The 288,358-nt window shown below is 34.7% G+C and overlaps 21 protein-coding genes across 32 annotated transcripts; 12 read left to right on the top strand and 9 right to left on the bottom strand.

The window, feature by feature from the left end:
* Window positions 1–737: 737 nt before the first annotated feature.
* Window positions 738–5,493, bottom strand: LOC100249264 (hydroxyproline O-arabinosyltransferase 1). The gene is made up of 8 exons (XM_002285374.4): window positions 4,902–5,493; window positions 3,370–3,437; window positions 3,072–3,273; window positions 2,820–2,917; window positions 2,670–2,739; window positions 1,843–1,914; window positions 1,537–1,650; window positions 738–1,012 (listed from the first exon to the last, which is right to left on the bottom strand). The coding sequence occupies exons 1-8, from the start codon at window positions 5,310–5,312 to the stop codon at window positions 953–955; spliced, it is 1,095 nt and encodes a 364-aa protein (XP_002285410.1). The 5' UTR covers window positions 5,313–5,493; the 3' UTR covers window positions 738–952.
* A 1,459-nt stretch (window positions 5,494–6,952) lies between these two features.
* LOC100260969 (uncharacterized) lies at window positions 6,953–35,612 on the bottom strand. Of its 4 annotated transcripts, none has more exons than XR_009465483.1 (19): window positions 35,416–35,612; window positions 34,941–35,115; window positions 33,896–34,058; window positions 26,374–26,510; window positions 23,918–24,021; window positions 18,117–18,212; window positions 16,908–17,001; window positions 15,924–16,044; window positions 15,631–15,830; window positions 14,783–14,874; window positions 14,657–14,712; window positions 12,106–12,195; window positions 11,924–12,023; window positions 11,483–11,587; window positions 11,327–11,399; window positions 8,067–8,230; window positions 7,768–7,822; window positions 7,315–7,606; window positions 6,953–7,099 (listed from the first exon to the last, which is right to left on the bottom strand). XR_009465483.1 is itself a non-coding variant. In XM_002282972.4 (18 exons), exons 1-18 carry the CDS (start codon window positions 35,416–35,418, stop codon window positions 7,545–7,547), a joined length of 1,890 nt encoding a protein of 629 aa, XP_002283008.2. In that variant the 5' UTR covers window positions 35,419–35,612; the 3' UTR covers window positions 7,284–7,544. The 4 variants fall into 4 exon arrangements, 1 of the variants encoding a protein (XP_002283008.2); XR_002029949.2 differs by having other exon boundaries at window positions 7,490–7,606; XR_785597.3 differs by lacking the exon at window positions 6,953–7,099 and having other exon boundaries at window positions 7,284–7,408; window positions 7,490–7,606.
* Window positions 35,613–41,574: 5,962 nt separating this feature from the next.
* LOC100854026 (uncharacterized) lies at window positions 41,575–42,222 on the top strand. The gene has a single exon (XM_003631716.4). The coding sequence runs from the start codon at window positions 41,697–41,699 to the stop codon at window positions 42,093–42,095; it is 399 nt and encodes a 132-aa protein (XP_003631764.1). The 5' UTR covers window positions 41,575–41,696; the 3' UTR covers window positions 42,096–42,222.
* Window positions 42,223–47,034: 4,812 nt separating this feature from the next.
* Window positions 47,035–47,463, top strand: LOC132253608 (uncharacterized). Its single transcript, XM_059736108.1, has one exon. The coding sequence runs from the start codon at window positions 47,035–47,037 to the stop codon at window positions 47,461–47,463; it is 429 nt and encodes a 142-aa protein (XP_059592091.1).
* A 428-nt stretch (window positions 47,464–47,891) lies between these two features.
* On the top strand, window positions 47,892–48,651 carry LOC104879055 (uncharacterized). Its single transcript, XM_010650518.3, has one exon. It carries the CDS (start codon window positions 47,909–47,911, stop codon window positions 48,440–48,442), a length of 534 nt encoding a protein of 177 aa, XP_010648820.3. The 5' UTR covers window positions 47,892–47,908; the 3' UTR covers window positions 48,443–48,651.
* Window positions 48,652–49,924: 1,273 nt separating this feature from the next.
* On the top strand, window positions 49,925–50,353 carry LOC104879054 (uncharacterized). Its single transcript, XM_010650517.1, has one exon. The coding sequence runs from the start codon at window positions 49,925–49,927 to the stop codon at window positions 50,351–50,353; it is 429 nt and encodes a 142-aa protein (XP_010648819.1).
* Window positions 50,354–50,834: 481 nt separating this feature from the next.
* Window positions 50,835–60,026, bottom strand: LOC100254363 (homeobox protein knotted-1-like 3). 3 transcript variants are annotated; one of them, XM_010650411.3, is made up of 6 exons: window positions 59,082–60,025; window positions 54,473–54,593; window positions 52,700–52,893; window positions 52,483–52,614; window positions 51,488–51,624; window positions 50,835–51,408 (listed from the first exon to the last, which is right to left on the bottom strand). In XM_010650411.3, the coding sequence occupies exons 1-6, from the start codon at window positions 59,739–59,741 to the stop codon at window positions 51,369–51,371; spliced, it is 1,284 nt and encodes a 427-aa protein (XP_010648713.1). In that variant the 5' UTR covers window positions 59,742–60,025; the 3' UTR covers window positions 50,835–51,368. The 3 variants fall into 3 exon arrangements, with proteins under 3 accessions (XP_010648713.1, XP_002285407.2, XP_059592245.1); XM_002285371.5 differs by having other exon boundaries at window positions 50,835–51,400; XM_059736262.1 differs by having other exon boundaries at window positions 50,835–51,624; window positions 59,082–60,026.
* A 10,200-nt stretch (window positions 60,027–70,226) lies between these two features.
* Window positions 70,227–88,166, bottom strand: LOC100259519 (pentatricopeptide repeat-containing protein At1g08070, chloroplastic). 2 transcript variants are annotated; one of them, XM_010650409.3, is made up of 4 exons: window positions 85,949–88,158; window positions 84,965–85,031; window positions 83,739–83,865; window positions 70,227–71,077 (listed from the first exon to the last, which is right to left on the bottom strand). In XM_010650409.3, exon 1 carries the CDS (start codon window positions 88,096–88,098, stop codon window positions 86,299–86,301), a length of 1,800 nt encoding a protein of 599 aa, XP_010648711.1. In that variant the 5' UTR covers window positions 88,099–88,158; the 3' UTR covers window positions 70,227–71,077; window positions 83,739–83,865; window positions 84,965–85,031; window positions 85,949–86,298. The 2 variants fall into 2 exon arrangements, with proteins under 2 accessions (XP_010648711.1, XP_002282982.1); XM_002282946.4 differs by lacking the exon at window positions 70,227–71,077 and having other exon boundaries at window positions 83,597–83,865; window positions 85,949–88,166.
* Window positions 88,167–89,699: 1,533 nt separating this feature from the next.
* Window positions 89,700–122,249, bottom strand: LOC100259475 (trafficking protein particle complex II-specific subunit 120 homolog). Of its 2 annotated transcripts, none has more exons than XM_010650407.3 (10): window positions 121,591–122,249; window positions 119,907–120,113; window positions 119,589–119,771; window positions 106,241–106,350; window positions 101,438–101,497; window positions 99,011–99,311; window positions 94,969–95,261; window positions 93,758–94,635; window positions 90,681–91,637; window positions 89,700–90,318 (listed from the first exon to the last, which is right to left on the bottom strand). In XM_010650407.3, the coding sequence occupies exons 1-10, from the start codon at window positions 121,999–122,001 to the stop codon at window positions 90,098–90,100; spliced, it is 3,621 nt and encodes a 1,206-aa protein (XP_010648709.1). In that variant the 5' UTR covers window positions 122,002–122,249; the 3' UTR covers window positions 89,700–90,097. The 2 variants fall into 2 exon arrangements, with proteins under 2 accessions (XP_010648709.1, XP_010648710.1); XM_010650408.3 differs by having other exon boundaries at window positions 99,023–99,311; window positions 121,591–122,185.
* Window positions 122,250–129,462: 7,213 nt separating this feature from the next.
* On the top strand, window positions 129,463–156,238 carry LOC100264691 (aberrant root formation protein 4). Of its 2 annotated transcripts, none has more exons than XM_010650406.3 (14): window positions 129,463–129,749; window positions 129,900–130,076; window positions 130,161–130,310; window positions 132,414–132,486; window positions 138,686–138,861; window positions 138,960–139,019; window positions 139,216–139,360; window positions 139,460–139,528; window positions 139,642–139,913; window positions 139,995–140,066; window positions 149,521–149,598; window positions 149,699–149,902; window positions 150,649–150,700; window positions 155,892–156,238. In XM_010650406.3, exons 1-14 carry the CDS (start codon window positions 129,663–129,665, stop codon window positions 156,086–156,088), a joined length of 1,812 nt encoding a protein of 603 aa, XP_010648708.1. In that variant the 5' UTR covers window positions 129,463–129,662; the 3' UTR covers window positions 156,089–156,238. The 2 variants fall into 2 exon arrangements, with proteins under 2 accessions (XP_010648708.1, XP_010648707.1); XM_010650405.3 differs by having other exon boundaries at window positions 129,464–129,749; window positions 155,874–156,238.
* A 3,390-nt stretch (window positions 156,239–159,628) lies between these two features.
* Window positions 159,629–164,295, bottom strand: LOC100242407 (uncharacterized). 2 transcript variants are annotated; one of them, XR_002029988.2, is made up of 6 exons: window positions 163,779–164,295; window positions 161,587–161,643; window positions 161,400–161,462; window positions 161,222–161,290; window positions 159,884–160,375; window positions 159,629–159,696 (listed from the first exon to the last, which is right to left on the bottom strand). XR_002029988.2 is itself a non-coding variant. In XM_010650404.3 (5 exons), exons 1-5 carry the CDS (start codon window positions 164,106–164,108, stop codon window positions 160,091–160,093), a joined length of 804 nt encoding a protein of 267 aa, XP_010648706.1. In that variant the 5' UTR covers window positions 164,109–164,288; the 3' UTR covers window positions 159,629–160,090. The 2 variants fall into 2 exon arrangements, 1 of the variants encoding a protein (XP_010648706.1); XM_010650404.3 differs by having other exon boundaries at window positions 159,629–160,375; window positions 163,779–164,288.
* Window positions 164,296–183,973: 19,678 nt separating this feature from the next.
* On the top strand, window positions 183,974–186,703 carry LOC104879027 (extensin-1). 2 transcript variants are annotated; one of them, XM_010650403.3, is made up of 2 exons: window positions 183,974–185,314; window positions 186,400–186,703. In XM_010650403.3, the coding sequence occupies exon 1, from the start codon at window positions 184,034–184,036 to the stop codon at window positions 185,189–185,191; it is 1,158 nt and encodes a 385-aa protein (XP_010648705.1). In that variant the 5' UTR covers window positions 183,974–184,033; the 3' UTR covers window positions 185,192–185,314; window positions 186,400–186,703. The 2 variants fall into 2 exon arrangements, with proteins under 2 accessions (XP_010648705.1, XP_019074889.1); XM_019219344.2 differs by having other exon boundaries at window positions 183,974–185,318.
* Window positions 186,704–195,732: 9,029 nt separating this feature from the next.
* LOC100264651 (probable receptor-like protein kinase At1g80640) lies at window positions 195,733–199,714 on the top strand. The gene is made up of 10 exons (XM_002285350.5): window positions 195,733–196,346; window positions 196,683–196,850; window positions 197,134–197,384; window positions 197,485–197,617; window positions 197,710–197,773; window positions 197,853–197,949; window positions 198,083–198,185; window positions 198,654–198,772; window positions 198,877–198,966; window positions 199,284–199,714. The coding sequence occupies exons 1-10, from the start codon at window positions 196,175–196,177 to the stop codon at window positions 199,452–199,454; spliced, it is 1,368 nt and encodes a 455-aa protein (XP_002285386.2). The 5' UTR covers window positions 195,733–196,174; the 3' UTR covers window positions 199,455–199,714.
* Window positions 199,715–200,585: 871 nt separating this feature from the next.
* Window positions 200,586–207,808, bottom strand: LOC100242364 (aspartate aminotransferase, chloroplastic). The gene is made up of 12 exons (XM_002285349.5): window positions 207,591–207,808; window positions 207,369–207,428; window positions 206,850–206,927; window positions 205,796–205,990; window positions 205,617–205,655; window positions 205,442–205,531; window positions 205,217–205,325; window positions 205,033–205,142; window positions 204,001–204,144; window positions 203,601–203,767; window positions 202,180–202,444; window positions 200,586–200,895 (listed from the first exon to the last, which is right to left on the bottom strand). The coding sequence occupies exons 2-12, from the start codon at window positions 207,426–207,428 to the stop codon at window positions 200,764–200,766; spliced, it is 1,389 nt and encodes a 462-aa protein (XP_002285385.1). The 5' UTR covers window positions 207,591–207,808; the 3' UTR covers window positions 200,586–200,763.
* A 15,273-nt stretch (window positions 207,809–223,081) lies between these two features.
* LOC100257787 (homogentisate geranylgeranyltransferase, chloroplastic) lies at window positions 223,082–226,905 on the bottom strand. The gene is made up of 12 exons (XM_002282917.5): window positions 226,771–226,905; window positions 225,339–225,604; window positions 225,177–225,260; window positions 225,025–225,099; window positions 224,801–224,884; window positions 224,584–224,673; window positions 224,389–224,490; window positions 224,203–224,298; window positions 223,956–224,027; window positions 223,733–223,828; window positions 223,542–223,646; window positions 223,082–223,437 (listed from the first exon to the last, which is right to left on the bottom strand). Exons 1-12 carry the CDS (start codon window positions 226,850–226,852, stop codon window positions 223,396–223,398), a joined length of 1,194 nt encoding a protein of 397 aa, XP_002282953.2. The 5' UTR covers window positions 226,853–226,905; the 3' UTR covers window positions 223,082–223,395.
* Window positions 226,906–229,639: 2,734 nt separating this feature from the next.
* On the top strand, window positions 229,640–231,118 carry LOC132253607 (uncharacterized). Its single transcript, XM_059736107.1, has 2 exons — window positions 229,640–229,721; window positions 229,791–231,118. Exons 1-2 carry the CDS (start codon window positions 229,640–229,642, stop codon window positions 231,116–231,118), a joined length of 1,410 nt encoding a protein of 469 aa, XP_059592090.1.
* Window positions 231,119–240,046: 8,928 nt separating this feature from the next.
* LOC100252609 (protein PPLZ02) lies at window positions 240,047–243,465 on the top strand. Its single transcript, XM_002285337.4, has 2 exons — window positions 240,047–242,509; window positions 242,625–243,465. Exons 1-2 carry the CDS (start codon window positions 242,184–242,186, stop codon window positions 243,103–243,105), a joined length of 807 nt encoding a protein of 268 aa, XP_002285373.2. The 5' UTR covers window positions 240,047–242,183; the 3' UTR covers window positions 243,106–243,465.
* A 12,250-nt stretch (window positions 243,466–255,715) lies between these two features.
* Window positions 255,716–257,587, top strand: LOC100257746 (threonine synthase, chloroplastic). The gene has a single exon (XM_002285330.4). It carries the CDS (start codon window positions 255,782–255,784, stop codon window positions 257,348–257,350), a length of 1,569 nt encoding a protein of 522 aa, XP_002285366.1. The 5' UTR covers window positions 255,716–255,781; the 3' UTR covers window positions 257,351–257,587.
* An 83-nt stretch (window positions 257,588–257,670) lies between these two features.
* Window positions 257,671–263,344, top strand: LOC104879026 (aminopeptidase M1). Of its 2 annotated transcripts, none has more exons than XM_010650402.3 (5): window positions 257,671–258,236; window positions 259,007–259,100; window positions 260,329–260,485; window positions 260,725–260,814; window positions 262,837–263,344. In XM_010650402.3, exons 2-5 carry the CDS (start codon window positions 259,090–259,092, stop codon window positions 262,858–262,860), a joined length of 282 nt encoding a protein of 93 aa, XP_010648704.1. In that variant the 5' UTR covers window positions 257,671–258,236; window positions 259,007–259,089; the 3' UTR covers window positions 262,861–263,344. The 2 variants fall into 2 exon arrangements, with proteins under 2 accessions (XP_010648704.1, XP_010648703.1); XM_010650401.3 differs by having other exon boundaries at window positions 260,712–260,814.
* Window positions 263,345–276,063: 12,719 nt separating this feature from the next.
* On the top strand, window positions 276,064–277,711 carry LOC100262872 (uncharacterized). The gene has a single exon (XM_002285325.4). The coding sequence runs from the start codon at window positions 276,260–276,262 to the stop codon at window positions 277,373–277,375; it is 1,116 nt and encodes a 371-aa protein (XP_002285361.1). The 5' UTR covers window positions 276,064–276,259; the 3' UTR covers window positions 277,376–277,711.
* A 6,448-nt stretch (window positions 277,712–284,159) lies between these two features.
* On the bottom strand, window positions 284,160–287,240 carry LOC100268022 (deSI-like protein At4g17486). Its single transcript, XM_010650400.3, has 3 exons — window positions 286,773–287,240; window positions 285,656–285,943; window positions 284,160–284,651 (listed from the first exon to the last, which is right to left on the bottom strand). The coding sequence occupies exons 1-3, from the start codon at window positions 286,903–286,905 to the stop codon at window positions 284,392–284,394; spliced, it is 681 nt and encodes a 226-aa protein (XP_010648702.1). The 5' UTR covers window positions 286,906–287,240; the 3' UTR covers window positions 284,160–284,391.
* Between the last annotated feature and the right edge of the window lie 1,118 nt (window positions 287,241–288,358).

Below are 288,358 nucleotides of genomic sequence, written 5' to 3'. Positions count from 1 at the left end.
ATTTTTGCCCGATGCTTTAAAAATGTGAAGAAATTCAATCGTGATAAACGACTGGAATAATTACGACTCTTAAGACATTAGCCCCCCATGGATACCCTCACGATGTGCGGTTGGTCAGTTTATGCCATCAGTATGCATTTGAATGAGCTAGACTAATAATTACTACATATTTATGGTCCGGGTGTGTTATCTACATGCCCCACTACCCTAAAACACAACATTTTCAATTTTCTTAAAGGAATTTGGAATTTGGGCATGTTCTCAACCTATTTATTTTCAATCATCTATGTACAATTATTTTAAAAATTGACTTGGAAAGTAAGTTAAAACAACTTGAAAATAATTAAAATATATTATTAGAAAACATCTTATTTTTTAAATGAATTCTAAATAAAATAAAAATATTTGTTATATGTATTTTCGGATTTAGATTTTGATTTTTTTGAGAAACAAAAATTATTTTTGAAAATAGTTGCTAAATAGAATCTTAAATTCACATAGATAGGAATGTCATTGAAACCCCAAAAACCCATTAAACTGATCCAATCAACCAATCATCTAAACCAAATCAAGTTGATCTTAAAACAAACTTGGTTAAATTCAATTTTTCTATCATTAAAGGGTCAGTTCGATTTTCGGCTAATTTTTTCTCCATAAGCCGACCTAATAAAACCTTTTTATACACTGCAGACAAAAAAAATTAAAAAATAAATTAAGACTATTCACGTAAAATTGGGTGACGGAACAAAATGTCTTCGGCCATATATATTATTAGAGTTACAATTACAATACTCGAGGGATCATTGGGTTATGCCTGATCCAAGCAAACAAAAACAGTCATGGAAATTTCACAAACAGTTCATATACGTGAACGTGGGAGTGGGAGTGGGAGTGCGGGTATCTTCATCCTCACCACCTATATAACGCAGCAGCAGCGTCTCACCAATCTCTTTTAAGACCCCCAATTAGGAATGTTAGCAGTGGCCTCATTCACCATTTTCACTAGTGTTACCTGCCATTTTTTAATTATTCTCATAAATCTCCATTAGATAAAATGCAGAATTTGCTTCCACACTCAAACCAAAAACAATGGGAGTTTCAAGTTTTCTTTTGCTCTGTCAGTCTGTCTATAGCTAATTTCTGTTATCTCATAGCAATAAGAATGCAACACTACCAACCTTTAGGCTATGTATGGTTCCCAAAAACTACTAAAAAAAATACTTAGAAAAATGAATTTCTCATGGAAAATACGAAAGAAAATAAAACATAAATAAAGTTAATTAGAAACTTATATGTTTTTAAATTATTTAACTTTTATATAAAAGAGTTGAAACAAATACCATGGGTTTGAAGTAGTATATGAAAATAATTTGACTTTAAATCTACCTTTTGTTTTCTTTCATATTTTCTTTTCTTCCACTTTTCCTCTAGATTTTCTTTCCCTTGCATTTTCCCTCAAATTTTCCGAAACCAAACATAGCCTTAGTATTTGGGCCAAAAACTGCTTTTTCCAAAAACAAAGGGAGTGAAACATACCACACTTTCAGGGACACCAGGTGGAGGCAGTGGAAGGTTTCTGGGAGGCCACTTGCTATCAAAAGATCTTTTGTCAAACCTCCATTCTCCAATCTTCCCATAAGTTAGCTCACCCTGGAAATCACAACATGAAAAGTTTAGACAATGTGACACGCAATATTTGGAGACCCAGCCCCCTAGTCTGTTTTTGGGAAAACAAAACAAGTTCACTGCTATAAATCCAAAGGCCAAATTTTTTTTCCATTTGTTTATGCTTCATCAGAACTAGAACTATGAAAATCTATTGAGTCTCTTCCAGTAGAGTACCTGCATATTGTAGTCGCATCCATAAGTGTAATGAATTATGAACTTCTTGCCAATTTCTGTATCCCAGGGAGGCTGATACGCAACACAAAACAAACAATTTCAGGAAAAACAGTTGCAGAATCAACAAGGTATTGTATTAGCGATAATTTTTCAGAAGCTATCCAATCTTGAGGAGAGAGGCATCAACATTATTAACATTATGTGAAAAGCCTTCGAAAGAAATTCTTAGTTTACTCATTTTAGCATCTTTCACATTAGTCTTAGATTATCACCTGAAAATTTCATGGCATGATTGAAAAATTGGTGCCAAACACTAAGGAACAGCAGATTGTTACTTAGGCCAAAAGAAAGGGGGAAGCATTTGGTTGCAGAAGATGCTAAGCTAATTGAGCAGTCAAGCTTACAACAAAATAACTAACATGAACAACGGGTGCTAGAAATGATTAAGGGACTTTTTGGTAGCAGAAATAGAATTTAGAAATCTTTATATTTTTTAAAATAAAAACAGAAAACATGTTTGTGCTTGGACCAATTGCATTTGTTACACTACTTGTCCTTTTCAACAGTAATATTTTAACCGTTTTCTATAATTGACTTTGTACCTAAGGGCTTGGCACTGGTGAATTATTGGAAATGCTAAACTAAGCATCTAATTGTAATCATGAGGAGATTTTGTATCAGATAAATCAAACAAAAAAATCAACACGACATGCCTAATTGATTGGAATTAAGAAACTTCAATCCCTATTGTTTCAGCAGAGTCACCATCCTCATCTTCTGGTCAGAAGAAGGCAAAAGAATAAGAAAAAAGAATAAACTCATTAAACCTGAATCATGAAGTCCTTGAACAAGATGTTACCAACATCATGCAGGGCCGATGCAACAGCATAAGCATACCTGCACATAATTAAAATGAGGAATAAGAAGAGCATGCTTTTGGGATCACCAATGTATTGAGCTATCTAGGTAAAGCTTACATTTCAAGCACCCAACCAAAAGTTTTATCTGCTTCAGGATCTTTTTTCATGGCCAAAGAAACATTCATCCAAGTGGGAGCTATCTTCTTAAGAGATTCCTGATGCCAGTTCAAAGGAAAGAGCAAATAAAAGCAACACAAAACAATTGTTTATTACAAATGAAAAAGAACACAAAACAAAATAAAAATCAAGAAAAAAGCAAAAGTAAAATAAAATGCCACCCTTATTAATGAACCATGTAGGAGTATGTACCTTCCCAACAATGACAGGAGAATTCCCTATTGGGTCAACATTGGTAATTGGTCCTTTTTCCTCAGGATAGAATTTTCGGAGGGTGGATTCATACTGTTTAGGTTGAATATAGAAGAAAGGAAAAGCAGCTCCAAGCCCATCTCTGGATAAGTTTGGAATTGGCTTGACAATAATATGATCTGGCTCCGCCATCAGAATGTAACTGCATTCAAAATACAAATCATATCAATGAGACCAATTCACAAGAAGTGATGAAGAACTCATCTTCTACTAAAACTAGGGAGTTCATGTTTCTCACTCTTCTTTAATGTCTGCCTGTTGAAGCCATTGTACAAATGCCCAAGGTCTGTTGAGAACTATATACCCCTGCAATTATGAAATGAGATCAGAGGAAAAGGCAATTTTTTTTTTTTTTTTTGATAGACTGAGAAAAAGGCAATTTTTTGTTATATGGAACAAGAGTAAGGGAAAAAAGATGCAATTTCTTAAGTTCAAGGTCATAGTTTATCCCTCAAAAGCTTGAAGAATTCCAATACTTAGTTCACAATACCGTGTCCTCTGCACCTTGAGCAAACAAACCTAAAAGGAGTCTCAAATTGATGCGGAGGGCTAGAAGTCCAACCTATTCTTTTCTTTTCCTTTCCTTTCTTTTAAGACATGTTCAATTTTAATTAAGGAAAAAAAAACCAAAATGAAGAAGACACCTAAATCTCTTTCAGTTGTGCAGCTACAAGTTGTTGAGTGAATGAAGCATGAATTGAAATGCTCGATTGGGCCTGTCATAGGCCACAAGAATGACTTGAGAAGGCTTGAAGTAGCGAGGGCAAGAATAATGTTTGAAATTCATAAGGGCAAGTTCTTATCAAATTATTCTAAATCAGGAAGACAGATCCCATAGATGCTTTGGATCAATGATAAGTTGACCATCTTTCTCATTCATGACTACTTTTTATTAGGTAATAAGGAATTGCCATCTTCTGCAAAACGTCTTTCTGTTTTTCTAACTGAGCTTCCTTCCCTTGATTGTAGTCTGTGAGGCATAAATCTTTAGAAGTTGTCATAAACGTGAAATGCAAAATCCAATTTTCTAAAACATACCCACTTGGCTATAGAAAAAGAAATCCATGTCTCCAAATTACAGATTGAAATTTTGTAGTTTCTTCAGATAAAATCCATAATTTTCAACGGAAGCAGATCGGAATTCGTAACACCCAAGTCTAGATCCCCTTAGCATTGATATTTCCACCAAAAACAGCAGGAAATACAGTCAGAAAAAGAGTGAGTAAAACTTACCCTTACACAGGATGAAAATCAGATTTCAGCCTTCTGTTTTCTGTCTTTTTTTTTTCCCTTAAAAATGAAAATTCAGCTCACCAAAGTCCAGGAATTATAGGAGGCTGACTAGAGTGGATTCTTTTAAAAGTCCTAAATGATGAAAAACACAAGCTTTCTAAGGATTCTAAGAAACCGAAGACCATACTTCAAGAGAACCCACAATTAGAAATCCCTATCAAGTTTCAATTTCATCTACTCATTATTCCCTCAAAATTAACAACCCAAATCACAAATCCAGCTGATTCTCAAAGAGCAGAAAAGCAAACTGGAAAACCCAAAGAATAACTTTCTCATCAACAAAGGACCCAGCTCCAAATAAACCTAAAAGGCATAAAAAAGGAAATCCAGGAAAAAACATTCCCAAAAAAGTCAAAAGTACTTGTCCACACATAAAAAATGCCACAACAATAAGGAGCCACAAGGTGAGAAGGGAAAATCAACTGATACACAAAAACCGAGAAACAAATTGAAAAAGCAAAAGAAACCCATCAATACCTGATCCATTCCAGCGGGGAGAGGCTGGGCAACGAAGGTGGGGATCTCATGCATGAACTTGTCAGGCTTACCAGAATGCAAAATCCTAGTGAAGCCACCCATCTCAGAATTGGGCCCATCTTTGAACTTCTTGAACCAGTAGTACATAACCCTGCACTGCCATGTATTATAAACAGAATCAGAGGCAGTGACAGCAGTGTGGAAGAGCCTCTTCCCCTTTGTGGAGCTGGGATTTGATCTATCAGTGGGCATCTTGATGATGGGGTCAACTGAGAATGGGGTTGAAGATGAAGATGGGTGTCCAGGGAAGCCCTGCTTGAGAGGAGCATTCGCAGAGATGAGTATATTGTATGTGATGAGAGCCACTGAGAAGGTTATGAGAAGAACGTAAAAGAAGTTCCCACAACCCATTTCTCTCTCTACAAACCACCCCGCTTCTCTAACTAGGAAATTAGGAATAGAGGGTGGAGGCGAAAGAAGGAGAAGATGAAAGAAGAAGAAAGAAAAAGAAGGTGGCAGTTTGAGAAAGTCGCCTCTTCTCTCTGGGAGTGGTTGAAGAAAATAGGTGACCACCCAGTGGTTTTTTTTCTTTATTATTTTTTAATTTTTTAAATTTTAGATTCATTTATACTGGCAGGCTCTTTGAGTTTGGAATTTTGAGTGAAATTCTAGCCATATTGGTTTACTATTCAAACTACCCTTTTTTTATTATTATTATTACCATTTTTACATAGATTTATAAACCATGGTTTACCGTTTCAAATAAAATTATTTTACAAAAAATTTAAAAATATATATATGAAAGAGAAATTAGTTATGTTAAATAAATGTTTTAAAATTCACCCAAATAAAATTGCAGTATCATGTTTTGTGAGAGAAATTCCCCAAGCAAAGACCCTTTTTTAAACCCCTTAAAAGAAAATTAAAATTAAAATTAAAATGCCATGTGCAGAGTTGTCTTGGGAGTAAGTCCAATCAATTAATAGGCCAACCCAATACCCAAAAGTAATGAATCCCTGCAATGGAGGGTGGAAATCCTTAACCGTGTTTGATTCATTGTTATTAGTTTCTCCAGATTTATATCTCGGGCCTTGGCGGACAGAGTAAAAAAAAAAAAAGGAAACAAATCGTCTCTGAAAAAATCGAGTTTGGGTTAAAAATAACCTTTAACCAAACAAATTTGGATTTTGGCCCTCTTTTGAATCTTTGTTCAAAATGGCCTCTTTCTCTCCCATCAGCATCTTTTATTATTATTTTTTTAAAAGTTATTTTAAAAAAATAAAATAAAATTGAAGATGGAGGTGTGGGTCTGGGCGGCGGCAACCGTAGGCATCATCAGCAAGGACGGCATGACATCGCTGGCTGGCAATGAGTAGCTGCCGGAGTTGGAGGAAAGGAAAAATGGGTATGATGGGTAGGATGGAGAAAGAGAAGAGAAATAGGGAAAGAAGGAAACAAGCGAAGGGAGAAAGGGTTGAAGTCGACCGAAGAAGGGGAGATGGAGTGGCCGACAGCAACGTCGCCAGCGATGGGTCGATGGTGATGGGTGTACGGGTGGAAGAGAAGGAAGAAATGCAGTTTTAATTTTAAAAAATATATATATATAGAAGAAGGCTAGTTTGAACAATTGTTTCAATACTGGCCTAAAGTTGATTTTTTTGTTTCTGTCAAAAGCTACTTTGACCCAAAATTCGAAAAAATCAGCTTCCTGGAAAACATTCGCAAAAATTTGCTATACAACTACCTAAAAGAATTAGTAAAGAAATGATAAAATGACGGATCCTAGAAGATTTGTAGATAACACTTGAAGTTAACTCGCACCAATAGCGGCACTGAGCAGCCAGATAATGATTGAAAAGGCAGCTCAGCCGCCCCTCCCCCTCTAGTCTTTGGGCATTGCTTGAGCTAAGTAGAGCTTGGGCTGAGTTAAATAAAGACTGACTACCTAGTGATTTACAACCACCCCCACTGAACACTTTTTATATATGTCTCCGTTACCTGCTGCATGCTATAACAGCTAATTAAGTATGCTGATGAGTAACGTGCAGGACTGCTATAACTCCATCTCCACGTTGTTAAGTTGACAGGCAAAGAATTCACCACCACACAGTCAGTGTGCAAAATCAAGTAACATTATCCAATTTTCCTAAACTATTTCACTGCTTTCTCACTGCTGACATCCAAATTGCAGATTGTTCCTGGAAAATACACGTAGCATAATATTTAAAAAAAAAAAAACTATAATTCAAAAAGTGGCAACAATTCCATAGGTTCTAGAAGCTTCCAAAGGATCCTAGAAAACCATGAAGACCCTTTTTTGAGATTTCAGTATGTTGATTCCATTGCAAATTATGTTAAAAAGCACAACATATAACATGTATATGTACCGGTGGAGGGAGAATTTTCTTTTCACCTGAATATGAAATAGTATACATAAATTTCTTTTCACCCATTCAAACATGCAGAGAGGAGAAGACAAGGCAACAGCAGGAACAGTGTGGTGATTCCTAAAGAGTTGTCTAGAGATGGTTAGAAACACATGGATGAATCCTCGTCTTAATTCAAGGGAAGGGACTTCAAACTCATACCAGGCACCAAGTCTGCGTGGTTAAGGGAAGACCAAAATGTTATTTTCAAGGATGATTAACTCAATCTCCCAACGGCTGCTTTTATATGGGGGAACCTATGGGACCATCGAGAATATCCTGCATCAAGTTGACAACACAGAATCTTATAAAAACATGTGTCACGTGCAGAGATCTTCCTAAACTTAGTCATAAAAATTAAGATGGAATTAAAAGAAAAAAAAAATTAAATCAAAATAAATTGATGCTGTCCAAGTCATGCAAAAACAAGTTTGACAAACCTGCAGTAACAATGTCAAGAAGATCCAAGTCTGATTTCATATCATCACCCATGTTCTGTATTGAATTCAATGAAGAGGCAACTTGTGAGAAGACAATAATGAAATCATGAGAAAATGAGTTATAATATCCCATCAAACATGCAGGAGAATGGAGACTGAAATTCATGCCTCTTCAGTTCATCCACTTTCTATATAACTTGTAACGCTTCAATGTATAAACTAGCCAAATGCTAAGGCCTTTGTCATCCATTTTAGGCATTCACCACACATTAGATTGAAAGCATCATGCAGTTAGTTACCTGCGCACACGTAGCCAAACTTCTCACGATGAGCTGAGACAGACTAGCAATAGTGCTATGATCAATGTTGGGATGATTTAGAAGAGCCTGCTCTGATGTATGATCAAATATCAGAGCACAAATGCTTGAGGCCATCATAACTATAGATGGTTCATCAGTTTCCTCTGAAAATCATCCAGAAATTTCCATTAATATCAATTGTTAAATTTTTTTCCCAGTTTTTTGTATAAAGGCTGGAACAAAAAGAATAAAAGGTTAATAGCAGCAATCATCATTTTAGGAAAATTGCATTGGACAAGCTCAATTTTTATCAAGAGAGTACATTTATGAAAAATCATCTAGTCTCTTCCATTCTTTCTGCTTGTTCTTCTTTTTATTTATTTTTTTATTTTTATTTTTTTTGTTATTTATTAATCACTTTAGGCAGACTGTTAATAGAAACCCAGATCCCTTCCTCAGACTGCAAATCAAAGATTGATACTTTTACACTGCACTTGTTGCAATAGCAAGGTCAGTTCACCCAACCATACCCAAAACATTTGAAATCTGCCCTCAAGTTATACATACTGAGGGTCTACAATGCACCATAGAATGCTGCTACAGTAATATTTTCCCCCCTTGTATTAAATTTTTTACATATTTTTCAGTAGGGCATTCAATGGCTGGATTAAGATAATGTTAAGACAATCTTAATAGCCACTGTTTGAATCAAATGGCAGTTTGTGTGTAAGCCACTGTTTGAAGCAAATTGAGTGTGTGTGTGTGTGAAGTTCAATTTCCATGATGCTTCCTTTTTATTAAAAAAAATATATTATAAGCAAATAGTGTATATGTGTGTGCATCTTCCTTTTATTTTATTAAAAAAAATTATAAGCAAAATGTGTGTGATGCTTCCATTTTATTAAAAATAAAATAAAATTGTGTGATGTTTCCTTTTTATTTTATAAAAAAAAAAATTATAAGCAAATAGTATATCTGTGTGTGTGAGAGTAAGAAGTTACAACGAGGGCACCCTAGAGTACACAAAAAGTATACAAAGGGCACCAAGCAAAAAACCACAAAAAAAAAGGGCACTGAACCTTCTCACACCTACTTTGAACCTAACAAAACAAAATCCATCAGACACATAGATGCATCTTCCACACAAAGCCGTACACATTCCAAAAAACTACACAAAAATGTATTTGAGCACTTGTTCCAATTTTCATACATCTTCAAATGCCTTCCAATTTCTTTCTTGCCAAATTGGTCCCCCCCCCCACAAAAAGAGAAAAGAAAAAAAAAAAAAAAACACAAAGGGGTAGCCAACCACACTCTTCTGTCTCTTCTTGACAAAGAGCTCATTGCAACTCAACAAAGTCTTATTGAAGAGTGGATCACCCATTCTATACCGAACATAGAAAAAACCAGTTGCCACAACATTCCTGCTGATATGCAATATAAAAGTGATCAATAAATTGTTCTTCCCTTTTACACATGCAACATCTATTCCCTAAAGACATCCCTCTCATTTTCGGCTGATCCAAGGTCAATATCCTTCCCCATGTTGCTTCTCGTGCAAAAAAATCTCTCTCTTGTCATAATCTATGAGTCCTCTCATTCCCTACAATAAAGTGAACTCTGCTTTTAAAAACCTCTTATTTTCTCCAAATGGCCTTTCATAATCCCACTCCAAAATATTCCCTTATCATCCAAAACACCAACCTCCCCCTTATTCTCCAAACTTCCCAATAATAACTTACTTCCACAAAGACTCTTTTTAAGGCAAATCTCAAACTACACTTGCCCAAAAGAGTAGTATTAAGAATAGAAAGATTCTGGATGCCAAGCCCCCCCTTTTTTAGCCATGCAAACTACAGACCAATTGATCATATGAGGTTTTCTCTCAAGAGCTCCACCTCCCCACAAGAAGTCTCTATGAATCTTCTCATGTCTCAAGCTTACCTTTCTTGGGATAACCAATAAGGACATGCAATAAATTGGTAGGCTAGATAGCATGCTTCTAATTAGAGTGAGCCTCCCCCCTTTTGACAGCTAGGGCCACTCCACAAGGCCAATCTTTTCTAAAATCTATCTCTCCGCCTCTTTCCATACTGCTGCCAATTTGAATGGGGTGCTCAACAGAAGGCCCAGATGCATACAAGGAAGCCTTCCCACCTGACAACCAAATACAAAAGCAAGCGCTTCCATATACCCTCCTAACTGGAATAAGCTCACTTTTCTCCATATTGATTTTCAGCCCAAAAATCACCTCACAGCACATAAGAGTCCAATTCAGATGCAATAGCTACTCTTGGTTTGCCTTATAGAAAATGATGGTATCATTAGCATATAATAGATGAGTCACCTCCACTCCCTCTCGGCCTCTCCCCACCTTGAAACCAGAAATAAACCACCCTTCCCTTTTCTTCATTATCAAACAATTGAATGCCTCCATAGCAAAAACAAAGAAATAAGGGGAGAGGGGATCACCTTACCTTAGACCCCTAGAACAATGAAAGAAATCTATGGGGATCCCATTAACCAAGACCAAATTCTTTGCTGCTCTTCTTCTTGTTTCATCACTTTTTTTTTCTTTTTTTTTATTTGATGATGTGGTTGGGTTGCATTTAGTTTTAGTTGATGTGGACCCTAGTAAAATTCAAATTATAGAGTTCCTCTCCAACTTTTGACATCAAATGGGTCTCAGTGTAAGCATATATAATTTGTCTAGTTTGTTATCCGGCCTACTGCAATAAGAGGATGCAAACAGTAGGTGACCTCTCAATTAATGGAGAAATTATTTTCATCTCAAGCATACGAGTGGGCAGGGGTTTGAACCTCTTTAAAACAGTTTTTCATCCATAAATTCTAACCCTACCTTCCAAACCATTACAGAGATTATGTCAAGTGCTAATGCTATATTAGTATCACATCACATTCACAAAAACCAGATAGGGAAACATAAATTTCTCTTTTTCTTCTTAAAAAAGACAGCCAAATCCAATTCAACATCCTTGAGAACCTTATGTCTCAACTTTCTTTCATGATTTTAGCCATTCTCATTCAATTGTTAGCCTATTATTACAACACTTTTATTCCTCACTTGATAAATAGTTCCAACTACCCAATTTGTTGTATAAAGAAAATAATAATCTTAAATCACAATATGTCAAAAGCTTACACAGTGAGAAAAAATATGATCATATTCTAATTTTCATGAGAAAAAATAACAATGAACTGGAGACGCGTTCATTTTAAGGCAGTGACTGAAACAGTACCTGTCCAATATGCTAATGCTTTCAGAAGATGAACAGAAGTAGATTCGTCCAATCGAAATTTAATTTGATCTCTCTAGTGATGAAAAGAAACAAAAAGACATTAATAATTTTTCATACTAAATAAGCCACATTGACTTGCTGTGATGATTTCACTACCTTGAGAAGAAGATTCAGAATTGTATCACACGCCAAGAATATGCAACCCTTATCCTCAATCATACAACCATTTGGACCAATCAATTTTATGAGGCATTCCACAACCTGCAAAGAGAAGACATTTTTTTATCAGAATGGTGAAATATTAATATGATGCTTTAGAATAGATATATAGATATATGGTCATATACATGCAATTGGGCTTTGTGATTATAAGGCATTAATAAGCATAGAAAGTTAAAATAAATCCTCAGTATTCTTTCGTACCATTCTCTAATTAAGGGTGTCTTCAAACTAAGGCATCACATATGGTATTGACATAGTAAGGGAAAAATTAAAGAGCAAGAAATCTTAAGGATGAAAAATAGCTAGATTGAAATCACAACAACATCACAAGCATGAAGCAGTATGAAAATATACATTGATCCAAATTATACTTACAGCTTTTTGTCCTCCACAAGATACCAAAATTTTGCATCCTTCAATTTCCATTGTTATTTGACATAGCATTGGGAGTAAAAAGCATATGGAGAAAAAAGGTCTGTCATTCCAAAATAGATCAAGTTAATGTCAGCTCTAATTGTCAATTCATTAAACAACAATATTCTGACAGCAGTCAAAACCTTGGTTCATCTTCACCTTCAATCGAGAGCATAAACTCCAGAAGTTCTCTAACCTTCTCTCTGCAAGCAAGGGGTGTTTCTGCAAGATAGCTGAAACAAGAATTCATTAGATTGAAAGAGAACAAAATTTCAACGAGTTCTTGACACTTCAATCATGATTTATGGAATTCCCTCTTTTAGACACTCAAAAGTGCTACCATTCTTAATTTTTTGTTTACATTTGATCAACAAAGTATGATAGGCTTTGAAAGCCTACAACATGAGGTTTGGTCCTTATGGACCCTAGGCCAAACATAAAACCATTTTGGTTAGGAGAAGTGCCTGTGGTGGTTGTTTGAGTAATTAGGTTTTGTAGTTTTATTTCAATTGTACTGAGCATTAGCCTGTCAAGGCAAATTTTGGATTTTTTGGTTTATGGGATGGTAATTGTTTATGGGTTTGTTTCTTGTTAGGGTGTAGGTCAGTCATACTCATAATCCAGTCTTGTTTACTAGGAATTTCCTATTTCTAATTGGTTTCTATTTCATTCAAATTTCCAATACTCTAAAAGTTTCTACAGATACATAGTTTATACTTTGACTTCAATTGGAAGTGTTCTCTAGCCTTGCAAATCAGCTGGTTACAAGATTGAGAAACTTTCCATTTTAGAGAAATTTATAGATGGAGTTTGCAAGTCTCCATATTTACTTGCAAATTTTATTTGTTTACTGCTTTTCTGTTGGTAACAATTTGAAAATCAGTTCTGGGAGAATTCAGGGGATTAACCTTTTGCTTGAAATATCCTAGATCATACCTTCTTCAGGAGCTGGGACAAATTTAACATACCAATAAAATTGTTGATCTCTCCTCTCATGTATTCTTTGATCCATTGCTGTGCATTTCCTTTATTTCCTAATGCAAGGGTTTGGATCTGGCTCCATCAAGCTTGCTCTCAACATCCTTTTTGCATGCCTTTCTAAGGACTTTCTCAAGTTATTCCCCCCAGGCTTCCTTAATCTGGAAATCTCAAAGACTACCTGAAATCAAGGCTTCTGCCTGGTTGGTGGCTAACAAGATCAATATCTAAGAACTGCTGTTAGGAGGCCATTTATTGCCCTTTGCCTGAAGCATGGTTTTGTGCTCTAACAATGGTGAGAAAGTGAATCACCCATTTCTTCAGAACCTGTTTCTTTGGGATTATGGCACAGATTAATTCAATTGATAGGTATTCCTAGGGTTCCTCCAAGAGTACTAATGATTTGATCACCATTGGTTATAAAGGTCTAGATAAGAATTCTGGAAGCAGAGTACCACAGCTGGGGGAGATGTTTGCTATCCTCTAAATGATTTGGCTGGGGAGAAAGGTGATTTCTAGTATAGTCAAAGATCCCCTTGGCAGGTGCAGTACCTTATCGGTGACAAAGGATTCTCAGGACTTTCAGGGCATTCCCTTTAAGTCTACCATGCAGAACCCTGAAAGGACATGCCATTGGAATCCCCTTCATCTAGCTGTTTTAAGCTTAATTTTGATGAGTTTTGCTGAGCAATCTGGGGAATATGGAATCAGGAGCATTTTGAAGGATCTTTGTAGCAATGTGTTGAGAGCTTTTCCCAAACTAGTTGGTTCTGGTTAGACAAAATGGCAGAAACCTCAGCCTCACTAGAAAGTCTAATGGAGGACAGAACTTTGAGCTCTTCAACAAATTTCCTGTGTAAAGAGACACAGCCACTGTTTTATCTGGGGTCTCAAAAGGTAAGAGAGAGACTTGAAGTCCACAAAGTTACTGATCTTTCAAGAAGCTCAGATGGTTGTTTCAATCACATTCCTAGAAAGACCATTCATGAAACTAACAGGTTGACAAAGAATTAGCCGTTTTTGTGCAAGATGTTCTACCTTCCAAGCAGGTTGACCAATCATTTCACCCTTACTATAGTTTCACTTGAAAGACAGCATATCATTCTTGTACCTTCAGTTAACAAAATGTTGTTTCCTGTAAATAAATAATATATACCAAAATTTGAAATGGGGGTTTTGCAATTTGGGATCAGTTTATTGATACTTTATAGATATGGTTGCTATGTTTCTTCTTCTCCCTTTCCTCCTCTCTCCTTAATCTCTAATTCTTAGCACTGTTAGAATCAGTCTCAGGCCCCAACCAGTCACTTTTTCTTTATTTTTTCTAATCTAAAACCCTAACTCCCCAAACCCTAAACCTCCTTTCACCTTAAAGTCTTCACGTGAAAACCCCAAAGCTTAATTTGTTTGTCCAAACATTTAGCAATCTGTCTTACAGAATTCCAGTAATTTACTTTTGTTATGTCTTACCATACCCAAAGGTGCTAATTTTAGACATTGTTCGAGTTTATTGATATAATAATTTCAAACACTTTTTAAATCATCAAAACACCATATTATATCAATAAATTCCCAGTAATAGTTGCACAACTAAAAATTCAGTTATATCCAACTGAAGTGAACTGCAAAACACTAATAGTTCATGCACTAATCTTGATTCAGTGTAAAGCCATACAGAAACATAGAAGTCCTTGAAGAGATACCATAAAGGCATACCTCCCAATAAGCCGCACTGAAGCAAGAAGATCATCTCCTTTCTTTTGTCCATGATCCTGCAAATTACAATTATAAATACACTCATAAAGAGGGGCTAAACTAAATTTGATCTTATTCGATCATTACCTTTGCATCTTGTAAATACTCTAAAACTACACCAACTGTCTCATTAAGCCCAGAGATAACCTTCGACAAAGTGTTTTCATCAATCGGGTTCACTGTACATAATTTCACAATAAGGATTCAGATCAACTAAGAAAAGGTACAACTATATATTTGACAATATTGGGCTCCCATACAGCTAAACAAGGTGAGAGAAACAAGCTGAAAATCTACAAGGAGGGGCAAGTTTAATTTGAAAGGATTGGATGGATTTTAATGAGATGAGATTAGATTTAGGAAATGCATCTGGTTGATCAAGATGTATAGAAAGTTACTGTAGAGGCTTTTCAGATGAAGTCAAGACTACCAAAAGGGAGCTCTCAATAATTTTCCTATGAGCTTTCCCCTAATCAGACATGATTCCAGCACAATGGCATTATTATCTCATATTGAATACATGTTGACATTAATTTTTTTTTATACAAATGATTGATCTTGTCTTTAAAAATCATACTTTCATCAAAATTAGAGGGTAATACCTATTCAACTGACTTAAAAGGAGAGAATCTACCTTAATAAGTGTGTGTGATTGACTCCCAAAATGGGGTATTTTTTGAAAAATTTAGGAGGCTTACCCAAAATCCTCCCTGCTTTTAGATAGTATTATATAAAGATGATTTTTCAGGTTTTTAAAGAAAGTGCATGACTGCTATTAATTATTGTGCCTGCCAAACTCCATGAATATGGCAACTAAGCTTAATGATGAAAAACTTTTTAACATAGTATGGCTAAGATTACAAATTTACTTGATGGTTCCCAAACAGAAAAGGGTAGAGCTCACATGCTGGCTAAACTAGGAAACACAAATGTACCTTCATCTTCAACTACATTTGAGATAAGCTTAATTGTCTTCTCTACCAAAGAAAAAGCAATAGCCAGGTTCCGTTGCTTTAAAGAAATTATTTCAGCATTGGATGAAGAGTTATTAGAAGTTTCATATTTCAGGTAGGCAAGCTCATTCAACAAAACAGCAACTTCAACCCTTGATGACTCTAAGACAAGTAAAAGACACCTGGAAAAAAAAAAAAAAATTAAAATGAACCATGTGACCCGCTGAGCAAGGAATGGTAAAAAAAATTCACCAACATTAACGTGCATAGTTTACCTGTCAGCAGGAACAGAGTCTTTTGCATCAGGTAAGTTCATCTGACCAAGCAGCCACCTCTCCCCCAGTATAGATATCACAGACTCTGCCAGGATCAAAGCCTGAAGCTTTTCAGCAGGTGCTGCACATTAGTCCATATAAAGGGACACATTAGTGAAACTTCAACCGGGAAGCTAAAGATCATTGTGTTGTGTATAGAAAAACATTGAAGAGGATATAATATTATCAGTGAACAAAATAAACTCCGGAGATAATAATTCCAATGGATACATCATGTTGTTTACATAGAATAAAAAAATGTCGTTCAGAACAAAAGGAAGAACGAAGCATTACATTAGAAGTACCCTTAGATGCAAATATGTAGCTATAACCTTTCACAGCCTCTAAGAATCACTCTCATGCTCCCACTTTGATAGGCATCAGAAATAATCCAAATCAACATTGACACATTTACAAATTACCTAAATGGTTTTCCCAGGGGTTTAAGACACCTAAGACATCTGGAATAGATGTATCCTGGTTTTGTGTAACCCATTTTCTACTTCTCTTTATCATCATTGAAACTGACACCTGATAACCTAATCCCACATGTCTTAAAAGCACTTGCCTGATTTGGATGGCATTCCATCTTACTATTTTCTTCAAAGGCATCCTATAAACAAACAGAATATATGACACAGCAACAGCAAGTTAAACCTGATTATAAATAGATGATTAAAACAAAAATGAAAAAACCAATCGTAGAGGCCTCTAATGATGACTGACAGTCCTCGACTAGGATTCATAGAAATGCAGTAAACAAGAGATGGAGACATTTACTGACCCAAATAATTTATTAACCATGAAAGAAATTAAATATTATCATCCATTAGGGAAAACAAAAGATTCATATGGAAATCTTATCATCTTAAGAATAAGGAATTCTGTCAGCAGAAAAAATAATAATACAGTGCTCAATGCACAGGACAAGTTACTATAACATACCAACACGATTCTGTAAAATGGCCACAATACCAACTCGCACATATGTCGACCAAATGTCATTAGACATTATGCGAAGAGTGTCATGCACTGGTGCCTGGAAAAGAATACAAGAAGATGCTACAATCATATTTAATGCAGTGGACTAACAAGAAAAGAAAAGTATTTCACCAACATTCTGAACATAGTAGTTATAGCACCTGGCTTGCCAAGGCATGTGCCTTGTTAGAGAGGCATGCCTTGTCTACTTTATTTTTGCCTTTTTCAACACTTCAACTCCTGAAATTTTCTAATAGTATATTAAAATTTTATAAATTTCATTACTTTTTTATTGAATTTTTTTTAAAATGTTTGGAATCTTATTTTTTTTGTTAATTAGATTAGATTTTGGATCATATTTTATAAAATTGATATGCATCCTAAGTCACATTTCACTTCACTCAAGTGTGCCTTGTGTTGCACCTTGCGCCTTTTAAAACTATGATTATGAACATCAAAAGAACTTTTGGATGAGCTTGTGGTGAGAGGGGCTCAGCAAGCAGCAAAGTGGTGGTTATATAAAGCTGAGTTTTAAAGTCAGATATATAGAATATCTGGCTGATAGAATATATGTTATAAGGACATTTTAAAGCATGTAAAATGTCCATGCATTTTGAAGACAGGTATATAGCATACATAGTTTTAGATTATCATACATGGACACTCTAATGTATGTAAAGTGTCATGTCAGATATAACATGACAAAGGTCTAGATGTGGGATATGTGTACAATGTGGCCATTCCTAAGAACCTTGCATCAAAACACAGTCTTGGTCATTTTATCCATTTATCCTATCATAACCTTATTGCCTCTAAAGTTCATTGAAAACTTTGTATTGGACTAAGATGTTTCAAAAATTCAATCTAAGGAAATGTCTCAAAATATGAGATATCTCAAAATTGTCCAAATTAAAACCCCTAAGGACAATATATTATACAGTTAGAAACTAAGTCCACCTTAAAGTTGGACAATTAAATATAGTCTGAAATTCAGTCCAGTTCTCGAGCCAACAAACAATAGCATGATATTTTGATCAAAACTGAAAGCCTTTACTTGTTTAATAATAAACTTAGAAGAACAAGAAAAGAAACTTAGAAAAAGAAAATTTAGAAACTATGTGTAACCAAGCATTAAACTATTCTTCTCAGAAACATCAAAAGAAACTAGCATACAGAATATTTTGAGGAGAGGATAGCAGAAAGCAGGTGGAGTGCTTCAAATTTCAGGGCATCATGCAACACAGCGAATTCCCTTGCTATTACAGCCACCTGAAACATAATAAGCAAAAGCTTAAAAATTTATGTACCAATGAAGCTTGAACACAAAATGAAACTTAACAGAAACATAATTGCCTAAAGAGTACATTCTAGGAAACATAATGTTGAAATAATGCCAAAGTTAGGATTTTAATTTAGGAAAGTATTTTAGGAATAAAAAAGGAGAGATCATTTAGGATATTTCCTTATGATTCAGTTTCCTAATTTTAGGAGAGAATTAAGCTAAATTGATTTTTTCTTATTCAGTCATTTGTGTATATATATGTGTATGGTGTGTACCGAATAGAATCAATAAAGGAGTTCAGAAATTCTTCATGGTATCAGAGCCAGGTTTCTGAAACCCTAATCCCTTCTGGCCATCATTCATTCTGGCCAAATCTCTCTGGCCATCTCTCAATCCGACCATCTCTCTCTCTGGCCATCTCTCATTCCGGTCATCAGTCCCTATTCTCAGAGTCAAGGGAGAAAACGCTTTCCGGTCGGTCTAATCGTCGTCAGAAAAACATTCACCGCCGGCAACTTTTCCGATGAACTTTCTGGCGACGGTTTTTTTCTACATCGCAAGGAGCGCCTGGAGGAGATCTCCAATTTGTCCCAAAGCACCGGAACCAGAAACCCATCCACGCGCCGTCCACGCGCGTTTTTCCGGCCGGCGACTGCATCTCACGCGCCGGCGCGTGAGGGCGCGTGATCCACTTTCCGGCAACGCGCTTCCTCCTCCAAGCTCGTCTGACGCCGACCAGCCACCCTTCTTACCTGTTTTTGCCATCCGAGCCCTGCACGTGCCTCTTTTGGGGTTCTTTTGCTTCCGTGGGCCCTTCGATCAGTTTTTCCGGCGTCCTCCAGCTATTTTTTCTCAACTCCAATCCCTGCACGTGCCTTGGGAAGTGGTCTTCTACCTTTCCGGTCCATGACAAAATACGGAATGGCATCATCACAAGTATCCAGCGTCACGTCACCAAAATCAGGGGGCAGATCTGAAATTCCAAACCTTGGTGGCAATGATTCCTCTCCTATTCTCATCACAGGACACAAATTTAATGGCCATAACTATTTACAGTGGTCACAATCTGTGTTGCTGTTCATTTGCGGTAAAGGAAAGGATGAGTACCTCACTGGAGAAGCAGCCATGCCAGAAACTACAGAACCGGGTTTCAGGAAGTGGAAGATTGAAAACAGCATGATCATGTCATGGCTTATCAATTCCATGAACAATGACATAGGAGAAAATTTCTTGCTGTTTGGGACTGCAAAGGACATATGGGATGCAGCCAAAGAAACTTACTCAAGTTCTGAAAATACTTCAAAACTTTTTCAGGTTGAATCAGCCCTACATGACTTCCGCCAAGGAGAGCGGTCAGTTACTCAGTATTACAACACACTCACAAGGTATTGGCAGCAACTTGACTTATTTGAGACTCACTCATGGAAATGTTCGGATGATGCAGCAACATACAGGCAAATTGTGGAACAAAAGAGACTGTTCAAGTTCTTCCTAGGACTAAACAGGGAATTGGATGATGTTAGAGGCCGAATCATGGGCATTAAACCCCTTCCAAGTCTCAGGGAGGCTTTTTCAGAGGTTAGGCGTGAAGAAAGTAGAAAGAAAGTGATGATGGGATCCAAAGAGCAACCTGCCCCAACATTGGATGGCTCTGCCCTTGCTGCTCGATCATTTAATAGTAGTGGTGGAGACCGTCAGAAACGAGATAGGCCTTGGTGTGATTATTGTAAGAAACCAGGCCATTATAAGGAGGCTTGCTGGAAGCTTCATGGTAAACCGGCTGATTGGAAACCAAAGCCACGGTCTGACAGAGATGGCAGAGCACACGTGGCTGCCAACTCTGAGAGCACATCTGTTCCCGAGCCGAGTCCATTCAACAAAGAGCAGATGGAGATGCTACAGAAACTATTAAGCCAAGTTGGCAGTGGCAGTACTACCGGGATAGCCCTCACTGCTAGTCGAGGAGGAATGAAGCCATGGATAGTGGACACAGGTGCTTCTGATCACATGACAGGAGATGCTACCATTCTTCAAAATTACAAGCCAAGTAATGGTCATTCATCCGTCCATATTGCTGATGGTTCAAAGTCAAAAATTGTCGGGACAGGTTCTATAAAACTTATTAAAGACTTATATCTTGACTCTGTCCTCCATGTTCCAAACTTGGATTGTAATCTTTTGTCCATTAGCAAATTGGCTCGTGATCTCCAATGTGTTACTAAATTCTATCCAAACTCGTGTGTTTTTCAGGACTTGAAATCGGGGAAGATGATTGGCAGTGCTGAACTGTGTTCCGGGCTCTACCTCCTCTCATGTGGCCAATTCTCAAACCAAGTCTCTCAAGCAAGTTGCGTACAGTCTCAGAGTATGTTAGAGTCTTTCAATTCTGTGTCAAATTCTAAGGTCAATAAAGATAGTGAGATTATAATGTTACACTATCGCCTTGGTCATCCTAGCTTTGTTTACCTTGCAAAATTGTTTCCCAAATTATTTATCAATAAAAATCCAGCATCTTATCACTGTGAAATTTGTCAGTTTGCAAAGCATACTCGAACAGTATATCCTCAAATCCCATACAAACCTTCGACTGTTTTCTCTCTAGTTCATAGTGATGTGTGGGGTCCCTCCCGGATAAAAAATATTTCTGGCACTCGATGGTTTGTGACATTCGTTGATGATCATACTCGGGTAACATGGGTTTTCCTTATGAAAGAAAAGTCAGAGGTCGGGCACATTTTTCAAACCTTCAATCTTATGGTTCAAAACCAATTCAATTCCAAAATTCAAGTCCTCAAGTCAGATAATGCAAAGGAATACTTTACTAGTAGTCTCAGTACTTATCTTCAAAATCACGGCATTATCCACATAAGTTCTTGCGTTGACACCCCACAACAAAATGGGGTGGCTGAACGCAAGAATAGACATCTCTTGGAGGTTGCCCGGTGGCCTTATGTTTTCCTCTAATGTTCCAAACTATTTCTGGGGGGAAGCTATTCTCACAGCTACCTATTTGATTAACCGTATGCCATCCAGAGTGCTTACCTTTCAATCCCCACGTCAACTTTTCTTGAAACAATTTCCTCACACCCGTGCCGCCTCTTCTGATTTACCACTCAAAGTATTTGGTTGCACGGCATTCGTTCATGTGTATCCTCAAAATCGTAGCAAATTTGCTCCTCGAGCAAATAAGTGCATTTTCCTAGGGTATTCTCCAACCCAAAAAGGGTACAAATGCTATTCTCCAACCAACAAAAGATTTTACACCACCATGGACGTCTCTTTCTTTGAACATGTCTTCTTCTATCCCAAATTTCCTGTTCAGGGGGAGAGCATGAATGAACATCAAGTTTGGGAGTCTCGTCTTGAGGGTGTACCTTCTTTTCACTCAGAGTCACCAAATCCTTCCCAATTCGCGCCCACTGAGTTGTCCACACCCATGCCGTCATCAGTCCAGCCAGCCCAGCACACAAATGTTCCTTCTCCCGTGACCATCTAGTCTCCCATGCCTATTCAACCTATAGCCTCACAACTTGCTAATGAGAACTTACAAGTTTACATCAGGAGGAGAAAAAGACAGGAATTAGAGCACGGATCACAGTCAACATGTGGCCAATATATTGACTCCAATTCAAGTCTTCCTGAAGAGAACATAGGTGAGGATAGGGCTGGAGAGGTGTTAATTCCCAGCATTGATGATTCTACTCTGCCGATTGCATTGAGGAAGGGTGTTAGGAGATGTACAGATCATCCAATTGGGAATTATGTTACGTATGAAGGGCTATCACCATCTTACAGAGCATTTGCTACTTCTCTTGATGATACTCAGGTTCCCAACACAATACAAGAGGCATTAAAAATTTCAGAATGGAAGAAGGCAGTACAAGATGAGATTGATGCACTTGAGAAGAATGGGACGTGGACTATCACAGATTTGCCGGTTGGGAAGAGGCCTGTGGGGTGCAAGTGGATTTTCACCATAAAATACAAAGCAGATGGATCAGTCGAGAGATTCAAGGCTCGTTTGGTAGCTAGAGGGTTTACACAATCCTATGGGATAGACTATCAGGAGACTTTTGCTCCTGTTGCAAAACTGAACACTATCAGGATTCTTCTCTCATTGGCTGTCAATCAAGATTGGTGCTTGCAACAACCGGACATAAAAAATGTGTTTCTAAATGGTGACCTAGAAGAGGAAGTCTACATGGAAATACCACCTGGTTTCGAAGAAAGTATGGCAAAGAATCAGGTTTGCAAACTCCAAAAATCCTTGTACGGCCTTAAACAATCTCCCCGAGCCTGGTTTGATAGATTCACAAAAGAAGTCCTGAAGCTGGGCTACAAACAAGGTCAGGCTGATCATACTCTATTTGTCAAGAAGTCTCATGCCGGGAAAATGGCTATATTGATAGTCTATGTCGATGATATTATTCTATCTGGGAATGATATGGAGGAATTACAGAATTTGAAGAAGTATTTGTCAGAAGAGTTTGAAGTTAAAGACCTTGGAAATTTGAAATATTTCCTTGGTATGGAAGTGGCTAGATCAAGGAAGGGAATTGTAGTCTCTCAAAGAAAATACATACTCGATCTTCTTAAGGAGACCGGTATGCTTGGATGCAAACCAATTGATACTCCTATGGATAGTCAGAAGAAACTTGGTATCGAGAAAGAAAGTACACCGGTAGACAGGGGGAGATATCAGCGGCTTGTCGGGCGCTTGATTTATCTCTCACATACTCGGCCAGATATTGGCTTTGCAGTGAGTGTTGTAAGTCAATTCATGCACAGCCCCACTGAGGAACACATGGAAGCAGTCTACAGGATTCTTAGATATTTAAAAATGACACCAGGGAAAGGTCTATTCTTCAGAAAGACAGAGAACCGTGACACTGAAGTATACTCAGATGCGGATTGGGCAGGAAACATCATTGACAGGCGGTCCACTTCTGGATATTGTTCTTTTGTCTGGGGAAATCTTGTTACCTGGAGGAGTAAGAAGCAATCAGTTGTAGCCAGAAGTAGTGCAGAAGCTGAGTACAGAGCTCTTGCACAGGGAATCTGTGAAGGGATTTGGATAAAAAGGGTTCTTAGTGAACTGGGACAAACGAGTTCATCTCCAATTCTGATGATGTGTGATAATCAGGCAGCTATAAGCATAGCAAAGAACCCCGTGCATCATGACAGGACCAAGCATGTTGAGATTGACAGACACTTCATCACAGAGAAGGTGACTAGTGAGACGGTTAAATTGAACTATGTTCCTACCAAGCACCAAACCGCAGACATCCTCACCAAAGCTTTACCTAGGCCTAACTTTGAAGACTTAACTTGCAAGCTGGGATTATATGATATATATTCTCCAGCTTGAGGGGGAGTGTTGAAATAATGCCAAAGTTAGGATTTTAATTTAGGAAAGTATTTTAGGAATAAAAAAGGAGAGATCATTTAGGATATTTCCTTATGATTCAGTTTCCTAATTTTAGGAGAGAATTAAGCTAGATTGATTTTTTCTTATTCAGTCATTTGTGTATATATATGTGTATGGTGTGTACCGAATAGAATCAATAAAGGAGTTCAGAAATTCTTCACATAATAACAAACTAAATGATGGTGAAGGATAAAGTACACAGCTAAATAAATATATCAAAAAAAAGGAAAAAAAAAGTACACAGCTAAATAAATTTAGGCTCACCATCATTGACAGTTCTGATGAATATTCATTATTAATGATGTCCAGGGACACTGTACTAAGCATCAACTGCACAAGTTTCATAGCCAGTGCCTGTGAGTGTGAACCTGCAGAAAAATTGCATCACATAACTTTTATGCAAATCAGAACTAAGTTACAAGGTCCATGGTCCCATGAATCTATGTATCTTTTGTTCCAAAAGGTAGCAAACAAACTATAGAAGGTTCTAATCACAATGAACACATCAGCCGACAATCTTTGAGTGGTCTAGGGTCCATAAAGGATTACTAATCTTTCTTTTTTTATCTTATTGAGGGCTCATGAGGAGGTTAGGAGGAAAACCTGGTGCTCCTTCTGTGCATCCAATGTACTTGGATTGCACCCCCCCTTTTTTGCTAGGCACACTTTAATCATATCCTATTATTTACCAATTAAAAGAAAAGGAAAAAAAGTTCCCACAACCCCATGGTCACCCAACTTATTCAGATTGCACCAGAAAAACATTTTTGATAGGCAAAACGAGATATTATATTAAAAGTGCTTGAAATAGGGCACACCGAAGTACACACGATATATACAAATAGCAGTAACAGACAAGCAAAGAGGGGAAAAGAAAACAAAAAACCACCTACCTCACCTTACATAGAACTCAACCAATCTACAAAGTCTATCATGATCATAAAACAATCATCTATGTACACTTTAACCCAATCCAAAAATTGCACAGAAAGGTAGATTTGATTGCTTCATCTAACTATATTTCATCTTCGAATGCTCTCTCCTATTTATTTCATTCCATAACGTCTGAAACAGGTACAAAGGAGCGGTCCCCCAAGCTTTCTTTTGCTTCTTCCCCACAAAAGAGTCACGTCAATCAGAATGGTTTCTCTTACAAAAGAGTGCATCATCCAAGCCACTCCATACAAAAAAAAACACCAGTTTCCAGGGATTCTCGCTTTGGAATAGTAAAGGAACATATGCTCAGCCAACTCTTCTTCCCATTAACACATGTAACATCTATTTGTTATATTCCATTTCCACCTTTTAAGCTAATCAAGTGTTAAATCCTTCTGCAAACAACTTCCAAAGCTAAGAAACCCACCTTCATTGGCACCCATGAGTTTCAAACTAAGTTTGTTAGGAAAGACTCACTTCTTCCCTGGGAGAAGGAAGTATAGAAAGATTTGATAGTGAACATGCCACTCTTGATTTCCTTCCAACCTAATCTATCCTCTTCCTCCATTCTAATTCAACTAGAGTGTAGTCTTTGACAAAATGCTTCTACTCCTTCCAATTCCTAAACATGGAACTATCCATAAAAGGAGGGATTCCACTGGCCCCCTTCCTCAACCTGCTCCCACATCTCTGCTACCTAAGAGCCTTTAGCAACAACTAGGGACCTCATTCCTTAACCTTCTTGGGCACAGACGTCATTCCTAAAACAACCAGCTTCTTGAACCCATCTCTAGATGCTTCTCCCTGAAGTTTCCCATACCCAACTGCAACACCCTTTCAGCATCAAAGACCTTCTTGAACTCAAAACAGAATGAGGGATCCATCCATTAAAGCCAAATGGAGATTATCCTTCAAGTGCCAATTAAACATTGTTCATGTTTTCAGCAAAAACATGTTCTGGATCTTATCTAAAAGTCCAACCCATCTACCCATGAGGCAGTACAGTAGGCATTCCATATTTTTGTTGATTTCTCCATTCCCGTTTGAATCTACACTACTTCAACCACCTCACCAGTCACTGCTTACCATCTCTGCATAAGAAACTGCTTTGTTAGGGGCTCCCTCCCCATTCTTCTGCAACTGGAAACTAGCCACTTGAGCTACTTGCTCAATCCTCTGAAGAGAAGCTACCCCTAAGCTCCACAACTTTTTGTCCAGAACCCTCAGCCCCTTGGAAATCCCCTACCTTATAGAAAAACCAAAGTGAACCTCTTCTCTTCCATGGAAAAAACAAAGCACAATAGGAACCTTCCTACTCTATTGCTACGCATCTCCAGCTTGTAATCCCTCCCTCCCTCTATCCAAACTTTTCTGTAAGATTTTCTGTCATTATCATGATAGCATGACTCTGCCCCTTCCAACCAAAGGGCAAAGGCCTTTCTTGCCAAACCTGGTCCAAGATGAAAACCCTCAACCCCCTTCTGACACCTTTCCAACCACCTACCTTTGACCTTCTCTATTGAAATCTGGAAGGGTTTTGAATCAACACTGAACCAGCTTCTTCCTCCCTCCATTTGTGAAATTTTTTTACAAACAAGTTACTTGTCAATGATGATAAATATCATATTACATGGACTCTTCACCAGAAAGACATGAAGCTAACAAGGCTCAGGGATGCAATCACAATGAATACTAGCAACAGCTGATAATTAAATGCACCTGTGGATTATTAACATAATCTGTTTAAGTGTTGTCATAGTTCAATTAAAATTAATTTTAAATACCATCTGCCAAAGTAGACATTTGGGAAGCTAGCACCCTTAAGCCTCCAGATTTGTACAATGCTGAGACTCCATCTTCACAAGAAGTAGACACAAGAAATAAAAATTCGTAGCACTCTTCAACAACATGTGAGCCTGATCTGCGTTCAAACAAAATTAATCAGGGGAAGTCAAGGAGCATACGAGATGACAGGCTTTCTTTTCACACTTCAAATAACCTGAACACAGAATGTTTGCACATAAACCATCAACCGTGTATCTATAGCAACAAGAAACAGGACTGACATCCCAATCAAATAGCCTAAAGCAAGAACATGCTTTTACTTATCAAAAAATGAAAAATGAAAAATAAAAAGTAATATTAAAAGAGAAAAAGCGTGTTTTAAGATTATCATTGATCAATTAGTACATAATGGACTTTACAAACTTGGGAGCAGGAATATCTTCATTGGAACAGAACATGACTAGAAAACTAAACAAAACCTTCTATAAAAGGCAAGCAAAAGACCTATTAATCCACGCACATCATTATTGCAATAGAGTTGGTCTTATTTAGTGAGCCTTTAGTTGGTTTTAATTTTTTTCCATGTAATGTACCATTTAAATAAACCAATAACATAATTCCAACTGTGTAAACAAAAGCAAACGGATTCTACCTTCATGGCTTCTCTCTCTAAGGATCCATATCCATTTTAGTCGATACTATATATCATATAAAAGATATCAAAAAATACCTCACATAAAAGTCCATATATACACTCAAGCAACCTTGAAAAATGAAGGTCTTGCTTTGATAAGTTAGGCCACGTTTTGGCACTTCTAAATTATTAATAAGGCATCCTTCCAAAACAAATTGTCAAATCCACCAACTAGAAGTAGGTAGTGATAACTACTCATTCTATAGCAAACACTAATTTTTCTATAGAAATGAGAAATTACTCTTATTCCCATTTATAGACTAAAATCAAGGTCAAATAATTTTTTTGGAAAAGAACTGATCATGCAACAGACTATAGTTTTTCCAAATTTAAAAAAATTACAATTAAAAAAAGAAACTCATAAGAGAATCAACACAAGTGATGGGGATGAGTCCCTCCAAGTGTATTCAAGAAAAGGAATGAAAGGAAAAAAAAATTAAAGTACTACAATTTCAGACGTTTCAAAATTCTTCTTAAACGAAGTTTCAAACCATCTATTTTCTAAAATAATTTATTGATTCTAAAGTTTCTATTTACAAAAAAAAAATTATTAGAAACTTTATTACAAGAAGTTTCTATAAAGTAAGTTTCTAATTTAAAAAAAAAAATGATTTATTTTAATTTTTTGAAATAGTTTTATGAAAAGAATAGTAGTCTTAATAAGTTACTACATAGGTTAAATTTACCTTTTCATAGCTTTATTCTATTTTAGGGTTTTTAAAGCTTATAAATAAGATTAATTGATATCAAAGAAGATTAAGGATTGATGATCAATAATCCTAAGTTTTTTTTTTTGTGCAAACATTGCAATTTTCAATGGTAAGACTCCATTACTTTTCTTCTGCACGACATTCCTACAAGGCCTTAGTGAGACTCTAAGGTTTCATATCTTCCTTCTTTATCTCTTCTTTTCCTATATTTTATCCCCATTGCCATAATTTTTATTCCTTATTCCTCTCCTAAAACCCTGTAGATTAAAACCCTAGCCCACCTATTTGATTGTAGACAACCATCCTATGGTTTTCCTAAACAAGAAGTGGTCTCCCCACAGGAACTAGCACATGGAACAGTAACTGGATGTGTTTACGTTTTGGTGTTAAAGTATTATATTTATGTCTTCCGTTAATTAGAGGGGTAATTTTATAATTTACATTGTATTTTGTTAATATGCAAGAGAGAAGCATCTAGCAATAGGCTGTAGGCTCATATTTGTTTACTCTCATCCTTTCTTTTTTTTTCTCCTCTTCAGTTTTTTTCTCTCCTTTTCAACATGGCATGACAGCAGGTTCAAAAATTAGCTGCTTTTTGTCATAAACTGCAGTTGCACCTCTACAAATCACAAACCCTAACCCTAGCTGCTACTACACTTAAAAACCTATCCTCATTGGCTGTTAATAAGTATTAGGGACTGCTCTAGTGATCAATCCCCTTGCTGTGGCTGCTTCAGTCTTTGTGGCTGCCTCAATAATGTCTAAGAACATGTGATAAGATTGTTAGAACATTGCTCAAGGATTGTTTTTTGCAAAAGAAAAAGTGAAAACGGTGTGTTTCAAATCTGTTTCCTTTACTACTATGTCTACAATTAGTGAAGTAAGACAAGTGACAACAAGGGGATCCAAATCATGTCTGTCAAGTTGAATGGCCCTAATTATTTGTTGTGTGCTAGCAAAAGGAAAACTAGAGCATCTCCGCATCTAGAAGAGTTAAAAGGATTTGAAGAGTGGCAACAAAATGGCTGCACAATTATGACATGGTTATGGAAGGGAATGGAACAGATTCTAATGTTTTGTTTTTAGATAGTGCAAAGGAGATCTTAATGCTATTTGCACAAGAAAAAAAATATTTCTAGAACTTATCAATTGTATAAAAACATCTTTGCTATCAATCAAAATGGTTACAGTTCCTTCAAAGGGATGTGGAAGGAGTTAAACATCTATCAGTCACTCTCTAATGATATTCAAGTGGCCAAATTCCTTTATGGCCTTTATATTATGGTGAGGCAAAGAACAATATGCTCAGCAATGTGTACTCCCATTCACAGTGTATTAATGTCTTCTTTTCATTCTTGTTCTAGCAGTGCGAAGAAAACATCAACCCTGTTTTCAGGTCATGGTAAAGGTAATAATAACATCAGAGGTCATTGGTAAAGGTTCAGTTAGGAGATAATGGTCGAAAAACAAGGAGAGCTTTCAAAGAAAGTAACATCAGCACTCACAAAGGACTTCTAGGTAATAGGGTCAACACACAAAGTACTTCTCATTAGTAGGATCAATACATTTGTAACCTTTTGGTATTTGAGAATATCCAAGAAAAATGCATTTAATGGAATGGGGAGAAGATTTGTCTTGATGTGGATGAAGATTATGGACAAAGCAAGAACAACCAAATGTTCTTGTTAAAAGTAAAAATAATAGGAGATCAGGAAATAAAATAGAGTTTTAAGGCCTGGTTATTCAAAACTGTGGATGGTTACAATTCATTAGGCAACAAGCAATGAGAAAAGCATCAACCAAAATACCCATTACGCATTTTGTCTCCATGTTTTGCTCATATGAAACCCTTCTATTCCTTCAAACTCAAAGAAAATGAAGCAGAGCAAAAAAGAGAATGCAATTACAGGATGGCTGATCAAGAGTCTTAAGAGGACTTCGTACTATTTGTTTTGGTTGTTATATAAATCATAAGGTAACCATTCTTTCTACAATTTTCAATTCCTAAACTTGTTAACCCACCAATTTCCTAAAAGCTTAAGCTGTTACAATTCAGGCTCACAATCTATATCATGCCCTAATACCCCACTATGTGCAGCCTTATACCTGTACGTGGGGGCATAGACCAAAGCAGTTGTTATTGATTTTCGATTTCTTAAACTTGTTGAACTACCATCTTTCTTAAAAACTTGAATTGTTAGGATTTGGGCTCACAATGTACACACCTCTTATGTGTGACCCTATAACCACACTTTCTACAATTTTCGACTCCTAAACTTGTTGAACTACTAATTTTTATAAAAGCTTAAGCTATTAAGATTAGAACCCCTAATATATATCATGCTCTAACACCCCTCTCACGTGTGACCCCATACACCACACATGAGAGACATTATAATTTGTGATACAAAAAATAAGATTCTAAAAGCAAGTGCTAAAGAAGCAACACACCAAAGTACAAGAGACGAGGGAAGGACTTGTAATCACAAATAATTAAACAAATAAATGGACGAGGAAGTACTTAAACCTTAGATCTCCAGTTAACCAAACTGTGATATCATGTTGAATAACCACTTTTCCTAAAAAGCTTAAGAAGTTAGGATTTTGGTCTACAACGTATATAATGTTTGAACAAAACTCATTCCCATATTTTAGAGCTTTTGATATCAAGTTTTAAATCCCTAGAGTAACTTTTGGAAGGCCTTAGCCATAAATCTATGCCTTTAAGGCCATTAAGTAAAAAAAGAAAAAGAAAAACAACAGTTGAGTGTTGCAAGACATAGTCAAGGTCAAGGGGATTTATGAGAACACCAAAGATGGAAACAATGAGGTTATATTAGGATGAATGTTTAATATGGATTTTTAACATTGATTGAAGAATTAAGAAATGAGTCATTACCATTTTTAGGACAATAAGATGAGTTGATTACTTGTTTTGGGCAAGAGACTTGAATAACAAAGAGAAACTAAGATGAAAGGTTATTGCATGATTGATCCCAAGATTTGAGACATCAATTGAGTTGAAAAGTGTGGTTTGGTTAGTTAAGCTCCAAAAAAAATTTTTTAGAAAGAGAACATACATAAAATATAAAGAACTATACAGTCGTATACAAAGGATAACAAAAGGCATAGCTTGAAGGAAGGAAAACACAAAAAAAACTCGTTCCCTCCCTCATCTAGATCCCATCCCATCCACAAAATTGATTAAAGGCATTGATACTTCTGCTATATACATCCTAATCCATGACAACAAGCTTCTAAAGAAGAAGCTAACAAGTGAACTAGCTACTTCTCGTTTTCAAATGCTCTTTGATTCTTTTCCTTCCAAATTGTTCAAAAATACATAAAGGGGCAACACTTTAATTCTTGCGTTTTCTTTTTGATAGGAAACAACACATGTATATATTAATAGAAAAAAAGTACAATAGAAGGATGAGTAATCCTCCCACCAGAGATGAAACTAAACGACACAAAAAGATAACAAGGCACTACACTAAGAAACTACGAACAATCTCCCTTGACTAGACCATCCTGTTGGAACTACATACTGCTAGCCAATCTAGTTGTAACACGATAAGGGGAATGCCCTTAAAAACCGTGGAACAAAAAGTCCAAAGAGAAGCAAGGAAATGAATTGAATCCCAAAGGTTCTCTGAATTCCTAGCTTTGTCCTCAAATATCATGGCATTTCTTTCCCGCCACACAACCCAAGTTAAAGCTATGCACGCATTCTGCCACAAAACCACCCCTCTCTTGGAATTGCCAAAACCTTTATAGTTGATGGACATCATGTCTGAAATGCTTCTCAGAGGAACCCAATCCATCTTGGCTAGTTGAAATAATTTGTGCCACAACCCCAATGACACAGAACAATGAAGGAAGAGATGATCTATTGATTCTCCTTGCTTCATGCACAACTTACAAATGTCAGGACTAAGAGCTTTGTGGGGTCTCCTCAATTGTAGCAAGTCATTAGTATTTACCTTCTTGTGTGCCACAAGCCAGACAAAGGTCTTAACTTTGAAAGGGACTTGAGAATTCCATACAAACTTAGTAGGGAAAAGTGGAGATAATCCGGGCATTTGTGACAAGGCTATAAAGAAAGATTTGACTGTGAACAATCTTGAAGAAGATAAGGATCATGATCTCGCATCTGAAGCCAAAGTGGATATATGCATACAATCAAAAGATCGCATGAGACGTTCTAGATCTTCTATCTCAGAATCGGAAAGATTACGACGGAAATTAAAGTTCCATGCAAAAGGGCGATCAGAACCGAGAATTGAAGATATAGGAATATTTTTATCCGTGACTACTCTAAATAGCCTTGGATATTGGACTTTGAAAATCTGATCCCCCCACTACAAATCTTCCCAAAAACGAATTCTTTCCCCATCCCCTACTACCAACCGAGTATACTTGGAAAAATTCTGAAAGACTTGTGCAATAGCCTTCCAAGGACAACGATGTGACCATCTGACTAAAGTGTTAGCATCCCAACCATTTGAGTGTGTCCCATAAATGCTTTGAATGACCTGATGCCACAGAGTTGTGCTCTCCCTAGGAAACCTCCACAACCATTTCCTTAAAAGAGCATGATTCCTTAAAGGAATCTTCCCAAACCCTAAACCCCCTTTTACCCTCGGCTTACACACCGCATCCCAACTAACTAGATAATCTCTTTTACCTTCTCCAACCCCTAACCAAAGAAAATTCCTTTGCAATCTCTCGATTTTTGCAGCCACTGAAGTGGGAATCTTAAACAGAGAAAGAAAGTAGTTGGGAATGTGGGAAAGGCATGAGTGGTTAAGAGTTATCCTACCACCAAAAGAAAAGTAAGTCTTTTGCCACCCGTCTAATCTCCTAGAGATTCTCTCAATCACTGGGTCCCAGAATCCACAAGCAGTTGAATTCCCTCCCAAAGGAAGACCCAGGTATAGTATAGGCCAATCAGAAGCCTTGCATTCAAGCAACAAGGCTAACCTAGAGAGATGATTCTGATCAAGGTTGATTCCAAAAAGATTACTCTTGTCAAGATTGACCTTAAGCCCAGAAATTTGTCCAAACACTAACAATAAACTCTTGAGAGTTAGCAGTTCTTCCACGCAAGAGTAAGCAAAGAATATGGTATCATCTGCGAATTGCAGATGGGTCACCCTAACTCTATTTCTACCTACCCTGAAACCCTCCAGCACACTTCTTTCCTTAGCTTTCAACAACATTCTACTCAACACATCTACAACAATAGTGAACAGGAAAAGGGATAAAGGGTCACCTTGCCTTAAACCTCTAGATGCCTTGACCCATCCTTTAGCATTACCATTCACTAGAATAGCATAAGAGACCAAGGACAGACAACCTCTCATCCAACTCCTCCATTTAGAACTAAACCCCTTCTTCTCCAACACATGATCCACAAAATCCCATTTCACATGGTCATAAGCCTTTTCAAAGTTAATTTTGAATACAACTCCTTCCTCCCTTGATCGCCTTTTCTCGTCCACTATCTCATTGGCTATAAGAACTGCATCCAAAATTTGTCTCCCTTGAACAAAAGCACCTTGAGTAGAGTGGATAGTCTCGTGTAGAACTCCTCTTAATCGTCCTGACAAGACTTTTGCTATTACCTTATAGAGGCAAGTGATCAGGCTAATAGGTCTAAAATCCGAAATCTTCTTTGACTGACTCTTTTTGGGCAAAAGAACTATAGAGGCAAGTAATTCTTGTGTTTTCTTCCCACAAAGGATCCATACAACTTAAGGGAGTCTGCCTAACCAAAGAAGGAAGCACCCAATAACACCAAGAAAGGAGAAAAAAAACTACCATAACACCTTAGTTTCCCAATTTTTTGGTTTGATATTTCCACCTTACATTAAAAAGACTCATTATAATCCAACATTTTATTTTTTGGTTTTCATTCAGCTCCCATGCAAGATGTATTCCTCTCTACCTCTTCAAAACAATAAGTGCACCAATAATTTGGAACTGGTTGGGAACATATTAAAAATAAAAAACAAAAAGAGAAACATCAAAGTTATGCTGTAAAAATAAGAACTATTCAAAATAATCAGAATTCATCAACTGCAGAGAAAAATAAGTTGAGGATGAGAACCTTACTGCTTGGACAAAATTTCCAATATCAAAGGAATCTTTAAGACCATATCTTCAGATGAAGCAATCTCCGGAACACGACAGAATGCAGCAAGAACAGTAACTGATAGTTGCAAATATGCATCTCTGTTGTCACCTCCACTGCTACTAATAGTTCCTTTCCCCATCCCTTAAAAAATCCACAACATCAGCCTTGGCAAAACAAATTAAATTTTTTTAAAGAAAATTTACTCTTCTGTTTGATTTCAAGAAAATAGAGGAAAAGAAAATAAATAAAACCTTGAATCTTACATTTTCATGGGTTTGACAAAAACTCAACTGCAAATTATGGAAGGTAGCTTTATTAGACTCGGATGAGTGGAGGTTTTTGTTTTCTCAGTCCTACAGAATGAAAAACCTAAGGATTCAAATTTAATTCCTTTTTCTTTTCCAACATTTCTGCAGTAGTCAAACTAAGCTTAGTGTTTTATGTTGTTTAGCTTTCCTAAAAGACTGAAAATTCAGCACCTAAACCAATAGTTTAAGGCCCAGCTAAGTGTTGATATTTATCAAAATAAAATAAAATAAAAAGTTGGATATTTTGCTTTCACTGTCCCGAACAATACAGACTGAAATTTTTAGAATTTTCAATCTCTCAGCATTGCTCTTAGTCTAGTCACTCAAAAGGAAAATGGAGCATTAACACTTTGTTTGCAACCAAATCCTTCATGAAAAAGGAATTTAGCCAACTGAAAGGAATTGGGATCACTTCCTTTCTTCCATTCTAGCACTTGGAAGAATTTAATCAGAAAAAGGATGAATCTTATGTACTTAACAGTTGTTAAAGAAGAGGGTAACACAAAAGAACTTCTTTAGGAGCTAAAACTGAATTATCCATTTAGGAAAAAAAAATCAATACTTTAAATCCTCTGCTTACCCTACGTTTTCTTAGGAACCAAATGAACCATTAACGGATTACCAATTGAAGCCAAGAAACTAAAACCACAATCAAAAGGTCAATATCTTTTCCTGGCATTTTCTCATGTACCAAACAACGGATGAAGAGATTTACCGGTCCTTAACAGGCGATCGAGAAACCCAATTCCGACCGCATTGTAAACCCTACGAAGGGCAGCATTGTCGTCGCCCTTGCAAAATTTAGTGACAAGAAGCAGGCCTGCGAGTCGTTGTTCATCCCTTTCGCCTTTCAAGAGCTTCAAGCAATCTTCCAGAGAAGGAGATTGTTCCTGTAATCGAATATAGAAAATCAATACCGAGGGAGCAAGCAACGGTCCGTTTGGTTTTCGATAAAGCGTATAAAAAGAAAATAAACAAAAATTTTGGACCTCCACTTCTGCATTATTTGAGAACCAAAAGCAAAAACAAAATCAAAAAGCTTCCACTCAACTTCTCAGTTGAACTGAGAGTTTCTATTCATTTGAAAACAAAAAACCAACACAAAAACAACAGAATTGAAAATCCAAATCTCTTTTCTTCCATTTTCTCGCCAACCAATGGGTAAAGAGAGAAGACTATATATTTCTAACCATAGAAAGGGAAAGGATGAAGGATTGATCGAAGATATGAGGTGAACAGAGGTTTTTGTAGGGATTTTCTTTTAGTCTGTTTTTCTTTTTCTCGGAAGCCGAACAATTTCTCTCCAAGGGAACGGTTTCGAGGTTTCCAGAGATGTCTGTAAAGTGGGGGAGTGTTTCAGCGGCTAGTACCCTCTGGAAGGCGTCGTTTTAATTTTAAGTGGCATTTAATTTCTGCATAGTAATATTGGGAAAATTATATTTAAATTGACCGCTTTTTCTTTGCTTTGTTTTATTTTTAGTATTTGAAAAATCAATTTAATAATTTAATTTAAATCATTGAATTAATTAAATATATTTAAAAATAATAATTTAAATTTAAAAATAATATTTCACATTCAAATAAATAATTAAATTTTTTTAATAAATAAATTTATTATTTAAAACCATTGAAAATAAATATTAGTTAAAATCAATGAAGATAAATTTTAGTTAAAATTAACAAGGGTGAATACGTTAATTTGGTGATTTGGTGATTTAGAATCAATTTTAAATTAATTTTACTAAATATCTTTAATATTTAAAAAATATAAATCAATAAGTAAATTTTAATTCAACAACTTGATAATAATTTATCTTAAAATTCAATTTAAATCATTAAGTAATAAATATTATATTTTATCAAACACACTCGAGTGTTAATTTGATACATCGGTCTTTCCATTTTTTTAAAAAAAAAAGCAAAAGTATACAATATAAAAACTCTTAAAAAGAACTTTTAAAAATTGTTAAAAAATACTAAGGTACTAAAAAAAAAACATTTACTACCTTCAATTTTAAAATTTTGATAGTATTATAAAGTAAATAAAATATAGATAAAGAATAAGTTAACTCTAAAATTGTTTTGATTTACTTAGTTGGACATTTTGCCGCAATAATGCATTGTCATGTTTATTATTCCAATTTCATTTAATTCTTTAAAGCATTCTTTCTAATACATACCTTTTTTTGGCTACGAGTAAACTTGGAATGAACCCCAATGTACTTACACACCGATGAAGGGATCGAGTTGTTATGTTGTTCATAATTTATTTATTTATTTCACTCTAACTTTTGCCAATACTAGGGTTTTTTTTTTCCACTTTTAGTTTTGTAAGCATTTTTTTTTTTTTGTCCCTAAAAAGTCCTTATGATTTTTAACTTAACAAACATTTTTTATTTTCACTACAAGTGGTTTAAGCTTATGCAAGCCAGGAGCAACATGCAATTTAACCTCATAATTTAAGGAACCTTGCTATTGGAGATCTAAAATCGGGTTTGAAGTTACCTTAACTATTGCAAAAGTGTTCAAAAATGGATAGGAAACATTTACAGCTAATTTATTTAGAGTTTCTATTTGCCCTAGACAACAAAACTTTGGTACAAATTCTTCCACTCGCCATTTCATTGCACAAGGTTTCCTATGTCTTTTTCGAAGTTCAAAAATTGAAGGTATGAATTTTTATTTTTATTTTGAAATTACTCTTGTTGCACTTTTGAAGAGGTTTGGTGTAATTTCTTCCTTGAATGCACTATCTAAAAATTAGGCTATTTTGGAAAATTGTTAAATTTTCTTTAAAATGTTTTGTTGATTTAGCTTAATGAAATAATTGATACGGTATTATTCACTTGATTATTTGGTTTATCATATTTTGGAAATTCAATTGAAGATGTGATATGCTAATTCTTTTTGCAAACTGAAGACCATTTTTGAGTAATTTTGAAATCTAATAGAGCTGGATTTGTACTTAATTTCTAAATGGAATTTATTTTAATTTTTTTGGAAATATTCTAAAATAAATTGTCATCTGTCCATTTAAGAAATTTCTACCATTTATACTTGTCCATTTGTTCCAATTTATATAATTTAAATTTCATTTTATTTTGCTACAAATGGTAGTAAGAAAATGAAAGAGTTCTAAAGAACAAAATAGAGAGTTGGTTAGACATGATGAGGAAATTGAGACTACAATGCTTATAGTAGCTCTTATTACTACAACATTTGTCATTTGCAAATCTCTGCCCAAATTAGCTAAGACCAAGACCACCAAAAGATATACTATTGCATTAAGTTTCAGTTATAGAAAAAGGAAAAAATGACATTAGGGTAGCCATTTAAACCATATGATTGCTTTACTAGACCATTTCATGAGGAGCTATATTTTGATATCTACGCGCTTGTTGAGTCTTTTTTTTTTTTTCAAAATTCTATTCCGAGTTATGCCAAACATATTTCTTATTTTTCTTTTTTCCTTTGTTCTTTCTTTTCATTGGAATTTTATATGGTTGCCCCAATGTCCTTTTTCCTTTTTCTAAAATTGAAGCTTGTGCAACAATATGTCTTTTGGTGGCTTTGGTCTTAGCTAATTTGAGTGAGATTCTCAAATGGCAACCATTGTATTAATAGGAGTTACTGTAGGCATTGAAATCTCAATTTTTTCATCGTATACAACCTATTCTTTATTCTATTCTTCAATAGTATTTTTTTTTCTTTTTTTTTTTTTACTATCATCTGTAGCAAATTGAAATGAAATTTAGACAATATAAATTAAAACAAATGGATAAGCATAATTGGTGGAAATTTTCTAAATGAACAAATGATCATTTATATTTGAATATTTCTAGAAAAGATTAAAATAAATGTCATTTAGAAATTAAGTAAAAATCTAGCTCTATCATATTCAAAAATTACTTAAAATAGTATTCGATTTACAAAACGAATTAGCATATCACATCTTCAATTGAATTTCCAATATATGATAAACCAAATAACCAAGTGAATAACACCGAATTAATTACTCCATTGAGCTAAATCAATAAAACATTCCAAAGAAATTTCAACAATTAGCCATAATAGCCTAATTTTCAAATATTGCATTTAGGGAAAAAATTTGACCAAACCTCCTCAAAAGTATATTGAAGAGTTATTTTCAGGAAAAAAAAAATTCATACTTTCAATTTTTAATCTTTGAAAAAGACTTAGGAAACCTTGTGGAAGTTTCACATTAAGCTACTAATTGCAACAAAAGTGGTGCCATTGAGGATATCGCACAACCTGAGTGAATACATGTAGCAGTCTACATTGAAAAGCCTTTGAAAAAGCCATTGAAATGCATGAGAATTATTCTTCATACAAGCCATTTGCACCTCTGAACATATCTTCATGTGTGACTGCAATATATGGGTCACAAAATGGCAAAATTTGCTACTTAAAAATATGAAAACCGAACTCATATAGTTGCTGAATTTTTCAATCTTTCACAAGGTTGTTGATTTTAATATAAGCACTACCATATTTCCTTGAATTTTATATGGCACTAAATGACAAACTCCACCTCTTGAGAATAGTTCCATTGTTCATGGCATGCTGATTACTACATGCATAATGAGGTTGTCGAATTTCCATGAACTCACAAATGCATGACACTTTGCTTTAGTATTTCATCTTTTCGCATGGCCATGCAAAACAAATCTGAGCCATCATATTTTGTTTTTCCAAGAGGACTTGAATATTCAATTTTTGCACAATTTTTATCAATTTTGCATAACTTTTATCAATTTCACATAAGGATGCAAAGTAGACTTGAGAGATGAATATTTTCACTTTCAAATATATCTCTAAAACTTTGTTTTCACATAGCATCTTCTAATTTCGTATGGGCCTGCAAAACATACCAAAGGTATGAGATTTTGGCATTCAAAGCTTTAAAAAAATTCATTTAACTTCACGTAGAATTGGTGATTTTGCATAGTCATGTGAAATCTTCAAAGGGTACTCTTATTGCACTAGGTCCTCTCCAAATTGTCATCTTTCGAGCTTTTAGACCCTTGGAAATTCCTTCTTCCTTTGATTTATGGAGTGTTACAAGATCACCAAAAAAAAAAAGATATATGCGCTTAGAAAAAGAAAGAAAAATTGAAACAAATGGAATGAAGTGTAAAGAAATTGAAAAAAAAAATAGAAGAATTGGGATAATTAGTCATTTTAAAATGACTAACCCCTCTAAAAAAATTATACTAAGTCATGGAAGGATCAAGGAGGAAAAGTTCCTCCTTGAGTTGATGTTCATTGATCTTAAAGGCAATTCCACTTTTTGGATTGACAAATTTTAATAACCCCATTTGAAAGCACCTTATGAACCAAATATAGGTCATTTCATTGAGATTTGAGCTTTTTTGGAAATATATGTAGTTTGGAATCATATAGGAGCACTTTTTGTCCTTCTTGAAGCTGCTTTCTAAGGACAATTTGATTATGTTGTCTTTTGAGTTTGTCCTTTAGAAAATTTTGAATTCATGTAAGCTTCATTTCTTAATTCTTCTATCTTGTTCAAGTTTAGAAATGTCCTCAATCCTGCTTTTTGAACGTTAAAATTCAATTTCTTGATAGTCCACCATGCTTTATATTCCAATTCAATAGGTAAATGACATGTTTTACCAAAAACTAGCCTATATGGTGACATCCAAAGAATTGTCTTAAAGGTAGTTCGATAAACCCAAAGTCTCATAACCTAATCCTTGTGATTGCATTCACTACTTTTATCAGGATGCTCTTGATTTCATGGTTCGCGAGCTCCACTTGCTCGTTTGTCTATGGATGATAACATGTGGTTACTTTGTACTTCACTCCATATTTAGCAAGAAGGTTGTTGAATGACTAGTTGCAAAAGTGACTACCTCCATCACTCCATAATAATAACTTTTGGCACTCTAAACCTTGTAAATATATTCTTCTTGAAAAAATTTACCACCACCTTGTGATCATTATGCTTATAATTTATTGCTTCCAACTATTTTGACACATAGCACACTCGTACCAAAATATAAGAATATCTAAAAGATGATGAAATTGATCCAATGAAATCAATTCTCCATACATCAAACAATTTAACTACCAATGTAGGGTTAAGTAGCATCATGTGTTTCTTTGTCAACTTCCCAATCCTTTAGAATTTATCATAAGATTTGAAAATGTCATGAGGATCTTTGAATAGAGTTGATGTGTGAGCCCAACATGCATGAAAACAGCAACACACGAGTCATGTAAGATATGTCTTAGCATCAATATGAGCCTAAGCAAGGTGTAGTGTGCTAATGCATTGCATAAGTAAGACTCTTATCGCATGAGACTCTTAGTCAAACTAGGGAACTGAGGAGGAGAAGAACTTTGACACACAAAGACTCCCAATCAGGATGGGAAACTAAGTCTTCATGCACAAGGAGATAGAGACTTGTGGCACGAGAAGTTGGGATAGAGTAAGACTCGAAGTCCTACTCAATGTGGAATCCGTTGAGTTTGAGTTTGGGTCAGACTAGGACTCAAACACTAGTTCACTTGGTACAACTGCCTTCAAAAAAACAAGTGAACTACTTGATGCTTATTGTGAGAGTCCTTGCCAAATAACCTTTTGTATTCTTTTGTATTTTGTTGGTGATCAATAAAATACAACACATCTTGTGGCTTGGAGAAAGGCTAGCCTAGAGTGTGTCTAGGTGCCACACATATGCAAAAACTTGAGACCCAAATTGTGTGTGAAACAAAATTCTTATACTCATCCTATCTCATTTAATTTTATTTTTTAAAATTTTAAGAATTTTAAATTTTATTAAAAATAAATTTAATTTTAAAATAATTTTTTTTTATAAAATATTTATAATTTCTTTTTATAAAAAGTAATATTTTATTTATATTAAAAATTTATTAAACCCACTCTGAACTTCCTAATTAAAATTTTGATATGGTCAAGTTTCATATTAATGGCATATGACATTATTTAATTTGAAATCATTAATGTCACATGCCTTTTTTCCATTTGTCATATAATTAATTCTCATGTCTTGGCTATGTGTTTGTCAAAATTTTGAGCGAGTAATAGAAATAAATTAGAAATCCATAATTAATAAAACCCGAAAATAAAGTGAATAAAATGTGATAGGAGTTCTTTAATAATTGGAATAAAATCCCGCGAACGCGGAATCAGAAAAAACCACAACGCGCCCGGCCCGCGGTTTATCTGGCCTTTTCCAGCAAGGGGAGCCGCATGCCATCATCCCGCGGTTTATTTGGGCTTTTCCAGCAAGGGGAGCCGCATCATCTTACGCTCTCGTCCTTATCCATTATGTTCCCCTTGCTTTCTGCTCTTTTCCATCAACCTATAAATATATATCCAAAACAACTCCACTTCATTGTCTCATCAATCATATCCACTTTTTTCTCACTACTCAAACACTCTTTTTCTCTCACTCTTTTCAATATGGAGTCTTATGGTGATACTCCGGCGCAATCGCCGAATCATAGGATTAAGTTTTCCATGTGTCTTTGTTGCTGTTTCCGGGGGCTGGAATTAGCCGGATCGTTATCGAAGCGGCGGTTGGTAGGACGGTCGTCCGCGTGGCTGAGATCGACGGCGCGTGAGTTACCGGTGATTAAGGAGAAGTGCCGGAACCTGATGGCTCGTATGCGGAAAAGGCACCGGAACTCGGTGAATTTCAGTTACGATCCGTTGAGCTACGCTCTAAATTTCGACGATGGAGAGAATGACGAGGCTCAAATGATGAAGAGTTTTTCGGCGAGATTGCCGGCGTTACCGCCGCAGGGGAAGTGCGCGGTGCATCCGACTGTGGCAATGCCGGAGATCGTAGCGTGTGGTTGAAAATTAGGAGTTGTTTTCCGTCGTTGTAAATGTGGATTGAGGATCGGAAAATTGAGCGATGTTCAATCCTGTAACAGTAATGCGTGTAAAGGAAATTTAATGTTAATTCTGTTGGCGTTATCAGAAATTATAGACTTTGGAATCATCACTCATCAATTGGAACTGAAAGATTCTTCAGCCATTGAAGTTGAAGTAGGTACTTCCACCAATATCATCTACCGCACTTCAATATTTTAGCATCTTACTTTCTAAATTATTTTAAGATACCTTCTCATAATATAAATAATTTTAATTTTTATCTCCAATTATTTTAAGATAAAATTTTAATTTTTATGGTCATATATCTCAATATTTTCATGAATAAATTTGATGTGTGCAGGAAAAAGAAAACAAACATCAATTAATAAAACTGATAGAATGAAATCAGTTCGAATTGATTGCATTGAGGATTGAACCAATAAAACTAATCGAATCAAATCGACAAAACTGATTGAAACGGTTTCAAGTGATCATTATTCAAAATTTCTCATTTAAAAAATCCATAATAATCTGAACTGGTTATATTATGTTATTAATTTTGGGTATATTTTTCACATTTAATCTCAAAAGAAAGATTAGGTTATTTCAAGTATGATTTATTTTTAAAAAAAATTAAATATTCTTTAAAAAATTTAAAAAAAATTAATTATCAAGTGTATCTGTGGACCCCGCATTTCGGCTCAATGTGTTTCCCACTCGATGGTGAGCTTGATTTTAATTTAAAAAACATGACTTTTATTAATTAAAAACTGACTTGGAGTCGCCACTTATTTTTGTTTTATTTTTAAAGGGTAAACAAAATAAGAAAGAAAAACCCTAAGTGTGACTCCTTACTTTGAAAAATGTGGTCTGTGAAAAACCGGATCGGGTTCGGGGGTCAGGTTACTTATCAGGAAGGTACGGTAAAAACCGTAGCACCCCTCTAAGTCCCTAAAGACGGGTCTCTACTAATAAAATGAAACCGACGTGGCAATCAATAAGAAAGTCAATGGATGCCTAAGTCAAATCATGCACATATGAAAATCCAACATGCATAGAGAATGATCAAAATGAAAATCTATGCGTACCTGAGCCACAAGCCACAATGCGCTATCAAGAAACGGGATTAGTACACAATTAACGAATACGAATTATAGCTCATGCATATCGGAGCGCAAAATGAAGATCGAGCAAAATATATCAAGCACAACAGTTGACAATCAATAGGGATCAATCATATGCCCAATTTATTGTTCATGAACTAGTCTAAAAAATTCCGTGTTTTAGAATTATGAAGAATTCATTATTGCTTATGTAAAATCAAGAAGATCAGAAGATTATTTAAGAACTGAAATGGAATTAAAACTATTGGAGTATTTTGGATATTTATTTGGAAATCGGAGTCTCGAAAATTATTTGAAGATTGGAGTCTTGAGAATTAAATTTAAGAATTGGAATTTTAGATATTAAATTTAAAAGAAATTAGAATTTTGGAAATTGGAAATTAAGTTCCGAATTTTGAATTTTGAAGAATTGTTTAAAATGGAATTTCGAAATAAATAACTAAAATAATAATAATTAAATAGATTAATGTGAGTATTGGAATTTTGGAATTAGAAATTAAATCAAAAGTCGAAAATTTCAATGAGTTGTTTAAAACGGAACTTTAGAATAAATAAATAACATAATAATAATTAAATGAATTAATGTGAATATTGAAATTTTCAGAAATAGAAATTTAATTCGGAAGTCGAAAGTTTTAAATGAATTGTTTAAAATAAAATTTTAGAATAAATAAATAAAATAATAATAATTAAATAGATTAATGTGAATATTGGAGTTTTTGGAATTAGAAATTAAAATCGAAAGTCGGAAATTTTAATGAATTGTTTAAAATTGAATTTTAGAATAAATAAATAACATAATAATAATTAAATAAATTAATGTGAATAGTGAAATTTTCAGAAATAGAAATTTAATTTAGAGATCGAAAGTTTTAAATGAATTGTTTAAAATAGAATTTTAGAATAAATAAATAAAATAATAATAATTAAATAGATTAATGTGAATATTGGAGTTTTTGGAATTATTAAAATCGGAAGTTGGAAATTTTAATGAATGATTTAAAATGAAATCTTAGAATAAATAAATAAAATAATAATAATTAAATAAATTAATATGAATATTGAAATTTTCAGAAATAGAAATTTAATTCGGAGATCGAAAGTTTTAAATGAATTGTTTAGAATAGAATTTTAGAATCAATAAATAAAACAATAATAATTAAATAGATTAATGTGAATATTGGAATTTTCAAAAATAGAAATTTAATTCGGTAAACGGAAATTTTAAAGAATAGATTAAGAATGGAGTTTTAAAATAAATGAATAAAGTATTAGTGATTAAATAAATTGAAGTGAGTATAGGAATTTTCAGAATTTAATTCGGTAAATGGAAATTTTAAAGAATAGATTAAGAATGGAGTTTTAAAAATAAATGAATAAAATATTAGTGATTAAATAAATTAAAGTGAGAATGGGAATTTTCGGAATTTAATTCGGCAAACAGAAATTTTAAATAAATAGATTAAGAATGGAGTTTTAAAATAAATGAATAAAGTATTAGTGATTAAATAAATTGAAGTGAGTATAGGAATTTTCGGAATTTAATTCGGTAAATGGAAATTTTAAAGAATAGATTAAGAATGGAGTTTTAAAAATAAATGAATAAAGTATTAGTGATTAAATAAATTAAAGTGAGAATGGGAATTTTCGGAATTTAATTCGGCAAACAGAAATTTTAAATAAATAGATTAAGAATGGAGTTTTAAAATAAATGAATAAAGTATTAGTGATTAAATAAATTAAAGTGAGTATGAGAATTTTCGGAAATTGGAATTGAATTTTAAATGTAGGAATTTTGAAGTATTATTTGAAGGTTAAAATTTTATAAATTGGGCTGGGGAATTGGAAGTTAGAAAATTTATTAAGAAATTAGTGCTTTAAAGAAAGTGATTCATATAAAGTAGATGCAAGCAAATGGGCCAATTTTAAAATGGGTGAATAACTCAGTGAGGCCTTCTCTTCTTCATTATTTTTTTTTATCTTTTCGCTTGGGCCTGGGCTTCATCACAAGCTCAAAACCAACAGCAAAATCACCTAAGCCCTCAAGCCCATTAGCCATTGCGGGCATCTCCCATGCAGGCGCTGCCACCCACGACTTCTCCGCCCAAAGGTCTCCAAGAGAAACCATGGGCTTCTCAGGTTCCATCTCCGCACCTCCAATATCACCGGCACCGGCTGGAGTTTCAGCACCTCAATTGCCGCCATCCGAATGACGCTTGAATCCGACGACGAACTGGAGGGCAGCTATGGCGGCATGCAGCAGCAGCAGTCGCCGCCTCCTGGGCGCGCCGGAGGTGACCCTCGGAATGCTGGCCGACAGAGTGGAGGATGCCGGGGTCGTGGAAGGGGGTGAGGGAGGTTTGGAGAGAGATCTAAGGGTGACGATAATCTTCTCCAAGACAATAACAACTAGGACGGTGGTAGAAGAGGATGCATGAAGATCGAAAAGATTTGAGAGCTAGGAGGAAATTTCGAGTGGATTTAACACATGAACAGCAGCGTATCCCTTATGTAACTCATGCAAGTGAAGCAAAAATCAAACAAACGGGACCTTTGATGGCCAAAACAAGCATCCACATACCAACAGCAAAAATAAAAATAAAAACCATAGATCAATAAGAGGCATGGTGTGACTGTAAAAATGGAGAACCTAAGTGCCGGAAAGTCAAACCTGAGAGATTCCCCCAACGGAGTCGAAGTGGTCTCGCCGCCAGCAAGCTCTCTCCTCTGATCAAAAATCCCTCCTGCTCGCTTCTCTCCTGTCCATCTCCTCTGGAACCCGCCTGAAGAAAAGCCCCTTCGATAGCTCTCCCTGGTTCCGTCCCCTAAAAAATCCTTCCTCTCCTTTTCTCTCCAAAAAAAACTCTCCTCCGAAAATCCCCCCAGCTTACTCTGTTTTTTCTTCCTTTTCTCGTGGCAGCCTCTCATTTTCTCTGCCCTAGGCCACCCACATCAGTCCTCCTTTCCAGTCTTGTCTCGCCGCCCTCCATACAGCTCATCCTCGGGTCGACAAGATGAATAAAATAATAATAGCCAAAATGCAAAAACTTGTCACCTCTAGGGGGTCTACAGTATCCCTAAAAAAATACATTTTTTTAATATTATAAATAATTTTTAAAATTTTTAAAAGTGTTCTTTAAATTTTATTATAACACACAAATAAAAGAAGATGTTTTTACTCACGGGGCAAACAAATAACATCCCACATTCTTAAAGAAAGAATCCATCCTTACATTTATCCGATTAACTCTTCCCACTACGATAGATTGGATTTTGTTTACATTAAATTTTTCTTAGCAGAATGTATCATCTTTAACAAATAAATAAATAAATAAACATTTTAAAAATAAGTAATAAATAAATAAATAAAAATTAAAAAAATACGTGAGGACAAGTACAACATTATGAGTAAGTGCATACCAAGCAAGGCCCAGGACCAAGCAGCTGTTTGAGGTTCAACTGTCGTACAGCTGCGATTGGGCCGGCAAACGAAATCTCATCAACCCGTAAAGATATCTTAATGACAGACCAATAGCAAAAGACGCAGGCGCCACCAGAAAACACAACCCGAACTCATTCTCTCCACGCGGCCCAATCAAATTAGGCTTTCTGATTCGCCGTCCAAATTCGCATGTCACGTGAGCATTCCAAATCCGATTCCAGTAACATACCAACTCACCAAGAATATTTATATTCCCCAAATACCCTTATTTTAGTGTTCACCGTAGCTTTGAGTTTCTTTGTAACAAAGCCTCTCGCCCTCTCTCCCTCGCTCTCTCATTCTCATCCTCATCCTCATGGCCATCCCACATGAAAAACCAGTCTCTGCGGCTACATCTTCAGAATTAGAAGGTATAAAAAGCGTTGAAGACGATGAGAGGGCCATGGACGCCAATGCTTGTGGCTGTTTTCAGAGTCTTTCTTGGCTTAGGCTGCGGGGAAAAAGTGGCGGCTCGTACGTAGTTTTGTTGGAGAGGCAGAAGTCATCAAGAGAAAATTGCTTGGCGAAGATAGGGAAGAAGTTAAAGAAAATGAAATGCAGGGTTATGGAAGATGGAATGAGAAAGAAGAAGAGGGTGGTGGAGTTTCGTTATGATATGCAAAGTTATGCGCTTAATTTTGATGATGGGATTGGCAGAGAAGTGGATGGTGCACGTGTTTGTTTTTCTACTCGATTTTGCAGGATTAATGAAGGATTGGGTCATCAACGAGTAGAAGGTGGTTGAATCTTGCTGATGGGTGGGTTTAAAAATTTATTAAACCCACTTTGAACTCATTTATTTTTATCTCAAACCTTCTCATTAAAAGTAGGCGAGGTATCATTCCTAATTAAAATTTTGATATGGTCAAGTTTCATATTAATGGCATATGACACTATTTAATTTGAAATCATTAATGTCACATGCCTTTTTTCCGTTCATATAATTAATTCTCATGTCTTACCTATGTGTTTGTCAAAATTTTGAGCGAGTAATGGAAATAAATTAGAAACCCATAATTAATAAAACCCGAAAATAAAGTGAATAAAATGTGATAGAAGTTCATTCATAATTGGAATAAAATCCCGCGAACGCGGAATCAGAAAAAACCACAACGCGCCCGGCCCGCGGTTTATCTGGCCTTTTCCAGCAAGGGGAGCCGCATCATCTTACGCTCTCGTCCTTATCCATTATGTTCCCCTTGCTTTCTGCTCTTTTCCATCAACCTATAAATATATATCCAAAACAACTCCACCTCATTGTCTCATCAATCATATCCACTTTTTTCTCACTACTCAAACACTCTTTTTCTCTCACTCTTTTCAATATGGAGTCTTATGGTGATACTCCGGCGCAATCGCCGAATCATAGGATTAAGTTTTCCATGTGTCTTTGTTGCTGTTTCCGGGGGCTGGAATTAGCCGGATCGTTATCGAAGAGGCGGTTGGTAGGACGGTCGTCCGCGTGGCTGAGATCGACGGCGCGTGAGTTACCGGTGATTAAGGAGAAGTGCCGGAACCTGATGGCTCGTATGCGGAAAAGGCACCGGAACTCGGTGGATTTCAGTTACGATCCGTTGAGCTACGCTCTCAATTTCGACGATGGAGAGAATGACGAGGCTCAAATGATGAAGAGTTTTTCGGCGGGATTGCCGGCGTTACCGCCGCAGGGGAAGTGCGCGGTGCATCCGACTGTGGCAATGCCGGAGATCGTAGCGTGTGGTTGAAAATTAGGAGTTGTTTTCCGTCGTTGTAAATGTGGATTGAGGATCGGAAAATTGAGCGATGTTCAATCCTGTAACAGTAATGCGTGTAAAGGAAATTTAATGTTCATTCTGTTGGCGTTATCAGAAATTATAGACTTCGGAATCATCTCTCATCAATTGAAACTGAAAGATTCTTCAGCCATTGAAGTTGAAGTAGGTACTTCCACCAATATCATCTACCGCACTTCAATATTTTAGCATCTTACTTTCTAAATTATTTTGAGATACCTTCTCATAATATAAATAATTTTAATTTTTATCTCCAATTATTTAAGATAAAATTTTGATTTTTATCATCCATTATTAAAATTATTTGTCTCCAATTATTTTAAGATAAAATTTTGATTTTTATCATCCATTATTTTAAGATAAAATTTTAATTTTTATGGTCATATATCTCAATATTTTCATCTTTATTCATTAATTTGACGTGTGCAGGAAAAAGAAAACAAACATCAATTAATAAAACTGATAGAATGAAATCAGTTCGAATTGATTGCATTGAGGATTGAACCAATAAAACTAATCGAATCAAATCGACAAAACTGATTGAAACGGTTTCAAGTGATCATTTTTCAAAATTTCTTATTTAAAAAATCCATAATAATCTGAACTGGTTATATTATGTTATTAATCTTGGGTATATTTTTCACATTTGATCTCAAAAGAAAGATTAGGTTATTTAAAGTACGATTTATTTTTTAAAAATTTTAAAAAATTAATTATCAAGTGTATCCCTAAAATTTTTTTTTTTAATATTATAAATAATATTTTAAATTTATAAAAGTGTTTTTTAAATTTTATTAAAACACACAAATAAAAGAAGATGTTTTTACTCATAGGCAAACAAATAACATCCCACATTCTTAAAGAAAGAATTCATCCTTACATTTATCCGATTAAAACTCTTCCCACCACGTTAGATTGGATTTTGTTTATATTAAATTTTTCTTAGCAAAATGTATCATCTTTAATAAATAAATAAAAATTTAAAAAAATACTTAATAAATAAATAAATAAAAATTTAAAAAAATACGAGGGGGACAAGTACAACATTATGAGTAAGTGCATACCAAGCAAGGCCCAGGACCAAGCAGCTGTTTGAGGTTCAACTGTCGTACAGCTGCGATTGGGCCGGCAAACGAAATCTCATCAACCCGTAAAGATATCTTAATGACTGACCAATAGCAAAAGACGCAGGCGCCACCAGAAAACACAACCCGACTCATTCTCTCCACGCGGCCCAATCAAATTAGGCTATCTGATTCGCCGTGCAAATTCGCATGTCACTTGAGCATTCCAAATCCGATTCCAGTAACATACCAACTCACCAAGAATATTTATATTCCCCAAATACCCTTATTTTAGTGTTCACCGTAGCTTTGAGTTTCTTTGTAACAAAGCCTCTCACCCTCTCTCCCTCGCTCTCTCATTCTCATTCTCATGACCATCCCACATGAAAAACCAGTCTCTGCAGCCACATCTTCAGAATTAGAAGGTATAAAAAGCGTTGAAGACGATGAGAGGGCCATGGACGCCAATGCTTGTGGCTGTTTTCAGAGTCTTTCTTGGCTTAGGCTGAGGGGAAAAAGTGGCGGCTCGTACGTAGTTTTGTTGGAGAGGCAGAAGTCATCAAGAGAAAATTGCTTGGCGAAGATAGGGAAGAAGTTAAAGAAAATGAAATGCAGGGTTATGGAAGATGGAATGAGCAAGAAGAGGAGGGTGGTGGAGTTTCGTTATGATATGCAAAGTTACGCGCTTAATTTTGATGATGGAATTGGCAGAGAAGTGGATGGTGCACGTGTTTGTTTTTCTACTCGATTTTGCAGGATTAATGAAGGATTGGGTCATCAACGAGTAGAAGGTGGTTGAATCTTGCTGATGGGTGGGTTTTTTTTTTTTCCCTTATTTTTTTTGTTTCTACCATTTGTTTATTTTTCTGTATGTTGGAACTTCATGCACATTTATTTTGATTCAGCAAAGATAATAATGTCATCGATTATTTCAGTACTAGTTTTCTTTTTCTTTTTCTTTTTCTTTGGTTTGTGCCATCATTTTTAACATGAAGAGAGAAGGAGAAAGAGTTGGGTTATTTTCTTGATGATGTCGGACGATCATCGTCTGGGAACATTTGGGGTTTAGACGTGAAACTGGGGATTAGCGTTTTGGCCATTTGAGGAAGAAAGCCAAACATCACTCCTTTCATTCCCATGGCAGGGAAGCTTAATTTAGATTAAGCTAAATTAGAACGGGACAAGAGAAGTTGGTATCTTTCCAAATATCAAAGTCACAACCGTAAATGGTCATCAAGAAACGACGTACATTATCACATTCATGAAGCAATATAATAATGTTAATAAAAAAGCAGAGAATACTTAATGCTATTCATTATGGTGTCAAAGATCATATGTTACATATAAGTAACCATATCTGCAGCAGATTTATTGCTATACTACAATGCCATAAAAACTATAATCACCAGTACTATTAGGAGCCATGCAAGAGGTAATTATTATTACACTGTACACTGACACCCCAATCACTATGATTATTCTCAACTATGAATAGAGGAAACAAAAATCATAAATGAAATTGGTTTAAGTGATATTTTCTTAAAATCTTAGCTTCCTAATCATAAGGATTAATACACCATCTGCATGCCTTGAAGAGCATATACCTATATCGTCATCACCACCTTACCTCATCCACTGCGTTAGCTTGAAATTGTAGAAGCAAAAGAATGGTTCTTCACTTGATCATCATATTGTTTTCATGCATCCTTATAGCGTTACATTTCTATGTAGTATGATGTTGGATTTATATAACCCACGTGGAGCATGAGATGATAGATCAATGGGGAGTTTGATTCTAGGACTTCCCTCTTCATTTACATGAACCGATCACCACTGCTGTTTTCACCTGCATTACTTTGATTTCGAATTAAGGTTGGCGGAAAGCCCTTGAGAAATGTGAATCAACAAAAAAATGAATGCTTTAATGGAATACCTTTTGCGTTTGCTCTTCAAAACAGTGGAAGTAGAAGGGTTACTGTGCCAGTTTCTCTTCCTCTGATTGATGAACCAATTGTTTATCTGCTTTAGTTGCAAGCCTGTTTCTTGTACCAACTTTGCCTTGTCCTCCTCCTAAGAAGATATCAAAATCAGCATTTGCTTAGGTATCATACTCAAGGCACATCTCACCTAATATATTTCACATATGAACACACTGTGTATGTGTTGTGTATTATGGTCAATCTGAAAATAGTTGGAAGTCAACCCTTACAGGTTTAATTCCTAATTTCTGATTATTCCCAATTTGAATCTCAATATCCCATGGAAGAATTAAATCAATGAAGGAAAAAGGTACGAGTATGTAAGATAGATAAATTGAAACAATTGTGACTCGTGGAAAGATATTCAGCTTATAGTCTTGCAAGTTCAATATATTATTCCTGGGAAGCTCTTTGGCATTCTGGAGAATGCAAAAGTCAAACAACTACTTGAGTAGTTAGTTCTTATGCTTAACATGTCTTTTGGGTTTTCTAATACTAATTGCTTCTATATCTTCTTCTGAAGGGGGAAAATCCATAAGAGCATGGTGGATTGAACAGAGGGAAGGGTTCTCCCAATAAGTAAAAAATGAATCACGCAAGATTCTAACTGAGCTTCATGGTGGTGGAGGAATGGATTCCACTCAAAAGATACCTAATGAAGCAACTGCTGGAGTTAAAATTTAATTGAAAAAAAAAAAAAAACTATTATCTTGGCTTTTTTTTTGGATATTATAATGATTTTTTAATTTGTTGCACTTTTGTTAGGAGCTATTAATATTTTTTTGCTTGCCTATTAAAAAAAATGTAATCAGGAAGGACTATGATTGGGAATTGTTTAATTATCTTTTACATTAGGAAAAATATAATTGACTTGAGCTTAAAGTGACAATTGGAAATCTTCGTAAGACATAAGAGTTCATATTATTAAGACAAAGAAGCCAATACTTACTGTAGGGTATGGCCACTTAGAATGTGATTGCCACCAAGCTTTTAAGACAGAAGTAGTGTCACCAGGAAGTTTTCCTGCTCTTCTTTTGCGCAAAATTTCTTCCCTTATGTCCACAATTTTCTCCTTGTACCCCTATAAGAAGGCAAAGAAGACAAGGTATTAGTTGCTAAAAATTGAAAATGCCAAAAATTTGACCATCTAATATTCCCGAGTTTACCTGTTTCAGTTCATGCTTCAGCTCTTGCCTTACTCGTTCCATCAAGGACCTTTCACTCTCTGTAGGGACAAGAGGACCAAATCCCATGCTGTCTGCACCCTCCAGACTTCCATCAAACAAGTTGGCATCACTATCTATCTGGTCTTCCTCGTCGTCAGACATTGTTGCACCTGTGCCTTCACCTGGTGAAACTCCTGTTCATGCAACATGTAGAAAACGATAGCTTTCAGCAATTGATTACCCAATGCAATGAGCTTACTGTTCAAACATGAACTAGATGCATTTTAGTGATATCAGCAATATATAGGCTCATCAGGAGAAGTCTAGTAAATTTTAAACCACAATCAGTCTTGATATTTTCCATTATTGCTGTTTGCTAGCTTTAGCAGAAGCAGTCTTCTAATCTAACAAAGAAAGGAAGCATAGAGTTTTGCTTCAAGGAACCAAGAATCATATAGGTGGACTTTCATCATTGCTGTTGGCTAGTTTAGCAGAAGCAGTGTTGTTATCCATACAGAATGGAAGCACAAAAATATGTGGCCTTTTAAAAACAGTTTTGCAAGAACCCGAAGAGCTGATGAATTTTCAAAATTAAAATCATTGGATATTCCATTTACTCATAAATGAAAAACACAATTACTATGTGGCAATGGAATATCCCAACAAAAATATTCATGATGCTGAAGTCAGTGGAAACTGAAGGCATGATTACTTGGAAACCAAACAAATAAATAAATAAATGAAGGTGAATTGGTTGGCATCTCATACATGTCATTTGAGACTAGAGTGAGGATTCCTAGCGATTGGCAACACCAAAATCAAGATTTTGATTCTTGATTTTGGGATATATGAGAAGTCTGTTTTTCTCACTTGGGATTTTGCTTCTTAATAAATCATCAATCCTCACAATTTGTGGGAACATACTATAAGAAGTAATAATAGATTTTGTAAGGAATTGTTGAGTACAGTTTTCACATGTGCTTTGGTAGGGTGTTGATACACCTAAACAGATAATTATTACCAGGGAAACTTAACCCTTGGATTTTGAGAGAAAGAAGAAAACATAAAATTTTCCATCATCATTGAAAATTTGCGTCTTTTTTTAAAGCATGAAAATATCAGCTAATGGTCTACCTAAGAATGCAGATACACTTGAAAATGATTAATTTTTTTTCTCAAATCTGGAGTAGTTTTCACAACACATTTCTCGTGAGGGGACTAATTTTGAGTGCTATGTTTGTTGCTTTTGAAGCAGTTTGAAGCATTTCACACAACACTCACATCTGAGAACTGTGGAAGCAACCAAAAAACCTTTGTCAATGAAGGGGGTTAGGCAATAAAAATACCACTTCAAGGGATTAATCAGGCTGAACTGAGAATTTGGACATTTTCTCCCTGATTGAAGCATACAGGCCTAAGTTTACCACACATCAAGTAATGATAAGTCAAACCACCATAATATGATATAATAACTTATAGCAGTACAGGTTGGCAACTGAGGCTACACACTTCCCATTTGATCTCATATTTGAAGTTCTAAACATCAAAAGCACTCCAAAGTAGTTTAGAGTTCCTCTAGAGAAAGGTTGTACCATCTGCACCTCAGCATGTTTAATTTTCTTCCTAAAAATGTTCAACTATCAACAGTAGTGTGAGCAAGGAAGCAGACAAGAATGATCTAGATGGAAAAATCTTTAGAACCTTGACCATAATTCTTATTTGAAGATGCAAGATATTTGGAAATAAAGAAATCCAAATACGTGTGGAACACACCTGTTAAGCTTTGCAAGGATTGTTCGATCTCCCAGCACGCCATTACTGCTTCCATTGCATGGACCCGAACATGTTGTTGCAGTTGTTCTTTAAAGGAGCAAAGCAATAGAACATAATGTGTCTACATTAACAATTAAGAATAAGATTAAAAATTTGATACATCATTAAAAATAACTTTCTTGTTAAATATTAACAGGTTCTTCCATAAAAACAATTTCCAGAATTGCAAAGTTGGTTATATGACAATATGATCAGAGAATATATGGATACATGAGGAATACTTAACTGGATGCTTCATCATGCACTTTAGACAGGAAAGGATCACTAATCCATATTGTCTTATTATTTGGACAAAAACCAAAAATAAAAAACAAGGATGTCCTATTTCATTCAGCTTATTCAACCAAATAAAAAAATTGGATAGAGAGAAAAAAAAAAAAATGATGTCACCTTTCTTTTTCCCAGTTAGGCAGTTATTCACTTGTATATCAAGGATTGAAGAAACTTCTTAGTTCCTATGGTTCAAGAACTAATGGTAGAAGGCCTCAAACATTTAGAAACTAACTTCATCTAGACTATAGATCAGGATTGGCATGTCAGAGATGCCAAGCACATTCAAAGCTAATTTTATTATCTGGACTAGCATGTCACCATGCGAATCAATTTGCCTAGGGTCCAAACTAATTAGTTGAAGTTCTCACTCACTACAAGTAATAGGAAAGCAGTACACTAACTTCCAAATCCAAAAAGGTTTGTGATTTTATTGTACCATGATCACGTATGAATAAAGATCCCAAATCAGCCCTTTCAATAATTCAGACATTCCCAAAATAACTTTAAGACAGGAAGCTGAACAATATGAACCACACATACCCTATTAATATTCATCTATACGTATTGGCAAACCATTTAATGTAACATCTAACAACTGGCTATATTCTACTATAGATTTGCATGTGCAAACTTGTAGCCATTTCCACTCTCCACACAGTTGGTGGTTGAATTCTATGTTTCTGCTTTTCCATTTTGCCTGATTGCCAGAATTAAAAAAGGAAAATCATCTGTTTATTATATGTAACAAGAAGAGCAGTGAATAAACTTTGTTTGTAATTCCAGACTAATCAAAGAAGGGACTTAACGATCACAATGATGCTCAAAAAATATTCCATGATAACAATGGTGACCATATTTCTGCATCAATGATAAAGAAAGGTGGTTAGACAGACTCTGCTTGAGCATACAAGAATATGAGTTTCACAAGTGGCTATTACATGGTAATAAATATTACTCAATTCTAAGATGATACTAATGAATATTGCTCAACAAAATTTGGAAATTAATGAGCAAATAATCGCACATAAATTCTAGCAGTTACCACCTTCTTTTTGTGCATGACAATGAGATTTGAACTATTACAATTAGGTCACATTGGACTCTAAGAGTTTGGGTTCAAAGTGGCCCTTATAGCCACTCATATATACAATGAGGGTCACTTTTGAAACAAATCCTCAAAATGGCCTCTTTTTGCTATGTCCTTATCTTTTATTTATTTATTTATTTTTTTAAAACTTGTTAGAAGTTGCATCTTGAAACCGCGGCTTCAGTATAAATTTAGAAAACACATCTTAAAACCACGGCTTTAGTACATATTTAGAAACCATGTTTTGAAACTGCAATTTCTGATTTCTAAACAACCACAATTTTAAAACGTGGTTTCAAGTTAATGTACGATAAAGATAATCTGACTAGACACAGATAAGATACTTATCCATCTTTTCATTAATAAACAACTCAAAAGTCATCTTACTTTAAATTCAGTCCAAGAATCCAAAATCTCTGAGAATACTTTTTCCCACTTCTCAAATCCAATTATATAGAAGAAAAAAAATAAAGAAATGAAAAACCTTTTTTTTTTTCACTATTAAGAAAGTCTAGGCTCCTTGTAAGCTTTTTCTCACTTGATTGAAAGACCATCTTGAGGGATGTATGCTGGTTAAAACTCACACATATTTTGACTCAATTTTTCCAAGGAGGGAAACCTGCACAAAACTTCTTGCAAGATTCCAACAGAAACATTTAAGTTCATCATGAAACTAAAAAAACTTGAAACAACTTTTATTTGATGACTCAAAGTGCCCACTCCTAGGATTTACAGTAGAAATCATATCTTTTAGAATAATTACAACTTGGAATCAAAAGTCCAAATGTCTTTAACTTGTTAATCAAACTATTAGTTCGGTGTTATTTGTTAACACCTTTGCATGGACTATGCATGGGAAAGGCTTGAGCAGTGCAAGTAGCACTCCTAAGGCCCTAAGGCATGAGGATGGCCATGCCCTGAAGCAAGAAGGTGGTTTGGAGAAGGATTGAAGACATTTGGCCCTGGCAGGACCATGACAAACACTTGAGCAGCATCCAAGGCACCAGGGGATGGAAGGAAGGATAGCATTGGCAGAGGCCCAGGACCACAAGCATGGGCAGCATTCAGAGCCTTTGCATGCACCAACACAATGGTTGGTAATGACTTGGTAGCACGGAAGACAAACATAAGAAAGTGTCTGTGGTGCAACACAGCTGATGTAAAGGCAATGTTTTGTCAACAGGAGACTGAGGAATTTGGTGCTGTCTGGTGATGGTTATACAACCATTACTATTGCCAACAGGATTTGGCAGGGTTTGATTGGGCAATTCGAATTTAGGCAGTAGGGTTGCAGCTCCTCACACCTGCCTATTTAATGGCATTGGCCTAGTTTGCCTTGAGCAACCATCCATCCTTTCATAAATTGTGGGTATGAGTTGAAGCAAACCAAGGCCAGATTTCCTTGTACTTCCTGTGACAAAGATATAAGGTTCAGTTAATCACCTATAAATGTTGCATGTGCTTTGTTGTATTTAGGTTTCTTTCTTTGTAGGCAAGGTTGGTGGACTAAACAGAGGATACTTAGCACAACACAAGGTGAAAATTTTGTTAGAGTATGTTTAGGTCGCTTTTTTTCTAGGCAAGGTTGGTTAGTATGGCATAATTAGTACCACACAAGGTGAAAATATTGTTTAAGGATTTTTAGCCCTTGTGACACTTACAAGGAAGAAGAAAATCCTTGAACATCAGAAATGACTTTCTAGTGATCAAACTATTTCACACTTTCGAACACAAGTTCCCCATCTCAAAACTTCACATGATGGTTAGGAAACTAAAAATAGCATCCACTTGTTGTCAAGCTAAAAAAACCACATCTGGCACATGTTCCTGAATTATGCTAATAGTTTATATATTCTTTTGGTACAGTAATTTTAGGAAAACAACTCTGCTGTTTGTTCTCTAGTAGGGACTAGTTTCTATTCCTTCTCTCTATAAAACTTTGGTTGTGACTCTTAAAAGGAATCCTGAATTTGCTATTGGAGTCTTTACACTCTTAGACTTTGCAAAAGATCCACTATATCACTGTTGGAGCATCTTCTGCTTGGAAATAGCCTTGTTATTTCATAATTTGCTTCCTCATATTCAGTTTCACACTCTTTTTCACATCAGTTTCTGTTTAAGTTTCTTGTCTGACAACTAATGTAAATCCACTAGATATTTTTTTGAATAACTGGTATTCAGTACTTCTACGATGTCAAAGCTCAAAGGCCTACATCAAGCATCCTTCACTTCACCAATATCAAGTTCGATCAATAATTAGCCACTCCGAATACTTTAGTGCTACAGCTCTCATGAAGGAATTCCTCCAAACCAAAGGGATAATCTCAGATGTGTTTCTTCTCCATACAAATGAATTGCATCATTTGTTTGAGCTTCCTAATTACAAGCAAGGAACTTGTAATATCTTGTATTCAAATGAGTTCATGAGCAAAGATGTAGTCTCTCTCATCATTGGCTACCATACATTCCATAAGGAAGTCAATTCACTAACATCTATCTGAAATCACTACAAAAATTTCGGCTCATATGGTCATTTTTTTTTGATAGGAGGCTCATATGGTCATACCATCCCAAAATTCTTCTGTCGGCACAAGATATAAATATAACAATTCAATATGATATACAGATGCCCCTAAATTTTCCCCTGATAAAATGTTATTAATCAACCTGTGAACTTCCATTGACAATTTCCTCTTCACAATCATCAGAATTTGTCCAAACTCTGTCCATCTATTCAGGATACAGAACACAAAAATCAAACATATAAAAAAATTTGAACAACTAAAAGCATATAAAAAAAAACCTACAAATTACCATAAAAGAAGTTAAATTGCAACAATTCCAAATACACCAAGGAAACATACAACTTCTCAGCATCATAAGAATCACTCATATACTGCCAAATTATAATAATAAAATTCCACTAGAAAACAACAATCATACAAAAAAATTCAAAGAAAACATAGAAATGAATATTCAATCCGTCGAGACCACAGAAACAACAACTCACAGCAACAGCAGCATAATTCAAAACAGCACTTCAATTCCATAAATTCAGACATACCTCCAGATTAATACAACCACTCCAATAAAAAAATCCAATAACAACAACAAAATTCACAAAACGTAATTGAAAAAAAAATGTTGAATTAACCAAGAACACAACAGAAACAGAGCATAGAACCATACCATGAACTGATCAAGCTCCTTCTCGTCACCAAGCATCTGCGAATTACCATGTCCGAGAGCCGAATACTTGGAAACAACATGTTGCGACTGCGCAAGCTGCGCATCGATCCTCGGCAACTGATCCACCGGCGTCGCTATGCGCAAGCACGCCACATGCGAGGATAACAACTGCTCATACAACGGATGCGCCAAGATTTCCGCTTTCTGCCTTGCATTTTGCCAATTCACGGCTACATCACCACTCTCTGCAATCTCAGCACCATTGCCACTGTTGTTGACTTTCACGTTACTGTTATTGCTATTATTATTCGCCAAATCAGCCGATTCGTGCGACATCGCCGTGGCGATGATCGAATCGTTGCTAACCTCATCGCCGGCCGCGACGACGTCGTTCGTGTTCCGCTGCAGAAAGTTGAGAAAATTGTTGTCGCTGTACTGGCTCTGTTGCCGGAGCTGAATCGCGTGGTTCAGCCACGTCGGTCCAGTTCCGAGCTGCACCGGCTGCTGCTGATTCTCGGGTGCCTTTCCGGCACCCTCCGGGGACGACTGTGCGAGATGGTCCGGCAGTATAGTTCGTAAAACCGATGCGTTTTCCCCCAAATGTTGTTCTGTGAAATGCTGTAGTGCCATTTCTTGTGAGAGCTGGTTGTGAAACGCCATGGACAAGCGGTTTCACGACGATACCATCATGATTTCTAGAAAGAGAAAGGAGCGAGAGAGATAATATAGCTTCACAAAGAAAAACGAAGAAAATAAATATACTCTATATATAGGGAAGTTCTGAGAGGGAGAAAAAAGGAAAAGAAAAAAAAGAGAGAAAGTGGTTTAAAAGGAGAGCGAGACAGAGGAAGCGGTATCCCGGTTGAGAAAACAGCTCGGCAAACCGCCCAAGATATGGAGGGTGAAGACTGAGAGTGAGAGGAAGGTTTAGGCTAATGACGCCGCCGAATTTAATCGAGGTTTAATTTAAAGAAAGGTGATTTTGCGTGGACCTATGTGAGACGTCGATTGAAACAAGGGTGGAGGGGAGTGATCGGAGGGTGGAGATTTGACAACGTGGCTTGGACAATTGCTTTGGGTTATGTTGGATATTACCATAATAGAGTTAAGTCAGCAGGTGAAGCGCGTGGAGGAGAGTGAAGTTGGGTTTGGTCTGCCCGGGGGGTTGGGATCAGGTACGTGGTAAACTACCGTACGCCTGCAGGAGGGTAGTTGCCTGCCTCACAGGTGGTTGAACCTTCAATCTTCAACTGCTGTGTGTTAAATGCTGGTTTTCAAAGTAAAAACTAGAAGTCCCGTGCGATGCCGCACTGACCGGACTGCAGGTGATCCAATTCAGTCCAGTCGTTTCCTATGTTGGGGCCTTTTGAAGCGTTTAACACATGCTCATTACTCTTCCATTGAATTTAATTTCATTGTCTATTAAAAATGATTTTTAATGCTAAATATTAATATTAAAATAAATATAAATGTCAGGAATGTAACAATATTTGCATGTAAGGAATGGGAATTGGGAAATCGGGAAATTGGGAATAGGATGATAACATATCAAAAGCAAGTACATGAATTTTATCTAGAAGAAAACAGTAGGAATGTTCCCCTCTTACAGGTAAGAGCGTGTCCCCCACGTCACCTAGGCTGGCGTGGTAATCATTAGCAACTGGAAAACACAACTATAAGACAATGATTTATTTAATAATTCGGTTGGTCGTCGATGTGGTGACTGCCTATAGCCGGTAAACCCAAAAGAAATAAGGTGAGGACCACAACAAGCCATGAATTACGTCGCCACTTGCGGGGACAGTGACCCCGGGGGACACGTGCCGGGCCGATAAGGATTTGGACCACAAGTGGGAAACCACAGTAAGCACGCGCCAGGATGAGTGAATCAGGATCGTACACGTGGAGGGAAGGGGGAGGTGGGGACCGAGGAGTGGGGGGCGAACCATGTCCGCCGCCGGCTTAATCAATGTTGATGAGGGGAGAGGGGAGAGGGAAGAGTGGGGACCGTAGAGGTAGGGAATAGTGTTTTCCATTTGTAGTAACTGTGGACCTATGGAGAGGCTACATGGTCCCCCACCTACTTGATTACTACTCTGCCGTCAGGCAAACGGCAGCTGTGCGCCAGCAGTAGCACCCCAATGAAAGGGCTTTCGTAAGGGTTTGGGCAACGTCTCAGTATCTGTCCTCCTCACCCCTTTTGGAAATCTTTTATTTTTATCAAAAAAGTAAAAATATAAAATAAAATAAAAAAAATAAAAAAACAAAAACAAAAGCAAAGACATGTGGTGCATGCATCCTCATGATAATGTTGTGTGCGCTACATACTTCACAGTTAAAAACTCACAATTGGTATTTGAAAAAAAAATGTAATAATAATAATAATAATAATATTTATTTAATTAATATAAAAATTATGAAAATCACAAATTCCTTAATAGTTTCACAAGTACTCTTAAATTAAAAAAAAAATCTGAATATTAAAATTATATTGTAGTTCAATTTTTTGTTTCTAATTTTGGTCCGTTAAAATGTTGAAATGGCTGAGTAAGACATTTCACTTTCTTAAATACAATTTATTGTGATTGACATGAAAATAATTTCTGTTTGGATATCGAGTCAACGGCTCTAAAATATTAATAACAGTGTATTGATATTTGAGTGGGTCGATATTAAATAGCTAAAAAATTTTATTGGGAATTTGGACTTAACGTGATATTAAATTAAATCAAATTAAATTGTACATGCACCCAGATTCCCACTTGGTTCCCACGGCCAACAAAAGGAGAGGGGGGGTGTGGGGGGGCTTTATCGGCAGGGTTGGTTAATTGACACGTGTCCAATAAGCCTAAAAGTAGGAATCCAGTGGACTCGGTCTAGGTTTCCCCAGCATCACCTGCCTTTGTTTCCAAAAGTGCAATTTGTGAGGAGACGTCACTCTCTCCCAATCAAAACACGCCACGTGTTCTAGACCAAACGCAGTAAGTGGGCCCACACGTTTTAAACGAGCACACAGGAGGAACCCCGAACCCTCCGGTGTCTCATTCGATAGGACAAAAATTGATTAGTTAATAAAATCAATAATTAATTAATTAATTAATGCAATGGGTTTGGTGGGGTGGGTTTTAATTTCATTAAATAGGGTGGGGTCCATTGATATCTGCTATGTAGGAGTGTAGAGGACGACTTTATTATGAATATTGAATGGGAAAAGTCTCGTATAAGGGTTTGTCTTGGTCCTTGTCCTTATCCCATTAGATTGAAAAATAATAATAAAAATTATTAATTGTGATCTTCAACCAAAAGGGTGAGAACAATCTTTCTCCACCATATTTTACTTTAATAAAAAGTATCGAAACCTTAAATTCTTCTCTTTCAACTAGGAAGCTTAAAAGTCATTTATAATACTTGAAAACACTTTCATTGTTTTTAAAAAATAAAAAAATTGGCTTTTGATAAAATTTTAAATATCTTTTTTTTTTAAATTTCATAATATATTATTAATTGAAAATAACTATCATTTAAAGTGATTATCGCTTGATAAGTGCTTTTTTATTTTTACATAATATATTAATAAAAATATTTTTAAATTTATATCCGAATTTATTTTTCATAAAAATATTTTTATGATAAAAATGTTATTATCAAAATCTAAATTGATACTTAGAATGCGTTTGATAGTGATTTTAAAAAGTATTTCTAATATTTCAAGTATTAAAAAAATTAGAAACACATCTTATGATTACTGTCAAATGCATTCTTAAAGTGTATTTGATATTGTTTTTTACTCAAAATATTTTCAATGAAAATATTTTCTCAAAAAATATTATAAGTGATTTCTCAACACTAGTAATTTTTCAAATTTATAAAAATATTTCTTAAATTTTGTCAAATACCTTACTTTTATTCAAAAATATTTTTAAAGTTAAAAGCATTTTTTAAAAATACTGTCAAATGTATTCTCAATTTAATAAATTTTAAATATTTCTAAAATCTTAATAATTAGTTCATTTTCTTAATAGTTTTTTTTATGGATGAAAATATTTAATAATCTTTTATGAATACTTTTAAGTTTAAATATGAATCTTTTTATCTCTATAGTTACTTATTAAAAAAAAAAAAAAAATATGAAAGAAATAAAATATAAATAAAAATTACTTCAAACTAATAAATTATTTTTATAATAAAATTAAATATGAAAAAAAAAATCTTAATTTTTTTTATTCATTATGTACAACCAAATATAACAATAATAAAACTAACCATTTAATTTTTATTTTTTTTTCATATTTTCCTAAAACCAAACCTAGGACTAATAAACATCAACAAACTCTCATGTGTGCCTATTTTCAAAAGGGATTTTGAGCTATATTACCCTCAATCTTGACTACGGTCATAAGAAAAATTAGGTGAAAAATAGTCAATAAGTACCATGTTTGATGCCAAGTTTTCAACCTTAGTTAACTACCATAAAGTAAAATTATTTAAATTAGACTTGCTAAAAAGGTCTAAGGAAGCAGGTATGAAAAGGGAATCTCATTGATATATAAGGACCCACTCTTAGAGGACCAATTCTAATCCACAATATTTTACAATATTGGAAAATCTTGACTAAGAGTGTGAACTCTTCATGGATAATTGATTACATTTCCGCATTCAACCTTTTTTTTTTTTTCTCTCCTTTTCCACTATTGAGAATTTGTTCAGTTAGATATTATTCATTTTGGGCCTAAAAGGGTCTTTATGGTTTTAAAACATGTTTACAAGATTAAGAATAATTCATATTTATATAGTACCAAAAATTTTCTTTCATATTTAATATGAGATATCAAAAACATACCTCATACAAACACAACGTCCTCACTGTATCCCACGGGATCATGAGGTTAAATAGACAAACATCACTCATAGGCCAAACAAACCTCTATACTAGAGTCGATGATTGACTTTGATACCATTTATAATGTCTTACATCGAATAGAGGAGAAAGTTCCTAGTGCTATATATTTAGGGGTTTCTCTTAATCCTATAGACATGTTTTAAGACCGTGATGACCCCTTTGAACTTAAAGTGGATAATATCTACATACGAGTTTTTATAGAAAAATATCAAAATAAAAAAATAATTAAGGAAATTTAATAAATTATTTATATATATATATATATATATTTAATTAATTTAATTTATTATTCATTTTTTATAGTAAATATTAAATAATAAATAATTTTAAAATATATAAATTTCTAAGATATTTAATTATATAGGTTAATTTTACTCACCTCTCAAGTTTTAGCTAAATATACTTGATCTTTATCCATTTGAAAATTCATCAAATGTTTCTCAAACCAATGATATTGTATGTATTTGATCAAAGTTTCATGAGAGAAGAATGAAATTAACCTTTAAGTTATATTTAGTTCTCGAAAAAATGTAAGGAAAAAAAAGTTGTAAACAAAAGTGATTTTCTTATATTTAATTGTATTATAGAAAACATAAAAGAAAATTAAATATAATTAAAAATAATTAAAAACTTAGTTATTTTTAAATTATTTAATCTTTATATCAAATAATTAAAATAAGGTAAATGAGTTTGAAATAATATATAAAAATAATTTATTGGCCTTAAATTTATTTATTTCTTTTTTTCCCTTACTTTTTTTCCTCACATTTTTTTGAAACCAAGCATAGTTTTAATTATATTATATTTTCTTTCATATCTTTTTTTATGGTAAATTGAATAAAAGAAAATCATTTTCCTTAAACTATATTGTGTTACTAAAATTACCAAGGAAAGAAAATAAAAAAATTAAAAAAAAAGAGTTAGATTTACTATAAAACAAAATGAAAGAAAATTAAATATAATTATTATTAGTCATAAATACAAGTATTTTAAAATTATTTAATTTTAATATAAAAAAATCAAACATATATATTAATTTAAATTTATTTATATTTTTTTTATTTCAAATTTCTTGGTAACCAAAAATAAAATAATTTTTTTTTCCCCCTTCCTATAGTACTTTCCCAAAACTAAACAAACAGAGGGTCTGGGATACCTTCATTTAGTTTTAGCATATGCTAATTTTGTCAAATAATTTTAATTTTATAAATAGTATTCGTGGCATTCCACTGAATATTTTGGGAAAAGATTTTGACAAAGTAATGTAAGGCAAATAATGGAATAAGATGTATGATATTTATGTAATGCTCAAAAGTTTTATGATTGATAAAGATTGAATATGACTCCAGATTCCTAACATAAAAATCCAAAGTCCTTTAATAAAATCCAACGGTCTTACAAGATATGTACGTTGGATTAGTATCCACCATATTTAGTGAGCCAAAAAATTAAAAAGAAAGAGAGAGAGAGAGAGAGAGAGAGAGATGTTTGCCGTAACCTAGAAGTAAGGTATAGTCAAACTTCTTGAATCTTCCATAATGAAGAAGACAAAGACTCTCTCATGAGAACAAGGGAGAAGAAAATATAAGTCCTTGATATCCCAATATGGGTTATTGAAAGTGTATAAGGTTGAGTACTTGTATAAATACATGGGATAATAGTATAAATAAATAACATGAATTTATGAAGGAATAAAATTAATTTACAAAAAAATGAGTTCACATATAGAGTAATGAAATTTGATGCCAAGGTACGAAGCAATTAAAGTTGAATTATAAATGTAGTACTACTTAATTGATCATGTATTTTTTATATTTGTAAAAAAATATAGTAAGGTACATTAGGGATGTAGAAGTTTATTGTCACACGGTAAGGTCAAAAGGGTCATGTCCTACTTCCATATATTGTTTCTTCATAACTTCGTTGTATGACTCATTTTATTGTAACATGATAAATACCATTAAACGATCGTTATCATCATATTATAAAAAAGGTTGATTCGATCCAATGGGTAATAATCAAATATAATAATTACGTAATGGTGATAATTCTCATATTAAACAACTAATCAATAAAAACTTTGAAGATGAACATAATGAAAATCATTTAAGCTAATGCATAACCGATGTCTTCATTTATTACTTTCTGATATGCTACTCTATCAAAAGGAACTTATAGAAAGAGAACTCAATTCCAGGACAAAGTGCTCGAAAAATAATTCATCCTTTATTTGTTATACTCTTACTTTACTTCATGGCTATCTTGACATCGAAGATGCTTTTTCATTCAATCTTTTTTATCGTAAGAGGTAGAGGACCTTAATTTTATCCCATCTTTTTTTATCTTTCAATCTTTTTGATTCGTAGAAGGAAGGGACCCCAATTCAACTCAGAGGATATAACAAGCACGTTACCTAATAATTTATTAATAGAAAATGCCCTAATTTGGCTTGGTATAATATACAAATAAACCACTTGATATCCCACGAAAATTGAATTATTTCATTGTCCTTTCTCCATTGTCTTATTCACAAACTTCAAAAAAAAAATCCAATGGTAGTAGAAATTTGAATGGGATGGAGGCACTCAAACCACATAGTGTGAAGAATGGACAAAAAAAGGAGTAGTAATCACAAACTTTTGTTAAGGCAAGGGAGGAATAGTAGGCCTAATCTTCCAACACATGAGAATTGAAAAGTCTAAATCCATCCATCCTAGAAGGCGTGAAGAAAGAGAAGGGTAGCCCACATATGGATGTGAAAGCCTTATCCAAAGTCATGAAACGCCTATGTTAGTAATGGATGGATGACTTCTATTTTGTACTCACTTCAATTTATGCTTTCCAAGGCGCACTTGTGGGTATAATGATTGAACAAAAATTAGAGGAAAATGGTATCATTTTAGAACAATTATTATGGGGGAATTTGGGGTAAAAAGTGGGTTCAAAGAACTATACTCCTAAAGATTGAATAGTGGGGAGATAAGGGGAGAGATTTGGTTGAATTAGGTACATAAAATTCACAAGATGGAAAGGAGACAAGATTGGAGAGGAAGGGAATCAAATGATTTGATTTTTTGTACATGTTTTGATTTGGGGTTTTGGAACCTTTGATTATAAGATGAGGTTGTGGTGAAAGGCTAGGTGGGTTTGTCCCATAATAGAATTTGGTGTAGCCCACATCATCATCATGGTCCCTTTCACTCCTTTATCCTCTCTCTCTCTCTCCCTCTTCAAGGACCACACAAGCACTTACATGCTCTCCTTTTATGGACCACAATTCCACTTATCTCTTTCTATCTTCCAACAATCCCCATTTTTTTTCAAAAAGGAAAATTATGGAAAGAGAAAAAAAATAAAAAAAAGGGAGGGGGGAAGGAAATTTTCTAAGTGTTTGTTATGAAGTTTAGGGCTATAAACAATATATACATATAGGACAATTTATGTCGACATGGATAAGGTATTTTTTGGCCCCTAAGAACTTGTTTGCTCAAGAGATAGTGGCTTATCTGTTTGCCTTTTTTCAAAACATGATCATTAAAAATATTTATTAAAAGCGGTTCAATTGTTTTGAAGATTGAAATTTTATCCCATCGTATTTTCTTAAAAGATAAATTTTAAAAATAGTTATTAAAAATAATATTTGACGGTTTTTAAGAATAAAATTTTATTTGAAAAGTCAAATATCCAAAGCAGTATTGGTTTATTTGAGCGCATTTTCTCAAAACATAATTTTTAAAAAATAGTTTTTCAACCGTTTTCAGGAATAAAATTTGATTCAAAAAGTCTAATATATAAAAAAAATTTAAACTTTTTCTATAAAAAAAAAAATATATTTATAAAAGAGAATGTTTAAATAAAGGATTTTCACTAACAATACAAAAAGACAAATAAACATTTTTTTTTATTAAAAAAATTTAATGGGTGTTTTGTAAATCAATTTAACAACTTAAAATAGCTTAATAATTTAATTTAAATCATTAAATAATAAATATGAAGTATTATTAAATACCACTCAATTTTTTATCGAGACAAGTTCCCCTCTTAAAAATTAAAAAAAGAAAAAGAAAATATCCTTGACCCTTATATATTTTTCCTTTTTGAAACACTCTAACAAAACCCTTGCATATGTCTTGATATATGCTTGAGAATTGCACTATTGTTTTTAGGAGATGAATGTAAATTTCTTGAAAAGGGAAAAAGAAAAATTCCATGCAAAGACCATTGTAGAGATGGTGCCATAGAATCAAATTTCATTTGGGTTTAAGAACCTAGTCCTCCACCTTCTATTCCCTTCCATATTATTATTATTTAAGAGAAAGTAAGTCAAAATTTTCCAAAATTTGTACCCCACGCACCTAGTGAAAGAGCGTGGGGACATATAAGTATATAACCACAAAGCGGCAAAAAATGGCAGGAGAAAGTGGCATGCAAAGAGCAAAGGCAGGTGACATGACATGATAGATGAGGAAGAAGAGCCAGAGCCACATTCACTGATATCAGCCAAATAAATAAAAGTAAAAATTAAAAAAAATTAAAATAAAATAAAAAAACATTATGGGTTGCATTTATTTGATGATACATGTGTTCTTTTTATTTATTTATTTATTTTTTATTTTTTATTTTTTATAGTTTCACCCCTACATTATGTGATGTGTCACACCATTTGATTGCTTACTTGTGGAAACCCTAGGGAGAATGATTCAGAGGAATAATGGTACTTTGATATAATTGATGTAGGCAAGGAGCCAGCCTCAATATCATCAAGTGCAGGAATATTGGCTTTTTTGGACATGGGCAACAAGCCGCCCATCAATATATTATGGACTTTATGAGATTTTTCACGAACTTATCCATCTAGAATGCCAAAGCCATACGCCATTTTTGTTCAACTTGTTTTTCACATGTATTTTATAATAACCCCTCCATATTCATTGAACAAAAAGTTTGGTCACTTACCTAAGACCCAAATTATTATTATTAATTTTTTATTTAATACCATTTGAATATGACTTATATAATTTATTGTTGGCCTTTTCTATGACACCCTAAAATCACTTTTCTCATATCATATTGTATTTTGATCACATGAGCCAAGCCGACTTAAAGTCCCGTTTGACAGCGATTTTAGTTTAAAAAATATTTTTGAAAAAAAAATAAATATTTACAAAATTTTAAGAATTACTTTTAAAATTTTGAAAAATCATTTATAATATTAAAAAATTACTTGTATTGTTTTTTTTTTTTTTTTTTTTAAGAGAATCAATTGATTAGTGATTCTCTTATATTTTTTTGTCAAACACACTCTTAAGTATACCATTCTCTCTTGACTTGATTTGTGTTACATTTAATAAATATAATTTTTTTGAATGCAATGAATAATATGCTTTAAAAGGGAATATTTTTATAGTACACAAAAAAGGGGTGAATGTTGGATTATGATTATGGGTTTATAATCCTACAAAGGAGGGGTGTCTTTTGGTCCACCAAATCTCAACATGGGAAATAATGACAGCCATGTTTGTTCCCCAAATCTGAGGAAAACTCGTCCTCTTGAAAACCACCTTTCAATTAAATAAAAAAATAAAAATCTGAAAATGACTAAGAATCTCTGGTGTAGTTGGGTAATGAAAATGATAACCATCTTGAAAGTTTAAAAAGATAGAAAATGTACAAACATGTTTTATGAGGCATTTAGAAAACCCTGTAGGCTTACTAAGAGACATTAAAAAGGTCGAGAGTGTTTTTAGAAAAACATTTTTAGTTCAAAAATTATTTTTTTAAAAGAAAAATAAGATATTTGATCAAATTTAGAAAATAGTTTAAAATTTTGAAAAATCACTTGCTACTTGATGAAGTATTTGATAGATGATTCTTCGAATGTACGACAAATGTTTCCAAAACTTTAACCCACAAGGTAAAAGAAAAAAAAAAAGAAGCTGAAAACAAATTTCCCAATATTAAAATCTCTTAACCATCTGTGATTTTGCTACCTATCCCTCTCAACATCCTTATCTTGTTAGGTTTCTCTTTGAATTTCTCAATCATTTTTGTAGTGTTCCAGTATTTCCTTTCCAACATTTCTCAACTCACCTCTCTAATCTTCCTACTCTTTACTCCTCCTGTGCCCATCTCCAACCCAACTCAATCCCTTTGTCTTCTTCAGAAACAATAGCCTGAACATGTGTTTTCAGCGATGGGAGTAATCAATGGAAAGTTAAAAGAAAAAGAACAAAGAAACTGACTGCTGATAAAGTTAAGTAACATTCTCATTACTAATCAGATGAGAAGATTCAACCACCCTCCACAAATCCTTGTCGCCAACATTAATAATGATTAAGACAAATTATCGGTCCAATCAATCAAAGATTAGAAGCAACTAAGACTTATCCAATAATCATGTTCAAAAGATAATGGCAATGCTCATAGACAAACAAATGAAAGGGGATGTCGGCAGAGGCAGAAGGTGACCACTTTTAGGAGTTGTCTAATCTTTTGGGTTTCCCACCCTACAGTCCACCTTATACCCGGGAAGGTGTTATTCCCACACCTGTATAAGACTAAAAGAAAAACACCAGAACAGTGATCTCTAATCTTGAAGGACCCACATGAAGAAATATTATGTAATGGGAAGAGAATTTCCTTGCAAGAAAACCCTAAACAACAACTTCATAGATCTAGGCAACTTCAAAAGCCATACTGTAATTGAGGATGTGCATGAAGCTTCAGTAAAGCTAAAGCCTTCATCTCTTCACACAGCCTTGTGGGTGCATTTTTCAAACAGGTGAATTAGAGTCGGTACACTCTTTCATAAGCACCATGATTGTTGTGAAGTTGTCATGAACTAATCATAAAGTCGACCTGATCAGAGCTTCATGAAGAAGGGTTTGGAATGGAAAATTCGAGGATATTGTGAGCCTTTTCAGCATCAACCATGAAGCTTCAAGGAAGCTGCAACTAAATTCACTTTTAAGTACACTTTTTACATCAATCTGGAGCTTTTCAACAATAAAATTCCAAAACTTTGCTTAGGCCTCCCTGTGTTGTTTATATCAAAGGTTGTTGGTGAGCCAAGAGGGAGAAATTGATCAAAGAAGTCCTAACATTTGCAAGAAACTTTGGATGAATATATCATCATAATACATCGAACTGAATTTCATATTGTTACTTTTTTAAACAAAACGCTATCAATAAACCAAGTAGTTATACAAATAAATTGAAAATTGCTATAAACAAGGACTAGTCCTGCTCATTCAGCTTGCTTTATAACAAAAGCCAGCTATCAGTTATGATTGGATTTCACACACAAACTGCTCACCATATCGAGTAACAGACTTGATTAAACACTTAATGTAAAGCACTGTGACTGATTTTTGAAGTTTTATTTTTAAACCGTCTTTTACTCTTTGAGGTAACTTCTTTTTAATATTCATTCATTTTGCAATATTATTTATCAACTAATCATTGTTTTTTTTTGTTTTTGAGGGATGAATATCTAGTTTGACTAATACCAACAAAGATATTTTAATCTTGGGCAAAAAATTTGTTTGATTATAATGCTTTAGATTCATTTGCATAAAGATGCTGCACAAGAGATTAGCATTTTCATTTTCTTCACTTTTCCATTAACAATTAAAAAAAAAGAAAAAAATTTCTCTGACATTTGAGATTTGGTTATTGGATTCGATTTTGACTTTTATTTACTTAGGCATCTTTTATATGTTGATAGATAAATTCAGGTCTTCATCCATTCTCAAACTTCTCTATTTTATATGTATGCTAGCAAGAGCTGACTCCAGTGGGGTTGGGCTCAACCTAGACCCTCCTTTCAGCAACCTAATCTGTGTGATGCCTAGTTAAGCCTTCTCACTTGACATACATGACTCTTCACTTCCCATCCCAGCTTTAATCAAAATAACCAAAAAAAAAAAAAAAGCAGGGTTGGGCTCAACCTAGACCCTCCTTTCAGCAACCTAATCTGTGTGATGCCTAGTTAAGCCTTCTCACTCGACATACACGACTCTTCACTTCCCATCCCAGATTTAATCAAAATCACCAAAAACACACACACACACACTCAAATGTTAAGCTTGACATCTTTCAAGCCTTTAAGAGATTGAACTTGCCATTGACCTAATCTTTAAGAGATTAAGGGAGTATTTGATACATTGATTTAATGATTTAACATGACTTAATGACTTAAGTTAAGTCATTAAGTGTGTTAAGTATGACTGATAAAATTACTTAATATTACTATATAGAACCAAAACTAACCTGAAGTAGTAAGTCAAAAGAAATTATCTTTTCTGAATCCAAAATAATTTCATGCTTTCATTGCTTAAAACTTATGACCTCTCATCAACTCTCTACCACAACCATCAATTTTTTCCTCTCTTAATTCTCTCACATTAGCTCATTTCTCAGTATCATTGTGGATAATTATATTTGAAGTCTCTCAAAGATTAGGTCAATGGCTAGCCCGATCTCTATCTTATGATAGAAACCTGGAAACTAAGCTAATCTTGAAAGGAAGAGATCAGTATATATATAGAGGATGGATAGCAAATCAAAATGTAATAATCATTCTCTATTTTTCTTTTTAGAACATCCCTTTCATCAGGGTCTTCTTATATCAGATATGCTCAGTAACCTTGATAGATACCAAGGTCCTCTTGTTACTTAGTTTTGAATACCATTTTTAGCATTTTCACCTCCCATGGGAAACATTCACTCATTCGAAGTGTTAATATTGTAGAACGCTGCACATCAGATGTGTAGGGGTGGGCACATTTTTGGAGTGGGTTGCTTTGAAAGCGATAGGGGCAGCTGGAGGGTGGTGGAAGTTATATGGGATAATGAATTGCTGAAGTTGCTTGATGGTTATATGGGATGGGAGTGTTTTTCCATTCCTTGTTGCTTCAAATGTCATTAAGTTATTTATTTGGGTGTTGGTGTATGGCCTAGTGGTTGTGAGAAGCTCCCTGGGAGAAAGTAAGGACCATTAAGGGTGGGTCGTTGGGAGGATTCTTGGTATATTAGGGGGGACTTCAATATGGTTAGATTCTAATGGAAAGGAAATTGGCCCAGAATTTTTTCAGCTATAAGATGCTTCTCAAAGTGTATAGAGGAGTAGTCCTTGATAGATCTCATTTTCACCAGCAGTTTTTCTAGTTGGAGTCATGGGCCAAACAGAGTTTTAATGTCAAAACTGGATTAATTGCTAGTAACAGGTGATTGGGAGGATCACTTCAATTTGATACAAAATCTGTTGCCAAAACTAGAGATGTCTACAGGGCAGGTCACCTTGGTCTGGACCCAGTCCTGATAATCTAAATACATTCCTATCCCAAGCAGGGAATTTCCTATACCTCCCATAACCACCCCAGCCTCATTTAAAATAAGTTTATTAGGTCTTAAAAATGTTAATTACTTTAAAATAAATATAACATATATAAATATATTTTTGTATTTTACTTTTTATGAAAGTAAACTTAAATTTTATTTTATATGTGCTCAAAAATGGAATATATATATATATAATTTTGTATATAATTGGGGCACAGTGGGGAAATTCATAGCCAAAACAAGTCTTCTATTTTATTGGATGGAGCGAGGTGACATGGGGAAGAGTCCTTTTTGGATTGAGAATATTTGGCTTAGGTTGGAAAGGTTCAAAGACGGGATTCAAGGGTGGTGGCAAAATTACCAATTTCATGGCTCTTAGGGTTTTATTTTAGCCTCAAAGCTGAAACATTAAAACATGATTCAAAAGCTTTCAACAAAGGGGTTTTTAGGAATGTTGCAACTAGAAAGCCTTGTGAATTGGAGCAAATTGGTTTTTGACATGAAAAGAAGAGGGAAGAACTTTTAGCCTCAGTAGATCAAGAAGGTAGAAAGGTGGTTTGAAAGAGTTTATTACTGTTCTATTTTTGGACGAAACATCTTGGAGGTAGAAGTCAAGAGAATTACGGTTGAGGAAAGGTGATAGAAAAGACAACTTTTACTAAGACGGCTAATGTCCATCAACAAAGAAATTTTATTAGGAAGTCAAGGGTGAATAGCAAGCTAGTCATGAAGAAATCTAAGATTTTAGAAATGATAGTGATCCCCCATCCACGCCCCGCCCCACCCCACCCTCAACCTTTTTTTTTTCCTTTTTTAAATCATGGGATTGGAGGGAGGCATAGATGGTTTCTCCTTCAAGTCTTTGAGTAGAGGGGACTTTGGTGCGTTAAAGGAGCCTTTTATGGAGGAAGAAATTCATGCAACTTTGTTCGAATTTAGGGGAGTGAGGAGAAGAAATTGTCTTTGGCTTTTTGACATCTTTGTTAAGACGCTTTTAGGTATAAGATTTTGAGTCTCTTTAAGGTGTTTTTTTTTTCCTTAGGGGATTGTTTGAAAAGATTTTAAGTGCTACTATATTAGACTTGGTCCAAAAAATAGGAAGGGTGAAATGCTTTGAGGGATTTCAAGCCCTTAGCTTTGTAGGGAGCTTAAATAAACTTTTAGCTAAGGTGTTCACTAACAAGTTGAAAAAAAATAGTTGGAAAGGGTTTTAGAATCTCAAAATGTCTTTGTGGAAGAAAGGCAAATCTTAGATGTAACTTTTATCGCCAATGAATCAACTGAATCAATGTTAAAGATTGATAAAGTAGGTGTTATTTATAAGTTAGACACTGAAAAGCCTACGAGAGGGTAAATTGGAATTTTCTTCTAGTGATGCTTCATAAAATAAGCTTTTAGTAGATGTATATTCAGTGGCACATCTTAACAACGAGGTTTTCCATTTTTGGTGAATGAAATACTTTTTGGTTTTCTCTAGAGTATGAGGGGCTTAAGACAAGGGGACCTTATCTCTTATTTATTCATTTTGGTGATGGAGGTCCTTAGTGTTCTTTTAAGAAGGAAACGGGAGAGTTTTCATTTCGGGCTTCAAGGTTGGAGGTGGGGAAGGAGAGGGAATGAAAGTTTCCCCCCACTTTTCATTAATGACAACCTTATTTTTTGTGAGCCCTATTTAAGTTAGTTAACACATTCAAATTAAATTCTTCTCTACTTTAAGGCTTCTTCCTATTTAAAAGTCAATTAGGAAAAAAAACTGTATTAATTCCTACAATGGATATCACCATGTGGAGTAGATTGTTTCTTTTCTTCTTTTCTTCTTCTTCTTCTTCTTTTTTCTTTCTTTTTGTTGTTGTTGTTATGGAGTAGGGACGCTTCTTGCCATTTCCCTAGCCTTCCCTTTTGGAACTTCTTTGAATTGGCAACTGAAGAATTTCTAAACTCCTTTTATTGATTTATTCGGTACACACCATACACATATATATACACAAATGACTGAATAAGAAAATATCTATCTAGCTTGATTCTCTCCCAAAAAATAGGAAACTGAATCCTAAGGAAATATCCTAAATGATCTCTCCTTTTTTATTCCTAAAATATTTTCCTAAATTAAAACCCTAACTTTGAATGTCGCATTTCAACACTCCCCCTCAAGCTGGAGAATATATATCATATAATCCCAGCTTGCAAGTTAAGTCTTCGAAGTTAGGCCTAGGTAAAGCTTTGGTGAGGATGTCTGCGGTTTGGTGCTTGGTAGGAACGTAGTTCAATTTAACCGTCTCACTAGTCACCTTCTCTGTGATGAAGTGTCTGTCAATCTCAACGTGCTTGGTCCTGTCATGATGCACAGGATTCTTTGCTATGCTTATAGCTGCCTGATTATCACACATCATCAGAATCGGAGATGAACTCGTTTGTCCCAGTTCACTAAGAGCCCTTTTTATCCAAATCCCTTCACAGATTCCCTGTGCTAGAGCTCTGTACTCAGCTTCTGCACTACTTCTGGCTACAATTGATTGCTTCTTACTCCTCCAGGTAACAAGATTTCCCCAGACAAAAGAACAGTATCCAGAAGTGGACCGCCTGTCAATGATGTTTCCTGCCCAATCCGCATCTGAGTATACTTCAGTGTCACGATTCTCTGTCTTTCTGAAGAATAGACTTTTCCCTGGTGTCATTTTTAAATATCTAAGAATCCTGTAGACTGCTTCCATGTGTTCCTCAGTGGGGCTATGCATGAATTGACTTACAGCACTCACTGCAAAGCCAATATCTGGCCGAGTGTGTGAGAGATAAATCAAGCGCCCGACGAGTCGCTGATATCTCCCCCTGTCTACCGGTGTACTCTCTTTCTCGATACCAAGTTTCTTCTGACTATCCATAGGAGTATCAATTGGTTTGCATCCAAGCATACCGGTCTCCTTAAGAAGGTCGAGTATGTATTTTCTTTGAGAGACTACAATTCCCTTCCTTGATCTAGCCATTTCCATACCAAGGAAATATTTCAAATTTCCAAGGTCTTTAACTTCAAACTTTTCTGACAAATACTTCTTCAAATTCTGTAATTCCTCCATATCATTCCCAGATAGAATAATATCATCGACATAGACTATCAATATGGCCATTTTCCCGGCATGAGACTTCTTGACAAATAGAGTATGATCAGCCTGACCTTGTTTGTAGCCCAGCTTCAAGACTGCCTTTGTGAATCTATCAAACCAGGCTCGGGGAGATTGTTTAAGGCCGTACAAGGATTTTTGGAGTTTACAAACCTAATTCTTTGCCATACTTCCTTCGAAACCAGGTGGTATTTCCATGTAGACTTCCTCTTCTAGGTCACCATTTAGAAACACATTTTTTATGTCCAGTTGTTGCAAGCACCAATCTTGATTGACAGCCAATGAGAGAAGAATCCTGATAGTGTTTAGTTTTGCAACAGGAGCAAAAGTCTCCTGATAGTCTATCCCATAGTATTGTGTAAACCCTCTAGCTACCAAACGAGCCTTGAATCTCTCGACTGATCCATCTGCTTTGTATTTTATGGTGAAAATCCACTTGTACCCCACGGGCCTCTTCCCAACCGGCAAATCTGTGATAGTCCATGTCCCATTCTTCTCAAGTGCATCAATCTCATCTTGTACTGCCTTCTTCCATTCTGAAATTTTGAATGCCTCTTGTATTGTGTTGGGAACCTGAGTATCATCAAGAGAAGTAGCAAATGCTCTGTAAGATGGTGATAGCCCTTCATACGTAACATAATTCCCAATTGGATGATCTGTACATCTCCTAACACCCTTCCTCAATGCAATCGGCAGAGTAGAATCATCAATGCTGGGAATTGACACCTCTCCAGCCCTATCCTCACCTATGTTCTCTTTAGGTAGACTTGAAATGGAGTCAATATATTGGCCACATGCTGGCTGTGATCCGTGCTCTAATTCCTGTCTTTTCCTCCTCCTGATGTATACTTGTAAGTTCTCATTAGCAAGTTGTGGGGCTATAGGTTGAATAGGCGTGGGAGACTGGATGGTCATGGGAGAAGGAACATTTGTGGGCTGGGCTGGCTAGACTGATGACGGCATGGGTGTGGACAACTCAGTGGGCGCAGATTGGGAAGGATTTGGTGACTCTGAGTGAGAAAAAGGTACAGCCTCAAGAAGAGACTCCCAAACTTGATGTTCATTCATGCTCTCCCCCTGAACATGAGATTTGGGATAGAAGAAGACATGTTCAAAGAAAGAGACGTCCATGGTGGTGTAAAATCTTTTGTTGGTTGGAGAATAGCATTTGTACCCTTTTTGGGTTGGAGAATACCCTAGGAAAATGCACTTATTGGCTCGAGGAGCAAATTTGCTACGATTTTGAGGATACACATGAACGAATGCCGTGCAACCAAATACTTTGAGTGGTAAATCAGAAGAGGCTGCACGGGTGTGAGGGAATTTTTTTAAGAGAAGTTGACGTGGGGATTGAAAGGTAAGCACTCTGGATGGCATACGGTTAATCAAATAGGTAGTTGTGAGAATGACTTCCCCCCAGAAATAGTTTGGAACATTAGAGGAAAACATAAGGCACCGGGCAACCTCTAAGAGATGTTTATTCTTGCATTCAGCCACCCCATTTTGTTGTGGGGTGTCAACGCAAGAACTTATGTGGATAATGCCGTGATTTTGAAGATAGGTACTGAGACTACTAGTAAAGTATTCCTTTGCATTATCTGACTTGAGGACCTGAATTTTGGAATTGAATTGATTTTGAACCATAAGATTGAAGGTTTGAAAAATGTGCCCGACCTCTGACTTTTCTTTCATAAGGAAAACCCATGTTACCCGTGTATGATCATCAACGAATGTCACAAACCATCGAGTGCCAGAAATATTTTTTATCCGTGAGGGACCCCACATATCACTATGTACTAAAGAGAAAACAGTCGAAGGTTTGTATGGGATTTGAGGATATACTGTTCGAGTATGCTTTGCAAACTGACAAATTTCACAGTGATAAGATGCTGGATTTTTATTGATAAATAATTTGGGAAACAATTTTGCAAGGTAAACAAAGCTAGGATGACCAAGGCGATAGTGTAACATTATAATCTCACTATCTTTATTGACTTTAGAATTTGACACAGAATTGAAAAACTCTAACAGACTCTGAGACTGTACGCAACTTGCTTGAGAGACTTGGTTTGAGAATCGGCCACATGGGAGGAGGTAGAGCCCGGAACACAGTTCAGCACTGCCAATCATCTTCCCCGATTTCAAGTCCTGAAAAACACACGAGTTTGGATAAAATTTAGTAACATATTGGAGATCACGGGCCAATTTGCTAATGGATAAAAGATTACAATCCAAGTTTGGAACATGGAGGACAGAGTCAAGATATAATTCTTTAGTAAGTTTTATGGAACCTGTCCCGACAATTTTTGACTTTGAACCATCAGCAATATGGACGGATGAATGACCATTACTTGGCTTGTAATTTTGAAGAATGGCAGCATCTCCTGTCATGTGATCAGAAGCACCTGTGTCCACTATCCACGGCTTCATTCCTCCTCGATTAGCAGTGAAGGTTGTCCCGGTAGTACTGCCACTGCCAACTTGGCTTAATAGTTTCTATAGCATCTCCATCTGCTCTTTGTTGAATGGACTCGGCTCGGGAACAGATGTGCTCTCAGAGTTGGCAGCCACGTGTGCTCTGCCATCTCTATCAAACCGTGGCTTTGGTTTCCAATCAGCCGGTTTGCCATGAAGCTTCCAGCAAGCCTCCTTATAATGGCCTAGTTTCTTACAATAATCACACCAAGGCCTATCCCGTTTTTGACGATCTCCACCACTACTATTAAATGACCGAGCAACAAGGGCAGAGGCATCCAATGTTGGGGCAGGTTGCTCTTTGGATCCCATCATCACTTTCTTTCTACTTTCTTCACGCCTAACCTCTGAAAAAGCCTCCCTGAGACTTGGCAGGGGTTTAATGCCCATGATTCGGCTTCTAACATCATCCAATTCCCTGTTTAGTCCTAGGAAAAACTTGAACAGTCTCTTTTGTTCCACAATCTGCCTGTATGTTGCTGCATCATCCGAACATTTCCATGAGTGAGTCTCGAATAAGTCAAGTTGCTGCCAATACCTTGTGAGTGTGTTGTAATACTGAGTAACTGACTGCTCTCCTTGGCGGAAGTCATGTAGGGCTGATTCAACCTGAAAAAGTTCTGAAGTATTTTCAGAACTTGAGTAAGTTTCTTTGGCTGCATCCCATATGTCCTTTGCAGTCCCAAACAGCAAGAAATTTTCACCTATGTCATTGTTCATGGAATTGATAAGCCATGACATGATCATGCTGTTTTCAATCTTCCACTTCCTGAAACCCGGTTCTGTAGTTTCTGGCATGGCTGCTTCTCCAGTGAGGTACTCATCCTTTCCTTTACCGCAAATGAACAGCAACACAGATTGTGACCACTGTAAATAGTTATGGTCATTTAATTTGTGTCCTGTGATGAGAATAGGAGAGAAATCACTGCCACCAAGGTTTGGAATTTCATAACTGCCCCCTGATTCTGGTGCCGTGACGCTGGATACTTGTGATGATGTCATTCTGTATTTTGTCATGGAGATGAGGAAGACAGCCGAATATGGTTGCTGGAAATAGGGAAGAGGAGAAAACCAGAGATACCGGCCTGAGAGACAGCCGAATATGGTTGCTGGAAATAGGGAAGAGAAGAAAACCAGAGATACTGGCCTGAGAACAGGGACTGATGGCCGGAATGAGAGATGGCCAGAGAGAGAAATGGTCGGATTGAGAGATGGCCAGAGAGGTTTGGCTGGAATGAATGATGGCCTAAATAAGAGGCGGCCAGAAGGGATTAGGGTTTCAGAAAACTGGCTCTGATACCATGAAGAATTTCTGAACTCCTTTTATTGATTTATTCGGTACACACCATACACATATATATACACAAATGACTGAATAAGAAAATATCCATCTAGCTTGATTCTCTCCCAAAAAATAGGAAACTGAATCCTAAGGAAATATCCTAAATGATCTCTCCTTTTTTATTCCTAAAATACTTTCCTAAATTAAAACCCTAACTTTGAATGCCGCATTTCAACAGCAACAATTTAGGATGTGGTAAAGAGAAGGTTTCATAAAAAGTTAGCCTTTCAAAAGCACCCTTTCTAACTTGCTTATCATAGCGTTGTTCATTATGCCTAATAAGAAGTGACCTCAAGGAATTTTTTGTTAAAAGGTGCAGGAGGGAGAAGCTCTTGAATAGAAACCTCATCTAATAAACCGGGCTAACATTTGGATAAAAAGAAAGTAGGACTTAGCATCCAAATTTTATTTTCCTTGCCTAAAGCTTCACTTGGTAAATTGTAACAATCCATTCCCTCTCAGTTAAATATTGTTCTTTCTGGGCCTAATAGATTCTCACAGTTTTAAAATGTGTCTATATATATATATATATATATATGGTGTCAAGAAGTTCTTCCCTTATTCGATGTGGAATATCATAATCACACCTCCATGCAGACATAACATTCTCGTTGTGTCAACAGGATTGCAAAGTCAAACAGACAACCACCCTTTTAGGGCCAAACAAACAAAGGCCCATATAGGGGTTGAGGACCGACTCTAATACCATTTGTAACAATCTGCTCCTCCCATGTTGATATTGTTTGTTTTGGGTCCAATAGGCCTTCAACATATTCAAATTAAATATATTATAATATTTAATATTAATTGTGTTTTCAAATCCTGTATCTTATCACAGATGTCACAAAATATATTATACATATATTATTTCAAAAATAAATACGTATATTATTTCTTATTTGATAATTTTCCTCAACATTTTTATGAATTTTGATTGATTTTCATCCACTGATATGTTTTGTCAAAGTTTCCGTTGATATTTCCCAATATATCTCGGTATATCTATAAAATCCAACTACCAATATATCTATAAAAACCGATATTTTCATTCTTTCTCACTACTTTAAAATAAGTTTACATGGTTAAGAGGAACTCATACATATAGTGTTAGGAACTTTCTCCCTTATTCGATATGGAATATCACAATCAACCTCCCATCCTCATGCAAATACGACGAAGATTGTGATATCCCACATCGAATAGGGGAAGAACTTAGTAACACTATATATGTATTGGATCCTCTTAATTATGTAGATGTGTTGTAAAGATGTGAGAGCCTATTAGGCTCGAAGCATGTAATATCTACATGAGAGGGAGCAAGTCGTTACATAAATAGAATTAGAAACTTGCTTTAGAGAGGGATTTTCTTTGGAGATTTGAAATTATGCAGAATATAAGGAAGAGTTGGAGGGTTGTGATCTTGTGTAGGAAAAGAGGATTTTGGAGTAGGGTTGAGGAAGGTGATAAGCAAAGATTGGGTTGCTTCTAAGGGTTGCACCAAATTTACTAAAAGCAATGAAAGGAAAATCAAATTTGCTAGGATACTTGGCATGGGAATTCACCTTTGAAAGACTCGTTTTCTTCTCTTTGCTCTTTCATAGCCTCTAAGAATGCACGGGTAGTTGATGCTCAGGAGGTAGAGAGAGGGCAAGGGTTTTGAAACCTTCATTGCTTAAGCCATTTCCAAGATTGGGAATTGGATAGGGCTAAGTTTTTGCTTAGGTGGCTTCATGAGATGAGAAGGCTCAGTGGAAATGAGGATAGGTTGGTTTGGGAGGCTAACAAGAACACAAACTTTTAATTAAATCATTCTATTTTGATTTGGCGTTGGATTAAGGGTGGATTTCCCCTCAAAAGAAGTGTGTTGCCTCTTAGACTCCTCTAGAGGTGGGATTCTTTGCATGGGAGGCAGCTTGGGTTCTTGACTTTAGATCAACTTAAAAAGAAGAGGATGGATTTTTGCGAATTGTGGTTGCATGTGTAAAGTGAAGAAACATGAGCTAACCATCTGCTCATGTGTTTTGGGAAAGCAAGAGGGTTGTGGCATCTCCTGTTCTCTTTTAGGATCTCTTGGGTGCATCCTTCTTCGATAAAAGAGTTGTTATTGGGATGACATGAGAATTTTGTAGGGAAGAAGCAAAGAAAAGCATGGAAGATGACTCCTTTATGTCTGTCTTAGACAATTTGGCAGGAACGTAACAGAAGAATCTTTGAAGGAGTGAAGGGGTTAGACATATTTCTAAAAAATTCCTTCATTTGCAACATGTTCTATTTGTCTCATCAGTCTCTTTAAGCTGATCATTTTTTCTTTTTTAGATTTATTGATTGGTTAGGTTCAAAATGATGGGTGGAAGTAACTTGGAGTTGTTTTTGTCTCCTCTCCTTTTAGCACCCCTTTGTATATCCCCAGTGTAATTAGCATATGCCATCTTTTTTAATAGGCACTCTTTAATTAATTATTATCTTGCTTATCAAAGCTATCTCTTTGTTTTAAAGCCTAGTGTATAAGTATAAAACAGGAAGGTTACTACCCAATTGATACAATTTTCAATTATTTTGGTCCACATGATATTTTTGTATGAACTGCTACTTATTGATATAACATTACTGAAAGAATATTTAATAACATCATAATAATTGATAAAATTTTTAACCACTTCAGTCCAATTGCTATTTTATGTCTCTTTGTACTTGTTGATATGATATTACTAAAAGAATGTTTAAAGATTATAATAAAGGTGTAATGACAAACTTATGAAATAAATAGTTCTTTCAAACTTTAATTTTTTTACTTACCAAATGGTTAATTAAATTCTGCACTTAAATATTGTAGGCATCAATAGATTTTTCACTACTGCAAATTTAGCATAATGACCTCTTGTCATTTACAGTTCCATGCTAAAGTTTTCAGTGCATAATTTTCAGTTTCATCAAACACTCTGTGTAAGCTGCTTTTTACTGACAGTACATGCAGGAATGAGTCACTTGCAGCCTATCATAAACCAAGCTAAGAACCCCTTTAATCTACCAAACGTGTTTGTTTTCCTGATACAGCACTAGTACTAGGTTAAGCTAAAAAACACTTAAATCTACCAAGTCAGTTTGTTTTCCTGATCCAGGACTACCACTAGGTTGGAATGTTAGAGTTTGAATTAGACAGATATCTGCCTTGCCCCTGGACCTCATAAAGTGCAGAGAGGGATTTGCTTATTCCTGTATGCTTGCAAGCCAGGATTTGCTTAGCGCTTTTTCGTGCATACTGTATGGCAATGCTGAGGCGTTGGGACAGATCATGGAGACAGAATCATCTCATAACCAATCCACCATCTAAAAAGGAGGCAACACCTAAATCATTGTCTAAAAGGATAGATTAAAATTTTAAACTCATCTTAGCTACAAAAGAATTATATGGGGGTCTGTCATGGTGATTTGACAAATCAAATAAAAGGCAAAAGTAATTCTGTTGAAATTGGTTCTCAAACCTTAGCTTGAAAATGTCAGAAGGGATTTCCTAATCCAAGATATAGAAGCTGGCTTCAAATATCAACCATGCTTTCCTGGATTGCCCATTATTTCCTTTCATGCTGGGAAATGCTAAAATCTCAAATCCTGAAATCAAAAAGACAACAGAGGGGCTTACTAGCCATAAATTTTTGAAGAAACAATACTCAAACCAATGCAAGAAATAATCTCTCCTCAAGGAAGACAATCAGAAGTTCACTTGCATTTTAGATGCAGAACATTCAAGTCCAAGAGATTTTAATGTGTTAAATTAGTAAAGAAACAAAAAGGAAGAAGAAAGAAAGAGAAAACAAACATAAATCCAAACAAAATAGTGAAACCAAAAGTGAAAGGTTCATACAAAACCAGTGAATGATTAATCAAAAAAATCATCACCATAAAAGATTTTCCAGAGGCAAGGCCAACTACTTTGCCCATTAAAAAAAAAAGCATCAACCACGTTGGGCCCTTCTATTCCAGCTGAAAAGACAGGGATGAAGAAGGGGTTTCTATTCAATCTGTTAAAAAAATAAAAGAATAAAATTTTGAAACCTCTTTCTAAAAGCTTTCTGTAAACATCTCATTCCCAGCTCTTGTGAAAGGAGCTTGTCGGTTTGAAATTTCTTTTACTTTAAAGTACTTCCATGTGTGACCAAACTTGGAGTAAAGCTCTTTAACAGCCAGAAAGAGCTTTAAGTCAATCAAAAAGCTGCAATGAGGCCCCACATCAGTCACAAGGATAGCCCACAATCGATAAATAATGGTACCAGTTCAGCTTGATCAAGAACTTCAGCATCTTAATAATTATGAAGAGAAAAGACCCCAAGCTTTCATTTACCTCTGGCTGTTTCCCATGAGAACATGACAGGAAGTACTTTACTTTATCAATATGAGACTGGTTATGATGATCAATATGCTTCTTTTCAAGTGGTACAAAAATATTCGAGATGTGAATAGCATAAGGAATTAGAAGGGGTCAAGTACTTCTTATCATAGTAAAATAGATTTTAAGCTGACAGCCTTGTACAGAATCAAGCCCCAAGATTTCAATTGGGAAGAGAAAACTAAAAGGAAACCATAGTGGATGCTGACAAACATCAAAAATCAAAACCATTGAGACAAGAGAACATAAAAACATAACAAGCCAAAAGTCTGTGAACTAAAATAAAATATAAGAGAATAAATAAAAAGAAACAACACTCAATACCTTAAAATTTAGTACTGCAAAAGAAGTAGAGCATCTCTATCACCATCTTCAAGAAGTAAATGTGCATCTGTGGAAGAGCAAAATAGTAAAGCACAAAGAGGGAAAAATCAGTTGGTCAATCTCCACAAACATAACCAAAAAATAAATGAAACAGCATATAGATATTTATTAGGGAGATACCTCAGAAGAGATACAAGCAAAACCCAGAAAATCTAGCACCAAAAGAATAGAAAAAAAAAAAATTGGAAGTCCAAGGAACCACTAATTTTGTGAAGCAGCAACTCTTACATTTTATTTTTCACTAACTAGCATTTTGATGATCAAGATACATGAACTAGCCATCCAGCACAGCAATGACCAAGTGACACCATAGCTAGGAAAAGTTTTTGACAAACCAAGTGCAATCAAACAATCGTAATCATTTGTATTATAATGATCAAGATGGGTCTTCAACCAAAAGTTCTATGGTACTCCCTCCATTGGAAGGTCAAAGCATCATAAGGAGCAATATTTCCAAGATTACAAATGGTTTAAGGGGGAAAAATGCATATAAAAGAATATAAAACAATATTTCCAAGCATATTTCTTGTTCATGGAAAGTTCCTTTCACTTCAAAGCTTGATCTTAGAGAGTAGAAAGTGGAAAACAGCCTGCACCTAAAGTCTAGGGGAAAACCCGGGATCTAATCCAACCTCCATGTAGTTGTATGTGAGTGTGGAGTGGGGTTTGTCATAGGGGGGGCTAGCCCACTATTACCCTTGGCCCAATAAAATATCTTAGAGAATAACACAAAACCACTGAAAGTGCTGCATTCATCTTTTCTTACTACTACTTATTTCATTTTTCTAGTTTCACAACTGCATGCATTAGGAAAAATAGAAAATAAAATAAATATCCCAAATTTAAAAGCTATTAAAAAAATGAATTAATCAAATAGCAAATGGTTTAGTTTCCTCAGCAAGGTATCAAGTTGTCCCATCTCACCAAGGTAGATTGACTTGAGGAATCGTTGCTTCCTTTGTAAGCCAGAAATTCCTTAGAACAAGATCACTAGCCATTGCAAGTGCCAGCCAAAGACAAATAAGGTCAATTGGAACTCCATTGATCACATTAATCCCTGAAAACATATTCGTTCCTTTGGATGAATGTACCAAGGCTCAGCAAAATTCTGAAACCATGTTGTGGAAATTAATCCTAGTACTTTTCGTGAAGATCACCAGAAATTAACAAATATTTCTATGGGAAGATCATCAACACTCCACAACATTACATTGCTCCTTTGTATCCCTTGGTCAAAATCTTCTTTGGAAAATGATTACCTCTTAGCAGATAGATTAACCTTCTTCATCGAGGGCAAGCAAGGGAACATAGCCTGCCATCTTGAGCTTCTTGCTTAATTCATCCAACACTGAGTAAATCTCTTCTGATCTAGGGTGCATTTTGTCAGCAACAACAAACTCATGAACAACATCCCCAATCTCAATCATGCTACATCCATGTGACTTACAAATCCCCTTTTCCACCATCATCTCTCTAACTGCTTTAACCCTATTGAATCTTTGAGCTGATGCATATAAATTTGCCAAGATCACATATGATCCACCATCCATTGCATTCAATTTGATCATATGGTGAGCTGCCCACTCACCAATCTCAATGTTGCCATGGATGCTGCAAGCACTTAGTAATGCTCCCCACACAACCACATTTGGTTCAACAACCATCATCTTGATAAGCTCCCTTGCTTCTTGTAGAAGCCCTGCACGGCCAAGAAGATCAACCATACACCCATAATGCTCAACCCTTGGTGGAATCTTATAATACTGCAGCATCAGATCAAAGTACTGTTTACCATTTTCAACCAATCCTGAATGAGCGCAAGCATGTAAGACAGCAAGGAATGTGATGGAATCAGGTCTAGCCCCTGATTCCCTCATCTCACTGAAGAGCTCAATTGCAGATTCAGCCTGCCCATGCGAAGCATATCCAGAAAGAATAGCATTCCATGTGGCAACATTTCTTTCATTCATCTGATCAAACACCTTCCTTGCTGCTCCAATGAAACCACATTTTGCATACATGTCTATCAAAGCAGTCCCTATAAAGACATCCCAGATCCCCTTCTTCTCAGCAAATCTATGGACCCAGTTTCCAAGATTAAAAGCCCCCATTTGAGCACAAGCAGACAGAACACCTGAGACCGTGAACCTATCAGGTTTAAGATTTGAAAGATGCATTTCTCTTAAAAGCTCAATCACTTCATTCAGAGATCCAATTTGACAATACCCACAAATCAACGAATTCCATACCACAGTGTTCTTCTCTGGTATTTCATCAAATAATTTCCTTGCACCATCCAAATAGCCACATTTCACATACAAATTAATCAATGCAGCTTCTAATTTCACTCCTTCCCTTAAAACCATATCCTTCATCATATAACCATGGATCGCTCTCCCTAATTTCAAATTCTTTGATTCTATACAGGCTACTATCAACCCCATCATTGTCCCTTCATTGGGTCTAACCTCTTTCACTTCCACCATCTCTTTAAAAACCCCAAAAGAATCTAAAACCATTCCTTGTCGGGCATAACCCGTTATCAAAGCATTCCAAAACACAACATCTTTCGCATCAAATTCATCAAACACTTGCTGTGCATTGCCAATTTCACCACAAACCATATAGAAATTAAGCAAAGAGCTCTGCAGAAATCCATCCAACTCATAACCAATTCTAACAATCACCCCATGGACTTCCTTACCTTTTTCTACGGCAAATTGACTAGCACAAGCTTTAAACACAAATGGATATGTGTACTTATCACCTAAAATATTTTGACATGCCCTCATTTTGTTATAAATTGATATTGCTACACATGGTGTTTGGGATGATGAATAGGCCCTGATCATTGCATTATAGATGAAACCATCGGGTTCTTGTGTTTGATTAAATACTTGTGTTGCATAATCAAGACATGCATGAGATAAGAAGGAATTGATGATTTTGGTGATTATAAATTGGGTATAGGAGAGGCTAGAGATGATGGATTTGGCATGGATTTGCTTCAGTTGTTGAATATTTGTGCATGTTTCTATGAGAGCCAATACCGATTTAGGGGTTTGGATCGTCATCAAAAGATCAGTGGAGAGGGGTTGTCATGGTCGCGCTGTTTGAATGCTAAGAAAGCTGAGGAAAAAAATAATAGGGAAGAAATAATTTTTTAAAATAAACATTATAAATATATTTTTCATTAGCATTTAAAGAATTTTAACAATGAATTATAATATTTTAAAATTTTACATAAATTTTATCCACTTTAAATTATTAAATTATAAGAAATAAATGTAAAATTATTTTTTAAAATAAACAACGTAATAATAAATTGTTTACATAATAAAAAAAAATTATGTATTTTTTTAAAAGATGATAATATTTCACTAAAATTATAAAAAATAGTTATTAATATTTTAATAAATTTATAAATTATATTCATTTGTTATAATGAATAATAATATTTTGATAAATAACAAATATTAATAATATTATATTTGAAATAATTATAAGAATTAATATAATTCAATTTTAAAATACACAAATAACCAACTTTTTTTACCATACATATAAATTAACTTTTCAATTTTTATCATGATTGTCTAGATAAATTTGTCCTCAACTCTCGTAATAATTGATATGATAATCAGGTTTGATATTATTCTTAAAAATCATTATAATGATTAATGATTCAAATGCATTAAGTCTTATTTAATTTAAAGTTCATTTGTTTAATAAGAAACTTTGAAAAAATATAATCATGTGTAGAAGAAAAACTAGCATGGTCATTTTAGACCAATTTTGATACAAGAAATTCTTGTATTTATTGACTTAATTTTTGCCCTCCAAATTATTTTTAATATTAATATATTTGTTAATGAATTCAAAACATTAAGTCTCGTTTAATTTTGTTTGCCTGATGAGAATTAAAAATAAAATATAAAAAAATCAATTAAAAATAAAGGAAACACATGTGAGTGTTTAAACACGTTAATAAGTCTTATTTGATTTAAAGTTTCTCTATTAAAAAACTTTGAAAAAATATAATTATGTGCGGAAAAGAAACTTAATCATTCTAGACCCATTTTGATATGAGAAATTCTAATATTAATTAACTTAATTTTTATCTTGTAATTTACTTTTAAAAATTAATGAACTTGATTTCAAAGACATTAAGTCTCGGAGTAAGAGTTTGTTTGCCTTGTGAGAAATTTTAAAAAAGATCTGGAAAGTCAACTAAAAATGAAAGATAAATGTATGTAAGTGTGTATTAGTCTTTATTTAAGCATGTGCTATCCAATATTCAAATATATACCATTCCTATTATTGAATAAATGCTAAAAAATAAAAATAAAAATGTTCTTATTAGCCAGGACTCTAAATCATGCTTTGGCTCATATACCAGTCTAAATTTTTTTTTAAATATTTTAGAACTCAAAAATTGAACAAATTAATATCAAAATGAAATTGATTTCTTATTCTGGTTATCTATTCTAATGTTCGAAATATGAAGAGAGATGGATTGTAAGGCATTAGCAGCACTTCACTGCTCAATTCAGCCTGGGCTTCCAATCCTAATGAAGAGAAATATGATGCTGATGAGGGAGCGCACATGGCCTGGCCTCCTTCTCATCACCACATATGATAATCACCAGCTACACTGCTCAAATAAAAGACTATGTTAACTCAACCAAGGCTTTCTACTTGGAATCATATTGACTGAGTTATAGAAAGTAAGACAACCAATTCATAATACAACACAAAAATTCAGATACGCATCGCAGTGCTAAACAGGTGAAGCAATTTATTTCACAACAATGCCAACAATGTGGATTTACAAGCACACAAAAACCCTCACTACAACTGAATTCTCAATGGATTTTCCCCTTTTTCCTTCTTTTCTTCTTTTCCTCTTTTCATCTGGTTTTGAAGAGAGCAATAACATTGATCTCTGGCAAGGAACTCAGCATGCAGCAATAATCGCGCTGCTGATGCTGTGGCAAAAAATGTTGGCGTTTTGTTCCACTTTAAGCACCTTTCCTCCGATTCAAAAGGGATCAAAGGTGCCACCAAATAATGTTATGCTGTCCCGATCACACGGACATGAAATGGGGGGCCACGGCAAAAGATAGGCTCATTTGATGAAACGCTTCTTGCGCGAGCCCTGAGGATGTCATTGGGATCATCTATCACTGCAGCAGCTACCAGTGTGTACTCACCCGGGACCAGGAAATAAAGGGAGAAAGAATGTTTAACTTCCTGAAGTGGAGGAACCTCCATGGTGACTCCGCTTAAAACACCTAACCATGAATTACAGTAAGAATAGAATAAGGCAAGCCATAATAATAATTTTAAATGGTTGTATCATGCAATAGTATTTTGTTACTACTCATTTAAGTGCCAAAAGGAATAGTTGCATACTGTAAAAGAATTGATGAGACACTCTTCAGATTGGCCTATAAAAGTAGTCCTTAAATGTTTCTTTTGAAACAAAATTCATGTACTGGGAATCTCTATCCTACAAATGGGGAAAAGCTTACAAAACTGATATAAAGAGGCTATGGAAAGGGGGAAATGATGTCCACTGAAAGAAAAAGAGTTATAAAAATAAAAATAAACACAAATAAAGAAAGGAAGAGAAAACCACAACTTAGAAACTTACCAGCCCATAAGACAGTTGCCTTGTCACCCTCAACACAATTTGCTCCGGCTACGTCTCTGCATCTAATACTAAAACGCATCTTGATCATTTCCATGGTGTTATTGCGAACCAGAACTTCCATAGGGGTCATGTCATGTGCCAGTACAGACCCTTTAGATGTGGAAGGAACTTGAACATTGGACTCCTTTGGTGAATCAAGTTTTGCAGCATGTCCAGCACCATTTTTAGAAAGCTTGAAGCCAAACGTTAATGGATCTGGGAGCAGTATGTCCATAACAGATGTCTGAAGGGCTGCCTGTATCGCATCTTTAATATTTAATTCTCCTGAGCTGTTCCGCCCAGATTGCCACCTCAGCTTTATTCTAGAAATCAAGTTCTTAATAGAAGCATTTAATTCGGCCTTGGAAGTCTTATCAGAAAAGCTCAAAGTTCTACCACTGGAAGTCCCATCTGCCTGAGAATCCTTCACAAAGAAAGAACCATCAAGAACAGGCAACTTAAAATGCTCCAGGGGTATTAATACCCTGGCAGAGTAGTCTCTATCAATTCTTGTTTTAGGATAACCCAATTCAGCAGCATCTTGATCAACAGAAGGGTTATCCACATCACTAGAGTTTTCCAGCTGGACAGAGACACTAATCTCAAATACAACATCTGTTGGATTAGACAACTCAAGTTCAAGAAACCGCAGTCCCCAACTTCCTCTGAAAGGATCAATCTTTACCAGTCCATCTGCCTTACTTTCAGAAATAGTAACTTCTTCAGTAGAGCCATTGTCCAGGCGAACTGGTTTAGGAAGGTTTTCACCAATATGTGCAGGAATTTCCATCGAAAGCAAACGAGCCTTCACAAGAGACAAGCCCTGCAAAACACAGATGTGCAAGGGAACAACCAGACGTCTGCCTGGGGGCACAGAAGAGCCATTTTCTGGCGGTTCTCCAGGATTTGTCAGTGGCCCTGATAAGGCAAAATGGATTTAGCAAGGAACACATCTACTTAAGAGCTTCCAGTTACAAAAGCAGTTAGTAGTTCATGTCATATAATTTAGGAACAAGTGGTACTTCAAGAGCTACAATTAACAACAAAGATAATGCAACGAAATCTTTAAAATTTTATCAGAACACGGACATGCCTGAACCCTTTGAGCCTTAAGTCCAACACAGATGAGGCTCATGTTCATGCTCCATAGAGAGTAAAGAAGCCAAGCAAAACTGATGAGTAATTGCTTCAAAGCTGAAGAACCCAATACAATCTAAGCTTTGATCAGCACTCGGAGACATTGTAGACTTGGCTAGCTATGAAGATGTGGGTATCATACTCAGCCTAATAGGTTGAGCTTAGATGTTAGCCTACTTTTGTAACCAGGGTTGGGCATCTCTAGTCAATCAATGTCACCAAACTCCACCTAGATTCCTAGCACTACAAAACTTGCATTTCATATATTCTGTTTTGGTACTTGTTCCAAGTCCCCAATTCTAGTTTGAGGTTTAAAAAATTAAGGTAGTTCAAGCTAATTTTTGGGGTGAAGGGCTCCCCCTCTATATCATTTCATTCTCCATGCTAAAATCAGCTTGATTATTCTTATCATAATCATTAACCCAATTGATTAGTACGTCCAGAGCAAACACCTCTAACAATAACTTTATGACTACACAAACAGAAGATAACTAATCTGAGAGTGATCTCAAACAAGAGATGGGACTATCTCCCAGATTAGGCACAAACACATGCTGTGTACAGTGATATGCTTGAGAAAACTAAATATGCTTCAACCTATTTTTTCCTTCAACAACTGTACTCCTCGATCTCATTGAATCAAATTCACAAAATCAGGAAATAACACAGATAAGAACTATTAGTAGCTGATATAATATAATGCTAGTCACTCAAAATGATGGTTTCTTAATCCTTTAGGAAGTCTACAGAAATCATACAGAATGATTATAGTAGTCTTGACAAGCCTTATGTTGAACCTTCCAACGAGCCAGAATCTTTCCAGATTTAAAATAGCATGGATTGGTTCTCAAGCCCATTTGACCCAAGTATTTCTGACTACTAATTATTTTGAAATATATTAACATTTTTTATGATCTATAAGCAAATGTATCAGAAAACCCCAAAGGAGATGCAACACCACCTGAAAGTGAATTATACTTGTTAAACACAAAGAAGAGAGAAAAAAAGAGGGAAAATAAAATCCAACCACTCCAACTTAAAATCAAGATAATACCCACTCTTGAAAGAATACACTCGAACCACAACAGCAAGGACCTTAGGAAAACGTGTTTCAACTGATGGACAGGTAAATGGTAACTCTACCCCTTCAAAAGTCCAAATGCAGCCTTCATTCCACAAGCACAAAATCAAGTATGAGGGGTTTTCTCGAAACCTTACTTCTCCTCACTACTGTCTAAGCCAATCCTCAATCAACTCCACCACCAAGGTAGGGAGTATCCAAGTCACCCCAAAAAGCACAAAGAAAAATGATCAAAAACATCAAACCAACAGATAGTGTAAGAGACATCAGTTAACTGTTTTTTCTTCTTCTTTTTTTTTTTTTTTTGCCTCTCTGTACTAACTGGTAAATGCTCAGAATCCTTTCCTTTGACTGATCCAAGCAAAGAAAGCCAAAAAAGCCACAAAAGCCACCTTAGAAGGAGCCAAAAAACCAAAATCCAACCTCCTAGAAATTCATCCCCTTCTCTACCAAGCAATTGCTTATAGATGTACTTCACATTATTCTATTATCATTTTTATATTGTCAATCTAAATAGGTTGACAGAAAACGCATGCATGGATAGGCCCAAATTTGACATGATTCAAACAATCTAAATTTGATTCCACCACAACAGGCCATAACAAGATCTATTGCTAACCCTAGATCAAGTTGTTGCTCTTAAGAATGATGAGTGATGAATCTAAATTTTTGCTTGGGAGCCATAACATGAAAAGAATAAAAGGATTCTCAGCTTTTTCCTCATCTTGGAAGCTGAAAAACTAACTTAGAGATCCCATTAAACCTAAAAAAAAAAAAAGATAATAGCAAGCAAATGTTTACTATGATTATGGTTAAATACCTGTATAATGGATCAACAGTATGGGGCTGATTCCATCCTTGGATTGCCTCCCAGTGCTTCCGGAGGCACTCTTGCCAGCAGCATTATCAGGGTCCACCAGGCCAAGTTGCCAGGCTTTTAAGGTTACTGGCAATGTCACTTCTGCACCAGGCTTTAAAGGAAGGACAGACTTTAAGGTTTCATATGCAACTGAAATAACGGCATCTTGGTTTTTTCCAGACAATGAAATGTGTGCCTGCTCAACTGGAACTGTACCTGCATTAGCTAGACTTATCCATACATCACGAATTTCACCTTCATATAAAATAACAGCACCAACACCACCTACAATGCGTGACACAAGCAATGGCAATGGGGGCACTACAGAAATCTGTGGAACAGATACATTTCTTAACTTTGCTGACCCACAGCAACGGAAAGGATCAGAAAGCACAAGTCCTTGTGCAGCTCCATGAAGCAGATTGTCAACATCCTTGAAAAGGTGTTCAGTAATGACACCAAAACAATGAACAGTGCACCCAGGAATTGTCACGTGTCCCACAGAAGTTGGAATGCCTGATAAGGTGATCACTTTTGATGAATTAGGTGGGAGATTAACCCTAATGGGAAAAGCATCAAAATTTCCTGAATGCACTGAGAGATATATACTCTCAACCATCAAGTCAAATCCACAAGGATTTGCCAACTCAACCAGCACCTGGACTGGTTCTCCAACAATCCAAATCAGCTCCTGCTTACTGGTATCATTTGGCTCTCCTTTGCTGAATGGTGTATAAATAAAAGGCCCGGAAGGAGCAGATCCAGCCCACCAATCTTCTCTTGCTGGATTGCGTTTTACAATGTCCATTTGTGAGGGCTGGAGAGGAAAAGAATGCAGCCTGGAAACAATTAAAGAGATAAATGAAGCAAAAAGTAAAGGCACTGAATCCTCAGTTTGACATGACTATAATGAAGGGCCCTTAGCCACAGGGAAACAATTTTTGCATGAAAGTGAACACTATTCATATATTCTCAACCTTGTAAATTTACGATTCTGGAGCTCAAATTTTGGAAGGTCTTAAGAAAAAGGGAACAGTGTTCCAGAAGGTATCTCCAGCAGCAGTCAGCAACTTAAATTAAGAATATCAAGAAATTCTAGCATCATCAAGCAAGTTAGATCAACTCTCAGGTAAAAGAATGTGAATATTCTTTACTAGTGAATTGCAAAATACCTTATAAAAGGTAAGGCAGGATCAGCACACCGGGTTCCTGAAGGCAGCCTCTCTGATGAATTTTTAAGTGCAGTAGCAAGGCCATTTTGACCAGCAGGTGTAATTAGAGGGTAATAACATCTAAGTAGGCGAGCTGCTGCACTCCATGCAGCAAGAGGATCTCCAGCACGCACAGAAGACATTAGTATCTCTCTTAGAACGACCATCTGCAGGGTGCTCCATTGAGACTCAAATAATGAGACTACTGAGTGGTGATGCATTTTCCCACCATCAGCATAACTTGGTCCAATTTCCTTTCATAAAGAACGAAGACAACGAGAACAAAAGAATACATTCAGAATTTGTGATTTATACTCCACATCTTATTGGATGCTTTACATGTAAGAAGAATTATGTTTCATACCATCAACATCTTCAGACAAAAATTAAACAACTAAATAACTATGGCTGACTGCAAATCACAGTAAATTGGCCATCAGTCAACCATTTAAAAAGAAGTTTAAAAAAAAAAAAGAGACTGACCAATCATAAGCCAATAGAGCAAGATAGCTGAGATGATAAGTCCTCCAAAACATGTGACAGCACAACCTTTTCTTTTTTTTTTTCTTTTTTTCTTTTTTCTTTGTAATTTAGTTTTCTTAAATAGGACAATGAAGAGAGAGAATTAAGAAATAATCTCAAGTGAACTAACAACAACTGAGGACAGGACTATAAAAACAGCATTGATCATCAACTAAATCATAAATAAGTTCTTTGACTTTTTATCTTTAATGTATTTACATTTTTGGGGCAGGGGGGAAATTCAAGATAGTAACTTCAAATGGTCTCCATTGAAATGAGTTTGGAAATCACAAGGGACAACATAAAAAATAGATTTAAAAAAAATTATTCCGCTCATGCAGCAGCCCAAAAGAAGGAATTTAAGGTTGTGGATACACTCCTTGCTTGCTGAGATGAAAAGAAAAATGGTGTCAACTGCAAACAGTAAATGAGAAACTCTCATTCTATCCCTCCCAAACCTGAAGCCCTCAACACCACATTCCTCAGCTCTAGAAACCAGACATAAGCACATCTACTATTATAGTAAATGGGAATGAGGAAAGAAGATTGCCCTAATGGATTCCTCTAGAATCTCCAAACCATCCTTTGACATTCCCATTAACAAGTACCACAAAACGAAGCAAAGTAGAATGTCTTTGCTTTCCTTGTCCATAATATCCCATGTCCACCCAGATGCATACCTCGATAGATAAGCAAACTCCAATAAGAAAACTACAGGTTTGCATAACCCTAGTAACACATGACGTATACCAGATGCATCCAATCACTCATTGAACAAAAAGAGAAGGAAAAGATAGAAAAAAAAAAAAAAAGCAAAAGCAGCCTCCCTTGTTTACAACTTCAGCCATTAATGAAATCCTAAATATATGTGTTAGATCCCCTTCTTCCATCGTGAAAAAATTAATTTGAGTACCAGTTTACAGGTGAAAGCTCAATGTCCTTATTTGATTTCATCAATTGGTCAGGTTCTGTTTTTCTTTTTTTTTTGATAGGAAACGACAAAGGAAAAAAATGATAGAAAAAAGAAGTACAAGAGAAGGATGAGGAATCCTCCTACCAAAGAAAACTAAACTACAAGAATGCGAAAACAAGAAAATACAAAGTAATAACTCTCTAGACTGGACCAATCCCAAAGGAATTACACGCCGCTAGTCAATCAAGTTGTAACACAATAAGGGGAGTCCCCTTAAAGACCTTAGAACAAAAAGCCCAAAGAGAAGCAAGGAAATGAATAAAATCCCAAAGATTCTTTGAATTCCTTGTTTTATCCTCAAAAATCCTCGCATTTCTTTCCCGCCACACAACCCAAATCATAGCTATGCACACAGCTTGCCACAAAACTATCCTTCTCTTAGATAAACCAAAACCATTGTAATTGATGGACAGCATGTCGGAAATACTCCTCGAGGGAACCCAATCCGTCTTGGCTAACTGAAATAATCTGTCATAACCCCATCGTCAAATAACAATATAGGAAAAGATGATCTACTAATTCTTTATGCCTCATGCACAACTTACAAATATCAGGACTAAGAGCTTTGTAGGGTCTTCTCAATTGTAGCAAGTCATTAGTATTTACCTTCTTGTGTGCCACCAACCAAACAAAGGTCTTGACTGTGAAAGGGACTTGAGAATTCCAAACGAACTTAGTATGGAAAACTGGAGGAGAACCAGAACATTGGGATAAGGTAAGAAAGAAAGATTTGACTGTAAAAAGCCCTGACAAAGATAAAGACCAGGATCTCGCATCTGAAATCGAAAATGACAAATGCAAACAATCAAGTGACCGCATGAGGCCTTCTAAATCTTCTATCTCAGAATCGGATAGGTTGCGGCGAAAATTAAAGTTCCAAGATAAGGGACGAGTAGATCCGAGAATTGAAGAAATTGGAATATTTTTATCCATGACTACTCTAAATAGTCTTGGATAGTTTTTTTTTTTTTTTTTTTGATAAGTAAACAAGAATTGCATTAGAAAAGGCTAAACGCCACAGAGCATTAAATAGTCTTGGATAGTGGGATCCCAAAGGTTGATTCCCCCACCCCAAGTCTTCCCAGAACCGAATTCTTTCCCCATCTCCTACCACAAATCGAGTAAATTTGGAAAACTCCTGAAAGACTTGTGCAATAGCCTTCCAAGGACAACGATATGACCATCTGACTCTAGTGTTGGCATCCCAACCATTAGAGTGTGATCTGTAAATGCTTAAAATAATCTGATGCCATAGAGTTGAACCCTCCCTAGGGTACCTCCACAACCATTTCCCTAAGAGAGTGACATTCTTTAGAGCAATCTTCCCAAATCCCAAACCCCCTTTTGCCTTCAACTTACACACTACATCTTAACTAACAAGATGATCTCTTTTACCTTCCCCAACCCTTGACCATAAAAAATCTCTTTGCAATCTCTCAATTTTTGCAGCCACTGAAGCGGGTATCTTAAACAAGGAAAGGAAGTAGCAAGGCATGTGGGTGAGGCAAGATTGGATAAGAGTTATCTTACCTCCAAAAGATAAATAAGCATTTTACCACCCATCTAATCTTCTCGAGATCCTCTCAATCACTGGATCCCAAAAGCCACAAGCCTTGGGATTCCCTCCCAAAGGAAGTAAAGGGGGAATAGTTTTTTGTTTTTCCTTCCCTTTTATTTATGCTTTTTGGTGGTCATTGTATACATCATGTGTATTTTGGTGCACCCCTTTTTGGCACTACAATTTAGGAATTAAAAGACCCTCTCCCACAAATGCACATATGCCTCTCCTTTCAAGTCACCATATTATACACAATGACACTGCCCACCAAGCCTCCTCTTCCCTCCAGCCAAACCCACCCATTCCATCCTGAAAGCAGCCCCACCATCAAATAAGGCATCACCCGATCCACTCCAAAAAGAGCAGAAACCCAACTTTAAGAACCAGATTCGCCAATTTCCCATCACTCTTGGACGTAAACACCAGTTAGGCAGACACCTTCACTTCATCATCAATATATCCACTCCCCCACTTAGCTGCTGTCATGCAATGAAAGCTACTTCCCCCAGAGCATTAGAACCCCAAATTTCCATCTAAGAAAATTTGCTGAGAAAAGTTTCAAATTTTAATCCAAAGGTGCTAAAATTGCCAAGTGTACCTCTCAATTAGGTTGGAGTTACAGCCATGGGTGTAACTAGAAACACATAAACAGAAAGTAAATGTCTCAGGCAAATGTAAAATTGAGTTAACATCTGGCACTGATACTCTCAAAAGAAAGAGAAAAAAAAGAGGCAAATGAAAAAAGAAACAAAGACAGGCAATCATGATATGATATAAAAGTTTACAGTTAGCAAGCAGCATAAGTGATCCAGTGTTGACTACCACAACAAATAGTTCATGTCTCAAACACAAAACCAAAAAGCAGTTGCCACATACTAAGAAAACATGTAAATGTGCTTGTGTGCATGATATATGAAAATATATACATGCATAAGTTTTTCACTTCTTACTAGTGTACTCACAGAGGGAAGAGAATGTTTTGAATCAGATGCTCTACTTTGAACACGATAAGCTTTTGTGGTCATTGCCAAGACTTGCATGGCACTGATAGCAGCCAATCCATTTTCCTGTTGTAAATACAACTGAGCTACCTGCCTTGAGAAAAAGGCAGCTTTCCGGTGATAGCCAAGGGTACCAAATAAACGGGCTATTTCAACATATAATATGAGCCGATCGCTGGCATCAATCAAAGATTTTGCACCATCAGCAGCAGCTGTCAACAATTCTACTACCTCCTTAGCCAACTCACGTCTGTAAAAATAAGTGAAACCTTAATATGAAAACTATTTTCAGGAAGAACAATCATAGAAGAATGGCATATCCAAGAAAAAAAATAATTGTAGAGGAATGCTAAACTCAAAACTCTATATGTTTAAACTTCCCCAGACCTGCACAACCTATATATGTACAATCATGCAGGAAATCCCCAGATCAACAATTTGAAGGCTATTACACAAATATCCAACCTACAACCTATTTACTGAAGTGTTAACCCCATTCACTTCTCGGAGTCCAAACAGAGAGAATGATGAAGGTTTCAAAAACCTTTAAATCCTTAAGTAACTTCAGATGAGTCATTTCAGGCCTCAAAAACTTCCTGAGTTATGTCCTACTGAGTTGTGAATGATGAAAAGGAGCATTGGATGGGTCTTAGCTCCTCAATATTCATAACAGGAAGCAAAAAGGAAAACACATCATTTAGACTGATGGATAACTGGGATTATGGCTTTGATGAGTAAGCATAAATTGATGGATAGCTCCTATTGAAACAAGGGGTATGAGATGAAGTAATAGAGATCTATCTTATCTTGGGAATGCTAGCCTAACTCAAAGAGTTCCTAATCAAAACAAGAGCTATAAGACAAAGTAAATAAGATTTTCTCAGTTGTGGAGCCAGAAACTTTGGTTGGGGGGCAAAATTTACCTATATACATTATCATAAATTTGAAAAATAGTTAATGATATTCTCCTTATCATTCAACAAATTAAGTAATTTAGGTATTGATATACATACAGACATACACACACACACACACACACACACACACACACACACACACACACATATATATATGAGTATCAAATTAAATAACCAACTTACTGAAAATATTAGGTCTTTAAAAAAAATCAAAATAATTTTTCAAGAGAATTAAAAAATGGTAAGAAATTTAACTAAACATTCTTTAATATTATTTCATAAGATACTCTTAAAAACTTTTTTAAAATTTTTGTAATTTCTTTCAACTATCTATCATACGGTAATACAAGAGTGGCACATTCCATGAACATATTAAATGCTTTCATATTTAGAGTTTTTATGGAGTCATAGGTCAACTCAAATAAAATATAAATGGCTACTAAGAGTTTGATAGCTATTATTGTCTATGATTCAAACTATTTTATTAAGTCATATTATCGTCAATGACTAAACTAAATAGTAAATAAACTCAAATAATGTGAACAAATTTAAATTTTTCAATGGAAATGGAAGAAAACATACTATCAAAAAATTATTTAATAAATATCAAACACAAAATTATCAAATTTTTTATTTTATCCAAAAAATGAAATTAAGATAGAAAATAAATTAAGATAATGCCAACATGAAAGAAAATTGACAAAGATAGAATAAAAGGAAAAAAAAAAAAAAGTAAGGATATTAGGTAAATTTTATAAAATATTTAATTTTCCTTCATTTTTATTTAACTCTATAAAGTAAATATTTTCTTTTTAGTTTTATTTAAAACTTATAAAGTTATTTTTATTTAAATTTTTTTAATCAATGCCATTTAAAATGTAATTTATTTTTTATTTTTCAAAAACTTAAAATTAAATTTATGTTTTCAAGGTTCATTTTAATTTTTTTAAATTCTCTAATTATATATAAGATTTTTTTTTTTTTTTTTTTTTTTTTGGTGGGGGTGGGGGAATTCGATAGGGCACTATACTAGAAGATAAAATTCTTTTTTTCAATAAACTATTTAAACTAAATTCTCTAGGCTGCTAATAAATCTTTAGAATCCTTTCCTAGGTATCAACAAGTGCATTCGAGTACACTGCTCAAATAAGAGCATATTATTCCAATTTTATCTTACATAGGCTTATAATATAATCGATATTTTTAGCAGATAAAAAAATGTCCGGTAAGTCCTCCTTGTCAGATTTCCTCTTTGCCTTCCTTTTTGAAGTTTCATGCCACTTATCATCATGAAAAATACATAGAGAAAGCACATATAAATTGTTACTATAACCAAATATATTTGTAATACTTGCCAAATATACCTCTCCCCACTCTCCGACTTCAATCCCAAGTTAACAAAACCACAAGAAAATCAGTTTTTGTCCTATTAGGAGATTAGGCTTGACAAGAATTTTACCTGCAAAGAAACCTTGCCAATTTCAAAGTAGCCTCAAGTTCAAAGCTCAAGGGTGAAACTCTGCATACAAAATACATGTTAGGAATCAAATAAAAGTTTATAAGAACAAAAAGTATTCACATACTTTTTTTATTGTATTTGAGCAGAGGTATTCATCAAATTTTCATATAGTTTACATCAACTGATTAAACAAGAAAGTTAAACTCAAGAAAAAAAAAAATAACAAAAAAGATGTTAAAGCTATTGCTACTTTTCTTAACTGAGCAAGCAAATTAAACTCATTCCCTTACCAGGGCAGGAGAACAGGCACCAAAAACATAAGATTTTCTAAAAATTTCTAAAATTTAGTAAAAGAAATGGATAGACTATGCTGGCAGAAGGCTAACAAGCCTAAAAAGGCATATATGCTAAAAGTTAATTTTCCCCAAGCCTCAATATTGGTAAACCATCTCTCTTCCTCCCCTTATTGTGTTATGCAACCTCTAACCCAATTCAAATCTATCTAAACAGAAATGCATGTTAATAATACAAAACATGTTGTCATCTACTATGGGTCCAAGAGTTCTACTAGTGTAGAAAGACCAGCCAAACAAACCAAATGAATTTCTATTACTGCAATTTTTCATAATGAATGCTGCAGGAGCTTTGCACGGAGGGAAATCTTCTGGTCAGAGTAGGCTATGGTTGTTATACAAAGTTTTGGCTTGATGTGGTGTGGAGAACATCCACTGAAAGACTCCTTTCTAGTTTTGTCTGAGATTGCTTTGCATAGGTAACTGATCTTTGAGATGGGCTGGTGGATCATAGTTACTAGCTCCCTCACTTATAGAGGAGCTTCCATAATAAAGAGTGGGGAATGGTTTTAGGTATGGACTAGTCATAGGTGTTGTTTTTGGTGTTTTTTTATTACCTTGTTGTACCTTGGATGCCTCTTGTGTGCTAGGGTAGCACCCCCTTTGTTTGTCAGGCACCTATTATTACATTTGTTCCTTGTGCATTCAAAAAATAAACAAATAAAGAGTTGGAATGGGGCATGCATTTCTACAGTGTCTACAGTCAGTTGTGGTCAAAGAAGGTTGAGATGAAAAGATATCTGGAAGTTAATAAAGAATGGTACCTTCTTGGTTAATCATTTTACAGCTTTCTGGATCCAATGTGATTGGGATCTTTTCCAGTGAAGGAGATATGGGTTCCTTTGGCACCTGGCAAGATAAGTGTCTTCATTTGAGAGGCCATGTAGAAGAAAATTTTTACAATAGACCAGCTTCTGAAAGGCGAATGGTCTGTTGCTAACTGGTGTGATTCTTGTAAAGGGGATGAGGAGTAAGCTAATCATATCTTCATCCATTGTGAGTTAGCTAGCAGTTTGTAGACATTGTTATTTACTATATTTGGGTTTCCTTGAGTGCTCTGAGGTCAATGAGGGACGGACTTGCTACTAGGGTGGATTTGAAGTTTTGTTCGAAGGAAGCAAAAAAAGGTTCAGACACTGGCTCCTTTGTGCACCATATGCAGCATTTGCAGAGAGTAAAATAGGAGAAGCTTCAAGGCTGAGGAATTTTCAGAAGTGTTAGTGAAAAGCACCTTTTGAAAACCTTTGTTTTCTGGGTTTGTAGTTTCTTTGAATATTAATAATGGTTCCTTGTTAGATTTAATTGAGAATTAGGTAGGAAGTAGTTGTTGATCCTCTTAGGCAGTCCCTTCTTTCCCCAGGAAATCTCACAACATTAAAATCCCTTCCTACACACCAAGGGTCATGCCAAAGACCTCTGATATCGCTTAATTCGGTCCAAAAATTCTCTCTCTCCTCGTTCTGAACTGGACCGTAAACTCCTGAGAATATCCAAACAAAATTGTCCTCACAGTTTTTGAAACAAAAGGAAATCGAATAAGCTCCCACTTCCATTTTGATGAGCTCCACCTAACGGCTATCCCAGAAAACCAAATATCCCCTGCTTGACCCCTAGAATCCACAGCCTCCCAATCAAGACACCTACAGACTCCCAACCTCCTCACCATCTGGACTGACATCCATTGGAGTTTAGCTTCTTGCAAGCAAACCAGGCCCACAGCATGCAACCTGATCAGGGATTTGACCACTCTTTGCTTATCCTATTCATTGATCCCTCTAACATTCCACGATAGAATGCAGAGCTTCATTAACAAACTTTGACCATTTCTTGATTGCACTTACCATTTTCTCTGCTTTTTTTTTTTTTTATCAGAAACGAAGAAGATTATATTAATATAAGAACAAATACAGGAAAAGAGACAATAGAAAGAGAAAAAAACCAAGGGAAGGATGAGAGGTCCTTCCTACACAAATTAATCAAGGAAAAAACTCCCAACAATAGAACTCTAAAAACAAAGAGAAACCCCATCAATCTTCAAACTCTTGAAATGCAAACCCCAATCCAATTGAGTTATAGAATGCTTAGAGGAACTCCTCTAAAAGCTTCAGTACAAGAAGCCCATAGAGAAGAATAAAACCGGATCAAATCCCAAACCATCTCTTCCGTTCTCCCTTTATCCTCAAAGATCCTATTGTTTCTTTCTTGCCACACCATCCAAATCAAAGTAAGGCAAGCAATTTGCCAAAGTGTCTTGCCTCTTAATGAGTTCCCCAAGCCTTTAAAAGAAATAACCAACATGTCCTCAAGGCTCCTTGGAGGGACCCAAATCAACCCTACTAGATTGAACAACCTGTGCCAAAGTCCAATGGTAACGGGACAATGAAGAAAAAGGTGGTCAATCGACTCTCCATTTCTTTTGCAAAGAATGCACCATTGAGGAGAGAGGGCTTTGTAGGGTCTTCTCAATTGCAACTTGTCATTAGTGTTTACCTTCCCATGTGCTACTAACCAAGCAAAGGCCTTAACCTTTGAAGGGACTTTTGAGCTCCATAAAAACTTGACCGGAAGGAACATTAAAGGATTTGAAACTTTTGACAAGGCACGGAAAAAAGATTTCACTGAAAACAAGCCTGACGAAGACAAAGACCACGCTCTTGAGTCTGATGAAGAAGGGGAAAAAAGCACAGAATTAAGGGAGGACATTAATCTCTGAAGGAGATCAATTTCTGAATCCGTTAGATTGCGGCGAAAATTAAAATTCCAAGACAGGGGTAAGGAATTGCCAAGGACATTTGAGACAGTGAGGTTTTTCACAGAAATAACTCTGTAAAGATCAGCAAATTGAGAGCACAAAGTTTGGTTTCCCCACCAAAGATCTTCCCAAAACCGAGTTCTCTCCCCATTGCCCACCACTAGGCGGACAAAAGGGGAGAACTCCTGGAAAACTCGAGCAATAGCCTTCCAAGGACATCTGTGAGACCATCTAACCACCGTGTTGGCGTCCCATCCATTAGGATGTGTCCCATATATACTCGCAATAACCTTATGCCAAAGACCGCTCCTTTCTCTAGGGAACCTCCAGAGCCATTTCCCTAAGAGGGCAATATTTCTCATAGAAGTCTTCCCAAAGCCCAAACCTCTCATCTCCTTTGGTCTACTAACAACCTCCCATCTGATAAGGTGATCTTTATTCCCTTCCCCGGCCCCAGACCAAAGAAAATCCCTTTGCATCTTCTCAATCTTTGAAGCTATAGATACTGGGATTTTAAAGAGGGAGAGGAAGTAGCTAGGGATGTGAGACAGACAAGACTGAATTAAAGTAATCCTCCCTCCCAAAGACAAATCGGCCTTTTTCCACCCATCCAGCCTCCTCGAAATTCTCTCAACCACTGGATCCCAAAAGCCTATTGTCTTTGGGTTCCCTCCCAAAGGAAGGCCTAAATAAGACAAAGGCCACTCTGACACTCTGCAATCCAAAACCAAAGCCCAACTAGACAACAGCTCCTGCCTAGTGTTAATACCTGAAATGGTGCTTTTTTCTAAGTTGATTTTTAAACCAGATACTTGCCCAAAAACCAAAAGGATAATCTTGAGGTTTTGAAGAAGGTCCAAAGAGGCTTTAGAGAAAAATATGGTATCATCAGCAAACTATAACAAGGACACTCTAGTTCTATCCCTCCCCACAAGGAAACCATAACCTTAATCTCATAAATTTTTACTTCTAACATGACATCCGGCTCCTGCCTATTTTAGGGCATATTGAAAGAGCATAGTAATAGAATTTTCAATAAGGAGGAATTCTCTAACCAAGATTGAAGGAGACTTTAATCAAATCCCTCTAAGGATGATCTAGATCTCAATGAGAATGATTTTTTCTGGGTGGGATTTCATTAATGGCTTGAGTAGGGAATAGTGGGTTTTTGTATTGTTTTCTTCATTTCCCCTTATGGTTCCCTTTGTATACTTCATGTATATATGGTTGCACCCTACTTTTTTTATGTTTATTATATCTTTGTTAACCTATTAAAAAAATGTATGTTCATCACAATTTTTATCATGTATGTATTCAGTATAGCACATCCCGTTGTAGATACCAGCATCTCTTCGTATTCATTTTGGATTTAATAAGTTTACATATTTTACTGGAGTTCTTTGTGTATAGCATAAAATTTTGTAAAAAATTGAGATACATGCACTCAAGATGATCGTAAAAGAAAGATTCACTCTTAAATGAAAACCAAACAATCATAATCAAAACATGGGTAAAATGCCAAAACTACCATGTAGAAATGGATTTGAAGAGAAAAGGCCACATCTAATCTACATTCACTACATCATCAAGGCAAACTGTGAAGTTATGCATGTGTGTGTTTGCATGTTCACAGATACAGAGTAGCACAACCACTTCAAAAGCAATTCCATCTATAAAACCAAAATAAGAATCAACTACCTCTGAGCATTGTCTTGTATAAAAGACTTTCTATAATACGAGATAACATCATTGTACCGATATTTGACCTCCCCCTCCAAAATTGGATCCTTTTGGCCCATTCGGTCTATCTGAACATGAAAAAATAAACAAATAAATGAAAGACATGATATAGACCAAGAGTACACAAATACACGTCTGCAAACAAGAAGCATGTACCAAATAATTAATAGGACTTAACCTAATAAGCCAACTATAGCAATCACTAATCTATACACTGGATAATTAACATGTTCCAAAAATTTTCAGTCAATTATGAGAGTAATCCAGAGAAAGAACCTAAGAATACAAGAGAAGGATGGTCTATGGTTGTTTCAATACATAGACACATATTCTATCTTGGAAGGTAAGAGGCCTGCATGATTCAGACAAAAGAAAAGAAAAGATGGGGGCATTTGGTTTGTTTTTAGGAAACTAAAATTAATTATATGAATATTGAGTTAATGAGAAGTTCAAGGTTAGATAGTGGATGGCATTCTAGAGTGTTGAAATGTTTAGATACAGATGTAGGCTTGTACAGGAGCATTTTCCTGGTGCACCCCAGACATTAATCTTAGGCCACTATCAAACCATTGTCCTATCTTCCTAAATATAGGGAAGTCAGAAAAGGAAAGTCCCTTGTAACTGATGTACTAAGTAGGATGATATTGAAAGCTGAGGAGTGGATTGTTGGATAGTTTCATTGTGGGAAAGGGTAGAATTAGAGTGTCCCGTTTGCAATTTGCAGATGCCACCATCTTCTTCTCTAGAGCCTGTTCAGAAGAATTGCAAACTCTTAAGATTATTCTATTAGTGTTTGGGCAGATATCTGGATTTAAGGTTAATCTTGACAAGAGTACCCTCTCTAACATTATTATTGATCAGATTCAGCTCACTAGATTTCCATTGCTGCTTGATTGCAAGGCTTCCCTCTTCCCAATCTAGGTCTCCCATTGGGGGGGAAACCCAAAGGCCTGTGTTTTTGGGGACTCGGTGGTTAAGAGAATTTCACTAAGATTAGATGGGTGGAAAAAAGTCTATTTTTCATTGGGTGGAAGGATAACTTTGATCGTCCTTCTCATTTTCTAGTTATTTCCTCTCCCTGTTCAAGATCCTCTCTTCAACGATTGAAAAAATTGAAAAATTGCAAAGGGATTTTCTTTGGTCAAGGACTAGGGAGAGCAAGAGAGACCATCTTATTAACTGGGATTTAGTGTGTAAGTCTAAGGTGGACGGGGGTCTGGGGTTTGGGAAGGTTTCCCTAAGGAATCGTGCTCTTTTAGGGAAATGGTTGTAGAGGTTTCCTAGGGAAAGTTTTGCTCTATGGCATCAAATTATTCTAATCATTTATAGGACACATACTAATGGGTGAGATGCCAACACTATAGTCAGGTCGTCACATTAATGCTCATGGAAGGCCATAACATAGAACTTTCAGGATTTTACTAAGTACACTCGGTTTGTGGTGGGAGATGGAGTGAGAATTCGTTTTTGGGAAGACTTATGATGAGGAGATCAACCTTTGGGGTCTTAATTCCCTGGTCTATTTAGAATTGTCACAATTAAAAACCTCCTTATCTCATCGATTCTTAGGTCTTCTTATCCTTTCTCTTGGAACTTTAACTTCCATCGTAACCTCTCTAATTTTGAGATAAAAGATCTAGAAAGACTTATACTCTCTCTTACTCGCTTGCATTTATCTCCATCTACTCCAGATGCGAGACCTTGGTCTTTATGTTCTTCTAGTTTATTTATAGTGTCTTTCTTTGTAGCCTTATCTAATCATTCTAACCTAGATCCTTTCCTCCCTACTAATTTTGTTTGGAAATCTCAAGTCCCTCTTAAGGTTAAGTTCTTTGCTTGGTTAGTGGCACACAAGAAGGTGAACACCAACAATATGCTATAGGAGATCCTATAAAGCCCTCAATCCTGAAGTTTGTATGTTGTGTATGAAGCATGGAGAATCCGTAGATCATCTTTTTTTTGTATTGCTCTTTGACTATGGGGTTATGGCACAAATTATTTGCATTAACGAAGCTGGACTGGGTTCATCCTACAAGTATTTGTGATATGATGACCATTGCATATAAGGGATTGGGAAACTCCAGTAAAGGATTGGTATTATGGCAAAATGCTTGTATGGATTTGATTTAGGTTGTGTAGTGTGAAAGAAATGCCAAATTTTTTAGGATAAGGCAAGGACTTCAAAGGCTTTTGGGATACCATTCATTTCTTTGCTTCCTTTTAGACATCTTGCACTACAACTTTGAAGGGCATTCCCCTTAATGTGATCCAATTTGATAGGTTGTTGGTATGTAGGTGCAAAGGTGTGGGCTAGTAAGGAGAGATTGTTTTTTGCAATCGTCTTACAGAGTATAGGTTTTTTTAGTATTTTGGAGGTGTTATTTGTTTAGTTCTTTGTTTTTGGGAGGATTTCCCATCCATCCTTTGTACCTTTTAATCCTTATTTAATATATTGTTATGTTGTTTCTCAAAAAAAGGAAAGTCCCTTTCAAATTTGAAAGTAGGTAGTTGAAAGCACAAGACTTTGAGAGCTGATCAAGAATTGGAGGTAGAATTATAAGTTTAGGGCAGCCCCAATTTTGTGATTGTTAAGAAATTAAAAGCCTTGAAGGAAGACCTAAAAAAGTGTAATAGAGAGGTCTTTGGCAATGTGTCCTTTCACCAAGAAGCAACTCTTGACAAGATAAAATATCGGGAAATTAGAAAGGATGGGTTATTGTCTGAATATGATAAGAAAAATCAAAATTTGGTTAAGGACTGATACAGTCACTTAACCATTTTGGAAGAAGCTGCATGGAGACAAAAATCAAAGATTCTATGGCAAAAGAGAGGAATAATAACACAAAATTCTTCCCACCACATGGCTAATGCCCATCGGCATGGCAATTTCATAAGTTTAAAGTAAATGGGGTTTGGGCTGATGAGGAGTTAGAGTTGAAAAGTGGAATATCATCCTATTTTCAATCTTAGTTTGAGAAACCCCAATATAGGAGACCTGATGTCGTAGGGGAACTATTTAAGTGCATGAACAGCTCGAACAATGATATCTTGGCGGGCCCCTTCTCAGAGGAGGTAGTGGAGGCTTTAATAGAGATGAGGGTAGATAAAAAGACTAGTCCTAGTGGCTTCACGATGGCTTTCTAAAAATTTTGTAAGCCTATTATAATGGGAAAGGAGGTGATGCAATTCTTTGAGGAATTTCATTCAGAGGAGTCTATTAAGCATAATCTTAGTGCCTCTTTTATGTTTCTTATTCCAAAGAGTGGGGTAGGATGACATTTAGAATTCAATGCCTCTTTTATGTTTATTATTCCAAAGAAAAGTGGGGTGGATGAAATTTAGTATTTTAGGCTAATTAGCCTAGTAAGAAGCTTGTATACACTCCTAGGAAAAAGTTTTGGCAAATAGGCTGAAAAAAGTGGATTGGAATCATGGTGTAAGATTTTCAAAATGTTTTTGTGGAGGGCCAGCAAATTCTAAATGTAGCCTTAATTGCCAATAAGGTTATTAATTCAAGGAAAAAAAAATGTTTGGGCCCTCTTTCACATTTGTTTTTAAAACAGTTTTCGATTTTTTTAGAACTAAAAACAATTTAAAATACATTTCGCAAACTTATGATAAAAAACAATTTTCTAAGAATTTGTTCAAAAAACAAGTTGTTTTTTAAAGCAAATTTTAGTTGTTTTCAATTTTTTTTGTAGAGTGCTCTAAACAACTGAAAAAATAGATAATACTTTGAAAACACTTGTATTGTACAAAAGTGTATGGTATCTTCATGGAGAATAAGCAAAGAAAATTGTTTTTCATATTTGAGTAACCAAACAGAATTTTGTTCCTAAAAACAATTTTTTTTTATCACAAACAAAATATGTATTAAATATGACAATTAGTACAAGAGAAGGATGAGAAATACTTCACAAAAATACAAAATTTGATTAAAAGGTATAAGACTAAGCTTTTTTTTTTTTTTTGTATATAGGTAAAGATAGGTATTTATAAAGTAGTAATAGAAAAAAGAATACCAAAGCACATAGGACAAATACAAGGAGCGCCTAAAGAAAGGCCTCAAATGATAGTACACAAAAATACATATGACACTCAACAAGATCCTACCCACTCTACAAAATCAAAGGCATTGAATCTTCACTTATGTACATGCTAAGTTGCTAACCCAAGCTGAAAGATTACTTAGGAACGAAAGTTTTAACTTTTTTTTTTTTTTTCTTTTATAAGTAAAGGAGAAATACTGTATTGAAAAAGCCACCAAAACAACGACTTAAAGAATACAAAGAAGAAACACCCCCGCTCCCTAGCTGGTTGCCAAGAACGGAGGTGCAACCCGAACCCCACCCTCAACGGGTTCCCACCCAACCAATAAAATCAACTAAAGTCAAAGGACCATCTTTTATGAATAATATCGTCTCCTACCAAAGAAAATATACAAACGAACTCTTAAGTCTTTGGATTGACAACACATCTTCCTCAAACACAATTTTGTTCCTTGCCTTCCAAACCAACCAAAAAAGGCATAGTGGGCCTACTCTCCAAACTTCCTCTCTCTTTTTTTTTTTTCCCACAAAAGACCCGTCCTAGCCCAAAAGTGTCGCCTTAACTGTGGCTGGCAGCACCCACTGCACCCCAAAAAAAGAAAAGCAACGCCCAAAGAGTCCTAGCCTTGGCGCAATGGAGAAGAATGTGATCTATTGATTCTTCGTGCCTTTGGCTTAGGTAGCATCTGTTCGCTAGAGGCCATCCTCTCTTCTGAAGTTGGTCCAAAGTAAGAGCTTTTCCCCACGAAGCTTCCCACCCAAAAAAAAACTCACTCTAGGTTGCACCCAAACTTTCCAAATGACGCCGAAGGGAAAGACACTGGAGGGTCTGAAACTAATGCTTTGTAGAGAGACTTAACAAAAAACTTCTCACATTTAGTCTCTCTCCAAAGCACCCTATCTTCCACTTCCTACTGAACTCTCTACCCATTAAGGCCCAAAAAACACTTGTGCACATCATCCATCTCCCAATCATTAAACGGTCTAGAGAAGTGCGGGCTCCAAGCCTCCAACTCCCCCCTCCCTCAGTGGAACACCACACATCTTTGACCCAAGCATCCTTGAAGACAACTAAAGCAAATAAAGTGGGAAAAGAAACACAAAGAGGTGAATCCCCACACCATCTATCTTTCTAGAATTTCACACTTTGTCCATTCCCCACCAAAAAAGAGAGCCTACTGCTTACAACAATCCACTCCCTCCTAATTGTTTTCCACAACCCCACACCATAACCACCCCTCACTTCCTTGGAACACCAACCCCCTTGCTTCTCCCCAAACTTTCCCCTAATCACTTGATTCCAAAAAGCCCCTCTCTCATTAGCAAATCTCCAGTTCCATTTACACAAAAATGCCTTTTTGAGGGTAGAAAGGCATTTTACCCCCAACCCCCCTTTGTTTTTATCTAGGCAAACCAAACCCCACCCAAAAAGATGAGGTTTCCGCTCAAGGGCCCCGCCTCCCCACAAAAAATCCCTCTGAATTTGCTCTATCCTCAATCTGACCTTTTTGGGCAAAGCAAACACAAACATGAAGTAAATGGGCATACTCGCCAAAGTGCTCTGAATCAAGGTGATCCTCCCTCCTTTGGAGATGTATTGGCTCTTCCACCTAGCCAATTTCTTTCACAATCTCTCCTCCACTCCACCCCAAACAGCCACGGATCTATGAGGTGCACCTAATGGCAATCCCAAGTAAGTGGATGGAAGACTTCCAACCTTACACCCAAGTTTTGCAGCCAAAGCCTCCGCATTTTCCACACCACCCACCGAGATTAGCTCACTTTTGTCCAAATTAATTATCAACCAAGAAATGGCCTCAAACCACATTAGAACCCAACTTAAATACATCATATAATCCTTGGAAGCGCCATAGAAAACTAAAGTATCATCAGCGAATAGTAAGTGAGACACCTGAACCCCCTCACCACCTCTACCCCTCGCCTTGCAGGCTAACAAAAAACCCTCATTTACGGCACTCCTTAGGAGGCAACTAAGAGCCTCCATAGCAATCACAAATAGGTACGGAGAGAGGGGGTCCTCCTGTCTTAAACCCTTAGAACTTTGGAAGAAACCTAAAAGAGACCCATTAACCAAAACAAAAAAGCTAGTTGTGGAAATACACCGTTGCATCCACCGAAGCCATTTCTCCCCGAAACCCATCATACCCATAACTGAAAACAAGAAGGACCAGTCCACATGATCATACGCCTTTTCTATATCCAACTTACACATCACCACAACTTCATTGCTCTTCAATATTGAATCCATGACTTCATTAGCAACAAGGACAACATCCAGGATTTGTCTTCCTTCCACAAAGGCATTTTGAGCCTTAGAGACCACCTTACCCACCACCAGCTTTAGCCTATTGGCTAGCACTTTAGCCAGCCACTTATACAGCCCTCCCACCAAACTAATAGGCCTGAAGTCCCTTAAGTCTTCTACTCCCCCTTTTTTTGGGACCAAAACAAGGAAAGTTGCATTCAGACTTTTAACAAATTGGAAGTTTAACTTTTGATCATTCTATTCCTTATCTTCAAAATCTTATTCATTACTCTTGTCAAATTGTTCAAAAAAAAATGTAAAGGCGAGTAGTTTTCCAAACCTTTCCCTACAAAGGAGTCATGCCAACTAAATAAGGAAAACAATAGGTTCCATAAAATCCTTGCTTTTGAGCAATGAAGAAGAATATGATCAATTGATTCTCCCTTCAAATACTATACTGAACATTAGAAACTGTTTTTATGAATTGTTCTCAAAATTTTTATTTTTTTTTTGAGAATTATTTTTTAAAACATCCCAAACACACCCTTGAAGAAAGGTTTAGTTTGAAAAGTGGATATTAAAAATGGCTATGATCATGTTAATTGGAAATTCGTCCTATTTATTATGGAAAAAATGGGTTTCAAGTTAAGATAGAGGAGGTGGACACACTTTTGCGTTTCTACCTTGAGAATGTCATTCCTTGTAAATGGTACCATTACTTAGTTTTTTCAAAGTTTTAGAGGTTTATAGTGGAGTGATCCCCTCTCCCCTATTTGTTTGTGTTGATTATGAAAGCTCTTAGTTGCCCAATATCTAAAGTAGAGAACGGGGGTTTTATCAGTGGTTTTAAGGTAGATGAGAGAGGGAGGGAATGGATGAGAGTCTCTTGTTTATTGCTTGTAGATGACTCACTTCCATTCTTTAAAAATAATATCTATCTGTTTAGATTCTAGAGATTGGTTTCACTTAACTTTGAGCTAGCATCTAATTCCAACTAGTGGGGTGGAGGGGTGGACAAATTAGCTTCTTTATTTAGTTGTAAGGCTCCCTGCTTCATATCCTGGGTCGTCTTTGAGAGCACTTCATAAGTACAATGTAGTGTGAGACTCAATTAAGGAGAGATTCAAAAATATATTAGACACTTGGTCAAGGGAGGCAAGTCAACTCTTATAAAGAGAAACCTCTCGAGTCTTACTATTTATTTTATGTCCCTATTTGCAATGACAAGGAAAGTGCAAATCACTAAAGAAAAAACATAAGAGACTTTTTATGAGAAAGTAATTCAGAGGGAAGGAAAATGCATTTAGTGAACTAGATGACAATTTACAAAGATTTGGAGACTTGGGAATTAGAAGGTTAAAGGTTCTAAACAATGACTTATTGGGCAAATGGCTATAGAGATGTGTTCATGAAGATGATACTCTATAAAGGAAGATAATCTAAAGCAAGTTTAGTAGGATGGATGGGGGGTGGTGAATTCTAGAAAGGAAAGGCTTCTAGGGCGGGTTTATGGAAAAACATTAAAAGAGGTTGGGAGAAGTTCAATGTTAGAACAACTATTTAGTAAGAAAAGGTGTGAGAACCAACTTTCAATGGGTCGGAGTCCTTTGAAAGAGGCTTTCCCCTTGCCTTTGAAGGTTACCTCTGCTAAGAATGCAATTGTGGCAGATCTATGGGAGGTGTGGATGTCAATTGCTGATGTAGTTCAAAAGGCAAGTTCAGGATTAAAAGATGGGATGATAACTCTTTTTACGGAGCTAAATCATTTTGTGGAGGTGCAAGCAATAAGGATAGACAGCTAGACAGCTTTTGGTGGAAAGAAGATACAAAGGGACACTTCTAACCAAAGTCATACTACAATTCCTCATGTCCTACAATAATGAGATTCACTACCATAAAAATTTAGGGTTCTCACACCTCTTTTGAGGACTAGTTTTTTTGCCAAGGAGGTAGTGTGGGGAAATATCCTAACCTTATATACTCTCTCGAGGAGAGAATACGTGATGGTAAAAAAATGTAACCTTTTAGTCAAGTGAGATATCACCATAAAATTATGGAATTTACTATGAACAATTTTTGGGATGTGGTGGATTGTTCCATCTTCTATGAAAGATCTCCTTTGGGCTTGGAAGATTAGGGGTTTGGCATATGGCTCCTCACTGCTTGTTTTAGTGCATGTGGAGATAGCGTAATAGTAGGATTTTCAACGAGGAAATCAAAAGAGATTTTCATTATATTGCAATGCCCTTATCCCAAGTGGGAATCAGAGACTTGCATGGTGTTGGATTTTTTAGAAGCCTTAGTTGTGGATAGGTAAATTTTTACGGTGGTTGTCTTGCCTAGAAGTTTTTGGTTTTTGTCTATTCTTGGTGCCTATTATATACCACTTGTGTACATAGGTTGTGTCCTCTTTTTTGTTAAGTGTTGCTTAATGTATTTTCTATTTGCTTATTGAAAAAAAGTATATTTGCATCATTCATCGGTACAACAATAGACAATTATTCACAACTCCATAAATGTTGAAACCTACCTCAACTAATTCCTTAAAACAATTCTAGAATAAAAACACACGCATTGTCTTATATCCTTAGAAGTCTAGGACATATTTGGTTATAGGATATGGGCATGCACAAGATAAGAGATGAAAATCCTATCTTGATTTGGCTCATTATTAGTAAAGTTGCAACCCTAAGGGTTGGGATAGGTTGAGAGCCAACCCAAGCACAACACACCAACTCAAAGCTCAACCCAACCCAACCCAACCCAACCCAAGCTCAAATTATTGAACTTGGGTTGAATTCCAGCTAAGCTTGAGTTGATTGGGTTAGGCCTGAATGAAGAGCCCTTTGTTTAGTTAACAACTGCTCAATGCATAAAGTGTGGGTAGGTAATCCAAAACCCAAAAAAATGAAATGAATGCATGTCATTACAATTAAAAGAATTCAACTCCATCAACCATTTCTAAACTTGAATTTTCATCACAATTCTAGTCTTCATATCAATTTTCAAGCTCACATACATACAAATAAAATTAGAAAAAAGAACACATAAAATGGCATCCATGCCATTATAACTCAACATATATTCAACTCCATCAACCATTTCAAAACAACCAATCACTCTTGATATTGATACAAGTTTGCATATAAGTATCATCCATGGCATTGTGACCCAAAAAAATTCAACTACATCCACCATTCCCAAGTTGCTTTTCAAATAAAGAAGAACTAAAGGTTGGACAATGGGAAGAAGACGGATATTGTAGATATAAACAACTAAGACGATGCGTGGAAGACCAACCACTATGGAAGAAGGTATGAGGAAGAACATGTGTGTAAAAGGATGCATGGAAGATGATTTGGAGGGCAACCAACATTGACAACACTATTGATGTCAATAAGAAGGGTTGTGGTTTGATACAAAGTTGGAGGGGGAGATTTCACCCTCTAAATGAGAAGGTGATATGGATTAGGGTTGTGTTGTATTTCAACTCTTATATATTTTTTATAATCATATAAAAATATAATAAATATATAATGCAATATGTCTATCTATATTTATAAACTAGGGTTTAGGTTATGCCTAGGTTTTTTTTATAGGCTAGGTTATCAAAACTAGGGTTTAGGCTAGATTATGCTTAGGTTGCCTAAGGTATCAAACTAAACCCAACACAAATTTAATTCCGTTAAACAAACCCTACCCTAACCGTAATCAAATCACAAAAGCGATTGCTCAAAGCCCACTTGAAGACAAGGTTGGATCAAACTAAGCTACCCAAGTTGCACCGCTAACAGTTAAGGTCCATACGAGGATGAACAAGTTATTTACCCCTATTTCTATTCCCATATGGTTAGGTTATGACAGGTGATATTAAAGTCAATCCATGTAAAAGATAGGATTTACCCACTAATGGTGATCAAGACCACTCATTTCATGTTAGGATTCCTGTTCATCTTGAAATTAGGGTTTCTATGCTTATTCAAATTAGCTCTGTAATTTAGTTCCAATTTTGATTTCTATTCATAATAAAATTAGCTTTTTAATTTAGTTTCAATTCTTATCACTTTAGTGTAGCATTTCAGTTACGATTAAAACTATATTTCCTTTAGGGCAAGTATTTTCAATGGCTTATAAATACAATTGATTGTAATAGCAAGGGATCATAACTAATTTCGTGAAATATTCAGAAATTTTGCCTCTTTTCTCTTTCTCCTTATTCTCTCATAATTTCTCATTTAATTTCTCATTCTCTCCTCATCTAATTCCTTCTTATCCCAATTTCTTTTCCGCATGCGGACACACACTTAAATAAAGGGTTTCCATTGTCCTTCATTGCCTACTAATAAGAACACAAAGGTTTATGATGGAGCCATGTTTTAACTAAAAGATTGGGTTTCAAGTCTTGCAAGCAACTTATTAATGAAAAAATGTTCTAATTGATTTAAAGGTCTAAATTTCAAATCCTGCAAACAACACATAGTAAAGATACTTTGAATAATTTAAGGGTTTAAGTTTCTAAATGTACCAATAACATATTAATAAGAAATATATTTTGAATTAATTAATATTAGAGACTTATGTTTAATATATGATTTCCCTTCTATTATTTTTTTCTTGTTTTACAATTTTATCAATTAATTTATATATGAAATTTATTTCTAGTATGCAATTAATTAATCATTTCATGATCTGTCGTTGTGCAAATATTGTCTGCTTTGAACCCACTAGTTGTTACAGCTTTAAAACACATCTACACATTCTAGAGTCACTCTTCATAAGTCTTAAGAACTTTTCTTTTTAGGTGATATGGGATCTCACATTCACCTGCCCATACAAGCATGATGTCCCATTCATCCCATCAATCACAAGTCAAACTTTGAACAACTTCCATCTTAGGATGGACTCTAATACCATTTGTGACCTTCTTCTTTATACAAATATTGTCCACTATGGGCCCATTAGCCCTCACGACTTTAAAATGCATTTATATAATTTAAAATCCTAGATAAGTCACTTTTAAGAATCCAAAACTTCCCTCCTCCAAGTGATGTGAAATATGGCATTTCATACACAATCCTGCATTGCCTAAGAGGAAGAAGCTTTGGCACTTACAAGGATTGACTGCTCTAAAATATATAAACACATTGTAAAGCCATGAGGGCTAGTGGGTCTAAAGCAAACAATAACAAGTTACGAAAAATAGTAGAATTGATTTTCAGCATGAAGTGTTCAAAGTTTGACACCTCACAAGCATGGAACAACGATGATGTCATGCTAACATAGGAGCATGAATGTGATGTCTCATATTTACTTCAAGGAAGAAAGTTCCTAACACTTTAAATGTGACTCATCTAAAATATGTAGACTCATTTTAAAATTATGAAGACTAGTAGACTCAAAACAGACAATATCCACACAAGAGGGCATATCATCACAATTTAGATCCCTCTTTTTCTATAAATAACTTCATCAAAACCTTGGCATCAACAAACAGTAGGGAATTAAACTAGTTTTTTTTCAGGATGATTGTACTTAATGGATCTCATTCATTTGGTTTTTCCCCTTAGCTTTTTTGCACTGGTTGAAATGCAAGCATAAAATGATATAAGTTTGTAGTCACAATTACCAAATAAACAAAAAAAAAATCAAACAACTTACTCCCATAGTGATAACAGGGAGTATGGTATTAAACTCCTCAAATTTATGGAGGGAAATAATATTCTTAGATATATATATATATATATATATATATATATATATATCATGGTCATGAAAGGCGCGCATAGGCTCCAGGCGTCGCCCCTTCATGGAGGCACTGATTAGTCACGCAAGGTGCTCACCTCCAGCCAAGCGCGATGCACCCAACAAGTGCACCTCTATCCTCTACCGTCTTATTCTTCTTCTTCTTTTTCTAGTCATCTTCTCACCCTCCGATGACAAGTTGCAGAGCAATAGAGGGAGAACGACGAGGATTTTGTTTTTTAATTTCCTAAGACCAAAACGACGTCGTTTGGTCTATTCTTCTAAAAGAACAAGGGTCAAAACAATGTCGTTTTGGACCCTATTCTTTTAAAAGAAACAAACCAAAACAACGTCATTTTGGAGCCTGATTTTTTTTTATAAAAAAAGGGCTAAAAACGATGTCGTTTTGGATTGTTCTTCTCCTCGTTTTGGCCTCTGTTCTCTTAAAAGAATAGACCAAACAATGTCGCTTTGGAGCCTGATCTTTTTAAAAAAAAAAGAAAGAAAAAGGCCAAAAACAACGCCATTTTGGTATGTTCTTCTTCTAGATCTCCATATATGCTCGTTTTGGACCTATGAAACACAAAAAAAAAAAAAAAGGCCCTAACCTCCTAAACAATGTGAAGAAGAGAAGAAGACAAAGAAGAAGGGGAAAAATAGGGGGGAAATAGAGGAAAATTTTCACACTTGATTATATTATATAAAACTATATATGTAAAATAGGGTGCACCTTGCTTCACTAAAGCCCGCGCCTTATGTGTGTCTTGTGCCTTAGGCTCCAGGATGACTTTGTGCCTTGGTGTGTCTTGAGCCTTTTAAAACTATGACATATATATATATATATATATATATATATATATATATATATATATATATTATCTAGATCATTTATCTAGTGAAACAAATGTGGCCCCAATGGTTCATCAGACTTTTTTTCTTTTTTGATAGGCAAAGGAGTATCATGTATTTACTATTAATCACATTTTGTCATCATAATGGACATCCAACTTTTTCACCATATATATGAGTTGATTCCTCAACCTAAATCATAAAAGACACACCATTATTCCCCAATCTAAATTGTAGAAATTGTCAATCGGATAGATAGGTAAAAGCCAACACTCTGCTTGTAGAACAGAACACTAGCTTTTTGCAAACTATTGCTTTCAAATTGATGTACAATTATCTACATTCAGAAATTATACCTACTGGTGACGCAAAAAGATCTTAATTTAGAAAGTATACCAACCAGTAGAGCACAAACACTACCCTCCAGGGCTCCAGCATACCAGAAATAATCCCCTGTCAACCGAGCAAGCTCTAATGCAGTAGAATAATGGGCATTGGCATCAACAGGTGATCCAGCCAATAAACAATAGTCACCTATAGTCTTCTGTGCACGGCCAAGCCTTCGTTTTTTAGCCTTGATTACCTACATTTCAGTCAAATCGAAATGATTAAGTTGCATTGTCCAATGCATATCATCTTAGGATGCATTGAAGCTTGAATAGATGTGAAGAAACACATATATACAGATTCAAATTCTTAGGACACCTAAAACATAAACCTCCTCTGAGCTGAGACTGGCTTGAGAATCTAAAGGTGTCTTCAGAATCGTTCCAGCAGACTCTGCCTGAAGAACCCATTTTTCAAATTCCATCAACAATGAAGCAGCGATATCTTGAACCATTGTGTTCATGTGGAACTCCTGAGTTTGCCGATCAGAAGGAGGAAACAGTATTAAATTACCCTCTCTCTTACTGCCATCCTCTAGCTGTAATAGAAAAACAAATAAAGCATTTAGCTTATGGCATGATAGAGAATGTCAACTTAGGGAGAGACAAAAAGTTCATGAACAGTTTACACAAACAGAACCATGCCAACTAGTGTAAACATATTCCTTATAAGTATTTTCATCAATAAACAGGACAAAGCTTAAGGATTTTTCATTTGGTAGCTCATATTTCACTACAAAAAGTATAGTCAACTGTAAGCCTGTCCTAAAAATGCCATTAGAGATTAAATATGACAACATGTCAGAGTGGAAAATATATGATCAACTGATTGCTCTCCCATTCTCCCACAGCATGTGGAAAAGCCACATGTTAATAATAGAAATATGCCAACTTCCTACAAAACACATCCGAATATAGCAAGTGAACCCACAATTGCATCTTATTCCTAAAGCTTTGTTTACCATTGGATCTGAAAAATCTTAGGAGAAACTTCCATTATGACTCCAGTATACAAGATCAGTTTATCATTTATCTTTACTATCAACATTTTCACTAGAATCAGCTTCTACATTGATGCAAGCAGTCCAGAAGATTTAAGGAAAATGTCACATTAAATAATATGAAGAGAAATCTGAACCCCTAAACTAGAGTTCTATACTAATCCTTTTTCAATTAGCCAAACTCCTCCGAGCCCATTTAGTCATCTTATGACAGTACTTGCTCTGACTATAATTCAGACCAACAGATGATGTCCCTCCCTTTGGTTCCTGAAAAAAATGTGAAAACTCCATTCATTTGGGTCTCTAAATAGAATTCTGAAATATGGTTTTGGTTTCCAAAAAATGTTGATGGCAAAAACCTTCAGTATAGGCCATTTTCTGCTGTTTTGTCTTTCTTAAGCCAAATGTCTACTTGAAAAACTTGAAACTAAAATAAAGAAAACATTAACCAAAAATGGAAAGAACAAAAAGACCTTGTCAAAAACATGTTTTCAATATCGCACTGCCAAATGCATTATTTTCTGTTTCCAATTTTGGATCGAAAAAAAAAACCTCTATTCTTGAGCATCATCTCTTCTTTTCTCTCTTCTCAGGCATTTTCTTTCTTCTTAATTAATCAAATAAAAACGACTCATTTGAATGGATTCAATTCCCCTAATCTTTCTATTCTCGTAATAAACAAAACATAGAACTCATTTGAACTAATTCAATTGCCTAATAACAGCACTCAATTCCAAATCTGGTTCATTAGAAAAGAAAATGCAAGAATCCAACTGCTTGGAAATGAGAAATTTGTCTTTTTCCCTCTTCCAACTTGGGCGACTCGCCCTAATGGCCCTAATACTACCAGAAGACTTAATCGAGTTGAACTTGTCGTCTCCTAGAAACCACAATATAAAAATAAAATAAATGACTAAACAATAATTTTATTTTATTTTTATTTTCTAAAAAAAAAGGTAAGAATTCAAAATTTTCTTCCGATCTTTTCCTCCATTTTCTCAGCAACCAAACGCACCTGAGAGTCACCGGGGCAAAACCCGAAGCAGCGCTGGACCAGCGCGGAGGGGTAACCCTTACAGGCGGCGGCGAACTGATCAACAACGGCGTCAAGATCGGGAGAGGAGGGGCAGTGACAGAGGCCGATGACAGCGAGAATTTTGCGATTGGACTGGAAATCCTCCCAGGGACTGGACGGTGAGCCGCCAAGCATGAACTTGAAGCGAAGGCTGCCGGAGTCCCAAGGCTGATTGGAGAAGGGGCTCTTCTGGTGCTCTGTGTAGAAGGAACTGATGGTGGAGAGTGAAATGGTGCAGTGACGGAGGAGCATGGCGGAGTAGTCCCGAAGGTGGTTAGGAGGAACGGGCCCAACGGGGATGACAGCCACGCGGATCATGGAGCTGGTCTCGATGCTGACATCCGGCTCCATTTCAACGTCCTTTGGAGAGAGGGATCAGAGGGTGGAAGAGAGTTAGGCAGAGAACATTAGATCTCCAAGAGGCAGGGATGGATCTGGTATTGCCTGGAGGGATTGGTCTGTTTGGCTACTGGTAGATGCATGTCCAGTGATGGACTGATGGGAATCTTTTGCATTCTTAGACAAAATTCAAAAATAAAAAAATAAACTGTTATAGAAAAGGAAAAGTTGTGTTTTCATTCACACATACCAAAAAAACCACCACAAAGGAAGAGTTGTGACCGAAAACAATCCATTTATAAAAACAAAATCCATAAATTAAGTTAGACCATAAACGTCAAAATATTGTTTTTCAATAAAAAAAAATAATTAAAATATATCGCCTCAAAATATTTATTAATTTAGTCTTTGTAACCATCTACTCATAGTAACTTTCTTTCATTTTTTTAAGTGTAAAAAACTATTTAAAATCACCGTAGTGTTAATATATACATATTACTTTAACAAATATTTTTAACACAAGTTTAAATTGAATTTAAAAATAAATATAAAAAAACAGGCTACCTTGATAAAAAAACTCGGTAAGTTAAATAGTACAACAATTCTTGTTTTTCATCTAGACAGCATCCATGCCATAATCATCAATTATTAAAGTTTTTTTTTCAAATGCTTAATCCCTTAATCATCAATTATGACTTTAAATTTAAGTTAAAAACAATAATTAGTGAGTCAATAACTATAATTTTAAACTTTAAAACTGTAATTATCAACTATGGTTATGAAATTGACTTAAAATTATATACATAATATGAAATTAATAAACTTATGTGAATATTTTAAAAATAATAAAATATGAAATTGAATAATATATAACTTTTTTTAAGTGTGATTTTTTTACCCTTTGTCTTTTTATAAAAAAAAAAAATCTTTTAATTATTTTCCAAAATTTTTATATTTTAAATTTATGTAAAAGTATATAGATTTGATTTTGTTAGAAAAATGGTGTTATAAATTGTTGTATTAATTAATGATTTTTTATATACTATAATGCAAGTGATATATAATATCCAGTGTACATGAATTTAATTTAAGTTTAAAATGTATCATATTTTCATTTAAAGATATAATAATTTATTCATAATAAAAAAAAGTAAACAACATAATAAAAATGAAAATAAACATAAAAAATGAAAAAACAATCTTCAACGAATATCGCATGACATGTTGGGGCCTTTCTTTTTCTTTGTGAATGCCTACAATACAAAGACATGTTTATCGAATCTATTTGTGCAATCTAGAATGCCTTCGTGTGTGTGGAGTGAGATAGAGTTGATAGAGATAAGACTCAACGTTTGTGTGAACCACAATGTCACCTAGGTGGTTGTATATCTAACTAAGTGAAATGTGTAAAGAGATGATATATGATAGTCTTTATGGAATGAGATGTAGGTGATGATAAAGTGGTAGATAGTAGAGTGATCTCTGATACAACGATATATAATATGGTGACTAATAGGAAATGAGATATGGGAGATGGTAGAATGACGTCTAGTGTAATAGTCTTCAGTGCAATAATATTTTATATGATGACCTCTGGGAAATGAGATATAGGTGATGATAGAGAAGTGACATATGGTGTAGTGGTCCTTGGGAAATAAGGTAAGGTAATGGTAGGTTAGTGGATGGTTCGGCGTTCTCTAGTACAGTGACATCAAATATAATAGCCTCTATAAGAAGAAATAAAGGTGATGACAATGTGGTAAATGGTGAGATGGCCTATGCCACGACATGCTTTATATGAGAAGGTTTAAGTGATGGTAAAGTGGTTTACAAAGTTGTAGTGTTAAAAGGAAAATGTAAAGGTGATAATAGGGGTGAGAGGGGAAGCATGGAAACCTTAGGTGCAAATGGGTAGTTAATGTGGATGCATGGTCTTAGACGAATGCATAGACGATCGAGGTAATGGACCAACTTGTCTACCACCTCTCCCTTAGCCTCTAATAGGTTGCATTCTAATAATAGTGGACAACACAAGTGGTCTTATGGATGGGTCTAATAATGTAGATGACTAATGGACTGAACATATGTGACATTCCTCTCCAATAATGCACAAAATATTAGTGGCAATCTGATGAATGTCTCATAAATCACTTGAAGTAACCGTGGCAGATCAACTAGCAATCTCAAACATAGGAATGATATATGAAAGAAAAATCAAACATTTGAAGATGAATTCTTATTAATTATAATTTAAGAAACCATTTATGAATTGAAAAACATTGCCAACAACTAAATTGTTGTTGATACACTATGGACTTCATTTGATCCTTATGGAAAGGCAGTGTGATAAGATGTCGTGTAATACGTTGGTAACACTCCATGTATGGATCATAAAACTCCATAGTGCATGTCATAAGTGGTGTCATCATAATACGCTCCACATGATTAGTCCACGAGGTGATGTATTGTGCATGGAATGACCCCCAATCATACTTATGTTGTCTTTGCCTATCCAAGGAATGTGGGTTCTACTCCATCAAGCAATATGGAGGTGTCTCTCATGGGACATGCAAGTGCCCTACATGGAATCAATTTTAAAACCTCATTTTTGTGTCATTTTCGTTATTTTTTCAAGATTTTCTCTTGAGTGTTATTTCCTACGTGATCTAGGTTATTTTCAAGTGAGATCTTATTTGATTATTTTTTTATATTGACTTTGTAAGATCGTTTGGCATTTTTCTACTATTCAATTTTCCAAGTTCGATTTGGGTTTTCCCCTTTTCAATTCCATTTTTAATCATCATTTTTTTATCTCAAAGGAATACGTGCAAGAGAGACGTTTCTTACTATTTATCTATTGAGAAATAGTTAGGTCTATTTACTCTTTTTCATAATTCGCTCACATAAGTTAATTCCCAAATAGGTGTTTTTACTCTTTAGAGCACAAGATTTGCTTTTATACAAAGTTCCTTAAGTAGTGCTTCAAGCTAAAGTGTCTTATTGCTCTTGTTGCTTCCTAAGATACTCTGATCTCAATGACTTTTTGCGAGAAGCATTGAGAGCCTCTAAATGCTATTCATAGGATCATGTACCCTCACTACACCAAGATGTTCTATGCGAACATCCATGACAATATGTCAAGTATAAAATGTTGTGTCAATATGTATGGAGTGACATTCAAGGATATTTTAGAATTTATCTATCATTCCTATGGCTTGAGATTACATCCTATTAAATCCCGACTTTCAGTTATTTATGCACCGATTTTATAACTATTAGAGTGTTAGGCGAATGAACATGGTTTTTATAGAAGACAAAGGTCTTTCTTAGTCTATGTTTCAGTAGCTAACTTTACCAAACAACTTAGGTTCTTGTCATGTTCACTATTCACACCTTATATCTGGTCTTAGATCAAGTCTATATGAAAAAGCTTTACAACATATTTTATTCATATAGCTCTTACAAGGTGTGAGATTGATATTGTTCATCTTGTTCCCATGTCATCTCTTTTTTTACTTATGGAGGTTAATTTGGAGTTTTAGCATGAACTTTTGGTTATTGATTGATTTAAGCCATGAATTATGCTCTAATGGCACATATAGAAAGGAATTATACAAATGTAAAGACTCAAAGCACCTAACTTGACTTGAACTATTGCCAAGACCTCAGTCATGGATTTATAATATATCTTAAGCTAAATATTAGGTTTAAAGGATGAAAATGATGAAAGTTGAAAAAATCATTTTCGGTCATAGTAGAGAATAGACTAGATATGCTTAAAACGAGTTTCAAGAGTGTGAAACACAAGGAAAGTTTTGACAAATGAATATTAAGCAATTCATGGTATGAGAAACAAAAAATAAATGTTATGGAAATAGTTGGAGAGTAAGCAAACAAGAGAAATAAGGTTTAAGGATATAATTGAAACACAAAATATGGTAACAACATATACTATAACTTTGAGGTGAAATTTGGAGTATTTTATGAGGTTATTTTTGGACATACTATATATTATTTCGAAACTCGAGAATTCAAGAGTCCAGTGCTTCAAATGGTGTGCAAATCAGAGTTAAAACAAGGTAAATATGGATGATTGAAGAGAATTGAGCAAAGAAAAATCAAATGAGTGTTAGTTTCGCATGAACATGCGAAATGGATCGAATAACTAAATTTTGCAACAACTCAAAAACCTATAGGAATCGCTTTGGCATGAACATGAGAGTTTTCACATGAATGCACATAATACGCCAAAAAGCAATGTTGAGAGAGCAATAAGAATAAATATCATATGACCATGCGAAATGGAGCATCCTCATGCAAAATTAATAACTTTTCATTAAAGGCTCACGTGATTCAAATTTTACAATTTTGACTAAGAGCCTTGATTTGGAAAGAAGTTTTTATATGCTCTTTAGGATCTTGTCATGTGTCAACTTAACATTTGGTCTATAAATAGGACATTGTATTTTATTTTTTTTCAGTTCTTTGATTTTATTGGATGGAGAATATGCTATTGAAGATTCTTGGTTTTTCTTTATTTTATCAACATGCACAATTGTTTTTAATTTTTCTTTATTCAATATTGGTTATTTATTTTTTCTTTTATGGATTGTATGAATGAAATCACCACTATGAGATGTTAAAAAGCCATATTAGGGATGTGAAACATGAAAACCTGGGATTAGAGCTAATGAAAAACAATTGGTAAAATCAAACTAAAAATTGAATGAATGAAATATCAAGACACAATAAATGAAAATAAAGATATTCTATAATGTTAGTTTGAATAAGAGAATGGTACAATAATTAATTCATTGATACTAGGGATTCTTGGTAATTCTTGATCCTTAGTTATTTGAGGTTTTGTTATCACTGTCTACCCTAAGACAAATTTACATAGAGTGGTAAAGTCCTAAACTCATATTTCATATCCATTCATTTATTTGGTATTTTAATAATGAAACAGAAAATTAAAAGTTATGATATAGATGTAACCCTGAGTTATGAAACTCATGTTGATCTCATTTGATCTTACTTTTTGAAGACCCTAAGACTAACTAAAATTAATACCCCTGCTTTTCTTGAGGCCTTATACCTGAAGTTGGATCGTGGAACCCTCAATCTTGAATCATTCGAATTAGAAATCAATAATTGTCTTACAGTTTAATTAGATTTATTTTAGTAAATTCAATTTTATTCAAATTAATTTTACACATTTTTAGTTCAAAAAAAATAAAAATAAAAAACAATCATTTACACATAGTTTGACAACTTTGATAGGTCAGTCATTGAGGACAATACCCAAATGTTGCAGAAACCATTGTGACTTTTTCTCTAATTTTTCTTGGCCAACGTTGTTATGTAATTTTTGTTTTGTATTTCAGACAACAAAGAATCATGGTAATTAACCATTAGGCCCTTATTGATCAAGCCTTGTGGTATTGTCATGTGATTCGTACTAGTAGAGTTTTTCATGGACATCATCTCACTAAACCTCAGGTTGTGGAGGATGAGGAGATTTATGTGATGGAGTAGGGTTCAAAGCAACTTACTCGTCATTGTAAAGGTCAACAAGTTGCTTTAATTCCTCTAACCTATTTATATTTGGCTTTTACAACTCCAACTACCTTAACCTCTCTAACTGTAAAACCATTTATTAGAGATATGTTCCAACAATCATCGCATCTATTGTTGATTTAAGAGAGGAGGTTGCCACTATTGCAACCATGTTGGATTCTAGACTAGTGCACATGGATGGTTGTCCATACATTCAGAGGCTTAAAAGTGACATCTCATCTTAGTTCTAATTCTAAATCAATCCCATGCTTGTTTTTTTAAACTATAGACTAAGACTCTCTCTCTATCTTTATATTGATGTATTTTTTATTTTTTTATATTTATACAACCATAGTAATGTATTTATTACATATTTCAACTTCTAAACTATGATGTGTTGATTTTTTTGTTCGGTTATAGTACTAACATGAGCACATTCTCTCTCTTGTTCATTGTATTTTCTTATTGGATTCTTAGTTAAATTTTTATATGTGATTTGCTAGATGGTTAAGTATTTTTTCTTCATTCCTTTATCATCTCTTGTGACAAATAGGGAGAAACATACACAAGTTTTCATTCATTTATGATCATATGAGGAGACATGATGGAGATTCATGAGTAATTTTTGAGAGACAATACTTTATTCTATTTGCAAGGGAAATATAAATTTGTTGCTCCATGTTTATCGGAGATAAGTATTTAGTATTATTATTATTATTATTTTACATACCATGTGTTTTATATGCAATGTGTTGTTTGAGTGTCTTTTAGGTGATGAGTTTACGTAGAGAATAAAGAAGATTAAGAAGATAGTATTACCGTTTTGGTGAGGACTAGGTTGGGTGAAATTTTAAGATTTCAATTTGAGAGTTTTGGGGATCTTATTATGATCAAATTGTTTTATCCCTGAATTTGCTAAAGGGATAGATTATTAATTTACTTAGGTTGGCAATTTTATTTCAAGATTACTTGTTCGAGATTGTTTTAGTATCATGAGTCTTATATATTGACATGTTGATGTAGAAAACACAAAATTTGAAACTTCGGTAAAAATGTTTCAGGTTTGAAATTAAAACAAAATAATAATATTAGAAAATACATGATTTATATGTAATTGAGTTTTATTACGAGAATTACAGGAATTAAAATAAAATAGTAATATTAGTAAATACATTATTTAATCATAATTGAGCTTTGTAACGATAATTATGAGGACTTGGAAGTGATCAAATAGTCAAAGGCATGCAGAATAGAAAAATGAGTTAGACTATCAACCATCTAGCAAGGCAAATAGAGTTACTCAAATAGCCTAAGTATTTTTGTCCATACTTTTTTAAAAATTCATTACAAAATTTATAATTTTCAAATTGTGTTTTTCATAACTTGATATGGATAAAAGCCTGGGTCTTAGTATATCAAGGTTTTAAAAACTAATTTTTTAGTGCCAAAGAAAACCCTGAAAATAAAAAGATATCATAAAATTCTAAAACTAAAAGAACAGGTTTGAAGAAATTTGAAAGCTTAGAGGAAAAGTAAATATTAAGGATTTGAGTTGTTGAACTTCAATATGGTTTTTTGAGATGGTCCACTAATGAGCATTAGTGCGTGTTGCATTATGGATGTGGAAAATGTATGCAAGTGCTAAATTAGTAGTAAAATTGTATATATTTTTTTCAAATTTAATAGATCATTGTTATCATGGTCAGACACATGGTTTTTGTATGAAAGTTGAAATAATCTTTACGAGTAATTTTTCATGTATATCTCGTGTTTTATATGATTATGTATCGATTTTAGTGGCTAATCAAATCGATACAATTGAACCATATCAATTAATTTGAAATATAACTAAAAGTGATTAATTTAAGATATTTTATTCGCACATCAAATTTTAAGTAATGCCTATTCCCCCATAACCTCACATTTCCCCATTTATGGCGCAAACTCTTTTCATTTCTAATCTTATTTTAGTTCAATTATTTTCTTTACGGATTCAAAATTAAAAAGAAGGCTCCAGGAGTACTCAGACCCGATCATACTCATTAGAGTGCTTGAAATAATTCTGGTTTCCATACAAACACATTTTAAGTTCAGAGCGGCAACGCAAATCAGTGACCATGTCGTCTGTAAAGATACTAGAAGAATCTTCATCTGCGAATCCTCTTGTGCTTCGACTTCAACAAATTCTAACCTCATGTTCCAGAGTAATCCTCCCTCATTTTTCTACGATTCCCGTTTGGTTCCCAAGAAAATGTAACAAGTTCACCAAGTTAAAAATTTCAGTCGGTAACCAAATCAAGGGCAACGTCAACACTCTTATTTTGTCTCTCTTTTTTCCCTCTTTTGTTTGGCAGTCAATCGAAACTGGAGATCTCCATAAATCTGGAAGCTCAGTGTCGGAGCTCGTGAACTACCTTGATTCGATTTCCGATGCTGCTTTATCTGATACGAGCAATGAAGAATCGAGAAACAATGCGCTCGAAGTTCTCTCGGAGATTCACCTGTATATATGCCAGCCCTTGTTGGACCAGGTTTGTTTTATTTGAGTCTGTCTTGTGTCGAGTATCGTTTTGGTTTGTTGCTGAGTTTGTGAATTCTACTGTGTTCATCTGAAGGCGGTTGTGGATGCTCTTTCTTTTGAGTTGCCTAAGGCGGTTGCTAAGTTTGCATGCGTCTCTGGCAAATGTCTGGAGATTGTTGAGAGTATTGTCAATCAGTTTGTAGCGACTTGTAGCCCTCGGGATTTGATTCCGATTTTCTGCGAGGTATGTTTGGTGAAGTCTATATGATCATTACTCATTTTGTTGCATACAAGAGTTTAAATGAGTCATAATATATATTTAGCCCCTGAAAGAACAAATTTTTAAAGAATTTATGACTAGTAAAGCCTGTTTCTGCTTTAATATTTGTACTTTAATACAACCTCGAAGGTCAAAATGGTAGAGCAAACATCTAATTATGTCTCAACAGGTCATGAGCAACCTTTCCATATAACAACAACAATATATGGCCTGCTAATTGGAGATGATAAGAGCCAAAACTTTCTATGAAGTACCCTCAATTAAAAGAGTGAACTCCATCTTCAGGACAAATCTACTCAGGGCCAATCACAATTTTGAAATGGACACAGTGAATACGTTAGCATAAAAGTGCCTGTTAAACTTGTAGAGATCTCCAAGAAAATATCATTCATGACAATTGACTATGTGTGAAAAATGCATAATTTGAGTGTTTGAGAAGTGTTTTAAAAGAAGGCCTGCCTTATAAAAGCGTCTTTTCCAATTCACCAATTTCTTTTCTTCCTTTTTTTTAATCTCCTTATGTTTCTCAGGCAGTTAGCTTGGGCTTGAAATGATTCAACTAGATTCCTTTGGGGTAGTGGGTTTTTGGAGAGGAAAATGCAGTTGTTTAATTGGTCTAATATGTGCTCTAAAAAATGGATGGTTGGGTGCTGGAAGTCTGTTGATACTCAATAAGGCTTTGTTTGGTAAGTCTTTATGGAGATTTTCCATGGAAAGGGATAGGTTATTGAGGAAATTTTTTCCAAGTTATGGGAAGGAAAAGGGTGGTTTGTGCTGAAGGGATGGGAAGCAGTCCTATAGGACATGCCTTGGGAAAGCTATCAGAAAAGGTTGGGACGTTTTCCCTCACCAAACCCTTTTTTTTTCAATGGGCATTGATTCCAAAAATGCTGGTTTCCAGACACTGTTTTGAAGACTTTTTGCTGGACCTTTTTCAGTATTACTGCCAACAAAAATGGTCAAGTGTCTGATTATCGCTAGACAGGGTGGTGGGTGTCACTGGAGTTGGTAGGGGCCACTGGATCCCCATGATTCCTGAAAAGATTCCTTGATTGGTACCTGGAGTTGATGTTATTATTTTGTGGTCTGTGTTGAGAGAAAAGATGGGCTGGTTTGGAGAATCTCTAAGTTAGGGTGTCTCTTAGTAAAGGCTGTTTGCAAGTTGTGGCATTTAGGAGCCTTCTGCATGTTTCAAGTTAGGGAGGTATGAGGTATTTCTGCTCCCCCTAAGGTTGGTTTCCTTGTTTTCAGAGCAGCTTGGGTAAAATTCTAAAAATCTACTAACTTATGATAACAGGTTGAATTGTGGTGAATTGATATTGCAAATGCAAATAAAATCTGAAATCATCTAATATTATCTTCCATTGTGGGGGTATTCTTAATTTCTATTATTTATGTTTTGCCTTGCTTAGAGTGCTTTGGTCTCTGCTTGCTCTCTTAGGATAACATGCTTATTTGGAATGGCCCTTCGTTGGCAAGAGTAGAAGCAGGTTTGGGGGGATGGCACCTTTGTGCCTATTCTGTTTCATTTGGAAGGAGCGCAGGTGATGGTATTTTAAGGGGTTGGAGTGGTTTGAGTTGGTTTTGAAGAAATTATTTTTAAAGTTCTTGTTTTGGTGATTGAGGGGCCTTGAGAGGGTGAAAACTTATTAATGCTAGTTTTATTGATAACTTGGGTGGGGGTTAGGGCTTATCTTGTGGCTTTTACCTTTTGCACATTTTGTTTTTTGGTGCTCCACGTATATTTCCTATGTGCCTGGGTTGCATCCCCCCTTTTTTTGGCATCTATTAAATATTGCTTATTTGCCCATTACAAATGGCTATTTATTCAAGTAGTCATTAAGAAGTGAATTTTGGTTGTATTGATAGAAGATGACAATTCCCTGGATTGTTATTTCTAATGCCATGTTTCATCATTGTTGCGTGCTAATTGTGACACTTATAAAATCCTGATGGTTTATGACAGTTGCAGGATGGTGTCTTTTGCTTATTTTACCACTTTGTTTGTTCTTAGTCTTCTGTTTCCTTGTTCTAATGCTTCACTGACATTTCCAATACTTGGATCAGGCATTAGATGTTCCAAGTGGGATGTCCAAGGCTCCTAATTATTATGCTCCTTTTCTAAGTGGGCTATCAAAAGGTAAACACCACCAATAACTAATGGATAAGTTTCCTTACAAGAGAAAAACGTCTACTATTATATGATTATTCTTGTTCAGAAGTATATACTTTTAATCAATTATAGACAAATTCTTTTTCCAGTTTTTTGGTTGCATTTGATGCTTATCCATTTTTTTTTTTTTTAAATTTATGCACATGTTGTCATATACATTACTTTCTCACACACTAGCCATTCATGGCATAGTTCTTGTTGAGTGTATGGAAGTGTGACCATTTCCTACTGTATTGAAAATGAGTAAAAAAATTAGAATATGGTCTCACACACTACAAATGTTATTATTTTTTCTTTATACTCAATTTCTTCGATTAGGGGGTTCGGTAGGAGGAAAAGAGCAGGGCCCCTTTGGGGGGAGGAGTTGTAATGGAGCCTGGGCCTTTGAGTGTTATTCAGATAGATGGGCCACCAATAGAGAAGGTGGAGTTTAGCGAAAGAATTACTTGTAGCGTCGAAATTGATGGTCTGGTTGAGGAGGTCCCTTCCGAGGGCTCATTTGGTAAACTATTGGCCTTAGTAGGCTTGTGGGAATGCCAGATGAAGGTTTTGAGAGCGAAATTTTGGTTCTTATGCAGAGATTGGAGTCTAGGAAGAAGGATAAAAGCTCTCATCTTGGAAAAAAGAAACTTTTAGCCTCGAAGTCTAGATTTTGAGAGAGAATTACGCAAGCTTCAATGTTCTATCAATTATGATTCAACTACAGGGACAGGAAAAAGGAGTAGGAGTGCTTCGGGGAATTTTGCTAGCTTTGTTAATGAATATTAGAATCCTTTCTTAGAATGTAAGGGGTTTAAATGATATGGATAAGTAGAAAATGGTGAGAGGTCTTATCAGATCTTAGAAGGTGGACCTGGTTTGTTTGTGGGAGACTGAGGTTCAACATATGTCGGAATTGTTAGTGAGAAAGCTGGGTGTAGGCAGATTCTTGAATTGGGAAAGTGTGGATTCAAGAGGTTAATCTGAGAGAATTTTAGTTTTTTGGGCTAGTGGAGTTTTGGAGCTTCTGGACATGGAAATGGGCATGCATTCTCTCTCTTGTCAGTTTAAGAATTGTGATGACAATTTCATTTGGCTGTTTTTTGGTGTGTATGGGTTGGTTGGTAGTGCTGATAGAGAGGAGTTGTGGGTAGAACTTAGGGACATCAAGGGGTTGTAGAGTGATCCATGGTGCATTGGTGGGGATTTTAATGTGGCTAGATTTCCTAGAGAAAAGAGAAATTGCTAAAGAATCTCCTTAGCAATGAGGTGTTTCTCGGAGATCATTGAAGAGTTCTATATGAGGGATTCAAAGAATCTCCTTAGCAAATGATAGATCCTCGTTTAGGCTAGATCTTTTCTTGGTCTCAAAAGAGTGGGATTCAAAGTTGTTGCCCAAACCCACTTCCGATTATGCTCCTATTCTTTTGGATATAAGTGGATTAGAAGTGGCAAAACTCCATTTTGGTTTGAGAACATGTGGCTGAGAGTGGAAGGGTTCAAAGATTTGGTTAGGAGATGGTGGACATGCTACACTTTTAGTGGCTCATTTGGCCACATCTTACTCCGCAAGCTAAAAGTGTTGAAGCAGGATCTTAAAACATGGAACAAAGAGGTGATTGGGAATGTTTCCTCAAACAAAGAGGTTGTCCTCTCTCAAATTATTTATTGGGATGCCAAAGAAAGAGATGGGTCTTTCCTTGAAGAGTTAGAGGCTAGAAGAAGGGCTGTGGAGGATATCAGTAAGTGGGCAAGGATGGAATAGACTTCATGGAGGTAGAAATCAAGACAATTGCGGTTGAAAGAAGGTGATAAAAACTTTTGGTTTTTTCACAAGATGGCTAATGCCTAGAGAAGAAGGAATTTTTTGGCTACTATCAAAGTGAATGGAAGAAGGTTGAAAAGGAAGATGAGGTAAAGGAGGAGGTGGTTAACGCTTTCCAAAGAGTTTTGTCAAAAACTGATGATTAGAGGCCAAACATCAATAGACTGCCTTTTTTAGTTCTGGACAGTGAAAAAGCAAGGGCCTTGGAGAATCCTTTTTCAGAAGAAGAGGTTCTTGTAGCCCTTTCCAGTTTGGCTGGGGATAAGGCTTTGGGTCCAGATAAGTTCTCCTTTGACCTTTTGGCAATTTTGTTAGGACATTGTAAAGATTGAAGTGATGGGTTTCTTTGCTGATTTTCATCATTTAGGTCTTTTTGAGAGAAGCCTTAATGCCACTTTTATTGTGTTCATTCCTAAGAAAGGGGGTACAGAGAATTTGAGGGGCTTTTGCCCTATTAGTTCGATGGGGAGCCTTTATAAGCTTCTAGCTAAAGTTTTGGTTAATAGGTTAAAAAGAGTGGTTGGGAGAATAGTTTCAAACACCTAACATGCTTTTGTGGAGAATAGTTTCCCTTTAGGAGCTTCTTTCAATTCCGTTCAAGCTTGGGATGTATTGGAAGAAAGATTTCAGAAAAGACTTGTTTTGTGGAAGAGACAATACTTGTCAAAATGAGGGAGATTGACTTTATTAAAGAGCATTTTATCTAACCTGCCAATATATTTCATGTTTTTATTTGTGATCCCTTATAAGGCGAGTCTTAGATTTGAGAAGATCCAAAGGGACCTCCTTTGGGAAAGACGAGAGCTCTAAAGAAGGCCTCATCTTGTAAGTTGGTCAATTGTTGGCTTGGATAAAAAGGAAGGGGGTCTAGGTGTTAGAAAGTTATTTTTTCTAAATAAGGCCCTTCTTGGGAAGTGGTATTGGAGATTTGCTTCTAAGAATGATTCTTTTTGGAAACAGGTGGTTATAGGGAAGTATAGGGAGGATGAGGGGGTTGGTGTTCTAGAACTTCGGTATGGGTGGAAGGGGTTCAATAACAAGATTGGTTTTAGGGTAGGAAATGGTAAGAAGGTGAGGTTTTGGAAAGATATGTGGTGTGGGGAGGAACCCTTAGCTATAACTTCTCCAGAGTTGTTTTCAATAGCCACTAATAAAGAAGCTTGGGTAGATCAGATGTGGAAGCAAGTTGGGGAAGCGAGTTGTTGAAATCCAGTGTTCACAAGACAAATAAATGATTGGGAATTAAGTGAGTTGGAAGGGTTGCTTAGAAGGTTGCAAGGGTAAGTGATCAGTGGAGGAGTAGAGGATGCTATGGTTTGACAGTTGTCAAAGGGAGACATTTTTTTAGTCAAATCTTTCTACTTCTCTTTAGCAGGTTATTACTCTAAAGGTTTCCCCCCAAGAATGGTATGGAATCTTTGGGTGCTGATGAGAGTCAGATTCTTTGCCTGGGACGCAGTTTGGGGAAAAATTCTAACTCAAGCATCAACTAAAAAGGAGGGGTTGAAGTCTTCCAAACAGATGTCATTTGTATAAGGGTAAAGAGGAGCCAACAAACCATATTCTCCTTCACTGTTCTAAGGCAATCATGTTGTGGCACCTTATTTTTGCTATTTTTGATGTACAGTGGGCAATGCCTTTCTCAATCAAGGATTCCCTCATTAGTTGGCAGGGTGGCTTTGTTGGGAAGAAAAGAAAGAAGGCCTAGAAAGCAACTCCTTTGTGCTTATTTTGAATCTTGTGGAAGGAGAGAAACTGAAGAGCCTTTCAAGACTTTGAACTAATAGACCACGCTATTTTGCACTCTTTTATGTATATGTTTTTGGAGTGGGTTATTGTACATTTAGGGTCTAGTTCTTTGCCCATTTTTTACTTCATAGATTGGTTGGGTTGTAAGTGAATTGAGGGTGTTGTTTCTTATTTATCCCTTCTTTTTTTGGCGTTGTATACATCGTGTATACTTTAGGCACTTTTCTTGGCGCTTTCAGTATAATTGCTTTACTTATCAAAAAAAAAAAAAAGGAAAAATGTTGAGAGCCAATTTGCTTGGGTTTTGACATCTTTTGATTAGTTTTAAGAGGTAGATTTAGAACTAATGGTAGGGTCACGATGTAATCGTGCCATAAATGTGTAGCAACATTTCTGTAAGGATTTGCTTTGAAAGAAAAATGGAGGTTTGAAGAGGGTTTTTTTGAGGGGGTGGAATGGTTTGGTGTTTGAAAAGGAGTGATTGCCATTAGCTGTCTATAGCCACCTTGCCATAAATAAAGAGATGGTTCTCAATTTCCAAATAACGAGGTTGCAATGAAGTTCAGGTTCTAAGAAAGAGAAGGAGAAAAAAAGTTACTAAGGATAAATAGTGAGATTTTTTAAAGTGCTATTTGTAAATTCTGAACATAAAAGTTGATTTTCCTACCACAAATCTTTCAAAAAACGAATTCGCTCCCTGTCGTCTACCACAAAACGGGGTGTATGGAGAAATATCTTGGAAAACCTGTGTAATGGCTTGCTAAGTACAATGGTTGTCTGACCAAAATGTTGGCGTCTCATCGATTAGAATATGTCTTATAAATACTTGAAATAATCTGATGCCAAAGGGTGGAACTTTCCTTAGGGAACCTCCATAGCCACTTCCTTAATAGAGCATGATTCCTTAGAGTAGTCTTCCCAAACCTCATACCTCCAAACTCCTTTAGCCTACACACTATGTCCCAATTGATTAGATGATCTTTTTTATCCTCTCTAGCCTTTGACCAAAGAAAATCCCTTTGCAATTTCTCAATCTTTGAAGCTACTGATGTTGGAATCTTGAAAAGAGATAAAAAAATAGTTAGGAATGTGTGACAAGTAAGACTGAATTAGAGTTATTCTTTCCCTAATGACAAAAAAACTTTTTTCCACCCATCCAGTCTCCTTGAGATTTGATCAACCATTGGATCCCAAAAGCCGTTTGCCAATAGATTCCCTCCTAAAGGAAGACCTAAATAAGATAAAGTCCAATCTAAAACTTTACAATCAAGCATTGAAGCCAATATAGAGACCTAATCTTGACTTGTATTGATACCAGAGATAGTGCTCTTGTCTAAATTAATCCTAAGCCTTGAAATTTGCCTATAAAACAAATGGATTAGCTTGAGGTTTTGCAGGTCTTTTGTAGAGGCTCTAGAAAAAAAAATGGTGTTAGATGCAAATTGTAAAAGAGATACTCTAGTTCTAGTATTGCCCACTATGAAGCCCTCTAATAAACCACTAGCTCAAGATGGTTAATTGATTCACAAATTATGCCTATCATGCAAATTTAAGGGGTAATCATCCTATATTCTTGTCACCTTGTATCATTTTGGATGTTTTAATTTGACTAGAATATCCAAGCAAAAAGGCTTGATCTATGAGAACTTCCTAAGTACAAGTATTTATTTAAAAGAAATCTATGGAAACAACATTCACCAGGGTCAAAAGAGATAGGAAGCTATTTCATCAACTTTCGATTTTATGATAATTCAATCAAATAATCTAGAGATTATTGTATATGGTGTTGGAATCAAGGATGAATATGAAGACCTTTGAGGTTTGCTGGAGAAGAATCTCCACCATAAATATTACCGATATTTGATTTTATTTCAGCTACTGATGTTGGGAGAAAAAGGAAAGCAAACTCAGAAAGGCACTTTTTCTAAAAGACTATAGTGTACTAGTACTTGCTTGTTGAGAATGGATCTGTAGGTTATTGGGTGCTTGATCTTAGTTTTAGTCATGCTGACCAGTGAATTTTGCATGATGCATAATCTACAGTATGTGGAGATTGCTCTTCATTTGTAGGTCCTTTAGGCCCTGTCTACCCATTAATATGATTGTGGCACTATGAGATGTGTGTGTGTGTAGTGTAAAAATTCATTAGATAGAAACAAGGCCATGGGCAGTGCACCCGAGAGTTGTACAATGGCGACTCAAGGCTGAAAAGCTACAAATTCAAAGAGCTTGTATCTACAAAGTTTATAAAGGACAGTCTAGTACAAGAAAGCAAACAGCAAGGCAAATGGAAGAGAGATAGCAAAGCAACATCTTCAAGTACAGAAATGGATAGTTCCTTATAACAAAGAGCAGAACAATAACATCTTTCTTATTTCTTGCTTTCTTCCTTTCTGTTCATTTTTTTTTCCCAGCACATGCCACAAGCTTTTTTTTTTTACCATAAAAGGAGTTATTTCTCAAACTCCAATTTTTGGACATGTGAACTTAGATTTTCATACAGTTATGGTGTTTGTTAGATACTTAATTTGAATGTATAAAAGAGGCTAAAGGTACATACTCACCTGTGGAGTGCTGATATGTCGCTGTTATATGTTTTTTCTTGGTTTTCAGTATTTCTTTCCATTCCAAGACGTCATTTTGAGCAAGTAAAAGAAGCAGTCCCTGTTATCCTTAGTGTTTTGAAGGCCATGACTTCAGAGTTAGATGATGAAGACACAAATTCTGAGGATTTGTTTGCCAGAGCCATCAGCATTGCCAATTCTATACAAACAGTTTGTGGAAAGTTGGTCCGTGACACTTTAACAAAATATTGTTTTTGCTTTATTAGGCTACTTTTGAGCCTTTACCAAATCCCTTTAATCTAACTTTGTATTCTTATGAACAGGCGGGCAGGCTAAATGAAAAACTCCGTGCTCTACTTGGCTTGTTTGTCTTGCAAATCATGGTTGACACTTCTCAATGTTCAATTGCTGTTCCTGTTATATTGTTTTGTTTTCCAATTCTATTGCTACCTCAGTTCCATTCAGACTATTTATATGAATTATTTCCAGCTTTTGATCTTTTTTACTGTTCTTTGTTCTTTTTTTGGCGATTCTGCATTTTTCTGCTCATTTTGTTCCATATTTTCCCTTGACATGCAGTCTCTTCTCTGTATGAGGGAGAAAGTTTCAAGCTGTCTTACCTTGGTGTTACAACTATCCCACTTCCTTCCATATTGTGGCTTATCCTATCTTGGTTTACTTACTGGATGTGATGTTGACACAATTATTGATATTGTTCTTAAAGGTAAATTCACACAATTGAAAAAATTCTTAATCATCCTTTGTCACAAGTAAGGTTGACAAGTTGAAAGGATTACTTCCTATTTTTTTATTCATTTTCCAGAATGCACAGAGGATGGAGATGATTATATAAGTTGTTTTCCCTATGTCAAGCATGGAGCATCTCTTGCAGGTTTTGCTCTGGCTATACAGATTTTCTCTGTTGCAAATTTTTCCTTCCATGGCCATACAGATTTTCTCTGTTGCAATGACTTGCTCCATTTCTCTGTTGTTGAACTGATGCAGTGATTTGTGGCCATATGTCAAACATGGTCGCTCAATCAGCTGAGGAGGATTTGACTGTCCTTAAGGATGCTCTTCAAAGTAACCAGACTAAAAGATGGCAGGCAGTGGGCATGTTAAAGCACATATTTTCCTCTGCCAATCTGCCATGGGAGTTAAAGAAACATACCATCAACTTCTTGCTTTGGATTATGGATGGGAATCTATCTGAAAAATGTAATGATGAAGTTTCAGACTGCTCATCTTATGTGCCTGGTCTTTTTGCTTCTTTGCAGGTAGTTTCTTGCTATATTTTGGTATATATATATCATATTTTATTTATTTGCTCTCCAAAATTTAAGAGAAACAATTTTCAGGCTATTGAGATGGTCATTATGTACACATCAGATTCAGTGCTAAGGAGGAATGCTTTTAATTCTTTCAAAAAGGTGAGTGTTTTATGTTGCTGTTTGTTGAATCATCTTCTTCTTCTTCTTCTTCTTTTTTTTTTTTTCTCTTTCTCCTTCTTTCTTCTTTTTTATTTTATTTTCTTTATTTCTTTCTTTCTTTATTTTTTTTGTGATGAGAAACAACAGATTTATTGCATACAAAGAAAGATTAGAAAACCTATTAAGATTTTTATATAAAAACTGATCAAAACATAAAAATATGCCTATATCACTCCAAAGGGAAGCAATAACAATCTCCACATCTTATAAGAAGAATCCAGAAATGCACTATACAATTCAGGGGGGTTGAAAGTTCCCTACAAGCACTGCTACATGTTCCTGTTCCACAAACCTGCTGGTGACCAATCATCTACCAATTATTATGCCCCTTTCATCAATTTTGTAGCAATTAGTTCTTGTTGGGAATTGTCCCAAATTCCTAATTAGGAAAGATTCTTTTTTGTAAAAAATATTGTATAAAATATTTTCTAAGTTGATATATTATTGTAATATTAGATTTCCTTATAGAATAAGGAAAATTGTTGGAAATATCCCTATAAATATTTTAGGTCATGAGGAGAAAAAGTTATGAGATGGAGATGAGCTTGTAAAGACTATACGAGATGAATAAAGATGTGAGGAAGAACGGGAGATACTCAATGGACCAAGGGGGCTCGTGATAGGGTATGGATACAAGGAGTGGGGAAATATGAGATGTTTCGTGAACCCCGTAGTTGTATTTGGTTCTCTTCTCTGTAATATTCTCTATTGCATAGTGGAAAGATTATTTCTCATTCGTGGATGTAGGCATGGTTGGCCGAACTACGTTAAAATCTCGTGTACCATTTGTGTTGATTATTTTATCTTTGTGTTCTTGATTAATGATGTTTGCATCAAAACTTCCACCGACATAACAAACTGGTATCAGAGCTTGGGTTGAAGATTTTTGGAAGAGTAAAAATCACACAGAGCACACAAGATGAAAACAAAAGGAATTTTCAATGAAGGTGGAGTCGAGTGCTCTCTTGTGGTGATATGATACAAAAAAGTTTGTGTCATGGAGAGTTTGAAGATTGACTTCACGGAATTTGGTTCAAGGTGGAGATTGTTGGGAATTGTTCCAAATTCCTAATTAGTAAAGATTCTTTTTTGTAAAGAATATTGTATGAAATATTTCCCAAGTTAATATATCATTGTAATATTAGATTTCCTTATACAATAAGGAAAGTTGTTGGAAATATCCCTATAAATATTCTAGGTCATGAAGGGAAAAAGTAATGAGATGGAGATGGGCCTGTAAAGACTATACGAGGTGGATAGAAATGTGAGGAAGAACGGGAGGTATCTAGTGGAGTGAGAGGGCTTGTGGTAGGGTATGGATACGAAGAGTGGGGAAACATGGGATGTTTCAGGAACCCAATAGTTGTATCTGGTTATATCCTTTATAATGTTTTGATTCTGTATTTTGTAATATTCTCTATTTCATAGTGAAATGCTTCTCTCTCATCCATGGGTGTAAGCATGGTTGGCTGAACCAAGTTAAAACCTCGTGTACTGTTTGTGTTGATTATTTTATCTTTGTGTTCTTGATTAACGATGTTTGCATCAAAGCTTCCATTGACATAACAATTCTTTTTACAGAACATATGTGGATCCAATCATGATCTTATAATAATAAGAAGGGATATTTCTCGATCGATCTAGTTGGTGCACAATGTCATAGGGCAGTTTAATATGTTATTATGTTTCTGCTCCATACATGCATTGCCAAATCTTGCTATAGTTTTTGTATTTCCAGAATTGAGAGCCTTCATATCTCTGGCATTTTTCTACGAGCCAAAAATTGTTTTTAACTATATGACTAGATCACAATTGGTATTGGAGGTATAAGATTGGTGAATATCACCTTTCTTTTAACAAAAATACAGTGTATTATTAGAGAACCAAAAGACAAAGAAATACAATGGAGGATGAGGAAACCTTCCAAAAGAAAGGGAAAAGGTGCAACAGAAAATAAAAAATAGTCTCACAGCAAACCACTCACATGCGGAGTGCAGATGATCTCTGAACAGCTGTAATCTAGATGCTGCCCTCTTGTATAAAAAATCTAACTTCTGGTTGGCCAATCTGGGTGTCATCTGAACCTCAAGGACTATACTCCTTAAGGAGCAAATGTTTTTTTTTGATTCTTTCCTTAAGGAGCAAATGTTGATCAACAGCATCAAGTTAGCTGACTTCCAAGGACCTGAATGTTTCTGTCTAATCTTATTATTAATAATCATGGAGTCACTTTCAAAATATGAGAGAAACCATGAACTATAGTAGTTTTCATTCACTAGTTATTGATTAATTTTGACCAGGCCACCATTTATTGACTTGGGAGATCTGGGGACCAATTTAAGCCTTCTACTATGGTAGGTTTTGTTAAGTTTAACAGTTTGATTGCTAGTGGTTGTGGTTCTGATTTGGAATCCTAGTGGAACTGTAATTGTTGATTGGAAAAATTGCCTTCCATATCCTTGGGCTTACCCCTGGCTGTTCCTTTTAGATGCATGGTGATTTGGGACTAACTAAAGAAAGGTTTAGGAGAAAGCTTGACTGTGGGACAGACAATTTTTATCCAAGACGGTAGGCTTTCTTTGATTAAAAGCTCCTAGTCTGTTTTACCATTTATGTTGTGTCTATGTTCTTGATGCCTTGGTAACAACTAACAAGGATCAGGTTAGAGAAAATACAGTAAGATTTCATTTTGTCTGTATTTTTTTTTTTTAATTATTATTATTGTTTTTAACTTTTTTGGGTGTGGGGTAATCTGGAGAGAAAAAAACACTTGGTAAGGTAATCTAAAGTTAAAGGGGAGGTTTGGAGATTAGAAGCCTTTCTATGTTTAGTAAGGCTTTATTAGAGTAATGGCTCTGAAGATTTGCAATAGAGTGAGATAACTTGTGGAGGATAGTTATTCAAGGTAAATTAAGGGGAGGGAGGAAGAAGGGAGGGGGTTGTCCGGGTTTTTAGGTTGGGCCTCTAAGAATGGAAGGAAGGACATAAGGTTAGGTTGTGGAAAGCAATCGGGAGAGGATGGGAAGCATTCAATTCAAATATGTGCATCATAGTAGGAGATGGTCATTATACAAAATTCAGTTTATGTGTGTTATGGGGAGTGGTCTTTGAAGGACTCTTCTTTTGGTTTTGTTTGACCTTGCCCTGCATAAATATGCTTCTGTGGGAGACCTTGGGGAGGGGAGGTTGTTATTGGTTATAGACTTACAGTTGCTCTTGTTGGTACACATCCAGAGCAGGGGGGGCTTCCAGTCCTTGGGACAGAGATGTTTTGCCATCTGAAAAAGTGTTTAACACCTTAGCAGACTTCAATAGGTTTTTAGGTATGTGGTCGAGGGTTTCAAAGAGGAAATTTGGTCCCTGTTGAGGAAAATGGAAGCAAAAATTGGTGGTAGGACCCCAATCCAAGGGAGAAAGAAGAAAAAAACCTTCCACCTCTTGGTTTGAGAGGGAGTTACAAGGACTGAACTGCTCAGTTATTTATGAGGCTCTTCTAGAGTGGCTAGGAGGGATGGAAAAAATAATTGGGCTTCATTCTGGTGGACTGATGAAGTTAAAAACTCTTTCTTGAAATGTGAGAGGGACCAATGATAATGAGAAAAGAAAATTGAACAAGTCTGTGCTAAGGTTGTATAGGCCTGATCTGGTTTGTCTTTTAGAAACAAAGGTGCGAGAGATGTCAGTACAAACGGTTAGAAGTTTGGGGGTTGGTAGGGTTTTGGAATGGGGAGCGGTGGGAGCCCAAGCCGCATTTGGTGGTATTTTGTTTTTTTGGGACAATAGGGTTTTTGAGTTGTTGGATATGTAGTGCGAAGGTTTCTCCATCACTTGCCAATTCAGAAATTGTGAGGATGGCTTTGTCTGGATGTTTACTAGGGTGTATGGGCTTGCTTGAGTGGGGAGAAAGAGGATTTATGGGAAGAGTTGGGAGCAATCAGAGGCCTATGGGAAGACCCATGGTGTTTAGGTGGGGACTTTAATTTTGCCAGATTTCCTGCGGAGAAATGGAACTTCTAAGACTTTCTGTTGAAGTGCGACATTTTTCGTATTTTATCAAGGAGTGTTGTTTGAGGAAGTTTCCTCTTTATGGAGGTCTGTTTACGTGGTATGGTGGGCTGAATTCTCAGTCTTCCTCGAGGCTTGACCATTTTTCGGTTTCGGAAAAGTGGGAGGATGACTTTTCTGGTTTTTCTCAGTTTGTACTTCCCAAGCCTCTCTCAAACCATTGTCCCGTTGTTCTTAAGGGTGGTGGGATAAAAAGAAGCTAAGCACCCTTCAGGTTTGAGAATATGTGGATTAAGGCTGATGGCTTTAAAGATCTCATTAGATCTTAGTGGACAGGTTGTGTTGTCATTGGCCATAGCAGCAACCATTGCCTTGCAATGAAAACTAAAGGTCCTTAAAAAGGATCTTAAGGTGTGGAATAAAGATGTTTTTGGTAATATTTCTATTCACAAGGCAGAGGCTTTTTCTTTAATTAGCTTTTGGGATGCTTGAGAGAGTTTCGCCTCTCTTGGTTAAGGAGGCAGAGGCTAGAAGGATGGCCTTGGAGGATTATAAAAAGTGGGCTTTAATGGAAGAAACCTCCTAGAGACAAAAATCAAGGGAAACTTGGTTAAAGGAGGGTGATAGGAACACTAAGTTTTTCCACAAAATGGCCAATGCTCGTAGTGGAAGAAATTTGTTAACTAAAGTGAGAGTTAATGATGCTACTTCAATGGCGGTTGACAAGATTAAGGACGGGGTGTGCTAAGCTTTTCGAGATCTTCTTTCTAAAACAAGAGATTGAAGATTGAGCATCAGGGGCTTGTGTTTTGAAGTGCTAGGGAGTGACAGTTCTACGAGCTTAGAGGAGCCTTTTTCAAAAAGGGAAGTTTTTTATGCTTTCTTTAGTCTTAGCAAGGACAAGGCTCTAAGACCAAATGGTTTTACCATGGCTTTTTGGTAGTTTTGTTGGGACTTTGTCAAGCCTGAGATCTTGGGTTTTTTTAGGGAGTTTTTCTTTCATGGGACTTTCCAAAGATGCTTAAACACCCCTTTCTTGGTGTTGATCCCTAAAAAGGGTGGGGTAGAAAATTTAAGAGACTTTAGACCCATTAGTCTTGTAGGGGGGGGGGGGGGGGGGGGTCTAGCCAAAGTTCTAGCCAATAGGTTCAAGAAAGTGGTAAGAAAGGTGGTTTCAAATTTTCAACATGCTTTCATACAGAGCAGACAAGTTCTAGATGCTTAAACACCCCTTTCTTGGTGTTGATCCCTAAAAAGGGTGGGGTAGAAAATTTAAGAGACTTTAGACCCATTAGTCTTGTTAGGTGGGGGCTAGCCAAAGTTCTAGCCAATAGGTTCAAGAAAGTGGTAAGAAAGGTGGTTTCATATTTTCAACATGCTTTCATACAGAGCAGACAAATTCTAGATGCAGTTCTTATTGCTCGTGAAGCCATTGACTCAAGATTAAAGAGCAACTTGTTTGGGATTTTCCTAAAAATGGATGTTGAGAAGGCTTATGACCATGTCAATCGGGATTTCTTATTGGCGGTCATGGGGTTTAGACAAAGGTGGATAAGATAGATAAAATGGTGTATTTCCATGACAAGCTTTTCTATTCTTAGTAATTGCACACTTTCCTATTTCTTTCAAAATTCAAGGGGTATGATTCTTAGTAAATGGTGGTATGATTCTCTTTTTGTCTAGCATCTTCAGCAGTACCATGAAATTTGTAAACACAAAAGCCTCAGTGGGAAGGAAATCAATTCCTACAAAAAGAAGTTAGAATTAACAATGGTTTTTGCAATTGACATTTTACTGGTCATGAAGGAATGCTCAAAATTGTTTATTGAACAAAAACAAACAATTTCATTTATCTAAAAGATAAATACAAGAAGGATGAGCAACCCTTCAAGGATGTACAAAACAGGGTTTTAAGGCAACCAAGTATCAAGCCCATAGGAAATAACCCAACCTTACAAATAAAAACCAAGGTACAAAGGATAGAAACATAACACACTCAAGGGAGGAGAAAGTCTCCAACAGAGGAGGCCAAATGCTTAGCTTTTTGTTTGGCTAATTGATCTTAGACTTGCTTGTCTCAACGGGGAACCCAGGCGAGGGAGTAACCTAGCTCATTGACACATCTATGATCTTGCTCATCCAATTGTCAAACTTCCATAAACCTCTTTCTTTATTAATCACTCAAGATATAATAGTAGCTGAATCACCATCTATAGTTAGGATGGAAAGGCCTAAAGCTATAGACTACAACAAACCCTCCAATAGTGCCAATATCTCTGCCTCAATAGCCAACCCCACTCTACTTTGCTTAGAGAAGACTCTCAACACAATATTGGAGTGATCTCCAATCACGCCTCCGATACCCATTTGAACAAGATTACCTAAACAATATCCATCAAAGTTTAACTTAACCGAACCTATTTGGTGCAACGAAAGGTTTGTTTGGAAATGAAACAAAAAAACACTCAAGAACAAACACAAAGATCACAACAGGATCTAAAAATTAGGGAATAATTCTGAAAAATATATTGAACTCCTCTCTAACAATTACAATAAGCCTTTAAATAATGTTTGTAATGCAAAAATAAATGAAATAACTGAAATAGGAAACTTAAAATAGGAAACTAATGATGAACCTAAAATAGAAACTAATAATGTAGGAAATAGAAACTAACCTAGAATAGAAACTAATGATGTAGGAAACTAATGATGAACTTAAAATATAAACTAATAATGTAAGAAACTAAAAATAGAAACTAATGATTGTGTGCTGTATCACTATTAGATGGGGAGAACAACCAATCAACGGTTTCTTCATCGACTTGTTTGAGAAACAAACACTTTTCCAGTCCATCATTAAAAGAAACAAAGGGATATCTACACAAGGCTTGGTGACTGAAACCAAAGGGAAGAGTAAAAGTAAATCAAATCCTAATGACATCCATAGATTTTCGCCTGTCCTAAAAAATCCTTGCATTCCTTATCAACAAGATAAAACCATGTTAGGATAAAACAACCACTTGTCAAAGAATCTTCCCTTTTGGAAGGCTTCCAAAGCCCTTAAAGGAGATTCCCATCATTTCTACTATGCCTCTAGGGAGGGACCAGTTCAAGATTGGATAAACTAAACAAAGCATTTTTTGCTAAAGAATTATTGCAGTGGTAAAATGAAGAAAGAGATGATTGATTGGTTCACCACTCTTTATACACATAATGCAATTATTGGGACTGAGAGCTTTGTAAAGCCTCCTCAATTGAAGCATGTCGTTGGTATTAACACTCTTATTATCCACAAACTAAGCAAAGGCCTTAACCTTTGGTGGAGCTTTTGAGTTCTAAATTGAACTAGTAGGAGCAAAAGAGGTCAAGATAGAAGATGGAGGAGCAACTGAGAGAACTTTGTAAAAAGAGTTGACATTGCAAAGTCTTAAGGATGTCAATGACCAAACCCTTTCATTTATAAAGGAAGAAGATATGTATGCATGACCCACGGAAGAGGGGAGGCTAGTTAATTCCTCTACCTCTAAATCAGAAGGTTTTGACAAAATTGAAATTCCAAGAAGGACTAGTTGAAGACTAATTTACAGTAGAGAAGATAAGCATATTCCTTGCCCTTATGACTCAGAACAGATATAGAAATTGAAGCTTGAGAGGATTCTTGGCAGCCTAGTATCCTTGGTAGCTAAGTCTTGAATAGAGTCCTTACTCAAATTAATACTTGGCAATGAGTTTTTTCCTAGATTAATCTTTAAGCTTGATATGCGACCAAAAGCCATAATGATCTACTTAAGGTTTTGTAACTCCTCATGGTTAGCACTTGAGAAAAAAAAAAATCATATGCAAATTGAAGAAGGGACACCCTTTTCTTATACTTCCCTACCAAAAAGCCTCTATCTTCAACTCTTATAAATATCTTACTCAAAATATCTATAGCAATAGTGAAGAGAAAAAAGGAGAAAGGGTTCCCCATCTTAAGCCTCTAGATGCTTTAACCCAACCTTTGGCACCCCATTCACTAGAAAGACAAAACTTATAGAAGATAGACATCCATGAATCCATGACCTCTACTTTGGATTGAAACCTTTCCTCTCCAAAGCAGGATCCAAAAAGTCCCATTTCACATGGTCATAAACCTTTCTAAAATCTATTTGGAAGACGATTTTTGCGGGTCTTCTTTCATCTACCACTTTGTTTGCTATTGGAATGGTGTCTAGGATTTGTCTACCTTCTACAAAAGTGCCTTGAGACCAATAGATAGTCTCATGCGAAACCTTATGAAGGTGGTAAGAAAGCAATTTGGCAGTGACCTGATAGAGACTATTAGTCAAACTTATGGGCCTAAAATCAGCAATTGTGGAAATTTGATTTCTCTTTGGGACTGAAGCAATAAAAGTAGCACTAGTACTCTTATTAATCGCAATGGAGAGAAGAAAGGAATTCTTGTCGGAAAGATCCCTTATTCCAAGGCCTTATTGTTTTTTTAGGGAGGATGTGATCTGACAAGGGATTTTGGAGATTTACTTTATTTGTGGTTTTGAACTACAATGTGATGACAATGACCATTGCCATCTTTGGATGCTTAGTGTATTGTTCTGACTTGGGTTGTGGCAGTGGCTTTTAGAGTGGGTTAGCATTTTGCTTGAACAGTTCTTGGGAGAATGGGGTTTGAATGAAAATGATGAAGCCATCAGTCTTGGGTTGAAACGGACAAGAATTAGGGGGAGCATGGAAGGGAGGGAGAGGGGGAGAGGGGAGGGGAAGAGAGAGTGGGTGATGTGTTTATGCATGTTTTAAGGAGTTGATGGTTCTTATGGTTGTTAGTGGTTTGTTGGTAGAGATGGTTGGAAGTGATCTCGATGTTAGTGCTAGTGAATTTTTTGGTGGAACAATGATTATAGTGATGAAATAATTGATGATGGTGGTACTAGTTGTGGTTTAGTGGAAATGAAGATGGGTGGTTAATTATGATGCAAGGCATGATGAGAACAGTAGATGCGGTGTTTAAGACGGCTGCCTTTTTTATGGGGTTTTGTGATGGTTCTTTATTGAACAAGGTTAACCAAATGGATAGGGATATATTTGAGCTCGAGTTAGAGCAAAAAAGGCTGAGTTTGAGGTCAAGGGAATGCCTTTTTATTCTTTTTAAGTTTATTGATTAGTTGAGTTGTAGGTGGAATTCTTCTCTTGTTTTCCATCTTGCATTTTGGTTTTTCTTCCTTTGTTTGAGGGGCTTTTGTATTCTGTGCAATTGAGTTGCGTCCTCTCACTTTTTGTGCCATCTGGGAGATACATTACTTACAGTTTGTTTGTGTGCACATATGTATGTATATATGTATAAGTTTCCTACCTATGTTATTGATGTATATGTCTGTTTGCCTCATGATGCCAGGTACTTGCCGATATTCCAACCTCTCCACGGTTTGACATTTTAAAAGCGTTGATTGCAAATAGCAATTCTTCTTCCATGGTAAACTGTTTCAAGACAGTTTATGTCATTTATCCATATTGTTATTTGTCTAATTTTAAAGTCAATTCAATCATCTGAAGTAGTTGTTGCAATTTTGTAGACTGCAATTCTTGTAGATTGTGTTAGAGAGGAAATGCGTATGGAAAATTGCCAAAGAATTTCTGTAGGACATGATGAATTCTTGCAAGCTGAAAAATCCTGCCAAAGTTCATTGTTTTGGAGTGCAGATGTTCTCGAATTGGTGGAATTGATTTTGAGACCTCCTAAGGGAGGACCCCCAGCCCTTCCTGAGGATAGCGATGCGGTATTTCTTTCATCTGCTTTGTAATTTCTTATAATTCATTGAACTTTCTTGCTGGATTTACTTCATTTTTGCATGTTTGTGCTTGTATTTTGTTATTTTTATCTTTATTTATTTATTTATTGGTATTAAGTTTTGAAATACCTAAGATTGTAATGAACTCAGTGGCTCTGTTTGAGACTGATCTATTGGACACTTTTCCCTATCAGCCATTGGTGAACGCTAGTGCTAATGCTTGCTGGATTCATTTGCACATATTCCTTCTTGTCATAGAAGCTAAATTTTAAAAACAAATACTTCTTGACTATTCTATGGTTTGAGGTTCTTCTGCATACATAAAAAATTAAAACAAAATAAAAGAATATGTTTGATATATTTAATTTACTCCAATTACTTTCTTCACTTATTTGTTCTCTAAGGCTCTTCCACATGCATAAGAAATTAAAAATAAATAAATAAAAGAATGTGTTTTATATAGTCAATTCATGAGCACATGTATAGTTGATTAGCCATGTTCCTGTGTCTAGATTTTGGGGAGTTGTTGTGTCTGATGCCTTGTCTCCATTTCAGAACATGCATTCATGACCATGTCCACAATATTTGTACTTTATATGCAACCTCACAGTATTGGTATTTTCTCTCTTTTATCTTTGGCTTTAAAAATAACATGTGATAATGAATAATTATAGTTTCTGTGTGTCTTGATCAAATCTTTTATTTCGGTAACATTTTTCATTCATATTCTTCAGGTTCTATCTGCTCTTAACCTTTACAGATTTGTATTGATAACAGAGTCAACAGGTAAAAACATCTTTACTGATTTCTGGAAGTTGAGAAAGAAAATGCTTTTGTTACTATTGCCCTTAATGTGCTTTGCTGCTTGTGTTCTAGTGCTTTTTTTTAGCAGCTTTTTCTTGCATCCACGTTCGGATAAGTAGTATAGCCTTTGTGTTTATGAGAAAAGCACATGTACTAAAACTGTTTATTATGATGAAAGTGAATGATATAGGACCATTGAATTTGGTTCCAGAACATTTTGTTCATATAAGCTAATGTCCTAATCTTTAACCTAGGGAAAAGCTCTCCTTTTGTCAAAATAGTTTTGGCAAAACACCATTTTGGGTTTTCAATCAAATTTTTTATGAGCTTGGGAAGTGCTATCCTAATCTATGTAAGGTCATATATTTCTTTTTGATAGGCAACCAAAAAGATGTATTGAATGGAGCCAGTCAAAAACAACCAAATAGAAAAAGGCTAAAGAAAAATCAACCAAAAACCACTATCGACAGTTTGAGTTATCAATGAAATCTAACAAAGAAACATATTCCTTCCCCAACAAGGATCTAGAAAATTCCTTGAGAGACAGAGAAAAGATCTCTTTCAGCTTTTGGTCAGAGAGCTCTTCCCATTGAAGATCCTTTGGTTTCTTTCACGCTGCACACCAGAACAAGCAAAGAGAAGCCATACTCCACATCCTCCTCCTTCTTTTGTCCATACCCTTTACCTTCCAACCCAAAAAGATCTCTTTCACAGAATCTGGAAACACCCACTTCAACTCAAAAATGGCTAAAAACATGTCCCACAACTTTCTGGTTGAGTCACAATGGATGAGGATGTGGTTTGCTAGCATCTGTTGGTAATTCACCATCTTCATCTGGTTGAGGACATCAATGGTTAGGATCTTTCCCCACTTAGCATCCCAAGGAAAAGAACTTGTTTTCATAGGGGCACAAGTGCCCCAAATTTCTTTGGTAGGGGACAGGACCTAATTCTCATCATGTAAGGAGTTGTAGACTGAAAAGTCCCCTTCTCCTCACTCCAAAGTAAACTGATTCACTCAGCTATACATCCATAGGATCTGGAAACACCCACTTCAACTCAAAAATTGCTAAATACATGTCCCACAACTTTCTGGTTGAGTCACAATGGACGAGGATGTGCTTAGCTAGCATCTATTGGTCATTGACCATTTTCTTCTCATGAGGACATCAATGGTTAGGATCTTTCCCCACTTAGCCTCCCAAGCAAAAAAACTTGTTCTCATAAGGGCACAAGTGCCCCAAATTTTTTTGGTAGGGAATGATGCCTAATTCTCATCAGAAAAGAAGTTATAGAAAGATTTCACCAGAAAAGTCCCCTTCTTCTCTGCACCCCAAAGTAAACCATTCTCCCTTGCTTCTTGCACTCTCACTTTGTGGATGAGCTCCGTAAATTGTATCACAACTCCCACCTCCCAATCTTGAACATGTCTTTTGAAAAGAAGGGATAAGGTGCCTTCTTCCTCCCTTGCCATCCACAAGTTGGCTACTATTGCATTCCTATTGGACGCAATCTTGAACAACTTAGGGAACACCTCTTTCAGGACACTCACCCACCTATCTATCCAACTAGAATGTGATTTTGAGGTTATTCCCAACCAAAATTGGGCTTCTGAGGCTGAATTCCTCCCATCCTGTTCTAATTACCTTGCCCCTTGCTCCTTCCTCCCTCCTCTCCATATTTTCTGTGGATTGGCTTCCTCATGTTATTATATTGAAGGAGGCATATTTCCACAATCATTAGCCTAACAAGGCTTTATTAAGAACATCCAACTTTCTAAATCCCAATCCTCTATTCCCCTTATCTTTACAAATTGTTCTCCAATTCACTAGGTGCATTTTTCTCTCCTTAGAATGACTCCCCCATAAGAAATCTTTATGATTTATCTAACTTGCTGCTCACTTTCCTAGGCATCAGAAAAAGGGACATGAAATATATGGGAAGGCTTGTGAGAGTACTCTTTATCAGGGGGTCACTTCTCCTCCTTTCGATGAGTATTATTTCTTCCAAGGGGCTCATCTTCTTTTGAATGTCTCCTCAATTGAATCCCACACTGCATAAGACATATGAGATGCTCCCAAAGGCAACCCAAGATAGATGGATGAGTGGCTCTGAACCTTACAACCAAACAAAGAGGCCAAAATGTCAAAATCTTCTACTTCACCAATCGGAATTATCTTGCTCTTTTGGAAGTTAATTTTCAAACTAACACAAGCTCAGAAAATAGTGGGACTCATTTTCAATATTTCTGCTACTCGACATTGACCTTAGAAAAAACAAGGTATCATCTACGAACAATAGGTAAGAGACTTCCATCCTTGCTTCCTCTTTACCTTCAATCTTAAAGCCACTCAAAAACTTTCTTGACTGCCTTAAAGATTATGCAGCTCAAAGCCTTCATAACTAGGGCAAAAAGATAAGGGGATTGAGGGTCTCCTAGCCTTAAACCACAATCTATATTAGGTCATATTGCCTGTGAGTTTTAGGAAAAATGTAAGATCATAATGCCTGCTATTTGGCTATGTACATCTTGGGCTCGTGTTTGTATTGGGCCATGGGTCCTCTATAGCTGCCTCCATGTTGCATAGCTTTAGAATATTTGAGATCTAACTTTGTAAGCTTATTGTCACTTGATTTCATTTCATCCTATTATCAAAAAGTCAAGTGAATTTGAACTAATGGATAACCTTTGTATTGCATGACAAAAAGAAATGAAAGAAAAAGGCAAATAGAATTTTACAGGCTTGCTGAGTTCTTAATGGCATTTGATAAGGCTGCAATGCTTTTTAAGTAGGATTTATAGAAGATAATTATAGGGTTGGTTCACTGTTACTTATTGGTTAAGTTTTCAATCTTCCTATCTTTTATTCCTGTTTGTTCTATAAATCTAGTTGAGAAAATAAAGGCTAATCTTAATAGAGAAAACACCTAAGGAGGGGGAAGAGGGGGTGGTGAATTGGGTTTTAAATTTTTTTTTTCAAACATAATAAATCAAGCAAAGGAAGCACAAAAATAAAAAAATAAGATGAGAAGAAGCAAGCTCAGATTTTATAGTGGTTCGGCAACCCTTGCCTACGTCCACTCTCAAACTCCTAACCGAGTGAGGCTTCCACTATACTTGAAGTTTCAATCAAACTTCCAACACTTTTACACTTGGATTCCAACTCTAATGGGCTCTTACACAATCCCTTCAAGTCTTTGCTCACTTGAAGCTTTTAACACTCAAATAATAAGCTTAAATCTCTCAACCTAGCTCAACTAGGGTTCAAATACAACTCAAATGTTAGGATGAATCACAAAGGTGCACTAAGGAATGTGTAAATGGAGATTTAATGCACCAAGGAACGAATGAGCGCTTTAAGGCAAGAACAAGTAGGTAGACAAATAAATGCAGGTGTTCTCTTACTCATAAATAAAGTGAAGCTCTCAATTTATAGGTTTCTAGCCTCAGGAGCTAAAAATGCCAAAAAGTAGCCTCGACCGGTCGAGCTGGGGGTCGACCGGTTGACTAGTCGTTGGGCAATAAATGTGTGGTAGGTGACTGTTAGTTCTCGATCGGACTTCGACCAAACCTTGACTAGGAAGGCATAACCCTTAATCGGGAATGCAAGGTTATTGGAAGAGAGAAGATTTTTTGCATCTCTCGACCCGACCTCGACCAGGAAGGTATAATCGATCGACCAGTACCCTAGCCAGTTGAGTCGATAAGCTGGTGTCTCGATCGGTTAACCATTTTTGGCCCAAAAACCTATATTTTTATGTTTTTTTCTCTTCTAACTCTTAGACAAGGTCTTTAGGTAAACTAATATGCCAATTTTGAAACGATTTGCCTTAGGTTCTCATTTGATAAAACTTGGGTTTTGATGTAAATGTAACTTTAATGCATAAATTGAGTTTTTAAAGATACATGAAAAGATATGAAAATCCTAAGTGCACTCATGCATTCATATTACATATGTTTCCTATGATTAAAGGTCTCCCAATTGTCTTGATCTTGCATCCATTGGGTTCTTTGATGAATTTCCAAACTAACATCTAAAATTCTTTATAATTCAAACAAATTAGCAACTTAATCATGATTTATTATCATCAAAATGCGATTAGGAGAACCCTTGGGCTAACACTAGTGTTTGTTGGTGTAGTTTTATTATCTCAAGCTTCAATCTTTCTATTTATCGTCAATTTGAGTGGGTGGATTGGGTCTCATGGGAGAATTATCCTATTTGTGCATTTGTATGTTATTCGATGCCCAAATTATACCACTTAAGCTTATATAAGGACAATAAGTTTTTAAAGAGACTTAAAAGGCACTTACACATCTTTATGGGTAGAGTCATTGGAATTGTGTTGCTGTATTATAGAGAGTTCTTGTCAACTTGTACAAACTCGTATATAGAAGCTTATATAATTGTAAAGAACCATCAAGGGTTCTAGAGAGTTCCTATGGTGCCTATAAGTAGATGATGACCTCATTTGGCCAAGCTACCTAACATTTGAGCTTCTAAGCCTTGTAAAGCATTCTTGTCTGGTATAAGCTTTCATTATTCCAAACTCTCTTAGCGTTGCTTTCCATTTTTAGGCCTTGTTGAGCATTCTTATCTAATATAAGTTTTTATTCTTTCAAACTCTATGAGTGTTGCTTCCTTGTTCATCTCTAGCTTGAAGGTTGACTTAGTAACTTAAGCATCTTAAGTTGTCTAAGTAATACATGGTTGCTTAGGAAATACCTAAGCATGTGACAAGTAGCTACCGATGTTTTAAAACCTGATCCAGCTCTGAATCTCATAAAATGGTGGGTGGACAAGACCAGTTCAATTGGTTAAACCAAACCATCCCAAGAGGCTATACCAGACTGCGTTTTAAGTTTTAAAATATTTGGTTTGCAGTTTAAAAAACACTATTCTAGAGTTAATTTTTACTTAATGATCAAATTAGTTTGTGAAGAATGTATGCATGTGTTAATTTTAGTAGTCAAAGGTCGGGAAAATGAAGAGTATTTACTTCTTTTAAACTAGTAATAGATGAAAAAAGATGCTATCTTGCTGATGTGAAAACTGAAACTTTGGATTTTTTTTACCCTAAAATGAACAACAAAAATTAAAGTTAGGTTTGTTGGGTGCTGCCTGTGTTTTGATAATGGTGATAAATGAAATAGGGAAAACCAATTGCACAGGGGTGTTATCCAAGAACAATTTACACAAGGCATACAACGAATGGCTTCTACCTCTTCGAACTTTGGTAACAGGCATTGAGGCTGAAAACAAGAATGATTATGACCAACTTGTGGTTGACATGGTATGTGCCCTCAATCCTGTTGAATTAGTCTTGTATCGTTGTATTGAGCTTGTCGAAGAAAAATTGAAACAATAGGCATCTCATGCATGAGCCGTTTGTGGGAAAATCCCCATGGAAATTTTACAGTGGATGAACATATAGTTCTCGAGCATGAATACCTTTTGCTTAGCTGTTGGACATGTTATGAGTATTGATTCTCTCATAATGAGATCTGGAGTTCGCAAATACTGATCCTTCAATAAGAGCAGCCAGCCTCTCCCAATTGCCCATGATTGAAGTTTGTCATTTGTAGAGTCTAGACTTTTACCATGTAAAAGGTTTTCCATTCATAACCATAAATGTCAAGGGTTTGTTTGAAAATCATTTTCAAATTCAAAAGCCTATTTGACTAATTTTGGATTAAAAATGGTTTTTTTGAAAATGAGGAGATTTTTTAGACCAATTTTCAGATGTTTTTCTTATGAAAAACATGGAAAATTGGTCAGAAACTTTTGGGTGATATCTATGAAAAAGATGAGAAAATTGTTTCTCATGTATGAAGGGAAAAAGTCTTTTGTGCATCCTCTGTATTTTTGCTCACAAACCACCATCATGTGCACTGTATTTTTGAAAGCAGCGCCACGGCCCAAACTGCCGAAAACGCGAGTCAACATTTATCACAGAGATATGTCTGATTCTCGCGCCCAAATGGGAAAAAGTTGGGAGTGTTAAACACATCGAAAAAGCCCGAATCTGCTTTCGGCTTTCTTTACCGCGTGAAATTATGCACAAAGATCCACACCCAAGCTCTCTTTTCACACTGGATCGACGAAGCACCCTATGTTCCAAGTGGGGACAAGAGCAGACCCCTTTCCTGCAGCTTCAACATTGATTTTCTTTCTATTCATATTCTCTGGAATTAGGTTCATACCGTGATTATATTTTGCTAAATCCGAAAGCATGCCATTGTCAAAATGACCGTTTTGGACAAGAAAAAACACAAGAGATGCACTGTATGGGCATGTTTTGAAAATTATGTTGAAAAAAGTCTTGTCATTGCCATGCGAGTGCCACGTGTTATTTTATTATTTTTTAAAGAAATTAAATTTAAATCATTTTTTGAAAAAGAAAAGCATCGAAAAATTGTAATTTTCTTACAAATTTAGTTGTGTGCAATTAATTGATTATTAATTTAAAATAACAAAAAAAAGTAAATGGTAAATATTATTATTTTAAAAACTTGAATATATGATTGAAAATGCTAAAAATTGTGTAGGATAATGTTTTAAATATTATTTTTATTTATGCATTTGTTGTACCTTGTAAGAAAGTAAATTAGCATTTTATTTTATCATTAAATTAATAATCTTAATAAATCATCTCCACCCTTATATAAGCAACTCAAGTAATAAAAATTTATAAAATCAATTTATAAAAACCAGTTAGCTATTTGGTAATTGTTTTCGATAACAATTCTAAAAAAATAGTTTTTGAAAATAATTTTTAAAAATTGTTATTTGATTTCCGTAAAACAAAAGTCTATTTGGAAGCCTAAGGGCTAGTTTGACCATGTTTTAAAAAAAAAAAAATTTTAAACTATTTTTTATTTTTTAACTTTAAAACTATTTTTAAAAATAAGTTTAAAAAAACATGGTCAAACGGTCGTGTTTTCTTTTGTTTTTAAAAATTTGTGAAAACAACTCTTACTTATTTTTTAAAAATTATTTTCTATTTCACTTTGTTTCTAAAAGTTTTTTTTGAAGAACAACAATCAAATAGTATTAAAAAAAATTTAAATTTTTTTTTTGTTTTTAAAAATAAAAAAATGTTTTTAAATAGCACAATCAAACAAGCTTTAAAGGTTTGTTTATAATGTTTTTTTAATAAGTTCCCAAAAAAATAAAAATAACATTTGAGAGCTGTTTTTAAACATAGTTTTACATTGTTCTTAAAACCTTTTCTTCCTAGAATACTCTAAAAAAACCCCTAAAAATATCTTTAACTCATTTTAAAAGCAATTTGTTTTCGGAATTAATTTTTAAATTAAAAACTCGAACAGTTTTCAAATATATCCTATCAATGTTAAATAAATAACAATAGATAAAAAAATTATTTATTTATTCTACAATCATTCTTAATTTTTAATTAAAAATTTAGAAAACAATAAAACATGTATAATAAAGATTAAAAAGAATTTGTTTTTAGAAGATGTTTTCAAGATTATAATAATAATAATAATTAGCGAATATGAAAACAAATTTAACTGGAAAAACTATTTGCATCTGAACCACTTTTTCTAGACGCAAATTTTGAATTGTAATATTTAGATGCGATTTTTTTTTTCTTTTAAAAAAAATCTTATTTTAGACTTGATTTTTGAAATATATATATAATAATTACATGGTGTTTCAACATAAGCTTAAAAACGTGCTCTTACGGTGTTTTTTTCCCTTTCTCTTTTGTTTTTTTTTTTCCCAAAAAGGCCAGCTTGACTGGAAAGTCATGATGGTGGTTGAGAATATTTCCAGAGGCAAATACATCACATACATGTTTGATGGTAAATTACAAAAATAGACCATGTCCATGTACTTTGCCTTGTTACTCAATTTAGATATCACTTGAAATCCACTTCCTTTCCCGGACCCATCTCCTTTGCCTTGCATGGCACCCCATTTCAGACTTTCATGGCCTGGACCATAAACCCACCCATCAACTGTCTTGTCTAATTTCTAATCACCAATCCATTCCCAACCTGATGGCAACTTATGTGTGATCTATCTTTCCCATACTTAAATCTAACCCGGATCCGAACTCTATTTTTTGCGGACCTACTTTTTCTTGATGGGAATCATATTTCTTATTTTGTTTTATTTTTAAATACAATAAAAATAAATCACAACTAAAAAACAAAATTTTCAAATATTAAATTTTTACATTAAAATACGAATCTAGCTATTATATAAGAATGAATACACGTGGAGTCCACCGTAAAACTCGTGTCCATATTTATATAATACTTTTGATGAAAAATTCTAGCTGAAGGCTTGTTAGGGTAAATATTTATTTGTTAGGATGAACGATTTTTTTATTTTTTATAATTTACAAAATTATTATAATTCAGTAAATATTTATTGCCAAAGTAAGCCTGTCATTTTCCCAAAAAAAAAATCAACTGTTTATCTTTTGAAAAATATGACATCTGGCATACAAATGATCACAAACTTATAAGAAAACAAAGCCATTCCATTCATAAGAGAAGCAATATTTTTCAATTTCTCCCGCTAGTATTTGTGTTTGTTTTGATGTTTTCTGGGTTCTAGGCCCATTGAAATCCAGTCAGAGTTTGGGTTCAAGGCTCTCTTCTCCCCGCTACATACGCGTGTTCAATTCATATTGCTTTTTGCCCTACATCCCAAGTCAACAATCTCCGGCTTCGCCCAAGTCAAGTCCTGCTTTGAATCTTTCCAATCTACCTGACTGGTGTATGGTTTGAAATTTCTCAGGCACTAAAACATGGGCCCAATTTGATCCCCATTAACAAATTGCCCTAAAAAGATGATAGCAAGTAAAAAATGGGTCTAAGCCGTGTACAAAAAGTAGTCAAAATTTCACATGGGAAAGTGGAAACAGCAAAAGTGGGGAACAAAATTGTGAAATTAGCTTGAAGCAACTCTTAAAAGAGAGTGAATCCATCTGCTGTCTACCTACAAAAGAATATAATGACACAATTATGCCTCAACATTTCCGAAACAAGAAGTAACCGAGTTATTTACCCCAAATGAATTTCGGAGATAATGAAGAGAGAGTCCTGCACAACTACAAGAATCTCTATATATCTAATCACTAGAATATCTCTATTATGCTGTTCTCAAATCCTTCTTAACCACTCACCTTATTTGCCTATTCAGGGCAATTTGCGAGGGCTGAGTCTGGATACAGTTGACTGCACCTCAGCTTGAAGAAGAACTTTTTTTCCTACTTACATTTGAGAACAGCTCCTTGGCCATATGCAGTCTAGCAACAGGGATCATTGTCCAATTGAACAAAGCCCATTGATTATCTCATAGCCACTTGCCTTACAAGGAAATGGTCAAATTATCAGATCATTCCATACAGGGTCTCAGAGCCAATATCGTCCTCCATTGCCATCATGTTTAGGTCAGGTAGCATGAAAACATTGTCTCTGGGTGCATCATTCATCTTTACTTGGCAAGATTCAGATTGCAGGAGATCGTTAGATAAGGCCTGCACTGGAACAATTGAAGGGGCATGGTCTTCACTAGGACCTTCCATCTTGTGGGGTTCTTTCCTGGGAATTGCTTCCTTTGCTTCATCGGTGGCAGCTGCACCAGTACCCTTCACCAAGTTCAAATGGAAATCAATCTGCACCAGCGAAATAGGATTTTATCATTTTCCGTGGTGTGATCCACTCCAGATTTCTTTTTCCATTCATCAGTAGAATGATAAATAATTATAATCAGTTTATTATGTTAACAAGAAAACAAGCTAAGGGACTGAAAAACCAAAGTCAATCAACTATTAGATCAAACAAACATGACAAAGACGGCACAATTTTTACCCTTTTGCCATTATTGAATTTATTCGATTACCCAAGCCCTTCTTCCTATCCTCGTTAATAACCGGCAACCGCACAAAGAAGACAAAATCTTTATTGCACTGAACAAACATTCCTTCACACAAATGCCAAAACTAAATATCTAAGAATTATACTGCTGTGCAGATATGAGTACCACCACCTTTGCAGGAAAGAAATAATCATCATCTTTTCCCTTGTAACTAAAATATACTATTTGGACTCCCTGCTCGCTCAGAATGAAAATTTCCACATTCCGTATGATAAGTAACAAAATTAATCATTAATCACACCATGAAAACCCTCTTTTAGAGCGATCTCTTCCCTCTTTTTCTTTAGGAGAATGCTAAGCTTTATACAAGAAAACAACAGGATCATGAACAAGTGCAGATTTTATTCCCCCCGTCTTCCTATAAACCAATGGAAAATTTTGCTGGGTAAGAGTCGGTATAAAATCTTTATTTCTACTAATATAATTCCACATATTGTGGTATAAAATCTAGAAGGCCTCAATTCCTCAGTTGTGCTTGGCTAACTGTGTTCAACAACACTCAATACCTAAAGGTAGGGTGCATATCAAACAAGGGAATAGGAACAAATGCATGGAATAAAGAAGAAAAGAACAAGTAGATCACCTTCATTCTCTTCAAGCTTTCATTTGTGGCTCTCTGTTCCTTAAAGGTTACACGAAGTGTTGCCAGCTCCTGTTAGATGAATACATGATTAATAAAGAAAAGTAGCATGAACCACAAATCTATGTATATGCACGCACACATGAATATTAGTAGTAAGAAGGTTGAAGGTGGGTCAGACCTTCTTCAAATATGTCCTTTCCTTCAAGAGCAAAATTTCCTCTTCCTTAAGTTCAGCAAATGTCTGAAAACGGTGAACAAATTATCATCATTAAAAAAGATTGAAACCCCATTTATTTTAGTAAGCAAAATCACTCAAATCAGCAATTGGGCTCAGGACTTTGACAACAAAATGCTAAAAAGTTAACCTTCTTTCTTCTTGACCTCTTGGTGTTGGTGTTGGTGGTCTCACTCAAAGCCGTAACCTGCAAATATCAAATGATCCCACATTCATCATAAAAAGTTTCCATGAAAATGGCTAAGGGCTAAACATGCATTTTCCCAGAAAAAGAATTAAGCAGGCATACATGAGCCAAAAAAGACCGATTTCAGAAGGTTACATCATCATATTGAAGTCGTCTTCATATAAAAATAAAATCAAAAATAAAATTCAAAGCTGTTAAAAACAACTTCAAACACTTCTCAAGAAATAATTTTTAAAAAAAATACTACATTTTTTTCAAAATCCCCCCAAAAGCCATCATCGCAAAGGTTAGATATCTCAAGATCAACTGACAGACATCTATGGTCAAATGAGAAAAAAAAAAAAATTAGTTCACAATTTTACATGTGAATTCAAATCCCTTGACCAAAGCGGGCCAGGGCACCTGTCTGCCTTTTTGAATTTTCAACCCATCTTCAAATATCCATCATCCATCGATTTCTTTCTCTCTTTTTTTTTTTTTTTATAAACACCCATCATCCATCAATCTCAACCACCAATGTCTTAATCTAAACCTATCTTAAAAATAACTTCCAACACCCCGCCCTTCTTCATAACTTCTCACGTACTTCACACTCCCCTCCAAATCCTTACTCTATAAAACCCAAAAAAGAAAAAAAAAAAAAACTGAGTGACGTGGCAAAGAGTGATAGAGTAGGGGACGAGAGGCGTGGACACAGGCGCAGTGGATAAACACAGGACTGCCACCACCAAACCCATCCGGCTCTGCTGGGACCCATAAAAAAAACAGCAAACTGGGGGCCATCCATTCCATCCCACGTCACATGAGACACCACCTTCACCCATCAGTCCGCGGCCGTCCGATTGCCAATCATAAGAGTGATTAGAATAAGGGCTGAGATCACGCCACGCCCCCAACATGGAGCTATGATGCCTATGATTGTCGCCACTGTCGCGCGTGATTAGCGCCTCCCACCTCAACCCAAAATTTAAACCCTTTCCTGGACACACTCACATTGCCACGCTAATACCAACTCTTACGTCATTTACACTTTTTTCCCCTTTTTTTTTTCTTTTAATCCAAACTTAAAAAATTCAAATAAAAGGGAAACCGAAATAAAATATCCACTAGCACTCACGTCTACAGAAAGTCACGTGACCCCAGCCCAGCCTGAATGTGTATCCATGCCCCAAAAGGGAGAAAGAAAAATTAAAGTCACGCGACACGGAGATCCTTGACCATCCGATCCACACTCACGGAATTGACGGTGTATAATAATTGGATCATCCAAGTAAGTTACGATGCCCTCGTAGACCCGCGTCATAGCAGATAGTTGCTCCCACCCGCCACTAACAATACTCCACCGAACAAAACGCAGACCTCTACCTGGGCCCACCCAACCACACCCTACTTTTTTACATGACGAAAACACCCACGCATAAGGGGACAGTTTTTAAATCTAAAAGAATGGCATTTTCGTCCAACCGGGGAAAAAGAGACCGTCCATGGGAAGCTTCCGGGGTTCTCACCCTTGGTAAGTGTGAACGACCAGTGAGCATTTTTTTCCCACCTGCCAAAATTGTCCTTTCAAAAGTTCTTGGCTCCAGTGGTACTTAAGAGGACCTCGGAAGGGTGTTTTGGTCAATTTGATGAAAAGCTCTTCCTGGTGACACGCCAACAAGAATGACAGGTAACCGGAAAAGAGGCGAGAAGAAAACGTGAACAAGTCTGACCTCACGTGACTGTAATTTCCTCCACTACGGAGGGGCATTTTGGTAAGAAAACCATTCAATACGGTGGACTGGGCCGGAGAAGGAGATCCGCCGGAAACGACGCCATCTTGCTGACAGAGGGTATTTTGGTCAAATGGGAAGAGGGGATGAAAGCGGAAAATTATCGCAAATAGGATGAGCTTGAAGGGGTAAAATGGTCATGGAGTGGAAAAAAGCCCTTTTGAAGGCAAGAATGTCTCGTCGACGGACAACAACGCCCTCAAAACTTCAACTCCAAGAATTCTCAAAACGCAATTAAGTTAAAGAGCGAGGGTTATTTCGGTCAAAGGACAAAAAGACTGACACGCGATAGATCAGGTCGTCAGAAATCTGACACCGTCGCCGGAGAGAAGAAAAGAAGAAGAAGAAGAAGACAAAACGAACCTTGGATCTGGCGGCGGCGAAGCGAATGGAGGAGGAGCGGCTGCAGTCCTCGAAGGCGTCGGCGTCAGCAGCGGCGCTGGGGGAAGCGCCACCGCTCCAGGAGAGGGGCGTGGTGGGGCTGCGTCTGGTTGGCTCACGGTCCTTTCTGACAGAAACGACGTCGCATCGAGAGGAGGACCTGGAGCGCGGGAGGCGGAGGCCCCACTTGAAGGGGGTGAGGAGCGGCGGTGAGGCGTGGGACTGCTTGAGACGCAGTAGCAGCTCTGCCACTACCATGTCGTCGCTCATCGCGGCTCGAATCCACTCGTCCTTCATCATCATCATCATCATCTACAGGAAAGCTGAGAGGGAGAGGTAGAAAGAGAGAAAGATAGCGGTGGTGGCGGCGGGGGTGAAGAAGGAGAGCGAGAGGAGTTGGGGATGGGGGAGAAAAACAAAGACCAAAATGGGAAGGGGTGTTGGCATAAAGAGAAGTATATATATGAGTGGTGAAGATGGAGTGGAAATGTTTCAGTAGTTCGTGGCTTCTGCGTAAGGGGTGGGGTGGGGTGGGTTGGGTGTGGGTGTGGGTCTTTGGCCCACCATCACCACGTGGCACTGAGACCTTCCTTGTTTTCGGGTTTCGGGTTGCACCGCTGTGGGGCTCTTATCTTCTTCTATGTTAATCCACCCTTTTGCCTCTTCAATTTTTGTCATATCCATCTTTATTCTTTCTCTCCCTTTTTATTTATTTATTTATTTATTCTTATTATTTTGGTTTTCCCATATTAACCATCCCAAATACCTAAGGTGAAGTTTTCAATTTTCTTTTTTTTTTTCACTTTTGCCCTATTTCAAATATTTCTTAAACATAATTTTTATTTTTCCATCATCTTTTTCTTACCTAAAAAATTTAAATTATAAGTTTTATCTATTGAACTTATAATTTATAAATCCCTTCTTTGAAAGAAGACAATAAAATTTAATTTATTAGATAAAATATAATTATACAGCATCAAAATGCAAATAAATGACATTAACGTATATAAAATGAATCAAAATATAAATAAATAAAATTCAATCAAATATTAAATAATAAGATTAAATTAAAATATATAACATATTATTATTCATTCAATTTTCAGCATAGATATTAATCTACCAAAACCAAAAAATAAAAACCCACCCGAAATATTCCTTTTGGGCCAGCGGGATATGATGCACAATCTTTGATAAAATTTTATTGTTAAGGAATTTAACAAATAAATGAATAAATATTTAATTAAATAAGATTCTTTTATTTTAAACTCCATGAACAAAGTCTATTTACTTATCCTAATAAGGTAAGTTTTTGTCTACGTTGGTAGACACAACATTTAAGATGATGTTTGAATACATTTTATTATATTATTATTATTATTGTTTTTAAAAATAAAATTAATACGAAATTTTGAAAATTATTTTAAAATAATCAACTATTTAGTTATTATTTAAGTACTATTTGAAGTGATTTTTAAAATTCTAAAAACATTTAATTTTTAGATGAAAAAAAATAATAATTTGAAAGCATTAGAAAACGCTTTTAAGAGTATATTTACTAATGATTTTAAGAAGTATTTTTAGTGAATATTTGATAAATTAATTTAAAATGACTTAAGTCATTAAGTATTTATATAACTTAAAGTCAAAACCAACTTTAAGTAATAAATCAAAATAATTAATTTATTCTTAAATCTATATTTTCATTTTATTTTATTTTTTACTCTTATTTACTTTACCTCCATGTTTTCTATTGATACCTAATTTTGTTTTTTTCTATTTATAATTTATGAAAATAAATATATCAATTTAATTATTTAAAATAAGTTTTAAATTAATTTTATTAAATAATTTTAATACTTAAAATAAAAATTAAATAATAAATTTTAAGTTAATAACTTAAATTAAAGTTAACTTAAGTTAATAAATAATAATTATTAAGTTTTATCAAACATTTTTTTAATTTTTTTAATATTTAAATTTTTTTAATTTTTAAATATTAAAATTATTTTTTAAAATAGCTCGAAATCTCTCTTTTTCAACATTACGATGAATTTTTTAAGTTGTTTATCTATATTTATAATATTTAGAACCGAGTCTTTTTTCTTAGGAGAAAGAAATTAAGAAGTTTGACCCCAAAAAAATTAACATTAATTTAAACTGAATTTCGATGCATTAGCATGACACTTGCCGATTCCTGTGAGGGTAAATAGAATTTGACCACAAAAGAAAAAAAAAAGAAAAAAAGAAAAAAAAAGGGAAATGTAGGAGTGCTAAAAAGTCAAATAAGGTTCTAAATGTTGGCTGATGAGTTTGACCCTGCAGCCAAACAAAGAAAATGGCAACCTCAAATGTGGACAACAAGCTTCGCCAGTCATCAAACCCAGAATTAGAAATAATTTATTTTATGAATATTTTTATTTTAAAAAATGAAGTCGTTTTCATTAGTAGAATTTAGCTTTTTTTTTTTTCTAAAAATAAATTCATTTTCATTACTCAAAAGCCTGGGGAGGAAGATCAACAACATAACTTTAACGTTTTGAGGTGCCTTCCAACTTACAAAATTTGAGCCTATGCTATGTTTGATTTTAAGAAAATATTTAATATAAATATACACAAAAAAATGAAAAAAAAATAGTCAAAATTTTTATGTATTTGTATATTATTTAATTTTTTTATATATACAATAAGAAAAAAAGAGTTTGAAATAATATATACAACAATTTATTAAAGTTGAAGTGCATTGATATCACTCTTAAATCTGAGTATCGATCATCCAAATGTTTCATGTGATATTTAAGGTTTGACCAATCCTCATTATACACCAATTGGTTCTTTAACAAGGATTAAGAATTGTATAAGTACTAAAAAAGTATTATATTGAGAGATGAATTATTAGAATACAGTTATGTTATTCTTTAATTTGAAATAGATCATCAAATGACGATTCTTATAACTTGTTTAGTCAGCAACCATTGAAACGATCACGATGACTCTTAAAATCAGCTTAGATACTGGTTAATGAAATAATTGGAACTTCAAGTAAAAACTTTAAATTTATTAACTTTTTTTTCGACTTTTCTTTTTCATTTTCTTTTCCCCATATTTTCCCTCGAATTTAATACAAACCAAACATAGAAGACTTCATCACTCAATCATACAAGTTGGTTAAAAGTTGAGTAAGAGAGAATGGTGATTAAATTTGGTATATAGAATGTGAATGTTGAAAGGTGTATGATGTATATGTTGATTATCATATCCCTCCCAATGAGTAGACCATGAAGTTCATATCTTATATGCTTGATTATTTATAGCATCAATTGATTATGATTTAATTCAAAACCCCAATTATTTTTAATAGTGTATGAGACAATAATTGACATGCACTAAAATAGAAATTGGTTTTATTTTCTCTTTATTATTGTATTTTATATCAATTACTAAAAATACCCAAAAAAAAAAGAAAATTTTAATTCATAGAAAACCCTATTTATGTTAAATTTTCTACCACTACCTTTTGGGAGATACCAATAAGGAGATAGCATTTGGTGATTCAAATGCTACCTTAAATAAGATAACATTTTTTGTTCTATCACACACCATATTTATAATTGGAAAAAGTGTGATACCAAAAAGTGAGGTGAATATTATCTTCCAACAAAAATATGATACCCCTTTTAGCCTAACTTTTGATTTTTTAATAAAATATTGGAAGCATTTGATTGATTTTTATTCTTGTTTTTGCACATATAAGTATTTAAGTGTCGAGGTTGTGTTTGTTGTATCGGGTTAACTATAAACAATTAAATAGGATGTACATATTGTAAAGTATCATTTTTCATGGAATATGATACTTATAATGTCGTATCCAATAAAATATATTATATTATGCTCGTATTATACTCGTTGAATGAATAAAAAGCAAATTGTATTTCAACGTTTATTTTAAAGTAAAATACATATTGTATACTAATATTTGCAGTTAAAATCTGGGTTATGTTTAGTTCCCAAAAAGTATTAAGAAAAGAAAAAAATGTTAAGAAAAATTATTTTATCATGTTTGATTGTATTGTAAAAAATACAACAGAAATCAAATATAATTAAAATAAATTAAAAACTTATGCATTTTCAAATTATTTTATTTTTATATCAATGAGTTAAAATATGTAATATGAGTTTGAAGTAATATATAAAAATAATTTATTAACCTTGAATCAATTTTTTATTTTCCTATATATTTTCTTTTTTGTTTTATTTCCCCAACATTTTCCTTCAAAATTTTCAAGAGCCAAACATAGTCTTTAGTGTGCTTTAGATTCATTTTTTATTTTTAAAATTATAAATTTCTATATGAAAGTGTAATGTCTTGTATAAAAGATATAGACCGACCTCATATGTATTTAAAAATTACTTTAAAAAAAATTAAAATTTGAGGTAGCAAAATTTATCAAGTTCTTATATCTTATATAAAAGTTATTATTGTTATTTTTTATTTTTAAAATAAAAGAGAAATTTATAGAAATGAATCATTAAAGAATAATTTTTATTTATTTATTATTAATATTTATGATTAAAATATTTAAAATTTATAAATAGGAAAATATTACATGTTATTATTAAGTATATACAAACATTTTGTATATATCAAATATTATATTATATTAAATGATATTATTTTTAAAATATTTTTTTCAAATTAAAATTTAATTTTGTAATTGATTTATTTATTTAATTATATATATATATATATATTAAATAGTAATGTTTTTTTAGAAAAAAGGAATTAGACTAGAAAGTACAACAGGTAAGCGTTTATTAGGAAATGAAGGAACCGTACAAAACAGAACTGCATTAAAGTCATGTAACGAAAAGCGGCAGTCTTCAATTCGACCAATACCTGCCAAGTGCCAAGTTCCCAATCTCCCCCTCTCATGAGGCATGACCCATGAAGGTGCCGTGCTTTCACGCGCGATAAGTGCGTGTGGTAGGGGAGGAGGAGGCAATGTCATTAAGCATGAAGCACGTGCCAGGGACTCACACGCTCGAGAGGTATGATTACATAAGGCGTGCCTGATAAGGTAGGTTTTGATGAGTGCACGTTTTTTGACGTTTTTAATATTTTCTCTGTGGCTCTGGTCATTGACTAAAACACCCCCTTTCTCCATGACGTGGAGACTCATGATTGGCGGTTTGTAGTACCAAGTCAAAGGTTTTTATGTCAAGTAATATATACGTATGGCCAGCAATGTATGTCAAGTAATATACATATGTCAAGAACTAAAAGTGAAAATTTGGTTCAAATTTTAATCTATAGAAGAAAAAAGAACAAAAAATTTTAAAAGGGAGATTGAAAAAAAGGAGACTGAGTGATGATCACTGACTCGTGACAAAACTCTTTGGACTCATCCGAGTGTGACAATTTACATTATCTCCTTATTTTATTTTGTGGTATTATTAAAATAAAAAAATTTAATTTTGTGGGCAGGGGCATTTAGGAAATTTCATTATTATTTACTTTTTATTATTTGTTGTTGTTGTTTTTTTTTTTTTTAAAAAAAAAAAATTATCACTCCATGATTAATGTGAATTTATGAAAACTTACTATTTGACAACTTCGAAGAAAATGGAACAATAGTAGGAGTTCTAATAAATATTAACGATCATTGAGTGGGAGTAGGGCACATGTAAAATTCTTTAAGATTATGATTACTATTTGTTTAAAAAAATCAAGGATATTTATAACCACTTGGATGAATAAAAATAGGGAGTGCTAAGAGATAGGTCGCCTTTAAACTCCTATACTTTTCTTTGTGTGGAAAACCCAAAAGAATATTAAGTTTACAATTTATCGTAATAATGAATACAAAAGGAAGAAATCCTTAAGATCGTAGCTTTAACAATTCCTCCATCCACAATAAAACCAACTTGAAACCTAGTTTCGGACTTTAGCGTAACAAAATGAGGACCTAGATTGTGACAATGAAGAACATAGAGTGCAACTGATGAAACCATGAATACTTCCTAACTCGACACATTAGGACCATTTTAAAAATTGACCTCTGATTTTGACATGTGGGTTTTATGCCCTCTAATGAGCAAAGATGAAAATATCGGTAATCACGGATATATTGGAGATATAGCGATGGATATTTTGGAAAAAAATATCGATAAGCCTAAAATTGATCAAAATTTATAAAAATATAAGAAAAACTTCATAAAAATGTAATTAAAAGTATAATGATATTTTAAAGTTGTTTTATTAAATAATTTGATATCTCTATTATATGATTTATCATATTTGATAATAATATCGTATACATCGATAAAAATATGAATTTTATAAGTGTACATTTATTATTAAATTACATCTAGTATTATGATATTTGATTATAATATGTCTAATTTTAAAATATATGTTAATATTAAAATTATGATCTATTTAATTCAATTGTATTAAACAATAAAAAATAAATTATGATATATGTACAATTTTTTAATATTTAATTAATTATTAATGATATTAAAAACACTATGAAAAAAATTATATAATTTTTATATTTTTGGTAATCAATTAAAAGAAAATTTTACATTTAATTATAAAATAATTATAATTAATTTGCTCTTTAAAATATTCTTTTAATATTTTCTTTATATAATGAGTTTAATTATATATATTTTTAGTGCATATTATATAACATAGGCAAGTTTGCTCGGACGGTAAGTGGGTTAAACCTCAAACTTTTTGGTTTAGGATTCGAATCCCTTCAACGGCAAAAGGAAGGGCCTTTTTCCAAGCACTATAGCACGTTGACTATGTGATATATAGGGAAAATCGAATATTTATCGCCAATATGTCACGAGATATTGCCGATTTTTGGGGAATCTCACCTCAACAAAGTAAAGGCCTATAACATCGCCAATATATCGCGAGATATTGCCGATTCTTGGGGAATCTCACCTCAACAAAGTAAAGGCACAAGTGGACAAGGGAAAATCCACTTAGTCGATGGTCAACGTATAGTTCAAGGGTAAGTGGGGACATTCTTTGCATCATGGGTACTTCATGTTGATATTCTTTAGGATTTGTCTTCCCATATATTTTAGACCAATGATAGGATCTATGACCTTGTTGATCACCATATACATTTATGACAACTCATGACTTTGATTTAGGAGAGTGGCACACTCCTATCCAAAGCTTTTCCCTCTAGCTTATAAGGGTTAGCCTTTGTTAAGTTCCATAACTTGCACAATCGATTTATATAGAATTTTTTTTAACCTTTGTACCATGTTTATGTCATAGTACATGTGTTCTTTAAGACAACGATATGACACCGATTCTCTTTTTAATGATTGAATGGACGGAGATACTTTTAGAGAGTATGTGCAATGATTTAGTGTTGCTCTTATATACGTAGAATACTATAATGATTCAAACGCTCAAATAGCCTTTAAAAGGGGGTTTCCATTAAACTCAAACTTGTACAAGCCTCTCCACCAAAAAAAAAACTTAGTAGCATTGAAGAATCTTTTAAGAAAGCAAACAAATATGTGAGCCTAAAGAAAGAAATGGTTAAAAAAAATGCCTAAAGTTCTTGAAGTGATAGAAAAGAGTAAATGAAGTGCTCCGAGAATGATGATACCTCTTAAGCAAAACAAGCAAATGTAGACTGACTGAGAAATGAGTAGTAGGTATAGATCACAAACTAAGAAGAGAAGTTTTGGCGCAAACTTCACTCACTTGAACACTCTTTATAATTAAGTTCTTTTGCAATTTGTGCAAATTGCCTAACTTATTACTAGTTCTCACAACCAACTGACAATGATTCCAAAAGAGACCAATTAGATATTGTACTTATCATAAAGTGCATAAGTTATATTTGAAGTCATCTCACATTAGTTAGTAGATAAAGGAAGGAAGCTTCCTTAAGCTATATAAGGAGGTCTCCACTCCTTACTCTATCCATCTCAAAACTTTCATTCTTTTATAAGTTTTTTATTTTTATTTTTTTTCTCTTCACATTTCTCCTAATTGAGAGAGATGATGTAATTATTTTGTATTTTTAGTGAAAATTTGTTTAGTCTTACAGGTTGAAATTTTCCTCATAATGAGGGTTTTACCACATAAGTACATTTGCCCCATGGTTTTATTTACTACTTTACTGCTCTATTACCTTTTTCAATGTTTTAAATCAAATTATCGTTGCATTTCATAACAACATGGCCATCCGGTAAAAGATGTTAGAGTTTGAAGCATGTTATTGAAATGTACTTAAGTAGGGGAGATTTGAGCCTGTTCATACCTAAAACTTATGAGGGAGAACCAATTATGACAATCAAACTAGAAGAATCACTTAACAAGATCACCCAAAGAGTTATTTCTATCATTAATGGTGGATATAAAGAGACGTGTATATCTAATATAGAGACAGTGAATCAAGTAAGGGCAATGATAAAAATTAGTAAAATATGTCAACTAATGTTAGAGTGTATTCACAGAAAGTGTTGATGAAGGATTAGTTCGATTATACAATGCGCTTATAGTAATTTTGTTAATCTCCAATTTGAAGTTCAATGAATCCTCATTGACCTAAGAAGTTCAATGGATTAAACCAATAAAATTTTAGCAAATTAAAGTTAGACATAATTATATTTTTTCTAACTCATATAATATGTTTAATAAATGGGTCATGTTCGGGTTGGAGACAACTTGTGTAACTTGTTTAACTTATTTATTTAATCATGTGAAAAGAACTTATTTATGACCCAACTCATTTTAATTTATTAATTTTATGTATTTAAAATTTATAAAAATTTAAAATATTTTTTAAATTATGAATATCATTATAATTAAAAACTAAATAACAAGTAAAGTAAAAATTTATATATTTCAAATATTTTTATCCTTTTTAAAAGTCATTATCTTTTTAAGATATGTCTCAAAAGAGTTGTTCATTTTGTGTAGGGATTATTATCACTTTTTTAGAAGAAGTATATCAAACTACCTAATTTAATTATAATTTTAAAAATTAAAGTCAAAAAACTTAACAACAACTAAAAATTATTTTTAAAAAATATTTTCAAAAATTTGTTAAACACTTCATTTTGGTGGGAAGCATTTGTAATCACTTTCAACTTCTCTTAACCAAAGAAAATAAAATAATATTGCTTTATATAACTTTTTTTTTAATTAATTATTGTTATTTTTGTAACACCATTACATGTCAAAAAGACAAAACATGAGACATGTCATTATTTCAATTTTCAAATCATGTTAGACGTGGCATTTTTAAAAATATTATTTTCTCTAAAATAGGAATTTTGAAAACATAAATATTTTACTTTTATTAAAAAAAAAAAAAAAAAGGAAAAGTGCTCAAAGTGATTATAGAAGGCTATAATTTTGAACCGAAAGAAGGGAGGCAGTTGGGAGCAACGTAGGGAAAGAATTAAAGGGTCATCAATCATCATCAACACCGAAATTCATATGATGGTGTACCAAATTTTTGAACCAATCAGTTGCGGCCACATCAGAATCAGGCTGTTGTGGTACAACCACCTTTATGAACCCACAGTCCCTTGGCAGAAACCCAGAAGAAATTGGTCTATATGAAGTCTATAATTTGTAGAAAAGTCAATTCTCTTGTCTTTGATTCGTAAAAATTCAAGGAACCGTTTGCTAACTATTTTCGAGAATGGTTATAAAAATGGTTTTTGACTAACATGTGATGTTTTGTAAAATAAAAATATATTTGAAAACTTAAAATATTTTTAACCTATTTTTAATATATTTACATATATTTTAAAAATAATTTTTATATTGTATTTTATTTTTTATCATTCTATATATTTATATAAAAATATAAATAAAAAATATTTTTTGGTTAATAAAAGTATTTTTTTTTTGAAAAATAAAAAACCTTCTAAAAAATGATTGTGAAATATGTCTTAGGTTTTTTTTAGAACAATTGAAAATAATTTTTTTTGAAAAATAAATTACTTTTATAATAAATTTATGAATTTTTTTGTACAGTATTTTAAGAAATAATTCAAATTATAAAAAATATTTTATAAACTTCCATATTGTTATCTTCATTCAGAATAAGCCAATAAAATTATTTTTTATATTTGATATTTAAAAAATAAATATTCTTGAAAATAATTGAAAACCATTTATAATAATAGTTTTTAAAAATTATTTTAAAATTTATAAAATATTAATTCTATTTATAAATTTTATTTATTTATAACATAGTTAAATTTTTTAATGATAAAAAATTTTAAAAAATAAATGAAGTGTTGGGGGAAAGTAGATGGAGTGAGGGTTTGATTTTAAACAATAATAATGTGTATGAAGGAGATTAAAGGGATCAATAAATGGGTGGAGCCAACTCTCCTTCCTCCCGTATGTCCCAACTGCCAATTGAGTAGGGATTGAGGCTATATTCAATAGAGACATTGTCAGAATTTACAATGTCCATCCACTTGGAAATTGGTTTATATTAAATATGGCCACTTGAAATTGATTTATAATAAGGTTGTTGAGTATAAATTAATGTATTGCTCTGCTTTTCCATCAGAGTAATGATAGAGATTGTAGCACCTGCTCATTCCAATTAATGTGCCGATCACATTATTTGTGTGTATAGTATAGATGTAGGTGGAAGTTAGAGAGAAGAATTTAAAGCCCATTTTTTTTCTTTTTAAAGTCTATTTTACTAAAAGGCTCAAATATAAAAAAAGACAAAAAAAAAAACATAAAAGATAATTCGCCTTTTATAGGCATACATATATGTAGGGAATTAAACCGAATTCCCAACCCGTGAGAAACAAAAAATTAGAGAAAACACACGCCAAAGAAAAAACAATCACACACACAAGACAGTATTTACGTGGTTCGGCAATTTGCCTACGTCCACGGAGTTGCAGGGATATCACTATTATCAGGGAAGAATACAGAGTACAACTTGGCGGCTACAATATTCTCTATATATATATAGCACGGCAACCCTACCATACTAAAAAACCCTAATTACAAAAGGTGGTTCCACAATGGGCTAAACAGGCCCAACAGGCCTCAATAAATCTCCCTTTAAAAAGCCATGCAATATTATTCGGGTCGGGTCGTCAAACCGGATCAAACAAAACTAGGCTCCACAAAGCCCAACAAATCTCCCACTTGGAGACTAGTCCAATCACCAACATCAAACCGCTATCCTCCAAGAAACGATCCCTCATCCCTACAACTCATCCTCCTGTCCTCAAGCTAGAAGACCAATTGAAGCTGCGCACAACTTCAACTTCTCAATAGTGACACCCTTAGTCAACATGTCTGCAGGGTTCTTAGATCCACAAATCTTCTCAAGTATTACCAGTTTATCCTCAACAAGATAACGGATAAAGTGGTATTTTGTTTGTATATGTTTCGACTTTGAATGAAAAGCCGAATTTTTGGCAAGAAAAATTGCACTCTGACTGTCACTGTGTAGAATGCCCATCTCCTGCTTCTTACCCAATTCATCTAAGAAACCATGTAGCCAAATCATCTCCTTTCCAGCTTCAGTTGCTGCAACATACTCAGCTTCTGTAGTAGACAAAGTAACAATCTTCTGTAGATTTGAAGTCCATGATATAGCTGTACCACCTAGAGTAAAAACAAACCCAGTAGTACTCTTTCTACTATCAATATCACCAGCAAAATCAGCATCTACATAACCCTGCAGTTTCAAACTTGCACCTGTGAAGCAAAGACATGTATCTAATGAACCCTTCAGATATCTTAAAATCCACTTGACTGCCTCCCAATGCTGCTTTCCAGGCCTACTCATGAATCTGCTCACGACTCCCACTGCATGTGTAATGTCTGGCCTTGTACACACCATAGCATACATCAAGCTGCCAATAGCTGAGGCATAGGGCACCTTGCTCATATGGTCCCTTTCTTCTTCTGTCTTTGGTGACTGTTCTTTACTTAGTTTGAAATGACTACCCAAGGGTGTGCTCACCGGTTTAGCTTCATTCATGTTGAACCTGCTGAGAACTTTCTTCACATACTCTGACTGTGAAAGCTTCAATGTACCATTAGCCTTGTCTCTAATGATTCTCATACCAAGGATTTGCTTTGCAGCTCCCAAATCCTTCATTGCAAATTGTTTGGACAATTGCTTCTTCAGATTATTAATCTTCTCAATGTCAGACCCTGCAATAAGCATATCATCCACATACAATAGTAATATGATGTAAGAATTGTCAAAGGACTTAAAATAGCAACAGTGATCAGCTTCACATCTCTTGAACCCAATTCTATGCATAAAATTGTCAAACTTCTTGTACCACTGTCTAGGAGCTTGTTTAAGGCCATACAAGCTCTTTCTCAGTTTGCAGACTAGATTCTCTTGTCCCTGAACAATGAACCCTTCTGGTTGAATCATGTAAAGGTCTTCCTCCAAGTCACCATGAAGGAATGCTGTCTTCACATCTAATTGCTCAAGATGTAAGTTTTCTGCAGCCACCATTCCAAGTACAAGTCTAATTGTTGACATCTTCACAACTGGAGAAAATATCTCTGTGTAGTCAATGCCCTCCTTCTGCTGGAACCCTTTAACAACTAATCTGGCCTTGTAACGTTTGCTACCATCATGCTCATTCTTTATTCTGTATACCCACTTGTTGTGCAAAGCCTTCTTTCCTACTGGCAATTCAGTCAGTTGCCATGTCTGATTCCCCAACAAGGAATCCATCTCATCCTTCATGGCTAACTCCCACTTGCTTGAATTCTCATCTTGCAAGGCTTCATCATAACACTTTGGCTCACCACCATCAGTCAACAGGAGATAATTTAAAACAGGTGAATAACGCTGCGGAGGTCTAGTGTTCCTAGAAGATCTGCGAACTTCAACTATAGGTGTACTCAGATCTACCTGTGAATTTACATTCTCCTTATCTTCTTCACCCCCTTTTTGGACAGTACTTTCAGTCAATTCATCTAAGTTGACAAACTCAGATTTCTTTTGATCTATCTCTGTAACATCTGACGTTACAGTTGACCTATCCTTGTACATAACCTGTTCATTAAATATCACATTTCTACTTCTGATGATTTTCCTGTTTTGTTCATCCCAAAACCTATAGCCAAATTTCTCATCACCATAGCCAATGAAAAAACATATTTTTGACTTTGCATCAAGTTTACTACGAGCATCAGAATCAATATGAACATAAGAAACACAACCAAAAACTTTTAAATGTGAAAACTTCACCTCTTTACCGCTCCAAACCTCCTCAGGAAGTCTGAACTCCATGGGAACTGATGGTCCTCGGTTTATCAGGTAAGCTGCAGTGCTAACAGCATCAGCCCAAAAAGTTTTTGGTAGTCCAGCATGCAACCTCATACTTCTAGCACGCTCATTGAGAGTTCTATTCATGCGCTCAGCCACACCATTCTGTTGTGGTGTCCCAGGAATGGTCTTCTCCATCCTAATTCCCTGTGCAGCACAATACTCACTGAATCCTCCATCTATGTACTCTCCTCCATTATCTGACCTCAAACATTTTACTTTCAAACCTGTTTCTGTCTCAACCATGGCCTTCCACTTCTTAAAAGTTACAAATACATCAGATTTATTTTTCAGAAAATAAACCCATACCTTTCTACTTGAGTCATCAATAAAGGTGATGTAGTACCTTGAACCTCCTAGGGATGCAACCGGAGAAGGCCCCCACAAATCAGTGTGTACTAGTTCCAATTTTTCAGCCTTCGGTGTCCTGCCAGTTTTCAAGAAGCTCACATTTTTTTGCTTTCCTAAGATGCAACTTTCACACATATCAAAATCAATGGACTTCAATTCTGGTAGTTTTCCTTTTGACAGCAACATCTTCATCCCTTTCTCACTCATGTGACCAAGTCTACGGTGCCATAGGCTTGTATCAGTACTTGCATCAGCAACTGCAATTGTGTCTCTTGGACATGAGGTCATATACAGAGTGCCAGTCTTCTTTCCACGAGCCAATACCCTAGCTCCCTTTGTAACCTTCCAAGTACCACCAACAAATAGTATTGCATGTCCTTCATCATCAAGTTGTCCAACAGAAATCAGATTCCTCCTCAGGTCAGGAATATGTCGAACCTTCTCCAGTAACCAAACAGACCCATTGGACAACGATATCCGGACATCTCCCAGACCCACAACATCCAAGGCTGAACCATCAGCCAAATATACCTTACCAAAATCACCTGCAACATAATTCTGTATGATTTCTGGGTGTGGAGTGGTATGAAACGAAGCTCCTGAATCCAAAACCCAATCATCAAGTGGACTGTCTACTGCAAGAAGTAATGCATCCTGTACCTCTTCTGTTACAGCATTAGCAGAATCATCTTCATTCTTCTTCTTAGGGCTTTTGCATTGCCTTTTAAAGTGACCTGTTTTCCCACAATTCCAACATTGTACTTGTTGGCCTGATCTAGATTTGCTTCTGTTCCGATTAGAATTTCTGGAATTTGATCTACCCTGATTTGAATTTCTGTTATTACCTCTGCCTCTTGTCTCAAGGTTTAGGGCAGAACCAGATCCTGAGGTTTCACCTGCATCTCTTCGGCGAATCTCCTCAGCCAGAATTAAATCTCGTATATCATTGTACTTGAGCTTTTCCTTTCCTGTAGAATTGCTTACTGCCATCCTCATTGCCTCCCAACTGTTTGGCAAAGAAGCCAAGACAATCAGAGCACGAATCTCATCATCAAAATCAATTTCTACAGACGACAATTGATTTGTGATTGTATTAAATTCATTCAGATGTTGTGCTACTGATGCATTCTCTGCCATCTTCAAATTGAACAATTTCTTCATCAGATGCACCTTATTGTTTGCGGATGGCTTTTCATACATACCGGACAAAGCCTTCATCAGATCTGCTGTGGTCTTCTCCTTTACAACATTGTGTGCAACAGACCTAGACAGAGTTAACCTAATAACTCCTAGAACCTGTCTGTCAAGAAGCGCCCATTCCTCAGCCTTCATACTCTCAGGTTTTGTCCCCAAAAGAGGCAGATGCAATTTCCTCCCATAGAGATAATCTTCAATCTGCATCCTCCAATACGCAAAGTCTGTGCCATCAAACTTTTCTATTCCAGACGCCTTTCCTGCTTCCTCTGCCATTGCTCCCACTCAAACCTAACCCTAGGCTCTGATACCAGTTGTAGGGAATTAAACCGAATTCCCAACCCGTGAGAAACAAAAAATTAGAGAAAACACACGCCAAAGAAAAAACAATCACACACACAAGACAGTATTTACGTGGTTCGGCAATTTGCCTACGTCCACGGAGTTGCAGGGATATCACTATTATCAGGGAAGAATACAGAGTACAACTTGGCGGCTACAATATTCTCTATATATATATAGCACGGCAACCCTACCATACTAAAAAACCCTAATTACAAAAGGTGGTTCCACAATGGGCTAAACAGGCCCAACAGGCCTCAATAAATCTCCCTTTAAAAAGCCATGCAATATTATTCGGGTCGGGTCGTCAAACCGGATCAAACAAAACTAGGCTCCACAAAGCCCAACAATATATATATATATGAAATTTTAAAGAAGGTTGTCAAAAATTTGTTATGGATTGAATATTCAAAAAAGAGGTTACTCACAAGCTTATGCATTAAATTGAAAGTGTTAATGCAAACATATTAAGAAAAGAACATAAAAGTAAAGCAAATTATATTATGTTTTATTGTGGTTCGATCAATCATACTTATTTTTATTAGTTTTTATTTTTTATTTTTTATGTTTTGTATCTCTACCCTCAATCATGAATCCTTTTGCCCCACAAGGTGATATTTCTTCCTCATATTTACATCTTAGTGTGCTCTCTTATCCCACAGGATGTTTCCTACTTTTCCTCATGACTTCAAATATTTATACAGATATGTCACCAGCTATCTTTATTCTACAACAAATATTTTAATTACAATCACATATAAAGTTTGGAAACATCCTATATAGTATTTGTTTTGTAAAAAGAAGTATATTTTAAATGAGAATTCAAAACACATACCCAACACACTCTTCGATTGATCAATTGTGGCAAAGTTTCTTTTCAAGGCATCCAATATAGCTCTAATTTATCCAATTGTAGCTTCATAAGTCATTTTTCCCCTATGGGATTTAAGTGTTCCATTATGCACAAACTTCTCCTTCTTGGCTCAAAGAGGTGAATCTGTTATTCTTGAATTATCACAAATGTATGGTCAAATAATTATGTATAATAAATAAATGAGAAGGTAAGTAAATATTAAATCTTACAAACGGTTGATTGAGGTTAGAATTTGACTCTATGTCCTTAAGACGAATTTGCCCCGTGTCGGTGTTTACAGTTTGTTGACAATCGTCTCCCAGGATACAACGATCACTTTCTTATGATAGTAGCACTCCAAATCACAAGAATCAACGAATCACTTGATGACTTGAACTTTCTTGAATACCAAACACTTGGAAGAAAAGAGAAGAAGTGGAGAGAATTGATGATGGAATGAATGAGAAATGTCATGTGGGGGGGCCTATTTATAGGTTTTCTGGTGACTCTTAGAAAAGATGTGTCTTAAATACTTGACATATCATTTGACACAAGTTGTGTCAATTAGGAAGAGTTGTGTCTAATTGAAACGACATGTCTTAATTTCCATTCACCTATAAATATCCCAACAGAATCCTCTTAATCAAATGAAATACCTTGATAGATGAGTAAAGAAGAAGTAGATGAGCTAAAATGCATATTGGTTGAAACTACAAGATATCATTTTCCTTATTCAAACGCTCATTTTGTTGCATAATAGAGTGTAACCTTTGCTCCTACTACTCTTATTTTGTGGTTTAAACGACTTTGTAAATGCTACAATGGGTCAGTAGGGGGAGAAGAACTTCCTCTACTTGATCGAATCAAATCTGACTTCTTTGACATTTGTGTTTAACCTTCCTTTTACATGTGCACATTCCTATAGACAATGTAAAAAATTGTCTCCAATGATCTTGGTGTCTTTTTCCCTCCGTATCCATTTATGTATGTGGCATAATAACTGCCCATCCTCTCTATTGTACATTTAGGGATGTAGGGTTCATCCCATATCTTCTCAGTTATTAAACAACTCTAATAACTTTCTAGGTGGTTACTATTCTTAGAATTCGGAATCAACAGGATCAACTTGTATGGATAAACAAGTTAGACCATGGGCTAAACCTTCAAACTAGGCTGTGATGGTGATGCATGAGACAAAATTGCTTTGAAGACCATTTGACAAATGGACAAGAGTGCTATTAAATGTATGTCTAATTGAATTGCAAGCAAAATATACCTAATGTATAAGGTCTTTTCACTCAAGACTTACAATCGCGACAACAAGATAAGATCCTTGGAAATTAGGAGCAGCAAGATAGCCTCAAGTGACCACAATCCTTACACACATGACCCCCACATGATACTAAAACCATGTGAAATGCATGTTGAATTGATGTACAATCAAAATACATTCAATGTACAACTCATTTTCATTTAATACACAAGAATTATAGGCCCACAATTTTGACTACAAAAGAAGAAGAGTTGGAGGGTTAGTTTGAACATTTTATCATTTTCTTTTTGTATTTATTTTTAGAAAAATATTTTATTTCATGGTGGAGTAGCTAATTGTTGTGGAATCGGAGGAAGCGAGAGGAAGAGAAGCTTTTACCATCAAATCTAATAGCATACGACTTTAAAAAGGCTAGATGAGCCACTCATGATAAAGTGCTTTGCATTATGTATTGGTGCACCAAATCAAGCTCTTGGCTAAAAAAAAAAGGGCTTGAAATGACAATTCAACCCTCAAGTCAAACAAGAGTGAACTAGAACCCACAAAAAGGTACATAATTTTCCCAAACATCAATCAAGAACCAACACATTACATTAGGTTATAGGGTGTGTTTGGTATAGTGTTCAACTTTTATATCTAATAATAGAAGAGATGAATGCAAAAGAATGTTATGTTATTTTATTTTTGAGAACTATATATTATAAATTTTTCATTAACAATAAGAATATTTTTAATTTTATTTTTAATTTTTTTAAATAAAAACATTCTTCAACATTGCTTTTGAAGAAAGCATTTATTTCCTTACGTCTCTTAAACGCAAATAAATTAGGTTAGGAAGTGAGAGACCCACAATTGACATTTCAACCCAAAGACCCTTCAAAATTGCATTTATTGCCTTTTGGCATTGAATGAGCAAATTAAATATAAACGCGTGCATCCATGTGTATAGCGTTTTTGTCTTTTAAGATTGATTTTACGACAACATTCATTAGTAATATTCTTCGACAAGTTTCTATTGTCACAAAAGGACAAAAATAAAGTTTTAGGATAAACTATTGGAACGTTTGGTAATTGTTTTCGAAACTATTTTTGAAAAATAATTTTTTTAGAACAATTCTTTAAAATTATTCTATGATTTTTTAAGAATAAAAGTCTTTTTGAAAATTTAAAACATTTTTAACTTATTTTTAATATTTTAAAAATAATTTTTATATCTAATATATTATTTTTAATTATTTTATGTTATTTCTTAAAACAATCATTAAAAAACAAGTAAAAACAATCAAAGATATTTATCCAAAAAGATCTTATTTTATGTTTCCTACTTTTTTTAGTTTTTTAAATACAAACAGTTTTCAAACATATCCTTGATTTTTATTTTTAGGAAACTATTTTTAAAAATCAAGATTAAGAAGGAAAAAGGAAAAAAATCAAAGTGTTGTGAGATAATATGACATTGTTTGATAATTATTTTTAAAAACAGTTTTTGAAATTTTTTTTATGATATTTTACCAAACAAATGATTATTGATAACTAAAATGTTTTTAAACCTAATTTTTATATTTTAAATGTATTAATATTTTTAAAATAATTTTTATATGTAATGTTTTATTTTTAATTATTCTTTCTATTTGTATAATTATTTTTTGTAGAAAATAAGTAAAAATAATTAAAAGATGTTTTTTAACAAAAAAAAAAAATATTTTTTTATTTTCTAGTTGTCAAATATGTTCTCCTACTTTATTTTTTATTTTTTTTATATTTTAAATAACAAAAAAAAATATTTTTTAAAATAGTTACCAAACAAACTCTATAATTTTAAACAAATGGAGAATACGGAGAAAATTGAGAAAGAAAATCTTTGCGTGTATCAGGTGCTAAGGTTGTAGTGTTTAGGCATAGCCTTTGTATAAAAAGAATCAGACGAAAGTCTCACAACGACTAAAAATAGGAAAGGTATTTGAAAGGGAATCCCTTAAGCTGAGAGGAACTTTAAATAGAAAATGATATCTGGGAGGGAATTTCAAAGATAAAAAGTCCACATGAAGCAAAATTCAGTCTTTTATGTTTGTCAAAAATGATAAATCATGAACTGTTGTTCGGGTTTGATCCTATTTCAATCGACTTCACTCTTATTTTATATCCACCAAATATAGAAGTCCAGATGTAAGAAGTTATTTCATGTTTAATAAAATTTTTATAATATCAATATTGTTCACTTACATTTAATTTTATTTTCTAGCTAAAATCAAAATTAGGAAGCTATCCCAAATAAGACCTCTATTTGTGAGTAAACCCGGTTCTATTGCTCTGTACTTGGGTTAGTCTCTATTGATTTGCTTGTAGATAGGTTGAGGATCATGTTGAGGTCTGTTTCAAGTTTGAAAAATGCACTCCATCAACATATTTGATGATACCAAGTATCTCCTCTGAGAAAATTTCAAGATACCCAAGTATTTGATTGAGATCCATTACACTATCATATTGCTATGCGCTCACATAGATAATGGATTCAAGGTAAGCCTACAAAATTGGGCTCTAAGAACTGGATGGTGAGATTTGTGCCCCACAAACCAAAACACACTGCTGCAGATTTAAGGATTAGGGTTGCTTTGGGCTCAGTTGGGCCTCTTCCTTTGAATTTGGCCTTGCCTTCTGTCTGCCTTCAAGGCTACTGCTGCTGCAGCCAGTCCTCTTTTACTCCCATCCAACCAACTTCTAAGCAGTAGCCAGTCAGGCGCGGCTTCTTTACAGTCAATAGATCTTCTGAAGATCTGTAAAGAGACTTTACTCCCATCAACTTCTCTCTCTCTCTCTCCCTTTCTCTATCTCTCTCACATAGAATATAACAAATCAAGGCCTATTTCAAGTCACCAATAAACAAACCATGGCAAAGCTCCACCACCTCTTCTATGCAACTCTCCTCTACAACCTCCTCAAAACCACACCAGCACTAACCCAAAATCCTTCAGATCCCAATCAGAGCCCCTTCTGCCACCCCTTCTACTCATTCATCTTCAAAAGCTGCGCCTTCACTGGTATTAGCCGGCCACCCTTTGTGGTCCTCCCGCCACCCTCTGCTCCTTACCAATCTTCTGTGAATCCACCAACAGATTCTTCTCCGGCTACCATTGTCTATGTCTACCCTTTTCTCCCATCTCCACTCCCTATTGTTGTCTCCACCACGCCCCCTCCACCATTATTACCAGGCCTCCCTACTGTAATACCATCATCACCTAACAATCCTTATTCTCTCTTGCCACCACCGCCACCACCATCACTGACTTATGTCTTCCCTTACTTACCACCACCGCCGCCACCACCGGTAGCAACGTTTCCTTATGTGTATCCAACTATTGGCCCACCACAGGCCGGAGTGCAACCTACAATTCCTATTACGTATCCAGGTACGCCAGCACCACCACAGCAAGTGACACTACCGCCTTTTTTACCGGTGGTTTATCCTCCACCACCACCACAGCCAACGACTCTTCCTTCTCCTTTCCCTTACTATCCTTATGTTACAGCCCCACCACCACCACTTTTCCCAGGTGGATATCCCTATGTCTATCCACCACCTTCAGCTCTACCAGTGTTTACACCTGGGCTTCCTCAGCAACCACCGATTTTTCCTCTACAGCCACCAGTTATTCCTCAACAACCACCTGTGTTTCCACTACAGCCACCGGTTACTTACCAACAGCCACCAGTCGTTTATCAACAACCTCCCGTGATCCCACAACAGCCGCCGGTAATACCACAGCAACCACCGGTGGTGTTCCCCCAGAACCCACCTTACATCACACAGCAGCCACCAGTCATTCCACAGCAACCACCAGTGGTGTACCCGCAAAATCCACCTTACATCACACAGCAGCCGCCTATCATTCCACAAACACTTCCGCCTCCGGTGGTGTTTCCACAAAACCCACCTTACATCACACAACAACCACCAGTAATTCCACAGATGCTTTCCCCACCGGCTGCAGTTACTTATGTATGGCCACTACTAGCAGCACCACCCCCACCAGTCCCCTTTCCTTGATGCAGTTTAATATGGTCACGGTCACAGATGCTTAAAAGAGAGCATGAAGCATAAACTAGCCATCAGATTGGTCCAAAGTGAGATGTGGTAGCTGAAGTGCTTCTGTGTCCGGCACAGCTGGCAGTAAGTAATAATCTATACTTTAAACCAGCTTCTGCTTGTTTATGTTTGAAAATCACCGCAAGTATTTGTAAGTCATTAACCTTTTCTCCAAAATTTAAACCCCAACCCAGTTTGTAACAACAGTTTTTAAAAACTACTCTTTAATCTTTTGTACAATAAAAATCAGTTCGGATATTCGGACTATTTTTAATAATTTTAAATATAATTTTTATGTTTAATACTTTATTTTTAATCATCCTATATATTTATATAATTATTTTTTAAAATGGTTCTTAGAAAACAAAAGAAAAGAATTGAAAACATTTAAAAAAATTATTTTTTGAAAAAGCTTTATTTTATGTCATTAATAAAAAAAAATAGAAAATAGATTTATGTTTGTCAAATGTGTTTTTTTGTTTTGAAGAATCGAAAATTATTTTAAAAAATAAATGTTAAAGACACACTAGACTTCTCTTTTTGCTAAAAGATATTAAAATCCAAATTCTATTAAAGAAAACCATTATCAAACAATTAAGTCGGTCCGTTTCATAGCTGTTTTTGAAAACAGTTTTTTAAGAATAGTTTTTTAAACTATTTTTTGATATTTTACAAAATAAAAGTTTATCTAAAAAATTAAAATGCTTTTACCTTATTTTTAATATTTTTAAATATATTTTTAAAAAAATATTTATTTTTAATCATTTTACATATTGATATAATTATTTTTTAAAATAAGTGAAAATAATATAAAATAATTAAAAAATATTATATGAAAACATCCTATTTTCTGTTCTTAAAAACAAAAAATCAAAAAACAATTTTTGATCGTTAAACCTTGTGTTTTTTTTTTTTTTGTTCTCGAAAACATATCATTAAAAACAGTTACTAAATAGGTTCTAAGTTTTTTTTTTGGTTAAAGATATTAATATCCAAACTTTATGAGAAGAAACTATTCTCGAAAACAGTTTCCGAACAAGGATTAAACTAAGTTGCTTAAAGATATTAAAATCCAGACTCTGAGGAACATTACCCCCCATTTAGAAGCACTTAGATATAATTAAATATCAAGACAAATAATGTAGTCTAATTGATTGCTACATTTGCAGGAGGAAGAGCAGGGCCAAGAAAAGATAGACAGCTACACCCTTATTAATTGCACGGGGGTCTGAACCAGCCAAAGACTGCAAACTGCTTGCATGCAGCACGGTGAGTCAATGGACTGGATGATATTTATTTCAATATTAAAGAGGGAAACTTCACATCCATTCCTTAGGATTTCATTTTTAAGCCATTTTACAGTCTTGAGATATGTGCCCATTAAATAGTCATAAACTGCATTCAAGAAAAATTTTGTACTTTGTGTACATACTTTTTTTATCTGAATCAATAATCGACGTACCTCATGACCCATTTGATGCTTTTCTTCTGAAGTCTTTTAAGATTCAAGAGGTGTGAGTTGTAGAATTTTTCTATCAACCCATCAACCATTTCATCTCAAAACTTTTCAAATAAATGGCAAAATAATTAGATTGCACTTAGTACTACGTATTTCAACGATACCTTAGAAGACAAGTGACATACCAAGTATTGATGTTGAGAATATATATAAATCTTGTTTGGTAATTGTTTTTAAAAACAATTTTTGAAAAGAGTTTTTAAAAACTGTTCAATAATCTTTCGTAGAATAAAAGTTTGTTTGAAAACCTGAAATGTTTTTAATATATTTTAATATTTTTAAATATACTTTCAAAATACATTTTATATTTAATGCTTTATTTTTAATATTTTTTATATAATTATTTTTTTAAATAACTCTTAAAAAACAACTAAAAGATATTCTTTGAAAACACCTTACTTTCTATTTTTAATAATAGAAAACGGAAAACAATTTTTTTTTTTATTCTGAAATATGTTTTCTTATTTTTTTTGTTTTAGAGAATAAAAAGTTGTTTTTAAAAATAATTTTGTACTTGGTTACATACTTTTCACATAAATGGCAAAATAATTAGATTGCACCTAGTACTACGTGTTTCAAATTAATATAAAAAGAACATACCAATTTAATTGATCATGCTTATAGAAAGATTAATTATTACGATACTTTTTAAAAACAATCCAAGTCCAATGATCTTTTGTAGAATAAAAGTTTGTTTGAAAACCTCAAATGTTTTTAACATATTTTAATATTTTTAAATATGCTTTCAAAATACTTTTTATATTTAGTGCTTTATTTTTAATATTTTTTTAAATAACTCTTAAAAAATAATTAAAATATATTCTTTCAAAACACATTCCTTTCTATTTTTAATAATAGAAAACGGAAAACAATTTTTTGATTCTCAAATATGTTTTCTTGTTTTTGTGTTTTAGATAATAAAAAACTGTTATTGAAAATAATTGTCAAATAAACCCATAACCTTATCTTATAACTCAATTAGCTCTATGAAATTGAAGATCAACAATATTGGACTAAATAAACTATATCTAACAAGGAATAAATACAGCTTTGTATGCACACCTTGCTTAACTAAATTCATACCAAACATGGCCTGTGCTTGTTGCTGACATGTAACCAAGGCAAATCAGTAACCTCAGTATTCCGCCCTGCTCAGCTTGCACCTGCAAAGAGAAAGATGCCCCTTAGAGTCATACAAACTGGAAAATACAAGTGGAAGAGAAATATACATCCAAGCTTGCTGAAGTACTAATCCCTCTCAATCCTCCATAACCGACCTACCAAGAAAATCTGGCTCACATGGGTACCCAATCCTTTGGACTAGAATGGCAAACAGAGAGTCTGCAATGTGAATCTTATTTAATCCCCTCATAAGGAAGGAAGTAGCCTTCTGTTGGGGGCATCTGCAACTGCCCCAGAAATAATGCAATTCACTAGGGGGCATCCAGCTAGAGCCTGAGTGTTAAAGAGAAAAACATCTGGCCAGAACCCAACTAGCTCACCCTACATTCAACTCATTGTTTCCTCAAGTAACAATACTTCAAATTTATGTACTTCACTATATGCTACCTATTCTGCCAATTGGAAATATCAAAGGCACTGCAAATCTCAAACAACATATGGGTAATGTCTTCTTAGGGGCTAGCTCTCTGTCTGCTTTTCTATTGACACCCTTGTGTGGATGCACATGAGATTCAATGACTGACATTTCAAGTCAAGTTACTTAAGGCAGCAGCCACCAAACACAACTAAATTTTGGCAATTGTATGCCAGGATTATGTAGATTATAAAAATCTATCAATTTTCATTAAGACTAAAAATACAACTGACATATATTAATAAAAATTAAGAACCAGTACAATTGCATAATGGCAAGCACATCTTCGCTTACTTGTATGGTTGCAGTCTGAACTAAGCTTCAAGATTCGGTTTTTCCCCATGAAAAAACGAGGAGAAGTACCAAATCAGAGAAACCGAACTTCAATTCAAATCAACACTCTCTTTCTCAATGCATCTGCAAATCCGGCGGCAGCCTTAGTTTTATTTTACTCGTGGCACCAAGAAAAGTCGGCAAAGGAACTGAACTTGGATGCGGTGAATCAACAACAGTCAATCCAGAAAAAAATTCACTAAAATTTGAATTCGAATATCGAATCTGCTCGGACGAACGATCCGTTTGGTGGTGCACCTTCTTCTCACTCTCATTAAAATCAACTCCAGTCCTTTCGTCGAGCACCTCGCCCCGTTTTAGAATCCTAGTCGGAGCCAAAACCATGCTTTGCCTTTGTTTTCCATGGTAAGTTTTGTTATCATACTTAGCGTTCCGTTGAAACCTTCTGGTGCTTCGCTTTCTGCGAGGAGAACGATCGGGGTTAGGGTTTTGGTGGCGTTCCATAGAGGAAAGAATAAGGGTTCCGAAATCTTAAGTACTGAGAATTCCTACTGCTATTAACGAAAGAGAATCCAACAGAGGAAAATCTGATGATGTTATGCAGAAAACAGGCACTGAGAAGAATTTATAGAGAAATCGATGATTGAGAGAGAGGAGTCGGAAAGCGTAAGAGGGAACTACTCTCGTTGCATTCGCTCTTGGGCGTTTTAACCACGTCAAAAATACTATCTTTTTGGAACTTGACTTCAACTACACAATCTAGTTTTATTCAAATTCTTGCTTATAGGCTCGAGTCAGTCACCTCGATAAGGACAAGCAATCCCAACCATGGACTGAAATATCGAATTTTAGGACATATCAAAAATATCGGTGGATATTTTAACAAAAAATATCGATAAGACAAAAATTATTCAAAATTCATAAAAATACTCAAAAAAATTAAAAAATAAGTAAGTAATGATAATTTTTTATATAAAAAAATTAGTATAAATTGTTTTAATATATTTATATTCATTTATTTTAAAAATTAAAATAATTTTATTAAAACATATTTTCTTATATTTTAAATAAAAAAACTAAATTGATTTATATTTTTATTTGAGATTTGATTTCTAAAAATTTATTACGAGTGACAATTTTTCTACTAATATTAATTTATTTAAATAATTAAAATTATTACTAATTTATCTTATCAAATTAATTTTAATTTATAAAATATTAGGAATTCATTAATTTTTTTATATTGTAACAATTTTTGAGTAAAATTATATTTTTAATATTTTAAAATAAAAATATTTAAAATTAAATAAAATTAAATGGATAAAAAAAAAGAACAAAGTGATAGTAATTTTTTAAAATAGCATTAATGAGATAAATATAAAAAATAGTTAAAAATAAAATGATAATATAGATTTAAAATAAAAAATAAAAAAATAAAAAAATGATAAATATTTTTGAAAAAAAGTCTTTCAAAAAAATCTTCGATATATATATATATGTGTGTGTGTGACTTGCCCATTGTCAAGACGGGTTATTGTTTACATGATTGAAACCCAATAGACTTGGAAATATTTTACTACTCAATTTTGTTTATGGATTATTTTTTGTGGAGTTTGCAACCAAAGTTGATTACGAATAAATATTGTATTACTCTTGAAAAAAATGTTAAATACAATCTTTCTAGCTCTATTTCCACACTTCTTTTATTGTTATTATTATTTTTAAATGTTTTTAACCATTCCTTTCTATTTTTTATTTTTTATTTTTTTAAATATCCAAATAATAAAAAAGAATTTTAATTAAAATGACATTTTTAATCGAATAAAACATATGAGAATTTAAAAAGAAAAATCTTTCCAAATAATATAATTAATTTGGAAAAGAATTTTAATTTTTTTAAAAAAATATCTTTCCAAATATTTGTGAATTAAAAATATAAAATCTTTCATTTTTTTTTAATTCTTAGGTTTCCAAATTATTATTTTGATAAAATATTATTTCTAAATTCATTCCAAATCCATTAGATTTTTTATTATCTATTGGAAGTGTTTTTCATGTTTAACCCAAAATTCTTAAAAAATTCATAATTCTTAAATTACGTTTGACAGCAATTTTAGGTTCCTAAAATCACTGTGAAACGCACTTTTATTATTAGATTCGTGAAAAAGATTCGCATCCCCTCAAGGGATTAAGGAGTCCACTAAGAAGCGCAATGGTGCTACATTATAGATGTGATATTAGATATAAATTCTAGGGTTTAAGTCTTTCGAAGTAACAACCTTCAAATAAAGTTGTATTACTATTCTTCATATTTAATGGATTATAACTTTGCAATAGCCTATGGTCTTTTGATTTTTTATCTCCGTACAATTAATATGTCTTCCATGCCTTGATATTTCATTGATCATTTTTAATATACCAGGATTCAAATGATTAAAAAGGAATAGATCTCTCTCATAGGTTTAATTGAATTAAAATATTTGAAATACATCCATTTAGCCCTTTCAAGTGTTACTTTATTAGATTATAATTTAGAATTAAGATGATTAAATAAATAAAAATACTTATTTTTTGTTTAAAAGGTTAAAACACCTTTTCATCATCATAAAATCTTAATTTTAAGATACAATTATTAATAACTAATAAGATATATAACAAAAAATAATTATTTTGAACACTTTAAAAGTCACCCAAACTCAACAAAAAATAGAAGAGAAGGATGAGTCCATCCCTTAACCAATGACAATATTTACGACAATAATTATCAATGGCTACTACACTCTTAGGTTAAAAAACAAAAAAGTTGAAAAGCATATTTATCAACTATTTATTAACCAGAAAAGATAGGACATCTTTCTATTCTCAAAAACAAATATATATATATCCAACAAAAAAACAAAGTGTTTTTGAAAATCAATTATTTTCATACAATGTTTTTTTTTCACTTATTTTTTAATAATTGTTTTTAAAATTAATTATATAAATATAAAGAATGATTAAAAATAAAAGTATTATACATAAAAAATTATTTTTAAGATATATTTAAAAATAAAAGATATTTCAAATTTCTAATAAAAAACTTTTATTTTTAGAAAACATCCAAAAATAATTTTCAAAATATAGCTTTTAGAATTACTTTAAAAATCATTTGATAAACATAGTCTTAATAGTTTCTTTTATCTTTTTCATATTTGAATTTTATTTTTAAAAATGAATTAATAGAGTTTTAATCTCTTTTTTTTTTTCCTTCAATTTTTCTTTCATTATACCTTTTCTTTGTATTTTCCCTCAAAATTTTTGGGAACCAAACATAACTTAGCATTTTCCATAACCTAAAAGACTCATTTATATATAGTATATATTTGCGTGTGAATAAAGGGATTTTAGACCACTGTAAATATGATGGCTTGTGACGAATAGGCTATTGCATGAAGTTGGGCCTAAGCTTGCAGCCCAAGTAGCCAGGCCTGTAGATGAACCGTAGGTAGCACAGGACCGAACAGGTGCCAGGCCTAGATGAGCTCCAACCCAACATCAATTCTGAAATGAATGGTCCGAATACGACACCAGCCCATTTTACTCCAATTGATAAGCAGGCCCAGTTTGAACATGGGCCTCTGCAACTAAATTTTAAAAGCAGGTCTATTAGCCAAGAATATCAATCGGTCAAATTCCAAATTTAACTACACTTACAAATAGTTGTAAATTGATCTTCAATTTAATAATAACAAAATATCTTTTTTTTTTTTTTCAATGCAACAGCTTGAGCGTTTCTATAACCAGGAAAAAAATAAGGTCCATGTCGGTCGAAAGTGACACTTTATGGGAAAGTTATTTTACAAATGAAAATTCAATTTCTTCCACAATAATTTCCAAAGGAATACATATGACGAAAATGATGGTCCCAATGTGGGTGGGACATTGACATCCACAACCCCACTAACACAATTAGTTTTTCCTTTTCTTTTCTTTTTTTTTCTCAAGAAAAGAAAAAGGAAAATAATTGTAATTTTAAAATTAAAATAAAAAAGAATAAACGTCCACCATGAATATATTTTATAACAAAAATGAAATAAAATAAAATAAACAGAGACTTGTCCACCACTCATATCCACGTGACGCACGTGCTGAGTGGTTAATGGGCCTGTACATGTTCCCCAATGGAAGGATGGCCATGCAATAATGGAAGCGGGCATGCATGCATGCACTCACGTCCTACCATTAATTATAATTATGAGATTGGGGCCTACTACTTGATCCGTTATGGTTTCATTATTAAGGCCCATTAAGCATCTTTTGCTGACAGCCTATTTCTAAGAATCATCCTATGATTTTAGTTTTCATTAATTAATTTGAATCAGCAAATAAAACATGAAAGATGGAGTCTAATTATTATTTTGACAATGATCGCACTAACACAAATTAATCATACATAAAGATAACATGTGGATCGATCTTCATTGTAAAGTTGATGTGAGGGTTATTTTAATTATATAATTTGGTTATTTTAATTTTGTTATGTTTAGGGTAGTCAATTAGGAGAGATTGGTGCGATTGAGAGTTAAAAATACAAAGAGAAAAAGTTAGAGGGTGATGCATTTGTGATTTTCTTATAATTTTTATTTTATTTAAAAAATTAAAAAAACTTAAAATATATCTCAATATCACCTAATGAAAACTTTAAGGGATTATTCAACATTCCATATTCAAAAAGTTGGATGAAAAAAACCAAAAGTAAATTATTGGTCTTAGAATCAATGATTTAAAACATCATAGTAATGGAATTGAGACTCCCAAAATCAATAATTAATATATCTCTTCAAAATCAATGGCGTCATCATGTCTCTCACCTGCTTTAATATAATAATTTAGTGATTATTTATTATTATTTATTTATTTATTTGTTTATTTTTCTCTCTTAGTCTCCATTATAGACCATAGTTAAGGCACAACTTGACTAACATTTGAAAGCAAAAATAAAATAAATTGAAATGTAATACTGAAAAGTGGCATGTGCTGCCTTTTAATTCATTTAATTATTTTATATTTTATAAAAAAATAATTAATAGAAAATGACAAAAGGGAAGAAAAAAAAAAAGCAGTTGGCGGCCGCAGCTGCAGATTCTGTGATGGAGCTGCGAAGCAATCGTTTTGTCTTCTACCGAAAGTCAGTTATTGCGTGTGAACGGTTCAGATAAGGATTTGAGGGGTACAGATTAACCACCGTAGGATCTTTGACTTTTGTGTGGATTAAAGGGCCACCGCGATCCACGTCAGCGAGATGTGTGGTTACGCGGGTCCTGGGTGTTCGGGGTCTAAGTTCTAACAGCTGTAAGCTACCGACGTGGCTCCTTTTTCAAAGCTTTCATTTACCTACCACGTGAGCCCCTCTACTTTATCCTTCATCGTCTTTTAATAATAAATAAAAATATTCTTAGGATAAAAGATAAAATTGAAATATTACATATAAATATTCCGAATGTTTTTTCATAATTTTCAAAATTCTCTTTACTTCAACTGAGATGTATTTGCAACTATCATAATAGATACAATTAAATTAACATTTCTGACGTGTCACATGCCACACCATCTAGAAGAAATGGAAGATGGAAGGTGATGGGAGGCTGGCAGTGGGGTCACTGGAAACCAATGAAACTTTTGTTTTGGTCAGTGTCATGAGGTGGACTAAGGTGGTCAACGTCACCTGGGCCTTTTTGCAAGATCCACCATTGTATTTATTTCAAATGCTTTCCAGAAAATAATAATAATTTAAAAATATACATACATATACGCAACCAAGACAACTTTCATTGAGGCACGTCTTTCCCGGAAAAGGAGAATTTTCCTTTTGGTAAACTTTGGAAGATAGACTCATTATTGCTACTATTATTTTTCACGTGGGTCTGTTGTAATCTTTTTAGAATTTGATTTATTAATTAGGATAAATAGTAAATTTTAAATTTATTCTAAATTCTTATATAATTATTTTTTTCTTTATATTCTTTTTTACACCTTTAAGTCATTTGAATTATCAATATTTTTAGGCTATATTTGATTCTCAAAAAATTTGAAGGAAAATATGAGAAAAATAATAAAAAGAAAAAAAAAACAAAAAATAATAATAAAATATTTAAAATCAATATATTATTTTTATTTATTATGTCAAATTTATTTAAATAATTTAAAAATATATAATTTCTAATTAATTTAAATTATATTTAATTGTTATATTTTTGGTAGAATAATAATCAATAAATAAATAAATAGTTTTTTCTTAATTTTTTTTAATACTTTTTGGGAACATAAAAAAATAATTTAATTTTTTTTTCTTATTACTTTTTCAAACCAAACATAACTTTAGGGTATGGTATCCAGAATTAATTTAAAATTTTCAAAATAAATCTCACAATTTTTTATTATTCAAATCCCAACTTGTATTGAGAGAGTAGGGTGGACAGGAAAAATTTGGAGACAAAAATGTTAGAAAGAGCATAAAAATAATGGACTGAGGGCAATGGGTCAGAGGGTGAACACCAAAAATGGTAGGTTAGTTTTGGTGAAAGGTGGGTGCGGATGATGTTTTGACCAAAAATACTTGTAGAAATTTGAAGGGTAGATTGATTTGAAGGGGAAAGTCTGATACCCTTTGTCCTAATTTTTGGGTATTTGATTGTAAGGAAATAATCTCATATATTTATTTATTTATATTTTTTCTAAGTCTAAAATATAAAAATTAATTAAAATTTTAAATCACATTTATATCATAAACGAGTTATTTTTGAAGTTAAAAAATGAAACCTTTGCAAGGTTTTGACTCATTTTCTTTCCCATAAATGCATTGGATGTCTTAAGCACTCAATTTGAATAAATAAATATAAAATTATTTATTTAAATAATTTTTATTTATATTTTGTGGTTATTTCTTTCTGTTACATATCTTCGGCTTTTTTTTCTTAACAAACCAATTATCTCTGATTGATAAAAAAGATTGTTCAAATAAATTGAACATTTTATAAAAGACATTAGATTTTTGGATATTAAAATAATTAAATTATCAGAAATTTCACTTGAGAATCCAATTTTTTTGTTTTTTTTCAGAAAAAAAGGGGAATTCAGGGAAGCCATTTTCAAGTGGGGAAGCAAAGTGGAATTCCCTTTTCACTTTATCTGAATGGGCAATTTATAGGAGCTTTTTGAGCAGACAACTTTTTTAGCTTTATTAATGACTGCCCACATGATTGCTGTGTTCTCTCTCTCATTCACTGTTGGATAAATACCTTTCCTCTGTCTTCTTCACTCCTCTTTTGGTTTTTGCAGGCAGTCCACAGAGAGAGAGAGAGAGAGAGAGAGAGAGAGAGAGAGAGGATTCAAACAAGGAAAAAAAGCATAGAAGATTCAAACATCAAACACCTTCTTAGCCTTCAAATATCTCCCTCTCTTTCTCTGTTCCTTCCTCCAATCCCCATACACTTCCTTCCATGTCTTCTTCTTCTGCTTCAGCTTAGAACAAGAAAGGAAAAATAAATAAATAAAAATGAAGTTTTTTCTTCTGATTCTGCCTCTTCTTCAGTCCATTTGGAGTTTTCACTTCTCTATTGTTGAGGCCATCTCAGACCCTCCTCTTTCCTCTATATCTGCTCCTCTTTCTTCACCACCAATTGGGGCCACTTCACCAATCTCTTCATCAATGGCTGCCTTCTCTCCAGGTATTCATGCTTCCCTTTATCACATCCATTGATGTTTTTTTATATGCCTGGTAACATACATTTGGTTTCTGGGAAGTGTAATGGGTTCATCATTTCAAAACTCAAATTTCAAAATTTCAAGAACCCAAGTCATTAAATTCAATGCATTTAATGCATTAAATATAAAAAACAAAAATTTCCCGGTCACAAGATTAATATTTTTTTCCTTTCCTCGTTCTGTATCCCTGTCTTTAATCTTCAATTTAGTTCTAAATTTGGTTTGTGGTTTCATTAATGGAATTATTGCAAATTTGCTTAATCTATCTTCTGAATCTATGTACTTACATGTATGATCAGCTATTCAAGAGGGAAGTGAAGAAAATCAGAAGGATTCTCACAAGAAAACGTTTATAGCACTCACTGTTGCTTCTGCTGCACTGGGTGTAACCATATTGATTCTGTTGTCTCTGTGGATTCATAAGAAGTGCTCCCAAAAATCCCACAAGAGCAATGCTCAGAGCTCAGGTATCTTCTTTTCCAGTAATATCCTTTTCATTTCTTAATTTGGATTTCTGGGGGTATTGATGAATTTCCATCAATTATGCTTTGATCGTGTTTGGTTGCCAAGAATTGGGTTGTCCAGATTAAGCAATTGGGTTGCTTGGAATATGAAAAAAAAAAAAAAAAAAGTTCTTTCTCAGTGAATTGAAGTTCTGGATATTAATTATACACAACCAAACACAGCTTTAATGCATTGATCTATGATCTTGTCTGAGATTGTCTTGTTTTGTGAAATTTCAACTTGAAGATGCAGAGAAAGCCCTCACTTTAGGTCCATTGTTGGCTAAATTCAACACCATGAAAGTGATTGGGAGAAAGGGTTCTGTCTCTTGTATTGATTATAAGGTACTAGAAACTGCAACAAACAATTTTCAGGAAAGTAATATCCTGGGTGAGGGCGGGTTTGGTTGCGTCTACAAGGCGCGGTTGGATGATAACTCCCATGTGGCTGTGAAGAAGATAGATGGTAGAGGCCAGGATGCTGAGAGAGAATTTGAGGTATATATCATTTGTTAAGTAAAAAAAATGAATTGGCTTCCATTTTGGGGGTTTGGCATATTACCTCTCATCATGTTCTTGATCACATTTGAAAATGCAGAATGAGGTGGATTTGTTGACTAAAATTCAGCACCCAAATATAATTTCTCTCCTGGGTTACAGCAGTCATGAGGAGTCAAAGTTTCTTGTCTATGAGCTGATGCAGAATGGATCTCTGGAAACTGAATTGCACGGTAAGAGTACGAGGATTTTCCCATTAGTTAAAAAGACGAAAACAAGGAGAATACTGATGTTTTCTTTTTCTGTTATCTGACTGATGTTTCAGGACCTTCTCATGGATCATCTCTAACTTGGCATATTCGAATGAAAATCGCTCTGGATGCAGCAAGGTGAATTTGCAGACCCCAATGCTAATCTTTTTCTTACTATTTGATATTCTGTATAAACAAAGTTGCTTGTGTTGACCAGAGGATTAGAGTATCTACATGAGCACTGCAACCCACCAGTCATCCATAGAGATCTTAAATCATCTAATATTCTTCTGGATTCAAACTTCAATGCCAAGGTAAAAACATACAAAAGTTGTGGAATCTTTTAGGTCTTTGTCTATAAAATTTATGACAGTGCACCAGAACATTGCTGATATATATTGTTTTTTTTTTCTTTTTTGTCTTCTCTGGCTCTCTCTTGTGGATTAGCTTTCGGATTTTGGTCTAGCTGTAATTGATGGGCCTCAAAACAAGAACAACTTGAAGCTTTCAGGCACCCTGGGTTATCTAGCTCCTGAGTATCTTTTAGATGGTACAGAATCTAAACTTCTTATAGTTTTTTTTTTTCATATTTCATAAATATGACTATTGAAAGCTTCAAACATGCTGTAAAATAGCTCGGATCTTGATAAACATATTAAATCATTAAAACTTTAGATTAGGTTATCTTGAGCTCCTCGCTGCACATGTACTGCTGCTCGAGGGCATTTGGGCTGATATCAGTATGAGTTTCACTTAGAAAAAAATCATTTATGCCTGAATTTGGCTTGATTTGCATGTAATGATCTCCTCTCCACTGCCTTATTCTTAACAATGTGGAATTTACTTTGAAAATCTGAGGCCCATTGAAGGTGTCTTGGTAGGTTTAGGGCAAATTTCTGATGATTCATGGTGGTTGATGGATCAGGGAAATGAAGACATTGTTCTTCGCATTTATGAGTAAACATATTGATGAATTCTCAAGAGAATGTCTTTCGTTTTGTCTTTTTTCCAATTTCAGGTAAACTGACTGATAAGAGTGATGTGTATGCATTTGGAGTGGTGCTTCTAGAGCTACTACTGGGAAGAAAGCCTGTGGAAAAACTGGCACCAGCTCAATGCCAGTCCATTGTCACATGGGTATATGCCCTAATTTTTAAACCCTTGCTTGGTGAAATCTATGTGGCATGCCTCCTTTTGTTGAATTTTTGAAGCTGAATGTTGTGCCTATTTATGAAATGCAGGCCATGCCACAGCTGACTGACAGATCAAAGCTCCCAGGCATCGTTGACCCTGTGGTCAGAGACACGATGGATCTAAAGCATTTATACCAAGTTCGTAAACTTCAAACACAAACATTTACTTTCCTAATTATGCTCATAATTCTTGAGGGTGCTACTAGGATCGATCCAAATCCAGAACAAACAAAGCCAACTTTGAATGGGTTTTCGGGTTATGGGTTGATAGAGTGACAACTATCTAGAGTTGGTTCTGGATTTAGGTTGATACTTGAGACTGCCCCCCACCCAAACGGATTTTAGAAACATGGCTCTCTTATGGGTCAGAGACTCAGGCCATGTATCGGGTGGTTTAGGTGTGATCTCAGGCTGATGTTTTTGTGTATTAAGAGAATTGGGATATGGTTGATTAGGTTGCTGCTGTAGCTGTGCTATGTGTGCAACCAGAACCAAGTTACCGGCCATTGATAACAGATGTTCTGCACTCCCTCATCCCACTCGTTCCAGTTGAGTTGGGAGGGATGCTAAAAGTTACCCAGCAAGCGCCGCCTATCAACACCACTGCACCTTCTGCTGGAGGTTGAAGCATTTTTCAAGCTGCTGCACCATTTCAGGACCTTCATTTCTTTGATCACAGTTTCAAAATTCCACGCCCTGTCCATATTTCTCATTGTTTCTTCAGATTATTAATTCCTTGATTATTTGGATGAAGAAGAGTGGGTCTGCTTGGAGTGAACTATTGACTTTTATCACATATGTAAATTGAGGTAATCTAGATGAGTTGTTCTATAGAATTCTGGAAATAATTTTGTGCATACAGGTTTCATCTTGGTTCCTCTGGTTACATTTCAGACTTTATCTTGTTAGTAAAGGGCACACCTCTAAAATTTTCCCTATCTCTCTTTCCTTCATATCTTCATGTATGTAAAATTGTCCATCTTTTGAGATATGAAGTTTGCATCTTTTCATCTTTTGACACAGAAATATAAGAGCATTCCAATTATACCACTAAATGTTTTCCACAATGTTTTTAGAACCATTTGAGTCATAAAATTGAAAAAGTTATCAATTCACAGTTCAATTATATGACAAACCAATAATGTTATAAATATATATATACAGTAATAAATTAAAAATCAATGATATTTACTTTGTCTTTGATATTATCAAATATAAGTATAAATATATTAATTTTTAAATTTTATTAAATGAAATATGTATAATATTTAAATATGAATATATTCAAAATGAAAGAAAATTTAATTATTTAATTTTAACTAATTTTATAATTTTAGAAAATATTATATTAGTTTTATTTACAATTATAAATCTTTTTTAAAATTTCCTATACTAAGCAACAAAGTGCATGTGGCCAAGTGGTGGCCACGTCCTTTCCTCAGTTGGAGGTCAGGGTTCAAATCCAGCTATTTGGGCTCTTTGAATGAAAGAAGAGAGGAGGGCAGGGCTCTCTTCTGGGCCTCTTTGATGAAAGAAGGGGGATTGAACTGTTCGATTTACACGGAATCGCCAAGTTCAGGTAATGGTTGGACTGACTGATCAGTTCGGTTTTCAAAACATTGGTTTTCCACCAAGTTGAAGTACGGTTTTTTTGTTTTTGTTTTTGTTTTAAAAAACAAATAGGAGCATCTGATTAGACACCTAAGTAAAAAATCACAAAACTCTGCCTCAGGTGTGCTTCTTCAATTACTAGAATGTAACAAAATTGCCTCAATTATGAACTTCAAATGCAGGAATTCAGAGAGTCAGATATCATAAATTATTACAAGATTTTGCAAAAAGTCTGAATGGAATAATTGCTAGGGAATTCAGGACTCACCCAGTATGATCAATTGTGTGCTTGTAAAATGCATATCTATCATCCATCCACCGATATCAACTGACACAGTGAAATGAATCAATGATGGCATCTGCAAGATATTCGCATTTGGCCAAAGACAATCCAGCCAATGAGATCCTCCCGTCCTTGGTCATGTACACATGCCACTTATTTGTCATATTCTCACTCTGATTGGACAAAGAGAAAAGCCAAAGTATAAGTCCAGGAAACAGAATGATATGCTAGTATAAACAGCCACCAAAACTACAGTCACTTGTTAGGAAGCTAGCTGTGACAACAACAAAACATTTTTTTATTTTTTGATAGGTAGCTGTAACAACAAAACATAGATCCAGTTTTGGGAGTAGTTTGGAAACTCAGGAAGGAATCTGGATGTGTGGTGGGGGGGTGTTGGGAATAAACATTTGCAAACAATAAGCATATATATTCATTCTCAAAGTATTTGAAATGATTCAAGAATGACAATACCCATCTATCAAAGAATGGAAGGGAAAAGGGAAAATAAGGACTGGTTGCTTTTCTTACAAACTTTTACAAAAATCAAAGTACATTTGGCAATAATACACATTTTTTCATTCTCAAAATTATTTGGAATGAATAAGGACAATGCATTTCTTACAAACAGCATCTACAAAAGTTCCACATAAATTGTTTTGAAAATAACAGTGTTTGAAGTTAATGGCTGCTGGTGTTTTTGCTTTTAGGTTAAAGGGAAATGGGCTGGAAGATTATTTCCCTGCAAGTTTGAATGGTCGAATGCCAGGTTGAAAATTCTTATAGCATTGCTCGTTCAGGAATTATTCAATGCTTAAGGGGTTAGCAACTAATCCTGAATTATTGCACCACATGCAAACAAATTGAACTTATAGAAGCTTAAGAAAGAAGTAAAGGATAAAAAACATTTCACCAGATTCTTTTTGTGTGTGTTTGTTGGGTGGGGGGACAAGATGATAGACTCAAGATATTAATATCAAATCAAGGTATGCATCCCCACAAGGATGACAAGGCTGGAAAAGAAATTCTAAAATCAAATATAAGCATAAAGTGCATAGCTATAATTTGGGTTGTGTGGCGGGAAAGAAACGCGAGGATTTTTGAGGATAAAACAAGGAATTCAGAGAATCTTTGGGATTCTATTCATTTCCTTGCTTCTCTTTGGGCTTTTTGTTCCAAGGTCTTTAAGGGGACTCCCCTTATTGTGTTACAACTTGATTGGCTAGCGGCGTGTAATTCATTTGGGTTGATCTAGTCTAGAGTGTTTGTTCGTTATTACATTGTATTTCTTTGTTTTCGTATTCTTGTAGTTTAGTTTTCTTTGGTGGGAGGATTCCTCATCCTTCTCTTGTACTTTATTTTTCTATCAATATTTTCCTTTGTCGTTTCCTATAAAAAAAAATAAAAAATATAAGCATAAAGTTCAATGCTGATAAGAAAAGTTGAGAGAGCATTACCTGAACTTTGCTCAGCCCTGTGAATGAGAACATGCCAATCTGCTTTAGTATAAATGACCAATCCTTTCCACACTTATCTTTTGCAGAGAGGCTGTCAAATAGTTTCTGTCTCACATTCTTTATCCTTCCAGCCATCAATTCCATCTCCTCTTTCCATTCATTGAAGAGAGCTGGATCACCAACAACATTGGCAACAATCCTAGCTCCATGAATAGGAGGATTTGAGTACATTGGTCGAGCAATCCTTTTCAACTGACTCTTTACCCTGAAAAGAATAAAAATATGCAAATTAGCAGGTCATCCACCCAAAGTTGCCACTCAGGAATCACCTGGATCAACTTTAGATAAACCATTCATCATGATATTCAAGATGGATTGATATAGTTCATATGTATATACAAAATGCATCTCACAAAAAGGAGGCATGATCCAAGTACACAAGAAGTAGACAAGGCACACATGACCAACAGAATAATAAGAAAAGCATGAACCATATGATTCAAAAGTACCCTAAACCATCTACAAAATCAACAATGGAGACTGTCTACATCCATCATCCAACTTCTATACTACACAAACAGAGTTTTAAGGAACTCCCTCTTTACAGCTAAAATTGACTGCTTTAACCCATCAAAAGATCTCTTAATTCCTCTTTCTCATATTATTCAAAACAAAGGCAAACAAGCCATTTTCCATACTGCCTTGCATCTCTTTCCCTTGAAATTGCCATGCCTACTCAATAAAATGTCTCTAGCTGCCACGGGCAGAGCCAAAGGCACCTCGCACAAGGAGAATACCAAAGACCACAAATTAGAAGCCCATCCACAATGAATAAGAATATGGCTAGCCAATTCCTCCTTTTGTTTTGTAACTTAAATGCTGGAAGAAATCCATGCCCAACTGTGTCCAAGACCAGATTGGAAATTTACAAAAGATTACCTCTACTTACTTCAAATTATGAAGAATGGGTGTGCACACCATTATTGTTGCAAAACCAACAGCGATGCACTTTCTTTCACATTTTACTGTACACAGTTCTTCCACATTAACAGAAACTCATCTAACAGTCACAAAGCACATATCTAAACTTGATCCTGTGCCTATATACTGGAAAGCAGCTGTTTGACACTAATATGCCCATATTGGATGGTGACACTTATCATAGGTACCCCAAATAACTAGGACATCTCTAACAAGTACTCTGCATTGGTATTGCTGTCCAGTGGATGGGAGGTATCCAAAAGGGGACCAGAAAATAAATCAAACTACAATGCAGATGATGCAGCATGAAACAAGCCAGGCTTCATACACATTGACATATATGTTTTCAGGTAGCACATGGCATTTTTTGCTTTTAGAACATATCCCGAGGGAATAATAACTGAACCAAAGATCAGAAGAGCATATTTGCTTTGTTGTACCTTGCTGCTGCATCTGCTGATGAGCAGACCACATTGATTGCCCCAATCCTTTCTGCATAAAGACCCAGATTTTTACTGTATGATTGGGCAACCAGAAGCTCCATACCACGTGCAGCAAACAATCTCACGGATGACGCATCTGCATCAAGGCTTCCACTTGCAAATCCCTACAAAGTGTTAGGAGTTCAGGTATGGAATCTTCCAATGGAAGGCCAACATGATATTGTGATATTGAATTATGTTAACTCAAACCTATTCGGACCTTATGCAAATGGTTTGAAGTTTCTTTCTCAGAATTTTATTGTCTTCATTTCCATTTCAACAGAACAGAAATCAACTCCAAAACTGAAACTTAAATCTTAAACTCCAACAACTGATATATAAATCTAAACAGCAATACCTGGTATGCAACATCAAAGAAAGGAATGTGATTCTTCTCTTGAATGACATCAGCAATCTTTTCCCACTGTTCAGGAGTTGGATCAATACCAGTTGGGTTGTGAGCACAGCCATGAAGCAACACAAAAGATCCTTCTGGGGCTGCCTGGAAACAAAAATAAATAAACTCTCTTGAATTAAAGAAGTGAATTTAGCCTGGAAATGAAAATTATATTGAAACAATACCAAGCAAGAACAAACTTTTGTAGACCTTATATAACAACTAGAAGTCATGCCTATGACATGCATATTTAACTCTGGGGAGACAGAAGTTGGAAAGAGGAAGGCAGGGAAAGGTATCTAAGAAGAGACAATTGATAGGGAAGAGAGCAATAACATAAGTTTATTTACTGATGATTCTTAAAATTTTTATAAGAGACCAAGGCAAGACCAGAACTGGGACTTCCTTAATTTGTTGATATACCCCAAATGTGAAAATTTGCATCAGACTCTTCGACATTATTTCAGGACCAATTTTTATTTCTTTCACAAATTGCTAGATAATGGCTAAATTTCAGGTGACAGCTGCAAGGAGTCCACATTGTGATAAACATGAATGTTAAGAAAGAAAGCGGCTACCAGTTCACCAAAAGAGAAAACTAAAAGAGCAACCCCTCACTGAAACCACCCAAAAAAATAAAAATAAAAATAAAAGGAAAAAAATGGGCCATATGTCTCTGCAAAAATCAATAGACTCCATCAGCTTTTCCATGTTGAACAACATTTCATCAACTTACCTCACATAAAAATAAAAGAGAAAGTAGCAAGGAGCAAGAAGGGTAAGGTAAAGCCAATAAACAGAAAACAGGGGTGGGAAGAATATTTAAAGATCTAGTGGTATGGCGATTTTCTTAGTATAGCAATCCATTAGCCCAACATATAATAATGGGCTTAGTTAATGATACCCTTAACCATTGACAAAATTATTCAACTTTAAAATTTATTATTTGAAAAAAAACAAAAAAAACAAATGGTGATGTCAGTTACTCCTTACCTTTATATCGGATATCATCCCATCAAAATCCAAGCCAACTGTTTTTGGGTCATAGTATCGGTATTCAGACCAGGGAACTCTAGCATCATTGAAAATATTCTTGTGATTACCTGCAAAGATGATTCTTCAACCATGAGAAATCAGTACTCTTGACACAAATCTCCCAAACAAGGGGAATACTCACCCCATGTTGGCGATGATATCAAAACTTTTGCCCCAGGAAAATATCGTTCTATAAGGGCCGCAGCAAGTCGAAGAGAACCAGTTCCAGAAAGACCTTGAACGGTTGCAACCTGTAAAGAAGGGAGAAAATAAATTACTCAGAAAAAACAAAGGACCCATAGATCAGATGCATGAAGATAATATGATTTCATTTTGTATAATGAAGAAGTCCTAATATCTTATGTACCCTTTGTTGCTCAATTACTGGATTGCCTGCTCCAAATAATAACTCTGCTGTAACTTTATTAAATGCAGCCAAACCTTCGATCGGAAGATACTACAAATTCAATTCAAATAAAGTGAGTAATCTAAGTGAGAAAAAGGCACCAGGTGATCCCATTCAATTCAGCCCTTTGAAATACCTCTTTATTTTCTCCTCTCTCCAGCATAAGATTTTCTGCCTAGAAAATGAAACCAACGATCTATTATATCAGGAAGAAGTAGAAGTAAAAGCATTAAGATTATATTCATAAAAGGCTTAAAAAATAATCCTATTTATGGATCAGTTAGTGATGATTAAGTTCTAAAAAAGAAAACTGACCTTCTTGACAACATTAAGCACATAAGGTTGGAGTTCTTCTGTTCGGTAGGCCCCGACTCCAAGGTTGAGCTTCATCTCACTATTGTCTGCTCTGAAAGCCTCAGAAACTCCAAGAATTGGATCAGGAGGGGCCATTGTTACACCTTCAAAACGAGAGGTATTGACTGCAATAGCCATATTTATCCGGCCAAAAGACTGCAAACCAAAAAATAAATAAAACTTAGATCAGAAGACAAAAACACTACATACAAATTTCATCCTCCCCAAATTTATTTAAATCCTATAAAAGACCATCTAGGACAATGCATGGCATATATCCTAATGCTTTTGAGTTTGGTTTGCATTGACCGGCTTTAGGTATCTCCCAAGGAGAGGAAAACCGTTCACTAAAGCAACCAATGCCAAATTTTAAGTCAAAACTAATTCTATGCAACGAAAGGTATTAATAACATATATATGAGACCAATAAACAATAAAAACAATGGTTAAAATCTCAACACCGCCATGTGTAAGGATTATATAGGAATTAAAATACCTTGAAGGAACTAACCCAATTCTTATATCATGTTTTAAGGTGATATAACCAACCAACAACTTGACCATGCCTCCTCATGGTGAAGAGGTTTGATTTAGGCCTCCTTCAATTTAACACTGTTGGTCAACATGCTTAAACTCCTAACAAGCAATCTCAAAATGTTTCCATGGGAGCCAGAAAAGCACAGAACTTGGATCGATTTTGGTTTCACAGTAACTATACATCAATATGCTAAAATTCATTAATGAGGCAACTCAAAGTTTGGTTTGTTGCCACAAGTAAAAGATGAATTTGAACTCCATTCAGAAATGGCATGTTGATAACAGGATTTCAATTTATCCAGACCATCCACCACCCCAACATTTATAACTGTATTTCAATTTAATCAGACAATTCAGTACCACATCCAATTGCTAAAAAAATTGTCAATGTATCATACAACTGAAACATAGATTTCATTATGAGAAAACTCCAAGCAGCGGTGGATTAATATTAACTGGAGAAATCCAGAATACATACCTTGGTCTTCATGAAGGGGTTTCTTTTCTCTTTCCTCAAAAAAGAACTACAATCAGAACTGCCAAGATTCATCTTCCCCTGTTCAAGTATACAATTTGTTATTTATATACCACAATACTAAGAAAAATGGAAGAAAAGAGAAGAACATAGCTTCTATTACTAGTTTGTTCACTATAAAAAAAAAATGGAGAAATCAGTTGTATCACCAATAGATGTACTAGCGCTCTTCTGATTAACTACTTCAAAATTTCAAGTTTTTTTTTCCTAATTTCTCGTTATTTTGCATAGAAAAGTTAGGAAAAAAAATTCAAAAGCATAAATCATAATAATTTGTAGTCTACTCTCCCCAACCAACAAAAATATAGTTGCGCTATTAAGCTCACTTCACTATCCTATTCGGGAAAATAATCCAAATAATTCAAATTTCCATTTTATTTCCTTATTGTACATTTTCTCATCAACCAAACAAAAACAAAATCACACAAAAATACATAAAAAAAAATCCGAATCAAGCAGAACCTTGTGATTTTCTTGTAGTGGCAGAGCAGCAGAGACGAGAGAGAGCATTGTTGAAGCCATCTGAATCGGAGTACAAAATGAAAAAATTAAAATCAAAATCTCGTGCGAGTGATTTAATGAAATGAAAAATCAAAAGAATGATCCCTGCGTGCTGCGCAGAATTATGATTCCTGTTGTATTATCCAGAATTTTCTGGATCAGATCATGGATAGAGAAACTCACCTAGAGTTTCAAGATAGAGAAAAATGAAGGGGCTCAGCTAGAGAGAGAAAGGTGAAGCGGGCGATGAAATTGAGGGGGGGTTTCTTCAGGTGCCGTTGATTTTGTTCTTTTTGTTTGCAAACAGCACTGTACATGCTCTGTTTTTCACCATCTTTGAGGGTATTATGGTCATTGCGAGGAGAAGAGGTATAATTGGATCACAGTGATGCGGATTAGATTCGGTGACAGGCACTCTGATCGAGTACTTGTAGTTGTAGCCTAGATAAAAAATAAATAAATAAATAAATAAAAAAAAGAAAAAGAAAAAACCAACCCAAAATTTTAAGATTATTAATAAACAAACATTTGTTATTATTTATTAGAAAATATTTTTTAAAACAATTTCAAGAAATAATATTTCTTAAATTTTTTTAAAAACTAAAATAATAATCTATTCAGACTATATTTTTAACTCTATTTAATTACAACATACCTAAACATGATATAATTAAAAAATAAGTAAAATATTAAATTGAAAAATAAAAAATTTAAATTTAAATTTAAATAATGATTTGAATTTGAAATCAGTCTATCTTTATCTATAATTTTATATTAATAAAAAAATTATTTATAAAAAGAAAAAAAAATGATTATATAGAATTTTCGTAATATTGTCATACTTGTGTAGGAATCGAGATAAGAAAATTTCATATATTCTTTGTTCTAAAAAAATGTCTTCAAAGATTACATCTATATTTTTTCTCTCTTTTAGATATAGATTTGTTTATATATTTTTTATTATTTAATTTCATAAATCAAATCAAATTTTGTGTTTACAAAATTTATCATATCACTTGATTTTTTTAAAATAAAAATAAATTTAGAAAAAAATTATATCACAATCTTATTATTAACCCAAGGGTTATCCTAATCAGATTTTGATGATAACAAATCATGGTTAAGTGACTAATTGGTTTGAATTGTAAAGAATTTCAGGTATAAATTTGAAAATTCATCAAATGACTATATTGATACAAGATCGAGACATTTGGAAGACTTTTAATAATATGAAACAAATATAAGATGAATGCATGGGTGCACTTAGGTTTTACATATCTTTTCATGTATCTTTGGAAAACTTGGTTTATTCTTTAAAGTTATAATTTCATTAAAACCCGAGTTTTATCAAATATACCTCAGACAAAACGTTTCAAAATTGACATATTAATTTACCTAAGGACTTTGCCTAAGTGTTAGAAAAGAAAATAACTGAAAAAAGATAAGTTTTCAGGGTCAAAAGGCTAAATTGGTTGAGGCACTGGCCAATCGGCTCAACTGGCCAGGGAACCGGTCGACCGGTTGCCCTTGTCCGATCGAGGTCTGGTCGAGGAGTGTTAAAAACACTCTCTCTCATCCAATAGCTTTCCCTTCCCAGTAGACCTCCAATCGAGGTCCAGACAAGGTAACGATAACCTACCAAAGCATTAAATGCTCTAATAGCTAGTGAACAGGTCGACCCCTAGCTCGATCGGTTAAGGTTGCTTTTTGTTTTTCTTGGCTCCCGAGGTTAGAAACCTATAAATTGAGAGCTCCACTTCATTTATGACACAGAGAACACTTGCATTCAATTGTCTACCCACCTGTTCTTGCTTTAAAAACTCTCATTTCTTTCTTAGTGCATTAAATCTTCACTTACATATTTTTTAGTACACCCTTGTGAGTCATCTTAACTTTGATTTGTATTTGAGTCATTATTGAGCTAGGTTGAGAGAAGATCATTCTTGTAAATTGAGTGTTAGAGCCTTCAAGTGAGTTGAATCTTGAAGAGATTGTGTAAGAGCTCATTGGAGCTGAAATCCAAGTGTAAAAAAAATTAGAAGCTTGGTTGAAGCTTTAAGTTAGTGGAACCCTTACTCGGTTAGGAGCTTGAGGAGAGTGGACGTAGGCAAGGAAGTGTTGAACCACTATAAAATATGAGTTTAAATCCTCCAACTCTATCTCATTATATTTGCTTATATTGTGCTTAAATTTGTTGTGTAGAAAAAGTTTTTGAAAAACCCAATTCACCCATTTCTTGGGTGTTTTTCTTATTAGCCTTTATTTTCTCAATTGGTATCAGAGCAAGGCCTCTTATTTAAGACTTAATCGTCTAAAAGGAAATGACTATTCCATTAAGCTCATCTCAAATTAAAAATTTTACAAAACATAGAGCTTCATTTTTTTACGGGAACTGACTATCCCTATTGGAAAACTAGAATGACTTGGTATTTACAATCAACCGATTTAGACCTATGGGACGTCATTGAAGATGACCCAACTTTTCCTACAAAACTAATTGATAGAGTCATGTTTTCAAAACCCAAGCAATAATGGAATGAGCTTGATAGAAGAAATTTTCAATTAAATGCTAAGGTTGTTTTTACTTTGCAATGAGCTATGGATAGAAATGAATATAATAGAATATGTCAATGCAAATCAGCTAAAGAAATTTGGAGATTGCTTGAAATAACTCATGAAGGAACAAATTAAGTGAAAGAATAAAAAATAAATTTACTTGTTCATAACCATGAATTGTTTTTTATGAAAGAAAATGAGATTATTGTTGAAATGATCACTAGGTTCACCGACATTATCAATGGTCTTGAAGCATTTGGGAAATACTTACAAGGAATTCGAAAAGATGATGAAGATATTGAGGTCACTTCCATCAAAGTGGCATACAAAGGTTACTACAATTCAAGAAGCAAAAGACTTGACCAAGCTACCTATGGAGGAGCTCATAGGGTCATTAATGACATATGAGATCAATTTGACAAAGAAGCTACAAGAAGGTGAAGACAAAAAGAAGAAGAGCATAGCTCTCAAAGCTACAACTAAAGAAGAAGAAAAAGTTGAAGAAGAAAAACAAAGTGAAGAGGATGATGATCTAGCCCTCGTCACAAGAAAGCTCAACAAATACATGAGGGGTGAAAGGTTTAGAGAAAGAAGGTTCACCTCTAGAAGAGACCTCTCTAAAAAGGAATCTTCATCTTATGGTGACAAGGAGAAATAGGAAGAGAAAAGAGATTTGGTGTGCTTCAAATGCAAAAAACCAAGACACATTAAATATGATTGTCTTCTCTACAAAAGTGAAGCCAAGAGAAGAATGAAAAAGACAATGATGGCCACTTGGAGTGAGAGTGAAGAATCCTCCGAAGAAGAAAATGAGAAAGAAGTGGTAAACATGTGCTTCATGACAATAAATGAACTTAATGAGGTAAACTCTAACTTTAGTGATGAAGATATGCATGATGTTTTTGAAGAATTGTATGAGGATTTTGAAAAACTTAGTTTGAAAAATATTTTTCTTAAAAAGAAAATTCAACAACTTGAAAAAGAACTTGAAGAAGTAAAAGAAAAATTTTCAATTGTTGAAATTTCTAAAACTTATCTTGAAAAAGAAAATGAGATTTTGAGAAAGAAAAATGAATGGTTGACTTCCTCTTTTTCAATATTTTTTATTTTTTTTGTGGAAAAAATATTTTGAAATGATTTTAGCTAGCCAAAAATGTGTTTTTGAAAAACAAGGGCTAAGATTCAAATATTCAAAAAATCAAAAGTATTTTAAAAACTATTTTGTAAAATAATCCTCAAGTGCAAGTCCTTCTACTACTTGCAACTTTTGTAGAAGAGAAGGGCACATTAGTAGTACATGTCCCTTAAGAAATGGTTCTCAAAAGAATTCAAATGCAAAAACTAAAAAAGTTCGGATTAAAAAATCCAAGGTCACCAATCCTCAAAGACCCAAAAAGATATGGGAACCTAAATCAACTTGAGTTTTATTTTGTAGGGTTCAAAGAAGGATAAGTGGTTCTTGGATAGTGGATGCTCAAGACACATGATCAAGGATGAATCCAAGTTTGCTTTCCTTATAAAGAAAAATGGAGGATATGTTACCTTTGGAGACAATGCAAAAGGAAGAATCATTGGTCAAAACAACATTGGTAATGACACATTATCTCTTATTGAAAGTGTTTTATTCGTAGATGGTTTAAAACATAACCTTTTAATCATTAGTCAACTTTGTGACAAAGCTTTTAAAGTGATTTTTAAAGCATCTCATTGCATCATTAAGGATATTCAAAATGATAAAACTATCTTTATGGGTCATAGATGTGATAATGTTTACACTATAAATATTTCAAAATATGATGACCATGATAGATGTTTTTCAAGCATGCATGATCAAAGTTGGTTGTGGCATAAGAGGTTGGGACATGCTAACATGGACCTCATTTCCCAACTAAACAAAGATGAACTTGTTAAAGGTCTTCCCAAAATAAATTTTCAAAAAGACAAAGTTTGTGAAACTTGTCAAGTGGGAAAGTAAATAAAAAACTCTTTCAAAAACAAAAATTTCATTTCAACATCTAGGCTTCTTGAGTTGTTGCATATGGATTTATTTGGTCTCTCTAGGACACCAAGTCTTGGAGGAAAATCTTATGCATTTGTTATTGTGGGTGACTTCTCTAGATACACATGGGTCTTTTATGGATTTTCAAAGCTTTGCAATAAGATTCAAAATGAAAAAGGTTTTACAATTACTTATATAAGAAGTGATCATGGGAGAGAATTTGAAAATATTGATTTTGAAGAATATTGCATTGAGCATGGTATCAACCACAATTTTTTTGCTCCTAGAAATCCTCAACAAAATGAAGTAGTTGAAAGGAAAAATAGAACTCTTCAAGAAATGGCTAGAACCATGCTAAATGAAAACAATTTACCAAAATATTTTTGGGCCGAAACGGTTAACACTTATTGTTATGTCTTAAATAGAATTTTATTGAGGTCCATTCTTAAGAAAACTCCCTATGAGCTTTGGAAAAACAAGAAACTCAATATTAACTATTTCAAAGTCTTTGGGTATAGATGTTTTATATTAAACACCAAAGACAATCTTGAAAAATTTGATGCAAAATCGGATGTTAGAATTTTTCTTGGTTACTCAACTTCAAATAAAGCTTTTAGACTTTTTAACAAAAGAATCATGATTGTAGAGGAGTCCATCGATGTTATTTTTTATTAATCTAACAATTCTCTCCAAGAAAGAAAGAGTTTTGATGATGATTTAGGTTTGGAGACCTCCATGGGAAAATTGCAAATTGAAGATAGAAGACAATAAGAAGAAATTGGAGAGGATCCCAAGAAAGAAGAATCATCATTGACACTACCCCCTCCTAAACAAGTACAAGGTGAATCAAGTCAAGACCTTCCTAAAGTTTGGAAGTTTGTCATCAACCACCCACAAGATCAAATTATAGGTAATCCATCTAGTGGGGTAAGAACTAGATCACATCTTAGAAATATTTGCAATAATCTTGCTTTTATCTATCAAATTGAGCCTAAAAATATAAATGATGCTTTAGTTGATGAAAATTGGATGATTGCTATGCAAGAAGAGTTCAATCAATTTGAAAGAAGTGAAGTATGAGAATTAGTGCCAAGACCTTCAAATCAAAGTGTTATTGGAACTAGATAGGTCTTTAGAAATAAAATGGTGAAAATGGCATAATTGTTAGAAATAAAGCAAGATTGGTAGCCCAAGGTTTTAATCAAGAAGAAGGGATAGATTATGAAGAAACCTTTACCCCCGTAGCTAGGTTGGAAGCCATTAGGATGTTACTTGCCTTTGCATGTTTTAAAGACTTTGTTTTATATCAAATGGATGTGAAAAGTGCTTTTTAAAATGGTTTTATAAATGAAGAAGTATATGTTGAACAACCACCCGGTTTTCAAAGTTTTAACTTTTCCAACCATGTTTTTAAACTTAAAAATACACTTTATGGTTTGAAACAAGCACCTAGAGCATGGTATGAAAGATTAAGTAAATTTCTTTTGAAAAAAGGTTTTAAAATGGGAAAAATTGACACAACTCTTTTCATAAAGACCAAAAGAAAATGATATGCTCTTAGTTCAAATATATGTTGATGATATCATTTTTTGTGCTACTAATGTTTCTCTTTGTGAAGAATTTTCTAAGTGCATGCATAGTGAGTTTGAAATGAGCATGATGGAAGAACTCAACTTCTTCCTTGGACTTCAAATCAAGCAACTAAAGGAAGGAACCTTTATCAATCAAGCAAAGTATATAAGAAATCTTCTCAAAAAGTTTAACATGGAAGAAACCAAAACAATGAAGACTCTAATGAGCTCATCCATCAAGCTTGATAAGAATGAGAAAGGTAAATCCATTTACTCAACTATGTATAGAAACATGATAGGTTCTTTGCTATATTTGACCGCTAGTAGACCCGACATTATGTATAGTGTATGCTTGTGTGCTAGATTTCAATATTCTCCTAAAGAATCTCACTTAAGTGTCGTAAAACAAATTCTTAGATATTTGAAAAGGACAATGAACATAGGCTTATGGTATCCTAAGAGTGATAACTTTGAATTAATTGGATTTTCATATCCTGATTTTGTCGATTGTAGGGTTGAAAGAAAGAGCACTAGTGATGCTTGTCATTTCCTAGGACACTCACTTGTTTCATGGCATAGTAAGAAGCAAAATTCGGTAGCCTTGTCAATGGCGGAAGCCGAATACATAGCAGTCAGTTTATGTTGTGCACAAATTCTTTGGATGAAACAAACACTTAGTGATTTTGAGTTATCTTTTGAGTATGTTCCTATTAAATGTGATAATACTAGTGCCATAAATATTTCAAAAAATCTCGTGCAACACTCTGGGACTATGCATATAGAGATTAGACATCATTGTCTTACAGACCATGCACAAAAGGGTGACATTACGCTTGAATTTGTAAGCACAAAAGATCAACTTGCCAATATTTTTACAAAACCTCTAAGTGAAGAACAATTTGTTGATATTAGAAGATAACTAGGGGTGATTTCTTTATGATCTAATGATTGCTTAATGAATTCTTGATGAATATGTCTTCTGATTGCATGAATTTCATGTCATATGCATCATATAGATATATACTTAGATAAATGGTTAAATTTTGACCAAAAATCAAAATTCTATTGGCATTGGGCATAAAAAATTGGGGATTTCAACTGAAAATGGTAGGGGGAGGATCACGAGATGAGAAATTATACAAAAGTTGAAAAGTTGACCGCATTAACCACATTGATCAGACGGTCGACCGAACCAGGACTGGTCGACCTGTTCGTTAGGGCTAACGATTTAAATACCCTCACACGCTTCATTTTCTCACCCATTTCCTTTGGTTCTTCAAGGGTTGTGTTGATTCAGCTGCCAATGAGTGATTTTTAAGGCCATTGCAACATATTGAGGGCTTTATATTGATTTTTTAGAGGTTAGGGTTTTGGATTTGGGACGACTTCTCCTTCTTCAGCGCGTCATAGTCAGTTTCAACTCCATTCCTGCGCACCTAGGGTTTCAAGTGTGTGTGCTTTTTTCTTTACCAGCCTCATCTCCTTTGTTTATGCATTTCTCATGACTACTAGGAAAGAGTCGATTGCCTTTAGGGCATAGGGAAAACGCCCAGTCGAGCCGTCTCAAGCTGTTCTGACGGAGGCTCGTTGAAAAGCGAGGTTTGACACGACCATTTTCAGCATCGTGGAGGATTATCAGAGGTACAAGAAAAAGTTTGCTCAGAGGAAAGTAATTTCAGGGAGAAGTATTAATTTCTCTCAACTACAACATTTCGGGTTTGAGGGCCTCTTTAGTTGGATGGGTTTGCTTCTAGTAGTGACGATTTCAGAGCCGATTTTCCCTATTCTAGTGTGTGCATTCTATTCGAGGGTTGCATATGGACTTGGTGGCTCGATTATTTCCACCATTAGAGGTGTTGAGTTCAGCTGGACTCGGAAAACATCTGTCGTATTTTAGATATTGCTCCAGTTGGACTCAAGGTGTATGAGTCCAAGGTTTGACCCACTGTGCCGGGTTTCAAGCCTAGAGAGGTCATTTAGATGATGTGCGGACTTGCAGACGCCCAAGGGATGGGCAAACCATCGACCCATAGCTTGGCCGTGAGCAGTAGAGTGCTACACCACATGATCTGTTCCATCCTGCTACCACGAGGCGGACACCGAGATGAAGTCTCTTACCTTGAGGCATTCTTCGTGGACTCCATTCTGACAAAAAGATGGATTCACGTGGGATTTTTTATGATGATGCATATGATCTCATGTTGCGGAGCACGACCCATGTACTCCCCTACGATCGTTTCCTCTAGAGTGTTCAAGGATGTCGAGGTTGATTTGAGCAGAGAGACAAATTTTGAGGCCCCCAGCACTTACGATACATATGATAAGCAGTCTTTGGGGTGGATGAAATTTGAGAAGGCCCCCGATGGTTCCTGGATTAGGAGAGCAGATAGACCACCAGCACAAGCCCGGGGACAGGGACAGGTGCATCCCAGAGTAGAGGAGGAGGTCGAGATACGAGAAATGGAGGGTGGAGTAAACCCTTAAAGAGGCTTTCAGCAGAGAGAACCCGAGCTTGACATTCATCCATTCTAGTAAGAGGGTGTTCAGTTTGAGGCCATATTTCTTGAGTCGATGATGTCTGAGCCGACTTACACCACGAGACCATTTTCTCAGCCATCATTCAGTGAGCCTCATAGAGACACCACCTCATCAGGCACCTCCCGCACCTGATTATGCGCCTTGAATGGATTTGCTTAGATTAGCTCTCTCGGCACCCGCATGGAAGAGCTTGCTGTAGTAAGTGATACTCAATTCTACTCCATAGAGGATCGCATGGATCAGTATTAGACTGGCTTTATCTCTCAGTTTGAGTATATGCAATAGAGATTTGAGCGTATGGAGGATTGCATGGATCAACATCAGGCTATGTTTGAGCATCTCTAACAGAGGATTGAGCACATTGAGAGTTGCCAGGAGAGTCAGCATGAGGAGATGATGGTTTACCTACGCTCCGTGTTTCCACCTCCATCTTCTCAGCCTTGATTTCATAAAGACCCTCTTCGTTTCTTTTTTATGTTGCCAAAAGGAGGAGAGATATTTAGGATTGACATATATCTAGGAGACTCACATGCATATCATTGTCAGGTCATTTGTTTGGATTGACTTATATGTTTATGTTTTGTGTACATTTGACTTTACTTATATATGATATGCTATATGTTTCATGACTTACACCGTTTTCTATTGAAAATTCGCATGTCTTGATTATCTTTGTTTTAACGTCATAAATTTTGATTGATTGATCCATGATTGGTTTGAGGGGAAGATTTTTTTCTTCTCTTAGATAACCAAGGTTTGTCATAATAAAAAAGAGGGAGATCGTTAGCCCAAGGATTCTCCTAATCAGATTTTAATGATAACAAACCATGGTTAAATGACTAATTGGTTTGAATTGTAAAGAATCTTAGTTATAAATTTGGAAATTCATCAAAGGACTAAATGGATAGAAGATCGAGACATTTAGAAGACTTTTAATCATAGGAAACAAATGTAAGATGAATGCATGGGTGCACTTAGGTTTTACATATTTTTTTATGCATATTTGGAAAACTCGGTTTATTCTTTAAAGTTACAATTTCATTAAAACCCGAGTTTTATCAAATGTACTGTAGGCAAAACGTTTCAAAATTGGTATATTAATTTACTTAAAGACCTTGCCTAAGTGTTAGAAAAAAAAATAACTGAAAAAGATAAGTTTTCAAGGCCAAAAAGCTAAATTGGTCGAGGCATTGGCTAACCAGTTCAATCGGCCAGGGAACCGATCGACCGATTGCCCTTGTTCGGTCGAGGTCTGGTTGAGGGGTGTTAAAAACACTCTCTATCACCTAGTAGCTTTCCCTTCCTGGTCAAGGTATCCTCATTCTCAATCGACCTCCGATCGAGGCAATGGTAACCTACCAAAACATTAAATGCTCCAACGGCTAGTGAATCGGTCGACCCCCAACTTAACCGATTGAGGTTGCTTTTTGTTTTTCTTGGCTCCCGAGGTTAGAAACCTATAAATTGAGAGCTTCACTTCATTTATGACACAGAGAACACTTGCATTCAATTGTCTACCCACTTGTTCTTACCTTAAAAACTCTCATTTCTTTCTTGGTGCATTAAATCTTCACTTGCATATTTTTTAGTGCACCATTGTGAGTCATCCTAGCTTTGATTTGTATTTGAGCCATTGTTGAGCTAGGTTGAGAAAATATCATTCTTGTAAATTAAGTGTTAGAGCTTTCAAGTGAGTTGAATCTTGAAGAGATTGTGTAAGAACTCATTGGAGCCGAAATCCAAGTGTAAAGAAGATTAGAAGCTTGGTTGAAGCATCAAGTTAATGGAACCCTCACTTTGTTAGGAGATTGAGGAGAGTGGATGTAGGCAAGAAAGTATCGAACCACTATAAAATTTGAGTTTGAATTCTCTAACTCTATCTCATTATATTTGCTTATATTGTGCTTAAACTTGTTGTGTAGAAAAAGTTTTTGAAAAACTCAATTCACCCATCTCTTGGATGTTTTTCTTATTAGCCTTTATTTTCTCACTTATATATTTGATAAATATTGATTTGCATTAAATAAAATTTTAAAAATAAAATTTAATCATAATATATCTCATAAAATTTGATATTTAAAAAAAAATATAATTGTCTAACAATACCAAATGTAATGCACAAATCATTCGTCAAAATCCTAAGCAACATTTGGGTGGATGGAATTTGTTGTTTGGCTTTGGTGAAATTCAAAATTCTCATTTTTACTACAAAAATGAAATTTAAATAACTTGAACTTCCTCTACAAACTCCAATCCTTATTTTGTAGAAAATGCAAAAAAAAGGGAAAAGATAAACTAAAAATACAAAATAAAAAAATTGACCAAATCCAACTCTTCTTCCTCCACTCAACCACTTAATTTAATTTATTTTTTTTCATGTCAAAATTTTATTTGCTTTTCGTTTGGATTCTCAACAACCAAACAAACCCCAAACAATAAAAATCAAGAAAATTTACAAATAATACGAATTGGTAATCAATGGGGAGTAACCCTTGAGAACAAAAACTTTTAAAAGTAATTGAGAGAAAAGATTTGAAATTGTTCTTGGTAAGATTAGAAGGTAGATTGTTTTTGCAAGATCAAAAGGTCTAGATGCTTCTAGAAATAGAGATGACGTAACAATTAAAGAAGAAGAAGAAGAAAGAAAACTTTCTCGAAAGCCTTCTGAGATAAAGCAACTATGAAGATTAAGTACAAATGCGCCAATGAGGTAGACACTAGGCAAAGTGTTTATTCTTGGTGTTTGGAGAGGGGGTTAGAGCTGAGTGTAATTATCATAATGTAATTCTCTGTGTTAAAGAAGATAAAACAGTAAAAAAAGTTATAATAAAACCTGCATTCCGACTTTTATAATACAAAGATATTATAACATAATACATATTATAATTTTTTGAGATGTATAATATGTTTCCATACACATATTTAAAAAAAAAAAAAAAAAAAACTAAATTTATAAAATCTAAATTTAATATATTTATAAAAAAAATAATTAGAATTTTATGCATGGTCAACATACTACCTTCACTAATCAGTTCTACCTTGACTTTAAAGTACATGAAATTTAAATTATTTTTTAAAAATTCATATTTTAATGAACTTTTTTTTATATGTATACATGAAAACAAACTTTTTCCTATTTTATATCTATTTTATGGGATTTTATTATTATATTGCATTTATTTATTTTTATATTTTATTTTGTATTATCTTTTTATTTTAAAATGATTTAATAAAATATTCTAATATATTTATAATTAATCAAATAAATTATTTTATTCATACATATATATATTTCTTTTATATTTTTAATCTGTCGACACCTTTTATGTGATTTTATTCCTCATTCATTTTCATTTTTTTTTATAAAATATTCTAATTTGGATGGGATATCAATGAACAAATAATGTGGCGGGGAAAGCATGATTTTCTAACAACACGAAAGTGGGCTGGGTTCTCATAGCTTGGGCCTCTTTGGTCTTTACAGTGAGGCCCATCACCGTCAAAACAATTTCCACCTCCTCATCACTGTCCAATCAAATCGCACCGTCATAGCCTTGTGGGTAACTCGATCCTTACCCCATCCTATAAGGATTCCTAGGGTTTCTCTCATTTCTAGGGTTTTCACCAACTTCGCTTTCTTCTCCGGACCTAGCTGCCGATCTCTCGACCGCCAAAATGGTACCTCTCTCTCCTCTCTGTCTCCGATTTTGGTTCGCTCTATGGGTATTGTTCTAATTTTGTGAATTGGATTTTGCAGCCGTCACACAAGACCTTCATCATCAAGAAGAAACTGGCGAAGAAGATGAGGCAGAATCGTCCCATCCCTCACTGGATCCGTATGAGGACCGACAACACCATCAGGTCTGTCTCTCCCTCTCTCTCGTAATCTCATGTTTCTTGCGATGCCCTAAGTCCTAATCTGAGATTACTGTGTTATCGAATGTGTTTCAGGTACAACGCAAAGCGCAGGCACTGGCGTCGCACCAAGCTAGGGTTCTAAGGTGGTGGCTTCAAATCTCGCGTTGATTTATTAGCTTATTTTGATGAAAATTTAGGGGTTAATTTGTTTTTGCAAAGACAATGATACAGAGCTTGGTGGTTTTGTATTTTTGCGTAAGGAGACGGCCATTTGTACGGAACCATTTGGAAATTTTCTGATTGATCAGACTTGTTTTTCGATATTTCTAAGCTTTTTATACTGATTTTGAATCATGAGTAAGCGTTCTCACCGAATTTGTGAGGGAATGCATCTATCAATTATTGTTTCCACTGTGACATCTGTATTGTGCTTTCCTCCTTGCCCGTAGACCACATTGTTTAAGTGTATGGTATGAAATGACCATGAATTGTTGGTAAAATTTGCTTTTAATTTTTTGCTGGTAGATGGTTCAGTTGGGGCTCTGCTTTATCATGTTGCCATTGTTTATGGCTGATTGGATATATGATTAATTTGCTAAGAGTTTAAATACTATGCTTCTTGACATTCAGTCTTGGTCTTATGGGAAATTAAACTTGTGGCTTGGTCTGCTGCTTGATATTCTGTGTTTGTTGATCTAAAATACTTTGGTTGCTATGAACCTATGTGCTCCTTTTGGTATAGATTTTGATAGGCTATTCTTGTTGCATGATAGTTCATAATCTGCCTCATGGGTCTGTGTATGGGGTATGGGTATGGGTATGGGTATAGTTCTAGATGTTTGAACCTTGACACTTACAAATCTTAGGCCGAGGGAGACTCGGAAAGATCTTAATAGCATATGTGGGCTCTTAATTAAACTCAATTAGAAAATGAGGACCCCGATTGTCACCAGTTCGAGTCCCTTAGGGCTAATGGAGGTTTACCCAGTCGTTAACTGGTCCGGACATCTATGGTTATAAAGAAAAAAAATTAGAAAACAAGGGTCCAACAAGGGTCCTGCAATAGTACCCAATACATATATATCCTAAAAACGGAACCAATCACAATGTCACATTTGCAATTAGGTCTTATCGCCTTGTACCAAGTCAGTCCTATTCTTTTGTAAATTGGTCCCATTGCTTTGTATCCGATCACCGGTCTTTTATAGTTTGGTCTCATTGTTTGTAACCTCAGTCACCAGCCTAAATTTCACTGACAATTGAGATGACAAGTTAGTAGGTATCGATTCGGTGCCCTAGTATTTTTCTAGAAAACAATCAAAAGCAAATATCATTTCTTGGTCTTCTTTTTTATCCATAAGTAAATCAATCAAATGGTCATACCCTAAGGAAATTCCTACAACCCCACACCTAATAATGGACATGGGAGACGGTTTGTGAAGTCGGGGAGTCTGGGATAATAGTTGATAATGCATGATAGTTGTTAGAAGGCGTGAGTTGGAGGTTGTATCACATGGGCTTTATAGTTTGCAAGCCCATTTCTCAATGGCCACCATTCTTTTCCATATGCATGAGACAGAATTTTTGGCATACTGATTATTTTGTTGAGCTTTTCCGTCAACAAGACTTAGAGTAGAGTTTGTTTGATAGTGATTCTATTAAATGTTTAGTCTTTTTAACACTTGAATAATAAAAATTTTTAAATATTAAAAATATTAAAAATAGTAGAAGTGTTTTCTAAAATCTGTGACTCTTATTATAGCAAAGAGAGTCCTGATTGTTGGTGTCTGAGGCAGTGTATTTGTATTGTTCTTCGGCCACTCTTAACTTGGCACTGAAATTTTTGGCACTGAAATTTTCTCAACTTTTGTCAGAACTTTCTAATTATTTTGTGAATGACCAAATCCTGGGTTTGTAATTTACATGTGTATGCGTCGGCACTTTCAATAATTTTATGTATGATCAGAATACGGAAGACGGTAATTATTTTTTGTTCTTAAAAATAAAAACCAAAAAATAATTTTCTACTTTTAAAAATAAGAAATTATGTTTTCAAAAAACATCTTTTGGAGAGATGTTTTTAAAAAAATTTATATAAATATGAAAGAATGATTAAAAATAAAATATTATACTTAAAAATATTTAAAAATGATTATATAAATATAAAGAATAATTAAAAATAAGACATTGTACTTAAAAGTTGTTTTTGAAACATATTTAGAAATATAAAAAATATTTTAAGTTTTTAAATAGTTTTTTTATTTTACAAAACATTTCAAAAAGAATTTTTATTTATCTACTAACAAAAATTTAAGGGATATTCTAAAATTTAATTCCATCAATTGGTTTCATCAATTTAGCTCGTCAAAAAATATTAAATCTATTAAATTTCGTCTCTATAATTTTCTCAATTTAATAAATTCAAATATTTCATCTAGAATTCATATTCCAATTCTGCCAAAGGCTGACGTGGAAAGAATCAAATTTTACTTAACTTAATTTCAATCTTTTAACATCCCATTTGACTGCCCATTTTGGGATAATCCTTGGCAAAAGAAGAGAAACATCTAACCATTTTGAACCTAAAAAATTCCAAAAAAATAGCACAAAACATATGTACAAATTTTTTCGGATGATGCAAAAAAAAAAAAAAAAAAAAAAAAAAAATTTGCTCATAATTTCAATTTATATATAGTTCAAAAGTTATGACAATTTGAAGCAACAGTATGAAAAGAAAATTTTTCGGTATAAGAAAGGTATAAGAAAGAGAGAAAAGAAAACATCTAACTAATTAAAACAATATGTAAGAAATATCAACAATGAAGGAAAAAAGACAAGCAAAGGAAGATCAAACAAAACAACAATCTCATACTTACTCGGATACTATGATAATTAACTTTAGAGAGATTTTCATTAAAACAATATGAAAGCTAAAATGAGAAACAACAAAGCTCCAAGAAAAGAAGATTACAAAACTACCCTTCAATTATCCATAAAATACAATAATATCTAATAATTTTGATCCAGTATACTTCTTAATATGCATAAATAATTAAGAGGGGCATAAGTATGTATAATAGTATCCAACCAAATTTGTTACCCCTCAATAACAAATATTCATCATTATGTCAACTAAACAACAAAACTATTGATATTTAAAACATTCCTCCATAAAGCAAATTCCTAATAGCCAGCATTTAGGTTTTGATTCAAAAAGTGTTTGCCTTGCAACGTCTTACACATGATATTATGTCACAATTATAATGTCAATTGGTCAAGATACAAGCTTAATTGAAAGATTATAGTATGCTTTCTCTTGGATTTTCCTAGTAACATTGTGACATTAACAACATCAACATAGTTCACCATGTATATATATATATCAAGGCACAAACAGCACCACACTTCACATTGAGACATGTTTTAGGCCTCTCAGTCTTAGTAAGTGGTAACTCGATCCATCTTGTCAGCGAACCAGAGGAATGAGGAAGTACTCGGCATAGAACAACTGCAGAAGCAATGCCAGCAGCGATCGAGTCATTACAAGAACATGATTAATTGCAAGAGAATTTACATGCCAACGCGATGATATATAGAGATCGATTCACTTGCCTTCCAAATGAACATGTAGAAGGAAGTCACTGCTTCTTTGCTACTGAGATCGACGGATTGAGCTCGGACCCAAAGGACCAATGCAAGTGCACAATGGCAAAACACCTGCATATTAATCAAATTAATCCCCATATGTAAGCAACTAATGGAGAATATTTGAGTATTGGTCCTTGCAGAGGAACATTACTTACAGTGGCAAACTTGATAGGCATGGAGGAAGATGAGGCTCCAATAACTGTGGCAGCTCCATATGCCATTAGCAGCATGTTAACGCATAGCCAAAATACCTTCCACAGAAAACTCAGAGCTAGTCAAGCCATTAGCAGCATATTTTCTTCCCTTTTCTTCTGGTTTCCAGGCAACCAAATAGGGCATAAAGAGGATGCAAATTAAATTAATATGTATTTTACTCACTTTCTTTTGTCCTAGTTTGACAGTAAAGGATTGAATTCCAAATTCTCTATCACCATCCACATCAGGTATATCCTGTTAAAATGGAATGGATTGATATTGTAAGTTAGTAACAGCTTAGAATCCATCACCAACCACAGATGGTAATAGAAAATGAATTAAATTTCAAGAAATCTGATTAATTTTCCCATCATGCAACAACAATTCAAACTGGTGTCAAATTGTCTGTATGTATAGCTGTGAGTGTTACCTTGAATAATGCAATGACAGTGGAGAAGAAGCACATGAAGGCGACTCCAAATACCACTGATTTTGTATATACTATGGATCTACCAAGGACATGTTTCTGTTATCAACACTGCATTATAAGATCTACTCGAAGAAGGCTAACCCACATTCATCAGCAGTAACGACCCGAAAAAAAATTTGAAAATACCTGGATGTGTGCAAAGAATGCGAGTTGAACGACAATAGCCCTCACAATCAAGATGCATGAGGCAGCTAGGAGTGGATATCTTTTCCATCTTAGCAAGGGAATCTACAAAAACAAGAGTGTACGTGTGTTGGGACTTCTTGAATGATTGATGACCTTTGAGCCTCGTAGAAAGATGGGTATAGGGATCATACATACTTCAATAGAATATGCAGTTCCAAGCAGAAAACTTATGAGAAGGGCACAAAACAAAGGTGGGGATTGGAACATAATTCCCATGCCAACACTCTGAAAAATAACATCAAAACCATCAATATATAGAACATCTTTCACAACAAAGTTGTACAAGAATTGAAAGCAGGTTTCCTTAAAGTAAGATAGATAGATAAAGAGAGAGAGAGATAACAGCACTGACCATCAGTAAGGATATGAATACAATTTGACTTCCAGTTTCCATAGAGAAATCCCCAGAAGCTAGAGGAAGCTCAGGTTTGTTAACCTGCAGAACATATAGAAACCCTAAGAATTAGCTAGTGAGAAAAATCCCAGTAAGGTTTTGGACTTGCACCCTCCATTCTTCAGCGGTTCCAACTGTTAACCTCAAGTCTGATTATACTGCAGGAAATGCTCAAAACCAACCTTGTCTATTTCAACATCAAATATCTGATTCAAGCCCACCACATAAATGTTCATCAACACTGACGGCACCATTGCCTGTTATCATGTCAAAACAAAATTTCAATCAAAACTTCATCCTACCAAAATCTCTCTCCCTTCTCACTTGTTCTAACCTTCAACAATCCAACAAAAAATGCTGGAGACAAATCTGAAATTGTTTCTAATGGAAGAAGAGAAACTGATGTGATTCCAATGACCTGAAAATCAAAATGATAATTAATCAACTCATTCCTCAAACCTAAAATGAATGTTAAGTCTGAGGACCTTGAACTCACAGTTCCAATTATAGTATGTGGGCGAGAAAATAGATAGAAAGCTCTCAATTGCTTAGAAACATGATTCTGATCCTCAGGCTTTGATGGATACCCATATTCTGATGAAACATGAATGGGGTTTCTCTTGTGGGATTTGAATGTTAAATGCTGAATGTTAACTGAAGAAGAAAACCCTTCTGAACAACATTTGAAAGGGTTGCTGCAATAGCAGCTCTTGAGGAAGTTATGTGTCTTCTTCACTGAAAGTTGAGGTGGTTGAACACAGCCTGCAAGCATAAAAATCATGTATTTTGAACTTGGTATCCAATGTGTATTGGTTTTGTGATACAATTAATTTGAAGTAGAACATTTTTCTTATGGGTACTGTTGACTCTAGTTCCGAAAGGCAAATTTGTCATTTTCTATTGGATTAATTGATTAAAAAGGATGAAAATTTTCCAAATTTGTAAAACTAACCTTTCTCATTTCTGAACTTGAAGAGTAACCCATTTTTGACAAAAATACCTTTTAATATTTTCATTATTTACATGTGTATTTTAAAAGAAATGGTTATTTTTGCAAGAAAAAAATGAGGACATTTTTATCAAAATTTGGTATTTTTTAGGTTGAAAAAATGTGAAAGGTTAGTTTTTCAAAGTGGGGAAGATTTCATCCCTTTTAATCGGTTATTCCTTTTCTATTTCTATTGTGACGGTTCAACACCAAATGAAAGGTATGCATTCTGACTCATACCGAAACTCTACTCAAAATTCCTCAAGCTAACTTAGGACATGTCCAGAACAACCATCCAAGACCAAATGAAAGGTATGTATTCTAACTCATACTGAAACTCTACTCAAAATTCCTTAAGCTAACTTAAGACATGTCCAGAACAACTATCCAATTACTTTTCTTTTATAGGTTCGTCTAACAGTTGAGTGGAATCGCCATCTAGAGCCTTCATTTCAATTCTCAGTCAAAAAGGAAAATAATTTTTCCTATATATAGATAGATATATACATATAGGAGGGATCCAAATTGGACACAAATAAAGTTCTCTGTGGAAAGATTTCAATAGTAACAGGTGAATCTCATAATAATGAGAAAGTTTAAGGGTTTTTATGTAATTAAGGCAAAATCGCACCCTGCCTTAGTCACCAGAGTTACTAAAATGCGCCCCGATGCGCAATAGCAGCTTTTTTTTTTTCACCAAACAACCAAATCAAAACTCAAGAAAATGGGTCTTCAAATTTATTTTCAAGAATTTCATCGAAAAAATGTATCAAAACAAGCTGTAAATTCAATTAAAATCAACGAAATTCAATCAAAATCAACGAAATTCAATCAAAATCTTTATCAATCTAAAAAAAAAACAAAAAAGACTAATTATTAAAAAAAATAAAAAACAATCATATAAAGAAAAAAGAGATCGAAGATGAATGATGATGTGTACCTTGTTGTTGAAGAGAACATGTTGACGAAGAAGAATAAGAAGAAGAAAAAGAAAAACATGGAGTTGAAAATGTGCTGAGCATTCTATGACTCTCTCTTCCCAAATTGAACAAAAAGAAGTTTTTGTTTAATTAGATAGAAAATTGTTTCTTTCTAGAGATAACAACGAGGCATGTTTCTTTTAGTACCCACCCCACATTGCCCCTATTTGTTTCGGACACGTTTTCTCTTTTTTTCTACCTAAATATTGGTATTTACCTAATTTGCATTCTGGATTTCATATTGGTAAATATTTTTTCCATAAATATAAAGGATAAAATAAATAATAACTAAATAAATTTAGAATTTGATATTGGAAGAATTTGTGAATGAGTTTTATAACTATTCATTTATTTATTATTGAAAATGGAAAAATTAGATTGAGGAGATTAGAAATATTGGAAAGAACTAAAAATTAAGTAATCATATTTCTTTTATAGCAATTTAGGGATGACAACGGGGTAGTTAAGGACAAGTTGCTCCCATCCCAACCACGTCCCATTTACTCAAAGTAATTCTCATTTTCATCTTGTTTAAAAATTTAAGTGTGGTGGGTATCAGAACATTCAACTTTTTTTTTTTGAATTTTTTTTAAAATTTAATTACATTAATATAAATATATTTTTATAAATAATTAAAATATTATAATTTTTTATAACTTAATTTATTGTAATTTTTTTATTAATATATATTAAAAATAAAAAATTAAATTAAATTAAAATTTAAAATTAATTTTGTATATAATTAAGATGAGTACTCCAAAAACCCGTCTTATTACCATCCCTACATAACATAATAAAGGTTGCTAGAAAAGTAAATAATAATAATAATAATAATTACATAATTAAGGAGAATGTTATTAATTATTTCATGACGATAATTTCAAGGTGATAAAGGTGGTTAAAATAATATAAATATTATGCATTTTCGATCCTATAAAGATAGATAAAATTAAGGTGCAGGGTAGCAATTTTCATGCAAGTAACGTAGTCATGTATTCAATAGATGAAGTCATTTTACAAGCTCCATAAATGAAGTCGATTGAACTTTTAGTAATACAAAAAGAAAATGGATAAAATGTGAATCATTGTCCAACTAATTAATTGATGGGTTTTTACAGCGAGTCGATAACACATAAATTGCCAAAACATCATGATAAAATGGTAATAAATAATAAAAAATCCCATAAATTAGGGAAAAAGGATCGAAATGAGCAACAAACTAATATTTTGACATTTCTCCAAGTGCATGATAAATCCAAAAAATTCATGGAAAATTGATGACATTTTCTTCCTTGGTTACATGACAAAAAAAAAAAAAAAACAAAAAAAGAAACCGTCTAATAAAAGAAAATGTCTCTCCTAATGTTGTATAATCTTGGGTTAAAATGACTCTTTCATTGAAAAAAAATGTAGCTTATATGCTTCCGGTGAAACTATTATTCAAAATAGTCTATTTTTATATTTATTTTTAAATTAATTTGAAATGTGTGAGACCTTCTGTGTGCTTGCTCTCTGACCGAGCCAGAGATTAGGAGTAGGGTCTAGCGATGGGCTATATCGATGTACGGGAGCATTTTGGAGGAGACCGACATATCGATGCTGATTGGAGTCCGATCATTGAAGACCTGTATAGCCCGGAGCTAGGATTTATGGATATTTGTGCGACCAGTGTGTTTCATCTCCTGCTTTAGCTTCCTAGGATTATCGGATGCACCCACACCATTCACTATGCACTCTAGTCGACCATTGAGCTTTGAGAGTTTTGAGAGGTTTCACCATAGGAAACCCCCTGGGATGTCGAGGTAGTGCATGTGTGGAGGTGATGACCACCTTGCATGGAAGCGCCCCGTCTCTTCGGAGGTGTGCAGAGGGTTGCGTACCACTGGAGGGTATGATCGCTTCTGCTAGGGATCTTTAAAGTCCACCCATATCCATTTAGAGCCACCTTGACCTCGTAGGTCGAACCGTAGATCCTTCGATTAGGACTCCCTCCCTACACGTGGGTGCATCTGAGGGCCTTTAGAGCCTCTTTAGTTACAGTTCGGATCCAGTTTTCCCTCTTTTTAGTCTCCAATTGAGAGTGCTCGAAGATCTGTTTGAGTTTAGGTATCGGTTGGACCACCTTTGTCATGTTACCTTGGATTATGTTTTTCACTCGATGAGTCTGTCATGTTTTCTCCCTAGGGCTTTCGTTTTTCTTTCTTGGCTCGACCCCCCTCTTCACTTGGTTGTCACTCACTTGATGCTTCGGGGATATGTTCATGATCATCTTATTTTAGCACTGTACACCTATCACGGGCCCGGTACTTCATTATTCGTTTGATCCTGGATTCAATTTTCGACTCGACGCTCATATTTTCATTACAGAAAGGTGAAAGACACATTTTTACATTCACACTTTTTTGGAGAGAGCCGCCTTGATCACCTTATCATTTTTTCTCTTATGGAGCTCGAGTTGAAGGTTGATTCAAGTATATTTGTTTATAGATGGAGTACTGATCTCGTGATAGTGTGTTTTTCGCACCTCTTTTATCTCGGATTATTGATGGAGACTCTCTGGTCACATTTGTAGCCATCTCGCAGTGGATACCTTTATGACTTTAGAGTTTTCGTCATGTATCCAAATTTCTGATTGCCACCTCAGGACCATGTGCTTGTATGTTGTATTATCGTCTTTTAGAGTTTTATCTCGTGTCCTTCATTCATCTTGTTTGCATTGTAGGGAGTCAGTTTAGGAGTCGGTTGAGTCTGGAGTCACATTCTTGGAGGAGAGTTCGAGGACGATTGATCAGAGCCGATTCATATCCGAGTTCAGATAGTTCAGTTGAGATGTCAGACGAGCTAGCTTCCACACTTGCTTCCATTCAGGAGTTCATGGCCGGAGTCAGTAGACGTTTGGATCAGTTAGAGAGTTCTCGCCAGGATCCTCATCCGGCTGGCGTGGTCACTGACGAGACGATTCCTCATGCATCTTAGACAGCACAGACTCGTCCACCTGGGGTTTCACTTGGTACTCCATTCCATCTGGTAGATCATTATGAGACCATTCCACCACCTACTGTCACAGTGCCGCCTCCCATGGTTCCTACTATTGGGGATACTCGATTGGCCGAGCAGGAGGCCAAGGTTGAGAGGCTCGAGTCCATGATGAGACAGATCAGATTGCAAGACGGAGGTTTGACTTGGGATGACAGAGATGGCATACCGGCGGCCAGCTTGCCCGCCAAGTTTCGCATGCCAGACATTGAGCGCTACAGTGGGATTGGTTGTCCCAAGATCCACTTGAGATTATACTGCACTGTCATGAGGGCGCACGGGATAGATGATGCACAGTTGGTGGCCCTCTTTCCCATGTCACTTAGTGGGGCAGCTCAGAGATGGTTTGCTTCAGTTGAGCCTTCGAGACTCCGCACTTGGGAGGATGTGGCTCGTGAGTTCTTGACCCAGTTCGCTTTCAGTGCCGATATTGACGTATCTAGACGAGAGTTGGAGGCCACTAGACAGAGGCCAGATGAGTCTATTTCTTCCTTTGTCACTCGTTGGAGGGCGAAGGTGGCTGGTATGATAGACCGGCCTAAGGAGCAGGATCAGATTGATATGGTTCTTCGGAACCTACAGCCGAGGTTCGCTAGACGTCTGGTGGGCATCCCATTTCAGGATCTTAGGAGTTTGGTTCATGCTGCTTTCAGTGTAGAGGATGCTATGGCTCGAGGATTATGGACAGATACTGCTACTTCCCTTGACAGTAAAGGGAAGAAGCTGATTGGACCATTGACCAGATTTAGAGAGGTTGGTGCTATTAGCTATCAGCACCAGAGGCCCGCGCATCACTCAGCTTATAGGTCTCCTACAGTCAGAGCTCCTTTCTCTCTTCCACAGTATCAGTATCAGCTGGATTATGCTCAGGAGCCTTACATTGCTCAGACTAGCATGCAGCCGCGACCACCACATCCGAGAGCCGCTACTCACCCACCGCCTAGACCATATGCACAGAGGCCCCCGAGGCAGTTCACTCCCTTGGGCATGACTTTGACTAGAGCTTTTGAGAAGCTCAAAGACGCTGGAGTGATTGTTCCTTTGGCGCCGAGGCCTTTGCCCCATCCTATTCCTCCTCATTTCCGTTCACATGAGCATTGCTTGTATCATCAGATTCCGGGGCACGATACTGAGCATTATTCAGCACTCCATCATGCGATACAGGATTTGATCGATTTAGGGGTGGTTGACTTGGCTAGGCCAAGTGTGACCACCAATCCCCTGCCTGCACATTCTACACACGCAGTTCCTCCTCCTCCTGGTCTTCAGTAGATTGATTTGGATGTTGATGGTATTGATGGTCGCATGGCATTTTGGGACACCTCGGGTTGGGGACTTTGTTTCAGTTGACATGGGTACATCATTTTGCAGCGATTTAGCTCAGGGCACCTTCCATTTTGATTTATGGTCGTCATCAGAGTCGTTCCCGTTCTGTCGAGTCTATTTTTTAGTTCATTAGAGTGGTTTTTTTTTAGTCCAGTTTGGTTCAGAGTCGTTGTTTGTAGTTCATGTTGAGAGTCTAGTATTTTGTAGTCCTCTATCGCTTCACACATGATGTACTCATTTGGTTCATTTAGTGATATGATCTTTTATTTTGAGTATGTGTTATTCTCTTTTCTCATGAGTACGTTTTACATATTTTGTGTTGATGTGTGCTATGCTTTTGATTTGAGACATATTTTCACTTATCCATCATGATCACTTTGGCCTGACCTATCATGGAAGATATTGAGTCTATTGACCTAGGATCAGGAGATCGACCTAGGGAGTTTGAGACTATGACCCATTTCACCTTCTGTTCGGAGCAGTACCATATCCATATCCATATCCCGATTCTATGGACTTGTCGACCTACTCATTTTGAGCCTGACATGACACCACCCCTTGGTACCGTTATACGACCTTTACCATTCTTATTCACTTTCGTATATTATAGTACCATTGCCTATTCTTTCCATCATTTCCTTGATCTGACCTGGTAGAGTCCGAGATGGTTAGACCCGAGGTGAGCTTCACACGATGATAGATGGATCATGATGAGAGAGTGGCTTGATTATTTGATGCTATTGTTGAGATAGAGGGTTATCATGGAGCATCCAGATTTGAGCCATTGCACATGACTTTAGAGAGTCGGGATGATTAGACATGGTGACTTTATGAGATGATGGTGAGTGGCATATGACGATAGGGCGAGGTGATTTTCAGAGTACATTGATGATTATCGCAGAGCCTCGGTGGGAGCTTTCACGTGATTTTGGAGGAGTTGACATGACTTTGTTAGATGGATGCCAGTCTTTAGTATTGGCCACGTGAGATCTCGAAAGCACGATGTTCGAGGTTTGGTCAAAGGATGGGTGGCCATCATTTCATGAGCCTATTTACTTTATCACCCTCGCATATAGAGTTATCCATTGCTAGCCCTTTGAGCCTCGCACGAGCATCATAACCTTTTCTTTCACCACCTCATTTACCTATTACACCGGGTTGGGGACCCTATAGTGCTTGCATGCTATGTTTAGATACGTCATGAGTTCCGGGCCTGACATACATATTCGAGCCTCATTCTTCACTCTTCATTGTGGTATTTTCCACTTGGACATCATTTCATCACTATTTTCTGATATCATATATCACCACTTGTGATATTCATTCTTTGTCTTTTCTTTCATCATTGCTTACTCGACATTATCCTTGTTTCACCTTGAGTGGTGGTTTTTCACACGTCACTGCATGGATGATTGTCACATTCTTTCCTATCATTCACCCCCCATGGGCAGTGGTTCAGAGATGTTATTTTGAGAGGTTGTCTTGTTAGTGAGGATTCATGTTACATTCGTATGTGGAGAGGGTTTGATCATTTGGGTATGTATTTTCATGGGAGTTCATTCATTATTGATCAGAGTATGCGCAAAAAAAAAAAAAAAAAAAAAAAAAAAAATTGATGAAAAAAATATATATATATATATAGCGCATTGTTCATTTTATCGTTCTTCATTGGGCATGTGTATGGACGTGTCAGGTTGTTTTATTGAGTTCATGTGTTAGAGAGAGTTCGTATGAGAGCTTCTTTCTGAGATTCATCTTGATGTATATTTTGGGTGAGAGTATGAGTCATCCATTCGATTTTTGTGAGAGAGACGAGCGACCTTTCTTTTAATATCTCTGGATCCTTGCTCTATCCATCATTCCGTCTATTTCGGATGTGACTACTTTCCATGCTTTGATGCAGGGTGACCATCACTCATTTTTCTATCTCTTTGTTTTCTTGTATCTTTGTTTTGTTCCTCCATTTCACCCTAGCTCTTCTGATTTCTTTCTTTTCTCATCCTACTTGATGTTTGACTTGGGTTCAGCATCCACACATCATACTTGTTCATTCGATGTGACCATTCATTTATCATCACTTTTCATGTGGGGACCCCTAGGTTCGGGACTCATGACGTTTTCTACGCATTGCATCTCATGCATGAGGGGTACGGGGATTATATCATTGGGATCTTTGAGCCTAGTTTCCTTTCATTTCTTTCACCCTATTACCTTGGCCTACGTTACGTCCCGTGTCTGAAGACCAACCTGATGCCATTACTTCACATTGTGTTTGACAGCTCACACGTGGGCAATACTCGAGATTAGTCGAAGATTATTCCTCGGAGCATGATGGATGGGGAGTTGAGATGATGATTTACACTGGGGCATACCCCTAGTATTAGTGATGGATTTTTAGAGGCACCGTTATCTACACTGGGGCATACCCCGCTCATCGATGACGTTTTCTTTCGGGATGATGCTTTGCACTGAGGCATAGTCAGTTTGCTTCTTCACTTGGGTTATGATGGATTAGAAGTTGTGGGATGACCTTACACTGGGGCATAGCCACTTCAGAGAGCGTTTTTTTATTGGAGATACAGTCACTCTACTCGATACTTTGCATTGGGACACACCCTACTCATTGATGGTTGATTTTTGAGATGACGTTTTATTTTGAGGCGTAGCCCTCTCATGTGGTGATGGACTTTGGTTTATCTTGGAGCATAGTCACTTCATTTGGTTTATGCTGGGGCATAGCCACCACATTCACATTCATGGAGCTCGAGGATTCTGATTCATATGGATTATGTTGAGATGTTTCCATCTTTAGTACCAGAGTAGAGATTGATTGATTTGTTTGTCACGCGCTATTTATTTATCCTGCTCTACGACATGCATGCTATTATTCCTTAATTGTGCACTAACCTCACTTTTTGATAGCGCTTCATGGATCACTGCCCAGGTACACATCCACATCCGCTTTGGTCATTTTCGGTATGCATGTTTAGATTCTCACATGTGCATGATCACTTTGTGTATTCATTGATTTCCTCATCAATTGCCATGATTGCTTCATTTTATTAGTAGAGACCCGACTTTAGGGACTTAGAGGGGTGCTATGGTATTTTACCGTACCTTCCCGACAAGTAACCTGACCCCCGAGCCCGATCCGGTTTTTCGTAGATCACCTTTTCCAAAATAAGGAGTCGCACTTGGGGTTTTTCTTTCTTATTTTGTTTACCCTTTAAAAATAAAACAAAAATAAGTGGCGACTCCAAGTCATTTTCTTAATAAAATAAAAATCAATTTTTCAAATAAAAATCGAGCTCGCCATCGAGTGGGAAACGCATGAGCCGAAATGCGGGGTCCACAAAATGGTATTTTGAAAATATTGTTTCTTAGAAATTTGAAAACATAGTTGTAAAATGCACTTCTAAACATTTATTACAACTATAATTTCAATATGTAGAGGTAGTTAGTGAGTTAATACTCCAAACTTCTATTATACAATGATTAAACCCTACATGAATCTTGTGATGTGGATTATTGGGCCATTATAATTATGATGAAGGTTATTTCACATTAATTACATCATGATAGTGATGACATTATTATGTAATAGAGGTCATTTAAGTGTGGAGAATTGTCATTTGCTTTTCATTTTATCTTGATCCATGTCTTTAACCAACATGTGTCACTTGTTGCATGCATCCCTATGTTTCTTCCCCTCTCCCAATTTTCTTATAAATTTTAAGGATGAATAGGAAAATGATATTTATTTGTTTGTTTGAGACAACACATGTATTTGTGAATTAGTTTTTCATATTGTTGGGCTATTTCATTAGTCACCGGATTTTCTATATAAGGTTTTCCTATTTGTTTAATTTTTTTCTAATGTTTGACTAATTTATAATTGTATTGTTGGTTTTTTAGTATCCCCCTAATATAGAAGTTCAAACATTTATTTGCAAGAATGAACTTTGTGCTCTTTGTCCAAGGAAATGGATTGACCTAGTGGAGCATTTGAAGGTTGGGCTTTGTTTGCCTCTATCATCATTATTAAATCATTTTTATTCTTTTACTAAGGTGGTATTGCACCCTTTTTAACTTGAATACCATCAATGTTTTGATAGCATCATAGTATCGGGACTAGGTACATTTCTCCTAGATGAGTCATGGTGCTTAGTCCCAGATTCTATAAAGAAATGGGTAGACCAAGGTTTTTTGTTGGCTAAGGGGGATTGGGAGGGGTTGAACATGTTGGGTGACATGTTTTTAGTACTTTTGACAAAAGAGAGTGATTGTATGGTGGTCCTTCCTCCTTTCTTCTCCATGGGTTTGTTTTCATTACTTGTTCACTTTTTTTACATGTGTTTTTTGGTAGAGACGAGGAGCTACTAGTTAACTTACTTGTCATGGGATCATTTTTGAAGAATCTAATAGGTGACACCAGTAATGTGCTTCTAATGCCTTTGACAAAGGACAATGACAATATTGTGGCCCTTCTTGTTTTCTTCTCCATGGGTTTATTTTCAATACTTAGTCTTTTTTTTTTCATGTGCTTTTTGGTAGAGTCGAGGAGCTACTAGTTAACTTGTCATAGGATCATTTTTGAAGGATCCTAAAGGTGACACAAGCAATGTGCTTCTAATGCCTTTAACAAAGGACAATGATAGCATGGTGGCTCTTTTCCTTTTTTGTTTATGGATTTATTTTCAATACTTGGTCACTTTTTTTTACCCATGTTTTTTGGTAGAGTCAAGGAGCTACTAGTTAACTTACTCGTCGTGGGATTACTTTTGAAGGATCTTATGGGTGATCAATTTTTGGGCTCTTTATTATTAATCCATGCTTGGGTCAAGCCTTTATAGTTGTGTGAGCTTTACTTAATACACCTAGTAACACATTCCTATTGGTGTGTTCCAAAGGCATCTTCAATAGATTTTTGTATATTCACTCAAGTTCCTCTTCCTCCCCTTAGCATTGAAGAATTCGTGATTTGCTTCCTTCAAGTTGTACCATTGGAAGATATGAATACTCCTATTCCTAACCCTATAGAAGTAGTAGGGATTTTCATATCGCAACCAAGAAAGAAGACAATTGTGGGCGAATAAGTCATCCCTTTTATCTTTGAGGTCTAATTAAAGCAAGGTGTGATCTTTTGCAAGAACCAAAGCCTTCATTGAATGCCTCCCCTAGAAAATTGGGAGGGTTCCATAAGATTCTTCTCAAGGCAAGCATATAGGTAGGAGGTGGGGAGTGTGTGAAGGCAAGTCGATCCTTCTTAGATAATCAAGTTAAGTCGATCCTTCTTGGATGTAACATGAAGAGCTACCATTGTAATATCAATGTGTCAACAATCTACTATTGAATTAATATTTTAAACGTTCATTATGCAATGATTAACCTTTACGCAAATCATATAGTGGGAATCACTCAACCACTATAATCATGAAAATTGACATTTCGAATTAATTATTATGATAATTGTGACATTCTTACATGACAAATTTCATTAGAGCATGATGTATCACCATTTACCTTTAATTTTTATTTTGACTCGTGTCTTTAACCAACACATGTGGGCCAATTTGAACCCAAACCATTTTAGGAGTTGAGGAGAGATTAAAGTTTGAGAAATCAAACATATGCAAACCAACTCTATCTAATGATACTCTAATTACTCTTATAGGTTGAGAGAAAATAGCAAATGATGTGTCATACAAATACCCAAGTTGAAGAAGCCTGGGATCATAACTCTATGTCTAGTCATCACAATCATAAAATTTAATACACATTTTTTAGAAGCCAACCACAACCAAGTAAAGATATGAAATCGAATCACACCTTATATCATGGTCCATATATTCTCCGACAGTCTCACAACACATCAGCATTCACATGGTGACATGAAATCTGCTCTCTCACTCAAGATACCTAAACCATGACTTTGGGAATCATCAAAGTCATGTGACCATCAACGCCCCACTCCTCAGTCCTCACTTGTGGAAAAAACACATATCAAGGGGATCATGCATGTAAGGGAAAGTAATACACCCACCCACGCATTGCTATGTGACATGGATTGATTGAAACTTCAAATTTTACCCACCTACCCGGATTTCTTTTCAAAAAACAAATCTTATTAAAAACTATTTATTTATAAAATAAATATCAAAATACGATACTTTTGACCAATTATTTTATTTCTAAGTTCAATTCATCTTTTAAAAAATGATTCGGTTTTTATAGTTAAAATTTTCATATTCAACTTAATTCGTCTAGTCAAATTCAATATAAGATCGTTAAAATGTCGTAGTTTTAGAATTCTTTTGGTAGAACGGTTTTTTAAGCCCCCTATATCCTTATATTAAATTATTTCACATCAACTTATGAGAAAATATAATATCGTTTCGATGACTTGTTTTACTTTTACGATGAACTCGTCTTTTTATAAAATATATTTCTATTGTAACCATGCAAAAAGCCCCTCTCTCACATTTCCTTGTGTTAGATTATTTCCCATCCTATAATTTTTTTCCTCATTTTTGAAGTAATTTATGTCAATTTAAATGCAATGTAAAAGTACTTTTGACAACAGAAATATAATGGACATAATAAATTAAAGCAGGCAGGCCCAGACATGAAAAATTAAAGCAGCCTCTGCCTAGTCAAACCATAGATCTCAACTCAGGGTTAGGCCCACTATTTGGAGAGCATTTTTCAATCTGGTTTAGGTGAAACCTTCTGGGCCATGCAGTTGGGCCTCCATAGAGATATTTTTCAATGCTGGAAGACTTTTTGCTCCGATTTCAACATCTCTTACAAGTTCCAACTATTATTTTGATATTTCCCATTTTTGTCCCTTCAAGAAAAAAAAAGAAAAAAGAAAAAAAAAAAAAAAGGATTTTCAAATCAAATCTTAAAAGGATAGCGATTTTCAAATCATAGTCAAAGCAATCCTGTAGGTGAAAGAACACAACACAACACAACAAGATGTCAACTCAATAAGACAAAGTGAAATTTCGAGTGCAGTATGGATGATCCAAATCTATAATTATGGGGAATTAGAGGACCTTTTTATAATTTTATAATTTAAAATAAATTTCGGCCGTTGGAAGAATGCGCTGCAAGTTATTCTACCGAGAAAATGTCAGACATAACTCCAATGTCAAGCTCATTCCAAAATTATGATAACGCGTAAACACAATTTTATATTTTTAAGCTTTTTTTTTTTCCTACAAATATTTGGAAGCACATGGCAACGAAAACGACCCCCGGAAATCTCAACACACTTCGCCATGTGATTCCCCTACTTTCTAAACCATCAAATCAAATACAAGGTAAATATATGTTTACTTAAATTTGGGACAACCATTGAAGATCAATGGATGAGAATTAATTAATTAGAGATGGAGGGAGACATGCACATGGGTTCATACATCATTTTCATAGCAAGGTAATGATGAGAAAGGGGGAGGCAATTACTTAGATGAGGGGGTGAGCATATCCCATGGACTGCGGGTATTAGACTGACTTCTTTGCACCCCCGTCGTATTTTCCATCAACGTCACACTTTGTCTTCCTTTTTCTGTTTTTTTTTTTTTTTCTTTTTTCTCTTCTTTCTTTCTTGTGGGTTCGTTAAAGAAACCGCGTCCTCTCTACTTAGGCAAGCGTGTTTAGATGTTAATTCTATCAGCATCTGTCTACAGCTATAATCTCTGGATTTATTAAAAAAAATAAAAAAATGATTTTTATATTATGGTGGGCTTGGTCCACGACACCTTCACTTTTGTCTATGATTTCTACATGCAATAAAGCTGGACCAACATTTATCCCAAAAACGGAAATATCACGCTTTGCCCAAATTTCAGTACATTTTCTGTTTTTAAAAAAAATTTAAAATAGTATGGAAAACTTATATTAAAAAAATAATAATTTAAAAAAATTCATTATCATTGATGAAAATTAAGGCTTCAAGTTATCTTTTGAAATGCCTCAAAATCCTAATTTATTGTTTCATTCAGAATTTTTTCATTTTAAATCATAAATGAAATTATGAATATAAGGATCATTCTTTTTTTCACGACACAAAAACCTTTACTTTAATTTTAATAACAAAAATAGAAAAATATTTTAGAAATTGTTTTTTTTTATAAAAAAGGAATGTCTTCTTTCTTTTGTTTTAAGAGAGAACAAAATATATTTTCTCTTTTATAGTTTTTCAAGAAAGGGAGAGTTCTCATGAATAGATAAATCTTTTTATTTAATATTAATATATATATATATATATTTGGTAGTTTTAAAACTTTCAAAAACCACTTCTTCATTTCTCTCATTTATTAGGTGGAGTTGGAACAATCCTTTTCCACCCAAATCCAACTCCAACTATCATAAATGTTAAAAATTGGCAACAAAAATTAATTCAAAATTTAAATTAACTTTTGAATTTACACTTCGATTGATAACGATTTTAAAAAATACTTCTAACATTTTTAATATTTAAAATATTAGAAAGGTTAAAAATGTTTGTTATAATTACTACCACACACTTTTAATTTTATGTGAATAAATTAAGGTTTTTGTCTTTGATTTAAGCTCAAATTGAGCCAAAAAGGTGAAAAAAATATGTGGAGAGAAAAATGAGAAAATGAGGGAAAAAAAACCATGCACATGGGCAACCACAAAGAACATAGATACATACAAGGGAAACACATGTGGGCAGCAAAGGGAAAATCTAACACAAGAAAGGAGAAGACAAGCAAGATGTTTGTGAGTGATAGAGATATCCCACGTTCCCCTCCCAACATATTTTCCACTCCGTTGTTGGGTATTCAATGTATCCAATTTCAGTTAAAGTAATTAATATATGATAGCAGACGTATTATTTTTGTAGACATCAGGGCAACTAGATAGAGCGCAAGGCGCGGCGTGACATGGACCGAGCGCGTCCTCTGGTCGAGCATAGTTGCGAGCCACAGGGGCTGTGATCATCACCCCACCTTAGCTTTCCGGGACCCACATCACGCGTTCTAAAATTTTGGGGTCCCACCCACTTTTTCTATTGACGCCCGCTTTCTATCAAGTGGTTTTTTAAGGTTCATTAGCTGTAAACCAGGAGTGAGACAAAAGTCTTACAATCATCTTTCAATCTATTACTTACATGCTCTCTGTCTTCTACTCTTCTTCCTTCCGAGAGTTTTGCATCCTAAATTCTTGCTTGTTGTGTAAGTTAATTCTAGTGTGGGTCCACTCATCTCAAAATCACCCTTGGCCGCTGATCATGTTCTGATGATCTTCATCAAGATTGAACGTATCAGCACTCACAATCATTACAACTGTTACGGGTTTGAATAGCAGGTGTGTTCCTATGATTAATTTCTGTCTGAAAATTCCCAATCCGAGATGAATTGGGTAGTTGGCTTCCACGTCCCCCTAGTATGATCTATGATTGAGTAGGATCCTATATGAGATATACTCATATAGATTCGTCAATGAAGAAAAATCACAAAAATACCAATCTAGGAGACCCCACATGGATTAAAAAAAAATTGTACATATATGTATAATATTAGTGGGTTTGGAGGTTGAAGTAAGTTGTGAATTGGAGCAGTCACGTGGGGCGTGACCAAAACCATTGAATGAATGTAATTTTGGATACATGGGAACATGGGTCTGAACTCTGAAGTGGATTGCGTCGTGATATAAGGAAGCAAACGGTCAGAAATAGCAGCTCTTCTCTATGCTTCCCTCTTCCTTCCACTACGCGCCATTTTGTGTTGTCGCAATCCCCCTTTTTTTTTCTTACATCAACTTAGTGTATATTAATTATATTTATTTTGCTGTGTTATTTTGATAATAATTTTAAAATATATTTTTAATTTAAAAAAATAAATAAACGTTTTTTAAAATTTAAGAAACATTTTCAAAAGTTCGAAAAATTGCTTGTAGTGTTGAAAAATAATTTGTAGTGTGAAAGAAATTTTAAGCTATGAACCCTTTCCAACATAAAAGCATTGCTACATTTGAAAGATCAAAAAGTTAAAAAGTAGAAAACAACAGAAATGTAAATTGGCAGCACCCAGAAAGGCATGACAAAGAATACAAGCATACATAACTCAGAGAGAGGGATGTGGGGTGCAACCGGGGGCACGTGGGTGCACAGTGGGTTTAGGGGGTGGGGGCATGGCATGGCCTTCGCCTTCCAAGGCACAAGATCACTGTGTGTCTTGACTCTTCTAGCCTTCTCCTCTCCCTTCCCCCTGCCACATACAGATGTTTCCATATTTGGGTTCTCTGATGTGCATATTCCCCACTCATAACCACATCAATATGAAGCATGAAAAGGAAAGCTTTCAGGCAGAGGAACACCCCCAGTTGTATTAATGTAGCCCATATTTTTCTTTTCTTTTCTTTTCTTTTCTTTTTTGTCTGAACTTTTCTTCAAAAAATCAGCAGCCATCTGATTGAAACCCAGATCATTGAGGCTTCAAATTAAGGTGGATTCGGAAACAGTGAACAGGATTTGTGAATGATTTGGAGTGTTAGCATAATTATCATGGTCCAAGGATCTTTATTCGGTGTGTCCCAGTACAGGATTGACTCAATCATGTCTGTGCCCCTCATGCCCATTTTTTGCAGACTATTAAGCAATATGCTGTAATGATACACATCTCTTCATCTGCCCCAACATTGGGTGCGGAAATCGAAATCCCAGAAATTTCTTAATTTGTTTTTACCAAAAATTGGTAGTTGAAATGTAAAAACTTTGATTGAGTCATGATCTTGAGGGAAGAGTGAAAGACCAGGCTCACATGAGGAATCTGTTAAGACTATGACCCTAGATTGTCTTCTTGTTCAAGGAAGAAAGGATGATAAAATATCACTTCAGCTTTGGGGTTTTTGTGCAACAAAAGGTGTTATTTTCCATTATAGACATGTGAACTGAATTTGGTCTGTTTTGAAATTTCATTTCATTAAAATTTATTCATTGATAATCACTTTGCAATTAGCCAACTGGAACCAAAAGATGAACAAAAAAGAAGATTTGAAGACCCAAAAAAACTGTGATGGGACCCATTTGCCAGAAGGGCCAAGAAAAAAGAGTCCCCTCCAGTGCTCCTGTGCCTGTCAACAAGCCCGACTACATAAACCCCTCTACCCCCCTCCATCACTTGGCCATCACTCTCCTTTGCATCATTCTCTCTTTCAGGCATTTTCACAAACACTCCCCGCACGAAACGTTTTCTTTCCTTTCTTTAATAACTCTAACATGGCCAGACCTCAGCAGCGATATCGAGGCGTCCGACAGAGGCATTGGGGCAGTTGGGTCTCTGAAATTCGCCACCCACTTCTGTAAGTTAAAACACATGAACATGTACATGTTTCGGTTTCGGTTTCGGTTTCGGTTTCGTTCACGTTTCGGTGTTCACTTCCAAGTTGCTAATTGAAACGTTTCGGGTTTGTGCAGGAAGACTAGAATTTGGCTGGGCACATTCGAAACGGCGGAGGACGCTGCTCGGGCCTATGACGAGGCGGCGAGGCTCATGTGTGGTCCGAGGGCGAGAACCAACTTCCCTTACAATCCCAACGCCTCCCAGTCGTCGTCTTCCAAGCTTCTTTCAGCTACTTTAACTGCCAAGCTGCATAGGTGTTACATGGCCTCACTTCAGTTAACCAAACAATCCCTGCATGAGCCTCAAAAGCCACCGACTTCCCATGTCGCCACAACCACCAGCATTGCGGGGAAAGTTGGGGAATCAGGCCAGTGGTCGCCGGAGAAAAGACCGGTGACAGTGCAGCAGCCTGAGGCCAATTGGGTTGTGAAGAAAGTTCAAGTGGACAGCAACACCCAGCAGTTCAAGCCTCTTGAAGATGATCACATACAGCAAATGATTGAGGAGTTGCTTGACTATGGTTCCATCGAGCTCTGCTCAGGCTCCATAATGTAGTCTAAAGAACATCTCAAAACACCCAATTCTGCTCCTCTTCTCTCTCTGTATTCCTACTATGCTAATGCCACTCATTTTGCTAATCTTTAACCCCATTTTTCTCAGCCATTTTCAAGCCTTTTAGCCTTGTAGGTCGTCTCCCAGTTGCCAGAATTTATCTTCGAAAATGAACCCATCTGCGGATGCTGTATGTACAGTTATGATATAAGATCTTAGCATGTGCACTCTATCTAGCCTTTCTTCATTTGTACCCCCATGCAATCAATTCCCAGGAAATTCAACAATTCCTGACTTTCATGGCTGTATTTTCAGGGCTCTTGTGCCTGCTTGTTTGAAAAGAAAGGGTACTTTTATTCAAAAGTCTCAACCTTGAATACAGAACCCATCCTTCCCTCTTCACCAGCTCAAATGGGGTTGAAAAGAAAGGACCCATTTGCAGTGCAATTGCCTTGTCACACTTCCTTTCATTTCAAAAGCTATATTATTAGTTTTGAGTTTAAAATATTAAAATCCCATTAAGATCATCCAGTGTAGTATCTTGTAAGAGAGTCTTTAGGAAGAAGCATTTCCAAAAATTTGTCACTGCTTTATTTTGAAAAGTTCCCTCTCGACAAAATTGACAGGAATGGTGGTTTGTGACAATTCAGTTTGGGAATAGTCCCATTTTTCCATTCCAAACTAGCGAATTGTATGGAAGGAACTTTAGTGACTTTACTGAAAGAGAGAACGACTGAATTGCTAAAATACCCCTGCATTTTAGCTGAGACATTGATAGTAGGAGTACATTATCATTTATCAATGTTAGGGGAATGCAAAGGGCATTTTCTTTCTTATGATTAAAGCAAAGAATATAGTCCTAAAATGCCCTGCTTTTGGGCATGATGCAGAGGACACCCCCTGCCTTTCATTCTCTGATTGAATTGTCACTAATCACTAGATGACCAACACAAAAACACTTTGGCCCTCAAAGGAATTTCTTCTGAAAAGTGCAACATTCTACCACTCAGTGGATCGATATAGGTTTCCACACTAAAATTAGGGCAAAGGAATATCATCTTTGAGCTGAAAATGGGATCATAAAGTTGAAGCCCTGCAAAAAACAATATTGAGAATAATTCTCTAATCAGGAGTCAATTTTAAGATGCTATCTTAATCAGGCACAGGGGAACTTATTCAGTTTCTATAGCAAGTAGAATTTGAACACAATTTTTTGTTTTGTTTTGTTTTTTGTTTTTTTTTTGGGGGTCTGGTGAGAAGGAAAAAGGCTCCAGTTTTTCATTTGTTGAATGTATGAAAGAAAAAAGGTTACTTTTTTGAATTGTTGGGTTTGAAAGCATTTTTGGGTTCATTTCAGCAGAGGCAGGTTTTTGGTTGGGATTGCTGATGCTAAAGAAAAGGGACACTGAATGTGATTGAGTGGAAGTTGTTTTAATGATTTTATAGGCCCCCATCTCTCTCTCTCCACCACCCTAACATAATTCCAAATGAATGAAATACAAAAATCATTCAATTCATCATTCTGAAAGAAGCTTGAATTTTTGGTTGATTTTGGAGGGTTAGGATGGGTTCATGGGTTCATGAGTTCAACTTATACACTGGCTTATTCAACAGATTGCTATGCAGAGAAAGGAAGATTTTTTTTTTTTTGGGATCTCTACCAATCATATGATTCAAAACCCAGTTGAATGGTTACTTCCTTTTCCAAGATGTGGTGATTATAAATGGGTTAACTTTTACCTACTTTGCCACCTTTAATCCCCTAGTTTTTTATTGTCTCTGTTTTCCTCTTCTGGAATATGGAGGAGACTTCTGGCTATGACTTGAGAATGGATTAGATGGGGCACTCCAGCTGAATTTTCTACTAATTTTCCATATGGGTTCTCTTCTAAACAACAAACCCAATGTCTATTACATACCCAACGGTAAAATTGGCCATATCCACCAAGGTGGCTCAACCCACTGCAGATTTGTAAAGCCCTAATTCTCCTCTCCTTGCATACATCTGGGTTTGATTAAATGGAAAGCAAATCCTGAAAAAGGAGAATCATGGCTTTTATATGGTGATCAATTACCCTAATGTTGGTGTGCTATGGAGGGCATGATTTTTTGCTACAAGAAAAGGTACTTATCTTCTTGTGCTAGTCGCTGCTTCAATAGCAGTTTGAGTACCCAAGAGCCATATATCATATGTTTGGTATCATAGAAAAAAAAATGGCCTTTTCCTCCCATTGTTTTATTGTTTTTAAAGTTATGTGTTTGCTTTTATGTAATTTGGTGTCCCATCTCTCAATGAAACTTCATGATTATTCACCTGTTTGGAAATTGATTTTGTTCCCCACAACCATCAAAAACTAAAGTTGTTTACTCTCATGATTTTGTTTTTCAACTTTTGATTCAGCAAAGTTGATTAAAATCATGGCATGCTAGTGAGTTTACCATCATGAACTGTTTGAACTTTGTGGCCCTATTCAACTACCACTTCCCTCATCTCAACATTTCTGTTACAATCTTACCATTCTCAACCTACTAGGTGGTCAACTAAAAGGAAGAGAATGTGAGAGTTGGAGGATTAAATTAATAGTCCTTAACCGTAAAATCTTGAGGATGGTTTGGTAACCTTCTCAAAAACAACGGTAAGAAAAAACCGTTTTCTATCGTTTTCACAAACAAAATTTTGTTTTGGTACTCAACTATGAAATGAAAACCAGTTTTATCACTGTTTTGTTTTGTAACTCTTAAAAATAAACTCTATTTGATAATTTGAAATAATTAAAAATAAATAAACTCTTAAAGTCTTATTTTGTAACTGTTTTGGAAATCTGTTGTCTATGTTTGATATAACAAATATCTATTTGATAATTTGAAATAATTTTTATTTATTTTTAATATTTTTTAAAATAATTTTTATATCTATTTATATGTTTATATAATTATATTTTAAAACAACTCTTAAAAAATAAATAAAAACAATTAAAAAATGTTCTTTAAAAACACTATGTTTTATCTTTTAAGAATAAAAAAAAACAAAAAATAATTTTCCTGTTATCCAACATGTTTTCATGTTTTTTTTTAAAAAAAAACAAAAAACTGTTTCAGAAAACAATTACCAAACAAGCTTAAAAAACGATTTTCCGCATTCAAAAGTTTGTCTGATGTGTTTCTTGAGTTAAAAAGTTGTTTCAAAAAACAGTTTCAAGACAGTTTAGTTTTTACCTCTTCATCGAATGGCACACTCGGGTGAATAACTCATCGCTTTTTAGCTACTTTTAAACTATGCTTTTGGATTTATATAATTAGCTTGAATTCATAGTGATGGATTAAGGACTAGAAGAAAAAGGTAGTGCACGCCAAAAAAAATCAAAGAATGATGTCCCTAGTAGGGAATTACTTTGGACTAGTTTGTTAGTATGTCTGCTGGTATGTAATTTGATATGACTTCGGTTGATAAAATGTGGGTGGTGGCAAAAATTAGGTCAATTGACTGCATTTGAGCTTTTCTCTAAAGTTGATGCTGGTACAATAGTGAATGCTTCATTAATCATTCTTACTTAAGCTTGCTTGTTTTCTTGTCTAAAGTCTAGTATGGCCTTAGTATGGTCTATTTTTTAAATATAAAAAGTAAAAAATTAAATTAAATTTTACACAAAATATTAATCCAAAATTGAATTTTTGTATTTATTTCTAAAAAATAAATCCCACCTCAGGGCTAGGGAGAATGAAGTAAATTGACTTTAAATTATTCCAAAATTTAAAAGAATTTTTTTTAAAAAAAAAAAAAGAAAGAAAGAAAGGTGGGGGAAACCCTACAAAGAACATTGGCTCTTAAATAAGTAGAAATTTGTGGATATTTATTTTTATAATTACTAGAATGAGTAGTGGGGTTTGAATGATGAGAGTTATTTTTGCTTGAAAAAGGTGTCTAAGATGAAGAGATGAATTCTATACCATGTTGAAAAGGATGGATGAATGGATAGATGGATGGATGGATGGATGGATGACAGCCCATAAATTTACATTAAATTTAATTAAAATGTAAATTTGCATAAATTTAGGTAGTGTATTGTAAAGGACTTCCCTTAGATTGCACACTAACTGAAAAAGGGGAGAGGAGCTAAGAGTCAAAGGATAGATCTTCTTGAGAAGGAAAAGCAGTCAAAGCCAATCATGGTGTATCCAAATCATGGTGTATAGAATCTCATGTGGAAATGTTGGAGGGGGAGACAATCATATGGCTTCAAAAACCCTACCCATATACCCTAATTTTTATATTAATGGAATTCCATATTTAATTGGGTTTTCTCCATCCTTTGTTTTAGTTTAGATGCCTTGGATCAAGTGAGTCATGCAAAAATCCAAAAGGCAACAAGCTTTGTTTGGGAGTGAAGAAAAAGAAAAGAAAAGAAAAGTTTGGTGGCCTACTCCCCGAAAAGCCAAAATACTTTCAACCGGTTTTGGAGCACAAGAACTTTATAAATTAGTATTGGGAGCCATAGACAAGACCTAAACCAGATAGTTTCCATGTCCTTTAGAGTTTTTGGTAGACGGGTATGTCTCACAATCTCTCTTGTTTCTCTCCCTCCCCATCCCTTCACATGGGAAACATATGCATGTTGAAGTCCACATGCCTCTAACCACTCCCCCCCTTCCTCTTCTTCTAAGTGACAAAGATAGATGGGGGTCCATGTGCCCTGGCTTCTATTTTCCATTCAATCTTCCACATGTGACTCATATACATTGGATATATATCTTAAATGTAACTGCCACATCCACATCTCATAAATCAATATATATATATATATCCACATATAAATGCATGTACATGACCAGTCTAGAAGACCACGACCCCAACTTGAAGAATCCATAGAAGCTAATAGATGTGTCATATCTATCATTCAATTGTTTTTTCCTCAGTTCTTTTAGGTCATTTTTGTGATCTAGATAGATTAACGAACTCACATGATTGACATAACATTGAATCGGTTTTAGTCTCAATCTCAAAGAGTCTCGAGTAAAACTTAAAATTCATTGAACATTGAATCAATATCAATCTCAATCTCAATTTCAAAGGCTCTCGAATAAAACTTAATATTTAACAATATTGAATCAGTTCAAGTCTTGATCTCAAAAGGTCTCAAGTAAATTTTAATATTTAATATTTAAACTTTAAGTCATTAAATTAATTTATCGAACATCCAATCAATCTTCATCAACAATTAAATTCGAAGTTGATTCCAGCAAACATGGAAACTAATAAGAAAATGAAACATGGAGGTTTCTTTGCAAACAAACAATTTCCATAAAAGATTTGTGAACAGTGAATAAGATATGAATTTTTAAAACCAATCATTTTCAATCATATTGGGCATGTTATTGTGTACATTTTTAATTAAACCAATCCTATTTACTTTAAAATATACTTAAATATTGGACCCACTTACACCGGCCAAATTTGATGGAATTTGGGTGTATTTAAAATTTGCAGAAAAAAAAATTAATTTTAAAAAAAATTGTTGAATGTACATGAAATGAAATAAATAGGGTGAAATTAGGTCACAAAATGTGATAGTTGAAGGGAGTTATTGAGCAGAGCAAGATATTTTGTCCCTTTAGGGTATGCCTTTTGGATTGATGAAAAATAGAAAGAAAATTGAATGGTGAGGGGCTGAACCAGTGATAAGAAAGCATGGATAGAAAGTGGAGTGGAAGGAAGATTTAATAGAGAGTGTTGGGGATGAGAGGAGGAAGTGGGTAGATTACAGCAGAGAGAACATGCCTTTTTGTGGGGATTGCTGCTGCTGAATAAAAGGGACATTCACTATGATGATTGAGTGTCTGGTTTTTCAATCATTTTGAACCCCACTTTTTCCCACCCACCCGCCAATTACCATGCCACTGTTTCTTATTCCATTGCATCTAATCTTCTAATCAACCCATTTTTACTAGTTAATCAAGTTTAAGCTCTTTCTACTATTATAAAAAAAATAATCCCCGAGGGTATCTGCCCAGTGGTGGCACTCTTTCTGACACACAAATCCTCAGGAAGACAAGCAGCTGTATTCAACATCCACGGTCCTACGTCTCAGAAGCCAATTCCTTATAGAATTGACCCTGACCTCCTCAGAGAAAAACTCCGCTTGTTGTAATGGGTGATTTCAAGTTTTCAACTTCATCAAGGAACACAGAGATACAAAGGGGTGGCAGAATAGGAAACACATCACTCCGATGGAGGATTTCAAAACAATGCTAGCAACCCTAAATCCAGAAGACATAACTCTAGTGGTTTCTTCACATGGACAAAAAAGGAAGGAAAGGGCAGGTGGAGCGTATTGATCGAATGCTAGTTAGTGAAAGATTTTTTTCCCAAACAGTGCAATCATAAAGTGCTCCCAAACTGCTATCGGACTATAAACCTATTGAAGTCTAATGCTAATGCCAAAATTGGGTCCAATTCCGTTCAGATTAGAACAAGACTGGTTCAAAGATCCCTTGACGGGATCATAAATCAATCAAGTCTGGAAAAAAAAGATTGAATAGAAAAATTTTTCTCATTTTAAAATAATTTTTTGTTTTTAAAAATAAAGAATTATTTTTAAAAATTTATAATACTGTTTAACCATTGTTTTTTTGAAATATTTTTAAAAAATAAAGTGAAATCGATTTTTTTTTAAAATCTCAGTCTATTTGATTATGTTTTTTAAAACTTATTTTTTAAAACTATTTTGAAGTTAAAAAAAATTAAAAATAAGTTTCAATTCTTTTAAGTTTGGTGATAAATTCAAGTCCTTAATATTAAGATTATGTTTAAAAGCTGCTTTTAAAAGTAGTTTTTATTATTTTAATTTAAAATCATGTTTGTCTGAATTATGAGGGAAAATAATTTTTAAAGATAGATTATTTTTTAGAATAAAGTTTAGTTGTTTTAGCATTGTCACTAATGATTGAAAATATGAAAAATATTTTAAAACCATTTTTTTATATTGAGTTTTCAAATATGATTTTATTTTTGAAACATCCGAGGATTGGTTTTAACTTTTAACAACTATTAACGAAAAAAAAAAGAAAAAAAGAAAAGAAAAAAGCTAACTTTTCCGTACCATATTTGTAAATAAAATTATATTTTTTTCCCAACGGTCAGAATTGGTGTGTAAATAAATTTGCCATAATTTTATTACACAAAGCAATAAGTCGGGCCAGGCAGGGTTTGGTGTGTTCATTTGAATCAAAGGCCTAGGCCCAGGGTCCGTCTGTCTTGGGCCTGATTTTAGCCTGGGCGAGAACTGAGTGACTTCGGGTGTAAAATCTGGGCCTCCAATTAATATTTGATGGCCCAACATTGTCCCAGTCCTGCAAAACCAAATCATTATTTTTCAAAAAATAAGTTTCTAATAGTTTTAAATTTTATATTGCATTTATGACTATTTTTGTGTTTTTAAATAAAATAAAAACAAGAAGTGTATCCAAACGGCCACTTAAAATGGGCTTCAAACATTTGGGCCAGTATCCTGGGCCAAGGTAGAGGGTTAACAGGCCAGGTCCAACACTAAGCTACCCTTGGACCTCAATGGGCTTGCTCATAATTACAGACCAACATGAGCCCAACTTCACCACAATAACTTATTTTCTTGACCCAAGAAAAATGTCAAAAAAAAAAAAACCAATACTGAAAATAAAAAACAAATGATTGTAAAAATAAATTGTGATCATGCCAAATAATTAATCATATTCTTAAACTAAATAAACACTATAAATTGATCCAAATTTTGAACTTAATAGATAGATTTGACTATTAACAAGCCATTAAAAATTAATATGACTGAAGTAATTAAAAAATTTCTCAATCTCATGGATGAGATCAAAGGCATCCTTGATGTCATATTTATTTTAATTCAACTCCTCTTTCATTGTTGTTATAATTTGGTCCATACAAAATGTCATCAAAATTAAGTTGTTAAATTAAGTTACTAAGCAGTGAGTTTCGTTAAGTGTATCATGTTACTTCCGCTCCTCTTTCATTGTTACAATTTCATTCACACAAAATGTGGTCAAAATTAAGTTGTTGGATAGAGAGTTTCTTTAAGTGTAACATGTTACGTCCTATGAAAAGACAGAGAGAATTAAATGAACAAAAAGACTTAAACTTAAGATCTCTAATTAATGAGTGGTGAATGCATTTTTGTTTGTGTTAGAATTAAAGATCCCGCTATAGTGCATACAAAGATGAGATTGATATAAACCCATCTATAATTTGTATCTACAAAGATTTACATATAAATATATGCAGATGTACATATAAATAGTACTCTGATTTTATTTCTTTACTACACCCAACAATCAAACTGAAGTGTTAACGTGTAATAGTTTAGTTTTTGCGCTAGGCATTCAGTCTGTTACTTATTTTGTTCTCTATGACCACCCTTTATAGTAACATCAATCTATTCTTAATGTACTACCAATCTTACTTCCTTCTTTGTTATGATAATCTATTTAATTTGAGTAATTATGACATACTTGATTCTAATTATAAACCCTTTTGTCTTTGGATATAAATATGCATTGTTGATATATGTTATAAAGTTGAATTACATTAGGTTTGGGTTTATTAATTAAGATAGGAGCATTTGCTTTCTTTAGAAAGAATCTCAATTCAATACCAAATGCTTAGTGTGAAAACCATATACATCCATCTACTTTTGATGTGGACTGCACAAAGATATGAAATCAAAATTATCATCTAACTCTACATAATGGTCAAAAACTCATAATTTTAGGGTTATTTTCATAATTACTCATAAAATTAAAGATATTTGTAATTACTCATGATGTTAGGGATATTTCTATAACTATTCATAATTTGTGAGATTCTTTTTACAATTATTTATAATTGAAAGCATTATTAAAAAATTACTCATGAATTGAAAGGTATGTTCACAATTTAAGGGTTTATTTATTTATTTAGAGGATGGAATATCTAGAACCTTAAAAAATTGAGCACTTTCCATTTTTTTTATTTTTTTTTTCTTTTTTATCATTCTCAAATCAAAGGAGAATGTTATTCTTTTTACCAAACATATGTGGATCAACTAATAGATCAATTCATAAATCTAGAGGTACGCATTCTCCATTGATTTCGGGATAGGAAGCTAAAAAAACTAGGTCAATTAAGGAAAGGAAAACCAAAAGTTAACAAGTGTGACCAAGCGGGTGTGGTCCACCTATCTCTTGATTACTTTATCAGGAACAAAGCCCAAAGACATCCCATTCAATGGAATAGCTTAAACGCTAATGGCACCGCCTCGACATAGAATGGAATTGATGAGGTTTACCCAGATCTTGATCTTCTATCCATCATGTCTGAAACAAGAAAGCCCTGATTCGATAAGTGATCGTATGTAATAGATTGGGTTGGTTCCTCGTTTGAGGCTGCCCGCTCCGTAGCCTATTGTCTTGGGAAAGTGGCCTGAGAGTGCTGCGGTACTTGAGTTTTTCTCATAGTTTTCTTTATCTTCAGCCAATCTTTCTTGATCAATCATTTTGCCCCTCATTCTTCAAGAATTAGAAATATCATTTTTAAGTTTGAATTTGCTCACTTAAATATGTTTTATTTAAAGACTTAAGTGTGTTTGTTTTTTTTTGTTTTTTATTGAAAGTAATTTGTTTTCAGAATTTATGATGTTTATTTTTTTACTTTTTCATGACTTATTATAAACTTTTTACTAAATACAAAAAACTAAAATATTTAGTTTTTTCTAAATAAAAAAATAACATATTGATTTTATTTTTTACTTTTCAATACTTAATAGAACAAATAATCTAATATTTAACATTATTAAGTATTAAGGTTCTATTTAGAATTAAGTAAAAAAACAAACACCACACCTTAGTCTTTTAAATAAAATGGCAAAAAAAAATTTTGTTGTTTGGAAGGAAAGTTAAGGTTCATCAATAAATGAGCTCAATATCGATCTTAAAAACCTTGACTCTCCGTATGCACATAATTCAATTAAAAATTTCAAAGAGTATGAAAATGGAAATATCAAAAGTATAATTGCATAGCTGCAAGGTAAACTAAAAGACAGAAAAAATTAAGGCCCGTATATCAGAGAAGATGGAACACTATTTTGTCGTTTGTTTCTTCAACCTAGGCTCAAAGATGCTAAATATATTGATCATGGAATTGGAATAGAGCCTCCCCTTTTGTTTCTTTAAATCTTCAAACTATTTCTTCATCTCTTCTTTAATGTTCTCTAACTTCAGTTTGATTTTATCACTTTCTGGCATCATGACAAGTGACTTCTCTAAGACCTCTTCACACTTCTTATTCATAAAGCTTCTCCTACAACTTCAAAGATCACTACTACTCCTAGCCTTTGGCCTCTTACATCTCTTTTAATATGATATTTTTCTTGAATAAAAGTTTACTCTTCTTAGAGTTCTATATCTCCAACTCTGTAAATCTTGCTTTTAGATTGGGAAATATGGTTAGAATCTCCAATAAGTAATCAAGTCTTAACTAGCACTCAATTACAATAGTAGAGAGCTTGAAAATTAAAAGGAAAATTGACTATGTCGGTAAAAGCTTTAACACAAGTAGTCATGTAGGCATAAAAATCCTTCTCAATATTTTCTTCCCTTGGGGCTCAAGTTTATCACCTCCCAATTCCAATTTCTAGATAGTTTGGTTGGCAATGACTTTAAAAACATCAAAGATCTCATTTGCAAGGGGATTTAAACTCTTAAGAGAAAGCGTTCAATATAAAGAAGTTTCCACCTTCACTTGATTGCCTTATTTGGATTAATATTTATCTGAGCATTCAACACTGTATTACTTGTATTTGTACATGACTTGGGGACTTTTAGAGTTACATGAAAGATCCAAAACATGAGTCCCTTATAAGACAATGAGTTATTCACAAATTTAAGCAATCTATTTGAGACTATAATGCACTATCTTTTTAATTGAAATGATGATTTGTCTGGGTTATCAGGATGAGTTTCCTATAATAAGTGCATTAGTTTGTATGGTTACACATTAAATAGACTTACAATGAATCATGAAATTAGTTATCAAGTGGTCTTCAATGGTTTTAACTTATGAATGAGACCCTAAGGTGGTTATTTATTATTGATAGATTAGGTTAATGTTAATCAAGACAAGTGTTAATTTGAGAATAGTTTTTATTTTTATTTTTTATCAAAATTAATTTTTGGATAAAATACTCTCATAAAAGTTTTAAAATTTTCAAGATCATATTTTCCTATTATACCAGGCTTCCAATTAAGAAATAAATATTTTTAGAAACTCTAATACAAAGTAATTTATTCATCAAAGTAATTATTAAAGTTGTAAAACTTTTAATTAAATCAAAAGATTAAGTGAGAGAGAGTACAGTGGGTTGTTCCTAGGAACCAACGAGATTGACTCATACCCAATTATGTAAATAGTGTTCACTATAGATCCAAAGGGATTTTTACGGTTTTAAAATGCATTTACAAGGTCAAGAGTAATTCATACATATATAGCATTAAAAACTTTTTCTTTTATCTGATATGGGACGTCAGAATCATCTCATGTAAACACAATGTCTTTATTGTGTCCTACAAGACTGTGAGACTAAACAAACCCCTACACTAGGGTTGAGGATCACCAATGATACCATTTGTAATAACTCGCATCTAACCATCTACTTTGGGTCCAAAGGAATGTCTATCTATTTGGCCTTGTAATTGTATGTTCACTATAGATCTAAAGGGGTCCTCACAACTTTAAAATGTGTCTATAAGACTAAGAGTAATTTATATATATATATATATATATATATATATATATATATATATAACATTGAAAACTTTTTTCCTTATTTGATATGAGACATCACAATCATTTTATACAAACATAATATATTTATTGTAGTTCATAAGACTGTGAGGCTAAACATATTGATACCTCTCATGAGGTTAAACAAATCCCTACGTTAGGGTCGAGGATCACCAATGATACCATTTGTAACGACCCACATTTAATCGTATACTTTAAGTCCAAATGGGTGTCTATTTGTTTGGCTTCGTAATCTTGTGAAACACAACAAAGACATTGTATCTGTATGAGAAGAGCGATTGTGATATCCCACATCAAATAGAGAAAAAAGTTTTTAACGATATATATATATAAGTTCCTCTTAACCTTGTAAACACGTTTTAAAGTCATAAATACTCCCTTGAACCCAAAGTGGATAATAATAATATGGTTTGGTATAAGTCATTCATTAATACTTTGGTTCAATAATTTGATACAATATAAATTTTACTTTTATTTTTATTTTTCCTATCTACCCAAATCGGTTAATTTATTTAAATGATAAGAAGGGTACAACCAAATCAACTATGTTTAAACTCGGAAAATTTATTTCTAATTATTCTTCAAATTTTTCTTAGTTGTTGCCCTCACAAAATTTTCTTGGTGTCACTAGTAATAATAACTTCACGTATGATTGAATCATCATGATCATATATGTAGTTAGTGGGGCAACCCAACAGTCTATATCAACACATATGGGAAAAAAATTAAATAAATAAAAATAAATAGTAATAAAAAGGATGGGATAAGTAAGACGTTAGAAATGAACTTAAAACCTAAGAGCCAAGGCTTGCAAGCCATCTCCATACACCTTTCGCTACAATGGTCTCCTCTACTGTCTTCCAATCGCCGCGTTTCTCTTTCTCCTCCGCCACCAAATCCACCGCCAAACCCATCACCACCACCACCGCCGCCGTCCATTTTCCCATCAGAGCCTGCTCATCCACCGAGGCGGCTGGCTCTATCAAAACCCACCACCGCCGCCCCGCGGATGAGAACATCCGCGACGAGGCCCGCCGCCAGTCCTCTGGAAACCACCATGGCTTCTCTGCTGTTTACGTCCCCTTCAATGCTGATCCCTCCTCCACGGAGTCCTACTCCCTCGACGAGATCGTCTACCGCTCGCGCTCCGGCGGCCTCCTCGACGTCAGCCATGATCTCGACGCTCTCAAGAAGTACGATGGCCAGTACTGGCGCTCCCTGTTCGACTCCCGCGTAGGAAAAACCACCTGGCCCTATGGCTCCGGCGTCTGGTCCAAGAAGGAGTGGGTACTTCCCGAGATCGACAGCGACGACATCGTCAGCGCCTTCGAAGGTAACTCCAACCTATTCTGGGCCGAACGTTTCGGTAAACAGTTTCTGGGTATGAACGACTTGTGGGTAAAACACTGTGGCATTAGCCATACCGGAAGTTTCAAGGATCTGGGCATGACCGTTTTGGTCAGCCAAGTTAACCGATTGCGAAAAATGAACCGCCCTGTTGTAGGCGTCGGTTGTGCCTCGACGGGGGACACCTCCGCTGCTCTCTCCGCCTACTGCGCGGCGGCGGGGATTCCCTCGATTGTGTTCCTACCCGCTAATCGGATTTCGATTGCGCAGCTGGTGCAGCCGATTGCGAATGGGGCGTTTGTGTTAAGCCTTGACACTGATTTTGATGGGTGTATGCAGTTGATCAGGGAGGTCACTGCTGAATTGCCGATTTACTTAGCAAATTCGTTGAATAGTTTGAGGCTTGAGGGGCAGAAGACGGCTGCAATCGAGATTTTGCAGCAGTTTGATTGGGAAGTGCCGGATTGGGTGATAGTTCCTGGTGGAAATCTTGGTAACATTTACGCCTTTTACAAAGGGTTTCACATGTGCAAAGAATTGGGACTTGTTGATAGGATTCCTAGGCTTGTTTGTGCTCAGGCTGCAAATGCCAATCCCCTTTATCTCCATTACAAGTCAGGTTGGGGAGAGTTTAAACCAGTGAAGGCCAACACTACTTTTGCCTCTGCCATTCAGATTGGAGATCCTGTTTCTATAGATAGGGCTGTTTATGCGCTTAAGAACTCAGATGGGATTGTGGAGGAAGCCACTGAGGAGGAGTTGATGGATGCCACGGCTAAAGCTGATTCCACTGGCATGTTCATATGTCCTCATACTGGGGTTGCATTGACTGCATTGTTTAAGCTTAGGGAGAGTGGGGTAATAAGGCCTACAGATAGGACTGTGGTGGTTAGCACGGCTCATGGTCTCAAGTTTACGCAGTCCAAGATTGATTATCACTCGAAAGACATTCCAGACATTGCTTGCCGGTTCGCTAACCCACCAGTGCAAGTGAAGGCTGATTTTGGGTCAGTTATGGATGTCTTGAAGAAGTACTTGTTAAGTAGGGACCCTAGGTGTTAGACCCCAAATAAGCATTATAAGTTGGGCTTGTGTACTCTTCTAATTATTTGGACTAGTGCTTGGTAGCGTTGTTTCGTTGTATTTGCTTTGTTATGGGATGCCTTCTTGTAGAACTAGGAGCCGTTTTGGTATGTCGTATTCGAGAAGAAGAAACCATTTGTAAGGCTGCATTGCCCCTCTTGGATACAATTATGATTATCTGAATTTAATGAGAGTTCTCTCAATGAGCTTTTGGCATCTTGTCTGATTATTTAAAAGGCGCTATATGCTCAAATAGTTTCTGATAGATCACAGAGCAAGTCTGGATGTTGATCTCCCTTTTCTTTTCATGTGTTTACTTTGTTGAGTATTGGAATAAAATGTGTCTCAAGTGTCAATGCCATTTCAACTGTTAATCACAATTTTTTGTTGACGAGTTGAAAACTAACCAGCATTCCACCATCTTCAACTGAGTTGCCTTGTAGTATTTCACAATGGTATTTGCTTTAAAATCATTAAATAATTTTCCCATCAAAATTTGCTTTGATTTCCCTGTTGAAATGATTCCTGGAACTAGCTGTAGCAAATACACCTTCTTTTTGGCAAAAATGGAAAAAGTCCATGTAAAATGTTGAGATGCATGCATGTCTTTCAATTTACATTCTTTTTCCACTCAGATCAGAGGATATATCATTGCAAAGACATTGTAGTTGTTATCATTCTCCAAATTCATTGTGTTATTGAGAGGTAGTACGTGTTCCAGGATTGGAAGAAGGAATCAAATTTCAATACTTACCATGATCTGAAGACTAGGACTCCAGAAAGATAAATGACACCGTGTAAAGTTTGATGGCATTAATCACCCCTTGCTGGAACTTTGGGAACATGAGTGAGGCATAAAAAATCGGTATGCACAACTCTTTTTCTCTCTGTTATGAAAATTTTGGTTTACAAGAATTTGGGTTAAGTTGAAATGCAGGCGTGGGATTGTGCAGCTGAAAGTTTATATCCCAGGCATGAATAACCTTTTGCCCAGAAAATGGATTTTTCATACTGAGGATTCCAGTTTTTCACCAAAAACATTATACTCTCTAGTCTTCATTATGATCTACAAACCAGCTAATTCAAGCTTGAAGAAGAAAATTGACCCCTCAAAGAATAACTGATACCTCTTCTCACAGGGATGACCTACTGTATTGAGTGATTAACTAATGATTGTAATGGTTTAGAGCAACCTCTGATGAAAAGAATTATGTATGCATGTAGAAATTGATTGTACTCGTGGTTTTGAACTGTTACAGTGATAACAGCGTGGTTTGTGGTTACATGTAACCTATTCTTTTCCTGGTTTCTAATTATCTCAAAGAAATTTTTCTTTACTGCTTTAGCCATACTTTCACCTTTTAAACATGCCACCTTCAAGGTAACCCTAGAAGTGCTATCAGAGTTTAATGCATTGTCTAATATGCGAGCTATCCGAGAAACAGTTAATGGGACCTTAAGACTCTTTACTTTGAGGAATCTTCAATCATGTCAACTTATTTGGTGGCTGTTGTTGGTTTATTTGATCATATTGAAGATAAAACAGCTGATGGTATGCATATAAGTATGATGATATATTGTTTTATCTTATAGAATCGAATTTTTGTTCTTTAAATTCTTTGACCATTCATGCAGGGATCAATGTTCGGGCATACTGTCCTATTGGTAAGGCTGATCAAGGGAAGTTTGCTTTGGATGTCACTGTAAAGACACTTGATATGTATACAGAGTAAGTGTGTTAAATTCATTTACTTAAATATTGTGATTGTATGAACCAAACGATGCAAATGAAAGAACATTTTTTTAGTGTATTAAAGCAATCCACCACGGTGTAGTTTAACAAAGAGAAAATGAAAAAGACAGACTAGATTGCTGAAATTTTATTGGGTTTGGCAGTTCTTATGTTCTTGGGGAGGGAAGTGTGTTCCTTTGCTGTCCTTGATAATCAATGTTACAAAAATGAGGGCCTATTCTCTTATTTCCTGCATTAGAAACCAAACTAGTGCTCTGTTATGAACTTGAAAATATGTCAAGAGCCAATGAAACCTGTCAAATTAACCTATAACTCTTCGGATATTAACAGGATGCTTGATCCAATGTCCTTGGAAGCTCTTACTTTTAGTTACCTTTCAGCCTTTTACTCCAGTGGTTGGTAGCCCCTTTCCTATCCAGGACAGTTTACATTCTGTTAGTAGAAGCCTTCTTCTTCTTCTTCTTCATTTTTTTTGATAAACAAACAGAGAATTCATTGAAAGAGATTAAATGAAAGGGGGCGCACCCTAAATATACCAGAAGTATACACGCACACACACAAAAAAAAAACAAAACAAAACAAAGAATACCAACAAGTATCTACATAAAAACAGCCTCAAAACAAAACTATCTGCAGCTAAGACTATCTATGAAGGTAAAAAATGAGACATTTCCCATTTTCTATCTGGTGTCTGGTGGTAGGTAGCCTTTTGCAATTTGTCTCAATTTGGCTCTTGTCAGGTATCTGGGATGACTCACAATCAACTTCAGATAATCCTTCATGTTTTGAACCTAAGATATAGAACTTGCTCTAAGACCTAAACTAATGAACTTCACCAATATGCTACAAGCCCTGAGATTGAAGAACTTATCAAATGGAGGCCCAAAAAGCTTAGAGAATTTAAACACCCTTACACAAAATACCTTGATCCTTGACTTGTAAACAATACAAAGAAATGCTCTGGGAAACCTTCCTCTGTAATCCCAAGGAGCCCTGAACTAGAGATTGTGGGAATAATGTAACCTACTTAATCAGCGATCAAGAGTACCCAAGGCAACAATTTGACAGTTTGTTCTCTCTTGGGGCGAAAAGTTTTCATATTCTTTTTCTTTTTCTTTTCATTAGTATTATCATTTCCTGTTTGGTGGTGATACGCTACTTGTGGGTTATAATTAATTTGTTAATCCTCATTTGATTCATGCAGGAGGCACTTCTCAATGCCTTACCCACTCCCTAAACTGGATATGGCTGCAGTCCCATATTTCTCTGGTTGTGCTAAGGAGAATTTTGGCTTGATCATATTTTGTGAAATTGAACTGCTTCATCATGAATTGCATTCTGGAGCTTCCTGCAAGCAGTGGGTAAGTTAACATATCTAAATCTGTTTTTGACTGTTCTCACTTTTGCCATCCCCTGATGACCTGTAAATGATAAACAGCCATCCTTGTGATAAGCTGTCATGCTTTGGAATGTGTGGGTTCCATCTTATTTTACCTTTTATAAATCTCAACCTATTAAAGATAAGTGCAGGAGCTTACAGTTTAGCCCAAAAAACTTTGTAAGTTGCAACCTGTAATGCAGTTTCAGTCTGATCTGTTAGTTTCCAGAATGGAATATTTGGACTCAGTTTCTTCAACAAATCGCTGGTGGACTACATCCCAATGCACTAGAACAATCGCACCCAATCAAGGTAAAGAGTAGTTGTGAGGTAAAATTTTAGGTATATAGATGCATGCACATTTAATTTAGTAATGGTTGTAATGGCAAAGCGAACTTTGAGAAATAGCCCTTTTTCATATATTATGGACTTTCAAGCCACTTCACCAAACCTCTCATCTTAATGAATACTATTTATATGCCGTCATCTGAGTGTTGCTATCTTATCATTGGTTTTGACATATTTGCAGGCAAGAAAGTTTCTGTTCTTGTCCGAGTAGATGATGTTTTTTATAGGAGAACATGGTGACATCATGTTTTCATACTGAAAATTGTATGTGGATTTCATTTCCATATGCCAAATGCATTTGCCTGGAAACCTGCAACTGCATGTTAGTAATTGAAATGGGGATAATGTTGGGAACAAACTAATGAAATATATGGCAGTGGAGGTATTGCGGGTAATGCTTTTGCAAAGAGCAGCAGCCACATAGTTTTGTTTTTCCAATTTAAGTGATTCCAGGTGTAGTATAGGCATCCTAAAGTGTTACATTTAGGATTATATTCCTTTTTTGTAAGCCCCAGTAGATATGTGCTCATAAGAATTGGGATGTTTCCAGGACTATTTTTTCCATGTAAACCTTTTAGGCTTCCACTTTGGGCATCCCTTTGGCATTGCAGATTCTCTTGAATAGCATTAGAAGTCAACAGTACGTTGTGCTTGGTATGTGATTAGGTTTGAGAGTCATAAAACTAGACTACAAAATACCCCAGGTGAAATAAAAAAGGCAGAAAACTGCCAATATACAATTATTTACCAATGATCCATACTTTTGTATCAACCCTACTCCAAAAGAAGGATGATAAATAACACAAACAAGTTTCTACTATATTATAAGGTTTTATACTATAAAATTTACAGAAGTTTTTTGTCCTTCACCTTATTTTCCTCATATGGTACTGTTGTTTCTTTAGGTATGGAGGATTTTATGTAGGACCCTTTGTTTATTTAGTTTGTGGGTCCAGGGTATCTTATTTTCTTTGAAATCTGATTGTATGGAAAAGTAAAGTTCTTTATGTCTTTTTCACTTGGTGTTCATACTCATAGTTAAATTCTAGTTTCCTTTTGATTAGTGGCTTATACTGCAAGCTCTTTTGGAAAGGCAGGAAGTCTCATAAGGATATGGAAAAGATGGAAAATATGCTATTGATAATGACCTCTTAATCAGTTTTTTCCATTGGCTAGATTCGTTCCAAAATTATGTAGTTTCTTATGTCTGAATTCATAATGATGTTGGAAATAGTTTGCAGATGTTTGGAACACACCAGGAGAACTAATGAGAAATTTTGTCCAAAAAAATAAACTGAAGATGGGAAGTCTAGTAGTTCGACCATTTGACAACACACTCAATTTAGGCATTGCCCTTGGGAAGATGACAAATTAGTTGGTTATCTTTCAGTGTTTGAATCAAGTAGAAGTCTTCTATTTAATGTTATTATAAGCTCTTATTTTTGGAAGATTTTAGGGTTTAGAGCCCCAACATGTATGGGTATTAAAAACTTATGATACACAATTTGATACATTTTTTTATGGAAATCAATACGTATCGCAATCTGCATGCATAGTTGTTAAAAAATTATGAAACACAATACAATACATTTTTATGAAAATTGATATGCATCACAATCTGTATCTCTTCTAAAATGTATCTTATGATACATGATACAATGTGTGATATAACGATACAACAATACATACACATTCAACTATTTTTCATAATTTTAAAGAAAAATCAAGCTCAATTTTATTTTATTTTTTGTTAAAAGAATTATTGTAAATTGTTTAAACATATAGAAAGGCTATTTCAAAGGTTCATTCAAATGTTCCAAATTAATGGTACTTGCCATCTTGGACAATGAAACACAGAGTTTGTTATGCATGAATTAGGTTGCAATTATAATCTATATAGGATTCACTGTATTTTGTTTTGGGAGTATAGTAGCAGTGAAACAACTTTTTCCATTTAATTTTGATGTTATTATATTTCTGATATAGGTACATATCACCCAAGGTGACTGACGAAAAGGCCGTCATAATTTCATTGGTTACAACTGATGAACCAGTAAACTGCTGTTCAGAGAGGAAATAACATTTTAGTGCCAAGGGCAATGTGACGAACTACACACTTTACAAGTATATATCTGGCTATATCCATCATTGCATTATTGATGGCCTTGAGGTAAATATTTATTAAATTATAAAATTACTTGTGTCATGAATGTCCAGTTTTCTGCACCTTCACTCTATTGCCATGACAATTTCCTGCTGAAAATTTGGGTGATAAGTAAGATAGGGGTGTTGATTTATTATTGTGCTAAGACAATTATGGACAGAGATCGATGTCCTTGATGGCTCAAACCACTGTTCATACTTCTTCCTTTGGGGACGTTGTTTGTCATAACCTCTGATATAAGTTTCCAAATTTGTTAGATATTATAATAAATTAAAGAATTTGTAGTATATTGAGCTTTTACTGTTTTAAATTTTGAACAACCTTCTCATTGTCGATTACTGTCTCATAAATACAAGTTAATATTGTCTCTGAGCATGACACCAAATACTATTACAAGATCGGAGAAGGTGGTTCTTCTCATGAATCCTGGTTTCAAACACCTCCAAAGATTGATCCAGATGCTCATTAAACTTTTGGAGTTATTGGTAAGATAGTCCTCTCTTACCCATCTCTTTAAACTTTAAGGAACAGTATTAGATTGATGATATTGAGCCACACTAAATATGCAACTGTTCTTCCTTCAGAGGAAAAATGATTTTCAAGTTCATATGTTTTTTCACCTTGGAGATTGAGGAAATGCAGATTATAATATATACTGGTAATATATGCTTGTTGAAAGGACAAATTACTGCAAAGGTTATCACTAATGATGTAGGAATTCTTTTGTTTTTACAAGTCATAGAGGAATTTTTAAGTCCAGTGCCATACTGGGGGATTAGGATTGGGGCTTTGATATAGTATAGATTATTGGGGGCTTGTAGGAGTTCTCCCAACCATGAAGGCAGATCATGGGAATGTATTAGTGTTTGTGGTGTGATATTCTAATGGTTTGAAGATAAGATTTCATTCCAGACAACTATTCAGATTCTAATGACAGAATATTTTAAATAAAAGAGGAAGAAGATGAAGATTTTAGTGGTAGAACAAAGAATTAGAAGGAAGTAGAACAATCTCACCCCCCATCCCCAAACATTTCTTGAAGAATTTAGTAGTAGAATAAGCATTAGAAGGAAGTAGAATAATCTCACACTCCAAAGATTGCTTGAACTTTTAAGTTCTCAATCCAATATTCACTCTCAAAAGAGATGATTACAACCTTGTCTATAGAGACAGAAACCCTAAGGATGCTTGATGTGGCCATTGACTCAAAACTACTCCTAACCAACAAAAAAATCTGGAAAAGGACCATAACATTTCTTAGTCATTCATTGCTTCAGTGGCATGAATGCTAATACTTAAATCCTAACGGAAAACTGAATTTGATCCTAATAAGTAAAGGGTTCAAAGTAACACATCTAAGGACTAAGAACTACTTAGGACATTCTCTTACGGAAAGAAAGGCCCCTTGATTGTTCCCAGCCCCATGTTTCCTAGTATTGGAATTGTGAGCATGGTATTTCTTCTCCAACCAATTAAGAGGTTATGCCATCATCCTTCTTCATCATATGCATCATATCATAGGTGATGAAAAACCTGTTGAAAAATTTGAAGATGACAGATGAAAAGAAAGTTGCTAACTTGCTTTATCAAACATTAGTCGATGATGATGGGCTGCTTAACTTTCATGGCTTCTTAGAACCATGAAAGAAGCCCTTTGTAGGGTTAATTTCATTCACCTCCCGTAAAGTTTGGATTAAATACACCTAGTCATCATTAATTTGAAATTTTATCAAATACTTTCATTCCCCTTCCCTTCTCATCTGCTGTTTTCACTCATATCCCCATTTCAAACTCATGGTAGCTATGTGTATTAGTTCAAACCTCATGCGAGATGAGTGAAATTTAACTCAAGCGGTAAAGGCTTCACCCTTATGGGGCATTAGAGCGCTCAAATTGAAAATAAGAATAGTTGTGATAATTCTAGGCACAAGTAATGGCAATAATAAGGGAAACATTACTTGCCAAATTTGTGGAAAATCAAATCAACTCGGGGAAATGAAAAATTAGCAAGTGTTTTTAACATTTCTAACACTCGAAAACTTTTATTAGAAGAATTATTTTCAAGTATTGGAAGGCCTAAAAATGCTTTCCACACCATTTATTTACATAAATTTAAAACCATTTTTTTTTTCAACTGTAGAATTGGTGTACAATTAAATTCGCCATAATTTTCTCACACATGGGAATAAGCTGGGCCATGCAAGGCTTGGAGTGTTCATTAGGACCAAGGGCCCAAGGGCCCAAGGCCAGGGTCCGTCTGTATTTGCCCATTTGGTCCCCTGAGCTACATGCCTGAATGACTTTGGGTGTATAAAATCTGGCGTCCAATTATTACTTGGTGGCCCAACACTGTCTCACCCCCGCTTATATTGTACTTTAATTTCATTTATTTATATCGTGATCTTATTTATTTGTATAATTATTCAATAATCTAAATTTTATCATATACTTTTAATAATTGAGATTATAAATTCGATAAATACCAAATTAGTACTCAATGAAAAATTTTCTATCCTATAATACAATAGAGGTAGATGTTACAGATTTTGTAATTATTAGAATATAGAATAAAATCCTGGGTTGGAGATCAAAGGCACCCTTGAAGTCATCTTTATTTTAATTTTAACTCATCTTTTATTATTATTATTTTTGGTTAGTCTTGATCAATTCTGATTGAACTCCTAATTAATCAAATCAATGAATACATTTTAGTTTTAATGTCATAATTAATGATATGGGTATAATATTAATATCCCATTTCAATCTTATGGGATACGATTTTGTAACAAACAAAGGTTATTCATTGCAAATTGAGTAAAACAAAAGAAGTATGAAAATATTAAGGTGCCAAATCGGTACATATTCAATAGGGCTGCAACTTAGGCAGTTTGGTCAAGTTGATGGTCAAGTTGAGTCTAATCAAAATTAAGAAACAATTAATTTAAGCTTAATCAAACTCGACCTCTAATATGATGTATTTAACTTAAGTTCAACACAACCTCATTTTTTTAAACTTAGATTGAAATTAGGTTGGTCAAGTTAAATTTGGATTTATCGTGTTATACTCAATTTGATTGGGTTAGATTTAAGTTGTTTAAGTTGATTGCATTATATGATTCAAAATTCATCAATAGTGTTTTTTATTAAAATAAAAATAAAAATTATATATATTTATAGCAAAATTTAAATAATAAATGAGATAAAATTCGAAGACAACAATAAAAAGGTAAAAATAAATTCTTTCTAAAAAAATTGAAAAAGTATATAATATAATTATAATTTGATATTTTTCTTCGAAGTTTAAAAATAAAATAAATATTATTATATAGGATATAAATATTGTAAATATTACAAAAACATTAAATCATATTTGGATTAAGCTTAGATTGTTAGAACCTTGCCCTGAGCCAAACCCAAATTAAGGTTGGACAGAGAAAACTTAATCCAAATTCAACTTTGTATCTAAACTTGTTCAAACAATCAAGTTGGATTTGGGTTTGGTCAAGTCAACTCCTCCAAGTTGCACCCCTACCATTCAACAAATTTAGGTTGTTGGACAAATGAGATTGTGACATACAATTATAAGATTCGAAGACATATGTATGTCATTGTATGATTAGTGACGTTTTTTCGATACATATTAGAAAAGTACCTTTGATATTACAATAGAACTCAAAAAAGTGAAAACATGTGGGATGATGTTGATCATGATTTTGTAAATCTTTGTTTCCGGATATATTAATAAAATTAAATGTGCTCTTGGTATATGTTACAAAGTTGAATTACATTATTTTTATTATTAGAAGGTTTGGGTTTATTAACAAAGATGGGAGCGTTTTCTTTGCGTACAAGAATCTCAATTCAGTACCAGATGCTTAGGTATAAAAACTATGTACATCCACCTACCTTTGATGTAGATTTTGCAAATGTGAAAGCATAAAAATGTGGAATCAGGATCATTATCATTACCTAACTCAAGTCTCAGAGCAATCCCCAAAGATTTGGAAATGGGTTTTGCTTTTTTTTTTTTTTTTTTTGCTTTTTGGGGTATATATATATAAAGAGTTTTTCCATTTTTGGCTTTAAAGCTCAAATTTGACTTATTGGAGGTTTAATGATGGTGATTTCTTGCTTTGAATCATCTAAAACAAGTATTTTAAATGCCATTCTATCCACTTTAAAACTCATAAAATCTATATCAACCTCAATTTGTACATGCCCAAACTTACCTATATCTAAGTTTCGATAATTTGTGTAAAATTTTTAAAAACATTTTTTATAGAGAATTATTCATGTTTGATAATTCTAGGAAGCGTTTATAATCTTTTTAACACTTAAAATATTTTATTTTTCAAGTATTAAAAATGTATAAAACACTTCGTAAAATCATTAGCAAACGTATTCAATTTATTAGAAAATTTATATTATTAAAAAATGAATATTAAGACAAATTTTATATGATAACAAAAAAAATGTATATAGTTACTAATAATAAAAAATTTAATGAGATGTAAAGAAAATTTGTAATTTGATCACGTTTTTGGCCTATTTCTTATTTATAATATGAATAAATTAAGAAAGAGAGAGAGAGAGAGAGAGAAAATGACAAAAAGAAACCAAATTTTACATTGTGAAACAAGCATACAAGTATTTTATTTAAAATTGTTAATGTTTTTCATGTTTTTTATTTATAGTATTTTCTATGACACCAATCAAATACTTCTTTAGGAAGCATTCAAAATACGGCATTTTACATCTTCTCATTTGTTTATTAAGTGTTTTTTTGTGTGTTAGAAAAATGTCTCTAATCTTATTAAAAACACTTTCAAATAAACTCTCATGAGTCATTCTTATACAAAAATTATGGCTAGTTACATATGAATTGACAATTAACTCCTTCTTTTGAACAATTAAACAAGTCATTACAATTGAAACTTGTGCTTAAATCTTGGCACATAATGTGGGGTCAAAAGCTCATCCAAATTATTCCATTTACATTTAGGGCCAAACCAAGGAATAATGAGGAACAATACTTCTCAAGAGTGCACTCATTCCTCCTAGGACTTAGACAAAGTGAGGCTCCAATGTAGGTTAGGTACTTGTTCAAAAACCCCTAAAGTTAAAAAATTGATGATAAAAATATGATGGACATCATGCTTGCATATATACCCATTAATTAATAAGATTAAAAAAATTAATTGGAAATGAGTTAGACAAGATTATATATTTCATAACACAAAATACTAATGATTAATTTGGAATGCCCACAAAGGGTCTTTTAATATAAGGGCAAAATTGTCATTTTAATAAATCGATGCTTGCCATTAACAAAAGGAATGCCAAATAACTTATGAATGGTGTCCCATGAATTATTAGAGTACTATGGACCTTTTGTTATGTTAGGAAGCATGATTGAAAAGGAGAATTAAAAAAAAATTAAGTGGATAGAAAAATAACTTTAAGAAAGGGGGAAGGATTGGGTTGGAGTATTGATCAAGTTTTAGGGCATCTTGGCACATGGTGGGGGCTTTTTTTGTTTTGTTTTTTTATTAAATATTTTTAAATAATTAATCAAACAAATATTTTTATTTATTATTTTGTTTTTTATGTTGCAATTATCCCATTTGAGTTGGTGTCCTCTCATTTTGCAATAGTTGTAAAGTAAGTTTGTCCTATTCTAGTCACTATTTCAATTGGAATTATTCAATTTGATATATAGTTCTAGAGATATATTATATTAATCAAAGAATTTGATTTTGGGTCTGACAAACTTTATATTATAAGTTATGTGGCTAAGTTTAGGGTTGTAAATCATATTAATCATTTTATTTTTTAGAGTAGACAGTGTATGGAATCTATGAAGAATTCAAATTTAAAGAAATGATTAGAAGATATTCAATTAGTAGTCTAACACATTTCTATTTGAATCTTTCTAATCTTGAGATTCCTTCATAAATTAGGGTAAAGATATTTAATTCTTCAAAGGGTCAAACTAAAGAGAAGTATCTTGTAAGTAAACATGCAAAACCTTTTAGAAATAGTTATCTAATTATGATTTTTTTAATTAAAAAATAATTCTAATCAAATGTTGTTGGGATGAAAAACTAACACTAACAGGATGTTTGGTAAAATTTAATACTTGTTACTTAATGACATAAGTTGATTTTAAGTTAAATTATACTTATATTGTTAACTTAAAACTTATTACTTAATTTTTACTTTAAGTCGTTTGATAAAATTAACTTAAAACTTATTTTAAATAATAAAATTAACATACTTATCCCATAAATCATAACTAGAGCAAAGAAAGTTGTGAAGTAATAAAGAAGATCATTGAAGTGACTAGGATAAATGACGATAAAAAGGTGATATGAAAATGTTGACTTAAGAATAAGTTAATTCTTTTTACTTGTTACTTAAAATTGTTTCTTACTTCAAATCATACCATTAAGTTGTTTTACTAAATATACCTAATTTATTTAATTACTTAAATAAAGTTATTAGGTTATAAAGGTGGTTTACCAAACACCCACTAACTTAAATACTAATAACTTTTAATTATCCAAATTGGTATGATATATGATAGGATTTAAATAAAAAGTGGTTGCATAAATTTTAAATAAATTTACCTTAAAATATACAAAGTCTTTCACAAAATTTGTCTAATATTAGTTCTCATCATGAATTTTTTTTCCTTATCGTAATATTTTTTTATTCTTTCAATATAATAATTTACTTCTTTTCATTTGTTTCTTTGAAAATTATGATTTTCTATGACTTTTTCTTTTTAAAGAAATTGAAAGTTTTGTGATTTTGTATTTATTAAAAGTTTTGTAATATTATATTTGATATTTTAATGAATATTTTTAAAATTTTGAGTTCTTATGGATTTTGAGCTACTTGCAATGGTAGTAGCTTATTTTCCAACCTCTCATAATCAAGCTTGGATAATTGATAGTGGCACTTTTACTTATATTTTGTAAGCTCTTGTGGATTTATCTTTCATTGTTAATGAAAATAAGATTCCTTCTAAAAATTTCTCTTTTTGTCTCACTCACTCAACACCATGGCAGCTACTTCTCTTGTGGCAATTCCTTCCTTTCATACCTCTTTTGCCTTAATCACATAAAGTCCTTGATGACCACAATGACTCTATCCTTGTGCCATCTTCTCAAAGGTTTAGATTACAATTTTTTAATCCTATTGTAAAGCAAACTAGTGTTTTTGTGTGATCTTAACTTAATGGTTCAATTATGGATGGTTTCTCTTCTAGGTACATGTTTAAAATGGATATTTGTATAGAAATTTAGTAGAAGATGTTTACATGGAGTAATTTCATGGGTTTAAGATTTGATCTTCCCAAATCATATATGCAAAAATTGAAGAAAACTATTTATGGTTTATGATCTATTTATAGTCTTAATAATTCACGTCATCATGATGCAAGTTGAACAGAAGTAGAAGCTTTTCTCAATTAACTCGCTCTAAGTAGAAATCTAGTAAAAAATAATTGAGAAAGAGGGCATTGTGGGCACTTAGGCGATAAGGTAGTCAGGTAGGCCATCCACCCCAAGCATTGTCAGTCCAAATGGTCCCATTTGACCAAAGCCTATTTGGGCAATAAATAGATAGTCATTATGCATCATTAATAAGACAACATTACTAAATTAAATGCAAATATAAAGAAGGACTACAATGGCCAAAATTTCATGTGAAATTTTCCCCAAAATTTCATTCTTCAATCCTCAAAGCTGACTTAAGTATTGAATAGGCTTACCGAAGTTCCTAGCTTACCTTTTTGGCAAAATCAAGTATAGGAGGCACTGAAGAAGCTACTCGAAGGGTCGATCACAATCTAAAACTAACAAGACTATTTATTTAGAGCTAACATGACTATTCATTATTTAAAACATTTGGATATGCATGTCATCCTTTTCTTATGTTATATAATCATACTAAATTTGTTTTTCCATGCATCCAAATGTGTTTTTCTTAATTATTGTCCTTCTCACAAGAGTCGAGTTATATAGTTTCAAGTGTTTCCTTCAATGAGAATGACTTTCCTTTTACATATAATTATCATTGAGATCTAAGTGAGGCTCTAATCCATCCTTTTCACTATAAATTCTACCACCTCTAATCCCTTCAATATCCAAGTCAAATTCACATGTCACTAATTTTAGTATATAAAATTATTTAGTTCTAGGTGTATAAAATTTAGCAACATCACATTTTTCTAGTCTCGTTATAGATAACAATCAACATCATACTTCTTCCTTATCTTCTTGAAAACCTTCTTGTTATTCCTACTTCCATCAATTTTCCTTGGATTCTCAATAATCCCTTTCTTGAACCGAAACCACAACTTCACAACTTATTCATAAAAATACTCATCTTATGAAAACCAAATTTAGAGTAGATATTTTTAAATCCAAAGTCTATATGTCCAACTCAATATTAGTTTATAAATTTATGACTACTGAACTAACCAATTTAGGTCAAGCCTTTAGTAATATGAATTGGATAAGTGTTATGCTTGATGAATACAAAGCCTTGATGAACAACAAAACCTAGAGCTTAGTTCCTTTTACCTCTGCTACAAGTGTTATTGGGAACAAATGGTTTTCAAAGTTAAATACAATCTTAATGGCACAATTTAAAGATATAAGGACAAACTTGTTGATGAATTTTAAAAAAACTTCATTCAAATGTTATTTTGAAAATTTTTAACTCACTCATAAAGCTTTCCACTTCTAACCTTAATGCACAATTTGCATGGAGATTTAGTAGAAGATGTTCAAATGGAGCGAACTCATGGGTTTAAGGATGCATTATTTGTAGATTATATTTTTCTTAGTGACAATTTACTAGTTGGGGTTCTAAAACGTAATCCAAAATTTCACCATCAAGGTTGAATATCAATAGCTTGCTCTCGCCATGATTGAAATTTCACGATTTTGTCACATATTTGTAATTTTTTTATGCATTCTCATCTCCATGATTCTAATTATTTGATATGATAATATGAATTTTATATCTCTTGTTTTCAATCCTATTTTCACGGAAATACCAAATATTTTGAAGAGGATGCTCGATGTAAGAAAAAGTTGCTCAAAAATACCTAAAGATCATAACATAATAAAAAATTTATTCCATCTTTTTATTAATTTTAGCTTCTTGTAATTAACTCTTTCTAACCATTGATGATTCCATACTAGCTCAAAATTGTAATTTTTTCAAAAAAAATTCTACCATATTTCTTATATGGTAGAATTTTTCGTCATTGTAAGATATTTGGGATCAAGGGAAGAATCCAGAGTGTTTCCTTGAAAGTAAGGAGAAGGCAGATTGGGAGGACAGGTGCAGGACAGGTGCCTCAAAATTTCTAAGACATCATTCAAAGGCTCATACTATTAAATCAATAATCAGATTTTGACTGAGTCCACTTTTTGAAGTCCAACTTCCATTCTTTTTCCCACATCTCCCAATGCCTCCATCTCCATCTACATTTACTTTGACTTCTTGACTTTTGAATTGAATGACTCCTACTTTCCATATCAGTTGCCTTTTCCCTCAACATGGGATTCCAAAATAAAATCTTAAAATAATTAAACCCAAAAAAATAAAATAAAATAAAAAGAACAAAAAAGGAAAAAGAAAAAGAAAAAGATTACCAAAGAATTGGTAGAGTGGAGGTCAATTGCAGGTGGCTCATGATCATAAAATTGGATCCACCCACAAGAGGACAATTCAAAAGCAATTTGAACTTTGTTTTGACTTGTTCAACCATTGGCCTTTCTCTCGTCTCATTTCCCTATGAACTCTTCTTTTGGATTAACCATGTCAATCCCCTAAGACCCTTTTTAGCTGACCTCTAGTTTTCAATATTTTTTTTAAATATGATTTATTTTAAAAATAAATACAAAAATATAATACTTTTTTGTGATAAATATTCCTTCATTTTACTTGTTTTGTTTTTATACCGAAATTATTTCAAACAACACATTTATTTTTTAGATTGAACTCATCTTTTTAAACGATGAATGAATTAATCTTATTTTTTCAAAAAGTAAATTTATATTTCATATTAAATTTTTCTTAATTAAAAAATGACTTTCACCGGAAATCTCAAATTATAATAATTTTTATAAAATAGTTTTTTTTTTAATTATTATAATTATGCATAAATCTTGTCTAACATTTATTAATCATTTTAATGACTATCTAATTCACAAGATTCACAAGAATCACAATCCCCATCTCAATTGTCTTTCCTAAAGTCTCTCTTTATCTATTTTGCATATGGTATGATAACCGAGAAACTTCCTAGACCTTTCCGACAAAGAAAATGACCAAAATTAAGTATAAATTTTTTTCTCATCTAACCATAATAACTATCATGACACATTAATTCTTGGTGTCTAGGATTAGATGGACGCAACTAAAAAAATTGGTCCACCACCTTGCAGGTACAACTAGTATATTAATCTTGTACCTAAAGTGACCATATATGCCAGCTAACAAAAAATAAAAGCAACACCATATAGTCTCAACCATAGGACACACATTCGAAACTATCATAACTGATAACCCTAACCAAGAAGGCTTGGGTTGAGGAGTTGGACAATTTGTATGGTGTGGTTGGTTTGTGATTGATATGAAAGCAACTTAAGACAAGGTTTGTATGTTGTGACTTGTGACCCTTGTCTTTGAGGGTACCCCCCATTCGATTGGACATGTCGCTAGGTCTTGATTACTCGATTTGGATTTGGATCGTGTTTTGGAGCAAAAATAATTTATTTAAAAAATTATTTATAAATTAAATTTACTAATAAAATAATTCTCAAAATAGGTCTTTTCATTCATACAGATATTTATGTCATAAAATCATAATTAATAACTATGTTGTGACTTGTGACCCTTATCTTTGAGGGTACCCCGTTTGATTGGACATGTCATTTGGGGTTTTTCTTACTCCGGATTGAGTTTTAAACAAAAATAATTTACTTAAAAACTTATCTATAAATTAAATTTATTAGTAAAATAATTTTCAAACTAAGGCTTCTCATCCATTATAAAATCATAGTTGATAACTATAATTTTGAATTTTTTTAAAAAAAATGGTTAAAATCATGGTTACTAATTACAGTTTTATATTTTTAAAGAAATTCAAATTATGATGTTAAAAGGAAAAAAGAAAAACCCTATGTTACATGGATGCCCACACAACCGAGAAGAACTAGTTTAGGAATTATTTTTGCTCAAAATTCAATATTAGGATTAAAATGACCTCACCCACCCATCCATTCTTGGTTGTATGGTGTTTTCTTTGCAAGATCCCTAATGGGGTCTTACAATTATTGGTCAAAGAGTGCATTAACCAAGTGGTTAGGGTTGTCTATTTTTGCCCATTTGATTTGCAATTTGTATATATATTATATGATTCATTGATTACACATGTTATGTTTCAACTAAAAAGTGGGTGACCAACATAAGATGTGTTATGCCAAGGGCCCCAACATCTCTCTCTCTCCAACAATTTGATCATATTATAATGTTTTTAACATATTGCTAGATTGATTAATCATTCTCTCCTTCTATACCAATTAATTTTTTTTTTTTTATGGATTATAGTTTTTTTAGAATAATGCTAGATTGATTAATCATTAATTCATTAGATTATTAATTTTTTAGTGGAACGATAACATTTTTTTTGGTGCTTTAAGCTTGTATGGTTGTACCAAACAGCTACCATGATAAATTAACAAGACATTATTATTAATAGTTTAAATGCCCTTATTTTTAAGCTAGTGATAAATCTCATGCAAATAAAATCATAAAAAAAAAAAATCAAATATTCTACTTGTTACACAAACACTATGTTTGGTTTTAGGGCAATTTAAAGAAAGGAAAAATGTGTATAAAAAAAAAGATTAAAAATAATTATAAAATTTTATCTTTATTTGAATTGAATTCTCAAAAATTAAAAGTTTTTTTTAATTTAATAAGATTTTTTGCATAATTTTATTCAAAGAGCTTCTATAAAAAGCTTTTTTTAAATTTGATAAGAGTTTTTACGTAATTTTGTTCAAAGAGTTTATAACTTAAAAAAAAAACATAATATGAAAATTAATAATATATATATATATATATATTATAAAAACTCTATTCTAAGTTAAGTAAGAAATCACTTTATATTTAATAAAACTTTTTTAATATTAATATAATCATTTAAAAATTTAAAAATTATGAATTTGACTTTAATTTCACTTTCAGCTTCATTGGAAACAAAACAAGTTTTTTCAAATGAGCTCCTTATGGTAGAAAAATTAAAAATAAATAAATAAATTATTAAAAAATAAATTTTGTGCAAACTTTTCTTATATTCCTATAAAGAAAACAAAAATAAATAAATAAATATTTTGGTCATCTTTTCTTTAAGTATTTTTCCTTACCCTTTTCCTTGATATTTTTTTTCTCTTTTAGATTTTTTTTTATGAATTAAATAATCATCAAAGATATTTAAAGTAGTTGATGGAGTCAGAAACATTTTAGGTAATTTAGGCGATAATTATGTAATTACCTTAACTTTTCCAAGAATGGATAGAGTTGATTGAAGGAGTTTGGATAATGTTAGGAAACAACATGAAATGTGTTAAGTTACATTCACACACATTTTCATTTTCTTTTTCATTTTTTTTTTCTTTTAATTTTATAAAAAAAAAATATCAATGACAGGTGTTGTACATGTGATTGCCGACTAGGGAGAAGGCCAACATGGGCCTTGGACCCACCAAAATTTAAAATCTTTTTAACGGTTCAAATTTTTAATTTTTTTTTTAGCATGGGTAGATTGAACAAAATTTCATCATTTTCTCATAGGGCACGTGATTCGAAGTTAAATTGGAAAATAAAAATAATATTAAAAATGGGAAAAGAGGGTAGAGCGAAATACAAGTGAAGCTTCCCATAAAAGTTTGTACTTTTCTTAACGTGAACAACACTTTCATCAGATATATGTAATAAAATTCTAATAATAATAATAATTATTGTTATTATTAATTTTTCATTGTCTCCTCCGTCTTCTACATTTCTATTTTCTGGAGTCTATAAACCCTTTCTCTCTCTAGACTCTGTTTCTCAGCTGTCCCACCCAATGTCTCTGTCTCTATAAACCCATGGGGGTTGGGTCTTATATAAACTCCAAAACCCTAGAAAATCTCATCACAATCCAAGCCCTTCAACATGTCTGACCACCATTCCTCTCCGTTCCCTTCATGCTTCAGGCCACCATCCGCCCCTGCAGCAGCCGCCGCCGCCGCCGTTGACCACCTCCGGCCGCCGGAGGCGCCTGCCGGTTCCGGGAACCCCAATCTCGCCACCTGCGTCTACCACACGGATCTTGGCATCTTCACTCTCACCTGGTCCCGCAACTTCTTCGGCCGATCCCTCCACCTCCAGCTCCACCCCTCCGCCGCCGCTAACCTCTCTCCTCTTTCTCTTTCCAACCCTCTTTCGCTCTCTACCCCAGCTTTTCACCTCCATATCAAGCCCTTTGTCTTCTGGAAGAAGTATGGGTCCAAGAAGCTCCACGTAGCCGGTGCTCCCGGAGGTCGGGATATTCGTGTATTTTGGGATCTCACACGAGCTAAATTTGGATCCTGGCCGGAACCCCAGCACGGATTCTACGTCGCTGTGGTCGCCGACGGCGAGATGATCCTTCTGGTGGGGGACTCTGAGAAAGAAGCTTACAACAAAACCAGAGCTAAAAAGGCTGAGAGAACGCAAGTTTTGGTTTTGAGAAGAGAGCATGTGTTTGGAAACAAGGTTTACACAACAAGAGCGAGCTTCGGAGGGAAAACCAGGGAGATTAGCATAGATTGCAGCGTGGGAGACGACCCGAGACTCTCCTTCAGCGTTGATCGGAAAAGGGTCTTGCAGATAAAGCGGCTCAAGTGGAAATTCAGAGGAAACGAGAAGATTGAAGTTGATGGGATCCCAATACAGGTGTCGTGGGACGTGTACAACTGGTTGTTCGACGATGTAATGGAGAGCCATGCAGTGTTCATGTTCAAGTTCGAGAGAGTAGGGTTTGAGGAAGAAGACGAAGAGTTGCAGCAGCAGCAGCAGCATTTGAATGAGAAGAACGGGATGGCGCTGTGTGGGTTTGGGATGAACGGAATCGAGAGGAAGAAGATGAAGAAGAGCCTGCTGAAAACTACCAGAAGCTCATCATCATCTTCCCTGTCTTCAGCTTCATCTGGGTGCAGTTCTTCTGTGATGGAATGGGCAAGCACGGAGGAGATGGAGTTGAAGAGCCCTTCTGGGTTTTCCCTTCTGGTTTACGCTTGGAAGAGCTGATGATCAAGAAATGATCCATTCATCCCATGGCCGGATTCTATAATCTTCTGTAACTGGTAATACATGGATTCTCTCTCATCACTAACCCATTTGTTATTGAACATAATAAACTCAAAAAAAAATAAAACCAATAAAAAGAAAAAAGAAATACATAGATTCAAAGATAGATAGATCAATCACTCTGACAAATTTTCAGCTTGTCTGCCACCAAAAAAGGTAAATGATTTATTTGCTTTCGTGTTCTTCAAATTAATTCTGTGTTTTTGCTGAAGATGTGTAAAATATTGTAAAGAGATTGGTGATTAAAGCAGTAGTACAGAATCATTTGTTCCTTGATTTAATTTTGTTGTGGGTATTATAGATCTATACTGAGTCAAATGAGTTGGTTTTATTCTTTTCCTTGAAGATTTTCTTGTGTCCCTCTCTTGTGAGCTGGTGTGAGTTGTTTGATTTCGATTGGAATAGTAGTTGGTGTGAAAATTCATGGGTTTTGGAGGAATAATGAGGACAAGATGCATGTGAGAGAGTGGGTGTGGTGGGTCTTCATGGAATTTCATCTATAAAATAAATTTAATTTAATTTAATAAATTTTTACACTGATTTTATCAATTTTACTTGTATTTATAATAATTTTACTGCAGTGACCGGTGAACTTGACCTGCTACTGTGATTCCACAGGAGAATCTACCCCTACTCACTAATGTCCCCAATTTACCCACTCACCTTTATGAAAATAATTTAGGTTAACATTAAAAGCCTTTTATGTTGCACTATTTGTCTGGTACAACAAAGGTGACCCCTCATGGAAAAAGTACAACAATGTGGCCTTCTATCATGCCCAAATAATTCTCCTTTCTATTGTTATCAACCAATATTAAAAATAAAAATCTTTTTAAGAATAAGATTTCCTACTATAATGCCAAATTAGTATGAATTGAAAAACCGAATCAAGGCGGTCAGAACCCGGTGGCAGTTCTCACCCTGTGGACAGGGACTAGGATCTTAGTAAAGGGTTTTGCAATTGCGGCACTCGTCATGATAAGGATGTTATTATATTTTCCCAACATAGTGAAGGTATGACACTAAGCACGTAGTCAAGTAAGTCTTTTGGTCTCGTATTTGTATCATTATTCAATGACCTAGATTTTATCATGTATTTGCAACGATTGAGATGTCGACATAATTGGTAACTCATCTACGTTTAAAATTGAGTAATATATCCAAAGTTAAATGGATATTAATCAACAATAAATTTAGAAAATGGCTGGGATGTACATTAAGGAAACCAATTGAAGTGCTATCTTTTCCTCAAGAGCAAGTTAAGTGAACTACCATGCCAACTTACAACCATTGGTGTCATGTTTGAGCTTGAATTTAGATAAATTAATAATATGATAAAATGTAAATTTTAACTATAATTAAGTTTGAAAGGCGATCAATGAATACTTAAAATCAATTTGGAGCAATTTAAGTGAAAATTTATATACAAAACGAAGAAAACCATGTTGAATGCTCGAACATGTTCAATTGTCCTAGAGCACTCAAAAAATCTATACAAAAGTTTTATATTTTCTAAAAAATGTTTTCCTAACTCATTAAAAAAATTAGGGTTTTAGTATAAAAACAAATGAAAAATAAAGAAATTTTGAATGAGCTCTTAAAGGATAGGTGACAATTTTTTTTGTTTCCTAATCTATCCATGGAAAGAAAATATATTCCTCATCTAATGGGAAAAAAATTGTTGGTGATTTATATATATATATATTTCATGATTTTAAATTTAGTTTTTAAAATTTTTAAATATAAACTAATATATTTAATATAAATATTTATTTTAAAATTTTTAAATATTAAATTATATTTTTTATCCATTATTTTAACCTCATTTTACTTGTTTAACTCTTCTAAATAAGGATTAAATAATTTTAAAATATGTTAATTTATTATTATTTTTAATTATAAAACTAAATATAAGAAAATTATTTTTTTTGTTATTTTTCTTCTTTTCTCAGTATTTTAAACTAAACATACCCTAAAAGATTTCGCATTAGAAAACGTATACAAAAGAAGAAAATCACCCCAAAAGTCTCATGTCCTATCGTGTGTTTGGAAAACAATTAAAAGGAAAAAAGGAAAAAAGAGAAAAAGAAAACCCTTTAAAAACAAATCCTTTCTTCGACGCTATAGACTAAGAAAAAGTATTTGAAGTCAAAAGAAAACAAATTTGCACAAGAGCCATGGAATGTGGGTTCAGGCAAGGACTTTGAAATGAAGAATGGGTAAAACCCTTGTAAGAGGGCTGAAGGGTTTATCATGGGTTGCCAGGGTTTCTGTCACAGCCGCCAAATGTGACTTTTCGGCTGCTTAAGGATTAAGGATCCAAAATGGGCTTGACGGCTGCATTGCACCTGTATGTTCGTACCTCTTCCCCCATGGGATCCACCCACATACACCACACCAAATTTCAACCTAATTTATTCTTTTTCAATAATGGGTAACTCAATTCAAAATCATAAATATGTTTAACCCTACCTAAATTTTTCCGATCAAAGAAACTTTATATCTAATGAATTATCATGTTTAATAAAAAGACGAATATTCTTTTCGAACCATATTTATACTTAGTCCAATCATAAATGATTCTATTATTTTTATATCTATAATTTAATGTTTTCAACTGGTAAATGGTATGCGATTACAGTCAAAAGAAAACACTTTTGACATATAAAAATTTGAAGTCAAATAATATATTTAGAGAGTTAGCTTTGGAATTTCAAAAGAGGTGGTAGACAAGAAAGGCAGCTAGTGGGAATCATGCATGAAAAATGAGTTGAATCACAAGCTCCAAAAAATTTATCGTGTTCATCTACAATTCCAATGCAATAGGTAGAAAAGGTAGATGAAAATACTATCTTTAGATTAAAGTTTGCCCACTGTTGAATTGTTTATGATTAAAAGACTTATTGGAACACATGCCCCAAAACCCAGTACAAAAATTGGGGCTTGACCCATCTGACTAACATTGAAATTTCAGTATTGGGAGAAGAGCCGATAAGGGGGATTGTTAGGTGGGCTTAAGAGTCCGAAAAGGGGGTGGTGTCTCTTAGTGGAATGGCCCATGGGGCTGATCTGATGTAGGCCTGCGTGACCCCTAGGCCCTAGCTTTGCAAGCATTGCCTGAATCAAGCCGAGAGAAGCTTTTCAGGCAGCCTCTGTAGCTGGTTAAAACTCAGAATTGTGTGAATATTGGGTCAAAATGGTCTGTTGTGCGGCTTCAATTAAAAAATATAAGCCGTGCGGTCTTAGGACAAGATCAAAAACCATATTTTGAATTTAAACTACTTTCTCAAAATTTAGAGAAGGCATATTCGAAATGAGGTTTCCCTATAAATCAATGTTGTATTTTTTAAATGCAATTTAAGTACATAATAAGAAGCCATATTTTTTAAATGCCACTTCATTATTTCAAAATTGCGGTTCTTACCTAAATTGAAAAAAAAAAAAAAAAACTACGGTTCTTAGGTGGCATTGTCTTCCAATTTTGGGAGATCTTCTCCCATAGGTATATACCCCAACCCTAAAAGGTGGCTCAATTGGCTCCATGATTTTTTTGTGACATCAGTTGAGTCTTGATCTGAAGAAGTGGCGCATTAATCAAAACACTTCCCTAGCAAAGAAATTTTCACTAAAATTAGACAGCTTGGTCAAAAATCAAGTTTGTTTCTTCTAATAGAAGTGTCTTCATAATGTTTCCCATTTTAAAACTATTTTCTAAAAGAAATTTTCTTAATCAGGCGTACCAACCTCTAGGTGTTTGTTTTAAAATATAAAGTATCTTTTTAAATTTAAAAACATAATTTAAAAACTTTTGATTTCTTAAAACCAAGATGTTATTCTGTATAAACTTCCTTCGAAATGTAACCATTTGAAAAAAAAAACTTTTCACATCCATTAAATATAAGATAAAATCTTTAAAACATGCAAATGCAAGAAGTATTCTAATAAACTTAAGTCTAGCAACGGGTGCAAAAAAAAATTTCATGATCAACTTTATAAACAATCATGGTTGATTACTTATACAAATGAAAAAGTTCTATAATAAAGATATAATCCAACTTATCATTAAAAGTGGGAGCATTTATTAATTATCTTTTTTTTTTTCTTTGATGGTAACGATCACCCTCACTAGTCGCATGAATTTTTTTCTTGAAATGCAAAATGGAAGAATTTGGAATGCAATGGAATTTAGATGGTCACCAACCATGCTTGTGCATAAAAATGGTAGATTCACAATTGAAATTAAGCCCAAACAAGAATGAGATAGAGTTGATAATAAGACTAATGAAGTCGGTGCTAATGCTATTTATTGTATCTTCAATGATGTGATCCTAATGAGTTTCACAAGATAGCTAATTCTATCACCTTTAAGGTTCATTGATGTGTTTGTGCACGTTTCTGCAACAAAAATAAGACAAAAAAACAAGCTATGTGAAGGAGCAGAAGCTTAAGAAAGGACATTTTGCTACCCAGTGGTCTCTCATTAATTTTGCCAGGCCCCTCAGCAAAAATTACTAAGGGGGGTCTAGTGCAATGCCCCTAAGATTTGGTCATTGTTGTCCACTACTCCCCCTTTGCAAACCAATCAACAACTCCCTTAACAAAGCATTCGCAACCCTTAACAAAGCTCAACTAAAAAAGGAATTAAAAGTTAAAAATTTTAATCGAACTTCAAAAATTAGTTTTTTATTATTAAAATATGAAACTAAATTTATATGATAGGATAACTGAGAATTAAAAAGTCGCAAAGTTGGATTTTTCTTATCCCTTGAATATTTCAATAATTTGAGAAAGAAAGGGACAATCAATTGTTTCAACATTACACTTGGATGATAAGGATGAAAATTTTGGTCCACAATTATATTACCTCAAAAAGAGATGAAGATGATGGTGAAAATGATGACAATGATGATAATTTGAAAAGGATATTTGGCTAATATGACCAAAAAACAACATCCGTTGAGTTTATTCAATTATAAAGTTGATTTCACCCGCTACTTGTAAGATAAAGACCGTAGCTCTAGAAGAATCGATTTAAACATAAGAGCTACAGAAAAGACGTATAGGACAGAAAAATGATGAGTACATGATAAGATTGAGACCCAACAGAGGATATAATATTTTAAGTCCAAGCAAACGTTTATCCTTCTTATGTTTATGATTATGAACAAATTTGACAATAAAGGCTATGATATATTTAGCTATTCTCCTCCACAAATGTCATATGACATTCCAAATCATATACAGTAAGAATTAATTTTAAACAAACACATGGTGAACTCAAGGTCTCATTTTCATATAGATGTAATGAGATTAAACCAAGAGACCTCCGACATGTTCATTCTTACAATCAATATAATGTAAACCTCATATCATGGTACCAACATTTTTTATGTTAATGTGGTCTAAATGTCATAAGGATTAGTTCTCATTTTGGTATTAAATAAAAACCTCAAAAAATAATTTATACAAAATATTAGCATTCAATTAAATGAAACTTTTACTTCCACGTTAATATTGAGTACATATATATATATATATCATCACATATCATATTTTTATCCAGAGTCGCAAATTTTATTACGCATATATTGTTTTCTTTAAAAAAATCAATTTCAATATGGATATTATATCATGTCTTATCATTTTTTTTAAAACTTTTTTCCAATACTTTCATAAATCATATAAATTTTCATCCCACCAAAAATTTTTTCCGAAATTTCCATTCAATATTTCTATAAAATCCAACCATCAACATTCCTCAAATTTCCCATACTTTCATATATGGATTCAACTAAATAAACCCTAAATCCTAGAGGGAGCACTGGATAGGTTAACACACACACTGAGCATGATTGGACAAATCTAGGCGGCTCAAACCTGTAGTATCATATATCCAAACCATTTGGACATAAAAAATAAAAAATAGAATTAAGAACTATCAACCAATGAAACAACTAGAAAAGAAAATGAGCCTGATTCAGTGAGCTTCAGCCATCATAATATGGCCATTCTTGTCCAAAGGGGAATTAAAAGCCACAAATACCTAACGGCTTCAAAGCATGGACCACAACATTTTATTTCCTAGACATATCACATGATGGGTCCAGGTCCAGATCCAATCTATTGATGCTGACATAGGAAACCTCATACGTGGTTTCTGTATGATAATTTTGACTTCAAAGATAAGAGTCGTATGGGGAAAATTGGTTTAAGCAACCGACAGAACAAGAAGCAACAACCCTTGGTTGGAAAAAGAGGATAATGGGTTATTAAAAAAAATTTCATTTGACGAGCCTTAGCCTTTCCCCATACGACAGGCAGCCCATCTCTCTCCATAATATGATACAAGAAAAAGAAGCAAGTATGGGTTCCACCAACATGTATCCAAACAAGCATGCCATGTTTACATTCAACGAAGCTGAGACACATTTCAATAGACATCCAGCATCATATCAGGGTCCTGAAAAATGCTGAGATGGAGACAGCTGAATATTCATAAAGAAAATTTGTACAAAATAGGAGCAAAATGTAGAATGGCAGACAAAGAAATATGGAAATGTATATTGGCACTCGTGGATGTTTATGATATAAATGGAGATAATGATATGTCAAAAAATATTTAAGGCCATAATATTTAAGGCCATGACATCCACTACGTAGTCTAATAATCCACCTCCAGCAGCACAAAATATAGCCTAAAAGAAATCATAATTGGAGAAAGAGAGAAAGAAAAAACAACAAACAAACTATATTTCCATTCAGAAAGGGAAAAAACCCGAAAAAGCATTTTACAAAAAGCACCAAAGCTGCAACTCTTTCCAAGCAACTGTTACTGCTATTATATAATTTAAAAGACATGCAGAAGCAGATAAACATATGGGGCACAAAATGATTATTTGCAATTTTGTCCCATCGTTTTTCTATCATAAAGCCCACAAGTTCCAAACCCACCATCATTAAAGCTTCAATGTTGAAGGTGAAGACTTGTGTATCAAAGATGAAGATGGAGGAAGACAACGTTTTTGTCTACAACTTCTGTTTGCTGAACCTGAGGAGTGAGGTGACAATGAAGGAGGAGTGTTAGAAGAAGATACAAACCTACTTGAATGACTTCTTAGTTTCTTCTTCTCTCCTTGGCAAACCCTATCTTCTGATCTAACTTGCCGAACCTTTGTCTCATTCAAACTCACTGGAAGAACACAGTTGCAGAGAAAACCTAACCAAATTCACATAAGAAACAACATCATTATAAAGTTATGCTTCATTTGGGTAGGGAGAAAGAAAGAGATAAAACACGTTAATGCTACAATTGGGGTTTGAGAGAAGCAGATTGCAGATATGATGTTGCAAACCCCATTGTTGTGCTTGAAAACATAAATATAGAGGGGGCTAATCCCATAACGTCTTTACCAAAAGATATGGAGTTGCAGGGGTTAATCCCTGCATAAGAGCTACTATGGTATCCCACCTTAGAACAGAAGATTTATCCCCCTTGGTTAGGCCAACAAACCAGATCAACCATATTCCTCGCACATTTCAACAATATAGCTCACAAATACTACAATCACAATGAAACATGATGCCATTCAACAGCTGTTTGGTGTGGCTGTATTTTGATCACTTTTTGGTAATGAAATGTAAAAGAAAAAGGAGAGAGAACATTTTCTTCAGGAGCCTCTTTGTTTTCTATTTTCTATTATTCTTCTATAGTTTTTTTCTTAATAGGGAGCAAAATTTTCAATTTCTGATACAATTCATGGCATCCAAAAACATTGCTTTGAAACACACATACTAACCTAGATTTGTTTGGCAGAACTAGCAATGATTTAGCGGGGATGGAGGTAGTACCGACATTAGAGGGGTTGTGGTTATGGTGTTTCTTTTACATTGGTAATCACAATACCAATTGAGCAGTTGCAAAGAATGCTGAGGGTGATAGTGGTTCATCATAGGGAGACAATTCTGCAGGAATGAAAATATCAATGGGCAATAGCTATAGAAGGGGAAATGGCCATGGAAGGAATTGCTCCGATGATTTGCTTTAGAATAATTTTCACCCACCAAATGTATTACAACTTTGTTCTTTCACTTTTTCCTAAGTAGGAAACATGCTTCATAAAGCTAATTCTAATGGACCCTACAATTTTCTATCTTTTTCACCGTCGGTTCAGCTTTCTCAGAAACAGTAAACAAATAGTAGCAGCGCAATTCATTTCTTACCGAGCCTAGCGAGCCGGTTAACCCATCGAGGAATCGGTTTCCCTGTTAATCGATTGCAAACATCATTGCAGAAGTGGTTGCAATTCCTGGTGATAAGGTTGTACGTGTTGCCCGAGTATTCCTCTGCAAGTTTCTCCATGAATGAACGGACATCTTTGGGGCCTAGATCCGTTCTCCCTATCAGTATCGATTTTCTGAATGTGAAACCAGGGCACTGCTTTGGCTCCACTTCAAAAATCCCTGTCGTTGGGTGCTCGTGAGCCCCAAAGGCATATTCAACTCCATGAACTACAGCAAAATCAAAGCAGAAGAGCATATTTCAAGAATTCCGAATCAGAAAAATTAATTTACCAAGGAAATTAAAGAGAATAAACAGACACCAAAATCTACTGAACCAACCTCTTTCCTGGCTGGATTTTCTTACCATCTGTTTGGTTGTGGAGAAAAATGGTGGAAAAAAAATGAAATGAAAATTTTCAAAACTTCATGTCTCATATTGTAATAAATTTCCAAAAACATAAAAAATTCAACATAACCAAGCCAAAGGCTCAGTTGGATATGGATTTGTGTTTTCTATAGTCTCAAAAATGATAATTCTAAAATTTTCTCATTTCCAACCTTTTCTCAGCGACCAAAACAGCAATCGAGAAACCAAATACCGAAACCGATGCTCTCAAATTTGTTTTGGTCTCCAAAACAAACTGAAAAAAGCGTAGTATTTAGGCTCAGCTGAGTGGGCTCCAAAATAACGAAAGAACCAAGATTCCGAATTTTAATTTCACTTTCATTCCCTACCTTCCCACAGTACCCAAACGAACTGAGAAAAAGAAATTGAACCCTAACATTTGTCGGTTTTTGTTATTAAAAGCCAAGTCGTGAGGTGGTTGCTTGGCTCTCCCTGGAAACCAAACAACAGAAACCCCAATATCCAATTCAATTTCCTTTTCTTCAATTTTCTCTGCAGCCAAACACACCACAGCTCATATAACAATGGATCTGACTTCAAACCCACCAAAAAAGAACAATCAAACTGAAACCCTTAAATCAACGTTTGGCTGCCAAGAAAACACCTAAAAAAAAGGAAAACAAAAAAACAAAAAAACACAAACACACAAACCTTGAACACCAGAATGATAAATTCCAAGACCTAGCCAATACGCATAGCCATTCATCGGAGTGAGATCGTAGACGTTCAGATAAACCGGAACAGAACCGGTCTTCCTCTTCCGGCTCATCATTCTACACAACATTTTGTTCCACTTTTCTCTGCACTCTCTCCGCCTCACACACTGGGAGGAGCCTTGCCGAAAATACAGAAATGTCAGAGGGTGAAAAATTGGAAATTAGGAAAATATTAGGGTTTTGAAGAAGACGGGAAAAAGAATTAGAAGACGATGACTGCGGCTTTACTCTTTAGACACCGGCGGCCGAAACTGCCGCACCGTCACTTTGCCGTGAAGGCGTCGCCTTATACCTTTAGATTTTTTGTTTTTTCTTTTATAATTATTATGGCCCTGCGATTTCCGCCAAATTACGGAAATGCCATTTTTGAATCCATTTTTTCATTTGGATATTTTAGTATCTTCCATATTTAATTTTGGGCCACCTATGTGACCATGTGCTTCCTTAATTTGCTCTTTATTTATTTAGTTATTCTATAATTACTACTAAATTCAAAACATTAGAATAATTAAATATGAAATAATAGTATGATTTATAATTCCTGACAGATTTTTCCCATGTGACTCCATGAATGACGTGCACCGGCAAGATTAATACTTATAATTTTTTTTTTTTCATATTTTTATTTTCCAAAGAGTTAAATAAAGGTGATAAAGCCAAAATTTATATTGAGGGTGACCTCTTTCTCGGGCATCCTTTTAAGGGGCTCAAGTCATCAATAAGATACCACTTTGAAAGAGTTAGAATTCTAACCTTGTATCAGGACTTATGGGATAAGGGACAGTCTTAGATAGATAGTTTTCATGACGCGTAAACCTTCTAAAAGGTAACGAAGGTGTGCAAAGGTTTTCTCAAATAGACGAAAATTAGCCTTTGAGTGCAAAGAGACAAAAGTTAGCCTTAGTGATTTGACCGTGCCGAGTGGAATCATCCTCCCATAAAAATAAAGTTTCAATTGATAATTGAGATTTTAGGTTAAAAAAAATAGAGTGATAATTGACAATCAATACTTCATTTTTTAATTAAAACTTCATTTGACAATTGAGTTTTCAATTTAAATTATAAAAAAAATTAATAATATGACTCTTACATGACAATAAAACGAATGTTTTGAATATAAGTTTGGCAAAGTGATTAATTTGTTTTTTTTTTTCCATAAAAAGGACTATTTTGACTTAAAACTCAAATTTAAGGTTATATTTGGTTTTGAAAAAATTTGAGAGAAAATGTAAAGAAAAAATAAATTGAAAAAAAAGTGAAGAAAAATAAAAATAGAAAAATAGATTTAAAGTTTAAAAATTATTTTTATTTACAACTTCAAACTTATTTTAACTTGATACAAAGATAAAATAATTTTAAAATGTATAAGTTTATAATAAGTTTTAATTATATTTGAATTTTATTTTATATTTTTTATAAGACAACAAACATTTAAAAAAATTCATTTTCTTTAATATTTATTTTCTTTCATTTGTAATTTATGGACACCAAACATAACCATAAGTTCTTTTTTTTTCTTCC

This window comes from Vitis vinifera, chromosome 4, assembly GCF_030704535.1.
Source record: "Vitis vinifera cultivar Pinot Noir 40024 chromosome 4, ASM3070453v1".
Taxonomy (NCBI): Eukaryota; Viridiplantae; Streptophyta; class Magnoliopsida; order Vitales; family Vitaceae; genus Vitis; species Vitis vinifera.
Note: the sequence above shows the minus strand (reverse complement) of the source record. Positions and strands in the feature narration are given on the sequence as shown.

Excerpts from the sequence above, each read along its gene's own strand:
- LOC100249264 (XM_002285374.4), bottom strand. The coding sequence starts at position 5,312 with ATGGGTTGTGGGAACTTCTTTTACGTTCTTCTCATAACCTTCTCAGTG. Across the intron at positions 3,438-4,901 it reads TCCCCGCTGGAATGGATCAG|GGGTATATAGTTCTCAACAG; the intron begins GTATTGATGGGT and ends TCATAATTGCAG. Across the intron at positions 1,915-2,669 it reads TCAAGGACTTCATGATTCAG|CCTCCCTGGGATACAGAAAT; the intron begins GTTTAATGAGTT and ends GTTGCGTATCAG.
- LOC100260969 (XM_002282972.4), bottom strand. Across the intron at positions 17,002-18,116 it reads TCCTCTCCTCAAAATATTCT|GCACCAGTGCATGACACTCT; the intron begins GTATGCTAGTTT and ends ATTCTTTTCCAG. Across the intron at positions 7,823-8,066 it reads GTTTGGCTACGTGTGCGCAG|AACATGGGTGATGATATGAA; the intron begins GTAACTAACTGC and ends AATTCAATACAG.
- LOC104879055 (XM_010650518.3), top strand. The coding sequence starts at position 47,909 with ATGTTCCCCTTGCTTTCTGCTCTTTTCCATCAACCTATAAATATATAT.
- LOC132253608 (XM_059736108.1), top strand. The coding sequence starts at position 47,035 with ATGGCCATCCCACATGAAAAACCAGTCTCTGCGGCTACATCTTCAGAA.
- LOC100242364 (XM_002285349.5), bottom strand. The coding sequence starts at position 207,428 with ATGGCTTCAACAATGCTCTCTCTCGTCTCTGCTGCTCTGCCACTACAA. Across the intron at positions 203,768-204,000 it reads TCTTTGATGTTGCATACCAG|GGATTTGCAAGTGGAAGCCT; the intron begins GTATTGCTGTTT and ends AACACTTTGTAG. Across the intron at positions 200,896-202,179 it reads CAGGGCTGAGCAAAGTTCAG|AGTGAGAATATGACAAATAA; the intron begins GTAATGCTCTCT and ends TTGTCCAATCAG.
- LOC100259519 (XM_002282946.4), bottom strand. The coding sequence starts at position 88,098 with ATGACGATCCAAACCCCTAAATCGGTATTGGCTCTCATAGAAACATGC.
- LOC100257787 (XM_002282917.5), bottom strand. The coding sequence starts at position 226,852 with ATGCTCAGCACATTTTCAACTCCATGTTTTTCTTTTTCTTCTTCTTAT. Across the intron at positions 225,261-225,338 it reads CACATACTATAATTGGAACT|GTCATTGGAATCACATCAGT; the intron begins GTGAGTTCAAGG and ends TTTGATTTTCAG. Across the intron at positions 224,885-225,024 it reads TTGATGTTGAAATAGACAAG|GTTAACAAACCTGAGCTTCC; the intron begins GTTGGTTTTGAG and ends TATGTTCTGCAG.
- LOC100264651 (XM_002285350.5), top strand. The coding sequence starts at position 196,175 with ATGAAGTTTTTTCTTCTGATTCTGCCTCTTCTTCAGTCCATTTGGAGT. Across the intron at positions 198,186-198,653 it reads TCCTGAGTATCTTTTAGATG|GTAAACTGACTGATAAGAGT; the intron begins GTACAGAATCTA and ends TTCCAATTTCAG. Across the intron at positions 198,773-198,876 it reads GCCAGTCCATTGTCACATGG|GCCATGCCACAGCTGACTGA; the intron begins GTATATGCCCTA and ends TATGAAATGCAG.
- LOC104879054 (XM_010650517.1), top strand. The coding sequence starts at position 49,925 with ATGACCATCCCACATGAAAAACCAGTCTCTGCAGCCACATCTTCAGAA.
- LOC100242407 (XM_010650404.3), bottom strand. The coding sequence starts at position 164,108 with ATGATGATGATGATGATGAAGGACGAGTGGATTCGAGCCGCGATGAGC. Across the intron at positions 161,644-163,778 it reads TCGCCGCCGCCAGATCCAAG|GTTACGGCTTTGAGTGAGAC; the intron begins GTTCGTTTTGTC and ends TGATATTTGCAG. Across the intron at positions 161,291-161,399 it reads AAAGGACATATTTGAAGAAG|GAGCTGGCAACACTTCGTGT; the intron begins GTCTGACCCACC and ends TTCATCTAACAG.
- LOC100257746 (XM_002285330.4), top strand. The coding sequence starts at position 255,782 with ATGGTCTCCTCTACTGTCTTCCAATCGCCGCGTTTCTCTTTCTCCTCC.
- LOC100252609 (XM_002285337.4), top strand. The coding sequence starts at position 242,184 with ATGAACAAAAAAGAAGATTTGAAGACCCAAAAAAACTGTGATGGGACC. Across the intron at positions 242,510-242,624 it reads GAAATTCGCCACCCACTTCT|GAAGACTAGAATTTGGCTGG; the intron begins GTAAGTTAAAAC and ends GGGTTTGTGCAG.
- LOC100854026 (XM_003631716.4), top strand. The coding sequence starts at position 41,697 with ATGGAGTCTTATGGTGATACTCCGGCGCAATCGCCGAATCATAGGATT.
- LOC100254363 (XM_059736262.1), bottom strand. The coding sequence starts at position 59,741 with ATGGCGTTTCACAACCAGCTCTCACAAGAAATGGCACTACAGCATTTC. Across the intron at positions 52,615-52,699 it reads TGAAGCATGAACTGAAACAG|GGGTACAAGGAGAAAATTGT; the intron begins GTAAACTCGGGA and ends GCCTTCTTATAG. Across the intron at positions 51,625-52,482 it reads CTAAGTGGCCATACCCTACA|GAGGAGGACAAGGCAAAGTT; the intron begins GTAAGTATTGGC and ends ATATCTTCTTAG.
- LOC100262872 (XM_002285325.4), top strand. The coding sequence starts at position 276,260 with ATGTCTGACCACCATTCCTCTCCGTTCCCTTCATGCTTCAGGCCACCA.
- LOC104879027 (XM_010650403.3), top strand. The coding sequence starts at position 184,034 with ATGGCAAAGCTCCACCACCTCTTCTATGCAACTCTCCTCTACAACCTC.
- LOC104879026 (XM_010650401.3), top strand. Across the intron at positions 260,486-260,711 it reads GAGCTTCCTGCAAGCAGTGG|TCTGATCTGTTAGTTTCCAG; the intron begins GTAAGTTAACAT and ends ATGCAGTTTCAG. Across the intron at positions 260,815-262,836 it reads AACAATCGCACCCAATCAAG|GTACATATCACCCAAGGTGA; the intron begins GTAAAGAGTAGT and ends TTTCTGATATAG.
- LOC100268022 (XM_010650400.3), bottom strand. The coding sequence starts at position 286,905 with ATGTTGTGTAGAATGATGAGCCGGAAGAGGAAGACCGGTTCTGTTCCG. Across the intron at positions 285,944-286,772 it reads TTATCATTCTGGTGTTCAAG|TTCATGGAGTTGAATATGCC; the intron begins GTTTGTGTGTTT and ends ATTTTGCTGTAG. Across the intron at positions 284,652-285,655 it reads TAACCGGCTCGCTAGGCTCG|GTTTTCTCTGCAACTGTGTT; the intron begins GTAAGAAATGAA and ends GAATTTGGTTAG.
- LOC100264691 (XM_010650405.3), top strand. The coding sequence starts at position 129,663 with ATGTCGTCTGTAAAGATACTAGAAGAATCTTCATCTGCGAATCCTCTT. Across the intron at positions 140,067-149,520 it reads CTTTTAATTCTTTCAAAAAG|GTACTTGCCGATATTCCAAC; the intron begins GTGAGTGTTTTA and ends TCATGATGCCAG. Across the intron at positions 150,701-155,873 it reads ATTGATAACAGAGTCAACAG|GGAAAACCAATTGCACAGGG; the intron begins GTAAAAACATCT and ends TAAATGAAATAG.
- LOC132253607 (XM_059736107.1), top strand. The coding sequence starts at position 229,640 with ATGTCAGACGAGCTAGCTTCCACACTTGCTTCCATTCAGGAGTTCATG. Across the intron at positions 229,722-229,790 it reads ACGTTTGGATCAGTTAGAGA|CACAGACTCGTCCACCTGGG; the intron begins GTTCTCGCCAGG and ends CATCTTAGACAG.
- LOC100259475 (XM_010650407.3), bottom strand. The coding sequence starts at position 122,001 with ATGGAGCCGGATGTCAGCATCGAGACCAGCTCCATGATCCGCGTGGCT. Across the intron at positions 99,312-101,437 it reads TTGGCAAGGTTTCTTTGCAG|ACGTGAGTTGGCTAAGGAGG; the intron begins GTAAAATTCTTG and ends TTATTTTTACAG. Across the intron at positions 95,262-99,010 it reads TTCCCTCTGTGAGTACACTA|GAAATTGGACCAAGTTATGC; the intron begins GTAAGAAGTGAA and ends TCTTTATGAAAG.